At 42.4% G+C, this 288,358-nt stretch overlaps 1 long non-coding RNA gene across 3 annotated transcripts; it reads right to left on the bottom strand.

Moving 5' to 3' along the window:
* Positions 1-63,873: 63,873 nt before the first annotated feature.
* Positions 63,874-162,284, bottom strand: LOC144827675 (uncharacterized). 3 transcript variants are annotated; one of them, XR_013610299.1, is made up of 6 exons: positions 162,209-162,284; positions 118,081-118,148; positions 100,722-100,899; positions 83,403-83,441; positions 80,544-80,656; positions 63,874-64,046 (listed from the first exon to the last, which is right to left on the bottom strand). It is a non-coding gene; the product is annotated as an uncharacterized LOC144827675 (long non-coding RNA). The 3 variants fall into 3 exon arrangements; XR_013610297.1 differs by lacking the exon at positions 63,874-64,046 and adding an exon at positions 73,149-74,324; XR_013610298.1 differs by lacking the exons at positions 63,874-64,046; positions 118,081-118,148 and adding an exon at positions 73,149-74,324.
* Positions 162,285-288,358: the final 126,074 nt, after the last annotated feature.

Raw genomic sequence — 288,358 nt, 5'->3', positions numbered from 1 at the left:
GGAGATCAGAGCCAACACCTCGACTGCTTCATTTAAAAAACAGGTCAAATGGATACTCTTGAATGAGTGTCATCAGCAATAGCCTCTATGGGTAAACATCACTTACAACAAAACTTTTACAACGCACTACCATTACAACGCGGTCATTACAACGCAAACTATTACAACGCATTGCGCTGGGGGCGCTCTAGGATAGGGAATACGTTTAATTTAGTATCCAACACCTTCCCTAGTGTCCACGGGGACTGGAGTTGGAATAGTAAATTAAACTATTCACTATCCAGCACCCAAAAGCGCTATGCGTTGTAATGGTATGCGATGTAAAAACCGCGTTGTAAAGGCAGGCGTTGTAATAGCCTGCGTTGTAACGTCATACATCCGCCTCTATGACATTTGCTAATCACTTCCTTCTCTTGCTTGACAATCGTTTTACATTGTGTTTCGAAATGTATTTTGTTGTCCTTTTGACATAGTGCTCTGCTAAAACTTCACGGCCCCTACTAGTAGGGCTGTTACCTGTTGATCCCTTGCAACTTCGTCTTCCCCTTGCACCCCCATTTACTTTTTGTGCTTCAGGTAACTCTTATATCTCCTTACTGTATTGTACTGATGTTGTTTCCTCACGTCAGTGTTAGTTACTCTGTACAGCGCTCTGATACCCGTCTGGGACTTCTTTGCACTTTATAAAACTTTTCAAATAAATGAATGAATGAAGTGGAATTTATAGATGCGCAACTTAGCCCAATGGGCGTCAAGGCGCCTAACTCAAAAACTAGCTGAAGACACCAGATGAGAGGAGCTTATTGTTAGGCGTTAATAAAGCACCAGGTTTTGAGAGCCTTCCTAAAGAGATCCAATGAAGGTTGTGATTTGATCTCAAGGGGAAGTGTGTTCCATAATTGGGGTGCCAAGATGGAAAAGGCCTTACTCCCCCATCTAACCTTCCTAGAGCGCGGGACTACCAGTTGGTTAAGCTCTAGAGAGCGTAGACATCTACTCGGAACATACCGAGTAAGCAGGGATCCAAGAGCATCGGCAGGGCCAGCCATAAGGGCACGGTAAGTGAGGCAGAGGAGCTTAAAAGATACTCTTGAGGTGATAGGGAGCCAGTGAAAACTCTTCCTTGCCATGGTCGCAGAGGACAGCCAAGGCAGGGCCAGAACAAATCGCGCCGCCGCGTTCTGCACAACCTGTAGGCGCTGCAGAAGGCCCCTGTTGGCCCCGGCATAAAGTGAGTTACAATAGTCGAGCCTTGAACCAACAAGAGCGATCACAACCTGCTTGCGTGCCTGTGGGGAAAGATAGTGAAGGATTCTTTTAAGAATCCTAATGACACCCCAACAGGTGGCCACAGTCCTGTTAACCTGAAGTTCCATGGAGAGCCGGGTGTCGAAGATGACGCCTAGATTCCTGGCAGATTGTGTGGGAGTGGGGCAGATGCCTAAGGATGGAGGCCACCACTCACCTGACCACATGCCTTGGTCTTTGCCAAAGACCAGGACCTCCGTTTTGTCACCGTTCAACTTTAGGGAATTGAAAATCATCCACTCTGCAACAAGTTGCATGGAGGACCTAAAGTTGGACGCGGTGATACTCACAAAGTGGGTCAGGGACACCATAATCTGCGTGTCGTCAGCATACGACACTACCTCCATCCCCTGAGATCTTACTAGTCTTGCAAGGGGGGCCACGTAGATATTAAACAGGGTCGGACTCAATGCCGACCCCTGTGGCACCCCACATTGCAGAGACTTAACAGGGGAGAGGAGATCTCCAAGCATCACACGCTGCTCTCTCTGCTGGAGGAAAGAGTTCAGGAGACTGAGGGCCGGTCCTGTTACCCCTGCCTCCCTTAACCTAGATGTTAAAGTAAAGGGAGACAGGGTGTCGAATGCTGCTGTGAGGTCCAGCAGTACTAGCACGGTGGTTTGGCCCAGATCTACTTTCCGGCGTATGTTATCTGCGACCTTAGTCAGAGCAGACTCCATGCTGTGGAGCTTTCTGAAGCCATGTTGGGACCCATCCAAGAACCCCGAGGCATCCAGGAAGTTAGACAGATGACAGTTCAGGTGGGCTTCCAGCATCTTAGCAGGGGCCGGCAGAAGAGATATTGGTCTAAAGTTCTTCAGGAGCCCTGGATCCAGGGTAGGCTTTTTAAGCAGAGGTTTCACAATGGCCTTCTTCCATGCCATAGGAAAGGTACCCTGTTCCATAGCTCCTTCATTATTTCCAGCATGGGAGGAAGAATGATGTCCCTACAGTCCTTTAGTACTTTCAAAGGAACAGGGTCCAAGGGAGAGGCTGATTTCATTCTATCTAAGAGAAGATTAAGTCCATCCATGGATAATGCAGGGAAGTGGTTGAGGGCTTGGGGAAAGTCACCATCCCAAGATTCCAAATGCTTAACTCGAGAGGAGTCCTCTTCACTCAGGAAATTCCTCTGAGATTGTAGAGCCAGATAGATGTCATCTATTTTTTTATGGAAGAAATCTGAGATGTTATCACATAGCTCCTGTGAGACTACCACGGGGTCAGGGGCCTGAAGAGAGCAGAGGGAGCCCACGATCTTAAAGAGCTCTTTAGATGACGTAAGAGAACTGGTCAGGTTGGTAAAATGATCCTGTTTCTCCTTGATAATTCTGCTTTTATATTCTCGTAACAGGCACCTGTAGGCTTCCCGGTCCATCGGATCCCAGGATTTGCGCCAACATCTTTCCTTCCTTCTGCATTTTTGTCTGAGAAGCCTCAGGGTTTCTGTGAACCAGGGGGCTGTCGGTTTTTGTCGCGCCACATATTTAAGTGCGGCAGGGGCTAACTCATCCACTGCTTTAGTGATAGAGTCGGCAAGTTCTTGTGCCGCCTCATCCACCACCCACTGAGATGAGATATTAACATGTTGAATAAAAGGGGCCAGCGCCTCATTAGTAATATTTTTGAAGCTTCTTTTGAGACATTTCTTGCTGGTAACCGAGTTACCTTCAATACGGGGCGTGTTTAAATACAATGGTACTGCAAAATGATCAGACCACACTATCGGCAGCGGAACGCCGACTGTTAGCCTGGAATCGTTAGAAAACACCCCATCAAGGGTATGGCCAGCCTTGTGAGTCAGGTAAAGTACCCTTTGGGCAAAGTCACAGGCCTCCAAGGCATTAACCAGGGAAGATGTATCTGTAGCTGCCAGATCATCTAAATGAAAGTTCAGATCCCCAAGAATAGTAAAAAGAGAGATCCCAAAGTAGGGTTCCAGGATTCTAAAAAGCTCCGGGCAAAAGTTGGTTCAAGGTCCAGGAGGTCTATATACAAGAATTCCACTGAAGGAAATCGAGGGGGCACACACAATACAAAAATATAGAGCCTCAAAGGGATCCGAGGGGACCGATAGAGATTTTACAGTACAGGAGAGTGTGGTCTTAAAAAGAACTGCCCATCCACCTCCCCTGCGTCGCACTCTGTCCAACCTATGAAGTGCATATCCTTCAGGTATAGCCAAAAGAAGATCATGGCCAGAGGATTCAGAGGCCCATGTCTCGGTTACAAAGACCCAATCAGGTTGCCTCATACTCACGAAATCGTGAAAATCTATGTTGTGTTTAATAAGGGATCGTGCGTTGATCAGAAAGCCCTGTCTGGATTGAGAGGTCAGCCGACCATAGGGGGGGGGAGCAGGTTTCATACAAGCCTGAGTAATAAATTTAAAAGAAGTTTTACACGAAAGACATACCGGTGCCTGACGCAGGGCCTCAGTAGAGAACCGATGATGACACGCGAGCACAGGGGGTCTAAATGACAGTAGATCACGTAGTAGATATTCCGGAGGTAGTGAGATAGACCTATCAGGAGTCCCAGGGTCCAGCCCGTCCTGCAGCACGCCCTCAGCGCGGACGGGCACAGATGGGCTGAACTCTGGCGTAACTCCGGCGTCAATCCGGTGTCCCCGCTGCGCGTAACCGCTGCGCGTTTGCATGACTCTCTTTTATACACGCCTAGCGTCCTTCTGACGACTAGAGAGTGTAGACTGCCTGATTGCGCCGAAAAAGCGGCACCGACTACTAGCAAGATGGCGCTAGTGAGGGGAAAGACGCCGGGAAGCGGACCCGCCCAACAGCGATGGTTTTCCCAGAAGTTACAGTGCAGGTAAGGGCCAGGCGATATTAAAAACAGGGAAACATAAAACAAAATGCAAATAAAATAGCAAAACGAGGTGCGATTAAAATTAGCAACAGCTCAGCACCCGAACCGCACTGAGCGCAGGCACGAGTCTGGTGACAGCTAGGAAGGGAGAGTGCAAGGTTTACCTCTCTTTTGTACACGCCTAGCGTCCTTCTGACGACTAGAGAGTGTAGACTGCCTGATTGCGCCAAAAAAGCGGCACCGACTACTAGCAAGATGGCGCTACTGAGGGGAAAGACGCCGGGAAGCGGACCCGCCCAACAGCGGTGGTTTTCCCAGAAGTTACAGTGCAGGTAAGGGCCAGGCGATATTAAAAACAGGGAAACATAAATCAAAATGCAAATAAAATAGCAAAACGAGGTGCGATTAAAATTAGCAACAGCTCAGCACCCGAACCGCACTGAGCGCAGGCACGAGTCTGGTGACAGCTAGGAAGGGAGAGTGCAAGGTTTACCTCTCTTTTGTACACGCCTAGCGGCCTTCTGACGACTAGAGAGTGTAGACTGCCTGATTGCGCCGAAAAAGCGGCACCGACTACTAGCAAGATGGCGCTACTGAGGGGAAAGACGCCGGGAAGCGGACCCGCCCAACAGCGGTGGTTTTCCCAGAAGTTACAGTGCAGGTAAGGGCCAGGCGATATTAAAAACAGGGAAACATAAAACAAAATGCAAATAAAATAGCAAAACGAGGTGCGATTAAAATTAGCAACAGCTCAGCACCCGAACCGCACTGAGCGCAGGCACGAGTCTGGTGACAGCTAGGAAATAAATAATATCCCCATGGACAAGGTATATAAACAAGGAAAAAACATACCTTGATTTTACAGGACTACGAGTACCATGATCCTTTGTCTTGACCTAGGTTGACGTCTACTGTTAACCACACACAGTACCCACTGCTTACTATTTTAATTCTCCTTTGCTGGATAGAGAGGATGAGTGCTGTCTCTTTGACTTTTGGTAGTCACATGGAAGCTTGGAATGAGACTTTGTATGTTCGCAGCATTCAGAATCCTCTTGGAGCCTAACCGATCGTAAATCTGTTGACTGTATGTGGCCACTGTTACACCTTTGTAATGCGTCTTATGCAGCACTGTGGTATCATTTTAGGAATATCTGTTTCAATTTTCAGTTTCAGTATAGCAGGAATGCATTTGTCTCTCTTGGCAGTGAACACTGGTAACTACTTTCAATTTCAAAACGTAAATGACTTTGCACAAACAATTACATCTTCTGAGAAAAATAAGACTCACTGTTAATTTGCATTCAGTTTCAAAAGCGTAGCGGCTTTTTCTTTCAAGTTAACTCTTCAGAGTAAAACTAAGATTCACCATGTTTATGAAGAAGCTCGAAGAATGTAGATTTGTTGTGTTCAACAGTGAACCCTGTTATCAGCTTTCAGTTTCAAGCATTTAAAAGACTTTGCAACAACTATTAACTCTTGAGATAAATAAGACTTGCTTGTTCAGAAGCTGCAGGAAAGTGTTATTTAATTAAGGTGATCTCAGGTAGCAATTCAGTTTCATTGGCAAATACGAAGTCAGATCAAAGTATCATTAGCATAACTTAAAAAGTGCTGAGAAATGAGCAGTAGTTTCGAAAAATGTAAGGCATAAATATTTGATATTGCTGAAGAAAGCTGACTCAATTGTGAGATATAATCACAAGACTTTATCAGAGCTAGAAAGTGAAAGCTATGTGTTATATACTTTTAGAGAGAAATAGTGTTAAGAAAGAAAAATTGTATCAAGGCTTTTCTCTCTCCCTACGTTTCCTGAAAGATTAATAAGGATCGTATTTTGGAAAGCCTACCTCCCTTTGAAAGGAAAGATTTTCAAGACATTTTTTGAAGGTACTAAGAATATTACAGGTATATACATTTTAGATGATTATTGAATTTGAGACATGCACATACTATACTAATCGTTCCTAAGTTTGTAATTTCATACCTCCTTCCCAGTAGTCCCTTCCCCTCCCCAGGCATCTCACGGTTCCTGTGTAAGTTTCATTTAGGAAACAGGTGGTGCCTGGAGGTGGGTCCATTCTTAGCATTGTGCCATTCCCAAGAAGTGCTGGATTCTTTACTGGCAGACCTGACAGAATAATAAGCCCACGACTATTTTCTTCTCCTGGGTGACAAAAACATCAGAATGGCTTCTTTAGATCATGTGCTTAGTACTTTAGCCACAGTAGATCAAAAAATGGTATCCAATAGAGCAGGGACAACAACGTTAGCACATAAAGGAGCTAGGATTGAATCCACTATCACCCATCTTTCTACCAGTGGAGACACTAGTTCCCTTGGACCCTCATCACCCAAAAATATTTCCATGATGGTACCTCTGTAGATTCCTCTGGCCACACCTGAGAGATATGTGGGTGATTCAAATAAAATACAGATATTCCTGACTCAAATACAATTGTATTTTATGTGTCAACCATACTCTTTTACTGGTTCTCAATCTTGAGTTGCCTTCCTTATTACTTACCTAGAAGGGGACACTGCTCTGTGGGCAGTTCCTTTAATACACCAATAGGTCCAGATCTTATATAAATGGTTTCGTTTTTAGGCAGAATTTGTCAAAGTATTTGTTCTAAGAGCTGCTACCCTGTCTGCTGATATGGAACTCTTAGAGTTAAAACAAGGGAGTCGAGATCTTCATGAATATCTAGCCAATTTTAATCAGCTGGTTGCAGAGACTACCCAATCTGAAGAAAAAAGGGGAGCAATATGTTATCAGGGCTTAAAAGATGATCTGAAGGATTTATTAGCACATGTGAAATCCCAACCCAAGAATTACATTGACCTTATTAATCTTTTCCTCCGACTTGATCATCAAATGAATGAGGAAAAGCGGATTAGTGTAGGGATTCTGGAAGAGTTGATTGGGTGCTTAAGACCTCAATTGGACCAAATACCTATTGCTTCAGGAAACCTACCGACATTGGATCAATTTGTTCTCCAGTATCCAAATAGGAAAAAAATTTGACTCCGTACAGGTCTTTGTATATAATATTGCAAAAAAGGGCACTTCGTTAGAGAATTTCCTATTAAACCTAAGCCAAGAAGTGATTTGAAGTCTAAATCAGTAAACACAATTCAAGAAAAGCTGAAGGAAAACTAGAATGCTCAAAAGGTGCAGAAGGGGACCTTTTAGTGAAATATGGACAATCCCTTCCTTAACTTCAGAACTTTTTAAAGAACCTGCAAAGCACCTCATATCGTCTATGACTGTGAAATTCGATTTTTATTTTTGTTGTTTTTGCAGATTTATATAGCGCAAACTCGACCGGAAGGTAGTGGAGCGCTTTACATGAGCACAGGTTACGTTACCCATGGACACATTAAATTTTTTTGGCAGGCACGGGGAGATTACGTGATTTGCCCAGAATCACAGGATGTGGACGCGACCCGGAGGCTCGAACCTTGTTTTCCCAGCTCCAAAGTCGGCAATCTAGCCGTCAGACTACATCCTCTCCCCTAACTAGTATCTCTCCCATTAATTCCCTGCCCGTTATATTCAAGTTTTGATTGATTCTAGAGCCACTGTAACCTTTATTAATTCCACTATTGCCAGAGATGTTCACATTAAACTGCATAAAAAGAACATAGCGACGCTGTGTTTGCGGTAGATGGAAAAAAGCTGATATCCGGTCCTATCACAGAGTACCCAGAAGAGGTACAGTTCAGATATGTAGGTGCCAATGATATACATGAGAGATTCAATGTTATTGATGTGCCACAATATAGATTCATCCTCTGAGTTCCACGGCTGGTGCTCCACATTCCTCTGATACATTGGGACTGCCGTAAGGAGTTCCCCTCTGTTTATTTTCATGACCAGTATTTACAAACACTGAGCACTACCAAGGGAAATAATTGTGCCTCCTAATAAAGCCAGAATGGAAATCCCTGGAAACCTCAATATATCCTTATTCACACCATTCTTTCATCACTCTATCAGTCCCCTTTCTATGTTTAAAAAGGTAAGCCGGGCCGTAGGTAATTACCGCCGCATGAGTTTGAATCACATAGCGATTTGAGGGCTGAGAACGTAGGAGATACGAGATTTCGAGTGCGTTGTAAAACACTAGCCGCGCCGTGGCTGGTGTCGCGGTGCGCTGCTGAGCCACACAGCAATATCCTGGCTGGAAGTGAGGTATAGAACAGATCTCTATTTACCGAAGGTGGGTGTTACTCTGTTTTTTACGTAGACCTGCAAGATAGACCCACCTCTTAAGTTGGACACTATGTTCATGCAACTCTTTCTCCCCGCCCAGAAGTTTGGTGTCGTCGTCCACTAGCAAAATAAGAAGTCCCTCAATCCAACCTGCAGGCCTGCTTGATGTTACACAGAGGAATATGTAATATTCCTTACTCTAGATGTATGCAGGCATTGACCACAAGCTCTTTTTTGTCTATTGAGCACTCTGGAAGGAATGGTGGCCCTCCCCGATAGACACTCCTTTTTTAAAAATCTTTTTTAAAATCCTTTTTTAACACACATAAGTTCTTTCGATCCTATTAGGCTATGGACGTAGTTTAATTCTATCCATTTCTTTGGGTTTCTTTCCGTCTTTGTCACCTTGGAATCACTTCATCACGTTCTTTGGTGTTAGTTGTAAGTCATGTTGCCAATGCACCTCTAGGTATTTTTTACATCTATACAGGGTTGGTTCCTTTCAGATTTGGTGTGTATACTGTGAATATAACGTCTTAAAAATGTATATATGTAAATATGGTTTATTTAATTTTTCCAGCAAGAGTTTTGTTGTTGCCCAAAGTCCTGAAGAGGCCTGAATTTACGATAGGCTGAAACGCGTCGACTTTTTGTTGCACAGGCACCACCATAGAACGTGGAAGATATAAAAAAACATTGAGGAGGAGCCAAAAATTATAAAGGAAGGATAAAGGGTTTTACCTTCCAAAGCTCCATCATAATTGGATGTGGTGACCGGGATATAAGGAATAAGGTTTTGTAATAAATTGCCAAAATGTCCTTTCTTTGAATAATTGGGCAGAAGAACCACTAAAGAAGGTTCAAGATATTGTTTCACTGTTATTTTTTAGTGTTTTTATGTATGTAGATATTGTAGATATGTATAAACATACATGTTAAATGTGTATATATGTGTGAAAACAAAAGAGAATTGATTTTTAAAAAAAAGATATGGTTTACTAAATGAATGATGCAAACCACCTTTTTGTCTGTTTTTCTCTGATTTATTTAATTTTTGGGATGGTAATTAGATGAATGAGTGTAAAATCATAATTCGAGATTAATTGAGTTCATTGAGTATATAAACTCCGAGGATAGATAATTAATGGTATCGGTCCTATTTAATAATTATTGATAAACATTACCATAGGCATCAATTGCTTATTTAGTGTTTTATCCCAGATGCCTTTTTGGTCTATTGGGTTTCCCCTGTGTTATTGAGGACTGTTCCCATGAAGCACAGGGTTAAGACGGATGTGCATATGGCTGGGTTTGAACTGGGGGTCGAAGTGACCTAAAGAATGATAATGGAATCAACCCAGATCTGTGACTGGGGTGAGTGTCTGAAAAGTTTCAGCACTCTGTCCATTATCTCCTTGTGTTTGCACTGTGAGATGTAATGCAGCACACATAGGATTCAGCTAAATGGGTCCTGCCCTGCTGGACTAGAGTGCAATCCTCTGAGTGGCCAGCTTTGTGTCAGATGAATATATTATACATATCATTTTAGCAAAATCAAAAGGCCTTGGCTAATGTGAGACCTAATCTATTGTGGCAACGTCCATGGGCAAGTACATTTGCTGTTAAAGATGGTGACATTGCACCCCAGTCTGAAATATGAAAATTGCACCAAGTCGCTGAACTGCTGTTGTTCGTATGTACAGCAGAAGAGAGCACAAGGATAGTACCACATCTCTCCTGCCCCGTGTGTTCCTATTTCCAGAGCACTGAAAGTATGCTTTGTCTTAAATCCATACATTGTGCATGAGAAAATGAAAGCATACTCTGGGAAAAATGAAACACACACACAGATTCTCTTCGTAAAATGTCTAGCCTAGCAGTTTATTTTCTTTCTTTCAGTTGTGCAAAGTCCACTCAAACTGGCTTGAGGGATTTGTAAAATGAATATGAAAGGGTAGGTGAAATTCATGATGAAACTATTACAGCGCACTACACAATAGATTTCACAATAGCAGGAGTGCAGAGAATGACATCCCACCATCGCAAGACCTCTGCGACGCCCTCGCCATATTCTTTCACCGCAAGATCGCTGACATACACAACAGCTTTGGCGCCCAGACTCTGCCATCAGCCACAGAACCATCACCCCCCACTGCCACCCTCAACACCTGGAACCCCATCAGCATTGAAGACACCACCCACGTCATGAACACCATCCACTCCGGCTTACCGTCCGATCCATACCCCCACCACATCTTCAACAAAGCAGACGCTGTCTTCGCACCCCACCTCCAGATCATCATCAACAACTCCTTCTCGACCGCCACCTTTCCAGAGAGCTGGAAACACGCAGAGATCAACGCTCTACTGAAGAAACCCACAGCGGACCCTAAAGACCTCAAGAACTTCCGGCCCATCTCCCTTCTTCCCTTCCTGGCGAAAGTCATCAAGAAGACCGCCAACAAACAGCTGACCGCCTTCCTTGAGGCAAAGGGGTCCCTCGACCCATCCCAGTCTGGATTCTGCACCAACCACAGTACCGAGACCGCCCTCATCGCAGCCACCGACGACATCAGGACCCTGCTCGACAACGGGGAAACAGCCGCCCTCACCCTCCTTGACCTCTCAGCCGCCTTCAACACCGTCTGCCACCGCACCCTAAGATCTTGCCTCCACAACACAGGGATCAAAGGAAGAGCCCTGGACTGGATCACATCTTTCCTTTCCGGCAGAACCCAAAGAGTCCGCCTCCCTCCCTTCCACTCTGCATCCACCGAGATCATCTGCGGCATATCCCAAGGCTCCTCGCTCAGCCCGACTATCTTCAATGTCTACATGAGCACCCTCGCCGCCATCATCCGCGCACACAACCTCAACATCATCTCCTATGCCGACGACACCCAGCTGATCCTCTCCATCACCAAAGACCCAGCCACCGCCAAGACCAACCTCCAGGAAGGAATGAGGGACGTTGCAAACTGGATGAAGCTCAGCCGCCTGAAACTGAACTCGGACGAGAAAGAAGTCTTCATCCTGGGACCATCCCCATCCGCCTGGAACGACTCCTGGTGGCCCACCACGCTGGGCACCGAACCGAACCGACACCCACAGACCATGCATGCAACCTGGGATTCATCTTAGACTCCACGTTCACACTGTCCAAACAAGTCAACACCATCTCATCCTCATGCTTCAACACCCTGCGCATGCTCCGAAAGATATTCAGATGGATCCCCACCGAAACAAGAAGAACCATCACCCAAGCCCTCGTCACCAGCCGGTTGGACTACGGGAACCCCTCTACGCAGGAACCACAACAAAACTTCAGAGAAGACTCAAGCGCATATAGAACGCCTCCGCTCGCCTCATCCTCGACATCCCTCGCCACAGCCACATATTCGCCCACCTGAGAGACCTGCACTGGCTTCCAGTCAGCAAGAGAATCACGTTCAGGCTCCTCACCCACGCACAGAAGGCTCTCCACAACATAGGCCCCGACTACCTCAACAGACGCCTCACGTTCTACACTCCGTCCCGCCAGTTCCGCTCCGCCAGCCCCGACCTCGCCACCATCCCACAGATTCGCAGAACCACCACCGGAGGAAGATCGTTCTCCTACCTGGCCGCCAGACCTGGAACTCCCTCCCCGTCCAACTTCGACAGACCAAGGACCACTTCACCTTCAGGAGACACCTCAAGACCTGGCTGTTCGAGCAGTAGCAGCACCCCCCTCGCCCCCAGCACCTGGAGACCCTCATGGGTGAGTAGCACACTTTACAAATGCTATGATTGATTGATTGATTGAGAAAGAATTTGCGGAGCTCCATATAAAGTGTTGTCATAGCAGGAGTAAACATTTAGAAGGATCACATTAGCATAGATACGGTAATAATTGTAGCATGTCTACATAGATGTGCAGAAGGTGTATGACATGAAAGCATGATAAGGAAATTGCCTGATCAATGCTAACCTTGAGATATTGAAATGTCTACAGTATAAAAAATCCAGGCCAAAAAGATGCCAGCAAGATATACACTAGTAAATCGGAGCGGTAAGCAAGAGGAGTGGATGAAAGCACGGTAAAGGTAGGAGAGCAATATAGTTATACCAAGAAGATGAGGATCACAGGTGGGGCAGTATAGCCTAAAGTGTCATGCCCCCTCATGTGTAGCTAGTTTTATGTCTCAGCAGATGTACTGAGGTGATATGTACTTTTTAAGATGTACATGATCGAAATGAAGTTTCTCTGAAGATGATGATGATATAATGCAAACCCCTTAGGTTTATGTCTCCACTGACTAGCTTGCAGGACACAAATGATCTCAAATCGTGCCTGACATGTTTCTGCTGATTGCTGGAGTAAAATGATGAAGGAGAGCTACTGGACAGCCATATGTACAGTACATAGTCATTAAGTGGGATGAAAAAACTAGGGGGTCTGTCAAAGGAGCTTGGCCGATGTAACTAAGAGCGTGGCTTAAAAACACGTAAACATCTGTGCTTAGCATTTTTTGCCGCCCGACTGGTAAGTTTGCTGTTCATGTCAGTGCATTCAGATAAATAACACGATAAGTAACAATCCTCCTAAACAAGCCAGGACTTTTGGCTTTGTCAACGGTTGTTAGTTGCATAAGACAAATTAGCAGCAACTTTGGCTTCATTGTAAATAATATTGAAAATGCTTCAGTTCTAAAATTATGAGACTGTGAAATAACTGTAACCAGTCTCTTTGGGGTTTCATCAAAGGCAGTGAAGGGTGGAACTGAAGCAGAGTTAAGATTTTGTTTCCAGCCTGAGGATTAGGGCAAAAATGGAGAGCCCAATAGGGGGAAGCCATCTCAGCACCTGCTTTTTAGAACTGCACCTGGCGCTGAGCAGAGGCAGGTCCCAGCACTCTTAAAGCACTGACCTAGTAAAGCATCCTGTTTCACAATATCACATCCTTCTCTGATTTACTTTGATGTTAGGTGCAAGGTGACATTGATATATGTATATTTACTGCAGGTCATATACTACCACACCCCAGAGCCTGCATTTCCACAGTGAAAAGCGCAATAAGAAAAAAATCCTGTTTAAAGCAAGAATAATACCGACAGGTCAATCCACCAGGGACCGCATGTCATAAAGGTTTTTTTTTAGCTGCAAAGTCTTTGTATCAAGCTTCATTAGCGAAACATATTTTTACAATGCAAAGAACCTATTTTATGAGAGGGGACAGAGTTTCTGAATTGTGATCAGGGTTTTGCAACACCTTCCGAAGTGCAACATGAGCTGGCATGAAAGAGCTATTCGCATCCTCTTTGTGAGTCGCAATGTAATGTAATAGTGGTTTGTGACCTCAGTTGTGGTTGCGAAGTGCACTCTTCACAGCTCAGCTTGGAACACCTTAACGGCCCGTGGAAGGAGTTTCGGTGGGGCGGAGAGGCAGGGCGGGGGAGGGGCAGGGTGGGGTGTGCTAAAAACCGGAGTATGGATAATTGAAGGTAAGTAAACAATTTAATAAATAAAACGAATTTCGTAGCGCACCCTGCATCACATTTTGCGATGCAGGGCGCGGTACGAAATTCGTTTTATTAATTAAATTGTTTACTTACCTTCAATTATCCATACTCCGGTTTTTAGCACCCCCCACCCTGCCCCTCCCCCACCCCGCCTCTCTGCCCCACCGAAACACCCTCCATGGGCCGCGGCTGCTTAACAATACCATGGAGAAAGACATATTTCACCTCAGGTAGCTTAGGGTCAATTAACACCTACTTATTTCTCATTCAAGCAGCCTTTACATCCCCAGATTAACCAGGCCCTACATTTCCATTTCTATGAAGCAGCCCGGCACCCTGACTGCCCATCCCTCTAAATCACTGCACAGGAGACCCCCTCCCTTCTGCCTGAGTTGAGCCATCTCAACTGCTGAACATTAGCCCTTTGGCCCCTGTAGAGAGCCACCCAGTGCCAAGGCTAAAATTACAGACAAATGCCGTCCGTGGAAACTTCCTTCACGTACAACGGACACAACAGTAAATTCACGGACTGTCCGTGAAATTTATGGACGGTTGGTCACCCTACCTCCACAGCCACAGAAAAAGATACTGAAATTCCCGACCAGTAGAAGCATTTTTCTCATGTCTTTGATGAGAAAAAAGCAGAACAATTAGCCTGACATTGACAATTTGATTGGTAAATAGACTTAGTCAGGAAGAGACGTTCCCAGCTGAAGAATATATGCTCTTACTGTGACTGAAACCCAACATCTCAGAGAATATCTTGTCAAATATCTGGCCAATGGTTTCATTTGACCATCTAGCTCTCATGCAGACTCCCCAATTTTCTTTATACCCAAGATGAACAGTGAGCTAAAATCCTGAATTGACTATTATGCTTTGAATAAGATCATAAAGACTAAATATCCCCTGCCACTTATCCCAGTTTTACTAGATCAAGTAGAAGGAGCCCATATATATTTACTAAACTAGATGTGAAAGCTGCTGATCATTTGGTATGGGTCTGCAGAGGAGATGAATGTAAGACTGCTTTTATAGCCTGATTTGGTATATTTGTGTGTCTTGTAAATGTATTAGGGTTATGTAACAGCCCAGGAGCATTTCAATATTTCATCAATGATGTGCCCTGGAACTTTTTTAGACCATTCAATTTCACTTTATATCGACGACATCCTGATATATTCCCCAAATGAAAACACATGTGTTCAACATGTAGCATCTGTCCTGAGTGCATTGAGAACCATACATTGTATTTTAAGCTAACTAAATGTGAATTCCATATAACAGAAGTTGTGTTTCTGGGATTATTCTATCTCCTTTTGGCATTCGTATGGAAGGACTCAATGTCAAAGCACTTAGAGACAGGCCAACCCCAAAGAAAACACACAATGTACAATGTTTTCTGGGATTTGCCAATTTCTTTAGAAGATTCATTGATCACTTGTCACAGGTCCTAACACCCATTACAAGTTTACAGAGAAAATGAGCACTATGTTATTGGTGTCCAGATGCTGAGCAGGCCTTGCAAACATTGAAAAATGCCTTTACCACTACACACATTTTACATCATCCCAATACTGAACAACCTTTAATTGAAGAGGCGTATGCCTTCAAAGTAGCTATTGTTGCAAGATTGTCTGAAAAATATAAAAAGAGCTAGCCATGTGTACCCTATTGCCCATATGTCAAGACAACTGCTCCCGGAACTACATGATTACAAGAAAGGAATTATTAGCCATTATAGAAGCTTTCAGAGGGTGTTGTTATTGTCATTTGGAAACAAAACACACCATCACTTTTTTTACAGATCATAGTAATTTGCAATATATGTTATTAGCCAGCATTCTTACACCTCAACAATTAGGATGGATGCTTTTCTTCACTTAGTTTGATTTTTTTAGTAACCTTTTGCCTAAGAATGCAAAGTAAAAAGGCATTGACAAGACAAGAAACTGAAGATAATTATTTTAAAGGTGAACAATTATCTATTTCAAAACCCCAACATGTAATTGGTGTTTACAGGCAAGGCGCCATTCCTGATGAAGTTTGTTGCAAGTTCCAATCAGACACACTACAAGCTTTGATAAAAAACACACCCTGATTGAAAAATCATTGATAAATTACCCTTTCAAGAACAAAACTGTTTCTTCCTACTTAAAAAACTCTGACAAATGGTGTTTACCTGGAGTCACATGATTCCAACAGCAGGTCATCCAGGTATAGCAAAAACCATGCATCATGTTCAGAGATGATTTTGGTTGTGTACGTTATGAAAAGACATTAAAAAGGCTGTTGTGATGTGTTGGCTCAAACCAAAGTGGTTCATTTGAAATCTCGAGGATTATTGCTTCCTATTCCAGCTCTTAATAAAACTTGGGAACATATTTCACCTGATAACATAACTCATTTCCACAAATATCAATGAAGAGACACTTCTCTGGTAGTAGTAGGACTCCACAAAAAAACATTTCTGATTGGGGTCACAGTTCACCTCTAAATTCCGGCAAGCCTGGTGTTTAGTACATCAAACCAATACTGCCAAGTCTACTAGCATTCGTCCTCAAATAGACATTCAAATCGAATGAGTCTACCAAAATTTGAAAAACCATCTCAAACACTATTTAGCGGAGTCTGCAGGCTCTTGGGTGGATTTTCTTTGGTTGGCTGAAATTGTATCCCACCCTGTATATGTGTGATGCGTGGGGCAATACTCTCCTCGGGTGGTACACCGTCCATTTAAGGGCGGGGAAAGAAAATAATATTTATGTTTATATAATCCTCATATACTCTAGTAGTGTCATGCTTCATTATGAGGTTCACTCTGACTCCTAAAGTTCAGAGTGAGCTCATTCATATTTCAGAGAGTATGGAGGAGAAGTAGACCATAGGGCTTAAAGATTAAAAATGATTCTATAACTCCAAGGTATCCCTTTATCCGTGGAGTTATTGGGGATATTAAAAAAGGGAGAATAGTGTAATGAGGATATTATGGTCCTATGACCCTAAAGCCAGCATGTTTCAGCCCTTAAAGAAGGCACTACTGGGTCCTGGGCTTTCATCAGGGTGATTCAACTTTCCTCCCTGTTATTTTAAGGTTCTGCCTATTTCTGAGGATAATGTGCAGGAATCTGCAACCAAATCAGACCGGTATATACTTTCCCTTAGTTCTGTTCTTACCTTCTTACTGGTGTCCAACCTTTTTGTAGTGGGCCTCTCACTTCATGAGGGTATGCGGTATCAAGGTTAGCCATGTGGTCACACATTCATCGAGGGTCCTGCCCCTCTTAATCACCTATTTAGTCCCGCATCTCCCTGCTCTCTGGGTCTGGATTGGACATCAGAAAAAAGCTAAGAACATAACTAAGGGCATGTATATACCTGTCTGATTTGGGCGCAGATTCTTGCACATTATCCTCAGAAATAGGTAGAACCTTAAAATACCAGGGAGGGAAATGTAATCGTCCTGTCTAGCATCAAATAAGGAGGACGTTTCCCTCCAGCACCTCTTCCAGCCAGTGAAAGAACCTCTCCATCCTCCTGACTTGGGGGAGGGTTATCTACCCTTCTCCAGGTCACAAATATATCAGTGGCGGAAACTGTATACAATGAAGATATCACTCATTCACTTGTTACTCCCCATTATAAAATAAGTATGCCAGACATTCCTGTTTTCAATATGAAAGTAAAAGAATCCAATCCCCCTGCTGTTTTGTAACCAATCCGGAAAATTCAAAGAGTTTGGAAAGTTGCCAAAAGAATGTGATACAGGAAAAAATCAGATACAAACAATAAATGGATAAGAAAAGATAAAAAGGACCCACGTATAACATCAGCGATCAAGTGTGGTTATCTACGCGCAACCTCCAATTTTCCCATAAAAACAAATTTAAGCCTCAATTTGTTGGTTCATATAAGATTCTTCACCAAATCGATCCTGTTGCATACATACTGAAATTGCCTCCAAATTTCAGGATCCACCCAGTCTGTCACACATCATTATTTAAGCCTGCAATTCCCAAGAAACGAAAAACATCTCCACCGCTTTTGGTCAATAGTCAAGTAGAATACAAGATACAGTGTATGCTGGATTCACGTTATTGTAATAACAAATTGTGGCACCTACTGGCATTAAAAGGTTGTGGAGTAGTAGGGAATTCCTGGAAACCGGCAAAAAATGTATACACTCCTCAACTTGTGGCACATTTTGTGTCTTTTTTTCACAAAAAGGAGCCCCGTCAGATCCCCCAACAAGATGCACAGCCAATAATGTATCCAAAATTTCAACCAATTTATTGTAATTTTGTCCCAATGGGATTCCATATTTAATCCAATAACTTTTTGGTATAAGGTCTACCCTTGTCTTTCTCCTGTCCACCCTGGCTTCCTTTCTTGTTTAGCCTGGGAACACTTAGAATGTTCATTGATGTCACAGAATGTGGTGTGACTGATGTGCGACAGTTGACTTCTGGCTGAGCTCAAGGAAACAGCTCCCGGTGGGGCCTTCATACCATCTTACATCTTGGCCTACCTACTACACTGCCCTACCTAATTACCACCTCTGTACTTCAACTTCAATAAAGATCCTTCCTGGAATAACTACATGGACTCCTGTGAGGTATTTACTTTCAACATTTTGGTGATGACGATGGGATGGGTGTGACATTCTTTCTGTTTAGACCTAGTTTCTGATATTCCGATATTATGGTTACATTTTCTTGGTTTACCTGAGACATCAGGTGTACACTCATGGTATTCCTTTATTACGATATTCTTCTTCAGTACACATACTTGCATCCTTTCTCGTTCTGTGTCATGGTTCCTTTTCTTTGCAGCACTGGCTCGCTCTTTTCACCATTTCACTGTACTTTGTGTTTGCCTTGACGGCAGGCGCACAAGTTGTGGTATGTGTGCTGTCATTTCTAGTTTTGGCACGTTTTATTGCTTTTACTGTTCCCTTGGGAACAAAGGGGATGGTGTTTGTGCCTTGTTTTTACTACATTTTCTTGAGTGTAGTAGTTCATTTTCTGGATTGTAATAGTTCATTCTTGCATTTGTTTTGTGTTTCTTCTTTTTCTGATATTCTGTTGTCTTTGCTTTTCTGCATTCTATGTAATATTTATTATTACGTTTTATATACTTTTATCTTATAATCTGATCTTGTTTCTTCTTCTTTTCTTTCTATTTGTAAGGAAGGAGGATATGTTATAAGGTCTTCCCTTGTCTTTCTCCTGTCCACCCTGTCTTCCTTTTTTATTTAGCCTGGGAACACTTGGAATGTTCATGATTGTCACAGAATGTGGTGTGACTAATGTGTGACAGTTGACTCCTGGCTGAGCTCAAGGAAACAGCTCCTGGTGGGGCCTTCATACCATCTTAAATGTTGGCCTACCTACTACCATAACCTACCTACTTACCAGCTCTGTACTTCAACTTCAATAAAGATACTTCCTGGAATAACTACATGGACTCCTGTGAGGTATTTACTTTCAACACTTTTCATACTCCATGGAGGCTCCTTTTTGTGATACATATGCACTGCGTGCACGGACGAAGCACAAATCAAGATAGCATGCCTTCTATGTCGTAGAAAAAGATGAAAATTGGAATTTAACTGTTGAGTGCACTCTGCCATTCTTTGTGTGAAAACCTTTTCTTTCTCAACATGCAGAAAAAGCAGACACCATGAAACAGTCTTAAGAGGAGGTTACTGTCATGATGAGGAATCAGATGACCATTGTATTCGTATCCCCATGGACAAGACTAATAAACAAGGAAAAACTTGCCTTGATTTGAAAGGACTACGAGTACTATGATCCTTTGCCTTGATCTGGCTGGGTTTTTCCCGTATATAAGTTAGCCACACCCACTTATTATCGCTTACTAATCAAATTCTCGTTCACTTGATGGAAAGAAGGAGTGCTCTCTCTCTGACTTGCAGTTGTGATATTCATGGAAGCTTGAAATGAGAGTTTGTAAGTTTGAAGCATTCGGAATCCGCGTGTAGCCGAGTCACTCATAAATCTGCCAAGTGAATGTGGCCTCTGTTACACTTTTGTGATGCGTGGTAAGCAGTGGTGTGGTATGTATGGCAGGAATACATTTGTCTCTGTAGCAGAGAATGCTGGTAATGGCTTTAAAAGTTAAAAGACTTTGTACAAACATTAACTCTTCAAGAAAAAAAAAGACTCACTTTGTTATCAAGAAACACAATGAAAGTACATTCAGCTTGTTTGGTAGTGAATGCTTTTAATTTGCATGTTTATCAAGAAGCTCGAAGAATGTGGATTCGTCATGTTTGACAGTGACCATGTTAAGCGCTTTCAGTTTCAAATGTTTAAAAGAATTTACAACAACAAATAACCATTTTGAGAAAAATAAGACTTTCTTGTTCAGAAGCTCCAGGGAAGTGCAAAGACTAATTATTTAACTAAGGTGATCTCGCACAGTAATTCAGTTTAATTGGCAAATACAAACTCAGATCAAAGTATTATTGACATTACTAAACAAGCACTGAGGAAAGTGCAATCCGGGTGAACTATAGCAGTATTAATGAAGCATCAAGCGTTGAGCAAAAATGTAGCTGTTTGGTGTTTCAAAGATACAACAATTACAAACGCCGATGAAAACGCACTTGTGTGCAGAATTTAGGAAATACATATTTGATAATGCTGAGAAAAGCTGACTCAATCTTGAGCAGATAATCACACGACTTTATCATAGATAGAAGGTGCAAGCTATGCGTTATTTTCTTTATGACAGAAACACTTCGGAAAAAGAACAATCACATCAGAGCTTTTCTCTCTCTCTGTTTCCTGAAAGATAAATAAGGATTTTGGAAAGTCGATTTCCCTTTGGAAGGAAAGATTCCAAGACATTTATTGAAGGTACCAGTGGTATTACAAGTATAAGCATTTTAGAAGATTATTGAATTTGAGATATGCACATACTATACTAATTCTTCTTACATTTGTCATTTTAGACCTCATTCCCAGCAGTCCCTTCCCCTCCTCGTTCCCCGCACCTGGCATCACAGGGGTCCTTTGTTAGTTTTGTTTAGGAAACCAGTGGTGGCTGAAGGTTGGCCCATTTCTTAGCATTGTGACATTCCTGAAAAGCATAGAATGTTTTTCTGACAGACCTGGCTCCCTCGCAATGCTCTGCAAACCAGGATTTAAGGTACTTTGTTCAGTGGGACTAACTGGGTCACTGTAGCTGGCCCACACACCATTGCGGCCAGAATGAACTTGTGATTTGCCCTTGTCTGGGGCAACCAGATATCCGCAGTTGGTGTTTTGGGATGCTTAGCACTATTTTCACTGAAATCCTCAAACTCCTATTCTACTGAGTTTTGTCATTTTGGTTTTATTTTGTTTATTAAAATGACTCTATTTTGCTAATCTTGAATGCAATTCTTTTTGTGTGGTGTTATAACTTAATTACTGCCTAAAGTGTTGCACAAATCCTTTTCTCATTGCCTCTAAGTTAAGCCTGACAGGCCTGTGCCTGCTCTGCTGCATGATGAGGTTAGTAATCTCCAAAACAGTTTGTAGGAGTGCCATTTCTTAGTAGATATTTGGATGAATTTCAATTTCTGAAAACTAAATACAGGCACAACCAAAGTGCTGATGGTGGGAGAGCCCTTTTTGTCTGACAATTGGTGGCTAGTTTTCGTGAATGAATACGTGATTGGAATTCTAAAAGCATCAAATAGACAGCTCAATGAGAAATTGCGGTAGCATGTGCCTCCATGTGTTCTGCCCCAGCTTAAACTACAATACTCATAAATGTAGACATTATTTTTCACTGTGATCTTTCCATTAAAATACAAATTCATATACAATCATTAATGTGCTTTTTGTACCTCAAACCCGAGTTCAAAAGGTACTTTCTCCTTCCAAGAAGGGACTTTCTACACAGGCAGGCTACACTAACAAATTGTATATAGATCTCATAAATATCCTATTGCCCAACTATAGGTTATACAGAATGCTTTAGCCCCATATACCATAAAAAATATCTTGGGCATCTAACACTATCTAGCAAAATTACAATGTCTTTTGTGGCAAACCAAAATGTTTTCAAATTTCATTGCTTGTAGCACCTTTCCATACACCAGGTTGGCTATACCATACTGTGGTGCCAAATTAAATCATCATTTTTCATATGTTCACCTCTTTTGAACACCTGCGGTCAAAAAGGATAAACTCGCATCAGATCATTTTCTTATGCTACCTCTAGGTTCTGAGTCAAGCTTCCTTTGACTTTTTGTTTTCTCTATAGTGTTCATCTTTTCAAAATAAGTCTTTTAAGGTATAGCTGAATCCTTATTGGGTCATGCTTAATACTGAGTTACCCAGGGGGTGGGCAACTGTCTTGTGCTATAAATCCTAAATTGTCAACAACAAAATCAATGAAAGTTTGCCATTTAGAAGTCTTCATTCTATTGAAAATATGTGCACTTCTACAATTGGAGCATAGTAAATATTATTACAGGTTGTAGCACTAATAGGTCTTCCATATCGCCTCCCGTTCCAGCTTATATTCTGAAAGTAACTAGACCTCATTGAGACGAACATTAATCAGAATTTTTTTCTGTTCACTCCAAAGTCTGATTATTATGTAATTTTACTTATCCTTAACTAATGCATAGCTACTACTTTAGACAATCAAATTTCTAATGGTAAAGAGTAGTCACTACCACCAAAGTCTATATGAATGGTTAATCCCTGCGTTGATGGAAGAGAAATGCCACCGCCACGAATGTGAGCATGTAGAAAATGACCAGCTTTTCTTTGCTCTTGTTTTTGCTGGCTGTATAACTCTGTGCACTTTACCCTCCTAACCAGATGTAAAGTGCATGTGTTCTTCATTTCAACATGATGAACATAGCATACTCTTCATTGGCATATTTAACTTATTATAGGTATCTAGTAAATGGTAAGAAGTGTATCCAGGACCAGTGAGTTAAATGTCAAGGGTAGACTGTTGCACCTATATTGCAATCTGTTGTAAAGCTTTTATTTCGACAAATTTGTCATAAAGCCATAAAAACATATAAAATTCATTTACATACAAAAATAAGAAGATAACTTAGTTACCAGAAAAGTGCAATGAGTACATGTATGGTGCTTCAAAACATCATCAAGGAATATGTGCAATTTATGTAAAGATACATTAATATTTCATTATGTATAATGTGATGTACAGAGATCAATATGCTACCATTTGGGAATCAATTACAAGACCGAATTTTTTTTGTTTTTTAAAAAAAAAAGAGCCTATGTACATTTATATAAATAATTAAAATGCCAGTAATAAAAGAATTGATTTAATATATTTATAATTTTTTCGGAAATTCCTTGGGGGGAATAGTACTATGTTTTAACCCCAAGTTTCTTTCTAGTCAAGCAGACACTGAGAAGATACCTACTGACTCCAAAAACTGCCAACTGAGAGGTTGTAGATTTAAGTATCCTCTCTGCCTCTTTATAAGTTCTTAAGCCCAGATTATTACATAATGGTTTGATCCATTTCTTACGCTGGTATTTGTACACCGGACAAAAGAAAAGAATATGAGCCTCATCTTCTTTATGATTAAGTTCACATAATTTGCAATTGTACAAGTCATTCCCCTTGGTTTTTCCCCATCGACAGGTATTTGCATTTATGTGTAAAACGCCGTACCTTTATTGTAAGTATACAGTTTTGGCCAAAGGTGGTTCTATTTCATCCATGAACTGTTCGAACATTGGAATGTCCTTAAATTGCAAAAACTTCTGAGTTAGGGAGCCATTACCACGTTCGTATAAATAAGCATTATTAACAACATAGGACCAAAAGGCAGTTTTTACCTGTTCTTTACAATTAGTTGGTAGTACGAGTGGGTTAGTCCAAAAGTGTGAAAGACCTATTTTTGTGAACCAAGTGGATATATGTCTCAGCCATTGGATTGAATTAAATGTGTCCAGTTCCATTATTTCCAATAAACCATTTCTATAGTCAGTAAGTTCCGGGGTAGACCATAATCTTACCCAGTATAGAAGTGGCCTTAACCAGCATAAAAAGTCTGTACGTTTTACATTAATGTCCAAGTAAACAGGCACTAAAGGCGTTCTTAAAGGTAATCTTAATAATCGCCTAAAGAATGCGTTCTCATCAATGTCGAAAGTCTTAATTGAGTGTGGCCCCCAGATCTCAGCCCCATATATGGCTGTGGATTGGGCTTTGGCTTTAAATACTTCCATCGCAGGAGTTATAGCTTTGGAAACACTCCCTCCGTGTATCTTTAAAATAGGAAGTGAACTGTGTTTAAATGTCAGCCTGCTTTTTTCCAGTTGTTGTTTCCAGGACATCTTACTATCAAGCCTGATACCCAGGTAATCAAAAAATTCCACATACTCTAGTTTAATGTTTTTTAGGGCCAAGTTCTTCTTAAAAGTTTTTGGGGGATTAATGGCCATATACTTAGTTTTTAATGAGTTGATTTCTAGCCCTTTTACTTCGTAATAACTATTGAATTGGTTTATTAAGTTTTGTAATCCTTTGGGGGTTTGCGATATTAGGATGGTGTCGTTGGCGAATAGCAATGCTGTAATTGCCTCATTACACAGTTTCGGGGAATCGTGGTTACATTGTGCCAGGTAAGGAGGGATATCATTCACAAATAAAGAAAAGAGGGTGGGGGCCAGCACACACCCTTGTCTTACCCCCCTTTTTACTGGTATGGCCTGGGTAAGTTCACCATTTCTTCACCACCTTACTTTAGCAAAATTATCTGTGTGAAGCTTTATGAGGTTTGATAGCAGTTCGCCCGGGACACCCATATTCCTCAAAGTGGCCCAAAGTAGGGGTCGAGGAACAAGATCAAACACCGCACGTAGATCCATAAATGCTACGTAGAGGCTACCCTTCTTTATTTGTACATATTTCCAACAGATGCACATAAACCTGTACACCTGGTCCACAGTACTTGTCTTAATTCTGAACCCTGCTTGATATTTTGAGAGGATTTTAAATTCCTCTATCCAATCTAAAATATGCCTGGCGAATTTTTTTTGTAAGATATCAATTAAACTGATCGGTCTGTAAGTAGCTGGGTTATAGCGATCCCCTTTTTTATAAATGGTAACTAATTCCGCCCCCTTCCACGTTTCAGGGATTGGAGTCCCTGCCAATATTGAGTTACATAAAAAATTTATATACGGGCACCATACTTCGGTATTATGTATAAATAAGTCCCCAGGCAGTTTGTCAGGGCCTGGTGCCTTACCCGCCTTAATTGCATTTATTGCACGTAGGGTCTCATTGGCACTAAATTGGAAAGGACTAGTACTCAAAGGCAAAGCAATTTCTAGATTGTTTGGGCCTAGGAGCACATCTACCGAATCATACAACTTTTCAAAATGGTCATGCCAAATTTTCTCATCAAGGAAAAAGTCCCTGTTGGAGCGACCCATTTTATTGTTTTTAGATATCAAACTCCAAAAGGTACTTTGGTCATGCTTCCTAGCAGCGTTTAAGAGATCTTCCCAGACCGAGTTGTCCCATTCCTTTTTTGTACTAGAGAGGAGATTTTTGTATTCATGTCTACACTCTCTTACCCTCATCTGATCCCTGGATTTGACTGCATTGATTAAGTTACTTTTCGCTAGGCGACACTGTTTATTGTACCATGGTGTCTCTAGTTCGAGTTGCCTGCTTATGTTACTTTTGTCATTGCTACGTGCTTTGCTCAGGAGGGGAATTAAGGATTCTACCAGGTGGTTGTGCATTTTAAGAACTTCCTGGGAACCCAAACACAGATTATTATATATGGGAATCGTGTCTGAGAAGATGTTATAAATACCTGCAAGTATATCTTTTTTTGCTAGTATGTGTGGCCACTTTATAGCCCTTCTGTTGTTGGAGACCTCGACCTCTCCCACCTCCCTGATAAGTTCAATTTCCCCTAATGATTTCAAAAAAGGGTTAGAAATTAACCCCAGTTGTAGGGGGAAATGGTCGCTTTCAGGCCTATTCACAACTTTAAAGGTCAACAGTAGGTGCCACAAATTAGTTGTAATCAGCATAAAATCAATCAGTGATTTGGAAATCCGCCTTACTATATGTATAGTTTGCAGGTTTATCGGGGTCAAGACGACCATTACATGCCCTTAGGTCATTAGACACAGTTAGTTCGAAAATCTGCATAGCTGCCACTGAACCTTTAACTGGTTTGACACTATCTAAAGAGGGAATGTTGCGAGCCCTATCTTCATTTTCTAGCAAATTTTCAAGCCCAGTTACAGGTTCGAATTGGCAGTTAAAATCCCCGCCTATAATAATTTGGGAGTTTAATTCTAAGGTACCCAGATACGAACTTAACTGTTCTACGATCATAGATTCCTTATTCTGGGGGTTGGGCCTGTTATATATATTTATAAGGTAGACATTCCCCACTTCCTTCGTGGACAACTTTACCCCAAGCAAATCATTAGAACCAAGATACAAAGGTGACACACCAACATTCAGGGATATTCTTATCCAAATGATTAAACCCCCTGATGGTCTACCTCTTGTAGACGCAATTGCCCCACAGTGAAATGCTTTATAACCAAGTCTATGTACCATATTAGTTGCCCAAGTTTCCTGTAAGAGTATGATATCATGCTCTTCCATGAAAGAACTCCAAATCCTATCGCAAAGATTCCTTGATACCCCTGCAATATTCCATGACAGAATTGTTATCTCTTGCTTCATATTACATTGTACAAAACTACTGGGGTGTACATTATGTGCATTAAGTGTTTCCACCCCTTTCATTCCGTCCCGGAGCCCACTACTAGACACTGAATCCGTGCGTACTGGTAATGGCATATTTCGGTCTAATACAGTAAGAACATCCACTGATGCCCTCTTTAGGGGTTCTTTAACAGTACTGCTAATTGATATTCCAACATGTGTGTTTTTGACTAATTCAGTTGCAGGGGGCATTTCCCAAGATCTTACACATGATCTTACACATATGTCCTTTGATGGATCGCTGAATAGGGGAGAAGGATTTTCTCCGACTTCAGGCTCTCCTTCTTGTCATCGACCCCACCATGACCAGTTTGTATCCACTCTCGTATTCTGAAATTCCACTACTCCACCTGGTGTTGGGGGATCAAAGAACGAGTACCTACTACTCATTGTGCTCGCGCAAGGTTGGCCTCTATTGCCTGATGTGGGTTGTTTTGGATAAAAGTAGCTAAGATCACAGGATCCAATTCCTGAGTGTCCTATCCGGTGATTTTGACCGTACACAAGGTGGGCTACCGAAGGATCTTTAAAGTTCACCAAAATGCAGTCCCCCCTTATGTCCTTTGGCCTGCTGCCCAACCAGTTGACTCTTCGAACATGTATAACCTGACAATTAATAGTATGTGGGAGAGGTCTATTTTCTCTTAACCAATGTAAGGTCTTATTTTTAAGTTCGTCATAGGTCTCCCTTCTATCAGGTATTGCAATCTACTACACTGACAGTGCGAACATGATTGCAGACTAAACATTTGTTGCCTGGCTGTTGCTGTTTTAAACTGAAAATTTGACCTGTCAAAATAACCCCTTTCGACAGGCATAAACCTTCTTTTTAAAGAATTCTAAGTCACAACCAAGTAGGTCTACTTGCCCATACGTCAGGATGCATGTTATTTAAAAGTTGGGCATAGTTACATTTTATGTTAAACATGTCCTAACTGTGAAAAAGTGCTAAAAGCAATATTTACTGTAGCAGGGTTGGCTGATCCATAGGAAAGCATTTGGATAGAATATTAGGTTTATTAAATGTAATTTCAGCCTTGGAAACAACTACTATTTAATTTTTTTGACTTTACAAAATATTTTTTACAAGTCCAATTCAATGTCAGATTTGTAATAAATAATTTAGAAAGATGACTTTTGAAAATTTACATTTGCACTGACTGAGGTCCCTGGAAGATAAACCTGTATTTTGTTCCTCCAATTCGACCAGCTAGTAATTAGCATGTACATATGCTTAAATGAGCTGCAAACTTGTTCCCACAACATGGACAAATAGCCTTGGGTATGTAGAGTTGTTCTTGTGCCCTTGAAATGATGGCCTGAATGCTGAGCCCAAGAGTTGATTAACTTCAAAAAGGCCTTCCATGTCACAAACAGATGATGCTAACATCCAGGCCTGCACAAGTCTTTTGTTCCCAAGAGAGACCAGCTTCCAGTCACAGTGGGCCTCTTTTTGGCATGACAGAGTCACAGTCTGATTGACATATCAGCTAACTTTATATATAACATTTAGTGCACACTTTAAAGGAAGGAAACAGAATGCTAAAACAACTTGTGTATATCCACTGTATTGTTGCTGAGAACTCAGCTTTGTTGTGCCAGACTTAAGTTTCCAAGTTTGTTGAGGATATAGGGGCTGCCTAAAACTGGAGTTTGGTGTTAGGTGAGGAAGGAAACCAGGATTAACATAGTAAACATCCCCCACAAACGCCCAGCCCTCACAGCAGAAGTTTAGAGTGGCCAAAGATGTTGGCTATCATGAAAATGCTAAAAGTGGGTAGGGTAGGACTGGGTACTTTCCCCCATTAGTTAGGTCCTCCCCTCATGCATGCCATGCATAAATGTGGCATCCACAAGCACCAAAAAAGGCCTGCTGTCTGAGAAATGAGAAGAGCCTAGAAGACACTACCTGCTCTCCCTCTTGTGCAAGGGACAAACAAGTGGAATCCATGGGTCATAAGGCCAACCTCTTGTTAAAGCTACAAGACCACATCAAGCTGCAAGGTGACTTTTCCTGCAACTGCACAGCTCACCAGTGGCCTTTGGACCTGGACTGGACCCTCCTGTTGGCCTCTGCGTGCCACTCTTTATGTCTTTATGTGGTCTCCTGAGGTGCTGGAGAGCTTTACAAGTGCACTCCTGTAGTGGATTGGGGTTTACTGGACTACAGTAATAAGGTAAAATCCCTTGACCGTCTTCAAGTCCATCCACATTGCACCTTAGCACCCTTCTACGACAACCAAAGACTGTCATAAGAACTTTGAACTTCTTGGCATTGTTTCTACTTAAAACTTTAAAAATTATTATCTTCTGTTCCTCTCATTGGACATTTGTCATTTTGGTGTCAAATTGTTTGTTACAACTTTCTCTATTTTCCTAATATTTTGTTTTTTTTTAGTGGTTCACCTGACAAGGTTTGTGATTATTACTTGAGGTGGGGGTTTAAACCCCCCCGTTAAACTAGGAACCCAATTTCTTACAGTATTCCTATAACAGTTTGTTGCCATGCTCAATATGTTCTCAATTCAAGATTACATGCTGTAGGGAGAATCTGTAACCTCAGGGTCACACTAGTAGTCAACGTTGCTGAAGCCACATCCACCTCTTCTTTTAACACACTGAGGTGATTTATGTGCATTAGGGGTCTGAATTAGAGTTTGGAAGAGACAGTAGCCTCTCCGACAAACTGTAGATCTGCCTGCCTGATTTACAGTCAGGCATACATTAACCCCTTGTGTGGTTCGGACGACACCCGACCGTCCGACATCTTGGTGGGCGAATGCTGATGACTGCCAGGGGCCGTCCGGAACCCGCCCACTCAATAAAACCCCCGCACAACGGGAAAACTAGAGCGCGCAGAAGGGGTTAAGTATGTCAGTGATCGAGCGAACTTTGTCTCCAACATAGTCCTCCAATGGCCAAATGGACTAAGAGCTATCAGAGGTTTCCCCATTAACCTGCCTACCTCTTTTAAAGTGGACAGTTGAAAGGCCAGTTTTTACTATCCCATATCACCTTAAGATCTTACTACCATACATAAATATAAAGTCTCTTTGATGTTTGGTTTTTCAGTGAACCTTTGGGGTATTTTGATCATATTCACCAACCCCCCCACCCTGTCCCCGCTGAGAACAGCTTTTGACTGTTCACAGTGGTTGATGGGTTGGCCACAAAGACTGATTATTGCCAGACACTACTCCCAGCCTCCTGGCAAGCAGCCCTCAAACCACCCCACACAGCCTTTAGGCGTGCATGTCGGGGTTGGCAACTGAAACTGGCCTGGCCTTTGGAGTTGCTATTGTTCATGTCATATGCACTTATGTTTTTGTGTTAGTGCAAATTCCACACCAGCATTTTGCATACATTTTTTGAGAAAGTTGCATAATTTCCATAAAGTAAATTACAAAAGTGTCACCCAGGCTTATTGTTACCTCCTGGGATTCTGCAATAATAGTGTCCCATGTGAAATCACAACGATATCCTTCACGCATGTGTACTTATAAGTGAGGATTATTCGATTATGCAATCAGGAGGAACAATTTTTGTGGTTTTAATCTTTTGTTACCATCAATGATATATTATAAATGCATACATTTATCAACATTCACATAGAAGCAGTATTATTGTTGATGGTATTTTAACTGTCATGGAAAAATAATCCAGCAACAACATGATCGTATTCACCCAAAACAATAAAGATTTATGTTTTATAAATGCAAAAAGTAAATGAGCGTGGCTTAGCTTGGATTTATGAATTTCCTTCATGAAAGATATTTTGACATATAATGCTTTAAAAATGAGGTTAATAAATAATGAATCCACCTTGAATATGATGTTCTGATTTTCTGTATAAACGTAATAACTGCACTTATGTTTCCAAATAGGAATATAATTGTTGGAAGCAGATAATGAAACAAATATTACTTTCATTTTTTTTTTAAATCCTACTATTATTTTGGAAATCTTATGCTTGTATTAAAAGTGTTAAAAATGTACATCTAATTTAAATATGATTTAGTAAAATTGCACATAAATAAATATATGGCTATTTCATAATGGATTTTAATTATAAATTCCTATATAGATATATATATATTTTTTTTCCGGTAACTTGCTTCATAATCCACACCCTTTTCCACACAATCTAGAGAAGGAAATCCATCAGTGGGATCATTAGCCCTTCTGCAAATGAAACATCAGACCCAATGGGTGTGTTTGCCTTGCCAACAAATACTCCCACTTTCACAGGGTCAAATAATACATGCGCACAGAGTCATAAAGCCGGCAAATAATAGGGTCCTGTAAAAGGTGAAAACGTTTGAATGATCATGCAAAATACATTGATTTGCTACAACTTCTCCCTTCCCTGCCTGCTGTTAAGATGTACTTGCAAAGTTCATGCCACATTTTAAATCAAATAAAGGACAATTTCACTGGTGTGGGAACATGTCATGTTGAGCAGATGGTAAAAATCATAACCATCCTACAAACGCACAATCCCCTCATAGAGAACAACCTCAATGTCTGGACACAGCAATGTAGTATTATTTTTGATAGGTTTTACATATTGATTGGAGCAGTCACAGATCTTCTATCAGTTATTATTCATGACCATACAGCATCATTCCGTCCATCATCTTGTGTGTTTTGCTGTTCACCCCATGTGGGAAGGGTATGCCCAGACGTGGGTCCCGTGCTCACTACGCCACTGGAGTTAAGCTATCCTGGCTGAAGACAGTTGATAGCCAGAAACCGGTCTTAGGATGCTTGATTCCGGTCCAGGGAAGACATGGCTTGGCAGTTCGGGCAGGACTGTTCCCATGAGGCACAGGGTCAAGTCTGATTTGCATATGGCCATGTCTGAGCTGGGGTGGCTTGGTGAGCAAAATAACGATGGATTAAACGCAGATCTGTGACTGGGGGTGAATGTTTTGCCATTGTGCAACATTCCGTCCATCATCTTGTGTGTTTTGCCATACAGCATCTTCTGCCACCACCTCACCTACAATATCTCATGGAGATATAGATAAGGAGAGCACTGCAGAGCTCTGCAATGCCACACACTGAGGCCCCTGACAAAAAATTGCTGTTCAACATCCAGTTCACACACTTTCTTACCTTAAGAAAACTTTGCTATCTGTCCCTTCACTCTGACCAATTTTGGTTTATTTCGACACACTACCCCATTTTCAGTTAACTCTTTCGCAGAATGATGACACAAAGTAAAGCAATTTATTGCACGTATATTTTTTAATTATAAACATGTGGATTATAAACAAATTCAATTGTCTTAGATTTAAATGTATGTCAGCATTTAATAATATGATTTTGATATTGAATTAATATGATATCACTTTATTTTGAAAAAGTACAAAAGTAAGTTATATAATAAATAATTAGATTACCACAATGGAGATAATACCTATTCCAAATTTGTTTTTGAGTAAATTCTGAAATTTGTTCTTATTATACGCACATATACTTTGTAACACACACAAAGAAGAAATTTGAATATTCGTTAAGATATAGTTACATTAAGACTTCTTAAGCATAGATAAAAAGTAAATTGAGATATTTGTAGTCAATAGACTGTAGCATTTATTGCAATAGCATTTATTACAATCACAAAGGTTAGGTGCTAGTTTTGAATTATTAAATTTTAAATACCAAATTAATCAACGAAATATCATTAAATGCAACACAAATATAAAGAAATATATATATAATAAGAATTTTGAAAAAACATCAACAATTGTATTATTTTATATTTATTCAAAGTAATAAACACATAAATAAACCATCATTCTTATCGACAACAAAACAAGTGGTGTGTATATATATCATTCCCCTTCCTCCTGAACACATCCAGGAAAGGCAACAACACACATGGGTACATTACTTTTATTTAGTTTATTGAGTCCTTTACATCAAACGAGTTTCAGCTACTCATTAGCCTTTATCACTGATGACTAGATGCTGTTTTTCCACTTTAAACACCACCACACACGTGAAACTAAATAACTAAATTGTGTAAACAGACTACCACACAGTCTTTCTTCTCTTCTGTGTCTGACTACCTCCCATTCTTTACATGTTGGATTGACTCAGCAGCACCCATTTGTTGACCTATGCTTCAAAGACCTGTACTCCCTACAGGTCTTAAATCTAAACATTGCACATATCTTCCTTATCTCAGTAGAATAAATATTTAACCATAAATAAATATTTAAAAATGACTCCAGGCTATACATATACAAATTACATATATCTTAAATACTTGCATTGCAATAAATATATTGAAGGGCTCACACGTAATAGGCATTGTAGGAGAGTAGGGTGTGCTTCCTATCGTCACCCACACTTTTTGCTGTGATTCTCTGATTTTTTGATTTTAGTGTGGCTGTGGGCCTGCTAATCAGACCCACAGCCTAGCTGTTCTCTCTCTAAATTCATACCATGTACTTTAGGTACATACCAGATTGGTTACTGGGTCACTCTTGTGAGCCCCTGTATGGTGTACCATAGGTATCCAGGGCATAGGTGTACCCTAGGCCTACCAGGGCCCGCAGCATGTATTCTGACACCCCTGGTTTGCCTTCCAAACTGACACCACAGGTCTGTTCACACAGCCTGGGAAATGTGGTGTAATCCTCCCTTACTTAGATATAGTATACCTATATCTACCTTTATATATAAACACATATACACCTATAAGCCACTCCTATGGTAGGCCTCGACAATCCTGGAGGCAGAGTGCTTGGATTTATGTGAGAGGGTGCTCTGACATGAGCTGAGCCCCTCTGCAGCTTTCGGAACCTTCTCCTTATAGCTGTTCTATGATATAGCCATACCATATACTCTTAAGTGCATTATAATCCGTGCGGTTAATGCTAACTTTGGTTTGGCTTTATCAAAACATGTTGTGTAAGGTGTCAAACACTTTGGAATACTACCCCCCACCAATTCTGTCGGTGGGGGTAGCATTCCACTCTTCTAGAGGGAAAAGACATGTAAGCATACTGCTTTACCCGGTTAAAGTTAAACAGAGCCTCAGCATCACAAAATGGATGCTGCTGTCACAGACACGAGTCTGACCTTCTGTTGCTGGATGAAACACTGGCAGGGGAGGCCTGGATAATAGGTTCCCTGTCCAGGGAGGTGCTGGCATCTCCCCAGACAGGGGGTTTGTGTATTGGGGCAGGGAGGGCTGCATTCAGTGAATGCATCTAGACTCTGCCTGGGGCACACAAGGTGCTCCATGCATAGCCCGGTTCAAACCAGTTGATGGGGCACTCCAGCCCCAGCTCTGGCGCAAAACTGGACAAAGGGAAAGGGGTGTAACCACCGCCTTCTCAGGTCCACCCCTGAAAGGGATCTAGTCAGGTAATTCAGCCCCCATCCTTAGTATAAGTATAGGAGCTGTGTCCCCAGGACTTTAGATTATCCTGGTTGAATCTTTGAATGACATATCTTGGACCTTCGACATTCCATTCTGACTAGAAGACGGAAGACATCTCCCTTGTGGTCAAGGAGTGACCACCCTCCGCAAACAGACACCAACAGCATCTTTGCTGGTCTGCAGTTTCAAGGCTCCCATTTGGAACCTCGAAGACTGCGACTCAAGAACCAGACTTCCAGACTTCTCTGACCCCGATCCACATCCACAGCAAAGCTGAGACCCGTGGCGGACACGAGAGACATGGGACCGGACATCTTGGACATCCTGCATTTTGCTACCTGCACTCCTTTCCTGAACCCTCAGTAAGTTGTACATTGGGGTACGAGAAGCCCCAGCCCGAGCACCATTTGCACGAATGCCCAGGCCCCCACACTGCATGAGTGTCCCGTGGGCTCCGCCTTTGCATTTGAGCTTGACACGTCTTCCCAGTTCCTTGCCCGTTGGCTAGTGAGCCCCCTGAAGACTCCATCTTGAATTTACTTTGCTTTCCTGGTTACTCCAGGCTTGCTACAGCTTCCCTGAAAAGAAGAAAGCAATACAAAAGGGGATGATGGATGGAGCGTTTGAGCAAATCAAACACTCACCCCCAGTCATCTGGTCTGGGCTTAATTCATCACCATTCCTTAGCTCACTCTGCCACCCCAATTCAGACATGGCCATATGCAAATCAGTCTGACCCTGTGCCTCATGGAAACAGTCCAGCCCGAACTGCCAAGCCATGTCTTCCCTGGACCGGAAACAAGCATCCTGGGACCGGTTTCGGGTTCATAACCCTCATCAGCTAGGCTATCTTGAATCCAGTGGCAAAGTGAGCAAGGGACTCACGTCTGAGCATACCCTGCCACACTTAGGGCGAACAAAGCGATACAAAAGGGGATGATGGACGGAGCATTTGAGCAAATCAAACACTCACCCCCAGTCAACTGATCTGGGTTTAATCATCACCATTCTTTAGCTCACTCTGCCACCCCAGTTGAGACATGGCCATATGCAAATCAGTCTGACCCTGTGCCTCATGGGAACAGTCCAGCCCGAACTGCCAAGCCATGTCTTCCCTGGACCGGAAACAAGCATCCTGGGACCGGTTTTGGGTTCATAACCCTCATCAGCCAGGCTATCTTGAATCCAGTGGCAAAGTGAGCAAAGGACTCACGTCTGAGCATACTTTGCCACACTTAGGGTGAACAAAGCGATACAAAAGGGGATGATGGACGGAGCGTTTGAGCAATTCAAACACTCACCCCCAGTCAACTGATTTGGGTTTCATCCATCACCATTCTTCAGCTCACTCTGCCACCCCAGTTCAGACATGGCCATATGCAAATCAGTCTGACCCTGTGCCTCATGGGAACAGTCCAGCCCGAACTGCCAAGCCATGTCTTAACCTGGACCGGAAACAAGCATCCTGGGACCGGTTTTTGGTTCATAACCCTCATTAGCAAGGCTATTTTGAATCCAGTGGCAAAGTGAGCAAGGCACTCACGTCTGAGCATACCCTACCACACTTAGGGCGAACAAAGCGAAACAAAAGGGGATGATGGACGGAGCGTTTGAGCAAATCAAACACTCACCCCAGTCAACTGATCTGGGTTTAATCCATCACCATTCTTTAGCTTACTCTGCCACCCCAGTTCAGACATGGCCATATGCAAATCAGTCTGACCCTGTGCCTCATGGGAACAGTCCAGCCCAAACTGCCAAGCCATGTCTTCCCTGGCCGGAAACAAGCATCCTAGGACCGGTTTCGGGTTCATAACCCTCATCAGCCAGGCTATCTTGAATCCAGTGGCAAGGTGAGCAAGGGACTCACGTCTGAGCATACCCTGCCACACATAGGGCGAACAAAGCGATACAAAAGGGGATGATGGACGGAGCGTTTGAGCAAACCACACACTCACCCCCAGTCACCTGATCTGAATTTAATCCATCACCATTCTTTAGCTCACTTTGCCATCCCAGTTCAGACATGGCCATATGCAAATCAGTCTGACCCTGTGCCTCATGGGAACAGTCCAGCCCGAACTGCCAAGCCATGTCTTCCCTAGACCGGAAACAAGCATCCTGGGACCGGCTTCGGGTTCATAACCCTCATCAGCTAGGCTATCTTGAATCCAGTGGCAAAGTGAGCAAGGGACTCACGTCTAAGCATACCCTGTGACACTTAGGGCGAACAAAGTGATACAAAAGGGGATGATGGACGGAGCGTTTGAGCAAATCAAACACTCACCCCCAGTCAACTGATCTGGGTTTAAACCATCACCATTCTTTAGCTCACTCTGCCATCCCAGTTCAGACATGGCCATATGCAAATCAGTCTGACCCTGTGCCTCATGGGAACAGTCCAACCCGAACTGCCAAGCCATGTCTTCCCTGGACAGGAAACAAGCATCCTGGGACCATGGGCATGTTTGAACTGGGGTGGCAGAGTGGGCTAAAGAACGGTGATGGATTAAACCTAGATCTGTTGACTGGGTGTGAGTGTTTGATTAGTTCAGATGCTCTGTCCGTCACCACTCCCTTTTGTACCTCCCTGAAAAGAAGAATCACCACAGACCTTGCTGGTCTGCAACAGAGCCAATCTTGACATCCTGCGTGGGTTGCAGTTGCCAAGGCTTGTTAGGTCCAATCCGGATACCAACACCGCAGTCATCTAGATCCATTGTGGCACAGCTCGAATTCATTGTTGATACCTCCTGGACCTTGTGGCTGAAGAGACAAACTCGCCTTCTTCACCTCCAAGCACCCGACATCCCCTGGTTCCTTCCTGGTACCTTTCTGGTCACTGGCTAGTGACCCAGACTCTGTCCCCTCTGCTTTCAGGATCTTCACATCACCGATCCCCCCTTGGATCCACCCGGACACTTTTACTCTGGTCTCCTGCAGCACTTCTTTGAAGCTCTCCAAAGAAAACGACAACGAAACCCGACACGAAAAGACAACTATGCACCCGTATTCCCGGGGTGAGGTAACACGAGTACTCTGGTGCTCCCGTGGGTCTTGACTCTCGAAGTGTCCTAGTTTAAAAGGGTTCCATCCTAGTCCATCCGGAAGTGTCCTTACATTGCATAATTGTAACTTCTTTGTTTCCCATGGAAAGTCAATGGTAACTCGCGACTGTGGTTAGACATTGCACGCTTCTCCCGTGGGCCTCCTACTTCCTAACCTTCGGTCATTTAGTGTAGCCCCAGTGATTCCACAGGCCCCAGGCCTGATTTCTAACTCTCACGTGGTACTTATACCACTTTCTTAGTATATGGTTTTTGAGGGCCCTAGGGCATAACGTATACTGTGCAACTTATTATATATTAACTGTGTGCCCCAACGCTCTTCTCTCTCTACATTAATAATGTGGCAAAGGCCTTGATTGAGGCAAGCGTTGATGCACCAATTCTAGCAGGCGCCAAAATACCTATTTTAATGTTCGCCGACGATTGTCTTATTATTTCAAAGACTCCGAGCGGCTTACAAAAAGCACTTGGAATCTTTGAAGCCTTCTGTAGTGATCAGGGGCTCAAAATTAACGTTTTAAAATCGAAATTCATGTCTTTTAATCAGCACAAGACATTTAAAGTGAAAATACTAATGAATAAACAACCCCTGGAACAAGTAAAATCATTTTTATACCTGGGTGTGACCATTCAGCATGACCTGCGATGGAATGAACAGATAGACCTTGCAGTATTAAAACATAGGCAACTTGCCGGGGTATTGAATAGAGAACATGCTAGGTCCCTGACCAAACCACTGGCCCTTGCAATTATGGTCTACAAAGCGAAGGTTATGGGTGCCACCCTTTACGGTTTAGAAATTTGGGGGCAAGGAAACCTGGGCAAATTAACATGTTCTGAAAACCGCATTTGGCGTAAACTTATCACCCTCTCACAGAGCACCCCTTTGGGGCATGTTTTCCAGGACCTAGGTTTGATACCGATAAAAATCATTGCAAACCTTCGCCCGGTATTATACTGGAGGCGAATATGGGTAACACCAGAACTGGAAATATTTGCAAGAGGCCTCCTTGATATTATTAAAAGTGATGTCTTTCACCAGATAAGGTGGCTCTCTGGAATTGGAGCGGTTCTCAGAGAGCTGGGTCTGGTGGAGACCTGGGAGGACCCGGCGAATGCTACCTTCCCGTCAAAAAAGGCACTAAAGGGCAAGTATTTTGAAATGATATTTTCTAAATTGTTCAAGTCTACCCCCCCACTTTCATTAACCGGGGTATTTATGGAGTTCAAGGATGAGACATCATTTGAGCCATTCTGGGACGACATAACTAAACCGCTGGATAGAAAGCTTTACTTTCAATTGAGACTTGGCAGTATTCCTGTCAGAGCATTTACATCCAGGTGGTCTAGTGGTGGTAATCCCTTATGCCCATTTTGCCCGAATTCCAGGGAAACAATTAGCCACTTACTCTTTGAATGTCAAGCATACTCTCCACCGCTTAGCCCTTGGTTGCGCCCAATGGCAAAGTTGTTGGGCACTAGGAGTGGACTACTGGCCCTTAGAATTATTTGTACGAATCCCAGCCCCCCAATCTACATAGCAGTTGTCAAATTCTTGGGTTGGGCATGGGTCATCAGAAGTAAACACATTAAGGGATAAGTAATCCTATGATCAACTTTATGACTCATGATGTCCCTAGTCTTGATGAAGCATTACTATATGGACGGATTTTAGCTTTTGTAGTATTTTAGCTTTTGTAGTATTTCTAAGAAAATTGTATCACTATATTTATAGGAAGAATTGTCTAATGTTCTGTTTTTACGGTAATCATTAGAAGTAAAACTTCTACAGAATAAGTAATGTTATGATTATCTCTATGATCCTTGAACTCCTCATACTTGATGATATTTTCCCGTTCTGATGAATTTTAGCTTTTCTATTGTCTTTGTGTGAACTTTATTCATTCTTATTGCATGAAATGTTATAATGTATTGCTTTTATGACAATCGTCGAATAAAGCTTTTTTGACTGACTGATATTAACTGTGAGACTTGTATTGTATTTTGACCTCTGACCTTATAAAGAGTGCAGAGGGGTTGGGTTTAGATTAAATACATACATATTTGATATATACCTTGTGTGGTGTCCTTTCATTTGGTATTCAAGGGATTATATATGGTAAACCAACTTGCTTAACTCGCCTACGGAAGTCTTAGCCTGAATACTGCTGGTCCATGCTACCACTAGGACAGTTTTCTATAAGGCCGACTTTACAACCACCATCAATAAGGGTTGATTAGACTGGTGCAAGGTGCCCACTAGAACTAGTGGACATCATATGCCAGGCTAACTTCTCACAGGCATTAACAAAGTTTCATACACATATTAATTTGAAAATATGTCATTAATACAATAAAATTAGCAACAATATTTTCTATGAAAACCTCTTCTATAAAAAACTTTACAACACCTTTCATGACAGTACCATCCCAATAATTCATAATGGTGGTTTCTCCTAATTCTTTTTTATCAAGAACATAACTACCCTCTTCTCCTCAAAGGTTCTTCATTTCTGTTCTCTTCCACACTTAGCCTGCTCTTCAAAACAATTCCACCCAAGTGGGCAACATTTCTCTTGTGTCTACTGGTCGAGTGTTGAGGCCCCACCATATGCTCTCCTTGGTCAGACACCCATCCATAGCCCTCATCTCAATTCAAAACTAAAGTGTTCTGTGCAACATTAATCATATATTGTCCCTTAATACATATGAACTACTGTTAAAATCCTCCTTTTCACTTCTCTTTAAAGGACAGCAGGGATAGCAATTAATCACTCTTTCTCACTCCTCTTACAAATGTGTGAAAAGGTCTTCTTCCATATGAGACCACCTGGATTTTTCATATTGAATTCAGTACTGTATCTAGACTTCAGTTGCCTCAATTTATGTATCCTGTCATCTCTACGAATATTCTTGAAGACTGAATCCAGTAGCCAGTAGGTAGGATAGTTAGGACCAACGTTTCCATAGGAAAAGCATTTGTTGATTTGCCAATACCCTTCGCACCGCTTGACAAATCTTCACATTTTTTAACCCCTTCACTGCGCGGGCTATTCCGCCGCAGTGCTAAGGGGGCGGGGCGGAAATGCGGCGGGCGCATGCTGGTGACGGAACCGCTCCATCACCAGCGTCGGTTGCGCTGTGCTTGTGACGGAGCGGTTCCGTCATTGCCCGCCCCGCTCAATAGAACGCTCAGCGCAGGCGCGGAATTCACGCCGCGCATGAGCGGCGAGCGGGCCATGACGGAACCGCTCCGTCATCAGCACAGCGCACCCGCAGCTGATGACGGAGCGGTTCCGTCATCAGCATGCAACTGGTTAAAAATTTCAACATTTTGGTTAGCTGCTGTGTTGAAAGTTTTGAAAGCAGGAGCCAAGAAAAAAGGGGGCCCCCCACAATGCGTTTTTACCATGGTATGTCTATGGGGATTTTTCATTTTTTTAACTCAACTACAGCCCGAACCACTGAATGGAATTACACCAACTTTAGCAGAAAGCTAGATGATGGTCTGGATAGGCTGCTTTTTATGACTTGGTGTAAATCCATTCAGTAGTTTTGTAGATATTTAAGTTATAAAATCTAGCTATCTGGGGATGCTAGTCCTTGCAGTGGACGCATGGATCCTACTGAAATCTGATTGGCTGCCAACACTTCAACGAGGAAGTGTTGGCAGCCATCTTGGGACTGAAGGGAAGAAGGAAAAGGGGGCAGGGTAGGAATACCCTGAGCCCCAGATAAGGTGAGGGGACACCGCCGGGGGTTAAAAGTATTTTCCTATTCAATTTTGCAGCAAATTCATGGATGGACCTGTGGATCCACATTAAAGAAAAAGGTGCCTTGGCTCCCGATCCTCTTTTATTGGAGGCCCCATGGTGGGCCAAATCCTGGGTGCAGTGTTCTATAATTATGTGGGGGTACCTATGTGGTACCCCACACCCTTTGGACTGCCACCTCCCAGCAGCAAACAATAATAAACTGATACAGGGGGCCCACACAGACCCCCTGCAGCCCTGGAGACTGCCACCTCCCTAGGGCTAAACATGAAATTAGTGCCAGAGCGGACCATGTAGGTAACAAGGGGAGTTAGACCCAATGGGCTAGTATCTGACTGGGCCATATGTAAATGTGTAGCAAGGGGAATGGCCAGGACCTGTTTTGTTTTGGCAGCTTTAAACTAACGCTAGACCAAATAATTTATTTTCATTTGATCTGGTGCTTTATTTATACCTTTTATTCCACTTTAAAAAAAATCTTTGTTATCTACTCAAAACAGAAAGAGACGATAAAGTCCTTATACAGAAAGTGCTTATGTACATGTGGTTCACAAAACATTAAACAACAATATTGTGTTTCGAATACACAATATAAACAAACATGAGTGAGAAAAATCATAAACAAAACATCATATTATCTTGATGATCTTGTGTTACCTTCAGCATCAAGGTCTGATTATTATTTCATATCTAAATATTATTTCATAGACATTTCAAAGATGTTATATGCATCAATGTTTCAATTAAGAAAGAGGGATCACAGGGAAAACATTGGTGTCAAATACATGGGACTTTTCTCTGTATAGACAAAAAAATGATTTAATAATTCCACCATGTTCATATCCTATGTCATGATTAAGCCAAGGCGTTTCGCGTCTCTTATAATGAATATGTGGACTCTCATCAGGGCTCTTGATTTTTGGCAGCACTGCTTGTTTCTGGACTGCAGTGTGTTTTCTGTCAGCTCAGTTGTCTCTATCTATTCTTCAAGCTGGAGTTGTTTGACTTCTGCCTATTTATTATTTCAGTTTTCGATTCTGAAAGTCATGTTCACTATTAAACAGCAGGGAATTTTTCTTCACATTAATTGACTCACGGAAACTTTTGTGAGCTTTAAAAGCTTCATGTATGGGCTCGTGTCCTCGTGGTGTGCTTTTCAGTTAATGTGGCGCGTCTTTCTTAAACTTTTTAACTGTTTGCTCTCATCACGGTTTTCGCAGTAAGGCGATGGCATTTCCACAATAATAAAATGATACAGGGGGCCCACACAGACACCCTGCAGCCCTGGGGACTGCCACCTCCCCAGGGCTAATCATTAAATTAGTGCCAGAGTGGCCCATATGGCATCACTCGCAGCCCCAGGGACCGCTACCTCCATGGGGCTTTATGTATGTACAAAGTGAGGGGGGAGCTTGAACCCCACACAGCCCCGGGGACCACCACTTCCCTAGGACTTTAACATAGAAATGTGGGCCTGCCACCTCCCCAAGGCAAAAGTAAAGATTGGAGGGGGGACAAAGATGGCCCTGGGGACCACCAGACCCCAGGGCCAGCTTTGTCCCATGTTGCACACCTCAGGGATATAGCTGTTTGCTATGGCTTGGCAGGAGCTTTACTGCTCCAGCCAAGACATAACAAACTGTACTTGCTTTCGGCAAGTGAAATGCTCTCGGTTGCATAAAGCAAGCACAATTGCTTTAGTAGGGAGGGAGCTGCTGGTTCAGCAGCTCCCTCTGTGTCAAAGCAGTGCTGGCTCCCGTAGGAGGTTGGGCGCTGGCAGGGACCTTGTGGGCTTTGAGACTCCACCCGCAATCCCCAACATTGCTTACTGTGACCAGGGCACCCACACTAGAGGCCGGGTCCCAGGTGATGGGGTCCCGTGACAAAAATCAGCCCAGGGGAGGTGGCTGTGTGGCCCACTCCCCATTTAAAAATGCCTGGCCCCAGGGAATGGGGGCCCATGCCCCCCCTAAAAAATACTAAAATAAAAAATAAGCAGCAAATCAACGGAAGCCCCATCTCCTTTCTACACCACTCTACAAACTCACCTCCTGTCGCACTGCTGGTTAAAGTATGAGGTCCCCTTGCTTGCTGAGAGTCCTTGGGGGTCAACAGGCTCACCTGTTGCTGTCAGTAAGCCCCACACAGCGGGATTGCTGAGAGGTGTTCAGAGGCCATGCCCCCTTTATCCACCACTCTGCAAAGGCACCTCCTGGTGTGGATGAAGTCCCCCTGGCTGCTGAGGGTCCTTGGGGGCCCACTACCCCACCTGTTACCTCCAGTAACCTCCATAGAGCACAATTGCTGTGATGTCATTTGGAGGCCATGGCCCCTTTCTCCACCACTGTGCAAACACACTTCCTGGCACAATATTGGTTGGGGGATGAAGCACTTTTGGATGCTAAAGGACCTTGGGCGCCAAGAAGCTCTCCTGTTACATCCACTAAGTCCCTTACACCGGCATTCCTGAGCCTTGCCTGCTTTCTCCACCACCCTAAAAACACAATTACTGGTTAAAAAACCTAAGATTACAGGGATGTTATAGTTGGGAAATATATTTTGAAAAACCTTTGAAATTCACCAAATTACAAACAAAGGTTACAGGGATGTTACAGTTAGGAAATAGAATTTTACAAAAAACTTAGAAATTCACTAAAAAAACAAAGGTTACAAGGATGTTATAGTTAGGCTCAGATTTCCCTTGTACAAAACCAGTACAAATTCTGCCAGTATTGTCACCTGAGCTAACTACAACATACACCCCTGCAATGTTCTACTTACAACCTCACATATTACATCACTCATGACATGGTCAGTGATATCACTCATGACATCACTGATGATATCTCAAATGACATCACTGACGACATCATCAACAGAAATACTCACACGCCACTTGCACCCCATACAATCTCTTGTATGCTCAAACACAAACACACATACCCACACAACCACTCACATACCCATTCATAGACGCATATCAGTACTCACACACTTACTCACTCCTCAATAGAGCCACTCACATACCTACTCACTCACTTGTACAGCCACTCACAAAACCATTCACTCACCCATACAGCCACTCATACAACCAGTCACTCACCCATACAGTCTGTCAGATAGCCATACCCTCACCCTTACAGCTACTCAAACACCCACTTATTTACCTATACAATTACTCACACACCTCCTCACTCACCCATACCGCCTCTCATCATAGCCACTCACTCACCCATAGAAGCACTCACACACTAAGACACCCACATAAACACTTACATACCCATTCACACATCCATATAAGTACTCACACATTTACTCACTCACCCATAGAGCCATTAACATGGACACTCACTCTCCAATACAGCCACTCACACACCAACTCACTTAATCAAACACCCACTAAAACACCCACTCACTCACCATACAGCCACTTATACACTAAGTCACTCACTCATAGAGCCATTCAGACACCCACTCACTCACCCAGACAGTCACTGTACCGCCACTTATCCACCCATAGAGGCACTCGCTCACCCATAATGCCACTGACTCACTCACCAATTTCTAAAGATTACTTTTAGTAGATAAATGGTAACATAATAGGACAAGACCATCAAACATGATGGATACAACATGTCAAATGCAAAATGTACCTTTGAGAAAGCGGTACTTAAAGACATAGATCAGATGTAACTATTCCACCGATTTTCACAATTTTTCCAAACAAGAAGGGCAAACTTTAAAAAAGCTCTGACAGCGGATCCCACCATTACCATAAAACCAGTGGATAAAGGGAAGCAATAGTCCTCTTGACCACAGGTCATTATGATCAAGAGTGTATACAACAACTATCAGATAATTGTTACTATCATCTGATCAATTCTGACCCTATTCCAAGACTATTCACCCAAAAATTTGGTCTCCACAGGGGAGATCCAAGCCTGTATTACTAAGAATGAATCAGATTTTCTGATAAATCCGGCACCCATAATTCCCTAATTTTGCATCTTGGCTAAAAGCCATAAAGAGCTGACACCACCACCAAGACGACCAATAATATCAGGGATTAGCTCACTGTTAGAACCTTTGAGCAAGTTCTGTGATTGCTTCCTTCTACCGCTGGTGGAGAAAATGTCTTTATATTTGAAGGACACTGAAGATGTTCTGAACTTAATTGAGAATTTGCAGATACCACAGACAACTGACCTTATGAGTACCCTCAATGTCGAAGAAATTTACACCAATGTCCCAAAAGATGCCACTATCGAGGTGTTAGAAACCACTCTGCAGGCAAAGGTTTGGATGCCAACTACTCCAATCAGTTTCATCACAGAGTGTGCAACGATTGCTTTAAAAGAAAGTTTCTTTCAATTAAAAAACTAACTGTACCATGAAGTACGAGGTACTTTGATGAGGAGTACTTTTGTTCTAAGTGTAGCATGTCTCCGTATGGCTGAATTTAAGAGGCAACACATCTTTATGGATCTCAACCCAATTTTTGCACATGGGTGAATACTTTGAATCCTCATCTGAGATTCACAAACAAGATCTCTGAGAAGGAGTTACCATTCCTTGATCTACTGATTATCAAAGAGATGGGGAGGCTACTCACGACAAATTTAAAAAAAACATTGATCTGAACAGCCTACTGTTATACAAAAGTCACCACCTGAAAGCATATGTGACAATCTACCATTTGGCAAATTTCTTTTCCTCCAGCGCCACTGTGAAACAGTACAGGAATTTGACAAACACACCACTGAATTGAAGTCCAACTTGGTGACTCAACACTATCACAAGAAAATAGTTTTCCAGGCCTGTATGGCACTCCCCTGATCATGGCCGTTTCCGCAAAGGATTAAAGACCTGGCTCTTTGCAAACTAGCTGCGTTCCCCTATGTCAGAGACTGCCGCAAGCACCATGAGACTCCCAGTATGTGATTTGTGCGCTATACAAATGTCCCTGACTTGACTTGACTATAAGGGCTAGGAATAACCACAATAAAGATGTACATGCTCCTACTGTTAGAATCTCAGGTGTGGTGATTACATGTGTAACAGCCTTCACACTGGCATCCAATAAAATCCAAAAACTGATAAAAAAAACACTGGAATATTTTACTGGCTGGCTCTCTCAGTATTCAATGCCCACGCTATGAATTTAAAAGGACTCAGATTTGAAAGATATTTTGGTCCACACGAGACTACGAGTGCCCTCTAAGATACAACAACCCACTCTTTGGGGTCTGTGTGGGTCATGCGCTATGTGCCCATTCACAAAAACCATTAAACAGATTAACCTGGACTCAATACACACATGGACACAGAAAGGAGCAACAAACTGTAATAGCAAGAATTGTGTTTACGTAATCACTTGTCCATGTACCCTACAATATTTAGGGTTGGCAATTAGGCCCATAAAAACACGGATAATGGAACATTGCAGTAATGTGAGTTGTAAGCGCAGTACGACAAAGATGTCAGCACATTATCTAATGTCCAACCATACATGTGATGATATACATAGGACTATTCTTCAAGATAATGAACATTGGGAAAATTTTGCATTTCTTGACATGGAACAGCAATGGGTTTTCCATCTAAAGACCTACATTGATGGGCTGAATGACGAGATCACGTGGCATGAATGCAGGAGAAAAGTGTTAGACCAGGTTTGGAAAAACAGACTGCACACTTCCTATTCTGAGGGCAAATACCTCCTCCATAAAAACTCCAAGATTTTTTTCTAATAGGACTATGAACAGTGCAATATCCATGACGATTAGCATATTGAGCAAAATTACATTTATGGGTGTCCTCAATTTAAATCAAGCAAAGAAAGAGGGTATGACATAGGGGTCCAGGGCTTAGCAAAAGAGACAGTTACGCCAATCTCTCTACTGAATCACACTTACTATTTGACTAGATTTCGTGACATTGCACACCAATCCTCCTAAGCTAATACTCCACATTCAGGGGCCCGATCCTACTGAAATATATGAGCTCTTTGTATTAAGATGACACAAAACACTCTATTAATATGGCTGCCATAATTTGTCTTAATTTTGGCAACTCGTACAGCCACCTTGTCTTGCAGAGCCTCACTTCCAGTTTGAGAGTGTTTAGTATACGCATTATAGAATGAACAGAATTAGATCCATTAACGACACATACAGAGACCAAGTTGGACATTGACACAGTGCACACAAAAAATTCTGAAAAATGCATGAGACCCTGATCCTACATATGCCTAATGGGACAGGGACGCTGATATATACATTACAGGACATCTCCTGAACACCAGTCAGTCAATAAGTCTTTGGCCGCGTGTCATTCACTTACAACCGACTACTGTATAGTCAGTAGACTGGTATGATAACATGCAAATATGACAGCTGTAGTCTGAAGGCGTCTTTCGCGTCTTACGTGGAGCAGCCAAACTTTGGCACACCCGACAGCCAGGAGTCAAACATACCAAAAATCACCACTCTCTGCCAGGTCACCTACAGATAGGCAGAGCTGGTAGGTCTTGAACACAAATCCTCATATGACAAAGTGAGTATTAATCCCAAAAACAATATGGCCCGCTCCTTATGGGCTCATCGCTAAAGTTACCTGGTATATCGATGTGTGATTTCTTTCATGCAGATACCACAGCTAGGATGCGGTCTTCTGCCTCAATCTAAGGGGCAAATACCACAACACCGGAGGGGTAACATCTCTACTGTACCCTAAACGGGACCAAAAACCCACAAGGCTGAGGGAATATGTGTCTGTTTATATGTTGATGTTTGTCTTGTCTTTAACAGCAGTTCCCTGGGGTTACTGTAATATAAATCCAGGGGTCCTCACAGACCCCCATTCCACTCGTACAGCCACCCACCAAGGGGGTAATGTAACATGAATCGGGGTCTCATGAACCCCCCATGCCCCATGGACCACAACCTCCCCGGGGCTAATGTAATATAAATTGGGTGCCCTCATGGACTCCCCCGTACCCTGGGGACCATGACCTCCCCGGAACAATCTAAATTTGCAACGGGGGCGTCACTGATCCCCTCCTGGCCCCGGGGACCACCATATTTCCACGCTCTACAAACATTAAAGAGGGGGAGCATGTTCTCCCTCTCTTGGAGCCATAGATGGCCCTGGGAACCGTCACCCCCGACCCAGATCCTGCTATATCCCACGGTGCCCACTCCTGGGAAAGAACTGTTTGCTGTGGCTTGATGGGAGCTTTATCTCTCCCACCAAGCCACAGTAAACCTCTAGTAAGCCCCACACATTGGGATTGCTGATAGGTCATGCACTCTTTCCCCACCACTCTGCAAATGTGCCTCTTGGTGCACTCCTGGTGGAGGCATGAGGTTTCCTTGCCTCCTGTGGGCCTCCAAGCAGCAGTGCACCGGGAGGCATGTTTGCAGAGTGTTAGAGAAAGGGTGTGTGGCCTCTGATGACCTTTCAGCAATCCAACTGTGTGGGTCGTACTAGAGGTAACAGGAGGGCTACTTGGGCCCCAAGGACCCTCAGGAGCAAAGGGGACTTCAAGAACCGACTAGTAGTGTGCCAAGAAGTGCATTTGCAGAGTGGTGGCGAATGGGGGCATGGGCACCGAAAACCTCTCAGCAAACCCGCTGTATGGGACTTGCTGGAGGTAACAGAAGGGGTAGTTGGCCCTCAAGACCGTCAGTAGCCAAGGGCCACTTCATCCCCTTACTAGTACTGTACCAGGAGATGTCTTTGCAAAGTGGTAGAGAAAGGGGGCGTGGTCTCCTACCAGGTCTCAGCAATCCTGCTGTGTGGGACTTGCACGATGGTAATAGGAGGGGTAGTTGGCCCCCAAGGATGTCTTTGGGGATCAACTGCCCCTCCTGTTATCTCGAGTAAGTCCTATACAGTGGGATTGCTAAGAGGTCTTCGGAGGCCATGCCCCCTTTCTCCACCGCTCTGCAAACGCAGTTTGTGGTGCACTACTGGTTGGGAGATACAAACCACTTTACTCCTGAGGGACTTGGGGGCCAAAAATCCCTCTTGGTGCCTCCTTTAAGTCCTGCTGAGCGGGATTACTGATAGTTGGTCGGATGCCGAGCCTCCTTTCTCCACCACTCTGCAAACATGATGACTACTAGTTAAAATAACCATAGAAATTCACTGAAAACACCAAAGGTTACATGGAATGGTATAGTTAGGTAATTCAATAAAAAAAAACTTAAAAATTTACTGAAATAACCAAAGGTTACAGAGAAGTTAGAGTTAGCCTGGCATTTCACACTTACAAAACCAGTGAATTTCAGCAGAGTTAGTTAGCTAAGCTAACTATAATGTGTGCCCCCACAATGCACTGCTTATGACCTCACATATTACATCACTTATGACATGGTCAGTGAAATCACTGTTTACATCTCAAATGACCACTGAAGACATCACTGATGACATCATCTACAGAATCTCTGACACACTCACTCACACACCAAAATAACCTTTCATACACCCACTCTAACTTCCACACTACCATTCTCAAAACCATTGACACACCCATACCATTACTTACACACACTCACTGATTCATAGGTGTACCAACACATCCACTCAGTGACCCAAACAGCCACTCATAATCAAACTCCCTCACCAATACAGCCACTGATATATCCACTCATACAGGCACTCACAAACTGTCAGTCACCCGTAAAGCTACTAAAAACACCTACTCATTCACCCATAGAGTAAATTGCACAGCCACCTATACAGTTATACACACACCCACTAACATATTCATAGAGAGACTAACAAATACCCACAGAGATCCACTGCGGTATACCACAAGGATCATCTCTCAGTCCCAAGCTCTTCAACATCTACATGGCCCCTCTTGCCACCATCGGCAGACAGCATGGACTCAGCATTGTATCCTACCCTGATGACACCCAGCTCATCCTCTCCCTCATGAAGCACCTCAAAACCACCAGACTCAGCTTCCAAGAAGGAATGAAAGACATTGCAGCTTGGATGAGCAGCAGCTGTCTGAAACTCATCTTGGAGAAGACAGAAGTTTTAGTTCTCAGACCCTCCCCCTCTGCGAGGGACAACTCCTGCTGGCCCTCCACACTGGGTACCCTCCAACCCCCATAGACCATGCCCAAAACCTCTGCACCATACTTAATTCCTCCCTCACCATGACCTGACATATCAACGCCATCGCCGCCACCTGTTTTAACACCCTCTGCATCCTCTGCAACACCTTCAAGTGGATCCCCCCGAAGCCAGAAAGACGGTCACTCACCCATGCACTCATAACAAGCAGACTGGACTGCGGAAATGCCCTCTATGCTGGAATCAGCAAATCCCTGCTATGCAAACTCCAGACCATCCAGAACACCGCGGCCAGACTCATCCTCTGCATCCCATGACATGAGCACATCACCCAACACCTGCGAGACCTCCACTGGCTCCCCGTCGAGAAGAGAGTATCTTTCAAGCTACTCATGCGAGGCTACAAATCCCTCCACAACTGTGGACCCAAATACCTCAATGAAAGTCTCCTTCCACGTACCCAAAAGGAACCTCTGCTCCGCTGACCTCGCCCTGGCAGAAACCCTGCGCACCTGCAGAATCAGAGCGGGTGGAAGGGACTTCACCTACATTGCAGCCAAAGCCTGGAACAAACTCCCAGACAGCATCAGACTCTCCCCTACTCTGCACACCTTCAGGAAGAGTCTCAAGACCTGGCTCTTCAGATTATGCGGAGCTGCACCCCCCGTGCCTTGAGACCCTTGCAGGTGAGTAGCTCGCTTTAAACCCCCTTATTGATTAATTGATTGAAATACTCAATCACCTATACAGTCACTGACACAATCATACACTCACCCATACATCTACTCTCACAATCTACCACTCACACATACAGTCACTCATATAGTCCAGCATTCATCTTGCCTGCCTTTCAAATGCACAGTTACTCACCCATATACCACTGACACATAAACTCGGTCACCGACACAACCATTCACATACTCACTCACCCTTACAGCCCCTGACAGATACACTCAATAACCCTTACAGACACTGACTCACCCACTCACTCATCCATACAGGCAGTCACACACCCCTCACCCACCCACACAGACACTCAGACACTTATACAGGTACTCAGATAACCAATCATTCACCCATACTGTAACTCACGTACCCACTCACACACCCATTCAGCAACTTGCACACCAACTAACATACTGATACAGACATTCACACAACCAGTCACTCACCCATATATTCACTGAGACAACTAATCACTCACTTATACAGTTAGTCATGCAACCACTAAATCATTCATACATGCACTCATACACTGATTCACCAATACACCATGGTATATGTATTTAACATTCATAAACTGTTTAAAAACAGTAATAGTCAGTGGATAATGTCATCAGGGATACAATGAGTGATGTCACTGACCATGTGATGAGTGATGTAATGTGTGAGATCATAAGCAGTGCATTGCGGGGTCACCAGTTATAGTTAGCTCAGCTAACTGAAACTGCTAAATTTCTCTGGTTTTGTACAAGTATATACTTTTTGGATAATAGACTATCCATTAGTGGATTACTGGGCACATGCCCATGTTAAATATTTGTTATACAGTGCTACAGACAAATTCTGTGTAATAAGGATGTTCATAAAGCATGTGTGTATATTTATAGCACTTTGCAGAAGATTGCGTAGGATAATGTCAAACGTAACTGTGACCCACTTGGAGGTGGTTTAATTCACAGTGGGGAGAGTATGTATGCCATGGTTCTCATCTCAGGAATGAGTGTAGTGCATGGTATCAAACTATGGAGGACTGTCTATAGGCCCTGACTGAAGGCGTCTTACCAGAGACAAATGTGTACCTGTTAACCCCCTGACGTAAAATTGTGAGTCAAGTGTTCAAGAGCGCGATCTCTTTAAGGTGAATAGAGCACACATTCTTTTTTTGAGGGAAGACTAGTAAAAATCAGGGTAACATCAACCAAATATGGGTGACTTAACAGAAATCTGTTCCAAAGGTTATTTCCATTGTCACTTGATTGGTGATGGAACATTGGGTATCAATGTAGCTTGTTGGTTTGCTTCAAGCACAACAATCCTTTTGGATGCTGTCTATTAAGGGCTGAAACTTGCACAATTTGCTATCTTGGAACAATGCAAAATTGCAGCAAAATTATTTCAAGATGTATTTTAGTGTGAAATACATATTTGTACCAATTTTTGGTGTTAGGATGCATTTCAAACAAGAGCACCGAGAACAACAAAAGCTCACATTCTATTGTTCCTGTGTATTTACAGTACATTTTTAGCTTGAATTTTGCCATTGACTGTACATTTGTACAGCGATTGGCACATAATTACCACACAGAACTGTACATTACCCCACAGACCTGTTATCTCAAACTCCTAGATAGCCTAAGGCAAGATCACTTGGATGAGAAATTTTGCATAGATCACATTGATTCCAGTAATGGCAAATAAAGGCTTTCCGCTTTCGCTCCTTACACCTATTTACCAACACTTGGAAAACTGGTACGGTATTTCTGTATTGAAATACCAATAAGAAAATAATATGGAATTAATATGAATGTAGACATGGTATTGATTGCGGAAACCTTTCAATGGTTTGTGCCTTCAGAGGCTGACGAAGGCTACTTGAAAAGCACCATTTATTAACTTGCTGTTAGAAAGTGCCTTTTTGTCATGATCACTCCCACATTTTGCTGTAGATGCTGTCTTTATAGATCTGGAAGTGCATTGGAATCTGCTAACTTGGCCCCAGTGCCAGTGCGTTTTCACTTAAACTGTAACTGTTTAATTGGTACTCCCAATTAGGATGCACTTGTCACTCCTTATAAGCCTCTAGAAGTTGGTACATGGGGAACCCATGGCAAGGCTGATTAGAGGAGTCACCGGGCTGCAGCAGTTTATTGTGCCAACTCAAGTAAAATTATGCCTGCAGGTCTGCCATTGCAGACCTGTAAGAGCAGCCGGTCTGCTTGAGAGCGACTCTGCACACAGCACTTGGCTGTGGAAAATGTAATCCTCTGGCACTTTGATTACCTGGAGGTCGACGGAAGTGGATTAGCAGCTCAAAACTTGGTGTGAGCTTAGCTACCACTCCGTTCATACAGGAAACCCCTTTTCTTTGGACTCACTCTTCACTGACCCAGTGGGTCTCAATTCTTGTGACACAGCATGTTGATTATTCCACAGGTTCCAGTTGACTGGTTCCACCAGTCAAGATTGTCTGCTTTGTATTTCTGGTGTCCACCGGAGTCCCTCTTGCTGGCAGCAAAGAGCTTTCACCATAGACACATGTCAGCACATGGTTCCAGTATATGGTCTCTTCAGGGCACTTAAGTGTCCTCTCTTTGCGTTGCAACAGAGTCCAAAGTCCTTTTTTTGGTGACAACATCTTCTCTGAGCCTCTTCTTAGATTCCAAGTTAGAACTGAACCTCTGGTGCCAAGGGAGCCCCTTAAACCTAAGTTTAGAGGGTGTTAAGGGTGTACAGGACTGTGGTCAATGGGCTACTGGTCCCTGCGGCTAATCCGCCCCTGTAATGGCAACATCCTGTGGGTGGGTGTCATTGTGCTACCAAGTATACTTTATTTTAGGGTCTTCCAAAATGACAGAACACTTCCTTGGCTGTATAGACCTCCTAGCCAACCCTAAAGGTATGGGTAGGCTTTGAGGAGTGTATGCCTCCGGAATCACACATTTTCTCACTTGCCTGAGCTGCAGGGCGACAAGGTAATTATACATCAAGGGCAGTGAAAGCATTTGAGGCTCACTGCCCTGATGACTGTAAACCCTAGCCATCCTGGGAGGGTAGAGGTGTGCCCTCCCTCCAGCCCAGGCCTTTGGCTCCAACCTGGGGAATTTCTAGTACATCCCACCAGGATGGCAGACTCTTGTCTTGGCGGCAAACCTCTTGGGGAAGCCCACCAAGGCACTGTAGCTTTGTATCCTAGGAAGGTACCCACGCAGGGTAGAACCCCTGTGCATGCCAGCTCACTCGTGACATGAGAATCATGTCGGGGAGAAAAAACAGTGTTTGATACCAAAGACAACACAATTGGGTAATTCCAAAAAGGAGCTGGCTGTCTCAAGTTTTCTCTGTAGCCAGCCCATGTTACTCTATGGACCGCTTTCACTTACAGTAAAACGTTGCTTTAAGGGATCCCGTCAGCACCAAGGACAGCCAAGAAACCTCTGCACCTTTACACCTTGGGCAAGGTAACAAAGAAATGAATGTTGAGTCTTGGTCTATGAGCCTACTGAACCTTAACCACAAGAGGGTTCATTTGAACTTACCCTACATCTATCATATTGCTTAGTTTGTTGTGCCCTATTGACTTCAATGGTGAACATTTGACAGCTTTTATTGCATTTATTGTTTAACCCTTTTAAAATCGATAACTCTGGCAACATATCAAGTTCATTTGGTGGCTATCTATGTATATAAAAACTAATGTCTGTCTGTCTGTCTGTCTGTTTGTCCTTTATGCATTACTACACCATTCTTCCGATCGCCATGAAACTTTTGGAAGTTGTTGAGTACACTCCCGCGTAGGTTTCTGGCATAAAAATGTAAAACTCCCGCGAAGGTTTCTGGCATACATTTTTTTACAATATCGGCCCCCGGGGCCCTCATAATCTTTCGAATATCGCGCGGAATTACATAAATCATCAGTGGCTCAGTGCACGTGCTATATTAGCAGCTGCGAACAACGATGTAAATGCCATCAATTTCAGCATTCGAAACGGAATACCAAGCGAAGCGACAACGTATAAGTCCATCGATACTGTGATGAATCAAGATGAAGTTGTCAATTACCCAACGGAATTCTTGAATTCACTGGATTTGCCCGGTATGCCACCGTACATTTTGACATTGAAAATTGGTGTGCCTATCATTCTTCTCCGAAACATCAATCCACCACGACTTTGCAACGGTACAAGACTTTCGGTAAAAAAGAGGATTAACAATGTCATCGAAGCTACAATTTTGAATGGGAAATTCAAGGGGGGAGATGTACTGTTGCCACGTATTCCAATGATCCCAACAGATATCCCATTTGAATTCAAACGTTAACAGTGTCCGGTGTGACTCGCTTTAGCAATGACCATCAACAAAGCACAAGGACAATCGCTGCAAGTGTGTGGACTCCATTTGGAGAATCCGTGCTTCTCACATGGACAACTGTATATGGCCAGCTCACGCGTCGGAAAACCTTCTGATTTATTTGTGTACGCACCAGACGGAAAATCGTGTATCCACAAGCATTCGAAAAAATTAATAGAATTAAAACGACACTTTGAAATGTTTTCCATATTAAAATGAATACGTTTCAACAAAAATGACACAATGTAAATTAAATGTTATCATAACAAGTTTCCTTGAATTTCCTTTCTGCTGAGATCGCAGCAACGCGCGACAGGTAAGCTAGCATTTATATAAAATACAATCTATTTTTACAAGTTGGTGTCAAGTTTACATTTGAGTCGTGTCACTTACTTATTGTCAAGGATAGTACTGTGAAATTCTTAAAACATGTTCTTCTGAGTATGTCTGCTTGCTCTGTGCCTCACTACCACTACTGAGCTAAGGCTGCTAAGGGTGAATCCGAGATCCATCTCTGTGTATTGTGTTAGTATTAGCTGATAAGGCCTCCCAGCCATATCTTATAATACTTGCACCTTGCAACAATTGATTAGCCTAGTTCCAACACCAGCCGTCAAAGATGCCAGAGATAACAAACTTTCTGGCTTTAAAACATAGAATGAAGGCTTAAGGGCTTCATTTGAACTACATTTGTGTCTTAGACTGACCTATTTGATGAGCTTTTGAACACTGAAGTATTTATGAGGTTAGTGAATAGCTTCCATGTGTTTACATTTTTGCATTTAATATAACAATATATTAAAATTTAATATTACACTCAGATGGGTAGTTAAATATGCAATGGGACTGTTCCATTATATTATTTAGAATAGGTAAAATAATTCAGAATTTGAGAGTGCACTAGTGTATGATAATATGATTATTATTATTATGTGTAGAAGTTGAAGAAATTAACCCCAGCACAAGAAACCAGTCCAAGTGCTGGCATTTAGCTTTATACTACTCACTCATACATGACGAAATGATGGAACCTTACTGCTCTTATTCATAGTTCAGATCCCACGCCTAGATGCTATACCGGATCCCTTCCATACCTAAGAGTGTTGGAATTTGGGTTACTGGTTGACGGGGCTGAAACCCTAGCAAGCAGCAACCGCAAACTTTTTCAGGGTGAAATACAAGCAAACCCCAAATTAACCTAAGCTTAACACTCCGGTAGCTATGGACAAAGCAGTCAGGCTTAACTTATTGGTAATGTGTAACATATTTACGCATCACTTAAAACAGTAATAAAGTGAAAACACAACACAAGAAAATTCCCACGCTAGTTCAGAAATAAAAAAGTAAAGTTTGCTAAATTATTTCTTACCAAAATGACAAAAATTCAATCAGTAAAATCGGAGATACGTAAAAATGTAAAGTTTGCTAAATTATTTCTTACCAAAATGACAAAAATTCAATCAGTAAAATCGGAGATATGCAATTACAAAGTTTTATAAAAAATAGTGCCTGGAAGCACGAAGCACTAAGTGTCATTATTCGATCAGGCTGAACAGGGTAAAGTCACAAGTTCGGATTGACTGTGATTGCCAGTGATTTTACTGCTCCTACCTGTTTGATGTATTTTAAATCTCCTCCGCATTTGTTCTGACACATTTTTTAAACTTCTTTGCACCTTGCACTTTTCCTGGTATTGAGTGGAGGGCGCACACTACACCGCTTGCCATGCCTTCTTGCTGGTGACTCAATTCGGGACATGGAGGATGCGGGCTTACTTTTCCGCTCTCCACCATTTAACCGGAGTGCCACCACAGACCCGCAGCCGACTCAGTAGCTACGAGAGCCTAATTTTAAACAATTGTCTTTTATTGTGTATGTGCTGCCAGTGATTTTACTTCTTCTACCTGTTTGATGTATTTTAAATCTCTTCTGCATTTGTTCTGATGCATTTTTTGTAACTTCTTTGCACCCTGCTCTTTTCCCTGTATTTTGCACCGTAGCTGTGTGCCGTTTGAGTGCTGGGCGCATACTTGACCGCTTGCCCTGCCTTCTTGCTGATGACTCACTTCCGGGATGTAGAGGAGGTGGACTGACTCGGCCGCTCTTCACCATTTCACCCGAATGACACCACCGATGCGCACCAGATGCGCGCAGCGGGTGTGCGCAGCTGCGCACCACTGGCATGCCGAAGTCAAGTCCGTCTGCGCCAGTCCGCGCCTGGACGTCGCCAGGTGCCAGAACCCCAGGTCCTGGGACTTCCCAGAGGCTAACTGTTGGGCTTGGCCCTTTTTGAAGGGTCTGCTATTAACTTCTTGCCTTCCCCCTGTATTTTGTCTAACCTATTTTTGTTGGTTTTATGACTGTGGGCAATTTACCACTGCTTATCAGTGCTAAAGTTCATCAGCTCTCCCTATTGTAAATTGATGTATGGATTAGTGATTCCATGATTGGCTGGTTTGGTTTACCTGTCAGACCCTAGTACTGTGCACCAGGAGTGCCCAGGGCTGGTAATCCAAATGTTGCTAGTGGGCTTGCAGCACTGTTTGTGTCACCCACAGAAGCAGCCTGCAAAAGTGTGTCTAAGGCCTGCCATTACAGAGCCTGTGTGCAGTCTGGTACTTCCATGCTGACTGGGCAAATGCACCCACTTGCCATTCCCTAAACCTTCCCTTTCCTTCATATCAGACACCCTTATGGTAGGTCCAAGGTCAGGGTACATTGTAAGTATAATGTAGGACATGCCCTGGTGTGTGTGGCATGTCCTAATAGTGAATTACAGCCATTTTCGTTTTTCACAATTGCAAGGCTCCCTGTTCTCCATAGGGCAGAATGGGCTGCTAGATTATTACATTTTATAATCCTAATTGACTTAAGGAACATGGTAGAAATTCGAGTTTAATATGCCTGAACTCTGAATGATAAAATACATCTTTTAGTAAAGGTGGTTTTAACATTCTGTGTTTGAAAATACCACTTAGAGAAAGTAAGTATTTTCTTGTCTAACTATGCAAGCCTGCCTCTGCTAGGTTTGTATTCCTTGTCTGAAGTTTGAGTGACAGGGCGGGGGGATTCCAGGAGACAAAGTAAGTCAGCCTAATGGTGAATAGAGAGATCTGTATTTAGATGGGAGGGAGGAGTTGCACTTGGGACCTGTGAAGGCCTGCCCTCCACAATGCTGGCTCCACCTGCTGTGGTGCGTCTGATGTCTCTGCCCTGCACTGTGAAAGGAGAAGGAGTCATGTCAACAGAGTGCTCCAGGGCTGTGCCTTCCCTCCACAATGCTGGCCCCACCTCCTGTGGGGCTTCTGATGTTTCTGCCTTGCACTGTGAAAGGAAGGAAGGAGTCATGTCAACGGAGTGCACCAGAACTGGTTTGGACTGGGTAAATGCCCCGCTGCCCTCAGAGGACAAAAGATTTTGGGGTATATGTATTGGGACCCTGATCCCAAGAAATTAGATCACTTTTGGACTACAAGAAGAAACCTTTGCTGAGGAGAGGAACCTGAAGAAACCGAAGAGAGACTATCCCTAAACTGAAGTGCTGCTTGGGGGATTGGCCTGCAGTGTTTGCCTGACTGCCAAAGAAAGGAGAAAGGACCTTGAGTGCACTTTATTCAACTTGTGAAGGATCTCCAAGGGCATTAGAGAAGAGCTTGCCTCGTGCTGAAGTCTCAGGGACAACAGACTTCAATCCCTCAGCTCCCCAAAAGTTCTTTGGAAGTGCCTGCTGCAGTTTTAGGCCTTCTGAGGGACTGGGTGTCGCAACGAGCTGGAAGCGTGACTCAAGAGGGAGAAGCATGTCGCCCTCGCAACCGCTGCTGTCGCATCGTGGATGTCGTCGCTGTAGCTGACGCATTGCACTGCATCTCAAGAAACGTCCCACAACCCTGAATAAGCGTGTCGCAGCAGCTGCAGTAGCATCGTGGATGTTGCTGCTGTAGCTGTCGCATTGTACCGCATCAAGAGAAGCATCTCGCAACGAGGAAGAAGCGTGTCGCTGTCGCAGCCGCTGCCGTCGCACTGTGAATATCGACGCTGTAGCTGTCACATTGCACTGCATCAAGAAAAGCGCCTCACATCCACAGAGAAGTGTGCCACAGTCGGAGCTGCTGTTGTCGCATCACTGAACAAGGGTGTTGCCGCTGCAGTTATCGCGCTGAAACGTCTTGCATCGTCGGAGAAAAGTGTTGCCGCCAAAGCTGCTGTCATCGCATCACTAAACAAGGGTGTCACCGCTAAAGCTGACATATTGAGCCGAGACTTCTCGCAACATAGGAGAAGCATGCTGCATCAGGAAGAACTTTACGTCTTTATTTCTTTGCACCGAATCTTTGCCGCATTTACATCTTTGCAATACTTTTGTTGGCCTGCGTGTCGCATCTTAAGGTACATTGACTCAGTGTGGCATTTTAAGAACTAAAGAGAACTAAGCTAAACCTACCATTATAAGTACAGTATTGTGGATTTTTGTCATTTGTGGTCTTGTGATAAGTCTATATAAAGAAAATGTATTTTTAATATAAAACCTGTGTGGTGTCCATCTGTAGTGTTGTCACTTGATTACTGTATGTGTTCACAAATGCTTTACATTCTGCCTCTGAGATAAGCCTGTCTGCTTGTGCCAAGCTACCAAGGGGGTAAGCAGGGGTTATTTTAGGAGTGTACCCCCTTACCCTGACTAGAGGCAAGGGTCCTTGCGTGCACTATAAATGGCATTATGATACTCGCGAAAGGCAGTGTCTTAAGTGTGGGTTTAGAGCCATGACAGGTTCTAGGTCATTCCATCAGGCATCTGGCTCAACACATATCAATATCTACAGCCTCAACTACAGGACACTTGTAAAACACCATGCAGAAATATTTGATCTTCTGGAGGACTCCTCACAGGATGTACTATTTCTGACAGAAACCTGGTTAACCTCTGACTCCGTGGCTATTCCCGCCCTGGTCCTTCCTGCAGGCTATATGATGTATACACAGAATAGGACGTGCGGGAGAGGGGGAGGTCTAGCGTTTATATTTAAATTTGCTTTTTCCCCGCACACTCTCACCACAGACCAGCCCAGACTGTGAAAGTGCTCTGCTTAAAATCACTATGTCACAGAACTTTACCTTTACTGGATTTCTTTTTTATCATCCACCAGGCCTGGCTAAGGCGTTTCAAGAAGCCTTATTATGCACTTCATCTACTCTTGTCCTAGAAGCAGCCAATCTGAACATGATAGGCAACATTAATTTACATTTGGAACACCTTGGCTCCCAGGAGATTTCCAACTTCCTGGAAGACATGGATGCCTGCCAACTCACTCACTTAGTGGAGGGACCATCACACATTGATGGTCACTTACTTGATCTGATATTCTCTAATCTCCAGTCTGTGTAAGTTAACACACCTCTCCCTATGACCTGGACCAATCACTTTCTCATTTCTATGCGCCTCAGTATTGTAGGCACCCCTACAAGGACCTCATGCCAGTCCTCCTAGAAGAATCCTTGGCACAAATTGGACGGGTCCACCTTTGTATCTACCCTAAATTTGTCTTGCCGAGAATGGCCCACAGACTTGGAGGCAGCTGACAGAGCCTTCAGGGGCTGGATTAACAACACGCTTGACCATTGTATCCCAAAGAAACTGCTTGGGGCTAAGCGCACGCAAACTCACTGCATACAACAAGACTTTGATGTCAGAAAACAAAAAATTGTAAAATTCTGGAACGAGCTTGGATGTGTACCTATGATGTTACTGCTAAAAATATCTAAAGGAATACAATTAAAACCTACCACAAACTAGTTCAAAAGACCAAAGTCAACCTGATCTTGTCGAGCCCCAACCCCTCTAAAACAATTTTTTCCCTTATGAAGGATATGATAAAAACCCTCGGCAGGAATTAATACTACCATATCCTCTAACACGCAATGCGAATTATTCGCGAGGTATTTTATCAATAAGGTGGAATGCATTTACAATGCACTTGACATGAGTATGGAAGCCTCCAAATCTTTAGCGATCTCTACTTCGACAGTCTTTTCTCATTCTCTACAGGGTCTGCCACCCATGTCTCTTAAAGACCTGGAAATCCTGGTACCGCAGGTCAAATCAGGCTCTCCTGACGACCCTATACAACCCAACATCTTTAGGAAATTCTATAACTGTCTCATGATTGAGGGCAGGGAACTGATCAATAGATCACTCCTGACAGCGGAGATCCCTAAATCATGGAAGCGTGCTAAGGTCATTCCTCTGCTGAAAAGGCCCACATTAGACACGTCTCTGCCGGAGAATTTCCGGCCAATCTCTTTGCTCCCATATCTGGCTAAGCTTTTGGAGTCCCATGTTAACATTACCCAGACCAAATATTTGGAAACAAATGTGATTCCAGACAGATTACAAAATGGTTTCTGGCACAGACACATTACGGAATCTGCTCTTCTGGCAGTCACAGAGCACCTATGGACCACTCTGGACAAGGGCAACACTTTGGCACTGATTTTACTTGATCTCCATGAGGCCTTTGACATAGTCTGCCATAAGATTCAGCTTCAATGGCTAGGGAAGATCGGGGTCAAAGGCAAGGCCCTGGCCTAGTTTGCATCCTTTCTATCCAAGCGCTCCTATCAGGTCTATGCCCCTCCCTACCCGTCCAGCAACTGCCCCCTCAGCTGCGGGGCCCCCCAGGGCTCTGCTTTGAGCCCCCAAGTTGTTTAATGTGTATGTCCATCCGCTAGACCTCCTGGCCAAAGCACGAAACATCAATATGGTATCTTATGCTGATGATACTCAGTTGGTATTTACCTTCTCCAACAACCCTGATCATGACCAACTGAAATTCCGTGAAGATGTCCTGGCCGTTTCAGATTGGATTGTGGACAACTACCTACAACTTAACTCCTCTAAGACGGAGGTGCTCTTGGACTGCCGTGATACCTATTAATGGGATTACCAATGGTATCCCACGGCTCTGAGTATCCCTCCCCAAACAAAAAATCCAGCCATGAACTTAGGGGTCCTGATGGACAATGCCCTCTCATTTGAGCTTCACCCTAAAAAAGTAGCAGGGACATGCTTTGGCCTCTTACGCTGCCTAAAACCAATTCTGGGGAACTTTGATGCATCCACCCGCCAAATGATTGTTCAATCTGTAGTTCAGTCACGCCTAGATTATTGTAATGGGCTCCTACTTGGTGTGAATAAAACTGTAGTTAAAAGATTTCAGTGGGCACAGAATGCGGCAGCACCCAGCCTTTTTGCCCTACCAAAGTACTGTAACACCTCTAATCTTCTCTGCCATCTCAATTGGCTGCCCATTGAACAGAAAATCCAGTTTAAAACTCTCTGTACCACACACAAGATTTTACATGGCCAGGGTCCACAAATTCTCTAGAGGCTCTGCACACCATTTGTTCCATCCCTAGCCCTGCGCTCCGCTGAGCTGCATCTGGCGTGTACTCTTCTTGTACGCAGGCATAGAGCAGCGGGCCGCTCTTTCAAGGCCATGGCCCCTGCCCTATGGAACTCCACTCCACTTGCCGCCTGGGGCACACAAGATCACTGTGTATTTAAGAAATTGATTAAAACCTGGCTTTTTTCCACCATCTAGTCCTTTCCCTCTGGTCATCTGTCTGCTAGCGCTGGGACGCCCCTTTGCTGGGGCAGCCATGCGCTATATAAATGTCTTTAACATAACATAACAAGAAGCGCAGGCTGGATATAGTGACCAAGTTAGACCAGGTTAACAAAGTACCGTAAATATTGGTTTGCTGAATGTTACGAGATCCCACATCTAGGATGCGCCACACAACTGCAGTTCAGTGAAAGCAGTGGGACTGCCATGTGGAGGCCTGTGTTATTATTGAAGTATGCTGTGGTTGAGGTATTTGCAGTGTGAAGGTCTGCATCGAGGAAACGTTGCACAGAGGCAGTTCAGAGGACACTGGGAATATGATACAAGGCCTGCCATCGGGAAGGCATCATGGTGTGGCAGTTACGAAGTGGAGTTGCAATGAGATGCACATCGGACCTCAACTGGGCAGGCAGTGCACCTTCAGGTCCACTTCCAAGGGTCCGGAACTTGGGTGGCACCATGTGGGGGGGCTAGAACTCACAGCCAACAGAGTCCAGGTGCTGGGTTCAAGGTGGTAGAGCCTTTCTGTCCCTGTGGCTTTGATCCGGAGGTCAGCTAACTAGCCCTTGGAGCCGCTCTGGTGGTCCTAGGTTCAAGATGCAGATCTAGTCCTTTCACACAGGCAGCAGGGTAGGAGAGCAACAGAGTAGCAGTCCTGCTGAGTTTTCCATAGGTCCAGAGGTGTACCGAAGAGTTGGGTATGAGCGACCACTATATATATACACCCTACTTTAAAGAAGGAGAAAGTTCTGGAGGTTTCCACCCTGAGAGTTGTTTTGTATTTCCTGCCTCCCTGCCCTTGCCCCAGCTTACCTGGGGATGCCAACGACTAGCATCAAAAACCTTGTGAGTGTGCTGGAAAGAGCCTTTGTGATGTACAAGTGTGATAGGTTCGCAAGAAAAGAAAGGGGTCCTACTCTCCAAAGGGAAAGGACACCAAAATGACACTATGTCAAAAACCAACTCCTTTTGGGATTCCTCAAGAGCATACCATATAGTTTGCATACCACTTTCAAACCAACAGTCAATCACCCGTAAATATAATTTTAGCCAAAAAAATATATAAAAATGTTTATTTGATAGATCTTTTCAATAAAATAAAAATTCAGAATGATTAAAATACACACAATGCATAGTATTTCAAATGCTAACAGCAATTAGTAACAAGTCATGTCATGCCATACAAAGCATGGGAAAATAATAACAAAGTGCAGGGAAATACACCAACAAATCCAATGATTATAGCATGCTCATCATATAGTGAATTTTGTACATAGGAAGACGTATAGTTTGGTATTTCTAAAGACCAAGAAGCAATGCGTTTCGGTGGTATAAGTAGGTCCAACCAGCTTCTTCAGGCTTCATAAAAGATGTCTCCCAGCACTCTTGTCTATTTAAAACAAAAGAAATATATATATATATATATATATATGTATATACATGTATTACCATTAAAACACATTTCAGATTAAGATAAAACAACAAAGAACAATTATCATACATTTTGTCTAATCGTCTGATACATTGATATTATACATGTGTTTAAAAAGCACACCTGGTGGTTGTACACAGTAAACACTCAACTCACCGCAAGGTCCTGTCTCATATTCATACCCCAGACTTTAAAGTAGCTCACTGCAACTAACTCACATACTCACTCTTTACAAGATCAATTCTCATGCTATCAAAGTTCTTGAAAAATACCCACCAACAACTGATGAAGTTGGTTGTCTGAGCGGGGACCTATTTCCTCCAGCACACCCAATATTTTAACTCGTATCTTCACAATATGTGAAGAAAGAACAGATGGACATACAATCTCACCACTGCTCTAGAATCAACAAGGGTATGTCAGGTAAATACATTTGGTAAACGTAATTTACTCTGCTTTAAAGACTTGCTATAAATATAGCTAAAGAACACTACACCCCATAATTCGTAATGGGAGAGTCTGTATCACAGATGTAGTTTGACTCCCCTCCAATATTCAAGTCTCCTACTTCGTATGGTCCACAATGATGAGACCAAAAACAAAAAACACCATTCACTGATGCCCTAGAATACATAGAGCAAGTGTATGCAATTTTCTAAAAGTGGTGTTTCAGAATTGTGACTTAAAATCCTACTTTAACATTAAAGAGGTTTTAAAATTACAATTCTTTGGACACCAAACTCAACATTCCTATCTGCTCCCAATTCAAGATTATCACTTGATACATGTTAGTGCCAGGATCCTCCAAGTGAGTGGTAGTGTGCTTTATAAGTGTTTCATTAATTCATTCATAAATTGCCACAATGTTATCCTGTGGGAGAGGCAGGCCTTACAGTAGTGAAAAATTCCTTTATGAGGTTTTCATTACCAGGAAAGGTAAAACGTAAAGGTACATGTCTCACTTATTTAATATGCTTCACTCTGCTCTATGGGCTGTTTAGGACCCACACAGGGGTTGCTTACATTTATTATAAAGGAAGATTTAGGACTAGCAAAAGGTTAATTTTGCCAGGTTGAAATAGCAGATTAAAATAGCCCACTTAGGTTGCAAAGGCAGGCCAGAGACATGTTTAAAAGGCTGCATAAGTGGGTGGCACAGTCAATGCTGCAGGTCCACTAGTAGCATTTCATTTACAAACCCTAGGTTTAGACAGCAGCACTTTACTTACGATGTATAAGTAAATTAAATATGCCCATTGGGTGTAAGCCAATTCTACCATGTTTAAGGGAGAAAACGCAAGCACTTTAGCAGTGGTTAGCTGTGGTAAAGGGTGCAAAATCCAGACAGCCAACAATCACTTGTTCAGAAAACAGGTGGTGAAGGCAAAAGGTTTGGGGATGACCCTGGAGAATGGGCCAAGTCTAACAACGAGCATTTGTAAAATGGTAGCATATTAAAAAGTTCAGGTTGAAAGAACATGTATTAGTTCTTTCTGCTGCTTTATTGTTTGCAGCAATGGTCAGGCATATAACTCCCCTGCAGAAGTATACCCCTTCCTATTTAGACAGAATCATCTGTTTGCTTCTGATGAAAGTGCTGCCACCGGCACTGTTGGGGCAGTTTTGTTTTAAATAAATACTTAGATTGAACATCTCCTGGCAGCTTGTGTGATGTTATTTTGTTCAGAAACAAATACTCAAAATTGGACATTGTTTCTGGAAAACAAATACCGTAAATGTCCTTTGCATGCAGCGACTTTTTACTCTGCGTTAGTGGGGGACGAGGGGTCACTGATTATTTTCTTGCTTAGGACAACCTGCCAATGATTGTGCACCACCCGATGCTCAACCCAGTTGCTAACCAATCTCCAAGTAGGGTGGGAGAACAACAGGATTGACAAGGTCGGAGCCCCCATCACACCTGATTTGTGCCAAATCCTAAATTAGCCCTAAATATTTTGGGCCTTTTTTATGAGGCCTTGCAACAGTTTTGCGCTTCCGTTGCATCTCTTTTTGTGACGCGTCAGTGGCGTAAAACATGCCTCCTGTTGCACCCTATTTACAAAGTGACACATCTAAGCAGATGCGTCACTTTGTGAACCCCTGCGCTACAGTATACCTGCGTCAGGTATAATGTATGCAGTGTGGGCGTTCTCATGTAAGTAAGCCTCATAGAAGTGACGCAGTGAAGTCTACAAGATTTCACTGCACCACTTCTAGGGTGCAAATGTGTCAATATCTTATGTCTGCCTCACAGCAGGCGTAAGACTGACGCAAGCCCTTTCACATGGGGCTTGCCCCATGTGAAAGGACACATTGCTGGAGTTGCGTCACTTTTGTGACACACTCCAGCAATGCGTCACTTTTGTGCCATACAGATACGTCAGAAAATATGACGTTTCTGTAACTCCTTGCGACATGATGCGTCATACAGTAAATATGACGCATCAATCATGTTGCAAGGAGGGCGCACTGAGAAGTGACGCATTGCTGCTTTCACGCAGCGATGCGCCACTTCTCATAAATGAGGCCCTTTGTTTCTAACTACATTGAACTGGTTGCAGCTCTTTCAAAGAAAGCGGCCTAGAAGTATGAGCTCTGATCTTTCAAGCAAATCTGTAAATAATGTGTATTTAACTGATTTATAACTTATAAAATCTTGCACTGTAACTAAATTTAAAAGTAGAATGTAAACATGCTGTGCACAAGTGTTTCCATTTTTCTATCTTGTCTCCTTTTTCTGAACTCAGGATAGTTTTAGAACTCGGATATGCATTCTAACAGCATAAAGAGTCTAGCATCAGAACATGTTATTTAGGATGCTAGAAGAATCCCAGGCAAGAAAAGATCCAAAGCAGATTGCTTTTAAAGTATAAACTTCCTCACGGTAATGGAGAAGTAAATATTCCTTTTCCTAAGGAACTAGATAAACATCTGCCTAAGACTATTTCTGGACATTCTGAAAACAGGAACTACAACATTTACTTAACATGTTGCGTATTTGTCCTTTTTCTATATTTAATACATAAAAGAAGAGTATACAGTATGTTCATGCTAGAAAGCAGTACAGTTTGAAGAAGGCAGTATCTGAGGAAAACTAGTGACATTGCTGCAGAAGAAAATACATTTAAACTTTTGATGACATGAGAAACCTTCTTATGACACTTTCTGAGAGAAAATTAACAAACTTGCAACAACAGAATCTTGATTACTGCATCATAAAAGCATGAAGAAAAGATGTAGTCAAGCTGATGTCATTCGTGTAAATAATATAGACTGTGATTTATTAATTGGCAAAGTACTATTTTTCATTAATGTGTGCTAGAAATGTGTAAATGGTAAACTCGCAAGTTATGGAGCTTATCTCTAATCATGCTTTATAATCAATAATACGTGTGTATAACTAATGGGAACTAGTTCATCATCAAGATTTACCCTGAATATGATGACAAATTCAAGTTAAATTTATATTTTATGCATAAACGTTTGGACCGAAATGACAAATGAAACTTAGGTGTTACAGATTCCTAATTAATGATGTATTCATGAAGCTTTCAGAAAATGTATGTTACACATCTATTAATGTTATATGCCTGAAACAAGTTTTGAATACATTAATTTGAAATACTTGTATACTTAGCACTTACAATGACACTTATTATTTGTAACCATACTAGATGATGTCAAGTGCATCAGAGTTATACTAGAATCATAATGCCTTTATATTTCCAATTAATGTGTGCTTAATAATTCTATATATTTCACCTTAAAATAACTTGATTTAATGTGGGCTTGATTGAAAATCTGAAGTCTCTTGATTTGTCGAGTCTACTGTTCGTGAGAGAATTTTTCAGTATAACCAGTAACATGAAATTGGCACATCTATTTCTCTACATGTTGTGTCTTCGTTATGATGCCTGACACCCATCCTATATAAAATGACCAATGGACAGAATGGTCGGGACCAGATGAGGTGATTCCAGGAGGTATCTCTCCCGGAACTTCAAGAATATAATATTGCCCGATTTACCTGACTTTGTTGCCTGGCTGGAGTTAGCACTCTTGACGGTGAAGGATGAGCTGCAGGCTACTTCCTTACTTCCAGAATTCTTTGTAAAAACGTTCCTTGGCAAACTTGACTTGACTGATGCGGACTCACCTGGCTTCCTTTACGAACGGACGCATACGCTGTGTGTGCTGAGTGGTCTGTTCCTTCTTGAGAGACTGCTTGAACTGGCATGTTTCATGCTCCTCACTGTCGGATGATTCCCCATTATTTCCTTCACAGTAGTGTCAAGTTGGAGAATTTTCCAGTTCTTCCTTAGGATATTGTCTATCTGTTTGCTTTCTTGAGAGAAGTCAGTTATCATTCTTATTTCTTCCATTTGTTTTTTCTCTTGGATAGTTTTTGTATGTAGATCTCCGTATCCAGGAATATCACTCTTTCCTTACTTATGACATACGTAAATTTCCGATCTTTTGTACTGTTGTTAATAATTTCAAAATATTCCTGGAATTCTGCTACTGTGCCTTCCCAGATTATTAACAAGTAGTCAATAAATCTTTTCCAACGGACGATTTTGTTAACAGCTTGATCATTCATTGCACTCCACGCTTTTTCCTGCTCCCACCATCCCATACTCAAACACGCGTAGCTGGGACGGAAGGAAAATCCCATTGCAGTCCCACTGCTTTGGCGTAACAATTCCTCTCCAAAGGTAAATACGTTTTGGTTCAAACAGATTGATATCATGATCAGCAGCATTTTGTTGTGGTCGCTGTTTTGCATATTTCTCTCCTGTAGGAAGTAATTACAGGCTTCTTTTCCCTTGGGAAAACAAGGATAATCAAATCACTTCGCTCAAGAAAGCAAACAGATAGAGAAAATCCTAAGGAAGAACTGGAAAATTCTCCAAGTTGACACTACTTTGAAGGAAATAATGGGGAACCATCCGACAGTGACCTATAGAAGGGCAAAAGACCTCAAAGATTCGCAGTCATTACCAGGGGAAGAAGAAAGAAGATACATGGCTGAAAACCAGTGGATTCGTAAAATGTCCTGCGTGCAAAATGTGTCAGATCGCAAAGCGAACCAAAGAAATAACATTGGCAAACAACAAAAAATTGCAAATACGTCAATTGATCACGTGCAAAATATCATACACAGTGTATATAGTAGAATGTCTATGTCCACAAAGGTACGTGGGAAGTACCATCTGTGAATTGAAAAAGAGAATAATGGAACATGTGAGAGCTACAATACACAAAGACCGGACAAGTTCAGCTAACTAGAACTCGCGTGCACTGCTGATGACGTCACATATTACATCACTCATCACATGGTCAGTGACATCACTGATGACATCACTGATGACATCATCCACTGAATGTGTGTCTTTCTGAAAAATAAATATTTTTATATTTGTATATCTAAAGGTCAAAGGAAGAATAAATGGGTAAATACATGTCTAAATGGATGTTTTTTTTGTGAATTTCATTGTAAAACTCACTTATTAAGTGTATCTTAGTGAATACATGTATTAGCGAGCAATGTTTAAATATGTAAATATCTGTATCAGTGTCTCACTTTGTGTATAAGTGGCTGCATGGGTTGGTGAGTAGCTACACGAGTGTCTATATGGGTTATTAGTTGGTTTTTTGAGTATCAGAATGAGTGTCTGTATGATTTGGTGGCGGGTATTACTTAGGGCACAGAGGCATGAATGACTGACTCACTGTTTGTATGTATTTTGAAGACAGCATGTGTGCAGGAATGTACGGGTGGATGAATGTGTGGATGGGTGTGCTAGTGAGTGACTGACTGCCTCAATAGTGTCTTTATGAGTAAGTACATATGTTTTAAACTAGTATATGTGAGTATTGATGTATATAAGTAAGGATATATGACAGTGACAGATTGAAAAAGTTCCTGTATAAATAAGTATGTGTTTCTATAACTGATTGTTTAAGAGAGTAAGTATGTGTACGTTTCTGTAAAAGTAAATGTAGTGGTGTGTGTATAGCTGTATATGCAAACAAATAGATGTTTGATATTTTATTTGCATGTGTGACTATGTGTGTGAGTAACTGTATGGATGAGTAACGGTGTGTAACAGGATATATCGGTGTATGAGTATATATGATGACTGAGTACATGTTTAAGTGACTATATAGAACTGTTGGTGGATGAGTGGATGTGTATGTAGATGTTGAAATTACTGAATAGGTTGTTGTAACTGGTATTGCTATCTCCATTTTTTTGAAAATTTTAGTATCTATTTTTGAATGTGTGTATCAAAGGTTATATTAGGGTGAGAGGAGGTCTGCCACTCTTTCAAAAGGATGATTTCATCATGCGGGTGTTTGCTACATGAAGGACAAATGTTTCTGTTCCAGATATAAGAGCGACCTCTTTTTGAGACAATAGCGCTCTTATACGACTCATTTGGTTGACTCTGCTTTCAAGGTCGAAATCGACAGCCAGATGGAAACATCCAGCTTCCCATGCAGAGGAATTAACACAACTTTTTTTTAATCAAACCATACGCTCAGTTACCGTAATCATGTAAGCGATGCCTGCTAACATTGCACAACAATCTCCATTATTTCAAAGTAAATAACTCCTGTTTCCAGTAAACTGAATGTTGTTATGATAGCAGGTGTCAGACTACCTTTCAAAACTCAGTCCAAATTAGGCGCATCTTGTATACAAGAGCCATGCAATTGTATGTGTCTACAAATTAAGGAGTAATCTGGTACTATTGTGCAATCCTCGCCATTCACATAGACTTCTTTTTCCTCCCTCAGACACCTATATGTAAATGGTAATAACCAAGCTTCATGCAGATAAGCGCTCCCTAAACATCCATATCTGCCTATAGCATAGTATTTCATGCAAACCTCAAACTTAACCAGGTAAAAAAAAAACGTTACGATACTGTGGATAAGCTACACACCTGAATTGGATCTCCAATAACTGACCACTTCTAACCATTCTCATAGCGCGCCCTGTGCTCTGATTTGACAGTGAAAGAGTGATCGCACCATAATTTGTACTGCTAATCATTCTCAGCATACGCTATGAATACCCTTTGACGTTACACGTCGCATCAAAGCTTCCGTGTGACGTCATGTACGGCGCCTGTACAAAAAAGACGCGAATGTTTTTAATTGTTCAAAAACATATATTCATGTATTTAATTAACATACTAACAGAAGACTTAATCTAGGATAATTATGGAATATTTTTATTTTAAGTTTTAAAAATCCTATATTATTTCTATATTGTATGAGTGCAGCTGCGTGCCCCTCCGCCTGGTACCCTAGACTCCACCACACCCAGACCCGGTTCATAAGCACGTGTGATCGTCACCACAAAACCATTAGCACGCATAACGCTTTTCCACACATGCTTTTACAACTAGTTCGCATTTACGACATGATAAACGCATAATCTTAATAATGTTTTTTTGTTGTCCATCACGTGTTGTAACGGCTGTGCCTTACGTCCTTCAAATTAGTTTCTAGGTATACGTGTGACCAAGTCTGATAAGATCGGAGGTCAAGGACACCGTGGTATCTGTGGCACGTAATCTCATCGAGAAAATATGCGCAGGGTAAAATGAAAGTAGCAAGGATAATAAAAATAACGGAGGAAAACTACTAAAATGGCGGTTGGACGGAGTATGTAATCAACGTTTGGCGCCTCAACACTACATTTCAAATAAATATACATACAATATGTTTATTAATATATTACAAAAGTATACCACCGGATGACAGACATGACTCTGGAAAAGAAAGCGGTAAATGTAATACCTAAAATCAGGAGAGGTTTGCTTGGCGAACATGAAGAAAAAGAAAAAAAAGTGCACTTGCAAACAAGGCTGCGCATGCGTAGAGAGTACAACTGATGCAGGAAAACCCCCCAGAAAGTTTTACATACTGTCATAGAAATATAGCTCTAAAAATTGCCCCCGTAATTTGCCCCCCCCCGGGACCTAATGAATAAAACGGTCTTCTAGTTGTTTTTCACCTTTTCCACCGCGTACAAGTACTGCACGAGTACCCTGCCATTTTTTATTTAAAAATAAAATAAAAATTGAGCCTAAAGATCCATGTACCACCCCCCTGACCAAGACTTTAGGGTCAGAATGTTTTTACCCTGCCCCCTTTCCTTATTTCTCAACTTTGTTTTACTGTTTTCTTGTGACTCGGCTCTCGCGACAAACAAGATGGTTGCCAACATTTCCAGTTTTGGAGTATTGACAACCAATCAGCATGCAGCTCCTGCTTGTAATTGTACGTATTTCGGTACGCGTACGCCGAGATTTGTCTTTTTTTTTTTAAATAAAAAAAGAGCCTAAACATCCATGTACGACCCCCTGAGCAAGCGTAAAGGGTCAGAATGGTTCTAGCCTGCCCCCTTCCCTTATTTCTCAACTTTGTTTTACTGTTTTCTTGTGACTCGGTTCTACCAAGGCACAACATGGCCGCCAACACTTCCTGGTTTCGAGTGTTGATAGACAGTTCACAGCCAATCAGCATGCAGCTTGCGCTCGTAATTTAACGGATCTCCGTTCGGGGGTAGAACTCTGCCTCTAGATATCACTATGATTTTACTTGTAATTTTCTCAGAAACTACTGAACGGATTTACACCATTTAACAAAAAGCACAATCTGCGAACTGAACTCTACCTCTCTGCCAAATTTGGTGTAATTCCGTTCAGCCGTTCGGACTGTAGCCCTGGCTAAAGGTCCCTATGGAAAATTGCATGGGGAAAACTCATTTTGGGACCCCTTTTTTCTCGGCCCCCACTTGACGAATCAACCCCAAACTTTCACGGAAGGAGCGGAACCAAGCAGGCCATTTTCTTGGAGAAATTCACGAAGATTCGTCCACCGGATGCCAAAGTTATTCCAAATAGAATGTTGTGGATTTCCTACGGAAAGTAGGTCTTAACTATACCTACCTACTGGCGACCGCCAGTAGGTAATATATTCAAATCCACAAGTTGCTTGCAAGCAAATGCGCACTCAGGGGTTAATCTTTGCTGCAAAGTATTTTATTCTTAGGTAACGCTACGCGTTTCGCCAAACAAATGGCTTGATCACACGATAACCATACAGTCGGTACCGGCATAATTAAATAATAGACAGTGACGAGGCAACGTAGTTTGTGTGTCACGTGGCAGTAAGGATGGCAGCCATTATTGAGTGGTTAACATTGGAACAAAGGCAAATATATATACTTAATAATGCAGTTATACAAATTGGTTTGGTAGGAAGCCACACAACAAATGCATACAGTATTAAAATTTATACCGTTTGGTGTGTCATATGAAAATGAGACTGGCGGCCATTACTAAGTGGTCTACATTTGAGCAAAAGGCTAGCACATATACTAGTTAATGCAGTTTACAACTTGATTAAGTAATACTAAGTGGTGGTGAGAAAATACGCATCCCAAAATGCGAGTGTATGCATTATTAATGCATCCTCTTATGATAACGTTAATGATACTCTCGGTCTAGTGCACGTTTTCATCGACACTTACGTCACATAAATAGTTAAAGAGAATTATATACCACATCTGAATAGTAGATACCATGCCCCTTGTAAAGGCGGACATTTTGCGATGGGCTAAAAGTAAAATTAATTTGAGCGGTCTATTGAGAATCAGAAAATGCTCATATTTTATATACAACAAATCAATCATATTAGATCCTTTGCCATCATACTCCTAATTTATGAAACCGTTGTGGTACCAAACTGCAAACATCTGTCCGTCATTCTAGTCAAAGTGATCATTTGTCAACGGTCACAAAAATATGAGTGCTTACTAATACAAATTCCACATCTAATATTTAAAAAGTTCGTAGCATGAAACAAGTCCAAGCCTCAAGTTAAGTCAATGCCCATTCCCACACTATTTGTATGGACTAGTGCCTATTTGAAAACAATGGGTGGGAGAGGGGGGATGGCCAGTCCGGATTTTGAAATGTTAGAATCCAGGTTTATACCAAATTCTACTATCATCAAGAAAGACATACCACCTAGATGTCCTTGTATCTACTGTCCATATTGTCCAAATAAAAGCCGGAACATGATTAAAAAAAGTGCAAAAAGTGAGGTTTCTTATATTAATCAGGTGAAAAAATGTCTTCTATCCACTTGAAGAAAAGGGTAGGGAACTAGTGAAGTGCACAGAAAAGTGAAGTGTCCCTTCCTTTCCTCCTACAAGAAACATAAAAACAAACAGTTAAAATCAACAGTGAATTAAAATGTTGAAGAAGCATATATTACATAATTACAGATAGCATAGGCAGTTTACAGAACAGAAAAGATCATTAGATCAAATTTATATATACCAATTTGCATCTCTGCTTGTTTCTATCTCCCCTATTTTAAGACATCTGGCTAATTCTAGACACCCATGCTACTAATCTTCATGTAAATGAGTTGCTAAATCTTCGTCTAGATTATGCCCTCCCGGGAATCTTGTTTCAAGTTCCATAATCCGCTTTGATCCTCTTTTCCTAAGAGCTAGTTCTCGGTTGCCTCCTCTTCTCCCTATGTTGACTTGCTCAACCGTAAAGAATCTGAGAAGGGCGGTATTGGATTGATGTAATTCCTGAAAGTGACGTGCAATTGGGTAATGTGTATCTACATTGGTTATAGCCCTTAAATGTTCCTGTATGCGTTTCTTAACCATACAAATGGTACTACCCACATACCTTTGTTTACATGGACATTCAAGAACGTAGATCACATAGTTGGTGTTACATGTTAGGAATTGTTTAATTTATCTGCGTTGGGAGTTACCTGTATTATCTACCTCCTTCACCATATAACTAGATTTGCTCGCTCTGTAATGTCCACAAGGATAAAATCCTTTAAGGCCTTGTATATGATGTTTCCTTGTGTCGGTGATGTCACCCTTCCCTAAGATGTCCTTAAGGCTCTTTCCACTTCTATAATTGATCTGCGGTCTTTCGCTCAGTTTGGGACCAATGATGTTGTCAGAATTCAAGATTTTCCAGTTGTCAGCTAGGATCTTCCGAATATTATCAGATCCCTGGTTAAAGGTTGTAATAACCCTAGTGGTTGCATTCTCTGTGTTCATGTTGGGTTTGAGTGTAAGTGTCTCAGATCTCTCAATCTCTACCACCTTGTTGACTGTTTTTTTCAGGACCCAATCTGGATAGCCTCGTTCCTTGAATCTTTCTAGCATTTTCTCTTGTTCAAGGAAAAACCTTCATGGCTCCTACAATTTCTTTTCGCCCTCAGTAACTCTCCAAATGTTATACTCAATTTCAGTGGGTCTGGATGAGCACTGAGGGCATGTAAGAGGCTATTACCTATGGTTTCCTTCCTGTGTAGATTGGATACCAAGACTCCATTGACAACCTTGATTTCAGTATCCAGGAATTCAATGCCTTCCCTACTCATGCTGTGTGTGAGATTAATGTCATATCCATTATTATTTAGCTTCCAGATAAAGTTCTCAGTCTCCTTTACTGTACCGCGGCAAATAATAAAAAGATCGTCAATGTATCTAATCCATGTGTCCACCATAGCAAAATCACTAGTCAGAATTTAATCTCTTCTGATTCGCAAAACTAGATGCGAAGCACAATCCCATGGCCATGCCCCGCACCTGTTTGTAAATGTCCCCATCAAACATGAAGATGTTATTTTTTAGGCATATTTTTATCATCTCCCAAAGCATGCAGGTATGATCTAAAAAACCTATATCTCTGTTTTTGAGGAAGCGATAGCTTGCCTCCATACCCTGGACGTGGTCTATGATAGTGTACAAAGAACTTACATCCATGGTGATGAGCAGAGATCCCTCTGCCCATTGTATGTTTTTTATTTTATTCAGAAAGTCTGTGGTGTCTCTTGTGTATGATGGTAAAAGACAGACATATTCCCTAAGAAAGTGATCTATATACTTAGAAAGATTTTCATTCACACTTCCTATGGATGAAACAATTGGCCTGCCTGGAGGCTCCCTGGGATTCTTGTCAACCTTGGGCAGGAGATAAAGTAAAGTATTGGCAGATTGGGGTAATCTTTTTTCAAAAAACAAAATTCTTGCCAGGAAATAAGGCCTTCTGTGCGCCATTCAGTAAGCTTTTCCCATGTAACTGTAATACTGTTGTTGTACTCTCTGATGTTACTTTTACAATAGAAATAGCTTTCCCCAAGTTTTTTAAGGGCTTCTTTTACATACATGTCCCTTCCCCATAAGACAATGTTTCCCCCTTTATCAGAGGGTCTCATGATCACATTTTTATCCTCTGCAAGTGAAAAAATAAATTCCATTTGTTCTCTAGACAGATTATAACTCCCTTTATAGGAGCTTGAACATTTGTGTTTGAATTTGGTAAGTTCTTTGGTTACTTACCAAATGAAAGGTGTCAATGGAATCATGGGGCAACATGGGGTAAAAGACGGATTTTGGTTTGAATGTAGTACAAGCAGCCTTATCCGTTCTTGTTTCTCTGAGGCCTACTGCTTGATTATCATTCTCCCCATTTGATGTAATCCCCCCTAGAGGGTATACAGTATGAAGCATATCTACATCGCCTACATTTAACTCAGGGGTTAATTCCGCAGCATTTTCATGTACTGGTCCTGTAGCTGATCTGTTATTTATAAGGGCATGCCATTTAGACAATTTTAGTTTCCTTACAAATTTAAAAAACATCAACCCTAGTATTAGAGTAATCAAAAAGTTCAGTTGGACAAAATGTTAGTCCTAAGCAAAGAGTCTTTTTTTCTTTCAAAGTGAGCATTCTGGATGAAAGATTAATTATAGTTTTGTTTACCATTTGCTCATCCATAATTATTTCCTTTTCTTGTAGCCACCTCGTTTTGTTCCCACTGGCTTTTTGCTGTTTGCTTCTCCTTTGCGTGATCGCCCCTGCCTCTTGCTCTTCTCCTTCTTCGTCCTCGAGCTTGATTCTTTTGAAATGGTGGGGGCTAGGTCATTTCTGATTCTTTCTTGCATCTTGTCCTCATCACGCGCAACTCGTCTAAAAAAGACGCCGGTTTCTTGGTAATTTCCACTTCAGATAATGTACTTGCCGTCTGTGCTGACGTATCTGTATCGGTATCACTTGTTGGAATTTCCGTTGATTGGACTCCTCCAGAGAATGATGTACCAGGTACCTTACTTGGTTCTCCTTGTTGTTTGTAAAGATGATCATATTTTGGACTATAAGTCAGGATGCGTCCGCTCTCATAGTCCCCGCAGTCTCTGTGTGGTTTCCTTTGTTTCCGGTATTTTATGTCTTCCTCATATTTTTTGAGTCTGCTTTTTAATTCATCCTTGAATTTATTTATGGTATCCTGTTCTGGACATTTCTTAAAATCTTCTTCCAACTCTTTGATTTCCTTAAGTATACCTTCGCGGTCTTCCCAGGCATATTTGATAAGTATACAGAGCATGTTTTTGGAACTTGTTGCAGAGTTGTTTGCCCACTCTTCCAACATGCCTTGATTCGGAGATTCATGAGACGGAGTGATGTATATTCTCAATCCCCGTGGTACCATTTCTTTCTCACATAATCCTGGAGGGAGGTCGCCTCCCACCACTTAGAGCATTCTTGTTTTTTGAGTTTTTCATATTTGTGTAGCTTAGGACTCAATAGACTGCCTTCAGATTTGTCCGCTACAGGTATAATGTTTACCCCCTTTCCAGGTGCCCTTGCAAATAATGTCGGTGCCTCCCTACGTCTTTCACCTTCTTCTTCCATAATTGCTTACTTTGTATGTCTTTGTAGGTTGCCTCTTGCTCTTCTCCTTCTTCGTCCTCAAGCTTGATTCTTTTGAAATGGTGGGGGCTAGGTCATTTCTGATTCTTTCTTGCATCTTGTCCTCATCACGCGAAACTCGTCTAAAAAAGACGCCGGTTTCTTGGTAATTTCCACTTCAGATAATGTACTTGCCGTCTGTGCTGACGTATCTGTATCGGTATCACTTGTTGGAATTGCCGTTGATTGGACTCCTTCAGAGAATGATGTACCAGGTACCTTACTTGGTTCTCCTTGTTGTTTGTAAAGATGATCATATTTTGGACTATAAGTCAGGATGCGTCCGCTCTCATAGTCCCCGCAGTCTCTGTGTGGTTTCCTTTGTTTCCGGTATTTTATGTCTTCCTCATATTTTTTGAGTCTGCTTTATAATTCATCCTTGAATTTATTTATGGTATCCTGTTCTGGACATTTCTTAAAATCTTCTTCCAACTCTTTGATTTCCTTAAGTATACCTTCGCGGTCTTCCCAGGCATATTTGATAAGTATACAGAGCATGTTTTTGGAACTTGTTGCAGAGTTGTTTGCCCACTCTTCCAACATGCCTTGATTCGGAGATTCATGAGACGGAGTGATGTATATTCTCAATCCCCGTGGTACCATTTCTTTCTCTACATAATCCTGAAGGGAGGTCGCCTCCCACCACTTAGAGCATTCTTGTTTTTTGAGTTTTTCATATTTGTGTAGCTTAGGACTCAATAGACTGCCTTCAGATTTGTCCGCTACAGGTATAATGTTTACCCCCTTTCCAGGTGCCCTTGCAAATAATGTCACTGCCTCCCTACATCTTTCACCTTCTTCTTCCATAATTGCTTACTTTGTATGTCTTTGTAGGTTGCCTGAGTACTGTAATGTTTGTGTTTCCTAAAGATTCGCACGTGATGGTAAACCCAAGAACATCCGCGCTATAACAGTCCCGCTTCTACTCATAATATTAATAAATCTGCCAAAATTAACCTCCCCGCCCGTTATGGGCAGTTCCTGATGCCCCTCATGATGTTTAAAAGGGTCTTCGTACAGTTCTTTCTGTTGGTAATACCCACTGTGTGCAACTCTTGTAATGTACGTCCTTATCTTCGCCTCTTCCTAGGTACGTACCCACTCCCCAGAATCAGCCGCATCCAGGAGCGTCCACTCAAACATTCCTGTACTGGCGTCTCTCCCGAAAAAAACGGCTTTAAACGAAGAAGGGCTTACCGTCGGGGGAGAAGGCTGATGCTCTCGTCCCAGTATCGTAGAACAGCTGCTGCTATTTCTCTCGGTGGCCGACACTCGATCCCTCTCAATTCAGAACTAAACAGGAAGGGTCCTTCCGGGATCGGCTCCCGCGTCAGGTGGTGCGTTGAACGGTGAACCCAAAAAGCCGGTCAAATTTAATTCCAAATCCACAAGTTGCTTGCAAGCAAACGTGCACTCAGGGGTTAATCTTAGCCTAAAAGTATTTTATTCTTAGGTAACGCTACGCGTTTTGCTAAACAATTGGCTTGATCATACAATAACCATACAGTCGGTACCGGCATAATTAAATAATAGACAGTGAAGAGGCAACGTAGTTTGTGTGTCACGTGGCAGTAAGGATGGCAGCCATTATTGAGTGGTTAACATTGGAACAAAGGCTAACATAGATACATTTTGCTCAAATGTAGACCACTTAGTAATGGGCGCCAGTCTCACTTTCATATGACACACAAAACGGTATAAATTTTAATACTGTATGCACTCGAAAAAATTTTTGTGTGTCTTCCTACCAAACCAACATGTATAACTGCATTATTAAGTATATATGTTAGCCTTTGTTCCAATGTTAACCACTCAATAATGGCTGCCATCCTTACTGCCACGTGACACACAAACTACGTTGCCTCGTCACTGTCTATTATTTAATTACGCCGGTAAAGACTGTATGGTTATCGTGTGATCAAACCATTTGTTTTGTCGAAACACGTAGCGTTACCTAATAATAAAATACTTTGCGGCAAGGCATCTCTCATCACCGCTATCCCTTTCCGTTTGTCTCAGATTTAAAATAGTACATCGTCCACATATAGATAGACAATGTGTGTTTCGTCTCCAATCGGTATGCCCCATGGCTGCCCCTGTTGTATAGGCTGCTGTGCCGGTGGCTCCGTCTGTAGAGCAAGGAGTAGTGGGAATAGAGGGCATCCATGTTGTGTCCCTCTGCTTACTGTGATAAGGTCTGAGATGTACAGTCCAGTCTTCACATGAGCAGTAGGGCCCATGCAAAAGAATCTGATGAGGAGCTGAAGTCTACCTGGAATACCCATAGTTTTTAGTGTCGCAAACATGAAGAAAATAATTAATTGCTGATAAATTATTTCCTAACTTACCATCCTACATCTATATGAACCCAACAGCCCACACCTAAAATATAACTAAAATATAAAGTTATTATACAACTTACATAATTAATGATCAATTAGTGACCACAACCCCATTTCTGCAAAGATACAGCTGCCACATGTGCAATGTAAGCTCAAGCATTCGCTTCCCCAGGTCCTATCTACTAAGGACGCAGGGCGCAGGGTGGTATGGTGATCTGCAAACTTGAAGAGCATTATGTCTCAGGTCGTATGCAATAGTACTGCCCTGGTGAATAGCTGCAATCGCATACCTTGCAATCCGGCTCTCATCTTAACTGATTTCTCAAATATTCTATTAACGATGAAAGTGGAGCAGCCAATGATTCCTTACGCAGGGCCTTTAGCCAGAGACCTGAGTGCGATCCTGAAAAGGAGAAAGATATACCAGCATGACATTAAAAGAAGGAAGTCGTCCATGAAAGAGGAGAAATGGGAGTCTATTGTGGGTGCTTGCCAATCTAAAGACCCCCAAGCTGTTTGGAAAGCAGTTTTGTCTGTTTTATACCCCGTTTTACCATTAGACAAAGTAACAGTCCATTTCTCGGCGAGGCATGGTCAGCGCACTTTGCTGGGTTGTATTCCACTAACTATAAGGCTGACGATGCCTCAGTGCTGATGATTGCGACAAGCTCAAAACTTGTTTTTAATGAGGAGGAGGTTTTTAAAGCAATTGTAGACAACAGATGCAAGAAGGCTCCAGGGCCGGATGGCATTCCGCTTGATTTATTCAGGGAGGAACCAGTGTTATGGACCCTATTCCTCATTCAGTTTTTAACTCTGCCTGCAGCGAGGGGGTGCCAAGGTTGTGATGTTTATCTATAATTGTGCCTGTTTCTAAAAAAGGAAACCGGCACGATTGCAATTGCTATCGCCTAATATCCCTTTTAGATTCTACAGCTAAAATTATTTGGAGAGTCTTATTGGACTGATTACTGGACTAGATTAATGCCAACAGTATACTTGCTCCAAGCCAGTGTGGGTACAGAAAGGGACTTGGGACAATTGTACAGTGCCTTAATTTCCACCTTATTGTGGCAAAATGTAAATACGCCAAGGAAGTCTCTACCCATTTGACATTAATGGACCTGCAAAGCGCATTTGATTACATCTCTCACTTAAAGTTATGGTTCATCTTAGAGAGCATGGGGGTTGATATGGGACTGGTTACATTTTTAAGGCACCTCCATCATGACCTTTCAACCTCAGCAAGGTTTGGGAGCGCTGGCGAATGTACAGAGCCGTTCAGAATTAAGCGTGGGGTGTGCCAATGATGCGTCCTTGCCCCAATCCTTTTCCTTCATTATACGAATGGCCTGGAGAAAACATTGGTTTCTGTTGGGGTGGACGTTCCGCTTGTGGAGAAAAGGGCTGTGCCCACACTGTATATATGCTAACGATGCAGTTCTCCTGGCCAGGACTGCCAACGGCCTAAAAAAACTCATCGTCAGTTATGTTAGCTTCATGAAGGACCTGAGCCTGGAGGCAAACTTCAAGAAAACATTCACAATTATATGTGGCCCAGAAAATACTAAAACCCATATACTAAATATAGAGGGAAACCCCTAGAGAGGGTTAGTGCTTTCCCCTATTTAGACCTGGAGTTTGACGAAGGTTGTACGTGGATTACTTACGTTAAAAATAGAATAACCCAATACACTGAAGCTGTAGGCACTACTTTCTCGCTTGCCATGTCTGTTGGTAAAAAGCCCAATGCTCCAATATTAGAGATTTACAACCGTAAATGCCTGCTAATCTTAACATATGGAATGGGTATCTGGGGTTGTAGGGATGTACATGCAATGCAGATAGAGGAGAATAGATTCTGCCGCCGGCTATTAGGCATCCCTTCCTCATCTCCGCATTTCTCCCTCCATCTGGAGTTAGGCATGGAGTATGCACAAGACAGCATTAATGCTGCCCCTTTGGCTCTTTGGTACTCAATTTGGTCTAACCAAGAAGCCGATTTTAACCGGGCTGTTATTAGAGATTGTTTACTTTGCGCCCATGGCTTGACAATTCCATAGCTTCAATATATTGAAACCTGTTTTTCGGCACTTGCCTGTGCCTCACTGTTTGAGCACCCAGAGTTTATCGAAAGAAAGACAGAAATTGGGCCATGGATAGTTTCTGCAAGCACAAACAAATCACTAGGGAACTATTTGAAGTGGCCAAACCCTCAGTTAGAGATTATTCCCTTATTCAAGCATCCCTAACAATCGCTCTGTATTTATTATACATGACCAACTTTTATGAAAGGAATCTGTTGGCAAGATTTAGGCTGGGTTCTTTTCGTTGGATGATATGTTTTCCCCATGGTCAGTACTCTTCTGACACCATTGCCATTTGCCCATGTGATGAGCAATCGAGTCAAACTATTTTACATTGTGTCTTTTTCTGTCAATTTTATTTCCCGTTTACTAGGAAGTTTTTAATACTGTTACTGCGCAGACATAAATTCTCCAAGTGTAAAGTGGCTCTCTTCTACTTACTAGAACTTAACAAGTGTAACGTCCGCTTTGCAGTTGCTAGTTTTGTTGCTTAGAAAAGGAGTATACTGTTTTGACATAAAATGCACCTTAGTGATTTTTAGTAACCATTGTCATTGAAATATTTCTTTACTGTTCATTGTTGATGTTATTCTTTAGCAATTTTTGACATAAAAAGCGCTTTAGCGATTTTTAGTAACAATGGTTCTTAAAATAGTTTTCTTAAAATGTTTTTATGAAATGTTTATTGCTGATGTTAAATTTTAATTTTTTAATTATCTGCCATTTTTGTCAGTGCCCTTGGACCCAGAACTCTTGCACTGTCACTTTATTTCATGCTAAACCAGTCCTTTTGCACTGTCACTTTACTCATTGTAAAACAAAATAAGGAGCTTATTCGTTTAAAAATATATACCCGTACTTGGACAAGGACCTTAAGTCGGTATGTTTTAATATGTATTTGTTATTTTTTATTACGTGCGTCTACTATGTAGCTCAATTTTATTGTGTGTATCTTTTATATTCTGTCCTTGGAAGATCGAATAAAGAGAATTTGATTGATTGATTATTATCAATTAAATAATACATTAATAATTAACAGTTAATTAGTTATTGCTTAATTACCTTCCAACCCTATACCCCTAGAAATCCAGCAGCACACACCTAAAATATACCAAAAAAATATAAGTATTACACAATGTGCATTATTAATAATCAATTAAATAATGAATACAAAATTATACATTATTAATTAATTTACTTAATTACCTTCTCGTCCTATACCCCTACAAATGTAGCAACCCGCTACAACACTAAAAATTACTATTAGCAATTGAATAAAAAATAAATGATCTCTTAATATTACAAGCTTTAATTGGAAAATTTGATTCACATATATGCAAATAATAAAACCACAAAATTAATACATGAACTTAAACAGATTAAGAAAATTAAAAAAACTATATTGTTTACAACGACATTATTGAAAACAATATAAACAACAATGATATTTTTAACAACTTTATTACTTACCAGAAAAAACAATATACTTGACGATTTTTCTTATTCACAATATTTTTGTATCACTATATTTTTCCAATATTACTGTCTCCCAATATTTACAGCTTAATATTTTGTCCCAATACAGAAAAGAGCAATTACAAATGTCCTTCAATCATCTCAGACCCAGTGCATGCAACAGCACAAGAAACTGCTACCATAGAGAGGCACAACCAGTCCTGGTGCAACATTACATCCATATCTAACGGAAATATTGAAACTCCGGTTAAGTAATGCCACTAATAGCATTACATCAATGGAGTATACCCTCTCACAGTCAATGTTGATACAACCTAGAATAAATAGGTTACCTAGCCTCCTAGACACACATGCTCATCATGGCTCTTTCTCCATTGCAAGCCCTGCATTTCAAAACGTTCAGCCACCTGCCACCAGCCTCTACTGCTTTTGCCCAGCATGCAGAACCATGAGGTCCGATCACTCACAGCCGATGGAGGACAGAGACTGAAAAGTCATCCTCATTTTGAAACAGTACATTGTCAATGACTATCTTGCTGGGAACGCTGAGAAGAAATGTACAACCAAACATCCCTTTGTCACACAGAGGCACATGTATGTACATTCCATGTTGTACACAGGGGCCCCAACGACCCCTTTCCTGCGGTCTTTCAGCAATTCCAAACACTATCTGGCCTGGCTATTTACAAATCTAAATCTAATGCCTATTACTTTCAGAACGCTACATATACTGAACCTGTTGACTTTGGACACTGGTCGTTTGCTGTCGCATCTGTTACTTTTATATATCTGGGTATACATATTTATATACACCCACAGGATTTGCTGGAGGGTAATCTGCCAATAATAGTCCTGTCACATATATTCAAAACACTTAACATACTTTTTTTGAATTAATATGGGGTAACAGGCATAGGCAAATAGGGCTTTCAAAACTACAGCTGGGTACTGAAAGGGGAGGCCTGGGAGTTCTTGACTTTCAGGCATACCGTTATGCTAGTCAGCAGCAATGGCTAGCCTACTGGATAGCTGGCCATCACCTGCAGGAAATAGGCATGTCACAAGCGACTTGGAAAAAGGGAGTATTGCATACATTGTTGTTGCCCAGTAGCAAATCCCTTCAAACTGCACCCCCACTACTAAAGATAGCTTTGGCCTACTGGAGGAAGGCTATCCAAATACTAAAGGACTACGCCCATATGCGCCAAACATCCCTGCACCAACAGGGATAATTTTCTCTAGGCAATTGCACAAATGGACTGAGGAAGGAGTAACTACGATGGGAATGTTATATGCAGACAAACTGCTTATGGACCTCAACACATTTGTCAACGAGCAAGGTGTCCCGAATTCGCTCTATTTGTTACATGTTAAAATCAGTAAATATATGAGAGGGGTCTAGGCACCAGATAATATGGAGCCACAAACACATGACCTTGTACATATGCCATATTTTATGGGGAACGGGAGACACTTAACGAGATGGTTATACAGAAGTATTCAAACACATTCAGCAGTCCCGCTCCAAGAGCTTAGAGAAAACGGTTGGCTGACCTGGGACACGAACTAACAGATAAGGAATGGGAGAAATTGTTAGAATACCCCAAGAAAGTGTCAGGTAATCCTAAATTCAAGCTGATCCAACGTATGCTATTACACTGGGCATACTTGAGCCTGCATAGGCTGAGCAAAATGTTCCCAGATTCGGTGCCCCAGATGCCACAATCAGCCGGTAGGACTACTACACATGATTTGGGCATGCACAAAGTTGATACCCTTCTTGGAGACAGTCTACACACTTCTTAGTGAAGTGACACCAGGTATAGGCAACAACACAATGGAATTTGGTATACTAGGGATTTGTAAAAAACGCAAATCTCAAAAGAACCAGTATAGATTTGCTAGCCTGGTACTTATATTGGCGAAACTTTCAATCACCATGAAATGGGAATCCGCACAATGAACGGCATTGTTGACACTTTGCATAATGAAGTGGTGAGATGGGGGAGGGCGGAAGGCATGGCGATATGTGAAGAAGAAAACCAAGGTTTAAGGAAAGTCCTGATATCATTGGAGTGTAATGCGCTGGTAGAACAATTTGCGACTCTTGAATCTTTCTTACACTGATTAAACAAAATGACATTTCTAACTGCACATAATATGGGCATACAATGGGGCAGACCCCTCTGTTGCTCCCTGAGTTTACAGTATAACTAAGAATCAGATACTCAAACTAGGATGCTATACTTGGAGTCTTAGTAGGCGTAAACCGGTACGGTGAAACTTGATGTGTGTCTGGGAAGGGCGGGTGTTCAGTACATATTAACAAATTAATGTTTAGCAATGGGAGGGATGTGCTACATCGACATGTATAATCTGTATATGTAATCTTCGAGGCTATAACTTTGTTCAGAAATTATTGTAACATATTGAGTATTCAGCCTTTGCAATACCTTATGTTGTACTTCCTAAGGCTTTAAACCAAGAAAATGTGTTTAAAAAAATACATTCCATGTGGTAGTTGTCTCAGCATATTCAATGTTTAATACCATAACACATCAGATACAGCCATGATGTTTGCACTATGAGTATCATGAAACCCTGGGGTGGACTAACAAATGTGCACCCAACAACTTCTCCACAATGTGTCACTGACAACTTTGCTATCTATAATAGACCTTTATGGGGTATGATGGGAAGGTCTGAGCACCAACTCCTAAAATGCCACAACATCAAGTTCAACAGCTTGGAGAAATGACAAGTAGGGCCAAAACTCAACTGACAACCTGTCTATGTCTGTGACGTCAATTTCATGCTGATTCCAGCATTTGATCTTAAATACCATAGTGCCATGGCTTTGCCACATATCAATAGCATGTCCCATGGTGGCACTACCTAGCATCTAGATCGTTACATTGGGAAGGTAAAATAACTCAGATTGAAAGATAAACAAGTCAGACTACTATCCTGTGATAATGACATGTCCCTATGTGTTCTTTACAGCTGTATTTGTCAGCATGATGGCTGATGACTCTATTATTCACCCATTGACCTACTTTTCTACCACATCACCCCTTGTCATCAATCAAGTTCATTGCTTGGCCTAAATGTACCACTGGATCCTCCTTGCTATGTTCAGGCATCTACAATGACCATTATTTGATACCTACCTGCTTCATGTCTGTTTGTGCATGTGTCACTATAATAGTCTTAGTTGGCAACAGTTACTGTGTGCCCCATGAGACCAGTACCATACTGCCACCCAGGTACAACTTCTGCTTTCTCTTCATCGCCACAGCAACTGAATTCCCCAAGTGAGATCTTCCATTTTGCATTTTCCATGCTGTAACCTCCCATAAGTCGGCCTTCTCCATTGCTAACAATGCAGCTGCTGAATGAGCCGGCCACACATGCTTGGGAGTTGACTTAGGTATAGATACTCCTGCTTTTTTTAAAAAGCTGGTCTCTATGCTACTTGTACTCCAGAGCATGGAGAAGCCAACGTGATATGTCACCATTCCTCTGTTGACCATAGATAACCTGCTGACTTAAACTCAGATGAGATGCAACCAGATCCCTGGTGAATACTTATCACATTATTTCCCAGTTGCAGCACATATAGCTTCGGATAGTGTGGTAGGACAATGCTCTTTGGCAAGTGTATATCCTGTGCCTCATACTGCCCCTTGCTACCAGAGGACTACTTCAACCTGCAGGATGTAGTTATTTCCCTGGGACATCCCACTAGCTCTGGGTCAGGTCAGGAGTCAAAACACTGTCTTGACACTATAACACATTACAAACTACTCACCATCCTCATACCTAATAACCCTTTGTCTATATATTCCTAGGAGATGGTGATGTAGACAGTGTGTGCAGATGAAAAGTGTTGAAGGGAGAGAGCATGTCAGTCCTTGATGTGGACAACACATGGCTTGCATCCTAGTTGTGGGCAGCCTGGGCATGAAACAGATCCCTGACTTCCTTGCCAGGTCCTGACTCCAGGTCCATGTGATGGCCTGATGCTCAACCTCCACCTTTTTGATGCCTTCCTGGAATTCGTGCAAGGACACAAGTGTAGGGAAAGTAGTAGCATGAGATAACTCTGGGATATTCAGAGTTATTCACAACATCAGTCCCTGCTCATCCAATGAGCTCTAAGTGGGCGGAAGAAGGAAGTCAGAGGCAGCCTTAGGTCCCTGTGTTAATGATGGCTGATTGCTGCTGAGGGATATGGTCAAAGTACTTCCTGTTGGAGAGACTTGCTCTTCTGAAGCTAATTGATCTTTCTGGTCAGGAGGGGATGCATCATTGTATGCTTTAAAGATTGACCACCTCCTCCTGAGGTTGATTAATTTGAGTGTATTTTTGCTTAGCACACTTTCCCTATCAATGATGGAACCACAGCTGATATCCTCCTTCATTTTCAGCTTGGATCCTCCTTCTCTCCCATCTGCTCCCTGTCTTCCTGCAACTGAAGAAGAGGGAGAGAGAGGAAGGATTATGCGTGCATTTCTTAATGTGTTTCAATGTTTACTTTGCTGATGATGTCATTGCACTATAAGGTCGATTTTCATAGACAACTTCAATACTCTCCTCTCATGCAACAGTCCATTTCTCACATATACATTGGTCCTGTGTGTGACAGTGATCAACAAAAGGCCTGGTTTGGTGGATTATGGCCTCACCCTGCAACTATCAAATTTCAAGACGTCACACATTGTATAGATATTTCTCCCAACAAAAGAGATTGTATTGTTACCAACAAGTCCTCATGATGCCAGGCAAGTATGCCAAATTGTGAGGTATTTATGATAAAACAGATGAGTGTGACTCAGTTATGTGTTTGTAAGGCATTTGACAGATGGCAGCTGGAGGTGTGCATACTTTGCATGAGACTATATCACATATGAGAATTACACTTTATTAGCAAAAGGAACTTAGGCAGAGTCCCATATGACTTTTTATGGCATGGCCATAAAACAAATGCAAATCTCCAGCAAGATCCTAGGCGGTGGTAGTAGTAAGGACTATCGTTCACATTGCTATGGTTACAGTGTGGCTGGATTACAATCCCTGCTGATACCAGTACTCTTTATGCAAATAGGAATGGAGTTCTCCTAATATGAAGACTTTGCACAATTTTTAAAGTTACCATCACATAACAGTATTTTCTTCTTGAAGGCTTTCTCTGGAATGTCTGAGTTTGCACATCTGCTACTTCGGAATGCGCACTGTTGGCAGAGAACTTTGCCTGGGTGACAAAGATATTAAAACACATAGCCCGGTAGTCAAGAATGTGTAACTAATGGCGCCAAACATTAATTAACAATGATCGATAGGCATGGAGTTGTGAGGGAAAGAATCTGGGGATGGTGGGTAGAATAGTGTTTCCAGACATCAGTTATCAGGGATATAACTCACTGGAAATTAGTAATATAAAAACATATATTTCTTTGGCTTTCAGATGTATCTTTGGGCACTTCTGGTGCATTATTTCCATAAATAAGAAACTGGGCGATGTGTGTGCAGATGAAAATAGTATTGACTAAATGCTTTGGGATATGATTCAATGGTAACGTTTTTGGGAGGAGAGTATCAAGCATGGTTTGTTTCTGTACGTTGTTGGTGTTGAGTGTCAGTGAGCATGTATGTATTTTGTTTGAGTTTGTCTGCATTTAATACCTTAATGGTATCAAACACAAAAATAGTGATTGGAGGTATGCTTTTAAGTTGTCTAACCACTGGCATTCACTCAGGGTAGCTCCCCAATTCTGTTTTTACCTCACTGTGCCACATCAGATTAGACCCAGCCTTGGTCCTGCTCCCATAAGAACAGTGTAACTGCTAAACACATGTTATGCCTCATTCGCAGGGCCTATCAAGGATGACTTGTTTGGGGTTGCTTATCTTCCCTTCTGCAGGGGACCTTGTCTGGAAGTTTAGGATGGACTTTTCCCATGGGGAGCAGTATCAGTACTAATTTGCATATCGGTGTCCTTTGTCTGGAGTGGCACAGAGGGCAAAAAATTATGGGTTGGAATGCTAATCCGTGTGATTGCCAGGGTTAGACGGTTTACAAGCATTCCGTCCACCACTATGTGTGCCACATGAAACATGTCCTGTTTTCCATAATTAATATTCCTAAAAGAACAATTTTCCATTTTTGCAATTGAGTTTCTGTTATTTGCAGAGGCAATCATTACTCTGTCTAAATGTATTCCACTTTTTTCGTGTTTTGCTGTGTTATAACCTAACTTCAGTGATTTTTATGTGCTTTTGTTGCAGTTTCTATGAGTGGTCACATGTGGTATGTGACTTACTTGAAGGATAGGCTATAGTATAATTAAGTATTTTTGGCTGCCGCACTACTTTAGTATATGTATGCGTAACTTAGTAAATTGGTCTGACTTACCTTTTTGTTGGTGTGTTTTCGTATTTGAATGGGCTTCCGTGTACACCTCCTTGACTTTCTCTATGCACCTTCAACTTTAGAGTAGATATTCGAGGTTTCCACTTGCACTTTTGTGAACATTCATTTCCGTACCATGACATAGGACCAATCAAGCACTAGTCATCATGCTTGTAAATGACATGGTGAATTTGGCGCTTACAGTCTTACACTAAAGTTTGGGGGAATACCTATTTCGAATAATCAAGTTACAAAACAATATTACCACAGAGTTTAGAATTCAGGCGCAAAAAGAAGAGCGAAGTAAGACCGGTTACTGGATGCTTTAATGGATTTCTTTTCTTTTTGTTAGCATCTGTATTTCACCGGTGATAAATATGTCTGTGGGTAATTTACATCATTTTTGGGGAGAAATTTATAAAATTCCCCCGAAAATATGTGAAATTACATATACATTCACAAAATGAAAGGTTTAACAGGTAGCATGTGTCAAAAAATAAACAGAAGGACTTCAACCACAAAATCATTTTGCAGAATCAGCTGGTTATACTATTGCTGCAACTAGTCATTTTTGGAGTAGGGCATGGCACCACTACAAGGAAGACGAAAAAACAGTAGTAGAGGTAAGCCAATGTCTTTATTTAACCCATCAGGCCTCCATCCCTGACAGCAACTAACTGCCATACCGAGAACCCTCAAGGTCACCCCCACATTCCACATTGTAAACCCCCATGTCACAATGCCGCACAAGTTCCCAAATAATACAATAAAAAGCAACCCCATTATGCACACACAACATGTAATGAATGCAAAATACCATCGCAGTATTTACTATATAAAAGAAATACAACATAAAATGCAAATATGCAGAAGGGCTAGTAATTAACCCATAACATGATCCTCATGGAGAACAGGCACTCTTCTTACTCTGGGAGAAATATCCATGGCTGAGTTTTTCATCTTGCGATACTCTCTTTCCACCGAATGCCTCCATCCCCTCTTTCTCCAACATCATCATCATCAGAAACCACATCAGAACCCACACTGTAATTCTGAAACACAGTTACACCTTCATCTCTCACAGGACACAACTTTGAATGCATCACTGTAGTTTTCCTGATTTTCCAGTCTGCACCTTTAACCCTCGACCTCCCCTATTCAAATTAGTACCAGCAACCCTTCCTCTCATAAGAGTAAAAGGTGACACCCCAGTCACAACGTGTGTGGTAGTCTTAACCGCCTTCAACATATCTTTAATTACTTGTTTCCAACTCCTCTTGATTACTAAGACTATTTGCAACAGGTCCTTTAACACTCAGTTGAATCTTTCCACCAAAATATTACTCATGGGATGATAGAGAGATTTTCTGATATGATCAATAACATGCTTTTGAAGGAAATTCCTCATATCTGCTGACACCAATTGTGTACCATTGTCAGTAACTAACTCCTCAAGGAAACCTTCCCCTAGTAAAACATCTCTCAGAAAATCAACAAGAGAAGAAATAGTTACAGTCTCAACCATTTTTATTTCTGGCCAGTGTGATAAATATTCAATGAGCACTAATGCAAATTTAGGGGTACTTCCCAAAACCCAAATCAATGTGAGATATCCAGAGCCAAATTACTCCATGGCATGAATGGAGGCTCCAAAGACATAACAGGAGATGGCACCATAATTTGAGTCTTGTCACTAAGAACACAAGCATTACAGTCTTTACCAAATTGTTCTGCCACTCTATTCACATTCCATTTTAAAGCCTTAATGCCTTCATGACCAGAATGTGCAAGAGTAAGTACTCCCTTCTGCAAACACTTAGGAACAATCAACAATCCTCCATGTCTTAAGATACTGTCACCAATTGACAGCTCCTTTAGAAAATGGAACAACTTCTTTTTGAATATCTTTTGTTTTCGGCCAACTCTGTACAACAAATTTAATAACTTTGCCATCCTCCCTCAAGAATTGTAACGATTCACCCTTACACAATGCACCATCCAACATTTCATTCACAATGTTCATCAAACAAAGAATTTACACACCCACCACTTTAACCCTACCATGATCCTCATTATCTTGCAGAGGTAGTCTAGACAAACAAAAGGACCACAAAAATCCTCTCACCTGAAATATGTTCTAACTTATACTGAAATTCCTGCACCCGATATTTCCACTTAGCAATGCGGAGAGTAGCCATTCCACATCCATGAGTGCAAAATAAATCCACCAATGGTTTGTGATCGGAGTATAAAATGAATTCACTTTTCAACAAATAGGTTATAAAATGCTCCACAACGCATAGCAAGAACTTCCTTTGTGATGGTGGAGTAAGTGGCATTTGCTCCCATTAGGCTCTTGATGCAAAGGTGATCATTTATTCAATTCCATTCATGTACCGCTGCATCAGTATTGCCCCCGAACTGACATTACTAGCATCAATCATTAAAATATAAATATCATTAGTGTCAAAAGGTTTCAATGATCGAGCCAACATGATATCTTTTTTACTTGATTAAAGGCTGTATCACACTCATCAGACCATCAGTACTGCAAATCTTTTCCTATAAAAATCACACAAAACAGCCCTTCTGCTTGGTAGATGGCCCCATCGGTGTAGTTAGACTTTTGCCTCATGTGGCTGTCCCTTCGCTTGCCGCCCGCGGTGGCTGCATGTAAGAATGATGGGAGTGTTGGCAATTCCTGCATTTGCTAACCCATGACAGCTACAGGTAAGAGCGGGAAGGCTACACACCCCAAAACCACCCCACACCCACTTGCTATGGCACTGGATGGACATCAAAAGTTTCAAGTTAGGTGGCAGACCACTAGCAGATATGTGATGACCTAAATAATCAACACCCATTTGAGCGAATTTACATTTGTCTTTTCTAAGTGTCATTCCATTTTTTTCAATGTGTTCAACAATTGCACAAGTCTCATGCCATGCTGACTCTTGTTTCTACCATAAACTAAAATATTGTCCTGGAAAAACACTACCCCATCACTACCCTATCACTTCCTTTAAACAAGAGGCTCATTGCTCTTTGGAATACAGAGAATACTGATGCTCCCCTAAGTGTGATGTGAAAATACCAATAGACACTCTCCGGTGTCCAGTGCAACCTTACAAGCTAACTAAAGTTCTGCCAGATGAATTTAGATGCGGACAGACCATTGGTGTAATCACAGTAGAGACTAATGTATCTTAACGTGATTAAACCCTTCCAACTGTGAAGTAGGGGCTGTCAGAAGCAGACATCTAATTCAGCTCATCTGATTTAGATTGGTGGAACCAGAGGACATTTACTATCTGTCACTGCCAGGAAGACCCTGGCAGTAAGGGGCTGTCAGAACTGCTAATGCCCCTCTTATTATGGGAGAGGATTTCCAAGGTGACAGAAGCATTTTATTTTTTATTTTCAAAAAGAAAACCCTGCTATGAGATTTTCTTTTTGAAAATAAATAATCAAGTACACAATTTGGTGCAGGGCTCCATCATGTTGATAAAGCCCTGCACCAAATTGCAAAAAGTATTGACATGAACCACTGTGAAATCGGTTCCTGGCAGTGCTTTAAGAAATGACTACCTGCTTGGCGATCATTTCTAACTTTGATGGATGGTACCTCCGTCAGGGCGATGGAGTAATTTACTCCATTGCCCTGGTTAAAAAATAGGTAATCCGCCAGTTTATAAGTCTAGGCCTTATTCTCTAAAATTGAATAAAAAATTGTCAACAGGGCATGGCAGCTCGCTGCAGCTGAGTAGGCCTATATGAGAATTGATAGATCAATTCAATTATTTTATTATGATTTTGAATTCCGCAGAATTCCACATAAAATACATTTTTAAAACGCAATTCCTTCCACCCAAAATTTCCAATATAATTACAAGTTATCATTTTCGTTTAAAAACACGAATGAACATAGCAGTAGCAGTCGATCTTAGAATTTGCAAAGTCAAAAAGGTGTGAACTTTAAATATTAAAATTGTCATACATGAATTCTTACCAGTTTATACGAGTTTCCTATAATAATTCTATCCTAAAAACATTCAATAAAAAAACTTATTATAAAATATCAAAATATGAGATTTGCTATACAGTACTGAATCATGGGCATAATAACGATGATTTATCTATTCACTAAACTATACTGTGTAACCGGCAGCTTAATAACAATGCAAAGTAGTTCATTAACATACACTCGCCTATTTCAATATACAATACACACCAGTTTAGGGGCTAAACACGGATTTACTAAAGTACATCAGATCCTAAAGGTCAGTAATTAAAAGACAACATTTATGATGAAGCCCATGCTTAATTCTAACCTAATCAATTGAGCATTAAACATCTAATACATGATGACTTAGCAACGAAACAAAATGGGTAAAGTAGTTGTAATCTAAAAAGAAATAACTAGAAGCGAAAAACATTTGAAAAAGTGCACATACTTAGTTGTAAATGCAATAACTGGGTCATGATGACTGAAAGATCGAAAAAAGTGCAAGTGCTCTGTGCATCCTTTTTAGGAAGATCTTTCCCAACCAATACTAGCAGCAGAAATTTTTTTGTAAAGTGCACATACACAGTTGTAAACATAATCAATCGGTCATAATGACTGAAGGGCCAAGATAAAGTGAAAGTGTTCTGTGCATCCTTTTTTAGAAGATGTTTACCAACGAATAACTAGCAGCAGAATTTTTTTTTGTAAATTGCACATACACAGTTGTAAACATAACTAATCGGTCATAATGGCAAAAGGGCCAAGGTAAAGTGCAAGTGCTATAAACATACATATCTCAAAAGATCTTTACGACCTTAATATATGTTTAAAAATTGTTTAAAAAAGCTAAAGATTTTAAAACACATCAGTTCAGATGGGGGAGACAAGAGGCAATTTCGGGCCTGTTCTGCTGTAGTAATATTATACTTTAAAAAGCAAATCCTTAAATGTCTATGTCGTATTGAGTGTAGTGCGGGGCAAACGAATAAAACATGATTCAAATCTTATATACAAAAATTACATAACTGGCAATACCTTTCATTTCTAGGAATACCCTCCCAGGAACCTGTTACGATTCTTAGGGGGAGTAAATTCAATCTCAATAGCAAAATCACCCAAAGCACTCCATGTTTAAGGTTCCATAAGACATAAGGTTGGGGATTTTTAACAATACTACTCCCCACAATACAATCAATGCTTCTGTTCTCTGAGCAGATTTTAATATCTCTTTCTCGAGAAACCACGTATATTGTTTTCTTAATTATCCTCTTCAAGGCCGTTTTACAAAGAACCGCTGCCCCATCCATGTCTAAACCAAACATTGATAATGCTTTTAAATAATTCCTAAAAAAATGACTTTTTTCCATCATATTTACAAATATTTCTCTGTACAATGCTACCCTTAGCAAATTATCAGAACCATTTATCAGTGCATTACACCATCTTAAGCACGCGGCCATTGATAGCACATATGTAGAAAGGAAACCAAATTCGAGTCTAAGCGCTGCAATCGGTGCCGTGCAATTTAAGTTACATATTTGGCGCCAGATCTTTCCTTCCACTTTCTCGAATTTGGCCCACTCTTGTTTCACTGGCATAGCTCAGGGTTGGTGGGATCTTTATTTTATAAACTGAAATAATGTGTGAGAAATGTCTTTTCCCGCAATGTGTGTACAGACGATTAATTGCAAAGGCTTGCGAAATCACTTTACCTTTGCAATGATCCATATGTCTATTAACTGAACACCTATTTGTAAATATTTTTCCTAAATATGGGTAAAATGTTACTACTTCCAGTTTTTCTTTTCCCAAACCCCAATTCAGATTTTTTCTGACCTTAAAACCTTGAGGGCTAAAAATCATACCTTTGCTTTTTAAAATATTTATTTTTAAATAATACTTTTCTGTGTACCTAACTAACTCAGAAGGTCGTCTTTGCAACCCAATTGGGGTTAAATCCATTATTATTGCATCATCTGCATATAACAGACAGCTCAGCTTTAAGTTTCCTAATTGAGGGGGATACCCTTTACTCAGCCCCACTCTGCTCAGCAGATCATTGATGTAAATGGAAAAGAGTAAAGGGGCCAGGACAGGAGGCACCCCTGCTTCAACCCATTATATGTTATTATTTTCTTCAAGAGACCTTTTGTTCGCCCAATAAAACCTTTGTCCAGGTCGAAGAATGGAGAGCAATTATTAATCTTAGGAGATTCCCTGGTATCCCCATAGCGACCAATTTCCTTCATAGCCTCCCCCGGTCTACCCATTCGAAAGCTGTGGAGAAATCTATAAAAGCTGAGTATAACGGGACACCCCGACCTACTGGATATTTTTCGGTTAAAGTTTGCAAAATAGAAATATTATCCAGTGTGCCACTATTCTTACGGAATCCTGTTAGTTCCAAAGGGATATAGTTATTTCCGAATGCCCATTCTTGAAGATGACTAAGAATACTCTCTGCAAACAGTTTACCGGTTGCATCCAAAAGGGAAATCTGTCTAAAACTTGCCAGGGAATTTTTTGGGCCCTTCTTATATATCGGAACTAGTATACTTCCTTTCCAAGATTGTGGAATATCCCCATGAGTATAACAATGGACAAACAACGGATGCAAAAATGTTGCCCATTCTTCACAATCCTGTTTTATTATGGCTACTTGTACATCATCTGGGCCCATTGCACTAGAGTATCTTGCCCCTTTGATGTAACCTTCCACCTCTATGCATGTTTGTGCTCCATGATCACGCCCCGTAGATGGAACGTTAATAACCTCTTGGATCTGTCCAACTGTGAGATTTAGAGCATAGAGCTGGGAAATGTGTATGCTTCTGGGATTAAAATGGGTTTTGATTTTTCTCTCCCATCACAAAATTTTGCAATCAATGCCCAGTACTTCCTATTATCCCCAGATAGAGCCACTTCTCGAAGTCTAACCCATTTTTCATCTTCAGCACTCCTTCGATCCGATGCTATTTTCCTTTTCCGTACCTGTTTTAGCCTACATATTTCTCTCTGCCTTTGTGTCCTGGGCTCCCTTAATTGGTCTCTAATTAAACCATTAATTTCCCGATTCAGTTTCTTAATTTCCCATGGTATTATTACTATTGCAGAAGCACTAAAGACTTGTTTCTTCCTTCCAAAAGTTCTAATTACGGCCAAGACTCTCTCGTACCTCTGGACCGGTGTTTCTTGACTGGGGCTAGAAGCAGTATTCTCAAAAACCCTCTTAAGATTTGTAAGCAAGTTATTTGACCAGCAAGTACGCCTATTATTTCGATTATAAGAGACATTTTCATTCCTCTGATTCCAAAGTTCAGGCTTCTCAATTTTTATGTCCATGCTTGCCACTAAAATATTATGTTCACTCAAATCTGTGGCAGGTACCTTGAACTGTATACATGCATTAAATAATTGAAAGGAAACTGCCATGTAATCAATTAAAGAGTGACCATATGTCCCATGAAAAGTGTATGCTGCAGGGGAGTCCTCCGGGAATCTGCCATTTAATAATACAAGGTCTAAACTCCTAAGATTTTGCACAAGTAATAGGCCTCATTTATCCGACTTTAATTGGGCCGGCAGTACAGAATCTGGGATAGCCTAAACCCCTCCAGTTCCGGATTATAAAAAGACAAGACTGCACTATTACATAATTTAGTGTTAAAATCCCCTACCATCATTATACGTGTGCATTCTTCATTATTACCTAACCTTTGCACAAAAGTGGAAATGGAGTCGACCAGTACATTAGACGCCCTCCCGGGGGGGATATACACATTTACCAATAAAAGAAAAATCGCTTGCCCCAGATTATCTTCTCCTATTCTCAGCTTTGCTCCAATACAACATTTTGATGGCTGCTTATAGATCACCGGATCCCATACTATGTCACAACTAAGTAAAATAGCTAGGCCTCCACTTGCATGCCCTTTTACAGATTTTTTTGCTGTACTGTAGTACACATAGAAATTCTTCCCCCGCCCACGTTTCCTGGAGGCATATTAATCTTGGGTTCTAATTCTACTAATGATTTAAGCTTATAACTTGATTTTCCTACCCCCGCCACATTCCAGGATATGATGTTTCCCAAATGGCTACTCCCGCACTATGGGCTTTATGATAGATGTTTTTGACACATTCAGAGCACCTGCAACCCAACTCCACTTTGCTACCTCATCCTCCCCATTACCGCTGGGGGCCCTTCGGACTTCAGGTGCTAAAATATTAATTTCTCTATCACCCGGGTTTCTTCCTACTGTTATTTCTATATCTTTATAGTTTATGGGGGTATTTACACCCCTATTATTAGAGGAGCCATACCCTTGCACCTGATGAGTTTTTCCAAGTCTTTCTGATGGAACTAGGCAATGGGCTATGCTAGAGATCACATCTATACCTCTTATCCTAAAGCCGTCTGCATTAGCTATGACCAGTGCTGACACTACCCCTGACGAAAATGTAGCTCTAGTGCTTGGGGGTGCACTCTTCCAGTCTATATATACCAATTCAAAATCTTTGCTAGTTATTAACCCCAAATCCTCTATTTCGGTCAATATCTGTAGGAGGGCACTTCTATTCAATAACATTGGTTCAGTTTCAAACAGGGAGCTAAAAATTAAAGATCTACTCACTTGCCTGGCTCCTGGTCCAGTATTCCTTATTATTTTGATACCAGGCTGCCCTAAGATTGTATCTCTCTCTAACTTACCCCCTTTATTGTTAACAACTGTAGTTAGGTTCCCCCTCCAACTGTCCCCTGGCTGGACTCAAACCTCGTTGGAAAAATATCCTGCCCACAGGGGTGCAGTGTAGCACCTCCTGAAGCTACATTTCGATCTGTTACAGGTTCACCTAAATTATCCAGTACACTTCTTAATGTAAGGTCACTGCTTGTATCATGATTTGTACCACTTTCCTCCTGACCATCTTGGCTCGATGGGGCATTGATAGATGTCAGGCGAGGGCCTGATGGAAATGAGCGAACTTCAAAATGTGCTCCCAAGAAAGGCCCCTTACCAGCCAGATACTTTTGTCACATTTGTCCGGTGAAGATTTCTATGTTTGCACTTAGAAACTTTTCTGCAGGGCAAGGCTGCAAGCTATAGCTGAACATGGGTCCATGAGGCCGGAGTCCCTCTCTGCGATGTCCCACTGAAATCGATTTGCTGCTGCAGAAAAGTTTCCAAACAAGAGCAACTTGAATCGTGGGTCCAGCAGCAAAGTACCTTGATCAAATTGGCTTGGCAGGTTTGAGGGTTTTACGAGGAGTTCAGTTTGAGACATCCAAGGGTCCTGGGACATTAGGAACAGCACTTGGGGTCATAGCTCACTCCAGCAGAAGCAACCAGCAGGTTCAGGGCAGGTCCAGTTGGAACAGATCAGATGGGCTCTTCTTGCAGGTTGTTGTGTCCCTGTCACTTAACAAGAGATCAGCCAACTGACCCTTGGAATCCAATTCTCTGTCCTGGGTGAAATTGGGAACAGGTCTAGCCCTTCTGTTTTCCCCACAGGACTCACCAGCAGTTGCTGTTTGCCTTACAGTAAAGATTCTCACACTGCACCTCTCTACTTAAATCCAACATGGCAGAACCCTTTTTCCTCTGAAAAGCTATGGTAAGGACCTCTTTCTCTTAAGTCATATCAAACCACTTCTGGGAGAGGCACCTCTCCTACTGGGATTGGTGCTTGTTTGACTGGAGGAACAAAGAAGATCCCTGTCCAGCTGTGAGATAACATTTGCTGGATAGGTTTCTTTGAAGTTAAATCAAGTTCTTGAACACAGCCCAGATGGTCATCCTGCTGAGAAAAAAAAAACACCTCTCCATATACAAAGCCTTTCTCCTGCTGTGGTAGTAGTTGTCACACCTCTTCAAGGGGGCTATTCAGCTGCAAGGTTACAGTTGGAGGCCGAGCAAATGGGCATCCAGAGGCTTTAGGTATAGACAAATTAACTTTCTGAAAGTATCTTTGCCTTAATAGTTATTAATAATTAAAATTACCGATAAATTAAATTTTGAAAAACTATTTGTTTATTTATTTTATTCCTCATATGACCTCCGTAGCTATAGCACCCATTCAACCTGTGCCACCTCTGGTGCATATTAACTTGGTGGTTCCACTCTCAGCTGATGTTCTTTACAGGAAATACCCATAACGTACAACCTGAGCTGACCAGAGGTTTTAATCATTGGATCATTGTCCTATCCCTAGGCTCAACAAGAAGCCGCATCATCCAAAAGATTCCAAAACAGCCCCTTGTCTGGCCTTTCTCTATAAGCATTTACTCTTTGATCTAGAATTCTAAAATATCTTACAGAGTTCCACCAAGCATTCCAAGTGGGAAGTATTGTCTGGCGCCACAATTTACAGATCTCCCTCCTGGCCAGCAGTATCAAGTAAAACACCAGTTTTTGTTGGGACCCTGTCAGGTCCAATACTCCCCCCAATGCAGGAACAATGCCAAATGTTATAAGAATGGGCTTACCTCCACAACGCTCTCCAGGGCCCTGGAAATAGTCTTACACACACGTGTCCAGTATTCTTGTATCTTAGGACAAGAAGAAAATACGTGGACGTCATCTGCATTCTGGCGGCAGCATCTCAGACAGCTGGTTTCTCCACCACCCTCTATCCTGGATACCTTAAGTGGGGACCAGTAGATCCTGTGGAGTGTGAAAAAGTGGTTTCTTCTGAGTGCAGCAGATTTAATCAGGGGGTACATAATATCTAGAGATACTTGCCATAAGTTTTCCAGCTCCTCACTTGGCAACTATTTCTCCCAGACTTGAAATGGCTGCTCAATCTTTTTTTATGTTACCGCCAAGAGGTGATTGTACCATTGTGCCACTTCTTTTTTCCTAGAGGCTAAGTCTTGTAGTTCGTTTTATATACTATTATCTTCCAAAAGTGGTCATTGTTGACTCTTGCACCAGGAAGAAAGCTGATAGAACTTAAATCTTGACAGACTTCCACTAGTAATATGACTCCAATATTCCCAGTAATGACATTTATCGCCCAGTACGAGATCCCTCCAATATACGACTCCTGCCTCTATTAATGGATAAGCAAGAGTGTCTAAAAAACACTCCTGTGTACCGAGAGAATCCCAAACTGGAGCCCAATCGCTATAATAGGAAAGTCCTAAACAGTCTTGGCAGTCCGACCAGAGCCTAGCTGCCGTACGCAGGGTCTTTAAACAGATTTTTTGGAAAAATTTAAGAGAGCCAAATTTGTACATGAAACCTAGCTCCCCTACCCCTACTAGCATAGCTTTGAACATGCAGCCTATCAATGATGAGTCATCTGGGGAAAGCAATAACATTCTGCAGTTCTTCAATTAGTCAGCCCAACAGTACAGCTGTAGATCTGGTAGGCCCAGCCAGGATAGCTGAATCGCTTTGCTTGCACAGATAAAGGAGGATATCTCACCCTGTATTTTGAGGATATCGGTTTTTGCTAATTCTAAGGGATATTATTGAAAAGGTAAGTGTATTTTGGAAGGACGAACATCTTGATCAGATTGATCCGCCCATAGAGTGAAAGTGGGATGTTCTGCCATCTTTTTAATAGGACATCACCCTCCTTTGAGACTCAATCTAAGTTAGTTTTAGGGATTTGGGCGGGATCCTGAGTTATTATAACTCCTAGGTATCTAAGTTCTTTGGCAAAATTCCCCTTCTGATCAGTGATATTCCAGGCCATGATCTCAGTTTTCTCATTATTTTTCTTATAGCCTGATAAACTCCCCAAATTTTGGGCTTCAACTAGAAGTGTGGTGCTAACATTAGATGATAATAAAATCAAATCGTCCGCGTACAATGCTAACTTTCGTACAAACCCATTTGTTTGAAAAGGGACGATCTTCTGATTTAATCTTATACTCTGGGCTAATGGTTCTACATACAAATCAAACAAAATGGGGGACAGCAGGCAGTCCTGCCTAGTACCACGCCCTATCTTAACTACAGGGGAAAGATTGCCATTAACCAAAATCTGAGCCCGGAGGGACTTATATATTTTTTTCAGCACTTCCCTGAATCTGTCGGTGAAACCAAAGATCTTCAGGACCCTATCCCGATCGAAGGCCTTGGCAGCATCAACAGTAATTTATTTATTTTAAAGGTTTTAAATAGCGCTGGCTGGACCCGGAGGTATCAGAGCACCTTACATGAGTAGCAGACCATAGTTGCAGGTTACATCGTCGTTACAAAGGTTACACAGTTCTTAGAGCATGGCAACATAGTTACATGTAACGTTGAGACAAACAAGGATATATACGTAAGGGAAACAGCAGGCAAGGGGAGAGATTGAGGGGAGGGGGTAGGAGCTGGGGAAGTAGACAGAGATTGGAGGAGGGAAAGAGGAGGGGAGGGTGAGAGACACAGCATGGAAAGAGGAGGGGAGGGTGATGGGACACAAACTGGTAGACGAGTCAAAGCTGTGTCCAAAGTCCGGTAAACTGTGCACCCAGGGGAAGTGGTATCATTTCCCGATCCCTGTTGCGAGAGGTTCCCTATACGCAGTGGACTCTCTCAGAGGGTCTCTGAGACTCCAAGGCCTACATACTGGATCCTTCCCCAAAAAGGGGAGAGGGAGTGCATCGGCATGGGGTGCCATACCATACCTCAACTGTGAGTGGCTCCCTTGACGCTGTCGACTCTCTCAGCGGCTTCGCTGAGACTCCAGAGTATAAATATTGGCTCTTCCCCCAATAAGGGGAGAAGGAGTGCTTAGTCACAGGGCACAAAAGGGTAGGGGGCTAGGCGGTATAGCAGGCAAGGGGAGAGATTCAGGGGAGAGGGGTTGGGAGCAAAGGAAGTAGACAAAGAAAGAGAGAGTACTAAATAGCAACAAACAGTATCAATTTGGGGGACAGACTGTTTTCTCTCTGTGGCCATGAGTTTGCCCCATCTCGAAGGTAAAAGCCTAGCACAGGCCATTCCAGAAGCTTTGCCATCCAGGACATTTAAGTAATTCAAATAATTTTTTCACGATTCACAGAAGTTTATAGTACGCTGCACATCAGCAATCCAGATGTTATCATATTAGGTTCTTGGGTGCAGAGGATGATGCTCAGTTCGCCATGTTGAGTTCCCCTGTTGTTGGCACCTGTCAGTCTTTGGCGGCTGTGATGGCGAAGTAGGAGGAAACTCTATTATTTTGCTGTTTTTTTGGCAGCATAGACGAGCCCTATATCAGTACCAGTCTCTCTGGTGTCCAGAGTCTCCCCGAATTCAGTGATTGAAAGAGGGAGATCCTGTGATGAAGCCAAGTCAACCAACCCAATTAAGGTGTGTACTAGATCAGACATCTGTCGTCCTGGTAAGAAACCTTTTTGGTACATGTGGATTATTGACCCCACGATCTTACTTACTAAGCCGGTTGTTCAAAATTCCGGCAAATACCTTATAGTCTGCATTTAGTAAAGAAATTGGCCGGTATGACTGGCATTGAGTTGGGTCCTTTCCTGGCTTTAAAATCAATGTAATAAATGTAAATGTGCTGGATTTGTAGAGCGCACGGCTGCCCGTGAGCGTCCCGGCGCTTGCTTAGGGAACCCGTCCTGGTATTCCCCTGTGAGAAACCCCGGCAGGGTGTCCACAAGGTGAAAGCCAGGCATCCTGCCGCGAGGGGCCGTAGTGGAGATTAAGCAAGCTATTGCCCAGAGTCGCAGAGTGTGACCCCGTGGGTTGAGTAGGCACCAGAGCGAGAATTGTCGAGTCCGTGGAATTTTTTAGCCCGAGACCCGCCGAGGCGGGGAATCGAACCCTGGTCCACGGTCGATCTTAGCTTCCGGGTCTGCCGCCTCTAACCACTGAGCCACGCTTCTCCACTACTGCATCACTCCAAGAATCAGGCAGGGGGATGTACCGTGTAGGATGCCATTGTACAATTTCAGCCAGACCAGGATAACTTCCTCCCTCAAAATCGCATAGACCTCAATCGGAATAGCGTAGGGACCTGCCGCTTTCCCTTTCTTCGCTGCCTCTAAGATCGTTAATATCTCAGACCCTGTTATTTCTGATGTGAGGATTCCCTGGCTGACCTCAGATGATATAGGGAGTTGTTTCTCTTTAAGCCACTAATCAATATGTTCCTCTGCTACCTGAATATCTTCTTGGTAGAGTTCCTGAAAGAATTGTGCAAAGGCTTGTCCTATACTGCCTTTATCCTCTACAACTTGAGTGCCGACTTTAATCTTGGTGATATAGTTATTAGATATGTCAATCCTACTCTTCATTGCAAGGAGTGTACCACACTTCTCCCCCTGCTCAAAGTCACTCATTTTGTTTACCTCCCATGTTTGGAGTAGGATCTCCTCAGACCTAATTCTAAACTTCAGCGGCAGCTTTTCAACTCTCTTAATTAGGTTATTATTGTCTATCCCAAGAGAACCACTCGCCTTTAAATCTGACTCTGCTCCTGCTATCTGTGCTTCAAGGTCAGCTACTTCTTTCCTCTAGGCCCTGTCCCAACCCACAACCTCTCCTTTTAGTGTCCCTCTCAACCAGGCCTTAAAGAGGGGCTCGTGGGAACATGGCGGCAAGCTAGCTAGCAGGTCGCGGGTCGCTCGCCTCCGGCCTCTATTATGAGATCATTATGAGGTGCTGGCATTCAAGAGTTTGTCACAAAACCCCCTGAAGCTTTCTTTTTCTTTTCTTTTTTCCCGGAATTTAGCTTTTTTTGCCTTGCGTACCTTATTGTAATGTTGCCTGCTCTGCTCTGGGAGGACGGCTTGACGGCTCGACGATCCGGGATGGGAAGCTTGGTGCTCATTGGAGTGTTGCCCGCTAGTCTGGCTGCTGACTCTCCCATGCTCCCCAGCGGCTGCTCTGAGCGATCCCTGAAGCGGGAAGGAGCAGCCGCGGCATTGTGGACAGCTGCCTGGCTGCCGGCTACAGGTCTGTGTAGCCAGTGAGAGGAGTCAGGAGTCAGGAGGGAGCGAGGCCAAGGAAAATTGCGATGCTGGAGCTGGGTTCTCTGTAAGACGCAGTAAGTGCCAGGAGGGGGGCACTGCTCATAACCGCTTTCTCTATTTTCTCTGTCCCTGAATGTACGGCGTCCTACACTTCCCACTTCTTAGGGGGGCAGGGTCACTTGCTGAGCACCGTTGTGCACGGCTTCACTGTGACTGGTTGACCAGTCCCTGCTTAACCCCTATATCGAGACAAGGCATGGGGAGTCCTTATGGTATCCATCGGAAATCATCCACAGTTGTATCTGGATGATGAGTTTAGAGACATTCAAGGAACAGAGCATTTGGTCCAACACCATGTAACATACTCTGAAGAATTAATTAAGATAAAGGGGACGAGGATTGAAAGCGCCTTCTGCCCTATGGAGCTAGTGACAGTATCAAACCTTAAGCAAAGGAAGGCGTGCAACAAACCTGGGAAGCCTGGGAAATCTACTCTTGTGAAGAGTAGGAAGAAAAAAACTCAGCACTTAGTTGACGTGACTCCTTCTCGTAGTTCATACTTTATGGCTAATGCTCAGGCCACTGGGAAATCTGTAATTCAGGCAGTGACGGAGCCAGTGTTAGCTGAGGCTCAGGAGTTATAGGCCACAATTCATCTTTCTAACCGATTTACCCCATTAATCAAGACGTCTATGGCTTCTTTGGTAGAGGGTGGCAGTCAGAACGAACTAGATGAGCCAGGTGATACACCCCTGACTTCAGCAGCACAACGCCCGAACTCTATACATGGGATGTTAGGGCAGCTATCTGTGGAGATCGAGGCTTGTTTCTCAACTTCTGAATCTAATCAAAAGAAGATTCAAGACACTTGCACTAGCTTAGAGGAAAACCTATCAGCGCTGACGCATCGGATGGAGACCCTCGAGATCAAAGTAGATGATTTGGGTCTAGAGGTTAAAGACAACTCTAATGAAGTGTGTAGGCTGAAGGAAAAAGAGCGGGATTTAACAGAGAGGCTGGAGAGGCTTGAAAACATCTCGAAGATGAATAATATTAGGGTTTTAGATCTAAAAGAAGGTATGAAAGGGGACGACTTGAAGGCCTATGTTATAGATCTCTTGATTAAAGCTTTTCCCCAGATCGCAACAGCTAATATCTGGGAAACTGAAATTCAGAAAATTCACAGGGATCCCTTTAAGCTGAATCCTGCCCGGAAAAAGCCCAGGAAAATATTCATTTACATCCAATCTTATCTGCTAAAGGAGCAACTATTGGGAACTGCCCTTAAACTTAAATTCATCCAGGTCCAGAACGTCTCCTTCAGAATTCGGTCTGATATTTTCCGGGTCACAGAAGATAGAAGATCGGAACTGGGCAAGAGAATGGATGCATTGAGAGACCAGGGAGTTCAAGTGCAGTTGCGATCCCCTGCCTTTTTAAAAGTTGTTTGGGCCAATAAGATGTACAATTTCAGATTTCCAGAGGAGGTAGATAGTTTCCTGGCACAGACCAAAGTTAGCTAATTCAAACTAACTTAGAGTATAGCTTTCAGCTCAAGGTGGTTTTGTTGGCACTAATTACTACTAAATATTACTTTTCTTACTTTCCTTATCTTTTGTTTTTGGAGGCTGGAGGGCCCGACCTGAATAGGCAATAGTTTATTGCCAATCGGTAATCGGGGAGGGTTCCCGCGGGTGGGAGGGGTGGTGGTGGGGGCTGTGGGGGGTTGGTATTCACGTTTGTTGGTGGGGAGCATTGGGAAACAAAAAAAAGGTGTTACCAACTATCTCATGTGACATAATAGCCTCTAGTAGGTATAGTAGTGGTTGGAGACAAAATAGCGATGGGGACAGGTCTATGCGGGGAGGGAAACAACACCTTGATCTGCTAATCTGGAATGTAAATGGATTGATGGTGAAAGGAAGGCAGCATTTGATTCTCCAGTACCTAAAAATCAGCTCAGCTAGAATGATTCAGGAGACCCATCTTCTAAAGTCAGAATGTAAGGCACTATTTGGAAAATTAAGAAGGGTGGATAAGATTATAGCCACAGATCAGCAATGTTCCTCGAAAGGGGTTGCAGTGACAATCAAAACAAATTCAGGAGTAGAGGTAGTTAAGTCTCAGGTTGATGATAGAGGGCGCTGGGCTATAGCAGCAATCAAGTGCCGGGAGACACAATATACACTAGTCAGCTACTATGAACCTAATGAGGATGATATTACTCCCCTGAATAACCTTTGTCTTGCATTAGCAGACTATGATTCATCTCTGATTTTGTGTGGCTATTTTAACGTACTTCTAAATAATAAATTAGACAGGTCTTCCCCTAGAACGCAGGTAGCAGTCCCACGTGTTAAAGCTCATCTCCTGACCATACTGAAGAATTTAAACCTCTGTGATGCATGGTGAAAAAAAATGGGCGAGAGAATGGAATATTCCTTTTACAGAAAGAAGAACGCTCATTATTCCAGAATAGACTACATGTTTATGTAGAATTCCGATCTTGATAAAATTAGCTCAATAGAATATCTACCCATACATATATCCGACCATGGTGCCAGACTCCTTAAACTAGAACTCCCCCAGAGTCATCTCTGAGGAGGTGGACTTTAAATAGTATAATTTTATAAAAGTCATGATCATCTTCATCCTAGGGCGAAAGATATATTTTGCATAATTGCAGATATTAAATTAGGCTCATTTACATAATCGTACTCGCAATATATTGATTGTGTTAGGAACCCTGAGGCTATCCTTATGGTATAAAAGAACCATACCTTCACAAGATAAACAGAGGAGACACAAGGCACTGAGGTCATGGCCTGCCGAAGCTACAACACACAGCGGTCTGACATCCCATGCAGGGTGTCTAACTGGAGACCAAGACAGGGTCCTTCATTCTCTCCCATCAGGTAATGGGGTTGGCTCTTTCCTAGGTGATTCTTAGCTCTACACCCACATACATGGTAGGTAAACTTTGGTACAATTAAATAGGGTCTGCATCTTAGGGGTACGCTTGATTACTGTCATGTTTATATGCCTGCATATATTCATTGTTTTAGAACCATGGTAGAATTCTACTTTTTATATACTCTGTTGGTGCTTGTTATCTCATACATTTGCTTCTTTCTAATGATTGCCGCAGCAAACATGTTTTATACTAGAAGGACACTGGTTCAATAAATGCTTATTGAAAACGTCCCCATCGTTTGTGAGGTGTTTCTCTCTGAGACTAAGTGAGCATGATTGACTGAGCAAAAAGTACTCTACTGTTTCCACAATCCCTGTAGGATCATGTTTGATGGTTGCCAGAAACTATTCGCTCCTTGGTAATGTTAAGGGGCTTATGGTGGCACTGTGATCTATAGGCTGACGACATATCTTTTGGGGATTTCTGGAATCAGTCTAGTTTAGGTTACCTACAAAGGCACAGATCCTATGTATTTTTAGGAACTACATGACATGGTGCCGCCAACGTTGGTTTGGTTCTAATTTAAAAGTCAAATCTGAGTAGTTCAGTCGTGCTTTCCCAGAGACCCCTACTCATATTTAACCAGAGACTTCTGGAGTGGTAAGGGAAAATCTGCTGCAGCTGTGTAGGTAAATCCTATATATTGATTGTAGGTTTATTCAAGCTTGAAGGATTATTGTGCAAAACCTTATCTCGTTTCCTTACAAATTTCTCCCAGAATATCTGTCCAAGATATCTGAAAGGAACACGAGGAATGTGTATCAGTATCCTGAAACCTTGGGCCTCATTTATGAGGCCGTACATCACTTTTACGCCACCGGTGCGTCACTTTTCGTGACGCACAAGCAGCGTAAAAAATGTGCCTTGTTGCCCCATATTTACAAAGTGACGCATCTACCTAGATGCGTCACTTTGTAAACCCCTGCGCTACATTATACCTACGCCAGGTATAATGTATGCAGGGTGGGCGTTCTGACGCAAGAAAGGGTCATGGAAGTGACGTAGTGAAATCTATAAGATTTCACTGCGCCACTTCTAGGACACAAATGCGTCAATTTCTTACGCCTGCCTCACAGCAGGCGTAAGACTGACACAGGCCCTTTCACATGGGGCTTGCCCCATGTGAAAGGATACATTGCTGGAGTTGCGTCACTTTTGTGACACACTCCAACAATGCGTCACTTTTGCGCCATACAGATACGTCAGAAATACTGACGTATCTGTAACTCCTTGCGCCATGATGTGTCATACTGTTAATATGACGCATCATTGGTGTCGCAAGGAGGACGCAGTGAAAAGTGACGCATCACTGTTTTCACACAGCGATATGTCACTTTTCATAAATGAGGCCTCTTGTATTTTCTATTAGGAAGGCTAATGTTGAAGAAACCTACCCCGTGATAGAGATGCATTCTGCTTATTTTTTTTTGATTGTTTGTTATCCTGTTTCTTTTTAGAAGAATCCGGTGCTTGCTTTGAGTTAGCCTTTTTCATGATTGCTTGTTATTTGAGGTTTTCCAGGTCTAGCTCCCAAGTTTATCTCTACCCAGCAAAGCATAGGTTTCTTCAAAAATCTTAGGTAGTTCTCACTCCTGTTGTGCAGGAGTGACTTCCCTCAGGCATTGGCATATAGCCACCACTGCTGCTCTCCTTTTATGTTACCTAACATAATTGTTGATACCTCTGCAAAATTTCCAAACAGTTTTATCCTCAAGTCCAGGGAAGGTTCTTCCCCGTACTCACTCTGTATTTGTTTCAATACTTCTGGTATGACTGCTATTGAGGGGCTAAAGCTCAGAAAAGGAGAAATTAAAATTTTGTGGCTGACAAAGTTTGTGCGTTGGGCAGATAGTTTTCATTCATTCACCCAGTCAAGCTTTCTATCTTTGGCTATAGTCTTTTTTATGGAGCTCAAAATCCCACAGTGGGATAGGCCTGGCACTGTGTCCAATGAAGTTGCTTCCAAATCAGGCCCCTTTCCAGCAAGGTTACATTTGTACTCTGAAGGTCTTAGAAGTCTAACAAAAAGTTCCCAACTCTACAAACGTTCTGGAGCAGCCCCTATTCCTTACCTCAAAGTCTTCCAGGATCTCAGAGAGAGCCTAGTTGCCAGCACTCACTCCAAAATAGGTCATTAACAAGCCCCAGTCAAATTTCAGTTGGTACTGGTCAGCTGGGCACTTCAGGAAAATGCCATCTTGCAGGTTGTTGTGCCCCTGTAACCACAAGGAAACCAGCCAGCTGAACCTTGGGACCTGATTCACAAAGGTAACTTACACTTTTGAGTAACATTACACTTTTGAGTAAGTTTACAACTCTTTGGCATTCGCAAACTGTGCTTTTGCAGTAATGTACACTTTTGTAGTACCTTACAGTTTTGTAGTATGTCCAGCACTACACGTGGCCAACTACTGAAACTGCACACCCTGCATTAGAACATAATGGAGTTAGGCACTTACTAAAAAAGTGTAAGTCATTGCAAAAGTGAAAGTTACTACAGAAGCGCAGTTAGTGAATAAAGAATAATAGTAAAATTATTCAAAATTGTAGGTTACTACAAAAGTGCCATTGTTGAATAGCACCTTCTTTTATGTTTTGTAGCACTACTGTAGTATTACAAAACATACTAAAAAAACAGTTTGTAAATTAGGCTCCTTGAGTCCAAAATGCAAACTGTCCTGCATACTATTACTTTGAAGAGAATCCAACATGGCTGAATCTTTTTGACCCTGAAGTGGTGTATTATGGAAATAGGCAGCCCCTCCTTCTCAGCTACACCAAACGTATTGTGGAACAAGCTCCTGCTTCCACTGGGCTGGTCCCCCTCTAGTTACAGAGGGCTTGGGAGCAAAAGGCTTTTCTTTCCCAGAATTGACAGACCTCACACTGGGCCCTTTCAAGTTAATGACGATCCTAGGTGTTCCCCAGCTGTGAAAAGGCCTAAGCCATTGTACCTACTCTAGGAGCAGTTTTCACTTTTCTACAAAGTAAAGGACTGAGGAGGCATATGAAGCAGACTGATGGGAAATATCTTTTATAAAATTTAAATTCAAAAATAAATTATTAGCTAATGTAAATAGTTAATTAATTTACCATGCATGAATAAATATTAAATGCGATGTATAGAATTAATTAGAAAGAATGCAACTATATTTATTAACATTTATTCTTGCATTAATTTTAACATTTACAAAAGCTGTATAATTATATGTCTTAATATTTTACAGTTAAATATCAACATATACTAATTATATTGCATACCTTAAATTATTGATGGATTAAAGTACTTTATGTCATTTAACTTCACATGGTCTCCCATGGGGTTGTTTTAAGCCATGAACTCCATTAAATTCTATGCACGGGTTATGCAGTGGCAACTCAGAGATGTCGTAATTTACAACCATGTTGGGTCCCTTTTCGGCTGCAGTAGCTTTAGGAGTGTAGTTTGTGAATAGCAATGGCCTTGCTCTTTTGAGGGTGGGTACACTTCCATACCTTACCCCCCTCCCTAACTCTCCCTTGTCCCTTTCTTCCCTATTCCCCTCCTTAGTAGTACTACGTATTTTCCATTTTGCAGCTTCTGTCCTTGTCCTTCGCACATTTACTACTAAAATGTATACTTATGTGTGGAGAGTCTGCAATCAGGGAGGAGATCTCAGAACAGAAAATTATAGGAGAGGAGGAGGCAAACATAGGTTTGTGAATAGTATTTTGTAGTTCGCTTGCAGTACTATTAGAGTACTCCAGGCTGCCTGAAAACCAGTCTTCCAGAGGGAGGCGAAATCACCTGAAGCCTGCACATTCTGATGGAGGAGTGGTAGATCTGTCCTAAGAATCTAAAAGACTGTTTACCCACAAAGAGAGGAAAGGAGTAAGCTTAGCTCTATAATAGGGGAGATTGTCCAGGAAGTAGAATCCCAGCATATATAGCGATAAAGAAGCCTAAGGGCATTGGAGCGCTTAATACACACCTATTACATTGAAACATGGTCATTTTGAGGCACATTCACTGGTGTGATTGTTGCCAATAATTTGAGATATAAACAACATTTTTATGAAATCTGCACTTCACATGGTTAATAATGTGGCACATGCAGTAAATCCATAACTATGCAGTAAACGCGGCAGCCACAGTATTGCATAAACCTACTGGTCTGCACTCTTTTTAATTTTTTTAATCAAACATGCTTTCTTGTAAGGTATACAACCCTCATACATTCTCATTCCAATCAGTGGGCATTGTAACTTTGCTTTGAAGAAAACAGATTTTTCAAGGTAAATACTCCAAAATAAACCTGTAATACAAACAATACGTGACAGGTAACATGCGTAATAAGGTCCCATTTGTCATCTCAGGGACGGGTGACATTTAAAACACCACTCGGCCTTTGGCAGAGAGATTTATGATTGTACCAGAATTCCTCGATGCAACATTAGACCATATTCCAGAGTAAACCATTATTTATTCAGACTCGAAATTAGGGCAGGCCAGTGCTGGGTATTGTGGGGAGACAACATACATAAATATTTTGCAGCTTGGTTGCTGAATGCTGGAAAAGACACGTAAACACTCTTAAACTGTATTTGGACAAAACATCGGTAACATGAATGTTGTGGGACAGAATATTGTGTCAAAATTACCAAGGACAAGAATATCATGTAGGCCATTTTCTATGGGTGAGTAAAGATTTACTCTATGTAACTCCAAATATATGTTCCTTGACAATGTATGTATCTCCAACGTATGCATATCAGGAGTTAAGAATAGTACATTTATATTTACCTATTTGCACTTACCTTCACGATATTCTTGTCCTCAATATCTTTGATATGATATTCTGTCCATACGATATTTGTGTTTCCGATATTCTGTCACTGATCCTTCTTACAGTATGTGCAATGTGCATTTATTGTGAAAAAACTGGCAAAGCAAATAGCATGTTTTGGTCCACTGAACCAATAGTTCGGCTGCAAGCTTTTGACATCCCTATTTCGTCATTTGCACTTAAAGCTATGCCCATTGAAATAATTCTAATTTCCACATAAAGTTTGGAGCAAAGCACAGGCGGATTCGGCACCATCTCTTCTGAATTCATACGTATATTGCCTTTTGATTGGAAGCAATGTGAAATGGTATTTTACATTCTGTTGTATCCATGTGGATTTTTCATTGCATTTTTGTGGTTAGATTTTGTGCCTTATATCTAATTTCAAACCTATCTATGCACAGTGGATGGTTGGAGTTTCCATTTATTGCCTTGTGTCTTTCTTTGGATTTACGTTTTAGCTTTTTAGTTTTTAATCCTTATGTTACTTTTATACAACATTACTCCAGTTTTTTTTTTTAACAAGAGTGTTTCCTGTCTAGACCATATTACAAATCATGAATTGTTATTGGGTTATCCCCTTTTCCCATCTCTTTATGACAGAGTACTAATCTGTCAATCGGGATTGGGGTCACCCATTTCTTGGAATTTCTTTATGACAGTGGATTTCTCCATTTCATAGACTTCCAAAGTGTTGCAGTTTCTCTTGACTCCAAGATTTTCCCCATATGGGATACGCCACTTTAATGGCTCAAGATAGGAATGTAATCCACGTATGATGCTGCTTCCTGCAATTTCTTTTCTCTGTAGCTTAGCATTGACTGCATTATTCAATAGATTTCCATATTTAGAAAGAGTATTTTACACTTGTTTATCATTCTCGTGAAGAATAAGGTGCAATGTTTTTGTTCAACTTGATAATGAATTCCAGAACTTCCACTATATCTACTTGCCATATCATGAATAGGCGATCAATTAATCTGGGCCAGCATACCACGGGCCTCATTTATGAGAAACTACGCATCGCTGCGTGAAAGCAGCGATGCGTCACTTCTCAGTGCGCACTCCTTGCGACATGATTGAGGCATCATATTTACAGTATGACGCATCATGTCGCAAGGAGTTACAGATACGTCCGTATTTCTGACGTATCTGTAAGCGCAAAAGTCACGCATTGCTGGGGTGTGTCACAAAAGTGACGCAACTCCAGCAATGCTTCCTTTCACATGGGGAAAGCCCCATGTGAAAGGGCTTGTGTCAGTCTTACGCCTGCTGTGAGGCAGGGGCAAGATTTTGACGCAACAGCATCCTAAAAGTGACGCAGCAAAATCTCATAGATTTCACTGCGTCACTATTACGAGGTTTTTTGCGGGGGAAGGCCCCCTCTGCATACATTATACCTGACGCAGGTATAATGTAGCGCAGGGGTTTCCAAAGTGACGCATCTGCTTAGATGCATCACTTTGTAAATAGTGCGCAACAGGAGGCATGTTTTACGCCGCCGATGCGTCACAAAAAGTGACGCATCGGAAGCGCAAAACTGACGCAAGGCCTCATAAATGAGGCCCCATGTGTTTAGTGTATTATTCTTTTTCAACAGTTCAAAGTACTTTCTTTCCTAAAGGCCATGATGAGGTTGGATAACTTTGGGCAAGTTTAGTGCCTATCACAATCGCTTGCACTTGTCTATGACAATGACTTTTTATTGTTAAGACATTTTTATTTTGAAAATATTACTGTATTTCATGAGCAATATTTATGGTTGTTCAGGATGATCGAGTGACTGAGTTTCTAAAAAATGCTTGCAGACTTTATTCTATTTTATGTTTGATGGACATACACAATTAGGTCAAATACAGTGTTATCTGTCAATAGTCCCCACAGAATGTCTGTCATTTGCAGTAGAAGGTATGTGCTGTCTGTTATGTATGATATTAGCATCTTAACCCCTTCCGTGCTCCCATCTCCCCAGTGCTGCGAACGGCCAACGGCCGACACAGCCCCGCCCACTTATTAGAATGCCCGAACCGCGGCGGAATTGCCGCCGCGGTTAAGGCATTAACATGTGGTGTCAAGAAAGAATCAATTTATTCTGAGCTAGGTACTAGTTGCCTAATGCCTATTGATAATACTGCTGTTTGTTCTGGTGGAGTTTCCTTATTTTTTTAAGTCATTGTTGGGTTGGAGACAATTACTGGTATTTGAGGGTGCATGGGTTTCAGGTATTCAAAGTATTCAAACAGTCTTTTGTTCATCCACTCATACAGCTTTGTGTGATATTCAAGGATTGTAGCTTTGTACTTCATATAGGTGTATGTCTCATTGCAGATGTTAATGAAATGTATTTTACTGAATTTTCTTAGATCCTTTGTTACTTGTACAATCCCTGTAATGTGGCTTGGGGAATTGTGAGGCTAATCCCAACTTCTTCCCTTAGAGGTGGTCCCCACTCCATATATCAGTATCCAGGAGAGTAGGGAGCACTTACTCAAATTTAGAGGTAACGTGTGTAAGAGATGAGAGAAAAAGACAGCTAGACCTTAGCTTCCAGCAGGATATCTGTAGGAAGGCCTGGATTGGACTTGCTGGGACACCGAATGGTACAGTATTGCCCACGTGTACTGTGCGAAACCAGTACCTGGTTGCAGTGTCCCCCTACTTTTTGCCCCATTTTGACTACTAGATGCTGATTTTCTGACTCTGAATGTTCCTGGAGTTCTGCTAACCAGACCCAGGACCTGAGCTCTAATTAAAAGTACATGGTAATTAGGTATAATTACAATTGGCACTGCCAACCTACCTGTAAGTCCCTAGTATATCGTAGGGCATGCAGGTTTAAACATCCCGTAGATTTAATGTACTTAAGTGTGCACTGCTGTGTTGCCCGCTGTCATTTTAAAGGCAGCCCTGCTTTTCAGGCTGCTTTTAAAAGTAATTATAAGAAAATTTGATTTTGAAACTAAAGGTACTTCCAGAGTCTCAAACTGCCTTATTTTAAAATATAAGTCACCCGTAAGGTCTCCGCTAGGTGCCCCAGGGGTAGGGTGCCTTGTAACTATAAGCAGGGATATTGTGAAAGGTGTTTTACATGCCATGTTAAGGGAAAAACCGCCAATTCTGGTTTTTCCCATTGTAGCACAGTGTCTCAATAGGATGACATGGGAATGCTTTATTAAAGTATAAATATTGACAGGATGCAGCTAAACATATACTTCAAAGTATCAAAATGAAAGCTAGAATAAATCTAACAACTTGCCAAGATTAGAAATATTATAACTATCACAGTAAATAATTTATAGAACTTTCCTTTCTGATGATCTAAAATAGAACCTTCCAGAAGCCTCTCTTGATTGGCCAGCCAAAGTGCTATGATGAGGTGTGAAGTAGTATGCATAGATACTAAGGACATTTGTTTGGAGGAGATCTGCAAGCTGCACAGCAAAAGCCAGGAAAAGGGCTGGGTGGCCAAACTGGTCTTCAAAGAGAGAATGACAGGACAGAACACATGCTCACCCCCACTTCCTGCACCCACAGCCAGATAGGAGCCCCAGTAATTGAATTGGTAGAGAAGTTGGAAGGGGAGTGTTTGGGAAAATTAGCCACACCAGTAGGTTGGCTTAGCCAGATCCTAACCTCCAGGATAGAGTATCTCCATTTTGGATTTTAAAGGAATAGTGCTTTCTGGGACAAGAATATACCTCACTTTGAAAGAAGTTGTCATTCTGCTGGGTGTTTCCTGCATCCCATTGGTCAGGGGCGCCCCCCTGCATTTTGCCCAGGAACACTGGATAAATATTGTTGAGCTGCCCAGTAACTCAGATCCCTGCCTGAAACTACAAGAAGAAGGACTGCCTTACTTGAACACTGACTTGCAGCAACGGTATTTCACTGTTAATGACTGCACATGCTGCACACTTTGGGAATTACAGCTCTGAGTTATTTGCCTTGCTTTAAAAAGACAAGGAGGGTACTCCCTACAAGCAACAGGTTAAAAGAGCTCCACCTGCATCATCTCCAGCAAGACGAAACCTGCTGAGCAACTTCAGCTGGACTTTGAAAGGATTTGGCCAGGTGCATTCTGGGAGACATAGTCCCAACATCTCAAGGATCATCTTAGAGCTTGTAGACCCTTGAATTGGTATTATGGGCACTTTGAAACCCAATAGGACCTTCTGTAAGAAGATCCAGAAGTTTGGGGAAGTTTAGAGAATTTTTGGCAAAAACCTCCATAACCTCCTTAAGTCGACCGACCTGTTGAGAAGAGTCAAGTCGCTGATGTTGAACCGTGACCCGGCCTAGATTTCAAGTTCGTCCTGCTGAAAGCATTAGAGCTCAAGACTTCTGGATTTTCACTGAGTGCTCACGATGAGCCAAGCCACTGTTGTCAACTCAAAACCCGACCTGACAAGGAGCCTCGCTTTAAGTGGAGAGATAAAGCTCCAAAAAAGTGTCTAAGTCAGAAGTTAAAAACTTGACCAGGCCCTACCGCTAAGTGTATCCGACCTGCGCTCCATCGATGTGAACCTGAACCTTTAACTTTTTTCTGTCAAGTGTGACCAGATATCCCAAAGTGAAGCTTTTGGCTTTTAGGGACTAGAAAGTGTTTATTCTTCGAAAATTCATATCTCTGCTTCCCTAAACTGGATTATCATCGTTTTGGTGTCATTTTAATCATAAAGGTATTTCCTATTTTTATAAATTGCCTTTGGATTTTATTTTGCGTTGTGTCTTACTTATTTAATTTATTGGCATTTTTGAATGCTTTACACACATGTCACCTAAGTTAACCCTGCCTGTTCGTAGCCAGCTACCAAGAGTTGAGCAAGGGAATAATTTATTGAGACCATGACCATGACTTGATCTTATATTTTGATTGTGGCCTTATTACTAGTGGTAGGTCCCTACACCTACTAATAAACCACTTTCTGACATGTACTATAACTCACTGTCAAAAAGAAAAAAAATAGAGTGAGTAGCTGAGGATCTGCACCACACTCCATACAGGTAAGTACATTGTTAGAAGCATGAGCGGCTTATACGGTATGAGGTAGCATCACTTAAACTAGCCTCTAGACAAACCAGGAAAATTGCTCAAGAATAAAATATGAAGTGCAAATCTCCCCACCTGAAGGTGGAATCCAGGTCACCAGAGTTAAAATTGTGAGTTCCACAGCAAGGTACAAATGCAGGTTCCTGTAAGTCAAGCATAATTGAAAGTCAGGAGCCCATGACAAACCACAGCTAAGTTGAAAACCAATGATCAGGCAAGACATGAACAAGGGGAAGTACAGGGGTTAGGTAGGGGAAAAACAATGGAACTGATAAAGAATAAAAATAACAATGGTGTGGGCACAGAGATATAGCTGCAAACTAAAGCATCAAGTAAATGAGTCAAAACAACCAATCAAGGATCAATTACCGACTGATAGTGCTCTGCTCTCTTTAACCTGGAAATCAAGTCCTAGTCCTTAGTTGACTGGGGCAGCATACATCCTGGTAGTTGTTGCCCTCCATGATTGTAGTCGCCACTTAGTCTCCACTGCCCCATTCTCCATTACTCTTATGTGGTATACTTCTTGGCCCTCCTATGTGGTGTACTATGTTAAAATCTGATATTAAAGCTTTATGAAAAACATATTATTTGCATCGATATTGTTTCCTGGCTTGTATTTTAATTTGGACTTTAAACATGAGGATTGGCTACACAATGTATTGATATCTATGCGTATATATTCCAAATTGTTCTCATTTGGCAATTCCTTTAATGTTTTTAAAGTATCCATGTCTAATATTCACAGTTCTGTTCTAATAGTCCTCCTTAAATGCTTCCTGTTCTTTTGCTTTCTGTGCAAATATATATTTTTAGTTTTAATTTCTTGATGTGTTTTAAAATACCTATTCAGACATGTGCATCGTCCCAATGTGCAACTGGACTGTACACAATGCCCAAGTCATAACATATTTGATTCTTCTTTAGTTAGGATGTGATTTGACAAAATTACATATGTGCTCTTGTGAGAAGTCTGTCTATTTGTTTTCATTTGGTCACCTTCCTTGCTTGCAGTCATTGTCGGTTTCCGCTCTCCCTTTTTGCTTCGTCCTGATTTCTCCTTTCTCCTCCACTGTTTTTTGTAGATGCATTCCTTGGTTGTCTGCCATGGTTAAACCAAGCTTGTATTCTTACTTTTTTGGGCAGATGAAACTTGTCTAAATAGTGTGCGTTATGATTCCCTCCGGTTCTCTCCCCATTTTGCCTTTGCTGCCCATATCTGTTTCCAGGCTTGAGAGGAACCCATTTATTCCAAAGATGCTGCTTCTTACTTTCTAACACTGTACTTCTTAGCTACTGCCATCTTCTTGTGCTCAAACGTTCTTGCAAATATGGACACTCCTCAAGTTTCATAGTCCTTTTAGTTTCTACTGAATCTTCTTCACTATTTTTGTATATCTCTTTTCTTTTGTTTTTTGATAGATGTCTTGAATTTTTTGGTGTCATCTAATTTTTTTGTTAGTCTGTTTTTGAAAAATGTATTAGCATCTGTTGCCATTTTATTGAGCAATCATTTGTACTGTCAATAATTTTCAACTGAGGACTTTCATAGTTTGGAACTGTACATGTGGTGCACTAAGGATCCTTTTTTGTCTGTCTGGAGCTATCATTGCACCATGAGCAGACAAATCCAACAGTTCTGGCTGACTGCAGCGCCATGGGCCAGCTACAGTGTCAGGAGAACAGTAAAACAGTACTTTTGGAAATGCAGGGCATCAGACATTGTGGTGAGCTCTGGAGGAGGTACGTCGATTCCGTGAGTTGGTGCAGGAGTCGTCAGGCCCTTGAAGTCACACGCGTTGCAGGTCGTACTCTGGGAGTTTGAAGTCAGGAGCGCCGGCAGGCGTCTGGGCTGCTGTGTGAAGTGGAGTGGTGCGAAGTACCGTACTCTCAGGTCACGGGGCAGGCAGTGTCTCAGAGGCGGTTGTCTAGCAGTGTTGGTGAGACCAGGGCTGTGATGAAAAGTGGGGCGTTGCTCATTGTTGTGCTGACAGGTCATGGTGCAGGCAGCGATTGCGTTATTGCTTAAACACTGTCATCAGTTGACCCAAGGCTGCGGTGCGAGATGGGGCAATGTGGTGAGCGGGGACCACAGGTTGTGGTGCAGGCAGCAGCATCGGTTGATGAACTGGAGTCGATGGTGCTGGTGTCGGTGGACCAAGTCTGCTGTGTGGGATGGGGTGATGCATTGAGTAACCTACTAGCAGTGCCCCTAAACCACGGTGCAGGCAGTGGCTTCAATGTTAGCTTGGAGTGTCGTCGTTGCTGAGACCACGGCTGCAGTCCGAAGTGGGACAATGCTCCTTGTTCTCCATGACCGATGTCCACAGGTCAAGGTGCAGGCAGCGGCATTGGTGATGGCTTTGCAGCAGACACCATGGTGGCGGTATAAAGAGAGGCGGTGCGGAGTGTGGTGCCCACAGGTGACAGTGCATGCAGTGGCTCTGTGTCTTGTATAATTTCAAGACCCTATATTATGTAGGTCAAACGAGCTACTCACCTCGCCACTTCTAATCGAAGCGTTCTGAAAAAAAACCATCAGCTTCTGAACTACGTGATACGGGGTCTTGAAATGATCCAAAGTGACACTTAACCTTGTACGATATAGCAAGGTTGGCGACTAGATTAATTCTGCTAAATTGAATACACCAGTCCTGCAGTAGTGTAAGACTACTGGGATACTTTCCTGTAATGGTCCTGACGAATTGCCAATAGACCCCTTTAGGGGCTGATGCGGTAAGAAACATGTTGACCAAAAACTAAATAGACTTTATGCTCTATAGGATCATTATCTCCAATATGAGCAACACTGTTTTCACTTAGGTTATCTAGCTGTGTTAATAAAATTTATTTAATAAGAGTCCACCTAAACCTATTTAAAACCTCACTTACTACATTACTCACTTTAGTCCACACACCCTCACTCACCTAACGGCTTTATCAAAAGAACTCAGCCAAAGAGCCCCTTCGCGGGTGCTCTTCGGGCATTGCAGCACCTGCCCGACAAGAAGCACGCCTGTTAGAACTGGGATTTCTGGTTGGTAAGGCTTGTGCCAAAGCCAGGCAGAAACCAACATTCTAGTCAGGGCAAGGGAGTCACACGCCAAGATAACCCCTGCTCACCCCCTTGGTAGCTTGGCACGAGCAGACAGACTTATCCCGGAGGCGATGTGTAAAGCATTTGCGCACGCACACAACAGCAACAACATCCTAGGCACACTACAAAAGGAACTCCACACAAGGTTATATAAAAATACCTTTTGTATTGTCAAAACACATCAGATAATAATCACACAATATACATTGTGCCAACTGGCACGGGCAATATTCACACGGGATTATTTACACCAGGACAGGGCCACATGGGCCACTGTCAGAAAGAGCACTTCTAGAACTTAGAATAAGTGTAGCACAAAATAACAATTATAGGTCACAACCAGTAACCACTGGTAAAGGTAGGTACACACTACGCAATACTAATAACCATAGGCCTAGATCACGCTTGGACGCATAACCTCTAGTAAAACATACTAGGCAAAGCAAACTTCTAAGCATGAGAACCTTTAGAAGTATAACACAAGCATAAAGGCAAAGCACATTACGCAGCAATCACATTTAGGCCTAACCAGTAAAAATACAGTAGACAATCTCCTCACTAGTCTAAACACTTTAGACTCTGCCTCCTAAGAATAAATCACATTTAGGGGCGTACCTCACAGTGAAACAAACTCTCACTAACATAAACCTACATAGGTAAAATAACCTCATAATCATAGTAACATCACATTGCGCAAACATCACATTAGGCAATTACCATTCTAAACATAGTAAAATCACATTGCGCAGAAATCACATTAGGGCCTTGTGCCCTACCCACATACCAGCCCCCTGGCCAACTGGCCATCTCAAGAAGGGGCTCAAATGCCCTGTGTCCAAAATGTCAGGGCGCGCTGCCACGCAGCGCCAGTCAGGGGTGCGCCACTGGCGCAAACCTAAACGTTGCAGCTGCCCACTAATTGCTGGGCAGCTGAGAACAAACACAAGGGCCTAAACGCTGCAGCTGGCACTAAGTGCTGCGCAGCTGTAGAAGGCCTGGCACCACTGTGCCATCCCGGTCCCTCTCAAGGACTCTCTCTCTCACATTGCGCCTAAACGGTGCAGCTGCCCACTAATTGCTGGGCAGCTGGGATCTGCGCAAAACTGCGCCATGGGCCCTCACTGGCCCTCAGAAGCCCTCTAGGCTCTGGAATCCAAAATGCGGCTTGGGGTATCACTGGCCCTCTATAAACAAACTGCACCGCAGGGGAGGGAGCCACACAGGCTCTGAAACAATATATTGGCCTTCTGGAGCCCTCTGGCTCCTCTAAGAAAGAAAGGCCCTCCACGGTGGAGCCCTCTGGCTCTATAACGGACTAGTGGAACGTTGGGGCGGCCATCCGGGGCCGCCCTAAATGCCTCCTGCCACTGGGGAACTCACCAGCTCCTAAAATCATCACCCCCATATCGTTGGAGCGGCCCTCTGCCATGTGGGGCCGCTCGGGGTAACACCACGCACGTAGCCCCTTCAACCTAGGGACTCGGCGCTTGCTCCTGGTCTCTGCTCCGGAATCTGTTGGGGCAGCCCTCTGACGAGTGGGGCTGCCCTCCAGAGCAGCACTAGCTATGCCTCCCGCCCAGCCCTTACTCACCGGGGCTGATGGAGGACTCTCTGCTTCACCGGGGCCTTCAGAGTGGAGCTGCAAGGCTCCAGGTCAACTTCTCCTCCGGGGCTCCCTCCCAGCTCACGGGGGCCCCGGGCGGCCATTCCTCGGCCAGCTGCTTCTTCCTCGGGCCGCCGGCGGTGGGCGGGACTTCCTGCCGGATTGCAGGCCCCGCCCCCGTCCCGGCAAAAGATGCCTGACTTCCGGTTTCGGCGCAATCGCGGCAGCAATCTCATCACGGGGGAAGCACCGAGTGGTGGGCACCCTCAGTGCGGAACATAACCAGAAAAGTGGGGTGGGCACTCGCTAAGGGTGCCATAAATGGGGTGGCACCCGAAACATAAAAAATAACGGAGCGGGTGGCACCCGCCATACCCACAAGGGGGAGGGGTCTTCCCTCCAAAAGGTCTGCCGCGTCACACTGCTCAGCCCCCCCGCCTCTCCCTTCTCTCTGGAAATTAAATCAAAACCGCTTCCTGCCCAAAATAAGGCGCTGGGGGGCTGCTCAAGGTCCTGGCATCATTAACAGCCAGCAAAAAGAAGGTCCCAGCAGTCCTGGAAGAATAAAGATGGAGCAACACAGCTCCCAGTAAGGAAAATCCTCCAGCATCCAGGGGTAGGACATCCAGGGGCTGGGCAGGGCCCAGGGAGGCAAGCCTTCCCCTGGGCCCCAGCAGTAACACGCCCCTGGTAGATTCAAGTAGGAAACAAGAACATCTTCAGGGTGTCACAGCACCCTTTTTATACAGCGTTTCCCTTTGTCTGTGTCTGCAGGGTGGGGGGAAAAACAAGCGCAGCTGGTTTGGGAGCACTCTTGATGAGCTCAGCCACCCCTCCCATTCACTAGTCAAGCCAGGGTCATCAGTCGCACCACAGGGGGCGGAGCCAGCATTGTGTGGGGAAAGCCCAGCCCTATTCAGGTCCCAGGTGCACCCCTCCCTCACATCAGCATGCTAATCTCTCCACTCTCCACCGGGGCAGACCCATCCAGACTCTTGGAGCCAGGCTCACCAGCCAGATCCAGCCAATCACGTGCCAGCACACTCACTACACACGCACACCCATGTCTAGAAGTGGCACTTCCACACTAGACACATCCATGCCGCATACAATCATACGAGTTCGCACATACCAAACTCGACCCTGCACTCCCCACACATCAGGAACTACCATGGTCAAACATATTCCCCATGCATTCCTATGGGAGGTCAGGTCACTCACCACACACACAGAGAGCTCACGCACTTTACACTGTACCACAGTGAAAAAGTGTGCAGAGGCCTAAAATCACCAACACCAGGTTACAGAAATAGGCTAGGAAAAAGCAAAAAGTTTCGGGGTGAACCTGCCAAAAAGGGCCGGGTCCAACAACGCCCAAATGGTGAAGGATGACACATTTCGGGGTGTGTGAGGGCCCTTCCTTCATTTGGAGGTTATTCCAGAGACTTGACTTCCACTAACATCCTTAGGAACTGCACACCCATATATTGAAACTATTACTACTAGTGAGTACGTGTGCTGGACCTGTCCAAAAAACTTGTGGTTCCTCTTTTTCAAGTCAAACCCCATGAGGTCAGAAACCTGTCTGGTGGTGGTAGACTATTGAAGACAAGTCAGAGACCACACCAGTGCTTGATAGATTTCCAGGGGACCCACTAAAAGGGATTCCTGAGTGAATGTGTTAATAAATCAAATAATGACATCAGTGAGGATTTATTAAGACAAGATGTTTGGTACCAAAAACTTTAGAAATCAGTGAAGCCATCATGCAGCTAAGAAACTCACTTTGAAAAGTGTCCAAGCATTTTCCTACACAATGCATTTTTATTATTTTGAAGCTTTCTCACTGCGCAAGAGACTCACTAGCACTTACGGAAGATGTGCAATGTACTTTTATTGTGGCAAAAACAGGTAAGGCAGGGGAAGCCCTTCATTGCCACAGGGGAGAGGCAGAAGCCTGCAACCCCCATAACTGCTTGAGCCCGTCCCGCTGCCACCGCCCATGCCACTCTTGCATACGGAGGCGCTACATCAGCAGCTCCGAGCTCTCACAGTGCAGGAAGCCCGTCATTGCCACAGGGCAGAGACAGGAGCCTACAACCCCCATAACTGCTTGCAGCTGTCTCACCACCACTGCCCACATCACTCTCACGCCAGGAGGCGCTACATCAGCAGCTCGGGGCTCCCACAGTGCAGGAACCCCGTCATTGCCACAGGGGAGAGGCAGGACCCTACATCCCCCAGAACTGCTTGCGCAATCCCACCGCCAATGTCACTCACATGCCCAGAGGCGCTACATCAGCAGCACGAGGCTCCCTCAGCGCGGGAAGCCCGTCATTACCACAGGGGAGAGGAAGGAGCCTCCAACCCCCAGAACTGCCTGCGGCCGTCCTGCCACCACCACCCACGTAACTCTCATGCATGGAGGCACTACATCAGCAGCTCGGGCCTCCCACAGCGCGGGAAGCCTGTCATTGCCACAGGGGAGAGGCAGGAGCCTACAACCCACCGAACTGCTTGCAGCCATCCCACCACCACCAGCCACACCACTCTTGTGCCCAGATGCGCAACATCAGCAGCTCGGGCTCCCTCAAAGCCCAGGCTAAGGGCGGGCCCATCTGCACCCATCCACTGCCGAACAAGGCCAGGCTGGGCCTACTCTCTTAGTCCTTTGGATTTTTGGGCACAGTCAATTCCAGGACACGAGTTTTATATTTGACAACGACCTGCTTAATTTCCTGCACTCCACAAGAGCAGCTGTTTGCGATGGACGCACCTACTGTGAGTACTTGTGCATTTGAACTTTGAGGCTGGCTTGTTTTTTTTTTCCTTTTGCATTGCTCTTTTGTTTCTGGAGGACCTTTGGACAAGGGTACAATGGGGAATAGGAAAGCAGGCCGTGTGGGTCACCCATCGGGCAAGAAACACACAATCATTGACTCCTTTCTAGCGAAAGCAGTGCTGGCTACTATAAACTCAACAACCCCTACTGTGATCTCACAGCAACAGACAGCACAAATTGGAACCCCCCCCCCCTTGGATATCTCTAATATTAAAAAGCCCCTTAGTTCTAATTCAAGGGCAGTGGGTGTAATGAACCGCAAATTTGAGCGTTTGGATACCTAGCTTCGACCTATTAGCACAAACTCAGGCTGCTCAGACCAGACCCACCGCAAAAACAACAGGTGATGGACAGAATGTAGAACAATGTCATACATTCACCCCAGTACAGAGATCTGGGCCTAAATCCATTGTTTTTTTGCTCACCATGCCATTCCAGTTTGAACCCAGCCATATGCCAATCAGTCTTGACCCTGTGCCTCATGGGAACAGTCCAGCCCGAACTGCCAAGCCAGGTCCTCCCTGGACTGGAAACAAGCATCCAAGGACCGGTTTCGGGCTTTCAGCCCTCATCAGCCTGGATAGCTTGATTCCAGTGGCATGGAGAGCACGGGACTCACTTCTGAGCATACCCGTCCCACTCGGGGTGACAAATGCAAAAACAACACCAGACCCACCAGCTCCTCCTGCTACAGCAAAGGAAAGGGGTCATAGATAGCTCATCTGTCCTCAACAGCCCCGGCATACCAGTAATTCTTCTCCCTCAGAGTGATGCCCCTATACTGTGGTTTTGATAGAGGTGCCAGGACTTGGCCCTAAGAGAACCTACTGACCAACTTATCAACAAAGTTACACACTGGGTAAGCAAATATGCCAGATTTAAAGTGGAAGACCATAGGCATATATTGATGGCAGGAGGGTCTCTTGGATAGGTCGGTCTAGAAAACCATTTGTGGGCGATAGTGTGATAGTCACATTTAGATTCCCAGAACTAGCTTGAAACATCTTGCAACAGACTTCCCAGTCCCTTTATCTAAACTCAAGTATCAAGTCATTACCTTTGGGCTTTTTTTACAGGCCCCTCAAAATATCATAACCAGCAATCACCACCAAATTTCAGGGGGGAGCTTCTTCTTCCCTCGGGGTATACAGACAACACACAATCCTTATGCTCCCCTGAGGGACTTTAATGACCCAGACTGACTGCAGGAGCATGGGGGAAACTGTTCAGCCACTGTTGTGTCTGTGGAATCTCCGTCGAAGAGATTGGAAATCTGGGAGACACCGCTTGGCGCCAATGTTGACCATCATCTTAGTTATATAAGTGGCTTGGGTCAAGTAGCATGGCGACTAGTAACTCAAAGTTGGCTTCACTGTGCCATTTTTAAACTACACTGAGGGCAGGGGTGAAAATGTGAAAATTGTTTCCGGGAATGAGGCAGGTCTAGCCGCAAAATTTGCAGGTGACAGGTGGCTCTATTTTATCAGATCCTTTAATATCATTTGTCTTCAGGAGACATGGGAGACTGAAAATAACTATTTTCTTAAGGGTTATAAAACAGTTTTTTGTTCGGCAGAGGGCACAAGAACGGGAAGAGCAAGGGTGGCCTAATTATCTTTATAGATCTTAGGATCTGTGGATCGACGAACCACTTAAATTGGGATTCCAAGGTTGCCCAAGGTCTGCCATTAGCTGCAGATAAATCATTTTGTTTTACTATAATTAATTTTTATAATGTGAAACTAAACTCTCATGGGCCCTCAATTCTTGCAGAGTTAAGTGGTCGCCTTGAGTGGATACAGGGTGAAGGTCTGCTCGAGGCTCATCTAATTCTACTGGGAGAATTTAATAGCCTTCTATGCCCTGACCCTGCACTGAATATGCAATATTGGTCCATATGTACGATTAGAGATGGCCTGCATATGGACCACTCTCTAGAAGGACAGGAACTGAATGCCCTCCTAAACACTCATGGTTTAATATTCACCCTGGATCTGGCAGTGAACTCCCCTGATTCCCCCCCGCCACTGACTTATAAAGGTAGAGGATACACAACTATTATTGATTTTGTATTTGGTTAATTTCCTTCGAAGTGGTACATATCCTCCTTTAATATCCAACCCAGTGTTTTTAGTGATCACAACCCTCTGAAGCACCAGGAAATCAAATTGCACCTTGTAGGATAAATGCAGGCTCTTTGTCCACAACTCATCAAGGGAGGCACTTGAGGTGGTCACAGTTGATTACCACCATTTTTAACCATGCTCATTTTAATTTGAGACAACTGGAGATTCAAAAGTATTTAGAACTACCACCTTCTGGAAAAGATATCATATATGCATTTATTGCAATTGCGCAATCAGATGCTAGTTTATTAACAGTCCAGGTAGCATCCCCTCGTACTGATTTCCCAAGAGTGGTCCCTGGCCTTTCACCAACTTAAGAAGGCCTTGAAACACACCCCACATGATAGAGCTTGGGCAGCAACTTGTCGCAGTAATTATAATGAGGCCATCAAGGCCCAGAAGCACTTGCTACAAAAACAAGCATGGGAGGAGTCAATAGAGGCTTCTGAACAAAAGGATTGTATACTCCTTTTTGGAGTTTTGACAATAGCCCCTGTTTATCAGAACCAGACAAACCGGCCCTGGGTCATAAGTTTTAACCAGGATATTAAACACAGCACAGCAGTTACTTCAGTAATGCCCCCCTTGTGGTCCACGGCCTCCATTGTCCCGATCTTTAAGAAAGGGGATAGGGACAAACCCCATTGTTATCGCCCCATATCCCCTATTGATGTAATTGTCAAAGTCCTTGGACAGGTCTTTCAGAGTGGGTGGACACTGATCAAAATATTTCGGAGTGCAATATGTGATTTTGCTCAGTCTTCGGGATATGCTTGCACAAATTAATTTTATGTTGTTTTTAACTGTGGTCTCTGTTATGTTTTGGATCAATGCACACTTGATTACCTTGATTTGTATTTATATATGCACCTGATTGATGGTTATGACCGATGTTTACAGGGCCAACCTGCACACTTTGCACTCTTAAGTGATATGCTTCTAACAAATGAATTTAATGTTGTCTTTTTATCTTTCTAATGGTGTTTCTTTGATGGCAGTGACTACTGCCGAATAAAGATTATTATTTTTATCAGGTAAGGCAGGTAATGTGTTTGTGTCCACCGTTCCCCTGAATCGATTGTACAAATCCATGAATAGGACTGTAAAAAAAAAACTGTCAGCAGTTTCTCTATAAAGGGTGTTTTTCCATTGAAACTGAGCTTTTCCTAAGTAGAAATGTATGCAATCTGTGGTTCACTTTTTCATGCTATGTGACAGAATGAGAAACATAATCAAATTATGTTTGGAGCAAAGCACAGTGCCGAAAGATGCTGTAAGAGAACAGTGCTCCATGACACCATTTTATATGCAAGGAAGGCTTGTAGATAACATTAGGAGGTTGAGCTTAATGAGATATAAATATATTTATTATAATGCACGTCATTGCTCAAACATACGAGTATAGTTTGCGAAGTCATATTAAAAATATGTGCGCGTGTGTGTCTCTTAAACTGATGTGGTAACTTGCTTTCTTTTGTGTACTTTCCAGGTCATTAATCAATTCCCTTTCTCTACACCGCTGGAGATATGTATCTGTGCTTCTGTTGACCTTGGGTTACATAGAAATGTCAAGCAACCTAGGATAAAAAGTAAAGGTGAAGTTATCTCTCAGACAAATGGACGGTGAATACATGCTCTGCGCCTGGGAATTAATCATCAGTATGTTTTCAGACTCCAGCTCCGTGTCCTCTAATAAGCCACTAAAACAATGTATACACATTGTACAGACCCGTTGAGAAGCTGTGCAAATCTGGCACCCGGTTTATAAGGTTTCAAAAGAGTGTTTACGCCGTCTGTTGCAAACCACTTAAAATGTCTACATGTTAGCATTAGAAATAGAAGTGCCACCAAATTAGGAATGTACATTTTATGACGTGAAGTTTTTCGTGGCCTCATTTCGGTTTTACGTCATATGCACACATGGACATTTCCGGCTATTATTTTTATTTTTTAGCTGTGGCCGCTTCATACAGGGCCTGTTTAAAAAACACATATTGGTCATGAGCAGGATTGCTCCTACTAGCAGCAAATATGGTCATCTTCCCATACGGGCCTCAAAACGTCGCTTTGTTTTAGGTGTTAAAATTTCTCGACCCAGCCCTTGTTAATTCATTGGTGATGGCGCTCCTTTATTATCGCAGTATAGATAAGTATATATATATATTGCTAAGAACGGTGGCCTCATTATCGATTACTAATTACTTTGGTTGTGTGGTTCAGTGCTGAGTGAACTGATAGAACAGCGAGCTTCCAAAGGAGTTAGACCGGAAAGATTTTGTGTGAAACTCTCTGACTCGACTAGAAATCAGAAATGATTTGCCTGTGGATGAGGATATAAGGTTTTGGAAATTCTCCAGTCTAACTAGGAGCACATCAGTTTTTTTAAGATTGACAACTGGATCTAGGGCTGTATTGGGTGCATAAGCAATGGTTGTTTAAAAAACGGCAGCTGCATTGTTCCTTCGACAAGTATATGGTTGGTGATTACTTCACTTTAGCAGACTTGACATTAATTAGTGTCCTTTGGGATTTAGTGGCTGTTAGAGGTGGAAGGGATCCTGACTATGTGCTCTCAGATTGTTTCCCAACTTACTCCATGTCGGGCTGTGACTGCTCTTTTTTGTTACCTAAGACATGAAAAGATGTTTTATAGCATGACACATTGTAATCCACCAGATGAATTGACAGCAAGTTATTGTTGCATGATGGAGTTACTCTGTTGTATCTGTCACTAGCATACCACCCACCCACTTGGTTTCTCTAATCAAACACATATTGTACTTGTCATCAGCTAGGAGACACTCTTCATTCTTTTTCCATTTAGGGATCATGACAGAATTAAACGCCAGGCACAAACAATTAGACTCGCAGGGAATGTTTCTAAAGACTTCGGGGCATATTTACAAGGGCTTTATCTCTGCTTTTTTGGCTTTGTAAAACCAGCGCCCTATTTACAAGAGGGTGCTAAAATGCGTAATCGCATGTTAGCACCCTTTTTCCCAACGCCTCCTTTTGCATCTCCAATGAGATGCAAAGTGGGCATTACTGGGAAGTGCAGGATACTTGAGTCACCTTTGCCCAGTCAATAGTTTAACTTTGAATGTAGTTTCTATTTTTGGAGCTCAAAATCATCCAGCCAATAAGATGGCAGGATGTATCTGACAATGGTTTAACAAGACCAGATACCTTGTCGCCGAGGTTCCACTGAAATGGATTTGCTGGGACAGAGAAGCACTGAGCAGGATAAACCTGTTTTCTCAGGGCCTCTCAAAGCTTGTTGTGGCTTTGTAGCTGCACAGGAGGTCAGCCAAATGATCCTTAGAGTCCACAAATGTGTCCAGTCTTTCAGGGCTGCTTTCAGGTCATAGAAAAATACAACAAGATGATGGACAGAGTGTTGAAACTTTTCAGCCACTAACCCCAAGTAAAGAGATATGGGTTTAATCCATCGTTGTTTAGCTCACTATACCTCCCCAGTTTGGACCCACCGCATACAAATCAGCCTTGACCCTGCTCCTCATGGGAACAGTCCATCCTGAACATCCAAGCCAGGTCCTCCCTGGACCGGAAACAAGCTTCCTTGGACTGATTTCAGGTTATCACCCCTCATCAGCCAGGCTATCTTGAATCCAGTAGCACAGCGAGCAAGGGCCACACATCTGGGCATACCTTTGGCCACTTAGGGTGAACATAGCAAACACAACAAGATGATGAATAGAGTGCTGAAATGTTTCAGCCAACCGCTCACACATTGTCAAGAGATCTGGGTTTAATCCATCGTTCTTTTGCTCACTATGCAACTCGAGTTTGGTCCCAGCCATATGCAAATAAGTCATGACCTTATACCTCATGGGAACAATCCAGCCCAAACTGCCAGACGAGGTCCTCTCTGGGCACGAAACAAGCACCCATGGAACGGTTTCAGGGTATCACTTCTGATCAGCAAGGCTAGCTGGAATCCAGGTGCACAGCGAGAAAGGGACTCACATCTGGGTATACTGGGTGAAGATAGCAAACACAACAAGATGATGGATGGATTGCTGAAACTTTTTAACCACTCATACCCAGTCAAGGGATAATGGTTTATTCCATCATTCTTTTGCTCACTATGCAACTCCAGTTTGGTCTCAGCCATATGCAAATCAGTCTTGACCTTGTTCCTCATGGGAACAATCCAGCCCAAACTGCCAGACGAGGTCCTCTCTGGACACAAAACAAGCACCCTGGGAACAGTTTCAGGGTATCACTTCTTATCATCCAGGCTAGTTTTGAATCCAGGGGCATAGTGAGCAAGGGACCCACGTCTGGGCACCACTTAGGGCAAACATTGCAAACACAGCAAGATAGACAGCAGGTCCAGTCCTCCCTTGTTCTTCAAAGAGCCAGAAAGAGTTCTAAATAGGGTGCCTTGGGGTGCCACATTTATGCCTGGCACTACCTAGGTTGTAAGGATAACTCTTTGCTCATCCCTAACCAACACAGAAAATAGTTCACAGGTATAACTCTACCCACTTTTGCAGCAGCTTCCATTCTCCCTACTATAGATACCCAATCCTTGATTTTAACAGTGAGGGGAAATGTGACATTCCACATTCCCCTCACTGTTAAAAGTCAGGATTGAGAAACCCTTTTCCTGCCACGGTAACAAAACACTCCCACACACCCAAGTCATCGTCTTTGCTCTGGGAGCAGTTTCATACTTCATCAGGCCTTAATCCAGGCTAGGTTTATGCTGGAGAGCTAATGCAAATTAGCCTCCAGGAGTTTCCGACAGAAGAAGATAACTTTCTAAAAGTTACTGTTTCCACATTTGCATTAAAAAACCCAATGTGATCATTGTACTGGGCTTTTAATAAATATTAAGGGAGTGGTTTAATCATTTCTTTAACCGGTCCTAACCCAAAGGCAAAAGAATTAGCATTTAATCTCACTTTCCTGGTGTTTCTGTTTGGGCCAACCAGGGCCTCCTTACATTAAACATTTCTTGTTTGACCTTGTCACTATGGGAAATAGTGACATACATTTTCTACATGTATCACTTTTAAATGCCATGTATCCTAATAGGTGGAATGCAAGGCTCACATAGGGGTGACCTGGTAATATTTAAAAATGAGGCTTTCACCTGTCAAACTGGTTATTTTAATGGGTTGCACTGCAGGTTTTACGTCTGAAGTCATGTTTGCCCTGCCACTGTATTTGATGTCACAACAGGTGCTGCAGTCCACACGTGACTTTTAACTGCCAGGCCCTGGGTGTACTTTCTTCAGCACATACTAGCGACTTACTAGCAAGTTAAATGTGTTCATTATATATAAGCCAATTTTTCCATGTTGAAAAGGGGAGCACAAGCACTCTACTCTTTGTTAGCAGGGGCAAACTATAACGAGTTCTAAAGCCAGCAAAGCAGATAAGGCAAAAGTCTGTGGAGACATAACGCTAAAGATTTCCTACACTGGGATAATTGCTTATGCATGGAGTGGTTGTATCATTTGAGTAGGTATATATTCATAAATTCCCGCTCACTTTTCTAAATTCAATCTTTTTCTGTAATTTCCATGTTTCTATGTTTTATGATGTTTTCAACTCATTCTCAAAAATTGTGTTCTGAAAATCTTGTACAAATATCTTTTCCACTTTTCTAAAAGAATGTTTTCAATTTTATGTAATTGTTACTCTGACAGAATGTTCTTATATTTTCCAGATCAAAATGAAGTTACACTTGGTTCACCTTATATAAAACTATGAATAAATTAAAGACAAGCTTTCTTACAGTGTCCACCACACATCAGTACCAGGAGATTCTTGCTTCACAATTTGCTTAGTTTATGAAGACACAAAAGCATTTAGAATAGTGAATTCAACTTAAAAGTAAGGACTCTGATGAGATGAAATCATGCAGTCAACGTATTACGTTGATGAATTCCAAATACATTAGGTAGCAAATGGATAGCCACATAACTGAGAGACCTATGGTGTTATTCTTAGTGAATGTAAAGTGGAAAACGTATGAAGATAGGTTCAAGATTAAGGGAACTAGGGGCCAGATGTAGGAGCCAAAATACCGGTCGGTAACGGCCAATTTCGGCCGTTACCGACCGGTATTTAAGAATTGGCATGTAGGGGCATAATTTTACAGAATCGGTAAATTTACCGATTCTGTAAAATACCGAATCGGTATTTTTACCGATTCGGTAAATCCCAGATGTAGGTGGGACTCTTCTGAGTCCCAAAGGCCCTACAAATTCGGTATTTTAACACCCAATTGGATTGAGTGGTAAAATACCGAATTTGTAGGGCCTTTGGGACTCAGAAGAGTCCCACCTACATCTGGGATTTACCGAATCGGTAAAAATCAAGGTGTGCATGCACATGTTTGCATGCACACCTAGCCATGTGACAGACAGACATGCCCTTAGGGCATGTCTGTGTGCCACATGGCGCACATGCCTATTTTTGGGGTGCCAGAGGGTGTCAAAGTGACACCCCCTGCACCCTTGCTGGAATCGGTATTTACCGATTCGGTAATTACCGAATCAGTATTTCCTATTGATTCCTATGGGCTTCACAGCCCATAGGAATCAATAGGAAATACCGATTCGGTATTTACCGAATCGGTAAATACCGAATATTAACAATTCGGTATTTCAACATCTGGAAATACCTACATCTCCCCCCTTCATATTTACCGATTCATAAATACTGAATCGGTAAAATTCGGTATTTATGAATCGGTAAATAACATTTACCTACATCTAGCCCTAGGTTTCATAAACAGTAGAGTGAGGTATGTCGAGTTTTATGAAAACTATTCAATTTGTAACTGATTGTAGTTTATAGAATCATTCATTAAAGACAGAGCATGTATATGAGAATATGTGCTGAATCAATCTAATTATCATTGCAGAAAATGCATGTATATACTGTGAAATCTTTTTTTCATTTAGGTCATGTGAGAAATTGGATTACTGGTTGGGGGGTGAAACCCTACTCAAGCAGCAACTACAATCCTTGTCAGTGTTAAGTCACAAGCAAAGTGCAAGCCTGACCTCAACCGTCTGGTAGCTTGGCACAGAACAATCGGGTTTTACTTAGATGCAATGAGAAAAATGTTTGTGCAACACTTCAAACAGTAACACAATGAACATACTACAAAAAAAGATCCAATGCTAAATTAAACAAATAGAGTAAATGTTTATAAATTAAACAAAACCAAAACAACAAAAATCCAAGCAGTGGAAGTGGAGCTGTGCAATTCTTAGGATTTAAGTGAAAATAGAACCAAAAAGCACAAAACGCCAACTGTGGTATCTGGTCGCGCCAGAACAGGACAAATTCCATTCGGGTCGACCATCATGTATCACAGGCCAGCTACAGCGACCTAGTTAGTCCAACTGAACAAGAGTACCTTAAACCCTGGTTGCTGAGCTTTGCATTATTTTGTCTCAACGAGGTGTTGCGCAGCTGAGGTGCTGCAAGGTTTGAGCCAGCATGGGTTCTGAAGAGCTGTGAGGCTGTGTTGTGAGGTCTTATGTCATTGTCAAGGAGGCCATTGAAAAGGGTGGCTTCTGTTGTGAAGTCTTGCGTCAAAGGATGCTTTGCGCTCTGGCTGGTTCAGAAGAAGTTGTCAACTTGGGATGCAAAGCCCTGTGTCATTGCTGAGGCTGCTCCCAAGGACGGGCTTGCGATGTGAGGGCCTGTGTCGAGGATGCGGTACACAGCAGCAGTTCCAATGAGGCTGTGGGCTGTGATGCGAAGTCCTGGTGCCTGAAAAGTCCAAGCTTTAGAGTCAATGAATTAGCTCTACTCGGGCCTGCATTCCACAGCTGACGAGATGCGTTGGTTCTACTGGTTCCACAGATGGGCTGGCAGAGCACCTTCAGGCCTTAGTCCAAGGGTGCAGGACTGGGGTGGTACCACTTGGCAGGGTAGGACTCCAGACTTACTACAAGGGGTATTCAGCCCTTTTTTTTGGAGGCAGAACGCAGGCTGTTCAATTGCATTTAGGGTTGTGCCCAGCTCCACCCTCCCATTCTACCAGTGATGGCCCATCCAGGGACACCTAAGCTTGCTATTATGTGTGACTATATAGGAGGACTACAAAAAGCCCAACTGTCAGCTACACTCAGTCATGTGACCCAGAGACAGGCTGTAGGCAGTAAGGGACATATGTAGGTAATCTCCATTTTGCGATTCTGAAAGAGCAATTTTTAAGGAATCGCTATTTGAGAATCGCAAAATGGAATATAGGTAATAATTCGCAATTTTTTTGCGATTACCTAATATTCCTCAATTGCGATTAGCAAATTGAGAATCGCAATTAAGGAATGAGTGTCCAATTGATTCCTATGGGCCAAGAGGCCCATAGGAATGAAGGGGGATACATTCTCAAATTGCGATTTTCTATGAGAAAATCGCAATTTGAGAATCGCAATTCCAAGGGTGCCAGGGTGTCCAAAGGACACCTGTTGCACCCCTGGAATGTGCCTGTAAGTACCTGTGGCGCACAGACATGCCGTAAGGGCATGTCTGTGCGCCACATGGCACTTTGAATTTTTAAAAAAAAATGCATTTTTAAAGGAAATCGCAAAATACCATCTACTTGGAGTAGGTGGTATTTTGCGATTCCTCAAGCCTGAATCACATTTTTTAATTGACTCCTACATAGCATTTGAGGAATCGCAAAATTGCGATTCCTTAAATGCTTGAGCAAAATAAGGAATCGCAATGTTTGCGATTTCTTATTTTTGCTAATATGCACCTACATATCAAAACGCCGTTTGCGATTCGCAAACGCCGAAATTCGTCGAATTTCGTCGTTTGCGAATCGCAAACGGCTACCTACATATGCCCCTAAATGAGTATGGCAGGAAAATGCCAACCTTGTAAATTGACATTTTTAAAATTGTAATTTAAAATCCGACTGTTCCGAAAGATAAGGTTTTTAATTACAATTCCAAAAGCACCAAACATGAACTCGTCACCTGTCCCTATTTGGAAGTTACAGGTTATTAAATGTAGCAAGTTAACTTCAATGTTAGCTTATGGGAGAGAAAGGCCTTGCTGTAATGAAAAATAAATGTAAGAGTTTTTAACAACCAGGATATGTGAAACTTAAGTACATGGCCCACTTTTTAAATACACTGCACTCTGACATCTGCGCTGTCCAGGGCCTACCCGAGGGGTGACTTATATGTATTAAAAATAAAGGGTTGGGCCCGATAAATGATCTCTTTTGCCAGGTTGAAATGGCAGTTTAAAACTGCACACACAGGCTGCGTTGGCAGGCTTGAGATGAATTTAAAGTGCTACATAGCTGGGTGGCACAATAAGTGAAGCAGTCACACTAGTAGCATTTAATTTCCTGGTCCCGGGTACAGGTAGTACCACTTTACTAAAGACTTATAAGTAATTTGAATTCAGCAGCTGGGGACACACCAATGTTACCATGTTTTAAGGAGTGAGAACACAGACTTTAGCCCTGGTTAGCAGAGTCCTAAGGCTAGCAAAAATTATATCAGCAAAAATGGAGGAGGATGGCAAAATGGGGGGAAGACCACACTAAGGCCGGAAGGTCTAACAGGTAATTTTTCAGCATTCAACATACCCTTGCTTTCTTTGACACAAGCATCATTGGACCGCTATATTTTGCTCAATACTTTATGCACATAAAGGAAGAATATTAGCCTTTTGTGAACTACAAGCAAACAGAGGGGAATGAAGCCAATGAACTCTTAGCAAAATCCTTTAATATTTACGACTCTGACTGAGAGCCATTAGGGTGAAGAACCAGATTAAGAATATGCTTACTCATTACTATGAAACAATAACAGTGGGAATCGAGAGTTGCTTCCCACTGTTGTTACATCACCCAAAAAAATCCTCACTTCCCTTGAGTCCATTTGCCTTGTCTAACACTGTGGACATACCAGCGAGGTAGCAGAATGTGGTTAGTGGTGTCACCTGCCTTTGTCTAACTCTCCTGGTAATCCAGATACCTGCGTAAGTAGAATGTGTGTGACTACTGCCTGTCGAAACTGCAACATTCCCTGTCACAACAAATCTCTTCCAATCTGTGCTGACAGTGAAAAACATGTTGTAGTGAAGAGCATATCTCATAGAGGCTACTCTTCAGTCTCACTTTGACAGCAGGGAGCACGGTTTCAGGCAGAGCGTTGGAGGCGAGGCACAGAGGGTAGCAGATATGGGTTGCATGAGGCCAGGTATTTACTTTAATTTGGGTGGAGGGGAGGGTAAATACAGAGGCTGGAGGGTGTGTGAGGCCAACTACGTTTTTCAAATACATTTGAGGGTGGTAGGGATAAAGCTGAGGGTGGCAGGATGCCAGGTATGCATTTTTTTTTTGGTGGGGTTGAAGTGGTATTTTAGAGAGCCTCGTTGTCAACTGGATGTCATTTAGAACTCCTGGCTGGCAACCATTCCATTTATTCACTGTACCCCTCTATAATTCTGATTCATAGTACTACAAGTAGGTTTTGCTATGAATCATATTCCAGGATTCTGATTAGGGGAATTGCTTTAATTCTATCATAGGGTAGTGTTTCAAACTCATCACAATACATTTATTTATTTATTTATTTAATAGCATTTGTAGAGCGCGTGCAAATACCCGTAGGCGTCTCGGCGCTAGTAAACAATGCTGTCTATCCCTGATCAAGAAGATGGGGCTAGGTTTACTGATTAAATAACCACGTCTTTAATTTCCTTCTAAACTGAAGGAGGGTGGGGCTTATTTTGATGTGGTTCGGTAAGGTGTTCCAGATCTTGGGGGCAGCAATAGCAAAGCGGCGATCACCCCAAGAGACTGTTCTACTTCGTTGAACCAGCAGTTGGTTAAGTGAAGAGGAGCGAAGTGTTCTGGACGGGTTATAGGGAATTAGTAACTTTTTAAGGAAGCACGGTCCTTGATCCTGCAGGGTCTTATAAACTATGCATAATGCTTTAAATTTGGCCCTGTTTTGGATGGAAAGCCAGTGGTACTCTTTCAAGGTATCCGAAATGGGGGCGAATTTGGGTTTCTTGGATAGCACGCGTGCCGCTGCATTCTGCACAGTCTGAAGTTTTTTTGTGACTCTGTTTTGTGCATTGAGCAGTAGACCGTTGCAGTAATCCAACGATGTCAGGACCAGGGAGGTGACTAACGTCTTGGCTGCAGAGTCTGGTAAATAAGGGATGATCTTTTTTATTATTTTGAGCTTGAAATGGGCGTTAGCTGCCACCTTATTTGCATGGGCCATGAAACTGAGCTTGTCATCAAAAGTGACTCCCAGGTTTCTGACCTTAGCGGTGGGGGTGGGAGGAACCCCAAGAGCCGACGGCCACCAGGCTGCCGACCAAGCTGGCAAAAGGTTGCCAAAGATCACCACCTCAGTTTTATCGGAATTGAGCTTCAGGCAATTTCTTGCCATCCACTCACCGATAGCAACCATCCCCCTTTGGAATCTTTCTGCCACCTCCTGTCCGTCCCCCTTTATGGCCAAGACCAGCTGGGTGTCGTCAGCGTATGAGGTGAGGCCCATCCCATGTGCTTTGATGACACTAGCAAGGTCCGACACATAGATATTGAAAAGTGTCGGACTGAGGGATGAGCCTTGTGGAACCCCACACGGCAACGACAAGTCAGCTGATTGAAAAGGGCCCAAGGTGACAGCCTGGGTTCTGTTGGCTAGGAAAGAGGCCAGGAGATCCCTGGCTGTTAGCTGAATACCCATCCTTTCGACACGGTCGACTAAGATCTTGTGGTCGACCGTGTCGAAGGCCGCTGAGAGATCAAGAAGGACAAGCAGTGCTGTTCCTCCCTGATCACGGATGATTCTTATGTCATCCGCTGCCTTAATAAGAGCGGTTTCCGTTCCGTGGTGTTTACGGAAGCCGAACTGTGTGTCATCCAGCAGGTTATGACTCTCAATGAATTCTGAGAGTTGATGGTTCATGGCCTTTTCGGTGACTTTTGCTAGCAAAGGGAGACTCGCAATAGGGCGATAGTTTTTTAATTCACCTTTGTCTAGACCAGGCTTTTTTAGCAGGGTTTTCAGAGCTAAGTACTGAAAGATGCAAGAAAAGTGCAGAGTACAAAAGTAGTTTTATGGTCTGTGCACAATTATTGCGAAAGGCCTGATATACCTCCATAATACTAATTTTTAGATAATTATATCCAGATCCAGAGCTACTGAGGAAAATAGCTCAAACGATCAACGAACCATCATTTTCATTTTCAAGTTATCTCGAGGTTGCTGCCATTATTTGTGATATAATAACGGCAGCAGGTTGCAGCATTGTGATTTGTAGTGTACCTCTTTCTTTACTCATGCAGGAAAAAGTGCCAGGTGCATCGGAAAAGAGAATATATAGAATAGATGTTTGGCGTCTGAGTGGATGAGAAGGGAGGAAAGCAAAGTGCCGGAAAGTGTAGGAAGGTGTGAAGTGCAAAGACAACTATTTTGGCCTGTACAAGGTTGTTATAGTGGACCTAAGCGACCCCCTAGTTTAAAATAAATATAGGAACACAGTTAGTCCCAAGTTGCTATGGATGTTGGCTCTTAGCTCTGAAGCAATCATTTTTCTGGCCAGAGCCAACATGAAAGTTGCAGGTAAGAGTCAGCATTGATTGTCCCAGGATTGCTGCCAATATTTAAAGTATAGCATGAGGGTACAAAACACAGTTTACATAAACAAAAATGACTGAGAATAATACCTTTTACAGTGTTCCTATCACATAATAATGTTTGTAAAAATCCATTTCATATATTTGAATAAATAGAAATGATCAAATATATGAAATGGATTTTTACAAAAAATATTATGAGATAAGATCACTGTAAAGGTTATTATTCTCAGTCATTTTTGTTTATGTGAACTGTGTTTTTTACCCCCATGCTATGCTATTTATTTACATCAATTTGGGTAGAAAAGGAATATACCCTTTTATCCTGTTTTGTTTTGTTTTTCTTTGTTTGTTGGTTTTTCCTGATCCAGGCCCTTGTAATTTCGTAATTAATTTCAAAAATGTATTTAGTTGAGGCCACTGCTTTGGGCTTTCACAATTGGTGTGTTAAAACTCAAATTAAACTGTATGTAAAAAGAAATCCCTTGTAGGCACCGTTACCTGACACCTAGAGTCTTACCCAAGCCTTCAAGGATATAATGGGTTGCCCTGTTTTTTGAGTAGTAGGAATGTTTAAAGTATGACAGTGGTGCTACCGCAATGTAGGAATGAGCGGAGTCCGTGGTGTTCTGCTATGCAGAACTCTGCAAAGTGCCCAAAAAACTATGCCACGATAAGCGGAGTTCACAAATGGCAGAGTGCTATATGTCACGCTGCTTTTTAGCATTGGGTGTTTGATCCGTGCTGTAAACTCAGAATGAATGACACCATGCGCAGAGCAAGAGGGGGCTGCTTCTTTCTGCATCTCGAGTAGATGATCTACTCGAGCGGCAGCTTCCTCAACCCGAGCGAAAGGATTTTTGAATGCGAGCGGTAGCGACCAGCCGTGTCCGCCCGCATTGAGAAACTTCACCGGGAGGTGGTCGGGAGTAAGAATTTCCTTGCTTGCGCTCGCCAACTTAATGTTGGCGAGTCGCAGGAGAGAAAGAAATCCGCTCCGCTGAGTTTTTCGGAACTCCGTGCTACACATGATACATAGTGGGAAAAACTCCACAAACTCCAGAAGCGAGTAGAATTTCACACCCAGGCCTACTGCAATGTTTTCAACATTCCTCCAGGAGACTCATGCAGCATAAAGTGCCAGGTGCATTATAGAAACAAATGTATAAAACAGTCTATCTATAGTTACTACTGGTGCTCATTCTGAGCCATCAACAGACAGTGATTTCCATAGCTTAGATCACATGAACGGTGCAAATATGAAGGCAGCTCGAGAAGTCCCCAGATTACTGTCAATGTTGAAAAAATTGAAAGAGCAGCTTTATATATGCAAGTCTTGGCTTTATCCAGCAGCGAAGCGTCCAACCCCAGAGGTATTTTGCTTCTATATGACAGTGTGGAAATGACTTAGTCTTTAAGTATTTTAAGTAATGGGTTTAGGCTTGGTCCACAAAGGTTTCTGGGCAAGAGTTGTGAGGGTAACCATAGGGCTGGTGCCCTTGTTTTTCAGGGTGAACATATGCGATTTGAACGAGCCATCACTAATGTACAGATGCAGCCTTTTTCCTCATTTACCTCCTTCCAGTCGACGTCACCCAGCACGCTTTCCTAAGACCCTGACTTTCTTACTTTTTGCTTCATTTACTCACCAACTCCTAATGTCCACACTTTCAGTGGGAGGCCTGAAGGCTAATGTTAGACGTGACAGCCTTAGGATGGTCTTCTCCCAAACTCCCAATATTGCTGAATTATTTTTGTTGGCCTTAGGACTCTGAGCACTTTACCACAACCAGTGCAGCAGTGCATGCACTTCTCCCCTAAAACATGGTTTTATTAACTTATCTAAAATTGGTACCTAAAAGTCCCTAGTCGGGTACACTATCTTTGACTGTAAATGAAATGCTAGTAGTGGCCCTGTAGCCCAGAATGTGCCACCCATACTTCAAAAAATGTCCCAGGCCTGCCACTGCAGAGCCTGCTGTATATGCAGTTTCCAATGCCATGTCAACTTGGCATTAAAACGTCTTGCGAAGCCTTAAACTCCTCTTTTATTACATATGTCACCTCTAAGGTAGGCCCAAGGTAACCCATAGGGCAGGGAGCTGTGTATAATAAAGGAAGGGAAAGTGAAAACAATGGGTTTTCACTGCTGTGAGCTACCCCTCTCACAGGTTAACATTAGGAATTCTTTATTACATTTGTAAGTTGTAATTCCTGATTGAGATGGAGTAGGTCAGCCATGTTTCATATCCTTGGTATGGTACTGATATATTCTCTTTACTGATAAGGGTGAATTTAACACTTCCCTTTTAAAAATGCCACTTTTAGTAAGATGAAACAAACAAGAATACAGCAGTACTGACATTAATTCTTAAACAAGAATCTTTTGATTTTGTGGTCAGGACACTAAATCGGCATGATACATTTTTTTATTCACTAATAATTCAAACATGTTTCTTTCAATATATTTGAGATACTGTCTTAAACATTAAAGCATCACAGAAAGAGGACATGAACATTGATTTACATTTTATGGCTCCAAAACAAATTCTAAGAAATATCTTACAACACACTTGCCAACTTTTTTTGATACAAGACAAAAATGTAACAACAACATAAAGAAAAACAATAAATAGATATGCCCCAGTTCAAGCATGGTGCTTTATTAATTGTTGACGCATTTCGAACCCTGAAGAAATTGAGGGTTATCATCAGGACATCGAACTATGGAGCGCTGTAATGACAAAGAATGGGGAGAGCCACTTTAGGTATTTTTGGAAAAATTCTCCACCTTTCTGTATTAGACCTCATGGCTCCAATCGGCCTGCCTACTTACTTATTTCTTGTAGGGAATCACGGCTGGCTAAGGTCTTGGCATTGAAGTGGGAAAAGCTTATCAGTAGTTGTACATCTGAAACAATTAAGAAAGAACAATATGGATGGGACTTGCAACGAGTAAGCAACAACTGATTTCCATGTTCTTTTTTAATAAACTTCATTTAACTCACTTCTTAAAAGCAGTACCAGCTTTTGTTTTATTCTTGGTATTCCAAATTGAAACCGTGTCGAGTGGAGTCGGATTCCATATTTCGTGGATGTGCCTTGAGGGAAAATGAGTGTCCTGAATCCATTCTGAACTCCATAGCCTTTACAAGATCATCAAATGAAGACTCAAGCCAAATGGGGAAGTAGCTTGCGTGGAAAAAAAGTGTTAATAATAACACACTCACTTTAGGTGCCCTGATTGTGAATCGTGCAGCATCTCTGCAGTAGCCGGGCCATGAACACCTTTGACCTCCTGAGGCGGAAGCCGGGAGAGTCACCTCGCGAGTTTTAAATTGTTTAAATTGTTGTAATACTGTGATTTTAAGACAGATTTTTAAACTGCTGAAGGTAATATTGTGACTGAATACAAGACCTACCTCACTTCCCCTGGGCACTCCCGCGCAGCGGTCTGAAACGCTGCCGCGGGATACTTCCTCGTGTTGCCGCCACCCCCCTGGGACACACAGGACACGCCCATCACCATTTAGGCCACGCCCCTTTTCTCCGAGTATTTAAAGCGCGTCGTAAAAAAGCGCGAGTCAGAACACCTTTGACCTCCTGAGGCGGAAGCCGGGAGAGTCGCCTCGCGAGTTTTAAATTGTTTAAATTGTTGTAATACTGTGATTTTAAGACAGATTTTTAAACTGCTGAAGGTAATATTGTGACTGAATACAAGACCTACCTCACTTCCCCTGGGCACTCCCGCGCAGCGGTCTGAAACTCTGCCGCGGGATACTTCCTCGGGTTGCCGCCATCCCCCCTGGGACACACAGGACACGCCCATCAGCATTCAGGCCACGCCCCTTTTCTCCGAGTATTTAAAGCGCGTCGTGAAAAAGCGCGAGTCAGAACACCTTTGACCTCCTGAGGCGGAAGCCGGTAGAGTCACCTCGCGAGTTTTAAATTGTTTAAATTGTTGTAATACTGTGATTTTAAGACAGATTTTTAAACTGCTGAAGGTAATATTGTGACTGAATACAAGACCTACCTCACTTCCCCTGGGCACTCCCGCGCAGCGGTCTGAAACGCTGCCGCGGGATACTTCCTCGTGTTGCCGCCACCCCCCTGGGACACACAGGACACGCCCATCACCATTCAGGCCACGCCCCTGCCCCACCTACTACTTAATATGTGCCTACACCGGGCGCGCAGCGGACGAGCGCAGCGGGCGCGCCTAAGGCAAGCCCGTCTGTGCCCATCCGCGACCAGACCGCGGCCAGGGCCAGGCATGCTGCCGGTGAGGGTGCGTGCAAGGGTAGGATCGTGTGGTCAAGGGCTGACCTATGGGCACTCAATACTACTTCTGAGTGCTGCACCCTTGGGACAGATGTTCAGACTACAGCTCTTCCTCAGACATGCGTGGCCTGTGGGCTTTCACTGGCACCAACAAGCGCTAAGAGGTTTTTGAAACCTAAGCCGCCGATTAGCAAAGGTCCTAGAGCTGGCCTCCTAAACTGTAGATCCCGAGTTAAACATACAGATGAGATCTGGCTGCTACTAGAAGAGCTTGAGTGGGATGCTCTGTTTCTAACAGAAACTTGGCTCAATGACGATAATATGACCGCTATCGCGCTGGCAGTACCCCTGGGATACAAAATATGTTTCTCGAACCACACAGGCACAAAAAGAGGTGGGGGTGTGGCTGTCATATTTAAAGAACAGCTTACACTAACATCCTTGGCCCCTACTATGATTCAGGGAATTGAGGGGCTACACTTTTGCTTTCAGGTAAGTCCTGAGCTGTCTTTAGCGGGATTAGTGATCTACCGCCCACCTGGTGGTGAGGATCCCAATTTGTTTACTTTGCTGGAGACAATTGTGCAGAGCTCCCTCCTCCACCCTCAATTCATCGTGGTCGGGGATTTTAATATTCACATGGACAAAGCGGACTGCGCTCTTGCAGAGCTGTTGAGATCCACATTAAATACAGCCAAGCTGAGACTGATTAATGATGGCCCTACACTCAGAGCAGGTCACACGCTTGACCTAATTTTCTCCAATATTAATGACATAAAGGAAGAGGCACCTCTACCGCTAGTCTGGTCAGACCACTCATTGATCCCATTTAAACTAAATATAGCTACGGATAGTCCTGCTTCAAGCAAATGCTCTTTTATGAAGAGACAATGGAAAAAGCTTGTCCTCGATATCATGGGCCCTGTTTTGGCTCAGAATATCCCCTCTCTCACCTCAAATGCTAACATGGACGCACAGCTACTTAATGACTGGGTCGGGAATATGGTGTCTTCCATTGCGCCAGCCTCCCGGGCAATATCTAAACGGGACTCCCCCTCCGCTCCCTGGTTCTCTCAGGACCTTAGAGTAGAGAAAGCAGCCTGTAAAAGGCTGGAGAGACTGTGGAGAGTTAATTACGGGCCGTTAGAAAAAACTAGATATAAGGTAGCATCCAGAAAATTCCATAAGGCAATTAGAAAGGCAAAAAACCAATTTTATGTGGATTCAATCCAGAAAGCAGAGCATTCGAGCAAACAGATCTTTAAGGTGGTACAGTCCTTCTTCAAACCAATATGTATTGAGAGGGAGGTCCCCCCGTCAACCACTCTGTGCGAAAACATCTCAGAGTTTTTTGACCAGAAAATTAAACACGTTTATGAGTCCTTTGGGCCAGAGGTAAAAACAGTGAAAACGGATCTAGCCATCAAAGAGGTGGCGTGTGATACCCTAGTTCAATTCCAGGCGATATCCCTGATGGCGGCTAGGCAAGAACTAAATTGCTGCAAATCAGGCTCCCCGGACGATCCATGCCCCCCTAAACTCTGGGGCATCATAGCGGATTCTGTGGCCCCTACATTACAACAGATCTGGAATACGTCCATCGCTTCTAGAGTATTCCCGAACATCTGGAAACATGCAACCCTCCTCCCGCTAAAAAAACAACCTAATGGGGATCCTAAAGACCTCAGCAATCTACGACCGATCTCTCTGCTAGCAGCACCGGGAAAAATGTTCGAGAAAATAATACAGCGCCAGCTGAGTAAATTTATTGAAGACAATAAGATACTGCATGAGACGCAATCAGGCTTTCGACCAGGCTTCAGCACAGAGACAGCACTAATTGAGGTGGCAGAGTCAGTAAGGTGGTCGATGGATTCAGGAAACTCAGCGATGCTGGTACTCCTGGATCTGTCGGCCGCCTTCGACACGGTTGATCATGCTAGACTCTTGATGCGACTGGCTGAGATAGGCATCCGTGATCAGGCACTGGGGTGGATACATTCGTATCTGTCCCAGAGAACAAAGAAGGTGGCGCTGGGATCTGTATCTTCAACACCCAAAGTCCTCAGTTGCGGCGTCCCCCAGGGGTCGGCACTCAGCCCCCTCTTGTTCAACATCTACCTCGCTCCACTCTTTACGTTGATTGCCAATTGGGGTGTTAAGGCAATTTCATACGCCGACGACACCCAATTGGTATTTCCGTATTCAGAGGTGTCGGAGGAGTCCTTCTCGAGTTTTACGGGCTGTCTCCAAGATGTGGCCTGTTGGATGAATACGAATAAATTAAAGCTCAACGCCAATAAAACCGAAGTGATCTTCTTTGGGAAAGGCCTCCCTCCACCCCCAGAGCTATTGTGGCCAGCGGAAATGGGACGAGCCCCCTCACCCAGCCTAACGGCAAAAAATCTAGGTGTGCGGAGGGATGACAGTCTGTCCTTTACAACACACATCCATCAAGTAGTTGGTTGCTGCTTGAGCAAACTGAGGAATCTTCGCAGGATCCTGAGACTGCTACCAGAGAGCTGCCGTAAAACAGTAATCCATGCCACAGTGACATCTAGGCTGGACTACGCCAATGGCCTCTATCTGGGCTTACCAAAATACTTAATTCAAAAACTTCAGTTGGTCCAAAATGCAGCTGCGAGACTGCTAATGAAGATTCCTTTTAAGCATTCAGTCTCTCCGTATCTTCGATCACTTCATTGGCTACCAGTTGCCAGCAGAGTCAAATTCAAGGCACTTACGTTGGCCTTCAGATCTCTGTTTGGCACCTGTCCTAAATACTTGAAAGCTCGGATACTTCCAGGCTCGGACGCTACGTTCCAACTGTCACGTTCAGCTTGCCGCCCTTCGAGTGAAAAGGGCTCGACTGGGGGGTCAAACTTTTTCGGCAAATGTTGTAACATTGTGGAACACATTGCCCCCAGCAATTCAGCAAGCCCCCTCTGAAATCTGCTTCAAGCGGCTACTAAAAACTTGGCTCTTTACCCAACCGCACTAGGCATCTTCACTGCAGTTCTTTTGGTTAACTGTGTTCTTTTCAGCGCCAGGACACCTCCTCGTGAGGTAGCTGTTCGCGCTATATAAAATGCCGTATTATTATTATTATGTGGAACGTCTTCATAAAAAGAATACATTGTAGCTCAATTATTGTCAAAGACAACTATTAACTGATTATCTTTAAAAAGCATGCTAATTCATTGGAAGCATGGGGATTACTAGTGTGGTTACCATGAGCTTGTCATAAATAAAATTGAAGGAAATCACAAGATATACTATTTTTGAAACGCTGGAATTCTAAGTCTTGCACATGGACTGCAAGAGCGGTGGGGAAATTCTTGGATAAATATCTTCAACCTTCAGTTTCCAAGATGAAAAGTTATGTGAGGGACACCACTGAATTTTTACAGAAACTTTCAGAAATCTCCATTCAACCTGATGAACAACTAATACTATGCACTGCGGACGTCAGTGCACTATATAACTCCATCCCTCATGATGGCGGTATAGAAGCTATTGAGAAAACCATCCGATACAGTGACATTGATTTACCCAGGCAAGAGTTCCTGAAGCAACTCATGATTTTCACCCTATACCACAGTTATTTTGAATACGAACAAAACTGGTACCTACAAATGGCTGGAATGTCCATGGGAAACACTGCGGCTCCCACATATGCAAACATTTATATGAAAGAGTACGAGGAGCTATACATCTATGGAAATGAACATATCAACAACAACATAAAGTTATTCACACGGTACATTGATGACTTGTTTATCCTATGGAAAGATTCAGAAGAGAACTTACAAAGAGCATTGGCAGACCTGAACACCAAAAATGACAGAATCCAATTAACATGGCAAATGAGTAATGAAACCATCCACTTTTTGGACGTGGTCATCACTAGGACCCCCAACGGATTTAAAACGGATTTATATCGAAAACCGACTGACCGGAACAACACTCTCCATTACTCTAGTTTTCATCAGGGAGCACTCAAAAAGCACTTACCAATTTCGCAAATGCTGCGCGTCCGACGCATAACATCAGATGACCAACTTGCGGAACTACGTATGGACGAAATGATCAAACGTTTCTCAGAAAGAGGATACCCTAAGACCACACTAGAAAATGCCAAAATGCGGGCCCTATCTACCAGCAGACAAGAAGCTTTGAACAAATCTAAAAAACCAGAAGAGAATAGAATGGTTCTAGTATCCAAATTCTCTACCATGAGTTCTACGTACAGGAAAATTATCCTCAAACACTGGCCAATCCTGGAACTAGAACCTGATTTTAATGATATGTTCAATAAACCACCGATTTTTGCGTATTCTAGAAACAACAACATTAAAGAAATCCTGCAAAAACCTCTTGTCACTCACAGGGAAAACCAAGGCACACGGCCTTGCATGAACTGCAGCAATTGCAATAACATCATCAGAGGAAACTCCATCACCCATCCCATGAAAGGAAACAATATCAAACTTCAGGTAAATGCCACCTGTGACTCCATGAACCTCATCTACTCCCTTAAATGCCCATGTGGTAAACTCTATGTGGGGAAAACTGAGAGAAAAATTAAAACAAGGATAAATTAGCACAAATCAAACATAAGAACTAAGAATGAAAAATCTGCCGTAGCAGTTCACTTCAATGAGCATAAGCATACAATAGCCCAAGTAAAATTCATGGTCCTTGAAACCATATGTAAAGTCGAAGGCAGAGACAATCGCAAATTCCTACTGCAACGTGAAATGACTTGGATTTATTGCTTACAAACCATGAAACCGTTCGGATTGAATGACAGAACTGAATTTAGTTGTTACTTATAATCTTGTTTCATATTATTCATCCTCATGGCTGTCTGACCCTGACTCTTTGTAGTGACTTGTGTTGCACTCACCGTGCTGCTTCATTGCGAATGTGTACTACGTTTAGTTAATATTTTCTTTTCCTCTTAACTGTGTTTTACATGGTTGTCATACTGATTTATTCACTGTGTGAGTACTTCTCCGTCATGGCGGTTCTGTACTGTCTCCCATGTCCCCGTTCGGTCCACTCAAGATGGCCGCCACGTTAGTCCATCATTTATCTTTTTCACTTCCACATGACTAACCCGTCTACCACTCATATCACACCCTGCTTCACTTCCGCGTTCTAGCCTGACTATCAGTACCGATCCTTCGGAGCACCAGCACGCACTTATCGTCAACCTTCCATGTAAGTCCTGCCACCTTATCCCGTTTATTATCCATTACTAACTGATGTCAAGCACTGTTTGATGACTTACAGGAACCTGACGTTCCGTTACCTTACGTTACAGTTATGTGGAAGCCTGTTGTTTACTAGACCGTAAGTGGCTCTTCTACTCTCCCGGTTCACCCGGGCTAGACCTATGCGGCTCTGACCAGACTCTTTACCCTAACACACGTGGTGATTCTCGGGTTCGTCGGGACCCTAGTTTCTTCTATCCTACATGCTCAGCACAAAGACCATCGGTTAATTCACGCCGTTACCGTTCACCACTCTCCTTTCAGAATTTACCAGCACAAAACCATTAACATTGGTGGATTTTCACTTCACGGATTTTCATTAGTTCTCACCCGTCACTCCACTTTCCATTGAACACCGCTTTACTCGTGTACCACATCTCGCATGACTTACCATATCTTTTTTGTTCTTTACAGTACTCCTTGAAAAAGGGCTCCCCAGCCCAAAATGCATCGGTGTTGGAGTATATATATTTGATCCAATGTTTAATGAGAATACCATCATTACATTGCAGAAGTTAAAATGTTGAAGACATTCATTTGAAATGGATCATCATATATCATATATAAACTTTGAAAATATCAATTCACACCGCGTGGAGTCATTTTTTGGAACCCTAAGGAGTGCCTCACCCAGGGATGCATTCACGTATATGTATGCACTACTTACACTTGTTACCATGAGCTTGTCATAAATATAATTGAAGGAAATCACAAGATATACTATTTTTGAAACGCTGGAATTCCAAGTCTTGCACATGGACTGCAAGCGCGGTTAGTAATTGATCCATATCACATAGCTAGGTTGGAGGAAAATTATGTGAGAAACTGTTTCTCAAGTGCTGTAAAACACAAGTTACATACATGGACAACAGAAGCAGTTGGTAACTAATCCATAATAAACAGCAACTTACTTTGCATTCACCGCAATCCTACCTACATGCCTTCTTCTTATAGAGTGATCATGCAATTACATAAAATGTTGCAACAAGCGGGAGCTAATTCACTGTCATTCAAAGGTGCAGCATCAGAAGGTCCCTACTGTTGTGCTTCATCTGATCTGTTGCAGAAGTTAGAATGGCAAGAGAATCTAATTGATGCATTGCATGTATTTTAATTACCCAAATGATGAAGCTCAGGTAGGGGAGTTACTCCTAATTAAATCTGGTTGGATGGCACAGCTGGGCATTTTTCTGAATTACAAAGAAATTAGTAAGTGTCCAGTCTTGGCAGTTCAAGTGGAACATTGTGAATCATATAGTTCAAGCTTGGAGATGAATTGTCAGCTAAACATTCCACAATGGGAAAGTGAAACAGACTAAATGTCCCATGGGTGGTTCACAAATTCTGAAATTCAGTCATTTCATTTAGCCTATTGCTATGGAGTATTAAGAAGGTTTCTATTTGAACACGCCTTTGTTCAATGTCTTCTCCCCTTGGATCAGAATGCATAGATGACAGGAGTGAAAATCTGTTTCAGGGGCAGCAAAACCACTTCGAGAAGCCGCACCCTCTGAAATCCGCATTGTGCCTTTCGTTCTGATTTTTTAGCCCAGAACAAGCTCCTGGCACTTAAAAATTAGTCTGAGCAGTGCGATGTGCCGATTTCTGCCCGTTCACAAAACTCTGCGGAATCTTGCGGAGTTTTCAAGTAACTCAATGGAATTCTGTGGAGTGAAAACTCCATGAGTGCTGCCCACCCCTAGTATTTGTCCATGTGACAAAGTCCTTTGTGTGACCACAGTCACTTCCCTAAACATTTTGGAGTGACTTCCACCCCCTGCTACAATATATTAGTAGGTTGGTTCACCACAGCAAGTTGCTTCCTCTAGGCATTCATTGCTGTCCATGACAAGTAGCATCTGTATGTTATGAGCATCATCTATCTCTCCACATCCACCAACACCCTACCACAGTGGCCCAGCATCTACACACCTCTGCCAAAATCCCATGCGCATTATCCAAATTCTTTCTGATTGCTCCTTCATATTCATTTGAATCATCATCTACTGGACCTCTGAATAATGATATCCTGTCAAGAATTCAACAACACTCTCAAAGTACACTTTGTGAATCAAAAAGAGACACAACAAAAACTATAAGTACTGCCCTCTCTCTACACCAGTGAGTTACTGGCCATATTATTATGAAGCCAGGCAATGGGGCCCTTTTCAGTTTTTAAAAGTTATCTCCTTGCTATCGCATTTATTCAAACAACATCCCTCATCAACTATTAGTTGCTTGCCTTTGATTATGACCAATAGATAGATGTGTTGGTATCTGTTTCATGCAAAGAATTAGTGAATAATCTGTGTACTATGTCCCAAGTGTTGCTTATGCCATGTGTTCTACCTTCTTACTCATCTATTTATTCTGACTCAATGCATTGCCAACTCAAGTGTTACAAAATGATTAAGGATAATAGTATGTTGATTTGCAAATTGGATTGTTAAGGATTGTTAAGGCCTAATTGAAGGCTACAAGTATAACAGGTTGAAACAAATGCATGTTACTGTTGTGGAAAGACCTGTTGTTTATGGATAGGTGTAGCGGAATTTTAGCAATCTCTTACTCAGATTCGAAATTCTCTAAGCTAGCGCACAAACTGCTCCATGGAATTGCTTCTACCACTTTCAAATTGTACTTCCTGGTGCTTTGCTAGGTTTCATGATGAAGGATGCTGCACTATGAATTGGGCCATGTAAAAATTGAAGTATTAGTTGAGGATGGAAGTATCCACTCAAGTAATAATCAAAATCATGGTCAGGGTGAACCACTAAAGTCATAAATAAATATGATCTCCATTGCTTAGTAGCTGTGGCAAATATTGATTAAGTCAAAACACAACACAAGAAAAATCCCAACCAATTTATAAAAATAGAGAATATTTTAATAAATAAAATGACATTATAATGACAAAAACCAAGTAAGTGTGACCGGACACCAGAGATATGAACTGTTAAAGTTTAAATAAGAAAATAACGCCCCAAAAAATCAGCCACCTGTTAACCGGAACCTAGACAAGAGTTAAGGCCGACTGTGATGGGGCTTGAGTCATATACAGAAAATTGGTTTGACTCAAATCGAAATTTGCCTTCAGGATTAGTCTCTAATCAAAAATCTTCAGCTTGGCAAGGCAGCAGGCTGTGGGCAAGCCCTGCTCAGTGACCGTTGATGGCCACAGCACAAGGTGAAACCTGTGATCTTTGTAGAGGACGCTCTAAGTGTGAGGAATTTTAATTTCACCCCCAAAGAAGGTCACTTGTAAGCCAGATACTTTTGACACCTTCACCTGATTAAGATTTCTATATTTGAACATCTATTCAGTTTTCTGGAGCTGGTTTCCTTTAGCAAGGAAAGGCTGCACACCGTCCAAAAGAACCAGATTCGCTGCTGCGGAAATGCCCTGAGCAGGAGAAACATGAATCTTCAGTGCAGCAGCAATGCAACTTTGTCAGATAGGCTTGAAGATTTCTCCTGGTTCTCCTGAGGTTTTTGGAACCAAAATGTTTAGAAGTCCCAGATTTTCATGGGTGACAGGAGAAGTAAAGTTTGACACCACATAAGGTTCCAACTTTGGGGACAGCACTTGGGGGTCAAGATTCACCCCAGCAGAGGCCAGCAGCAGAACCAAAGCTAGGTTCAGTTGAAACATGCCTGCTGGGCAGTTGACGGAACAGGCCACTTGTAGCTTGTTGTGTCCCTGTAGCTTCTCACAGGTCACAGACATCAGATTCAATCATCTTCTGGTTCTTCCCCAAGTCCAGGTGTGGTCTGAGGAGGGTACTGTGGGTGCCATATTTATGCCTGGCACTAGCTTGCAAGTTTAGGTGACTCATGGGACCTACCTAGCCAATCGAGTAAAAGTTCTCTGGGGTAACTCTTTCCACTTTTATCATAATTCCTGCTGCCCTACAGCAAACAATCCCACGGGGCTGTTCTCTGCTTGAATCCAAGCTGTGGAAACCCATCTGCTTTTGTGCATAGCCTCTATACCCAACCCAGAGCTGTCAATCAATCAATCAATCAATCAATCAATCATGCCATTTGTTTTGCGCACTACTCACCCGGGAGGGTCTCAAGGCGCTTGGGGGGAGGGGTATGCTACTGCTCGAACAGCCAGGTCTTGAGTTGTTTCCTGAAGGCGAGATGGTCCTGGGTCAGCCGAAGGTGGATGGGGAGGGAGTTCCAAGTCTTGGCAGCCAGGTAAGAGAAGGATCTTCCTCCGGCGGTGGCTCTTCGGATGCGTGGTACGGCTGCGAGGGCGAGGCTGGTGGACCGTAGCTGGCGGGTGGGCGTGTAGAAGGTCAGGCGGTCGTTGAGGTACTTGGGGCCCAGGTCGTGGAGACACTTGTGTGCGTGGGTGAGGAGCCGGAACGTGATCCTCTTGTCGACGGGGAGCCAGTGCAGGTTCCTCAGGTGGCTGGAGATGTGGCTGCGTCGGGGGACATCCAGGATGAGTCGGGCGGAGGCGTTCTGGATGTGCTGGAGTCTTTTCTGTAGCTTGGCTGTGGTTCCGGCGTAGAGGGCGTTTCCGTAGTCCAGTCGGCTGGTGACGAGTGCCTGGGTGACAGTCTTCCTGGTCTCGGTCAGGATCCAGCGGAAGATCTTGCGAAGCATACGCAGGGTGTTGAAGCACGATGAGGAGACGGCGTTGACTTGTCTGGTCATCGAGAGGGAGGGGTCCAGGATGAAGCCCAGGTTGCGTGCGTGGTCGGTTGGCTTGGGTGCGGTGCCCAGGGCTGGGGGCCACCAGGAGTCATCCCAGGCGGAGGGCGAAGATCCCAGGATGAGGACTTCCGTCTTGTCCGAGTTCAGTTTCAGGCGGCTGTCCTTCATCCACTCGGCGACGTCTTTCATCCCTTCGTGTAGGCAGGTTCTGGCGGTGTCGGGGTCTCTGGTGAGGTAGAGGATCAGCTGGGTGTCGTCGGCGTAAGAGATGATGTTGAGGTTGTGCTGGCGTGCGATGGCTGCGAGAGGTTTCATGTAGATGTTGAAGAGGGTGGGGCTGAGTGAAGATCCTTGTGGGACGCCGCAGATGACTTCGGTGGCCTCGGAGCGAAACGGGGGGAGGCGGACTCTTTGTGTTCTTCCGGCGAGGAACGAGATGATCCACTCCAGTGCCTTCTCTTGGATACCGATGTTGCTGAGGCGCTGGACTAGGGTGCGGTGGCAGACCGTGTCGAACGCAGCGGAGAGGTCCAGGAGGATGAGGGCCACTGTTTCCCCCTTGTCGAGCAGGGTCCGGATGTCGTCGGTGGCTGCGATGAGGGCGGTCTCGGTGCTGTGGTTGGCTCTGAAGCCGGACTGCGAGGGGTGGAGGGATCCGTTCGTCTCGAGGAAGGCGGTCAGCTGTCTGTTGACGATCTTCTCGATGACTTTAGCAGGAAAAGGGAGGAGCGAGATGGGGCGGAAGTTTTTGAGATCGGTGGGGTCCGCTGTAGGTTTCTTCAGGAGGGCGCTGATCTCGGCGTGCTTCCAGCTCTCCGGGAAGGTGGCGGTGTTGAAGGAGGCGTTGATGATGTTCCGGAGTTGGGGTGCGATGGTGGAGTCGGCCTTGTTGAAGACGTGGTGTGGGCAGGGGTCCGTCGGTGATCCGGAGTGGATGGTGTTCATCGTGCGGGCTGTGTCTTCGGTGGTCACCGTGGTCCAGGTGCGAAGGGTGGCGGTGGGGGGCGTTGGTTCGACGGTTGGGTGCGTGGGTGGGGCGCCGAAGCTGTTGTGGATGTCAGTGGTGAGAGAAAAGAGCAATCCCTCCTCTGTGATCACTTTATACTAGTTCTTGGGGCAGCTCAAGTCCCACTGTCATTAGAGGCCGGTAGATTGGGGGAACAAAAAAGGGGCACATGCATGTGTCATCTGACTTTTCCCTGAGCCAGGGGAGGCCCATTTGAAGATAATAAAGTTTCTGGGTACTGCCCATATGGTCATCCTGCCCGGGAACAGATAAACATCGCCACAACCAAATATTTGTCTTTTGCTCTGAGAAATTGTTCTGTGATTGTCAAGAAGCTAGCTGAGGTCCCAGAAGGGATCAATTCTATACTGGCAAACTGTAAAAGAAATTTTAATAAAAAAGAACTTGAAACATAATGTCTGGAATTCAATGATTCCGGCATGAGTATGCCACCTAACCCACAGGCATCAGACCAACAATGTACTTTCCATAGGATTCAATGCCAGTCCTCTTGTCCCATGTCCAGAGAAAAGTCCTAAATTGGAACATTGCTGGTTTGAAATTCAAACTCAAGGACAAGGAGTGGCTTGCGTTTTTTAAATCTAAAGCCATCTGTTGTTTCCATAAGACATGGGCACTAGATGAGATCGACCTGGATGTTTTCCCTCCTACATCATCACAGCTACAAAGGAAAGCAAAGGTAGATCAAAAGGACGATTAACAATCTGGGTTTCCTTAGGCCTAGGATTAGTAAACCAGGTTAATTCCCAAGTTAGCGACACTATTCAGTTGTGCGTATATTACATGAAATCTGGATTTTAGACATAATCAATGTCTGTTACCGGGTAATCTTACAGAGTTTTATACAGTGCTCTATAAGTTAGACAAATGCATTGGTGCATTTCACTTTGACTCACCACTGCAATGGCGGCCCATATTGTTTGGCATCAAGTCTCACACCATTTCGGTGTGTGGGGATTTTAATACAAAACCTGATGCATTACTGGTGGATTTAGATGTGCTTAAAGATTAGCAGGAAGTGCTAAATCACACTCTGCCTTTCAGGCCTTGGACCAATGGAAGTGAGAAGCCAAATTAACTCATTTTACATTGAGTAATAACCAATACACCGTTAATGGGCACATGCCCTCTGTTTCCCTTGCCCAATGTACTTTCCCCACTGGGACTCGAGAGAGCCTCATTGATTACATATGTTAGCAAATCTGGAATCTTGGCAGTAGATTGGCAGCTTTCAAGTCCAGAGAAGGATTGAAAGTGATCATGACCCATTGGTAGCTTATTTTAGACTTCCTCACGGAGCACCAGATAAGGCAAAGTCCCTCTAACCTCTGAAAAGACATTAGATGCATTTTGCAGCAAAGAGGAAAATCATTGCTTGGTGAAGTGATGCCGCCAAAAAACTAGAAATCAACAAGCCTACAATTTCTGGCCTCTCATATGTAAAGAAAGTCTAGAAATCTGAGATGCCCATGACCGAGATAATTAATAGGCTTGAAAATATAATGGAGACAATTCCAAGTCTAGGCACCCTCTGAGCCATCGTACCACACTGTTCCAAGGATAATACTAATTCACTGAAGATTGACTGGTTCGATGGGGAATGCTGCAAACTAAGACTATTGCTAATAACTTCCCTGAAACACAAACATATTGTCCCAAATGGGGAATCATGATTAAAAATATTAAGGCAGAACTACATGTGCCTTATTAATTCAAGAAAAGTCATCTTCACATAAAAGCTTGGCAGGCTCTCAAGGATTTATTAGGAGCCAGGAAATCCAAGAGACTTTGGGAATTGGTTAGAGGAGACTCCAAAGGTAGTTCAAGAAACTTAGACTCCTGTTTTCAATATGCATCCTGATATAAACTACACAGCTTGCTTGAGCACTTGAACATCTGCTTTAAATTTAGACCCGGTCTCCAATGATTTATGTTGGTTTCGAAGCCTAACACATCCTTTCACCACCGTAACAGCTACTGTTGAATCCTGTAACGAAGTTACTGAAAGCAAGGTTCAATCAACCATTCTCAGCCAAAAGCACACAAGGCGCCCAGTCCTAATGCGATACTCGTTGACACTTTTCAATCTGACTTATTAGTCTGGGTACCAATCTTAACTATCACCTATAATGCAATTTGGCTTCAAAAGAAGCTTCCCGCATCTTGGTGGGCAGTAATTATCCCTCTGCTTCTCAAAAAAAGACCACAGAATGATCCAGCCGAGTATCGACCTTTCTCTCTGCTTGACGGAATTTGAAAGATCTCCTCCAAATTGCAACCTACTCCTCTGGAAGATTCTCTCATGGAAATCGAGATCATTACATCTTCGTTATGAGCAATGAGATTGTAAAATATAGGTTTGAAATATACATGCATGAAGAACTCAACGTTTGACATGGCATTCACCAACCTAAAAATGCCAATAGATTCTGTTGATCGACAAATCCTGTGGATTATGAATGAATATTGAACTTGTAGAGTGCAAACTTAGCCCAAGGGCTTCAAGATGCTATGCAGAACTGAAAAGTGCTGACAAAAAGGCATGCTCATACTGAAGTCTGTGAGAAAAGCCTGGTCTTTAAGGCTTTACGGAAGCGAGAATGGGACGCCTGGCTAGAGAGGTCTTCCGGGAGGGAGTTCCACAGCTTAGCAGCAGCAGTGGAAAAGGCTCTACCTCCCCATTTTGCCTTTTCATTCTGTGACAGAATTTATTAGCCCTGGGATGCCCAGAGAAATTGGTGTCTGCACTAAATCTCCTCTACGAGGAGAACCTGTCATCAGTTAGATATGGGCCAAGAGGTGAAACAACTTCAAGTTTTACAATAAACAGTACGAGACAGGGCTGTGTCCTGACACCAGTCTTGTCCAATATATTTCTCAATAATGTTGACAGATATCTTCTTGTCTTGCACTTTGACGTGCCTGTTTGTGATGGGTAAAAAAATGTAATCTTGCTATTTACTGATGACGCAGTCCTTTTTGTTTCACACAAACTTGCAGTGCATAAACTCATTAGGGTATTTGATGCTTCTTGCTCAGCAAAGAACCTCTCAATCAACATCTCAGAAATAAAGTATAGGATCGTAAATTACAAATGCAGCCTAAAAAAACTGTTATAATCTATGGAACACTGCTAGATTGTATGGATTCTTATGACTTTTTAGGGATCAGATTTGATGCAAAAGTGTCCTGGTCCCCCCAATTTATTAAAAAGTGAGGACATGTTGAGCCAATATGTTAACTGTGCTCTACGATTTTTAAACAATTGTAGTTGTAGATTAATTCCTCCTGCTCTCAAGGTATATTGAGCAAAGGACGTAGCAGCTGAGACCTACCAGGCCAGGTTGTAGAGGCATAAGAAATATGATGGCATGGTGAGATCTAAGAATCTAAGACCAGGTGCCCAATCTTGTGTTGGTATTAGAATTTAGACAAAGCCCGAGGTGAGCAGCGACTTGCCAGAGCTTTGGTCAAGTCGAATAAATTATCTTGCGCAATCATTTTGCTGCCAATTTGATTTTCATAGGCTGCTCAGTGTTCTGGTTCAATCCTGAAAGTATGTACTCAATCAGTGTGCAGCAAGCACTAATGGTAGAAGTACCACGATTGTATTAATACTCACCTGAGTGCCAAATTAGCAAAGTGCTTTCAAGTGTTTGCCCCTTTTCCTGCATATGAACATTACCTGGACCAATTATACCCAGAAATAAAAAGTGCATTGTATGTAAGGTTCAGGTTAGGTGCACTGCCAGTAAGGTCATACATTAGCACTTGGTCTGATGAACCTAGGAGCACAGCCGCAAGCAGCTGTGAGTTGGGGGGTAGGGGGAGGGGGGCGGGTAGAATGTTTCATACATTTTATGTTACTCTGTAACTTCACGCTGCAAGCTAGGAGACAATATTGCCACTCCTTTTTCAACAGTAACAAATTAGACACTGCAAGGATGCACTTACCTTCTGCATGCATATTGACACTGAAGTATTTTTTAACTAGGTATTCTTATATATTTAAATTGCGTGGAACACTATGAGACCTATTTTTACTAATAAACATACCAGTTTTCACAAATGATTCCACAGGTATTATTAGAAACACGATAAGGCCAACAAGGGTTCCTTTAGCTTCACGCAGCATTATTATTTATCAAATGCGGCAAAAGGAGACGGATTAGGCATAATTGACTATGGAATATGGAAGGGGATATCTTGCCTGGCATTAATGTAATCATATTATTTTAGATACAGGATGCACTGTGCCTTCTCCCCATTAATAACCATTATCCAATACAATTGCTTCTTGAGTCATTTGCACATTTCCGCTTGCGAAATTTGCTGCAGGAGGTCATGTAATTGAAATTCCCGGCCTTAGGTTGATTCACACCTACAGCTCATTTTTGCATGTCTGCATTTAGAAGTTCATGAGCCACCTGTTCGAGTGTCTAACAGCAGCTCGTGCATTTTTATGTTGCATTTTAAAATATATGTTTTTATTGAATAGGTACCTTTGTTAGTAGAATTATCAGCTTTTTAATAATTCATAGAGTTAAATATTCGTCATTGTTTTGTAGCTCATATTTTAGGCACGTTATCTTATTTGTTTACACTACTTTGGATACTGAGAAGCACTTGCACTTTGCTATCAAGTTGAAATGTGGATCATAATAAGAGAACTGTCATTCAATTTTGGGAAGCTTTTGGCTGGCCTAGTATTCATATTGAAGCAGAATAATCTTATGCTATTGTTCTAATTTGTACATGTCATCTTCGTTTGTTTTATAATTCTAGTTCATGTCGTTTTTTGTATGGCTTACATCTATAAGCTGAAACAATGAAGTGGATTTTTTGATCGCTCTGAGATCAGTTTTCACCCCTCCTTCAGGGTTACCCACGCAAAAAGTCTGAAGTTAGAGGCTAATACAAATTAGCATCCAGATGTTTTAGGGAGGAAAGAGACGACTTTTTATTAGTACTGTTTCCATAATATTCATTAAAAATATGACTTTCACTATTGATTTGGACTTTTAAATATTTCAAGGTCACCAAGAATTACATTTCTAGGTGTTACTAGCCGGAGATAATATTATTAAATGTAATACTGCATCCCTGTGTTTTCCTTTGGAACAGCCAGACTGACTACAATGAAAATAGCTTTTGGGACTTTTTCACTGTAAGGGCAACTATGTGTGGAGTTTTATGGCTTGTCTGTGTAAAGTTCTTCACCCGACTGTGAAGTCTCTGCATACTCAATTATACTTTTTATTTATACATTTGGATGGTACAGGAGAAAGTGTGTGGGAAACGGGCCAGGTTTACGACAAAGATGGATTCAATTAGGATGATGCGGCCAATAAAGCGTGCCTCCTAGACCCTGCCCCAGGGCCAGTCCTAGGCCTTCTGAGGCCCTGGGCGAAAGGGAAGATGTGAGGTCCCTCTAAGTGACATCACAGAAAGTGACTTCGCAAATTAATTGGTGAGAATGTACGGCAAATCACCATCATACTCAAGCATCACGTGGCACACACTGTCATCTTTTTCCTCACGCATCCTAAAGCTACAAGGAAAGAGGTGTATTTATGACAATGTCACTAATGTATTTATGACATTCATAGGCAGGGTACGTATCTTCCTGTTTCATTGACATTTCTGAAACCAGCTCAGAACACATCGCTCACCTCCCCCGCAGCCCGCCACCCCTTTTCCTACCCAATGCACGTCAACAACAACTCTCTTACACCCCTGGTGCCCATTCCTGTATCTATAAGCCAGTGCACAGAGGCATTCGCCAATAATCTAACACTAGACAGTCTCATGGACAAATAAACTGACAGCCACCACAAAACGAAGTCTTACTGTATAGGAGACAGCCCCTCACTCTCACAGTAAAACCCACCAACGACAGTAATAACATAACGTCACATGCGTGACGTCACGTAAGACGCAGTGTACTGTATCAGTGACGTTCTGACAGCACACAATGCCATCTCTTGCACCACGGACACTAGCTCCCTGGGCATCTCTTGACCTGTGTCTCGAGCACTTACCCTACCTGGATGCTCGCGCCTCAGACTGTCTGTCACTTTGTCTTCCTGCATCTGTTTCCCTCCTCCCCCTTTTACTCCACCTGTTTTACTCCAGCCATCTGTGCCTCTCTTGTCCCCTCCCTGTCTGTTCTTCTGTTGTCTACCCCTCTCCCCTGCCCCCCTTTATCTACTTGCATTTATTTCTGTCACCTCCTCGTATCCCACAAGCAATTTGCCCCATGTGCCATTACAGCTACGTTTCCTCAGCTAATGGGCACGCCTGTGCGCAAGTCTGCTCCTGAAGCTGCATTATGACGTCTTGAGCCAGACCATGAAAATTTGCACTGGTGCAAGACATGTGCAAATGCTTTAAGCACTTTTTTTCTTCTTGCATCTTTAGGAGCAGATCAGACTGGGGGCCGGGTTACAAGAATTGCCCCATGACTGAACAATTTTGCACCAGTGGCGGGCAATCTTGCCCCAGGGTTTGGACTGATCGAGTCAAAAAATGTAACTTCACTTGGTGCAGCGCTCGCACAGATCGGTCCCTGCAAACACAATTTTGAACTGGTCAGTAAACATCTGTGTAAATTGCAGCTTCAGCAGTACAAACGATTGATTTGAAGCAGGTCTCTTACCTTAACGTACGGTACAGAACTCAACAACGACTCAACTGGGCCCCGACCGACTCCTACCTGCAGCCCTGCCCACGCGTCCCGATCCGAGTAGTGAGTGACTGACTGACTGCTCACGTATGCGTCACACTGATCGGGGCTGGCCATAAAATCATGTCCAGGGCCGTCATTGGTAGCGCTTTCGCGCGCTACCAGATTGACGGCCCTGGGACCCACTGTCACCCGCATCGGCAAGGCCGGCGTCACATCACGTCACGTCACCACCACTAAGGCAGCACCACCAAGCTAGGTGGTGGGGTGCGTGCGTCACGGTGCGTGCGCACAGACAGTGTTTAGTGCTCCTTCCCTGCCTTAGTTACTGCCTGCGGCCGGCCCCTGCGCGAGCGCAACAAGATTGCTGTGCGCACTGCGCAGCGCTTTTCCCATGATTATTTTATTCCCGCAACTGCGGGGCGGGGGCCCCCCTGAGCGCGAGGCCCTGGGCAGCTGCCCATACCGCTCATGGCTAGGACCGGCCCGGCCTGCCCTTCCAGATCCAGCCTCTCTAGACCATGGAGCTATGATCATGGACATGGCGAGAAACTGTGCCCTGAAGTAGAGTATTTTTTCCCTAACACACGGAACCGCATGAGTCTGCTGCATGAGTTTCCCTGCAGCTGGTGCCCTCCCATAGTATGTTCACAGCTTGTTATTACATTGAGAAAGGCTCTGCTAGTGAAGGTGAAGGCCCGCCTCCAGGACGCTAGCACAGGAAAACTGTGAATAGCAGCAGAAAGCATGTGCTGAAGGTGCTGTCTCTGTTCAAGTAGAGGGGGTGTTAGACCCCAGGAGATTCTGCATGGTGGTGCTGGGTGGAGAGGGCAGGCCTCCCCTCAGGATCTTTGGAGTGCTGCTAAGTACCTGATCAACTCTTTTGTTATCTATTGCTCACTCTCGCTGCTGTGTACTTCTGCGTGCCACTATTTCCTGTTTTTTTTTATCGGCCTCTAGCTCTGTCTACGATATCAAACGCTGAGGGTTGGCTTTCTCATCTTGCTTGCAGGAAGCTCTGCATTGCTGAAGTGTTGTGCATCCTCTGCTCCCCTTTTCTTCCGCTCTCCTATTTGTGGCTCATGAACTTGGTGTCCCTCTCTTTGGTGACAATGTCTGTCTCTTTGGTAGTCAAGGAGCATCAAGACGCATTAAGGAAATGGCAGCTAAGTTAGCCAAATCATTGAAAACATTTAAGCACTTCAGTGAGAAGAAGAAAACTTCCCTGGTCGAATTAAGAAGTGTGCAAAAGAGTGTGCCCGCTAAGGCTTTAGCGGCTGCCTTTGCTACTCAAATTGAGATAGAAGAGGGGAATGATACACCTGTCAGTACGTCAAGCAGTCCACCTGCCTCAGGCTAGGAGAAGGTGGTGGTCCCAGACATTTTAGGAAACAAGCATGGGGGCTGGGTGAAAGGGGGCGGGAGGCACTCAGGCTATGGTGGCTGGTGTGGCATCTGGAGTTTAGATGCTGCAAGTCGAGATATTGACACAAGAACAGTCTGTGCTGTTTGCTGCATGAAGAGAGAACGGCCTAGAAAATGTGTGCAATACCTCTCAGGAAGGGAGGCAAAAGAGGGGCTCTTCAATGGAGAATATCGGAGATGGAGGTATGTACCTCATGTTCCAGGCTAGCCGGTTGCAATGCCAAGAGTGGAAGAAATGCATGGTGGCAGAGAAGCCAGGTTGAACCTCATCTAAACAGTGGTCTGAATTTGGAGCACTTTTAAATAAATCAAGAGAGGAGGAGGGTAAGCCACTGTATGTCCCTCCTGGAGACTGAAGTCCTACCACAAAAAGTGAGTACGGTGGAGACCTCCATACCAGTGGCTCAGAGCGGGACATGTATAGGTAACCACATGTGGTGTACTTTTTGAGAAAAGTGTGACTATAAAGGAAACCACCCCCTTCGAGACCTGTAAAACGGCATCCCCTAAAGTCTATGGACTTTAATGAACACTAGAACCAGAACCAGGTAGGAATCATCTGGGATATAAGGTAGTTGACGCTTTAACTACTCTTAGATAAAATAGTTCTTCTTACCTCTTGTCAGAGACTGTTAGAAGTCATATTCACTTTAGATGTGGATTCTGAAGCCCTTATGAATGCCCCAGACCATTTAGGCTAATAACAGGAAGAAACATGTTTGGCAGTTAAGGAACAGGTTTGAGCCATTGTCCTCATCATAACTGTTCATATTTGTTTTTACATATACCTGGTGTACAACTGAATAGAGGTGATGACCTGGCAACACCAAGGTATTTTTTAATAAGATCGGGATCCCGCCTTTATCCAGTTAGTCATACCCAAGAGCACCCTCCTACCCTATATGTTCTCAAGGAGGTCAATTCCACCCTGGAGGTATTTACCTACCAATGTGGGTAGAGGATACCGATGATGAAGCATGACACTATTATGTGTGTGAGGTTTCCTCTTCCATAAAGTATGACTCCTGTAAATTACAGCTTAAGCTCTAAAAAATAGGATGATAAAGTCTGAAGGTTTCTACCCTGTTTCTTAGAATGCATGAACAATTGATTAGAGAGATCTGTGATAGCATCATACTCTTCTTGATGCCACCATACTCACTTTTTGTGGTAGGTCTGAATTTGAGGCACCCATTTATTTGCTCCACTCAACGAGAGGAAACCGTGACTATTGTTTTGGTCACTCAGAGCATGATTAGTGCCTGGTAAAGGGAACAAGTGGACATGGCACAGTGGCCGTGGCTCATTGACAAAAGTTAGGGATTGAAGAGGCTCCCCATGGCTTTGCTACTATGCTATATAAAGTATTGAAAGAGGTCAAATCAATCAAGGCTACATAGGCAAAAATGGTGGATGAAGTAAAAGAATGGCTAGACTCAGTGTGCACAATTGGGTAGCCTTTCTACCAGGCTAAATGAGTGTTATGGAACAAAAAGAGTGTCTAAATGTGAGGATATGATACTTTCGGTAAAAGTTAATGAAAAGTTGGAGAAGGAGACATCATATCTAAAGGAGAAACAGGAGCAGATGGAAAACTATACAAGGAGGTCTAAACTTAAGATCAAGGGAATCCTCGAGCACAATTAAGATTGCCGTAGGCTGTATGCTGTATGTGGAAAATCGGATTAAGTGTTTGATGATTCCAGACCATAAGCATGCTTTGACAATTATGAGGGCTCATTGAATACCATTACAGATTGGTGGCCGAGCCAAGGATCCTAGGACCATGTTTATGAACTTTGCTAATTACAAAATTAAAGGGAGGATACTGGCCAAGGTGATAAGGGAGAAGTGCTTATGTCTGCAGGCAATTTTGAGTTTCGTAACCTTTCAGATATGGCAGTTGAATTCGCCCAGAGGTGTAAAGAGTTCAGAAGTTTGATCTCAAAGTTTCAAGCAGACGGGGCAAAGGCTTAGATAATTACATTTTTGAAACGCAAAGTCTTATTTAAAGGCAGATTTTAAATATTTGGGAATGTTAAAAAGGATGCTATGTTCCTAAAGTCATTGTCCCACTACGGAAAAGGAGGATTTTAATTGCAAAACTGAGGGGAGGCGGCTAAAGGGGAGAAGTTGTGGGATCCTGGTGCTCCAGTTTGGTGGTCTTGCCCGCTAGGACTGGGTCTAAAATATTGTGCGATGTTAAAGAAGCTACTCGGTTTTGATGTCTTTATGATCAATGTCCAATGTGGGAAAGCAGGCTTCATGGGTATAAGTCTGAGGGGTCGGGCGAAGGAGAGGAGAAGGTGGATCCTGGCACTGTATCATAGTGCCAATGTCCATGTGGGGGGGACTGTAAGGTGTGGAAGGAAGGGTGGGACTCCCACAGAGCCATGGGTGAGAGAGGGGACAAGGAATGGTGAGGCTAAGGTATAGAGGGAGGTTCTGGGGTGCAGTATAAAATAAGATCCAGAAATGTGAAGTTAGGTAAAATACACCATAGTGGTGGGAAAAGGCAGAGTTGTCTCATGAAGTGGTCTGGCCACCTACAATGTGTTGGTGTAGCTGTTGTTTATGAACCCCAACACTTCTAAGCTATCTGAGGGGTGGGGCTTTCCCTTTACAGACTTTAAGTTTAAACTCAGAAGGAAAGGAGGCTTTGTTACACTTTTTTGATCTGCGCATTTGCACTTTAGTATGGGCGATAAAGCACTTTCTGGTGGTGGGGGATGAGGTGAAGCTTCAGGATGTGGAGATGTGGGTTGCTGACCGCTAGTAAAAACAGGAAGCACTTTGGTGATTTCAAGCTCTTTATCAAGGAACAACCAAGGGCCTTGACTCTACTCAGTAAAGCTGAGTCAGTTTCAAATATAACAAACAAGTGCCAATACTGAAAATTAATAGTCAATTCTTACATCACTGGTACCAACATCATTCTGTGAAAGGTGCCATGAAACAGGGGAGCAATACACACGTAGCCAAAGGATCCTTTGCGGAACGGGGCGCCGTAGGCAACTTTGAAGCTCAAACGCCGGGCGGAGATTTTGGAATCAGACCACCTTACTTTAACAAGATTGAAGCTAATGGCTGAGAAATTGCAGAGGTGTCCATCAATCAACAGGTCGCCACACGCTGGAGATTTAAACGATCCACGGATGGGCACATTAGATGCACTTGGAGCATGCTTTCAAACCGCAAGGATGTTGGGAGAATATCACAATACACACTTAGGGTAGACTAAAAGCAGAACAGTCTCTCACTTGTGAGCAAGATTTTGTTGGTCCTGTGGAGAAGTCGGTCAATCATTAGTTTTCGAAATGCTTCAACCTTGCGCATTGTGTAGCCAAACTAACATATTTGGAATTGAGTTGGTGTTTGTAATGTAGTTTGTGCTGGAATAACTTTGATAACTTTTTGTGTATTGCACTCTTCAAACTGATGGTCTAGTTTGCTGCTGTTTGGCTACGTGCGTATTGTTCCCCTGTGGGTTGTGCCTTTCTAAAATACCTGTAAATGAACTTGGCTTAACCCACTGGTGAATTTGGTGTGTGTCTGGATTTGGTTATGTTTCGGGAATGAATGCTGAATGGATGAAAGAGAACTTGGTGTGTGTATGGTGTCTTTGGGAATACGTTTTACTTCAGTGCAGGAATGAATTGGTGGTGGTGTGATATTTGTGTCATTGATTATGTATGTGCATGTGTATATATTTATCTAAAAATAAGGTAAAGCTTCAAAATAATAAAGCTCTTTTGAATTTAATGTTTCATGGCACCTTTGACAGAATGACGTTGGTACCGTGATGTAAGAATTGACTATTAATTTTCAATATTGGCACTTGTTTTGTTATATTTCAAGCACTTTATGGCACATGTAGACACTTTAGCACTCTGACATTTTAGGCATTTTATGTTTATTGACTGAGTATGTTTAGCGCAGAGATTGGAAGGAGGGTGAGGTCCCTAGGAAAGGTTTTAAGATGGCTTCTTTCAATGTTAACAGGCTAAATAATCAAAATAGGATGCAAGCTATTGACACCTGGGTGCAGGACCATAATTCGTCTGTGGTGTTGTTACAGGAGACTCATATACCGGTGGGAAGCTTTCAAAGTTTTCCATGTTTTAGGAATGGGCAGGGAGTCTTTTTGTCCACCCAAGTGAGGTGTCACCATTTTTCTTGCCCACATATTAAATGCAGAAGATTTTGATTGGTCGAGTAACACGCAGGGCCGCTGGTGCAGGGTTAACTGCTCGGTCTTCTCTGGTTGGTTCAATTTTGTTCGATATTACTCCCTGGTGGAAGACAATGTCAGGCCATATGAGGAGTTGTTTCAATACTATATACAAGGCCCGTGAAGATTATCAAAGGTGGGGATTTTAACGTTTTGCAAAATCCTGATATGAATTCCTCTGTAAGTCTTAAAAACCAGTCAAAGCCCAGGCTAGAGGATGCAATTCAAAAAGTCCTCTCTTTAATCGTTCCCTGGAACAATGCCTTTCAGTCAAGAGGGAATTTACATTCTGTTTGGGTAGGTTTTGAAGTGCCTATCAGATTGATTTTTTTCTGCTCTCCAAAACCCTGATTTTTAAAGGTCCGCAGACTTTCCCCAAAAGGGATTTTGAACCATGCAATCCTTGAGTTTGAGATTCTAGTGGAAAGTGCAATTTGTAAGTGAGGAGGTGGGTTTTTAATAGGCACTACCTTCAGGAGAGGGATGGGTTAGGATATGTGAAGAGATTAAGGTGTTTTTAGCAAGGAATCATGAGTCAGCCCTGCCAAATGTGATTTTCTGTATGTTAAAAGCTTTTAAACAAGGGCAGTTGATAGCTAAAGATGTGGCCAGCACTAGAAATGCCAAAAAATAAAAGCTGGTCCTGGTGAAGCGTGTCGAGGAAGTCCATGATACATTTCCGTGACAGCCTTCAGAGGGGAACAGAAGGAAGTTTGAGACATTGCGCGATTTCTATTATGCTGAGTGGTATGCATTCAATACGGCATATATGCAGAAGTTTATGAAGAGGGCAACTTTGCTCAAAGGTTTCTTGCACGGCAGTCTTGACAACAAGTCTCCAGAAAGACGATTCATTTTCTGAAATGACCAGTCTCTGGAGTATGCTGCAAAGAACAGGGAAAGGCAGGTGAAATTCCACTTCAAGCACTATAAGCGAAATTATCGCTATAAGTAAGTGATAGATAAAGTGCAATGGGGGCATTTTTGGAAGTGCATGATATTCTATACTTACGGAGGAAGAAGTGCAAAGTAGAGCTCACCCTTACTTGAAGGAAGAGATGGTTGATGATATCAGTAGTCTCCTGAATTACAAGGTCTGTGGCCCCAATGGTTTCCTCTCTGTGTTTTACATTACATTTTTGGATAATTTATAGGAGTATTTACTGCTGGTAGCTACCTTCATCTTTTAATTTGGGGAATGTGGTCAGTTTTTATTTTTTTTTAAAAGGTAAAGCTGGGGAAGATTCAAACTTCAACCATCCTATCACATTATAAAACTCAGAATATACAAATGTTATAAATCTGTTGTCTAATAGATTCAACACCATAGCAGTGAAAATGATACATCGGGGCAAGAACATAGGGACCAATGCACATTATTTAGTAGAAGTGTTGGATTACTTTTCTGGTAATAATATCCCTGCTTCAATCTTTCTATTAAATGTGAAAAAGGCCTTCGACCTCGTGATTTGGGAAATCTTTTTGGTATTTTGGAAAAGTTTAATGTACTCTGCCAGATCACGAGGTCAATTTACAATATGTATTAGTGTGCTGAAGCAAACATTAGTCAATGCAATAGAGGCTCGTTTAGTGGATGTTCCTCGGAGATCCTGGCAGGGCTGTCCCCTGTTACCCATATTATTTGCCTTCTTTATTGAGCCATTGGCAATTGCGATACAGAAGGACAAGGGAGATTCACACTCTTATACCACAGATGGGTAAAACATGTCTATGGGAATGACACAATGCTGCTTGATGCTAGCTGGAGCTTACAAAAACAACTTTTTGAGGTTTTTTCTCTGAAATTCTTTGAAACTATGAGGCTGATATTCTGCTCCCAGAAATGGTTACTTGTGTAAATGAGCAGCCGAAGCGATATCTGGGAATTAGATACTCATCAAAGATTTACAATCTCTATGTTTGTAATTATGCCCCACTACTTTTACAAGTAAAAGCACTGTTTGCACAATGCAACCCACCATTTTAGGGAGGGTGGCCTTTCTAAAATGGCAGTCCTCTCCCTATATACTTTTCTTCTATACCGTGCATGCTTGCAACATCTCTTTTTAGAGAAGTAGAATCTCATTTACATCTTTTACCTGGCAGATAAAACTGCGAGATTATCACTTTGTATAAAAGAGTGGAGGAGGGTGGCTTAGCACTTCCCAACTGGTGTGAATTGTATTTGCATATTTTTCACAATGTATGCCCAGATTGAATGTGGGGTGCCGCTCGCAGTCGATTGAGGATTTGCCTTGTTGGGACTTTTGTTGCCAGGTTGCCGTGAAGGAGGAAGTCTTTGCTGGGGATTGCCACCACCGGACCGGGACTGCGAGGCCCACCAGGCTGTGCGTTGAAGATCCCGCACACCTGCCGCATCTTCCCGTGTCCCCTCCCCTCTGATCAATCACCACTTTGCCCCTTAAAACGACTCGCGGCCCCCGCTACGCGGGGGCCGCTCGCAGTCGATTGAGGATTTGCCTTGTTGGGACTTTTGTTGCCAGGTTGCCATGAAGGAGGAAGTCTTTGCTGGGGATTGCCACCACCGGACCGGGACTGCGAGGCCCACCAGGCTGTGCGTTGAAGATCCCGCACACCTGCCGCCTCTTCCCGTGTCCCCTCCCCTCTAATCAATAACCGCTTTGCCCTTTTAAACCGACTCGCGGCCCCCGCTACGCGGGAGCCGCTCGCAGTCGATTGAGGATTTGCCTTGTTGGGACTTTTGTTGCCAGGTTGCCGTGAAGGAGGAAGTCTTTGCTGGGGATTGCCACCACCGGACCGGGACTGCGAGGCCCACCAGGCTGTGCGTTGAAGATCCCGCACACCTGCCGCCTCTTCCCGTGTCCCCTCCCCTCTAATCAATCACCGCTTTGCCCTTTAAAACGACTCGCGGCCCCCGCTACGCGGGTGATGCTCGCAGTCGATTGAGGATTTGCCTTGTTGGGACTTTTGTTGCCAGGTTGCCGAGAAGGAAGAAGTCTTTGCTGGGGATTGCCACCACCGGACCGGGACTGCGAGGCCCACCAGGCTGTGCGTTGAAGATCCCGCACACCTGCCGCCTCTTCCCGTGTCCCCTCCCCTTCCGATTTCCTCCTGTACATAGGTTGGTATAGCAACGCGTAAGCGGGACGCGTGTGTGGGACATATCCTGGGACAAAGCCTGGACTAAGGGTGGACACTCTGAGACACTCAGAGTACCGAAGAGACCGGACTGGGCATAGCCCCTTGGTCCCCGGCTATGTAATTGATATTTCAATCGTCAATGTAAATGAGTCTACGCAGGTTTTATTATTGACAACCCTTGGACTGTTCTTCATAAATGTCTTCGGTATCGCTAAGCCCTGACCCGAGTATGGCAGATAAGCAGGGCGGTCTGCTAAACAGAACACTCGATAATTATTTTACAAAACCTATTCCTGATATCCCCAAGGAAACTGCTTTGGCGGAGCGTCGAGCTGAACGCCGCCGTTCCGTGGAAAGCATGAAAAACAGGCCAGTGACATTATTACCCTTACCTGCTATTTCTACAAAAGATATTAGCCAGAAAACCGATTACATTTTATACATAATGGACAGCCAGCCTCCGCTATCGAGTGATGCCACGCCTATATCTAGAACTCCCCCTACGTCGGATACTATTGGTCCTCCCTTAATAAATCTCACAAGCACTCCTAGTTTCATCAAGGCTCCCGTCACCATGCCAGCTAAAACAACACGAAATAGGGTAAATAAAACAATGCCTCCGCCTAGAATACATGGCCCACCCCCCATCAAAAAACGGCGTAAAATGAGGGATCCACATCAACCAAAATTGAGCCATGCAGATTTTGGAAAAAAGGCGAAGATGATTGTTAATAATCCTATTAATTTATTGGTAGCATCAGAAGGAACTAACATTATATCATCACCTTTACCCAATATGCCTACAGATAAAGAGGCTAGTATGGACGTTAGCGTGGCTGACAACATGCCCCAAGCTGGCCAGGTGCTTGTCACATTGCATAGCATAGAGAGCATAGTTCAAAACTACTCGGCAGCCATTCTAGAGAGGCTGATCGAAGTGGAAGGTAGATTAGAGAAAATAGAGCAAGCATTGGGAAGCAAGGAAGCTGCCATCGCCTTAGCTCCAAACAATGCAAACCAAACCAATATATTGCCAAGGCAATCTACCCCACCTACTTTAATTGTTCCAATTTCCCCTCCGACTATAACCCCATTAACTTCGAAGAATCTGGTAAATAAAACGACCATACAACTAAATCCACCCCCCTAAACTCGATCAGACATCAGCTGTTTTAGCCAGTAAACACTCTAATAGCATGGTACATACTTTAATGGAGAGACCATCAAGGGAGGTGGGTGGCGCTAGGAACACCTGGGGGAGAACTAAACTGACACCATTACCTGAACTCCCGCCAGAGGCAGTACCCTATGTGGTAGTGCTAACAGGGGTGCCTGTGCTAGAACCGGCTAAACGTGAGGGTTTTGCCCAATTGAAGAACAAGGTTATGCATTGGCTAAGTCTATTCAGGCCAATTGCAAATCATATTAGTGGCGGAATTATTCACGTCCGCCGTTGGCAATGGTTGGGGGGTAGACCTAAAAGCATTAAGGGGGATGTGGTGGTAGTGAACTTTAGGGACCCTAATGCTGTCCAATTTATATTAAATTGGCCGCCAGGAAGCACAAACAACTGCATAATCCCCAAACCACTGACATACTTCTATCCAAGATCAGTGGTGTTTTCATCCCAGCACCAACCATCAGAGCATAAATTAATACAAAATCAACTAACCACCTATCCTCCGATCACACAGAGTGTTGGGAATATTCAAAATGCACTCTACCTGCCATCCACACAGAATGTTGGGAACCCACAATACGTGCCTTACTCTATGCCAGTGCCAGAACCCTGTGGATGGAATTATGTGCCAGCCAGATCTTACAATGCTACCAATAGAAGAATGGACCACCTAAAACCATTCACACCTCTAGAGACCACTAATAGATTTGACATATTTAGTGGCCTAGATGATTGTGATTGATGTTTCTTGAGACGGGAGGAGGGGGAAGGACGAATAAGAATTCCTAGTGCTGAGGGTGTTGTTAATGAATTGGATGTGTTGTTGAACCCAAGGTTATCATCTGTGGTCAAATTGGTAACTGGGGATGCAATTACCCCTGGCGAGAGTTGCAATCCACCAAATACAGTGGTAGTATCACAAAATAAATTGAATAGAATGTTAACATCTGAGGAAACCCCCTTGGTAGTACAACCTGAGGTTTCCCCCAGATGTAGGGAGTCACTAAGGGTAATTCCTGAGACTGCAGCCGTAGCTAGGGAGCTAGTAAAATTGGTCTCCTGGAATATAGCTGGAGTCTCAAAAAACTTGAGGGACCCAGAATGGGCTAGTTATATTGATTCCTATGACTTCTGTATGTTACAGGAAACTTGGGCAGTTGTAACACCTCACAGATTAGGGTACAAGACTTATGGAATTGGAGCGATTCCATCTAGAAGTGGAAGGCCCTCGGGTGGATTACTAATTTGGGTGAAAGTAAATTTAAGGGTGCAAATCGAGGTGGTGGATACAAATTCTCAAGATATATTAGCATTAAAAATCCATACAAGTGAAGGGAAAAACCTTTTTCTAATAAATATTTACAATAGGCCATCACCTCTATCAAGTGAATCGTTAATATTGTCCAAATTAGATTGCCTCCTAAGTAGACTGGATGGTAGGGAGGATTATATTATCCTGGCTGGCGATTTAAATTGCAATTATGAGCCAATTTTGGGCCTTAGTGATATATTTGAAGAGGAAGATCAGGCTAATAAAATTCCCTCCTTGGAGTATGCCAAATCAGTAAAATGTTCAGTACTGGCTCTTCAAATGATCAAAATATGTACGGGATACTGTCTCAGGGCCTGCAATGGACGGTTTCCGTCTGATAGCATGAAAAAGCCAACCTTTACTAGAGAAAACTGTAAAAGTAATATAGATTTTGTGATTGCTTCCATACCAACTTGGTCGTATCTACTCGACTTTGAGATACAGGAGAGATTAGAAAGCGACCACTTTCCCCTAAACCTTGCAATGGAAGCTTCCCTGTTTGAGGAAACAGTCCTTCTCCACCCAGTAGCAGAAAGTGATGGAGGCAATACTGAGATCCATATTAGTAATAACAGGAGATCACTTAAATGGCCATTTATATTGGATCACGAGGACATTCTCACAGAAATATATACACTCTTTGCAGGGACTTTTGAATCATATATAGGTCCAATGATAGGAGAGGAAAATAAAAGCGTTTTTTTGTTATTACCCCAAATAGTTTTCATTGACTTAAAATTGTTAATCACCAAAATGCCAAAGAAGAACCAGCAAAAGACACAGAACCTCCCCCATAGCAAACCCTGGTATGGCAGAACCTGCAGAGAGTCTAAAAGGGCACTTTTATTAGCAATTAAATCCAAGTCACCTTTTGACATCAAAAAAGCTAGGAACAATTACAAGTCGGTACAAAAGGCGTCTAAAATTGCTTGGGAGGAAGAAAAATGGGCAGATATGCTGATGGCTGCCAAATTAGGTGACAACGCAGCTTTTTGGAGGCTAGTAGCAAATGGGAACCATGTAGGGAGAGTGGTTAAGGATGTATATTTGGACGAACAAACCTGGATTAACCACTTTACTAGTCTCTACAAAAAATATGATGAACCCCATATGGACATGAATGTCACAAGTGAAGAATTTTCAACAGATCGCCTGGATTTCACATTAGGTGAAACTGAGCTGGCAATTAGCCAAATAAAGTCTGGCAAAGCCCCAGGGTTAGACAAGATTCCGGGGGACTTATACAAGCATGACTTAAAAATATGGGCACCTTATATTAATTATTTGTGCAATAAGCTATCACTTACATTAGACTTCCCCGAAAGCTGGAAGGGAGCCGAAATTGTTCTAATTTTTAAAAAAGGTGATAGGATGGACCCCTCCAACTATCGGCCAATTAGCCTGATGGATATACTTCAGAAAATCTATTCACGACACATTTTATTGCGTGTTAGTGATTGGTTGGAGGACAATACAATTTTAACAAAATACCAAGCTGGGTTCAGATCCAAAGTTAGTACAATAGACCAGATTTTTAGATTTTGCTGCCTTTTCTGGAAATACGTAAAGATTAAAAGGGGTCATCTATATGTTGCCTTTGTTGATTTAAGGGCAGCATTTGATTTAGTGCCACGCAATCTTTTATGGAAAACGCTAAATGCAGTAGGGTTGCCAAAAAATCTACTAGTTCAGATTAAAGAGCTACATGAAGGGAATTTTACAAAAATCCGATGGGGCCCTAATGGTGAACTTACCCAAAAAATCCCTATCGAGCGTGGCGTCCGCCAAGGTTGCGTACTGGCCCCCACGCTTTTTTCCCTTTTTGTGAATGACATCCCCTCACATCTAGAGGGATGTAAAAATGATTCTCCAAAACTGAACGGCGAAAAGGTAACATCCCTATTATTTGCTGATGACACTATTCTAATTTCCCAAACAAAAAAAGGTTTCCAGGCACTATTGATTTCCTTTAGTGAATACTGCAGTAACAAGGGACTGGAGATAAATGAGAAAAAGACCAAATGTATGGCCCTGAATCCTACCAAAGCTGATAAAGGCTGTCTAACTTTGAAAGGAGTAAAATTGGAATCGGTCCCCCATTTTTCATACTTAGGGGTGACGTTAGACTCCAATTTTTCATGGAGAGCCCAAATGGATAAAAACAAGTTGATATTTTCCCAAAATGTTAAACCAATCCTTAGGGAACAAAGTCTGAGCACAAGCAAAGCCGTGTCACCGGCAATTGAACTCTATAAATTTAAGGTCCAACCAGCAGTGCTATATGGCGCAGAGATTTGGGGTTTGAAACATTTTTGGGAGAATCCCGATCAACTTCCATCCAACTCGAAATTAATTCTAAAAAGGGCCTTTTGGACCTTTATTGTTTATATGACCACAGGAGCCTCAACTGGTGGGACTTTAGTAACAAAATTCCTTACTTTTAAGGATGAGCCATCATTTGAGACTTTTATGGATGAAATAGAGCCCCCTCTTGCCAAAACTTTGTTTCTCAAATTTAGATATGGGAACCTTTTAATAAAGACAACCCTGGCACGTTGGACTAGGAGTTCAAACATTTCATCTACAGCGACAGATGAAATTTGCACTATGTGCGAATGCCATCAGATAGAAAATGAGGCTCATATCCTCTTCTTCTGCCCTGCGTATGTGCAGGCAAGAAAAAGATGGATTAAACCAATATGCCTATTGTTAGGTGTGAGGTCATGTACACAGGCGCTGAGAATTCTCATAACTAATACAACGCAACCAATAACATTTAGTGTCAGCAGATTTTTATATTCCATTTTTTCCTGAGGAAAAAAAGGGGGCAACAATTGTAATTGAGATTATCCCTAGAGGCAGAATTGGCTCAGTTTTTAGTAAATAGTGGGCGGCTCTTACTAGAATTAATGTTGTTTGCACTTTTACTGTTTTTAATATGGAATGCATTTTTAAAACTGATTGTGAGATGTTTTCTTAAACTGTAATGTATATCCATGTTTCTTTTATGGCAGTATAGCCGAAATAAAGAATTTTGAAATTGAAATTGAATGTGAAACATGAGTTAGTGGGAAGTTTTAAGAATGATCTTATTGGTTTGATCTTAAAGAAGTATAATATCAGGGATGTTTTAAATTTGACAAAATCATCCCAAAAAGGTGCGCTGTAACATTTTTCAGAGGTTCTTTATGAAACAGAAAAACTTTTACAGGCGGTATTCAATTCCCTATATTAATGTTGCTACACACCTTTTGAGTTAAATTGGTATTCGAGGTATAGGATGGACTTAAGCACAGTCCTGAAAAAGGGGGCAATGGAGTTTTATCATGTGATTGACTTCATGGTTGGTGATAGGTGGAATAATTGGTCTGCACTTAAATAATCGGTCTGGGGTAATTTTTGGCTGTAGGCTCTTATAGAGCTTTGGCCTGCATGGTGAGGTCTTTGGATATTGTTCAGATTTGTGACAGTCACAATTTGGTTATAAGCCTGGTTGAGGCCGCAGATTTGAAAAGACTGGGTGAATGGAAAGGATTGCTTCAATCATGGAGGGGCCCAGATGCGTGTCAGTAAGTAGGGGAAACATGAACGGCTTGAATTAGCAAGGGAGATGTGAGCCAAAATCAATAATTTATATTTTGAGAGGCTGAGAGGAGACATATGGCTGAGAATGCAATTCTATACAAAATGGCTGCTTTATAGAACTCCTCAATTTTGGGGTGGAATTGTAATTCTGCATGCCTAAGGTGCTGCTCTCGATGCAAATCAAGTGCTGTGCTGAACTGGTCCCATGTTATTTGGCAATGTGCTGCCATTCAAGAATTTTGGAGAATGATATTTCGGTAGCTGGAATTAGCCTGGTAGATACAAGTAGCACCCAGTTTGTGGTTGAAGCTGAGAGATTAAGATCTCGCCTTATGATTAATTCCAAGATTTCAAAAACTGCTTTTTGTCTCGATGATGGTGGCCAGATCGTTGTTGCTCCAAAGGGGGAAAACTAAGTACATTTCTGTGGAGTCCCCCCTCAAGTAAGACAGGAGCCAGGATGGGGGTTGACTCTGTTTATTCCCCGGAGCGCCGGGAACGATCAACCGCTCTTCGCTGCGGTCGGCGCCTAACAAAGATGGCCGCCTTCCGCTTCCGCTGTGCGCCCCTTCCGGTTCCAGCCCTCTAGCACTAGACCGTCACCACATATCTCCCCCCTTTACACAAACACATTAACAATTACTTTTCTCCTACTAGTAGTCCATCTCAAAGTCCTTGAATCTCTCCGGAATTCTCGTAACTCTTCCTGCTCTCGTAGTAGTCACTCCTTCTCTCTGTTCACTTGCTTGACCTTCTGAGTTGCGAACCACCGTTCCAGTTCCCTCTCCATTTCCTCCGGTCCCTTTTCCTTCCCTTCCTTTGCGGCTCCCGCCATTCTCCCCACTTGTGCCTCTGACTTCCTCGTCCTCTCTGCCCACTCTATCTTCTACTTGCTGCGTGCCTTCTTCTACTTGTCTCTTTCTCCATCCACCATTTTCTTCCTCGCTTCTCTCTACATCCTCTACCTCTTCATCTGCCTCTGGCCCCCATTGCAAGATCTTGCTGCATTTCGCCATCCTGTCCTGCGACCACACCTTGCCATCGCTGAGTAGCGCAGATCTGGCGTACGGTTCCAGAACTTGTAGGGGTGGGGTGAACTTGCTTTCCCCCTTTCTCTTAAGGGTGGCCACCTTCACTCTTACCCAATCACCTCTCTCTAATGTCACTCCTTGAACGTTATGTCTCTTGTTGAAATGTTCCGTGTATGTCTCCTGTGCTCTTTCCAGGTTTCTCCTAACCACAGCTGGTGACCATTTGCTCTGCACGATCATCTTTCTCCACACTGCATTGTCCTTCGTGAAAGGTTCTCTCCCCCTTAGTACTTTGAATGGGCTGTACCCTGTGCTGCCAGGTGTGATCCGGTAGGCCCATAACATATTTGGCAACTCTTTCTCCCAGTCCATTCCGTCATTTATGGCCGCTTGAATGGTGCCCATAATCACCCTGTTGAAACGTTCAACTTGTCCATTACCTGCTGGGTGATATATTGGCGTATGTTTGACCTCTATACCATTCCTGGATATGAATGCCTCCCATTTAGCTGATGTAAATTGTGGTCCGTTGTCACATGTGATTACTTTCAGAATTCCTTCCTTGAGGAATATGTTTCTTAGAAAGGATATCACTGCCTCGGTATCCACAGATTCCATCACTTCCACCTCCGGCCATTTGGAGTACTTGTCGATCAACACAACAGCATACTTTTGTATTCCCTCCTTGTTGCGAACGGGTCCCATGATGTCGATGGACACCATCTCCCACGGTCCGCCTGGTATGGGGAACTTTCCTAATGGAGGTCTCAGCATGCTCTGGGATTTATCTGCTTTGGCACAAGACTCACACTTCCTGACGTGTCGTTCCACTTGAGAGTCAATGGCTGGCCACCGGTATGTCTGCCTAGCTAAGGCCTTAGTCTTTGTGATTCCCTGATGTCCTTCATGCAACAGTGCCAACAGATGATCTATTACTCCACTGGGGGGCACCACTTTGTCACCTCTCAGTAGGAACAGGGGGTTCTCCCCTAGTGACATCTCGTCCCGTACCTCCCAGTACCTCCGTAAGGTTTCTTTGAGATGTCTCTTCTCAGGCCATCCATGAACCACGTACCCTTTTATCACCTCCAGATCTTCGTCCGACTTGTAAGCTTCTTCCCACTCCTGGGCACTGATCACTCCCTCCATGTCCTGAATAGTAGCCACCACGTAGCCGTCCCACTTCAGGGTCACTTGTTTGTCCGCCCCTTCTTGTGCCGCTGCTCGACTCAGAAAGTCAGCCACCTTATTCTGTGGACCCGGTATGTGCTCCACGTCGTACACGAAGTCTAACAGTCGCAGCGTCATTTTTGCTATTCTGGGCGTGGCGTGAGCATGTCCACTCGATGTCAAAACCTTCATTAAAGGCTTGTGGTCCGTCCTCACCAGGAACTTGGCCCCCCAAAGGTACTGCCGGAATCGCTCCATCGCCCAAACCACTGCCAGCATCTCTTTTTCGATGACGCTAAACTTTTCTTCGTTCTGCACCAAGGAACTTGAGGCAAAGCTGATCGTGGACATCTCGCCCCTCTCTGACTTCTGCATTAGCACCGCTCCAAGGCCTCTGTCACTGGCATCGGTGGTGCGAATGGAGTCTGCTTCAGGATCGAACCCTTTCAGTGGTATGGTCTCACTCAGTTCCTGTTTCAACCTGTCGAATTCTTCCTGCTCTTCCTCATTCCATTTAAACCCATTTTTCTCCTTGAGTAATTGTCGCATGCAGTGAGTTTTCATGGCAAAGTTGGGAACGAATTTGCTATAATACTCAGCCATCCCCAGGAACGACCTGACATCTTCCTTCTTCCTCGGGTTTGGCGCTCCCAAGATCGCCTGCATGTTGGCTCTCTTCGGCTCAATGCCCTTTTCACTCACTTCATGTCCGAGGTACGTCACTGACGTTACCCCGAATTTGCACTTGGACCACTCCGCAGTCAATCCGTTTTCCTGCAGGGTGCGTAGTACCTGGTGTAGCTTATCATTGTGTTCTTGTTTGGACGCTCACATGACCATGATGTCATCCTGGAATAATTGGACACCTTCCATCTTCCTGAAGAGCCTGTGCATAAGGTTTTGAAACACTGCGGCTGCTGATGCTAGCCCGAAAGGCCTTCTGACAAATTTGTAGCAGCCTAAAGGCGTGATAAAAGATGTGAGGTGACTGCATGAAGGATGCAGCTTCACCTGGTGATAGGCCGAGGATAGATCCAACGTGGAAAACCATTTGATGCCCTTCGTCTTAGCTAACATCTCGTTGATGCGGGGAAGAGGGAATTTGTCGACCATGATGTTTTTGTTCAGCTCTCTGAGGTCGATGCACAGTCTCACCTTCCCATTAGGTTTGTGGGCCACCACCAAGGGCGAGAGCCACTCTGCGCTTTCAATGGCCTGTATCACCCCACTCTTTTCTAGTCTGTCCAGTTCAGCTTGGACCGCCTTCCGGCACCGGAAAGGGATGCTCCTTACTTTGTGTATGACGGGCTTTGCCCCTTCCTTCAACGTGATGAGATGTTTGTACTTAGCTAATTCGCCTATTCGTCCATTGAATACCTTCGGGTACTCCCTGCGCCAAGCCTCCTTGTCACTGTTCTGTTCCATGTCCATTAACAGTACTTTTTCTATTCCTCCCGGGTTCAATTGTATTCCTAATGCACCTTGGTCCTTCCAACTGAGTACTGATGGCCCCCTTTCCGTAACGTACAGTTTGCACGTAGCATGTCTTCCTCTGAACTCGAAAAGCAGTGGACAGTATCCTAGCATAGGTATCTTCTGTCCCGTGTACGTGACTGGTCGCAGGTCCATTGGGCGCAGTGCCTCCTTGATTTTCGTCGCGAATTCCTTGTCCCTCACTTGATTTTGTATTATGGTGATGGGGGCTCCACTGTCAGCTATCATCTCTATGGGCACTCCTCCTATGTGCATGTTCAGCCTGGGTTTGTCCAACTCTGTGCACCCCACATCCAGTATCTGGGCGTCGATGTAGAGGAATTCCTCCAGTTCTTCTTCTTCAGTTCGGTTCGCTTCATCCTCCTGTTGTTCATGGTCTACATACCTGACCATTGCTCCCTTTGGCTTGCGGCGGCATACCTTTTCATAGTGTCCAAAGACACTGCAGTATGCGCATTTGGCCCTGAACGCCGGGCAAACCTTGTCGTTTCCCAAGTGTGCTGTGCTTCCACATCTATAGCAACTTGGTCTCCCTCCTCTGCCTGTCCTTTGGGCTGTGCCTCCTGGTTGCGGGCCCCTTTTATTATCTTGGTTCCTCGTTGTGTCTTTCTGTTTGGTCCTCTCCCCTTTGTAGTTCGTCATGACTCTGCAGACCGTCTGTGTTCCTCCAGCATCCCTTCTAGCTGCTTGCGTGCAACGTTTGGACATCTCCGCTTTCTTTACCATTGCCCAAACCACCTTTAAAGGTGCATCCCCGTTCACCCACAACTTCTCTTGAACATGAGTGCTCGACGTATGCATTATGATTTGGTCTCGTATCAAATCGTCATGGAGAGCACCAAATTTGCATGTCAGTGCGAGTTTCTGGAGTGCAGCGACATACTCGTCGACTGTCTCGCCGCCTTCTTGCTTCCTGTGGAAAAAACTGTGTCTGTCGATGGCTACACACACCACGGGCCTGTAGTGCGCATCAAGGTCAGCAATGGCGTGGCTAAACACATCGGTGTCGGTGTCATCTCTCTGCCCCTTCACGATGGTGTCAAACACTCTGATGCCCTCTGGGCCCAAGTTGTGTAATAGGATCTTCTTCCTCCTTTTGCTTGAATACGCCGCTCCACTTTCCTCTTCAAGTGCCTCTAAGTAGTTCTGGAAGTACCTTTTCCAATCCTCCCAGGGAATCGCTGGCTCTCCTCTTGATGGGAGGAAGGGCACCATCTGTGTGAGGGAGGTGGATTGCGACGCCATCCTCCTGTCCACTCTGGGGCCTGCAGGGCTGGTAACGCTTGGTTGGGCGGGCTGCCTGGCGCCTGTCTTGCGTCAGCGTCCACTTTGCTGCGCCCGCTTCTGTTCGTGCCCCCTGACGCCTCTGCTGTGGGTTGTAGAGAACGCGGCTTTTCTCTGCCGTCCTCAACTGACCCTCCGCTCTGTTCTTGCCTCTCCGCCAGCTTGGCACGGTGGGATACCCTCTGTGGTCCCCCGCACCCTCACTGTGAGCTGCGTGGGATCACACTGCCCCTGACACTGGCCGTCTGCCTGCGTGGTGCTCTGCGCGTGGCTATGCGCCCCAGCGGTATTCCCACTGACCGTATATGCTGCTTCGTATGTGGTGGCTGATGAAGAGCAGTGCCTCTGCAACAGCTGCTGCCCGCGCCGTCCTCTGCCGCGCTCCGGGATGTCTCAACGGCTCCCCTGTGGCAGGAAACGCGAGTCTGCCTCCGCTCAGTGCAGTGCTGGTGGACAACAGACGTGCGCCGCCTCACTCTAGGTGCCGCGGGTGAGTGTCACACCTCGTCGCCATTGTGGAGTCCCCCCTCAAGTAAGACAGGAGCCAGGATGGGGGTTGACTCTGTTTATTCCCCGGAGCGCCGGGAACGATCAACCGCTCTTCGCTGCGGTCGGCGCCTAACAAAGATGGCCGCCTTCCGCTTCCGCTGTGCACCCCTTCCGGTTCCGACCCTCTAGCACTAGACCGTCACCACAATTTCCTCTGTTAGTGAATGGGCAGTAAAGATGAAACAAGTGCGAGCTAGAGGGTTGTTGTATGCTTTTCGGTGTGGGGGGGTTATGAGATTTAATAACATTTTGGGTCAATGTATGGTGGAAATCCCTGGGGATGGTGAAAAACTGTAGATCGTTTTTCTGATATCTTAAAAGCAATGAACTGTGCAAAGAATTTGGGCTGTTCTGTTCTGCAATGGATTTGAATTGAATCAAATTTGTTCTGGACCTGTATCCATGCACTGGTGTATGGTACATGTTGAACTTTGTAATCTTTCCATTCTGGATCTCGAATAAAAATTAAATAGAAATGTGGATACAATTAGGGAGGAGTAAGTGGGGTTAGCGAGGGTCAGGGAAGGATTTAGGGAGCGAGGTCACCCACCCACATAAAGGTAAGCCACATGCATTAATCTGGGGGTGACATGTAACTCACACTTTTGTAGTAAGTTTATGCTCAGAGATTGTGAATGCTGAAGTAGTAAATGTACTCCAAAGTGCAGACTTGCTCAGACATGTAAATTACCTGTGTGAATCAGGCCTACATTTTCTACACGTCCACATTTGAAAGACCATGCACTGTGTCTTATGGAAATAAGACCTCTTTAGGGGTGACTTCTTAATAGTTAAAAGGAAGATTTGGCGCTGCGTTTGTTAAGACAAGTTGAATTTCAGGTTAAAAGTTGCTTTAGGAAGGCTACAATGGTAGGCCTAAAAGCATGTTCTACACTGTCACTGCATAAGATGACACAATAGGTGCTGCAGTCCACAAGTGACATTTAATTTATAGGCACAGTATACACTTTTGCACCATATACCTGGGACTTATACGTAAGTTTAATATGCCACTCGGGAGTATACCAACTGTATGATATTAAAAGAGGGAGAACATGTGCGTTACCACTGGTTAGCAAGGGTAAAGTGCACAGACGTCTACAGCCCCAAAAGCAGCCAAGGCATAAATAAGGGGGTGCACCACACAAAACAGGGTCAATACAACTGAGCACATTTTCTCAAATTCTAATAAAATGTGTCCAGTTGTTTTAGCTACGGATGATCCACAGGCAAATCTGTATGCTTTCCAAAGCTTCCCCACATGTCAGCTCTGCATCCCCCAATGCTGAACAGCATTCATTATGAGGTGGAAAATAAAATTGAAACATCACTATGGTCTCACCATGCTCTATTTTGTCCGCTGCACCTGGGGTGACGAGTTACATTAGAAAACAAGAAGTGTAGTGTTCTTCAGGCTGCATGATCATAAAGGTGCTGGCCTTGACTACATCACGGGACTCCTTCTCACTCTAAAATGAAATTTACAAAATGACAGATGAGTATAGAGCCACTGATGCATGCCCAGTCTATGGAAGGGAGAGGTACAGAAGCTCAAAGAAGGGGTGCATAGGTCCGAGAACAAACTTCATGGAAAGAAGGAAAGGCAGGGACTAAATACTTTGCTGTGATCAACAGTAATCGAGTGACTAGGCCTCATTCTCAGCAAGGATCTCAAAATATTCGATACTCCCTCTACTGCACTGTTCGTAAATACAAGGCCAGATAGTGAGGTGTGCCTTTTTGATCAGTTACTGATAAATCAGATCTGCAAGGCCATATAGGGACGATAAATATGATTCTAATATCTCTGGAAATTAGTCATCTGATATTGACTATTCATTTCACAGCAGAAGCAGCAACACTAGCATATAGGGTGATAAGCAGAAGGTGTATATGGTAGGTTCTATCAGCACTAGCACACAACCAGATTTCCGCTCTGCTAAAATCTCCACCTGAAGAGTATTTTCTGCTATAGAAATCAAGTAGCCCAATGTAACTTCCCTTCAATGGACACTGATCGGTACTACTAACTTCATGTAACAACAGAAGTTTCTATTTTAGAAAGCAAATTACAAGCACAAACCTTTTTAAGCAAGTAATGTTAATTTATTTCATGTGAAATGTACTTAAAGTGTGCACAATTCAGATGAAATATATTCTAACCTTTCATAATTGGAACCATTTTGGATTTTCAGTTGTACATTTTATGAGCATATTAGTTTCGAAGGCAATGGAAAAGAACACAGCATTTCATCAATATGTGAGTAATTTGATTTAAAACTAGAATTAAGAGATTCTCCATTCTTAACACTATCCGAATAAACCACAGAGGCAGTGGAATGAAAAAGCTAATAAATAATCTGCGATAACTTCATTCTGAAACTTATATGTCTTTATTCTCAACTGACTCCATGAAGTAAATGTTTTTGTTGAAATCATTGTAATTTGTTTAAATAAAGGGAGGTACCAAACAGGTATGTCCACTCTCCCCACTGTTCTTTCTCTAACCATTAATCTACGCCTGCTGATGGAGAAAACTAAGACAGGTTTTATCAGATACTCTGAACTGGAACTCTTCATCTAGGATAGGGTGCACGTGCTTAAGACAGCTATTATATGTCATCACCAACCAAATCTCGTATCTGCAACATTTGCAAACTCCAGTTGACGATCACCTTAGAAATCATCTAGTTACCAATGGACCCATTGATATGGTGCTCTATTTTTGTACTTTTCCTCGAAATCTTTCAGCCAAGTCATAAACTCAATAAGGTATAACAGGGCACCTTCCCACCGTAGACTGCAAGTTTCCACATTGATTTGTGCAGGTGCTCCCATTTGGATCAATGGCAAAATACATGCTGGAGGTCATTAAGTTTCTTGGCAACACTGGAATGTCTGAGTCATCCCAAGACTGAATGATGTGATCACAGAATTACACTCCGAATGCGCTATCAACACAACACAGACATGGAACTACTTCCAACTTGAACATGACTTGAAAAGTGAACTTGTCCCCACACCATATGCTCTACAGACTTGCCAATACTCACCTACTAGGATACTTAGGGCTATTATGGAGGACTGATGTCTGGCCTCAATGTAAAGTTTATCTCTTCGAATGAACCAGAGCTGCACCCCTCCTCCCCAGCGCTTTGAGACCCTCGCGGGTGAGTACCGCGCTTTATAAATCTCCTGATTGGTTCATTGAGTTTCGCTCAAAGCCTATGGAACATGTCCCCAGACTACCATTGTAAAGACAACTTTCTTGAGACTGGAATGAAGAACACAGTCTTCCCCACTTCCTTACTCACTACAGGGGACTTTGTGAAGCAATATTTATTATGGCCCCATTGATACTGAATGCTGTCCATCTGAAAGACACCAGTTCATTCCCAGATTAATTGTGTTGGAGATACTGTGACAAGAAGTGTGATAGGATGTTTACCCTTTGCTCCTGACTGTGACAGCACTCCTCTTGGCCATCACTGTGCTTATGCATGGCTTATTTCAGTGTTTATGTGTTTGAAGCCACCTCTAAACTAATGCTATTGCATGGTGCATCAGAGATACCAGGGGTGACACCACAGTGGCATAGATAGATCACCACATCTCTTGCAGTATCAAAACATTGCATGCAGAGACACTGGAGAGCCTCGCATTTAGACAGTCATCGAGAATGGGTTGTATAAGCAGGTGAAAATGACATCACCTGAGAGCATAGTATACAGGATGCAAGATCAGCTTCCTGTAATTTATTAGTTTTTGAGTGGAGCCATACAACTCAAGATCCAGAATATTAATGATTGATGGACCATGCATCCTTTTACCTATGCTGGTTCTTACTTTACTTGTTACATGATGATTTCCCATCTGCACACTTGGATGTTGTCCAGATGACCATCCAATGACCCAGTGCTGTATCCCTTGACTTTCTATATAGTGTTATATGATGTGGTTTTCCTTTGTTTTCCAGGGAGGAGGCACCCTATTCTATGTCAGTGCCCTTGTCCCAGTTATTCCTCTCCCCTTCGCCCACTCTCCCAGTCCCTTTTGTATTCCCTCACTCCCGCTCAATTAATTATTCACTTTTGAGATGTCGCTGGAAGCAGTATATACCTTTTTAAGTTTCTTTAGTTAGAGAGATATTTTATTTCTTATTAAGATTTGTTATATAGTTGTATATTGGTTAGGTGCTTTTTACATTTATTAATAAAGAAATTGATCAAAAAGCTAATAGATGCCGCTAATCCTTCACAGTGCAAAACAGTGACGGGGTCAAAGTGCATCCTATTCTTTTTCTTAAAATAGCACATTGTTACTAAACATCCTAATGTCACTAACAAGTACTGTTTAATACTCCGAAGCCTCAAACTAATGTCAAATATGGAAATGCTAAGAGTAAGAAGTCATGAAGTTGCTATAATATAGTTTGAAAGGGAAGGCCATGCATCCGCCATGCACTCAGGCTCTGGATTGGACCACCTCCTTCCTCTCCGGCAGAGCCCAGAGCATCCACCTCCCCCTTTCCATTCCAAAGCCTCCGAGAACATCTGCGGCGTACCGCAGGGATCCTCCCTCAGCCCAACGCAGTTCAACATTTACATGTCCCCGCTCGCATACATAGCCCGACAGCACGACCTCAACATAATCTCCCACGCCGACGACACTCAGCTGAACCTCTCCCTCACCAAGGACCCCATCACCGCCAAAGCCAACCTCCACAGAGGAATGAAGGCAGTCATCGACTGGATGAAGACTAGCCGTCTGAAGCTGAACTCGAACAAGATGGAGGTCCTCATCCTCAGCTCCAACCCCTCAACCTGGGACGCCTCCTGGTGGCCGACAGCACTGGGGGGAGCCCCGAAACCCATTGACAACGCACACAACCTGGGAATCATCCTCAACTCCACGCTCTCAATGACCAAGCAAGTCAACGCCGTCTCCTCCTCGTGCTTCAACACCCTCCGCATGCTCTGCAAGATCTACAGATGGATCCCGACAGATACAAGAAAGACAGTCACCCAGGCCCTCGTCAGCAGCCAACTCGACTACGGAAACGCCCTCGATGCAGGAGCCCCGACCAAGCTCATCAAATGACTACAACGCATCCAAAACGCCTCAGCACGACTGATCCTCGACGTACCACACCACAGTCACATCACCCCCCACCTGAGAAACCTGCACTGACTCCCCGTCAACAAGAGGATATCCTTCAAGCTCCTCACCCATGCACAAAAGGCACTCCACAAGACCGGCCCAGCCTACCTCAACGACCAGTTCTCCTTCTACATCCCCAACCACCAGCTATGCTCCGCCAACCACTCACTTGCCACCGTCCCGCGCATGCGACAACACCGGGTGGGAGATCCTTCTCCCACCTTGACGCCAAGACATGGAACACCCTCCCACTGAGCCTACAACAGACCCTAGACCTGCTGACCTTTAGAAGGATACTCAAGACCTGGCTGTTCGATCAGTAGCCCCCACCCGCCCCCCAGTGCCTTGAGACCCTCGCGGGTATGTAGTGCGTTTTACAAATGATTGATTGATTGATTGATTGAGTGTTCAGCTGCAGAATAAAGACAATGTTATGTCAAACTCTAGCAAATAAAATAAATTACATGTGTAGGAAATTCAGATTTCCAGACAAGCAAAAAGAAATGAAGAAACAAAATATTCAACTTTGGGACCGATTATAAATTGGACTCAGTGGTAGGCCCGCCTGGGGAATATCGGACCTTATTGTACCGGCTGCAAAAACCAACCGATAAAATGTGTACAGGATTTGGCTGTAAGTGCGGACCCGCACCCCTTCCCCCACCCACCGCCCCCTCCAATGGCACATTTGGAGCATGCGCCCCCAAGCCAGGCCACATAATTTCCTGGCTACTAACACCCACCCCACACCACACCCACCCCTCTGCTGTCATTTACCGCTTGCAGAGATATCCCATCCACCATGAAAGTGATCAGAGTTTTAAAATTCAGCTTAACAGACGGATACGTAAAGATGTACATTTGTGGGCACGGTCACTGGAACTTATGTAGTGAAAGATGAATCACAAATACAGTAATTCTGCAACTGGAGGCTCACTGGGGTAAGATTAGATGACTAAACGCTGGTCAGGAATTTGGTCCCAAGCAACCGCCACTGACAGATATTCTTTCAAGCATTTCTTACACCAACTTGTTGTTTTTTGCAGGTGTATATTCTTCTGTTCTATTTTGTCTCGTTTAGTTAAAATAATTGTGGAATTTTGTTGCTCTACAGTTGTGTGCAATCATGCAGGCATCTTTGTGTACACATTGAAATTCTGTTTGTACTGAGCTGGGAGGAGCACAGGTGTGTGAGTGATTGTTTTATATAAACCTGTTGGTAATTCCTAGGAAAAAGGACAGGGAGCTGTCGTAAAAACTGCAGGCCAAATCATGCACTTTTAACAAGTATCACTTTTTGCACTTGCACATATAATGAATGTTCTGTTTACATTGAGTAACTAAAATGACAGAGATAAAGTGCAGATATATTTTTACCTAGAGATTTGCGTGGTTCCTTAATTTCCAGGGAACCCCCGGCATTCCCCCCACATTTGATCCTTTTTTCGATATTGTAATTTATATTTGCTGTTTTGTGTACTTGTGGTGGTGTATCTCTGTGGCAAGAAGTTCCACTTCCTCAGGCAAGCATAAAAAAGGCTCCAAAATAGGTTTAAGAATAAATCCTGACACGTTTTATTTAAACAAATACTATCACTGAATATCTATTTGCTGAAAATGGGTCATTGTCGACTAATGAACCTCAGGAATAAGTGCTTGTATTATTTGGATCATTTTATCCTTTTAACTTTAATTCCCTTTCATTATTTTCTTCCCTTTATTTAATTTCTCCGATTTTTTTGAGTGTGGGAAGCAGTTATACAATTGCTACACCTACGCATATACATTTCAATCTGTTCATGACAAAAATAATTGATATGCACCTTATAAACAGTAGTGCATTTTTACTCTAAAGTAAAATATCCTTAAACGGGGTTCGATATGCTCACGACCTCTAAATAAAAGCTAGTTTTTATATGGGATTTAATATCACAATTCGGCCACTTCTGAGCATTGCATAACATGTGTTACATTACTCAATGCAACTGTACTCAGTTTACCATTCTCAGAAGGATGGAAAGCAGAACTGTCCTGACCATATTTGGAATGGATGACATATAGACCTCTGAAGATGGCAGCCAACATTCACCTCACGGATCTTTCTTGCCCAGACCAAAGGATTGTGTAAAGAGGGCCGAAAAAAAGTATATTTTCAAAAAACTGCACGCATGAAATAACAGGGCAATATTGAAACAACAGTTTCCCTCCCTTCTTTCCTCCACTTGGCATAATTTCCCCCAGTTAGTTTAGTGTGGGAGGCACTTATATAATTGCTCAAACCTACGCACGGAATAATCACTGTTCAAGAAGTCAAGAATAGATGTGCACAATGCAAGGCATCTTTAAGCAAAAGTAAAATAGTCTAAAGCTAGTTTTAGAATGTCTTTGAGCGCTACATCAAAAATCAGTTTTATATAGGGTGCCTACCAAGTCTGCCTTTTCTTAGCACTGTTAATAACGTGGTACATTTACGCACTGTCTGTAATTGTACTTGATTCACCATTCTCAGAAAGATGAAAGCAAGGCTCTGCCAGAAAGAGAAAGTACGTCATCATTATCACTTCAAATGTCAGTGGTGAACATCTATCTGCCTAAGCATTTTTATCAGCCTGAAGGAGGTAATATAGGTTGGAAACTGGAAAAATGTCTATAAAAAAACATTTATTATGGTGTTTGTGGTGGGGCCGCCCTGGTGGTGAAGGGGGCCACTGAGTGAGGCTTACAGGCGAGGTAGGAGGCACACAACACAAAGACAGTTGCACAGTGGTATAAGTGCATGGGCTGGAAAGACCCTGAGTGGTCTCTACCCTTTTATTATATAGCATATGGCCTTGCCTGGCCAGAGGATGTACAAGGTGCATTTACGGGACAGAGTCCCCATGTGAGAGTAGTTAGTGGGCTATTACATGCTGTTAGAAATGGGGGTCTCTAGTTGGCAAGGGCTTGCACCTTTGTCCAAATAGGGACCCTTCTTCCTAGTCAGGATAAGGGAGTTACACTCCTAAAATAACCCCTGCTCACCCCCTTGGTAGCTTGGCATGAGCAGTCAGGCTTATATCAGAGGCAGTGTGTAAAGCATTTGCACATAACCATCAGTATTAGTGTAAGCACTACAAAAGGACACCATACAAGTTTAGAAAAATATCCAATAATTTATATACTTCAAACAAGACCAAATACGATAAAAATCCAGCATGCAGTACTTTAAAAATAGTTAATTCACCAGATGTCTTTAAATGGCAAAAATATTTTGAAAACACAGTTTGTATGAGTCGGTAGCTCGGTCCGAGCCTACCGCAATGTTGAAAACAACAGAGTCTCGCAGTTCCAGCTGACCGCATCGTGTACCGATACCTGGCCTGTACGGCCAGCAAAAGTGTAAACAGATTAGTTAACCTTACCTTTCCTAGTGCGGCTCACACGGAGGTGCGAGTCGATCTTCGCATCCTTCACGGTTGCGATGCAAAGTGGAAGCGGTGCATGGGGCGGTGCCCTCCCGATGCAGTGCGAGCAGCGGCTCGGTGATCATCGTCCAGACGGCGTCGGTGAGATGCGGTGCTGGCAGGTTGTGGTTCAGGTGACAGAGCTGGTCGTGGCATCCGTCGCAGTTATGGTGAAAAGTGGAAGCGATGCAGGGTGCAGTGTCCTCCAGCTGACGGCATCGGTGAAACCAAGGCGTGTGGTGCAGGGCGAGACTGTGCTCGATGCGGTGCTGGCAGGTTGCAATGCAAGCGACAGAGCGGTTGGCGGGAATTTGTGCTGGCGGAGCCGGACAGCTGTGTGTGACAAGGCAGTCATGGGGGTCGTGCCAGCGGCGATCGTGTCGATGAGACCATGCCAATGAAGTGATCTCGATGCGGTGCATGCAGCGGCTTGGTGACGATCTCAAAGCACTCAAAGTCTGGGTTTAGTTGTGGATCAAAATGAGCACTGAACACCCACACTGCAGCGTTCTTGGAAGAGCCTGTATTTGGCAGGTTTTCAAACAGCTTATGGATTTTCTCACCTGTGTAGTGGAGCAGGAGAGATTGTTTGATAGTCTCATTAGTCTCACGGGTTGCGATGAAGTAATTTTCTAGCCTGTCAACCCACATCTTTAAGCAAGGTTACGCAGTAGCTGGGTCAGTGAGCTTTGTCAATGGCTGTAGCGCTGCCACAAGTGTGTGTTGTGGGGTTGGCTGTACTCTTGGTGTTACCTGCTGGGGTGCGGAATTGGCATCGTCCACATGATGAGTCGGCTTAGTCGTTGTGGCCTTGGGCATGGGGACCAATGCTGAGGATGGTGTGCAGGTGGTATTGTCTTCTGGTGTGTAGGAACTGAAAGCTATTTTCCCCGCCTCATTTTTGTGGTGTGTAAACACTCTCTACTGCATGCTGTTCCGGTCTCAGGGCCTGCTTTTGCCAATGTTTGATGTCGTCCTTTATAATTTATTTATTTATTTATTTTATTTTCCCAATTTTGTTTATCCAGTCCTTGTTGTGGTGTCGCCTTTAGAATTAAACCTTCCTGTTTTCACTCCTTCTCCATTTCCCTGATCGGTTGCAGTCTTGTGAGAGATGCGGTAGCTGTAACCCTCCATCTAGAGAGCGCAATCCCAGTCTGGTACCTGTAGGCTGCAGACGGCAGTCTGCAGCAGTTTGTTGTCACATCCACAGGGTGAGGGTTGCACCCAGGGTCATGGTGGGGTCAGCGTGTGGTCCGGCAGCTGGGAAGCTCTGGCAGCAGGGCAGGAAACGCAGGGAATAGTCAGCAGTGTAGCGTGTCACAAGCGCCCAGGCTGGGCCTCTCCAAGTTATAGACCTGAGATCAAAGCACATGCTGCCTGCATGTCGGGGAGGAGCACTCCCAATGCTCGGTGTGCAGGACTACTGAGAGGAGTCACACGTGGTAGACTCTCATTGCCAGTGTTCCGAGCCACCCTGATGCTGAAGGGGCCCACCGAGTGAGGCCTACAGGCGGGGTAGGAGGTACACAACAGAAAGAAGAGTGACACAGGGGTATAAGTGTATGGGCTGGAAAGAACCTGAGAGGGCTCCGACTTTTTATTATATAGCCTCTGGCCATGTCTGGCCAGAGGATGTGCAAGAAGCGTTTCCGGGGCATAGTCTCTGTGGGGGAGGGGTTAGTTGGCTATTACAATGTTGATATAATCAGATAAAGACATAGTTTCAAAGGACATACTTCAAATCCCATCATATATGAAAGGAAGGCGATAGCCCGGAGTTCAAAGGGTTCACATGTAAAGAGCACCCATATCATTACCACTGATAAATCATCAGTTCATATATTAGATTCAATTGTTACAAATACATGTCTTATTTTTTTAATCAGTTGATTATTAGCACCTCTTTCACCATTTGCCCGTTTGGATTCCGTTTTCACTGCATAGAGTAATCCTCATTGTAAACTTTCAACTTGGGGTCTCTTCAGTGTGACAATGTCCTTCACTGTAAGCATCACTAGTGAACTCTCAAACCTCTCTAAACCTCCTAGATAACATCTTCCCTATTATCAAAGAGCAAGTGTCCAAACCCCAAACGGCCACTCAGACTATTCCCTTCACTAATACTCAAAGTAGCCTACAGTTCACCCATGCCAACATCAACAACACCCCTTTCCGACCATTACCGGCATGTGACCCATATGCCACTCCCCCATGACTACCCCCCACATTAACTCACTCAAAACCACCTCACCAAACCCACCCGACAATCCCTTATCTCCACTACACACTCCAGTGATCTCAATGGAGACACATTCCAATACCCCTATGCCCGAAATCCACATAACTCACCTACCCAACATAGCCACCGCCTCCTGTGCACCTCCAGTAAATATTGAACACCCCTTACCTACCACAACAGAGGCCCCTGTGGCTAACACCCTACCTTCCATCACTAACATTCACGCCACCGCAACCTTGCTGAACATTGACACTTATAGGAAACACACCCCACAACCTAGACCATCACCCATACTTCAGATGTCAAGACATAATAAGACACCCCACTACCACATAGAAGACATGCGGCTCTCCGATAACACCTTGGCCCCAAGCTCTCCCCCTAAACCTACATCCCACCCATCCACCCCCACAGCCCACCTCTCCACATCCACAATTCTTCCCACACCCCAGCCACCCACTCCCACAACACATCCATCACACATACTCACACCTGCAGCACACACACCTTCCCCATGCATAGTTGCCCCAAACCACATACCAGACCAGACTTCATTGCATGCACCGACACACATAACACAACCCCATACCCCACTCGTACCCACCCCGACAGCCCACTCATCTCACACATCCACACCCCTCCCAACCGCACCCACATCCACCACAAACCTCACACCAAGCAAGACTTCAGTGCATGCATCCACATCCATGCTCATAACACAGCCTCACACCCCATTCATACCCACACAAAACCCCAGACTTGATGTGCTCATGGTCTCTCTAAATCAAATAAAAAAAGAACTCCAAGCTCTCAACGATCGTCTCTCAAGACAATCTTGAGAAGTTAGAGCCACAAGACACCTCAAATCTAGCTGGCTGAGGAACCAATTAACATCCAACGCGAACCTCCATCGCCCCACCTGGCCCTCAATCCCCTCCAATAATAACCCCTCACGACCAATCAGAAGCTCTAACCCGCTCTCGGAGAATCATTTACTCTCATTGGTTAGTTCATATAAACTCACCCCTATGAAAGCACTCATTCCCGCCTCAGCGCTGATCCCTACTATCCCCCCCAACTCACATAGAACAACTAAACCAAACATTAGAGGAGTCATCGACAATAACCTCAGAAGAGTCCCAATCCCCCAGGAACTGTCTTTAACCCTCATCTCGCCCAAACTTAAATGTATACTCCTAAACTGCAGATCGGCCTCTAGACATGCAGCAGACATAGCCGTTCCCATCCTCAACCAAGAACCAGACATAATAATGCAAACTGAAACCTGGTTAAAGCAATTCTCCACACCAATCATTGACATTCTAGTTCCACCTAATTACAACATCATCAGACTAGACAGAGCTGGTCAGTCAGGGGGTGGTATCGCCTGCATCCTTCGCAGTCATATTTCAGTAAACAGAGCCATTTCCCCTGCATTCCTATCTTGTGAATACATATGCCTGGACATCACCAGTAATGGCAAACCTATCTGCTCTCTGCACTTCATCTATCACCCTCCAGGTGGCAACCTGGCTTTCACTGAACACTTCATGGACATGGTATCCTCGAACACGGGGAGACCAAATACGCAAATATTCCTTGGAGACTTCAATCTCCACTGGGATGATCACAATGATACAGTAGTTAACAGTCTCAAAAACTTCCTAGTTGACCTAGACCTAACCCAATTCTGCAACTCTCCCACTCACGACAAAGGTTCGATCCTGGACCTAATATTCTCTAAAAGAGACTCCATTCAACTGGAGTCGCTCCAACCGTGTGATTGGTCAGACCATCACATTATCACCTTCACCATTAAGGAAACTAAACTCAGTTCAATCCACAAGAACAAAAGTGTGGAAAAGAGACCTGAAAAAAAACAACCCCAACACCCTGCCATCCTCCTGTTACAACTGACTCTTACCCCCTGCCGGATCTTCCGATGTTCTCACCAATCATTATCTTTCTGCCATGACCTCGATAATAGATGAGGTCGCTCCTCTTCAATTAAAAAGACCCTCCATAAAAGATTCCAAACCTTGGTACAACGGAATACTCAATGAGGACAGGCGTTCACTCAGAACTTCTGAACGTGCTTGGAGATCGGAGCCATCCACCAATCACCTCAAAATCCTCAGAACAAAGAGAAATGCATATTTCCATAAGATCAAGCGCACTAAAGCTGACTTTTTCAGCCTACAACTTGACCAGGCAAGAAATCGTCCCGGAAATTTTTTCAAAACCCAATCCAAGGAGGCACCTCATCGTCCACAAGACATAACGTGCCCACAGCCAAATTGCGAAGAGTTCTCCAGCTTCTTCACTCGGAAGACCAACACCATCAAAAATAACCTCCTAATTGATTTAGCCGTACACGTCAGACCGCACCCAAACCCCAAACACTCCCTACTGCATCATGCCAACTCATTTCAAAGCCTAACCGAAAAAACGATGCAACCTGGTCTTCATTTACCACCTACTCCGAAGAAAACATTGGCAAAATCCTCAGTGCCCTGAACCCGGCCAATCACTACCTTGACCCGCTTCCTGCAAATGCAGTCAAAGACCTAACTCCTCTGCTTCTACCTCTCTGGTTCAAGATCATAAACAGTTCACTTCAACAAGGTTGCATCCCAGATTGCCTCAAAGTAGGCCAAGTATCACCCATACTAATGAAGCCCATGGCAGACCCTGCGGACCTAAACAACTACCCCCCTATTTCCAATATTCCAGCCTTAGCCAAGCTCCTGGAAAAATGTGTGCATCTACAACTAACAAAGCATATCGATCACTTCGACCTCCTTAACAAACACCAATCAGGCTTTCGGGCAGGTCATAGCACTGAATCAGCTATGACACACATAATTGACGACGCATTGCAAATCCTCGACCAAAATGGTTCCTGTTTACTCATCCTTCTAGACCTCTCCTCAGCCTTCGATACGGTCAAACATGAAAACCTGTTAAACCTCCTGGAACACAGAATGGGTCAATCAGGGGCAGTACTAAGTTGGTTTACCTCATTTCTCCAAAATCGGACACAACAATTCAAAGTCAATAAATCCTTGTCCAAACCAGTCCCACAAGGTTCCTCACAATCCCCTACACTGTTTAATCTCTGCATGGAACCACTCACTGAAATTCTACAAGCCTCCAACGTGCAATATCACATGTACGCAGACGACACACAACTATACCTTAAGACCCACACCCTAGAGGTCATCAAATTGCTTAACACAACGCTCAGAAATACCCAAGCCTGGCTAGCAGAAAATCATCTCAAACTGAATGCCCTAAAGACTGAATTCCTTCTAATAGCTCCACCCGCACAAATCCCAAAATGCAAGATTGGCTCAAACACATTACGGCGCTCAACGTCCAACCCTCCATTGTGGACTCAGCGAAGTCACTGGGAATAACCTTGGACAGCAACCTTAACATGCAAAAACATATCAGTAGTGCTACAAAGGGAGCAAACTTCCAGATACACACACTGCGGAAAATGAAACCCTTCCTACGACCCAATGACTTCAAGCAAGCAGTACAAGCTCTAATTATCCCTAGAGTACAATACGGATGTGTCTCTCTGTGCGGCCTACCCAAAGCTTCTACGACTCCATTACGAGCCTTAATCAGTGCAGCAGCAAGACTCATAACTGGTTCTAAACGAAGCTCCCACATTTCCCCTGATCTACAATCCCTGAACTGGTTACCCTTGGAAGCCCGATTTAATCTGAAAATAGCATGCATGACGCACAAAGCCATGCCAGGGAGAGGTGTGGCGCCGCGGCCAGGGCGACTGATGCTGGAATCTGGGGATCAGGGTTCAATCCCCAGCTCCAGCGGCAGGTTAGCCCAGCACCATGCGACTCTGGGCAATAGCTTGCTTAATCTTCCCGACGGCCTCCAGCGCCTAGAGACCCTAACGGGTGATTGTGCGCTATACAAATGTGGATTATTATTATTATTATTATGCATCACAATGCCCCCAGCTACTTGGCAAAGAAGCTGACAACCTCGGGTGGGATCAGACCCTCAAGAAATGCTGAAAAACTACTTCTGAAACCTCAAAAATTCAATAAGAAAAAAACATATAACTGATCCTTCTCTGGGATGGCACCCAGAATTTGGAATGCCTTACCCCCAGAAACCAGACTCAACTGTTCCACTGCCTCATTTAAAAAGGAAGTAAAAGCCATCCTCATGGCCAAATTAACATGAATATGGTACATAGAAATCCTCGACCTGTACGGGATAAAAGTCCCTTGTAAGCAATCTTGGCATTATACTGACCCTCGGTCTCAAACTACGAGACAGACTGTATATCGCTTCTTACTTTGTTCGTCCTTGTATAATACGCCCCTGTACATAAGTTTTGTCTTGATCTGCTCTTCTTTTTCTTTGATGTATAAGTAACATTTATTGACTGTATAGCACTCTGTTATCCGCCAGGATCTTGTTTGCGCTCTATAAAACTTTCAAAATAAATAAATATATAGCAAACCATCAAATGGTGGCTGATGTACTTGTGCATACTTTACATCATGGTGTTATTGTATGGTGGCAATCATGTTTTCATTTAAATAAATAAATGTAGTTGTAACAATCAATATAAGTTTAGTGGAGAAGCGTGGCTCAGTGGTTAGAGGCAGCAGACCCGGAAGCTGAGATCAGCCGTGGACCAGGGTTCAATTGCCAGCCTCGGCAGGTCTCGGGCTCAAAAATTCCACGGACTTGACAATTCTCACTCCAGTGCCTACTCGACTCACGGGGTCACACTCTGCGACTCTGGGCAATAGCTTGCTTAATCACCACTACGGCCCCTCGCTGAGGGATGCCTAGCTTTCACCTTGTGGATACCCTGCCGGGGTATCTCACAGGGGAATACCAGGACAGGTTCCCTAAGCAAACGCTTAGATACCGGGTCGGTGATTTGCGCTATATAAATACATTTACATTTACCTGAAAGGCCATTGTTTTTTATTTTTTTTCTTCTGTGAACTAGCAAACTTCCTGGGCTATGTTTATCAAGTACGTTCTGATGTACACTTGCCCTTTGCGTGGTTGTCCATTTCGTTTTTTTCTGGCCTAGTGAGCCTCATTTTGTAAAATCCCATAATATTATAAGTAATCTCCCACCTGGTGATCCAAGGGATTTCCAATATGACATGCGCTTTTTATGAAGACTTTTAATGCCCCTTGATTAGTCCATTGACCAGTATAGCTTTGCGAATTCACAGAGCACCACATCAAATTTGTTTCTAGCAAGCAACAGTTAAAATCACAACAAAATAAGGCTTGTTAGTGTTAATGAGTCCAGGACATCTAAATTAGGGATTTTTTTTAAGGAAAATTGTATTGCTGTCTACATTTTAATAATAGTTCAAAATTAATAGAGTATTAAGGTTCGCAGACATAAGATGACAATTTCAAACGTGTAGCTTCGCTTTTAATACATATCTGGAAGTTTAAAAAAAGTGTATTCTTTGGGGAAATATTTAAGTGGAAAAGAAATAGTTCATACAATACTGTCAATCGCAAATGGCCTTGTATTAGTGTTCATTCTAAAAATGTTGAAAGACGCTATTACAGAATTAGGTGCAAAAGAGATAATGCAACTGAACAAGCACAAAAGTAAAGGACATGAGAACAAGGCAACATCTGGTGATAAAAGACAGCTTTGAAAAAATTGTTCCAAATTTACACTTCATAGAAGTCTAAATTTGGAAGAGAGCTGTGTGCAAGACATATAAAGAAACTCTAGTTCGAGGAAACAGAGTAAGAAGAAACACAGCAGCTTCTATTAGGAAATAAAAGCGTAAACCGTGCCTGCAGTTTTTAGTGCAAGTTTTGATAATGATAATAATAATGGAAAATTGAAACTTTATTTGTGCTTTTATAATGCAGTACAAGCCACCGCATACCTGTTGCAGAGCGCAAGTTAGGCTGGACGAGAATCTGAAAACTCCCAGAAGAGGTTAGGATAGTTAAGAGTGCGACTAAATGTGAGTTTGGGACCTCGGTTTAGTATTATTATTCGCTGACCTACTCTTAACAAGTTTCAACAGAACTCCAGTCTGAAGAGTTTTGCTCTGGAGAGTTTCCTGAAGCAGATTCTCTCAAGTTGGGGTTCGAAGTATTTCATGGCCTTGGGTCCTGAACACCCAGTGTCCTGTCTCCATATTGCTGATGTTTGAAAGTACATTGGTGAATCAGACAGAAATGACTGCAGGGGCGTAACAAACACCCCCGCAGCCTTCACGGTGCGGGGGGGGGGCGGGGGCCAGACTTCAGTACATGAGGGGTGCCCCCTCAGCTCATCCGAAGAGAGCTGTGAGTGGATTTCTCTCAGGCAGCTGCAGCCTGCAGCCTGCTCTGAGCTCCTCGCTGACCCAGGACTGAAGAGAAACAATGTAATAAGTTACATTGTTTCTCTTCAGTCAGAGCGCGCCAGGGCCAGAAAAAAGATGGGGGCGGGGACCCCAGAGACAGCATTCCCCACAGGGCACAGCCTCTGAGACAGGAGAGGACAAGGATGGGGTGGGGGCCCCAGAGAGAGCATTCGCCACAGGGTTCTGCTCCTCAGAGCAGGGACAAGAACAAGGATAGGGGTGGGGGCCCCAGAGACAGCATTCTACAGGGCAATGCTCATATGAGAAGGGACGAGGAAGCAAAATGGTGCCCTCAGTAAGCACTCTTGTTAGAATGCACACTACGTTGTGTGATAGAGTGGAGAGAGAGAGAGAGAGTGTGGAGAGATTGGAGAGAGAGAGAGAGTGGAGAGAGAGTGGAGAGAGAGTGGGGAGAGAGTGGAGAGAGAGAGGGGAGAGAGAGTGGAGAGAGAGTGGAGAGAGACAGTGGAGAGAGAAAGAGGAGAGAGTGGAGAGATCGGAGTGAGAGAATGGAGAGCGAGAGAGAGTAGAGAGAGAGTGGAGAGAGAGTGAGTGGTGAGAGAGAGAGTGGAGAGAGAGTGGAGAGAGAGGGTGGAGAGAGACAGAGAGTGGAGAGAGAGTGGAGAGAGTGACAGTGGAGAGAGAGAAGAGAGAGAGATTGGAGAGAGAGAGTGGAGAGAGAGTGGAGAGAGAGAGTGGGGAGAGAGTGGAAAGAGAGAGGGGAGAGAGAGTGGAGAGAGAGGGGCGAGAGATAGTGGAGAGAGAAAGAGGAGAGAGTGGAGAGATTGGAGAGAGAGACTGGAGAGAGAGAGTAGAGAGAGAGTGGAGAGAGAGAGAGTGGTGAGAGAGAGAGTGGAGAGAGAGAGTGGAGAGAGAGGGTGGAGAGAGACAGAGAGTGGAGCGAGAGAGTGGAGAGTGGAGAGAGAGAGTGGAGAGAGAGTAGAGAGAGAGAGAGTAGAGAGAGTGGAGAGAGAGTGGAAGGAGAGTGGAGAGAGAGTGGAGAGAGAGTGGAGAAAGAGTGGAGAGAGAGTGGAGAAAGAGTGAAGAGAGAGTGGAGGGAGAGTAGAGAGAGAGAGAGTGGAGGGAGACAGTGGAGAGAGAGGAGAGAGAGTGGAGAGAGAGTGGAGAGAGAGTGGAGAGAGAGACAGTCGAGAGAGAGTAGAGAGAGAGAGTGGAGGGAGACAGTGGAGAGAGAGTGGAGAGAGAGTGGAGAGAGTGGAAAGAGAGTGGAGAGAGAGTGGAGAGAGAGTGGAGAGAGTGGAAGGAGAGTGGAGAGAGAGTGGAGAGAGAGTGGAGAGAGAGTAGAGAGAGAGAGTTGAGGGAGACAGTGGAGAGAGAGAGTGGAGAGAGAGTGGAGAGTGTGGAGAGAGAGAGTGGAGAGAGTGCAGAGAGAGAGTGGAGAGAGAGAGTGAGAGAGTGAAGGAAGACAGTGGAGAGAGAGTGTAGAGAGAGAGTGGAGAGAGAGAGTGGAGAGAGAGTGGAGAGCGAGAAAGTGGCCCACTTTTGTCTTTTCTGAGCTAGGGGTGTATTTCTACTTGGGCACCAAGGCTCTACTCTTTCATCCACCAAGATGGGCAATTCTCCCTCAGTAAAATGTGAATTTTTGGGCCTTGGCATTGTACGAAAAATAAGATTAAATTAAATAATTGACCACAAGGTACTAAATGAAAGGGAATAAAGAGTAAGAGACAGGGTAGATTAACAAAAAACCCTTCACTTGACTGACAAAGCCCCTGGAAGCAAAAGTCATGGTGGAGCTGTAATGGCGAAGGAACATGGTCTGAAATGAGGTGTGGTTTATAGTGTGGTATGCATGTTTTTCCGTTTGGCCAATGGACATCAGGTGTGTTCTACTAGCATTCATTCAATGGCCACAGTGATAGTGGACTGTTGAGCTCGTAATGCAATGGACTCACTCTGTCTGGGAACCGCCGCTAGCAGAATGCCAGCATAACTGTGAAATCTTAATCTGTTCAACAGGAACCCGCCACCTTGATGGTGACATAGGGGCCCATTATGATCACGGAGGGACTTGAGTTCGTCCGTGACCATAGAGGAGGAGGGAACCTCCGCATGGCCTGCGGAGTTCCCTCCTGTCCAATTAGGATGTGACCGCCACCCTGGCGGTCACATCCTCTATTTTTACCATTGCGGTGGGTGCGGCTTCAAGCTGCACCCGCCGCAATGGTAAAAATGCATACATTGCATTTGTATGCAGAAAGCGGTGCCTGCCAATTTCTGCATACAAATGCAGAGGGGTACCATAGGTACCCCCCATGTGCACCCCCAACCCCCCCTTCACCCAGGGTGCCCGCAACGGGCCCCCGCAGTGAAGTTCCACATCCTTTTCCACGGCGGAACACCCGCCGCGGAAAAGCATTTTTTAAAGCCCATCCTAATATGTCTGGCGGTGTCTGAGAGACACCACCACCATATTAGAGCTTTTCCGCTGCGGTTGTAAGCCAACCGCGGCGGAAAAGCTGCAGACGGAAACCAGGACCCACCAGCCATCCTAATGTGGCGGTGGGTCTTTGGTGAGTCCGCTGCAGCTTTTCCGCATCCCATCATTGGAGTCCGTCGCATCGGGAATCACTCTGTCGACGCAGACTGTGAGGCAGCCCGTATACATCTAAATAAGGTGGGAAAGACTGTTGACTGGGTGGATAACTAGGGACCGCCAACGTGGTGGGACAGCAGTAAGACTGCCAAGATCTAAATTGAGCCCAGAGTCCCAGAGCCCAGGGCCAGCGGAGGTTTAGCATTGAACCAACCACATGATTTAGAGTGTGCAGTTGAAAGGCCAGTTTTTACACTGCTTTACTGCTGTGCTAAACCTGGCAGTAAGAGACAGTAAACTTTTGTAAATGACCCGCTTTGGGATTCTGTATTTGAAGAAACATAAGTAAGTTAAAAGTTTGATATGTGGTAGTCATGTTAGACAAAGATATCTGCCAAATGTTTAACTCAACGACAGGAATCGTCATAATGGCCATTACTGCCAATGGCTATAGATGTCTGCTGAACCTGCAGACATCTCTAAATATACTCTATCATGGTGTGTTTTATTCTGTCGTCCTGATGGGATATAATCCGTATTGCAGACTCCAAATCAGACCAAAAGTCTGTAGCCCACATAAAACTAGAGTGAAGAAGACTCCTGGAGAAAATGGGAATGGGAAGAGATACAGCAACCAGTTTGTCTATACAACTGGACTATTGCAGAAGCACTTGAAATAATTGAAGATACATCAATTAATTGAACATTAACACACTTCTATTGTTCTCACTAACCTTTGTTCTAATCTAAAATGCATTTGACAGTTCTCTTTTTCCTTAAAATACCTTCTTAGAAAATATAATGAAATGAAAACAAAAAATGACCTTTAGATCAACAGTGAAATTGTGAACTGTTGACACAATATTGATTCATTGATTATCGAAACACTAAAAAATCGGAAATGAACTATTAAAGATTATAACCACAAATATCAAGAACACAAAAAGCTTTGCTAGATATATCAATTTTTACATATATCGAACACAAAGATATTGTTGCCTTTAAATAAACATATCATGTCAAAAATATCAATTCACACAATATCGACTCCAATATTATCGCCAAAATAATTCCATAATCATTAATAACAAGATAAGAAAAACACTTTTCACATAAAACAATTACTTTAAATAAACCCCAAATGTATTATACACCTATTTAGATTAAATTAAATATATTACATCAACAAAATAGTTACCATTCACCCCCAAAAACCGATATATCTAAAATATATACAATTAAAACCCTAGACAATGTGCATAACGATAAACATTCAAACACCAAACTTAGGGGGTCATTAGGATGGTGGGCGGACTGTGTCCGCCCGCCATTCTTTCGTGGAATGGGAACGCCCGCCATTGGTGTGGGGGTCCCATTGGTGACATTAGGATGCACCTGCCACATTAGCGAGCACATCCTGCATTCTTGACATTGCGGCGGGCGGTGCTCTCAGCACCGCCCACCTCAATGCCAAAAAGGCATGTTGTGCACTTCCATGCACAACGTAGCAGGCACCGCGCGGTGCCTGCCATGTTATGCATGGAACTGCAGGGGGTACTATAGGTACCCCCCATGTGCACCCCCCACCCCCAGAATCCCTTGGGCCTCGCTACGGGCCCCCAATTACGTGAACTGCCTGCCTTTCAGTAGGGGCGTTGCTGTCACGGAAAGGCATGTCCCCGCAGACATGCTAATATGGATGGCGGTGTCTCTCAGACACGCCACCATGTTAGCAGCTTTTCATCCCGGTCGACTCTTCGACCGGGTGGAAAACCGGCGGATGGTCTTTCCGTCCGCCGGTGCCCCCCGCCATGGTAATGTGGCGGGGGTAATTTCAATGTGGGCGGTGGTTTATGGCTGGCGGATTGCCACTGCCATACGGTGGTGGCAATCTGCCCGCCATACTAATGACCCCTAAATATTACTTATATACATATATAAATACATTTATAACCCAAAATATCAAACTATATATATCATACATGAAGAGTAAAACCTAAATTAGAGTTTTCAATAGAAAGACTCAACCGACAAGTTCAAACTATACTAAACCAATAAATAAAATAAAACTAAAAACTATAAACTATAAACAACTATAACCAATAAATTCAAATAATTAAATTAACAATGGAAAAGGCACACTATTTAAACCACTAAGGGACAGCTATGGGGCCGATTATGATGGCGGTCGAAAAACGAGAGGCTTTCTGACCCCCATCGTTGGTTTCAATTCCGACTGGCTGCTTATGTATCTGCTGGTCAGAATTGGAAACGGATGGCCATTCCGGCTGGAGCCCCTCTGCCCATTGAATCCCAACCCGTGGGCCTTTCCGCCCTGGGGATTGCGATGCACGGTTCTGGCATGGTTTCCATTCCGGCCTGTCTTACATAAAAGCATGTTTGGGGGCCCCCTTGTGTGTGCGGCCTCTCATTGGACACTGAGGGGGCACAAACACCTGTTGATTCCTGCACCCTGTGGTAGGCACCTTGAGGTTTACGGCCATAATGAATGCTCCCATAGGGAAATGTAGGAATGCGACCAAACAGTGTTTAGTTGCATCCTAATTAGGCAGTCGAGACCTCGGACCAAAGGTCAGTGAGTCCTAGGACTGAGATGGTGTCGTCCACCCAACATCAAAATTAGGCCCTAAATACTCCAAAAAGAACAAACATTGCAAGATGAGAAAACTCCGCCGGATTCTCTCAACAAACCAGTAAATAAGTAAAACATACATCAGAACAACTACATAACCAAGTACGTAATATTTAAACTAAAACTTAACTGTTATGAAACTTTAAAATAACAAATAAATATTAACACACTATCCAACTTTTATATTTTTACATAGGCTTCCTAAAAGAAAAAAAAATCTACAATACGAAAACTGATAAACTGCAAGAAAGTACCATTATAACAAACCAGCAAAAAGACATAAGAAAATAAGGAGCCGATTAGGATGTCCGTAGGTCAGAGACTTCCTAACCGACATCCATTGTTTCAAGTCCAACCGCCTAATTACAATGTAGGCGGTTGGAGTTTAAACTGGCCGGTCAGACCGACTGGCTTCTGATGGACTCAAGAAGCGTGTCAGCCAGTCAGAGGCTGGACATGATCCACTCCGGTCGGCTTTTCCGCTGTGGGGATTATGATGTCATATTTCTGCAGGCTTTTGATCTTGGGCTTTCTGACGTGAAAAGCCTGTCAGAAAGTGACTTTTGGGTCCCCCAGCAGGGCCCCCTTCTCCCTACGGCCTCCAGTTGTCGGCAGAAGGGGCACCTGTGGTGCCCCCCTGTAAGTCCCAGCACCATGTGGCAGGCAACATGAGGTGCAGGGACTTACAGTGACTCCCATTTCTCAATAGGAGCTTGTGGTGCGGCTGGTTTTCAACTGAGGTGGAACTCTGCGACCGCACCATGTGATGTCACATTGTAATTGTAGATTCAAACCGCTGACCCGAGGTCGGTTGGTCTCAAAACTGCGGGGATGTCGGTCAGAGGCAACTCCAACCGACATCCTAATTAGACCCTAAATGTACACATAACAGGACAACTACCCACTTTCCAATACTTAATTGCACAGATTTAAAAAGCCACCAGTGATACTGCACCTGCCCCAAAATAATATCAAGACATAGACAAAACTGAGATTTTATCAATTAAACATAATGAGGAACTTTTCCTTTTATATGACAACCTAAATAATGAGAAACATATTCTAATATTCTCTACAGCAAAGAACCTAATGAATCTTAGCCAATGTCAAACCTTGATGATGGATGGGACCTTCACAATGTGTCCCAAACCATTCACTCAGATATACTTCATACATGGTGAATATCAAAACACAAATATACCTTTTATATATGCCCTATTACCAAATTAACAAAACAGCACTTACTATGAGCTGAGCTCTTAAACCATATAAAACATGATAACTATTCCCCCCAAAAAATAATCATAGACTTCGAGCAAGCCATGATTCAAAGCAGTCTAAAAATTTACCCACACAGCCATACAAGGCTGTTACTATCATTTCAATAAAAGTATATGGAGAAACCTTGTTAACTGTTATGTACCTACAGATCTTTCTCTGTCTCCAAGTATTAAAAAATAGTAATCCACCTGAAAGAAGATAAATGAATCCCCAAATCTTCCAAAAAAATGCAAAAATATAACAAATCTAATCAAAATCCCTTGAAGCAATCCAAAGTATCTAGGTTCTATATAAAACCCAAAACTTCTGGGGTACATACTTTTCTATGTAAAACCATAGTAGACCTGAATGCTTGGTATGGTTCGGAAATTGCTAGTTTTGAAAACTTTATGCGGAACATCATCTTGGATGCAAAAAAGGTTAGATGTCCCCCGAAGCGGGTATACATGCCTAGTGCCTTACGTACATTGAATAAAGAAATAAATAAATTAGTCCGAGCCCAATTTTTATGTAGATCTGGGGAACGGGAAAAAGAACTTTTGAGGTTAAAAAGAAAGCGAGTTAGATTAAAGGCGAAACTAAAAAAGGAAAAGGAAGACCTAGTATGGATCAATCTAAGGGAAGCAGTAGCGCATGGTAATATCCGCAAATTTTGGTCTATAATCGGGACGGGATGTGGCAATAGATTAACCCCTTGCCCAATCCCTATTGCTGAAGATGTTTGGTCTACCTATATTTGGGATCTATATGGGGGGTATGGTTCTTCAATGGATACTAGCCTCCCCGATTTATCTTCCGAAGGAAACTCTAAGTATCCATCGGAGGAAACAATAGCTGTGGCTATAAAGAATATGCGTTCATCTGGTGCAATGGGGCCGGACGAACTCCCCATGACGGTCCTGAAGCAGGAGCCCTCCCTCTGGAGTAAAATACTCTATCCTCTCTTCAAATCTTGCTTTGATTCGAAGAAGGTACCAGCATCCTGGAAGGGTAGTATCTTGGTCCCTATCTTTAAGAAGGGCGCAAGGGATATCCCTAGCAATTATCGTTTGATTGCTCTCCTCGACTCAGTCGGTAAGATCTTTGCGAAGTGTCTTTTAAATCTACTTTCGGACTGGGTGGAGGAGAATAATATTTTACCACTCGAACAAACGGGTTTCCGTAGGGAGCATGGCACTCTAGACAATTTGACCACCCTTCATGTGATATTGGACAAGTATACGCAAGTGAGAGGGGGAGTTGTGTATGCAGCATTCATCGATTTCTCCACAGCGTTCGATCGAGTGGATCGCGGAACGCTGTGGAGAAAATTATCAACTCTTGGAATTCCCCGATACTTGTTAGAACTTGTTCGTACATTACATACGGAAACCTGGTGCAGGGTGCTGCAGGGGGGAGAAAGGGGTCTTTCTGATCGCATCCCTTCTTTAAACGGCCTGAAACAGGGTTGCCTCCTGGCGCCTCTGCTGTTTTCCCTATACACACAGGATTTACCTGCAGTTATATCCGTCTGTGAGGGCATTGCCCCAGTGATAGGGGGGGCTTCCATTTCCTGCCTGATGTACGCCGATGACATTCTTGTTTTGGATTTAACACCTAAAGGTTTAGCAAATAGGTTGCAAGCACTCCATGATTTTGCAGTTTCCCACTCTATGAGGATTAATATATCTAAAAGCAAAATTATGTGCATAGGGGGGAAAAAGATGTGCCGCTCGGAAAATTTTGGGTGGTTCATTGGTAGTCAAAAGCTGGAGGTAGTCAAAACTTACACCTTTTTGGGAAAAATTATTGCGGCCAACCTGAGTGAGAGGCCTCATATTGATCAATGTTCTCGAAAAGCCCTCGCACATGGTAAAGGCATAAACTCACTATATATAGCGACCGGTAAAAGACACTTCTCTTGTATGCTTGAGGTCTATAGGGCTAAGATCCCTGCTACCCTTCTCTATGGTATTGAACTCGTTGAGTTAAAACTCTGGGATTTCTGCCATAAAATCGAAGGGAAACTCCTCAGATCCTTGGCTTCATTAAACACCAATTGCTCTCTGGCAGCGTGTAGACTTGAGTTTGGGCTAAGGAGCAGTTGGGTGCAGGGATTATGTGCCCTGGTACGTTGGGTGGCTTCACTTGCCAGAGCAGAACCGGGGACGATGAGAGCCTTACTTAAAAGCGAATTATTAGGCAACTTTAAAGAGTTTTCACAACTTGTAAAGAATTTCAGAAAAGCGGTGACTCTTCTGAAACTAGATGAAAGTACTTTGTTCCGGCACTCTCAATTGCAACTAAAAATCCTGTTAAAACAGGCATCCTGGGAACTATGCTTTCAATTAGATAAGAATGAAATACAAAGAAAAGGGGGTTGTGATCTTCTTCTTAACTCATATGTTGCCAAGAAAGCTCAAGCCTATGTTTTATGGAATATACCTCATGGCATTAGAAGGTTGTGGTTCCTCCTCCGACATGACCTATTACCATTAAATGTACTACTATCTAAATGGTATGGATCATCTAAAATGTGTAATTTTTGTAACCTAAGTATACAGGACCGTATGCACGTTTTGCTGATTTGCCCGGTACTTCGCACTTTGCGCCTCAAATGGCTAAAACCAATCTGCATCCGTTTGGGTATATCCAATGTAAATATATTTTTACAATTTTTATACTCGCCATTAAATGAAATGTTCTGCTTCTACATTTTTAAATTTTTTAAAGGGTTTTTAGATATTTATTAATACGCTATTTTATTTAACTGGCGTCAGCATTCTGTTGTACTTTTGTTAATGGATGATGCATGGACTTGTATAACATATGTTTATGGAATATCATGTTTGAATCTGTAATTGATCTTCAATGTGTTGTATGTCTTTTTATGTGGCCCTCTATGAGAGCCAAAACATAAATAAATAAAACTTGAAAAACTTGAAACTATAAAACCCTAAAAAGTGTTTTAAGAAAGGAACCATTCCAAGAAACCTGAAACAATAAAAATAGGTCTTGCATTTACACAAGTTTAAGCTATTGGCATTGTAAATAACAATCCCTTTTATTTATTTACTTTAAAAATCAAAAAATAAATAAAAGGCTTTGTGATTTACAATGCCAATAGCTCAAACTCAAGTAAATGTGAAACCTATTGCATTGAAAATGCTTGTTATATGCATAGAAAGGGTTTAGACTTACCTGTAAAATGCTTACATTTGCATGGTAAAGGTGCTCTAATGGCAATGCGTGGTAATGGCACTTGCATTGTAATACCCATGTTGGAAAGCGCACGAGTTGTAATGGAATTAGTTGTATCGTCATATATCGACGTATGAGGCGACTATGCCCTCTAGTTTACTTGAGAGACGTCTGTGCCATGCAATGCAATCCTATTGCGACTCCTACTTCCAATGCACTTGTCAAACAGCTATACCCAGCACAGCACTCCTCAAGTGATTATGCCCTGCAGTGTACTCAGGTGACTATCAGCCTGATTCATCAAGCTGATTTGCGCTCGCAAAGGGCCAGATTCTGAGAATCTGGCCCTTTGCGAGTGCGATTTTTGCATTTGGTATTCATCATCCCAAATGCAAAAATCACTATTAGCGAAATCGCATATTTGCGAGGAATTGGATTTGAGGAATCTCTAATAGAGATTCCTTAAATGCAATTCATCAACCAAATAGAAATAGCGAAATCGCAATATTTGGTCTCAATTTACCACCAGGTCTGACTTGGTGGTAAATTGCGTAAATAGTGTAAAAAGCACTTTAGTGCATTTTTTTCTTTTGCATGTTACACACACACATGTCCTTTGGACATGTGTGTGCGCAACACCTGTTCGAATTTGCATTTTAGGGGTGCTACAGGGTGTCCTTTGGACACCCCTGGCACCCTTAAAATCGCTATCTGATTTGCGAGTAGCAAATTGCTACTCGCAAATAAGGGATACTCCCCATTCATTCCTATGGGCCTTTTGGCCCATAGGAATGAATGGGGAGTTATTCCTTTTTTTGCGAGTAGCAAATTGCTACTCGCAAATAGAGAACATGTAGGAATCGCTATTTATTTAGCAATTCCTACATGAATACCGTTTTGCGTGTCCTCAATAGCGAGTCGCTATGATTCGCTATTAGGGCCACGCAAAACGGCCCGTTGATGAATCAGGCTGTATGTCCTTCAGTGTACTTATGAGACATCTATGCCTTGCAATGCACTCCACAGGCAACGATGCCCTTCAATGTACTTACGAAATGTCTAAGCCTTCCAGTGCACTCCTCAAGTGACTATGCCCTGCAGTGTACTCCACAGGTGACTATGCCTTCAATGCACTTCTCAGGTGACTATGCCCTGCAGTACACTCCTCAGGTGATTATGTCCTGCAGTGCACTCCTCAGGTGACTATGTCCTTCAATGTAATGGTAAGACGTCCATGCCATGCAATACACTTCAAGTGACTATACCCTGCAATGACTTCCTCAAGCGACTGCGACCTGCAGTGCACTTGTCAGGCGTCACACCTTTTCCAAGGTTTTTGGGTATTTTATGAGGATAATGTGTTAAATTGCATAACATTGTGGTACAGCAAAAGAACAACTGCTTCACTGAAATCATTTCCATATAAATGTCATAGCGTGATCCCAGGAAGCATGCTTGTGGTTCTTAGCTTGCTCCAGGGCAGGATAAGCCCTCCTGCTCAGAGCTGGCCACCCACCTTCTCCTGGGATTTCGTCGCCCTCAGAGCCCGCAGCTTCCTGAGGACGAGGAATCTGTCAGCGGTGCGAGAGGAAGGTAAGGAGAGGCGGAAACCAGAGAATGAGAGGAGGTTCCTTTTCACTTAGGGCTTTGTCACATCTAATAACCACCTATTGCCGCCTTCCCTTCTTAAAGTCACTCAGCGCCTCAGTCATCTGCCATGCTACATGACCGTTCAGCACAACCCTTGAATGTTAAAAATCACTTCTGTCTTCTCTTCCATCCCTAGCTTGATTCGCGCCTTACAAACACCCAGGATTTTCGTACCTTGTGATGATCATCACTCGGTGATGTCTGATGTTCACTCACGTTTTCCAGCTCATAACCTCTCAGCTCTTCTTCCGTTACACCTGGTAAGGTTGCCCAGTCCTTCGATGGCATCTATCACAGCTCAGCGCCTCCACAACACCTGATAACTTCTCAGCTTTCCCATAACTCAAGGATGATCTGATTTCCTTCCTGTTGTAGGGGTCCTGTAGTTATTCCCCAAAAAGTATTTGATCCCTTTGTGCAGGAGGGCTCTGAGCCCGGTCTGAACCAGTTCTGGGTGTTTCTTGAGCACTTTGTTTTCCTGGCTTCTCCTTTCCTTTCAGAGTGAGGGGCAGGGTCGTCAGCTGCCCAGCAGGAGGTGGAGCCAGCATTGTGGAAGGCAGGCAAAGCCCTATTCAGGCCCAGGTGCTATCTCCTCCCACCACCCAAGTTGCAAATGCAGTCATTCAGCCTAGGGCTGACTCAGCCATCCTCCTGGGGAATCCCCAGCCCCTGTCACTCTCAAACCAGACAGTCAATACACAAACAGGCCACGGCAAACAGGAAGGCCAGACAAGAGAACAGCAACTTTCTAAAAGTGCTGTTCTCAAACACAGGATTTAAAAACAACCTTTCATAAAAGATGTGTTATTAAATTCTGAGTTCAGGGATACTAGACTCTTATGTCCTATCTTGTTCCTATGAGAAGAAATGCTGGTAGCCACTGTAGCCAGCATCCCCCATGTTAATCTATGGAGCAAGATAGCCTTACAATAGTGAAAAACTAAAATGGCTGTAATTCACTGCCAGAGCATGTCACCTGCACCAGTACATGCTCTACCTTTCACATACACTGCACCCTGCCCAGGGGGGTACCTTGGGCCTTCCATAGTGGTGACCAATGTGCACAAAAAGGGAAGGGTTAGGCCTGGTCAGTGAGGACATTGACCAGGAGGACATGGCAGTTCACAGACTGCCCACAGGCACTGTGGTGGCAGGCCTGAGACACCATTTTAGGGCTACTCATGTGGGTGCCACAATAAGTGCTGCAGGCCCACTAGTATCATTTGTCATCACCAGCTCTGGCACACGCAGTGCACTTTACTAGGGACTTCATGGTGGTACAAATATGCCAAACATGTATATCCAATCATCATAACAATTTATATAGGGAGCACTTACACTCTGGCACTGATCAGCAGTGGCAGAGTGTCCAAAGCATCTAAACCAGCAATACGAAATACAGCACAGCATCAAAAATACAGGAGGTAGAGGCAAAAGATAGGGGGAAACCATGCCAAAGATGCCAGGTCTAACAGTAAGACGTCCATGCCATGCAATACACTTCAAGTGACTATACCCTGCAATGACTTCCTCAAGCGACTGTGACCTGCAGTGCACTTGTCAGGCGTCACACCTTTTCCAAGGTTTTTTGGTATTTTATGAGGATAATGGGTTAAATTGCATAACATTGCGGTACAGCAAAAGAACAACTGCTTCACTGAAATCATTTCCATATAAATGTCACAGCGTGATCCCAGGAAGCATGCTTGTGGTTCTTAGCTTGTTCCGGGGCAGGATAAGCCCTCCTGCTCAGAGCTGGCCACCCACCTTCTCCTGGGATTCCGTCGCCCTCAGAGCCCGCAGCTGCAGCTTCCCGAGGGCGAGGAATCTGTCAGCGGTGCGAAAGGAGGGTAAGGAAAGGCGGAAACCAGAGAATAAGAGGAGGTTCCTTTTCACTTAGGGCTTTGTTACATCCTATTGCCGCCTTCCCTTCTTAAAGTCACTCAGCGCCTCCGTCATCTGTCATGCGACATGACCTATCAGCACAGCCCTTGAATGTTAAATATCACTTAGTACTTCTGTCTTCCCTTCCATCCCTAGCTTGATTCACGCCTTACAAACACCCAGGGTTTTCGTACCTTGTGATGGATGCAAAGTGGCTTTTATTAATGGTCTCTTGGTAGGAGGCATACCCCAAATATCAAAAAGCATGGCTGGCATTGGCGGCTGTGATGGCAAAAAGGAATATAGCACGGGTGTGGGGTTCCAATAATCCCCCTGGATTCCGGGATTGAGAAACTGACCTAGACTGGTGTATGAGAGCAGAAAAAACAATATACAAGAGGGGGGGCTGTCGGAGGAAATGAGAGAGGATTTGGGGAGCTTGGCAGTCATACAGACGGTTTTGAGTCACATTAGGCATGGGTCTGAACCGCTTAGGGGCGGTAGGGGGTGGGTGGGGAGGTTCGATATTACTGATGGGCGTAAAATGCCTTTGCGGATCCTAAGGTTTGAATTCTTGTACTTCACCTTCCTGTCATTCAAATGTCATGTATGTGCGATATGATTCGATGTGCCATGATGTTAGCCTTTCTGTGATGAGCAAAATTACAAAAAAAAGATTTTGAGAAAACAAAACTTTCATTCACTTCTGATAACCACTCAATTCTTCTATACCCACTCAGCTCTTCCTTAACATATGAAAACCCCACGGCTCTTCAATAACCACACAGCTCTTCCATAACAACAGATAATCTCACAGATCTTCCATAACAGATAAGACTCAACTCTTCCATAACCGCAATCTTTTCCATAATGTCTGATAACCCTGCAGCTCTTCTATAGCTGCTCAGCTCTTCCATAACATCTGATAACGCACAGTTCTTCCGAAACTGCTAAACTCTTCTATAAAATCTGATGAACGCACAACTCTTCCATTACTTCTGATAACTGCCCAGCTGTTCCATGACACCCAATAACTGCCCAGCTCCACCATTATTGCTAGGAGCTCAGTCCTTATATAACAGCTCATCACTGTTCAGCTTTCCTTAAACTCCTCCGTTCCTCCACAACATCTGATAATCGCTCCTCTCTTTCATAGCATGTGATAACCACTGAACTCTTTCATAATATTTGATAACCATTCAGCTCTAACACAACAAATAGAGGAGTGTCCCCTTGAGGTTCGTTACAACCTCAGTTCTATAAGGTGTATATATTGTACCCCAAATTTGGGACAACCTTTGTCCTTAGAAGACACCTCACTCACCAACCTAGTTGGTGACATGCTTCATCATCGGGGTCCAACCCAGACAGCCGAGTGCCATCTGGGTGTGCTGCGACACCTGACTACAGTGGAGCTGGTTTTGTAAGTTTTATATGTGCAATTAAATTTCAAATAAGTGTGATTAAAAGTTGACCAATGCTACTCACTCAAGGTTTTTATTCAGGAGTGATTGGGCAACATTAAAACATATTGTGGGACACTCTTGCCTGGTTAGGTAAGCTATTGGTGTCAGTAAAGTCGTGTGTTAAGATGAAATAAATGTTAAAATTGGTCTACATGTTTCAACCTGTGTGTCATTATGAGGTTTTCGTCAGGACCATAGTGCAGAAATCTGGGTGGTGTACACACTCTAAGGTGTACCCTGCCCTCGACTTCTTAGTGTCTAAATCACAAACTTGTGATTTATTGAAAAAGGTGTTCTTCTCCTTGATTCCAGGAAAAAAACCTGTGAAAAAAAGTAGGAAAGAAAAGGGGTTGGGGGAATACAATAGATGGTACATAAAATGGTATGTTCTTCTGCACCTAGTGGCAAACTTTCACATGATGTGTTCCATCTCTAGAAATTAAATACAGGTCAGAAATTGTGTAGGTAGATAAATATTTAGAATCGAGTATTTGATAGTTTACAATTTCGAATACATTTGTTGTGTAATGTGTTTTTGTAGACAACCCATATGTATGAGTACAGGAAGTTTATATTAGCACCTTGATATGCTCTTAGGTGCCTTTGTGAAACAGCCTTGAAGGCTCCACCTCCCTATTAGTAACAAGCTGGCACCCTGGAGCCGACGGGGGAGGGAAACTGAAAGCATGCGATGCGCCCCCTGCCGGCCTACAGGGACAGGAGATGTGCACGAGTACGGAGTGCACATCTCCTGTCCGTACGCGTGCACATCTCCTGTCCAAGTGCCACCTCCTGTCTCCCTTCTGCACAGAAAGCGGCAACAATAGAGGCTCGCAAGACGATACAGCACATGCGCTGCATTCCCTAGCAAGACCTAAAAAGGAAATCAAAGTAAATACCACTGGTTTATTATAAACTTTTCCTTTAAAAAAACCATAAACTTCAAATACCCATAGAAGTCATTCGTAGACAAAAACCTGCAAAGGATTTTTTTTTAAAACACCTGCAAAACACAGTACTTTTCCGAAAATACCTATACATTACAGTTAATCATCAAAATATAGCTAACATTATACAATTTAACACATTATTGTAATACCTTACTAAAACAGTGTAGAAAAATGCAAAACAAGGAACACTGACAGCAATACATCTAAATATACCAAACCCCCACAAACAACACTATAACATTTAAACCTCCCTCTTAAATACCCCTTACCCTCAAAAACCTTAGATAATCCTTAACAAAGGACCTACCTGTTTTAACAAACAGCAGCACCTTACCATGATCTGGTTCTGGTAAAATAGGCTAAGCATAACACAAATAGATTACAACATAGAAGGTAGCAGTACAAAAAAATTACAAACAAATGAAACAAAAAACAAAATTCCTCCCCATAGAAATGAATAGGAAATATTGTAAATGTATTGAATAAATGTTTAAAAAATATTACCATGTAAACTCACACCAAACATTGTTGAAACAAATTAGGAGAGTATAAATTAAATAATGGTAAAATATATATACAAATATTTTATATATACTACATAAACATTTTAAAACAATGTATGTACATAAAAAGAATGTTAGAAATGTAAAATAAAAATGCTTAAACATATAAAATACATCAAACTATTTTATTTAAAAAATGAAAACATTTAAAATATAAATGAAATAATAGTACAAAATATATACAATTATTTAATATATACAAATAAAACATAGGATAGAATAATTTAGAAAATATATGATGTAAAAAAAGATTATATATACAACATAAGGGAGATAGTCAGTCTATAAAATCAGACAAAAAACCTCTTAATGCTCAGAAGGAATGCTCACCAAACTCAGATTGCTTGCCAAACACTAGGCGTAAGTGTGAATTCCATCAGCCCACCCTTTTGGCAGAGCCTCGTCATCTGGAAAACAGGGGAGTAAAGTCTATGCAGCCAATGTTGCTCATAGGCTAACAGCGTTGGATGCTTGACTATTTACTCCAGATCAACTCAGCCAGAGTGCTTTTCAAAATAAGCGAGTGCTGATGGTGTGCAGTGCTATTGTGAAAGTGAAAATAAAAATGACTATGTGGGCGAAAAATATGTTTATTCGAGATCGTCCAAATGTCAAGGATAAAAACAACCTGATAGTATGGAACAAATTTACTATCTCATGGTAATAGGTAAGGTCGACATGTTTCAGCCGCTATGGCAATGTTGCCCAGCTTTCTTCAGGACCTAGTAGGTGAAAATTGCTACTACATGAAAAAAAATACTATATGTGAAAAGATAATAAACAAATAATGTTTCAAAAGGAAAGAGTGCATCATGCGCGGCACGGAACACACTGCTGGTCACGCATGCGCATTTCCACATTTAGGCAGTGTTTGCATCATACTTGCGTCGTATTGCGTGAGGGACGCCCTTGAATCAACTTTGCACAGCGCTATTGGCGGACGCGACATCGCATTCGCCCATTTACTGATTGACTCATGAGTGCTCATTAGACCAATCAAGGACACTATAAAAAGAGACTCCTTCCTGCCGTCAGGTACCTCCCTTTCGGCTCGAAGCTTGACAGGGGGTACCCATTGGGAATAACTTTGGCGCCAGTTGATTAATCTTAGTGAATTTCTCAAAGAAGATGCCATTTGAGATGTCATCAGTGATGTCACTGACCATGTTATGAATGATTTAATATGTGACATCATAAGCAGTGGATTGCGGGCGCGCGATATATAGTTAGTACAACTAACTATATCGGAGGAATTCCAATGGTTTTGTATGAGTGAAATGTCCAGCTAACTATAACACCCCTAAAATCTACAGTTTCAGTGAATTTCTAAGGTTTTTTAAATGCTAATTCCTAACTATATCAGGCCTGAAACCTATGGTTTTTTTCAGTGAATTTCAAAGGTTTTTTAAATGCTAATTCCTAACTATATCAGGCCTGAAACCTATGGTTTTTTCAGTGAAAAATAAATAAATAAATAAATATATATTAGCTTATTAGCAACCTCGAATTGATATATATATATATGTATATATATATATATATATTCACTGAAAAAACCATAGGTTATAGACCATATATAGTTAGGAATTAGCATTTACAAAACCTTGAAAATTCACTGAAAAAACCATAGGTTATAGACCATATATAGTTAGGAATTAGCATTTAAAAAACCTTATTTTACTCACACAAAACCATTGAAATTCCATATATAGTTAGTTGCACTAACTATATATCGCGCGCCCGCAATCCACTGCTGATCATGGCACATATTACATCATTCATGACATGGTCAGTGACATCACTGATGACATCACTGAGGACATCTCAAATGACATCACTGATGAGATCACTGATGACATCTCATTTGACATCAATGACCACATCACTGATGATATCATTCATGTGACAATACAATGCATCTCCTCACATTTTAATATAACCTCTGTTTCACCCAGTGTTAAATACAGAGTATAATTTTTGAAACCATTGACACACCAATACTAGTTACTACATACGTACTCACTGATTCCTACGTCTACACACACATTCACTCATTCACCCATACAATCATTCACACATACAATCACTCATCTTTACAACACTATCATATGCACTCATACACCTATACAGACACTCAGACTCTGCCACTCATCCATGGAGTTACTCACACACCTAGTCAGTCCTGTAAAGAATCAATCACACTTCCATTTTCTTGTCTATACAGTTAAACATAGAGCACCTTACATTTTCAAACATATACTAACACATACTTACTTTCTTATACAATCATTGATACAAGTACACATTGATCTGCACAGAGTCACACACCTCCCAGCCAGCCACACACACACTCAGTCTCCCATACAAATACTTGGACAATCAATCAATAACCCATATAGTTAATCATATAGCTACTGATCAACACATGCAGCAGTTTACAGAACAACAGACATAATGATGCACAAATTAAGACAGTTTAGTCACTAACCCATGCACTCAGTGAGACACATTTAATCACTCACTCATACATTCAGTCATGCACCTACTAAATCCTTCGTCCAGACACTTATACATCTACTCATTCTTCAATATGTAAAACATATTTAAACTTTACAGAAACACACAGTCACTGGATGATGTCATCAGTGATCTCATCAGTGATGTCATTTGAGATGTCATCAGTGATGTCATCAGTGATGTCACTGACCATGTCATGAATGATGTAATATGTGACATGATCAGCAGTGGATTGCGGGTGCGCGATATATAGTTAGTGCAACTAACTATATATGGAATTTCAATGGTTTTGTGTGAGTAAAATAAGGTTTTTTAAATGCTAATTCCTAACTATATATGGTCTATAACCTATGGTTTTTTCAGTGAATTTTCAAGGTTTTGTAAATGCTAATTCCTAACTACATATGGTCTATAACCTATGGTTTTTTCAGTGAATTTCAATGGTTTTTTAATAGCAAATATCATAAGCTGTCGAATGTCAAGTACGTGGTAAGTGAAAACATTTTCGTGTTTATGCACACTGATCTGCTTTGAATGGTGCCCCCCCCCCTCATTTCTATTAGGAGTACTCTCTCTTTGCACATAGTGAAGGGTAGTTAACGCAGGCCTTTGCCCCCGTTGTAATACGTCGTGCCTCCTTCTCTCTCCATTTGATTGATTGTTATCCAAGTATTTACTGTTTTAAAATTGGTTCTCTTTGGTTCATTCTCTATTTACAAACAAACACAGAGTCGCAATACTCTGTTTAGTCTTCGCAGATAACGAAAAATCGTGTAAAAAAAAAGAAGAAAAGGAATCGAGCAAAATCAGTAGGCCACTAATGGGATCTCTTTTTGACCTCGCTAAAATAGAAACATTAGGAACAACCCCTCATGACAAATACAAAACTAGTGAGATGAACTGAACTCCACACAATGATGGCTGCAAAACAGCTTGGCTCCGCCACCCACCCCGCCCAAAATAACGATAAAGAGCGGCTGCCATGATTGGTTGCGGAATGGCCACGACGGAGCTACGAAATGGTGCTGCTCTCATGCTAATCCCAGCTTCAGTCTGAATATCCAGAAACACTGTAGACTACCAATTCGATCAGTTCCGGTAGCGCCCCAATGTAACCCGGTAGAGAAGAACTAGCCCTCCCCTCTTTGACTGATGGTTCTTGTTGCCTGTCCCTTCTGTTGTCATTTAACAGAACTATTTAGCCTGCTGAAAGGGGTTGTGTTCCAACCGCTGGTTGGTGGAGACATTTTGACTATATTCTGGACCTGCGTTGTCGCGTAATGCGTCATATGACGCGCCGCGTTAGCGCATCCGGAAGTCATCCGGGGCGCGCAGCGCGTAACGTAAGCATAACAAGTCATGTGACTTGTTAATAAAACTTTTCATTGGTTCATTTTACTTTTCTTATTCTAATGATGAAAGGCTTGGTCATATGACCTAAAAATTACGCTTTTTATTACTTCCGAACATTATTTTTTCTTAAATATATGTTATAATGTTCCAGGCTAATGTACTTTCCCGGAAAATTTACAACTGTCCTGCAAGTAAAATATATTCTTTTTTCGAGAAAAAGAGCGTTTCTTCGTCCCATGACGGAGCCGTTGAGCAAAAGAGGGTCGACCTGCTGTCTTAGTCGCCGATACGCCTGAATATGAGATTCTTATCGATCACTTTATGTTGCAGGAGTAGAAAACACAACAGCCCTTGACCATTTATCTTTACTGCGTTCCTTCGAATTATACCTTTTACCCTTCATGTAATTGGTCTGCTTTATTTCACTTGCCTTTTACTGATTCTAAAACAGTGACTATTATTAAAAACTTTACCAATGTATATACTACTACCATGTTTTCTTTTGAAAACCTTTATTGTGAAAATTTCATTATACAAATACGAGCCTATAACCACGTGGGCCGGCCACGGAGCAAACTGTAATCGTATATGATGAGTAGACATTTACACTGTAGAGGAACGTAACGGGCGGGCCATTAGGTTGCAAGAACTAAGGTGTCTAACAGTTACGGAATCGGTGGACGTACATTTTATAATTAAAATACGACAGGGCCAGTTACAATAAAATTATCTAGATATACATTTGCGGGCAAGTACCATCGGTGACGTTAATTCGAACTTTCAATAGTACAGTAATCAATAACACATCAGAACTTAATATCAATAGGGATGTCGAAATATTCAATCAATTCTCGTCCCCGCCCGCCATGTGCTTCAAAACTGCATACGTATCTCGTGATTTCAAGGTTCTGCAACCAGTACACAACAAGGAGTTACGAGTCCCATTTATTCCGGCGCCATTTTGGGCGAGGACGGGCAGGTCCAGGATATAGTCAAAATGTCTCTACCAACCATCGACTATGATGATGTTCATATGCTGTATTTATTAGAGTAACACTCATCTGTCCACATGAAATTAATTTGCCACAATCTAAACATGTCATTTTAATCTTTCCAAAGTTCTTCTAAATATTTGGGACCGTTTCCCTTGCCTCTGATGCTGTCAGTGCCACTTCTTTGATGAATGTACTAGCAGGTCAAGGGTTCTCCTCCAAATCTCTCTTTTATGCAGCACTATAATTAATTGGTGCCACCTCTCCATATGACGATGCATGGTATAGTTACCATAACTATATTTTTTTTCGGTTCCTCTGGAGAGTTCATCGTGGCAGATGAAGCGTGTAACGTACCGGGCATTTACCTTTTTTTGCATGTACAGGAAAGGAAAAAAAAAATCGAGCGTCCGAGTTCTAAGGTGTCCCAGGGCCATTTTAGTGGACCAGGCCCAAATCCAAAGAACAGGCCGCCATTTTGAGAGTCCTGTTGCAGCCGCCTGTCGCTGTAGCATCAAGAGCAGCCGAAACTCAGCTGAATGGCAACTGAAACGGTAAAGGGGCGCCCCACTACAGCAGACGAGCCTCCACCTAGGAAGGCCCGTTCACGCCGCCTCCCCCCCCCCACCCTTCGGGCACCCCACGCCGTTATTCGGAGCAGTATTGTAGGATGGCCACACCAGTGCGGCAACTTGCTAGACATCACCTCGGTGGTAACCGAATCTCAACGCCTTGTGGTGTCTTCTATTCAGAAAACATTGTTATGCTGCCTTCGACCTATTCGCCGCAAGTGCGCACACAACTCAACTGCATAGCTTCCTAGACACCACCTCGGTGCCATCCGGATCTTGGAATCTCAGCGCCTTTTGGTGTCTTCTCTTCAGAAAATATTGTTGCGCTGCCTTTGGCCCCATTCGCACATCGGTCCGCTACTGACGCCATCTCACAGGCTAATGGGGCGCCCCACGCCGACTTTCAGCATTGTAGGATGACCACACCAGTACAGCAACTTGCTAGACATCACCTCGGTGCCATCGGGATCTCGGCGCCCCACTGCAGATGAAGTGCCTCTCAACTATGAAACCACCACGGTGACATCCGGATCTTGGCGCGTTGTGCTGCCTTCGGCCTATTCGCACATCGGTCCGCTACTGACGCCATCTCACAGGCTAATGGGGCGCCCCACGCCGACTTTCAGCATTGTAGGATGACCACACAAGTACAGCAATTTGCTAGACATCACCTCGGTGCCATCCGGATCTTGGCATCTCAACGCCTAGTGGTATCTTCCATACAGAAAATATTGTTGCGCTGCCTTTGACCCCATTCGCACATCGGTCCGCAACTTAGACATCACCTCGGTGCCATCCGGATCTTGGCATCTCAGCGCCTTGTGGTGTCAGTCAGAAAATATTGTTGCGCTGCCTTTGGCCCCATTCGCACATCAGTCCGCTACTGACACCATTTCACAGGCCAACAGGGCGCCCCACGCCGACTTTTACCATTGTAGGATGGCCACACCAGTGCCACAACTTGCTAGACACCACCTCGGTGCCATCCGGATCTTGGCATCTCAGCGCCTTGTGGTGTCTTCTATTCCGAAAATATTGTTGCGCTGCCTTTGGCCCCATTCGCACATCGGTCCGCTACTGCCGCCATCTCACAGGCCAACGGGGCGCCCCACGCCGACTTTCAACATTGTAGGATGGCCACACCAGTGCGGCAACTTACTAGACACCACCTCGGTGCCATCCGGATCTTGGCGCGTTGTGCTGCCTTCGGCCTATTCGCACATCGGTCCGCTACTGACGCAAACTCACAGGCCAACGGGGCGCCCCACGCCGACTTTCAGCATTGTAGGATGGCCACACCAGTGCTGCAACTTGCTGGACACCACCTCGGTGCCATCCAGATCTTGGCGCGTTGTATTGCCTTCGGCCTATTCGCACATCGGTCCGCTACTGACGCCGCCTCACGTGCCAACGTATTTTCTCCGCATTTTATACCCTATGCCGCATAACAGGTCATGTGACTTGTTTATAAAACTTTTCATTGGTTCATTTTACTTTTGGTTTCCTAATGATGGAAGGCTTGATCATATGACCTAAAAACAACACTTTTCATTGGATGAAAACTTTTTTTTTTTCCCAAACGATGAAAGCCCCACCTTGTTTCTGGATGTTTCAGACTGAAGCTGGCTCAGCATGAGAGCACCACCATCTCGTAGCTCCGTCGTGGTCATTCCGCGAGCAATCATGGCAACCGCTCCCCACCAGAAGCCTACAGGAGTCGGGGGCCCCCAAAACTTTTGATAAATCCTCAAGGCGGAGGGGACGCTTTCGAGAATGGGGTCCAAGACCTAGCAGACAAGCGTCCGATTTCCAAGGTGTCCCAGGGCCATTTCAGGGGACCAGGCCCAAAAAGGAAACAGCCTGCCGCCATTTTGAGAGTCCTGTGACAGCCGCCTATCGCTGCACCGCAAGAGTGGGCGCAACTCAGCTGAATTGCGGCTTTTGACACAGTGGACCAAAAACGGACGGAATGGCAACTGAAACGGTAAAGGGGCGCCCCACTACAACAGATGACACTCCACCTGGAGAGGCCCGTTCACGCCGCCTCCCCCGGGGCGCCCCACGCCGTTATTCGGAGCAGCATTGTAGGATACCAAAACCAGTGCGGCAACTTACTGGACATCACCTTGGTGCCATCGTTCTGCTGCCTTGGAACTATTCGCACAACAGTTTGCTACTGATGACCCACCCCCCGCGACGCCCCACGCCAGAAATCTGGACGTTGTGCTGCGTTGGGACTATTCGCACAGCCGACCGCTACTTCGTTGTTTTTCCCTAAAAATGTTTATATGTTATTACTGTTTTTGTTTTCTTGTATATATTTATAAGTTATTAAAGTTTTATAATCTTACTACTTTGTTGGAGTGCTATATATTTTTAATGTGACACATAATTGTAAAAACTTTGATGTACAAAGAGTCATCCCTGGAATCTTCCGCTTCAGGCTCGGTCCCCTCCCCAATCACAATACAGGATGGTTTTCAGATAATAGGAACGCGTCTGCTGTGACGGATCTCATCGAGTGTGGGCCTTGATCTACTATAACTCCTTTGAAGAGGGGTGATTCTTTACAGCTGGGGCCATAAACTACATCTGCAGGGCTAGCTGATACCCTAGGACCGGCCTGGACAATCGGACACAGAGGAAAAGGAGTGTCAGAGGGTGCGGTAGTGAATAGGGCGAAAGGGAGGTGTCGGGCGGGCACAGGGTGTGATTCTCAGGGAAGAGCAGCGCAGATGGGGGGTGGTTTATTACCCATGCATAAGACAGAGAGCGGGGGTGACCACTGCCTGGGGGAGATGCTTGCGAGGGTGGGGAGTCATGCTAAGGATCGACAGCGTGCACAGAGTGGGTCTGGTCAAGGCATCTAAAATGACTGCCGTGCACGACAAAAGTGTGGCATTTGAAAAAAGGCAAGATGGCGCAGACGATGTTTTTCAACACTTCCTGATTTCCTTCGAATCGAACGTTAACAGACGTTGGGGCATATTACCAAAGTTAAGCGATATTTATCCCTAACGATGCTTAGCAACGATTTTTTTACCGCTAAGCATCGTCAGAAATTATCGCAGATAAACCTTGCTATTATCAAGGTTTATCGCAAATACGATAAAAAACGACCGCAATGCATTAATATCGCTGAAAACTCAGCGATATTCATGCATTACCGAGCTAATGCTCTTAGCCATGTTATCCACCTCCCATTGGATAACATGCCTTAGAACTGCTCAGGGCAGGTGCTAGCTTTTGGAGATATTCGCGCTTATCGCGAATATTTCCAAAAGTTGATAATAGGAGATAGCGATGTTAGCGACTGTTTCCAGTCGCTAACATCTTGGCATGCCCACTTTGCATGTCATTAGTGATAAATATCACTCACATGCAAAGTGGGGCCCAAGATGGTCGCTATCTCCTACTAGCCGTCGCTAACTGGTGTTAGCAACAGCTAGGTAATACAGATATAATTTTATCTCCGCGAAGCGGAGCGCTGTTACAGATATATATCTTTTTTTGAACGTTAATTTCTCAAAATCCACTGGAGCACATATATTGAGACCTAGCAAAGGCACATCGGACTACCAGTCCCTACAATTTTGCCAAGTTTCGTGCAAATCCATTCAGCCGTTCGATTATTATTATTTTTTTTTTTTTTGCCTCGCGGGGCCCTTTTAAAACCTCCACATCAAACCTAAGAGGTCAAGGAGGATCTACTATGCCCCCTTATGGTCATTTGCCCCTTCGCTTTGGCCTCCTCTTGTCTCTCGATCCTACCGAGAGACAAGATGGCGGCCGCTACGGACTGTTTGGAATGTTTACAGACGCCGGAGAACCAATCAGCTTCGCAAACCTCCGTTACGCGAAGCGGAGCGCTGTTACAGATATATATCTTTTTTTGAACGTTAATTTCTCAAAATCCACTGGAGCACATATATTGAGACCTAGCAAAGGCACATCGGGCTACCAGTCCCTAATATTTTACCAAGTTTCGTGCAAATCCATTCAGCCGTTCGATTATTATTATAATTTTTTTTTTTGCCCCGCGGGGCCCTTTTAAAACCTCCACATCAAACCTAGGGGGTCAGCGAGGATCTAATATGCCCCCTTATGGTCATTTGCCCCTTCGCTTTGGCCTCCTCTTGTCTCTCGATCCTACCGAGAGACAAGATGGCGGCCGCTACGGACTGTTTGGAATGTTTACAGACGCCGGAGAACCAATCAGCTTCGCTTCACAAAGCTCCGTTGCGCGAAAAGTACGCGAACTGGAGCGCTGCCCGGTCCGCTGTTACAGATATATATCTTTTTTTGAACGTTAATTTCTCAAAATCCACTGAAGCACATATATTGAGACCTACAAAAGGCACATCGGGCTACCAGTCCCTACAATTTTGCCAAGTTTCGTGCAAATCCATTCAGCCGTTCGGGCTAAAAGTGAGGCCAACCGCCCTATGGAAAACTCAATGTTAAAAACACGTTTTGGGACCCCCCTTTTTTCTCGGCCCCCCCTTGACGAACCCCCCCCAAATTTTCAAGGGCTGCTCAGAAACAAAATGTGCCATTTTCCTGAAAATTTCAGCCAATTCCGTCCACAAACGCCAAAGTTATTAGACATAGAATTTTCAAAAATCCCATAGAGAAAAAATCCTAACTATATATACCTACTGGCGACCGCCAGTAGGTAATATATATATATATATATATATATATATATATATATATATATATATATATATATATATATATATATATCCACTAGAAAACCGCAGGTATTGCAGACGTTATAGTTAGGAATTAGCATTTAAAAAACCTTACAAATTCACTAAAAAAACATAGGTTTCAGGGATGTTAGAGTTAGTTGGACATTTGACTCATATAAAACCAGAGAAATTCGCCTGTTATAGTTAGTTGAGCTAACTAAAACTTGCGCGCCCGCAATGCACTGCTGATGATGTCAAATATTAGATCACTCATGACATGGTCAGTGACATCACTAATGATGTCTCAAATGACATCACTCATGACATCACTCATGACAAATTCCACGTGACAATCTGATGCACATACTGATGCACATACTGATGCTCTAATATAAACTTTGACACACATTTGACTTGCATTGCTTGATTGTAATGAGCGTTATCACTGTGTATGACATAGCTTCACAGCTGATCCTCCCTCCATCTGAGCTCATTCACATGTGTATGCTTCGCGATAGCAACACTTTATATATAACCGCACACCATTGACATACGTCTGCGCATATCCACAACCTTGACAACGACATGTGATGTTCACCATTTAATCTTTTCAAACACCATCTCATTAGCGATAGTTGCCGCCCTCCCGACTCATGCTACACTAATGTAAATTGCACACTCTGCGAGGTCAAAATTACAAAAGAAACACACAAGTACACTTCCTGCCAGGCAAGAACTGAACAACAGGTTCCAGGTCCCCGGAATAACTATTCACACCCCTACGCTGGCCTGGCATACGCAAGCCCAACCCACTTTGCGTTCGTATAAATAAGATAACCACAACGCCACACGTCCCTCTTTTTCCACACTGCCTCAGATGATATGGCTGCATCCTCCAACATATCATAATGCGCAATAAAAAAAGGGGATCCGTGAGGTGTACACCATCCTCCAATCAACACTGGCTCTAAGTTGTGAGCTCTACTGTCCGTCGTCTTCGAAAGGGATGCATGAGGTGTACACCATCCTGAAATCATCACTCCACCTGAATTGTGTCCACTGCCTGTAGTGTTTTCTCACACAACAATGAGTGCACAGGGCCTCCAATTGAGCGCGTTGCAGCGGGAGGGGTGGGTGCATCACCCTGCCTGCACAGGTGGGAAACAAATGATGTTGCTGTGCTTAATAATGTGATCTCTGACCTGACTCAGTCTTATCTCTGTTTCCTTTTAAGGACCTGCTGGATCGTACTGTAGGCTTGACCCAGCGGGCAACGCTGCCCTACAGACACCTGTTGAGTACGGTGCTGAGGGAGGAGTGAATGGCATCACCCTGAGTGCACACGGTGTTGCCATGCGTAATGATTTGATCTCTGACCTCATTCAGTCACATCTGTCTCATTTTAAGGACCTGCTAGACCATACTGTAGGCCTGAGCCAGCGGGCAGCACTGCCCTACAGACACGTGGCTTTGGCTTTTAGGGCACTGTATTGAGCTCGTTACTAAGTGTACATGCACACACCCTTCCGCCACTGCATTACACGTGCACATTAGGCTTCTAGCATGCGCTCAGTTCCTTTCTATATCAACATTCATATAACGTTTTATTATTTGACCGTGTGAATTCTCGAGCACTCCAACTCCTCTTTGAACCATGATTACCACTAAAAGTTGGTAGATCTTACTTCAAGAATGAAGGATGCACTCAACTCTTGTTTTCTATCACGCTTGAAATAAACCTTCATTTACCTCCAGACATTTCCCCCATTAAATTATTTCACCCTTTTCAGACATTCAATTGATTGGCTAAAGAAGGGCGGAGTGAGAGCTCTCGCAGCAATGATAGCCTGGGCATTCTGATGCCTTCCATCGTGGGATCAAGACACCGTCCCCGACTGGAGACCTGGTCCCCTACAGTACAAACCTACCCCGGCCTCGTAGCTTTCACCAACACGTCGTGGGACACACCGGTGGTGGCAGGTAAGCAGTGATGCCTGGGTGTGCATGGCCTACAATTGAGCACAGTGCGTGCGAAGAGGCTGGGGTGCAGGTACCCTGGGTGCACAGGTGCAGGCAAGCGATTTTCCCGTAGCTAATAATGTTGCACCATATTATCAAAGAACGTCGATAACATTATTGCCCGCTTTAGCGGCAGGAAACTGCAGCTAAAGTGGCGACAATGGGCTTGATAATATGCCCTTGTGAATTTCCATAGAAGCCCAAGTTCACACCTGAAGCGTCCTAGACAAACGGGTGATGGGAGTGTAAACACTAAGGGCTGGTTGCAGTAGGCCGACACTCTGTCTCCTCCTCCCTCTCGTCTTTTGACTCTTCCTCCCCTTCTCCCTTTCTCCCTTCCACCCAATCCATCTCTCCCTAAGAATTCTCACTATCGTCCTTTCATTCAGACTACCTTTCTTTACCTCTTCCACATAGCACACGTACTTATGTTTAACTTTTGTCTTGCAGGTTTTCTACGCTGCTTCCACTGGAGTCCAACCAACGTTTTTTATATTATACTGTTTGTTCTATTAAACTTACGTTTCTATTTATTTGTGTTTTAATAAAGGTTACTTTTTTTCAAATAAATAACTCAGTGTATAGGTCTTCTTTTTCTGAAAACACTTGTCTATAGTTTACTGTGAAAATCATCTGTTTATAGGATATTATGAGGGCAAACCCTTCGAATATTACAGTGCACCTACTAAACATAATCTAACTGACTATTACACAAATGAAGCCTAGGTAAATATACAACTGCAAGAGTTCTATGAGTGTATCACTTTATAACACCATGAGTACTGCCTGTGTGATTACAGAACCAATAAGGCACTGCCTACGACCACCGAGGCTTCAGGGACTGCCGAGGCCCACCCTGCATATTTAAATAAAGCCCCGGAGTGTGGCAATCCCCGGACTTCAGTTGGCCTCGAACCCCGTGAATAATTTGTAAAGAATACCTGGGAAGGTGGCGGTCCCCTAGGCAGCAAAACATCTCTGTGCCCTTCCGTGCCTAATATACATGTGACATTAAGATCCCCAGTCCTACAGGGACCCCGCAATATAGTAATTGGATTGCCACAGAACATTACTCACCAGGAGCCTCATTTAAATGAACGGGTGACAGCCCACTTTTTTTTTCTTTCTTTTTTTCTCTCCATTTCTACCATCCACATCCCCTCTATTAAAACGATACGAGGTTTTCCTCCTCTTGCTTCAAGTAGTCAAACAAGGATTTGCTATCACAGGGTGGAAGCCATGCACCAACCCTAATAGCAAACACAAATGTCCCGCAAATGCACACCCCGGGACATTGTATGAGCTGCACCGGAGAGGTCGCACAAGTGTAGCACCATATCATGTCAGGACCGTGTCACTTTGAGCAACACCGCACTTCCAGACCGGCAACAGTGACTACTGCGCTTCACACTCCCCCACAAACCTTACAGTACTCCAACCCTCCTTTCCTACCTTTTTTCCCCCTTACTTGGTTCAACGAAATCACAAAATGGTGGGCAACACTTCCTAGTTGCAACCGCTCGCACACAATAAGCAGCAAGCTCCTGCTCGTAACGCCTCAGCCAATCAGATGGCAGAATTCCCAAATATCAATATCTGTAAATTTTGATATTTCTCAAAAACTACTGAACCCATTTACACCACATAAACAAAACCATGCTTTCTACACCAAAACCCTTCTCCCTGCCAAATCTGAGGTCATTCCGTTCTCTTATTCGACCTGTAGCCTTGTCTAAAGTTTCCTATGGAAATTAACATGGAAAAACACGTTGTGGGACCCCCCTTTTATCTCAGCCCCCACTTGATGAATCACCCCCAACATAGGACCTGATATGAACAAAGAATTAGTTTTCAAAATTTCATGAATATTCATCAAATGACAACAAAGTAATAGACAAAACAAAAAATGTTCTTCCTATAGGAACTCAGTCCTAACTCTATAACTACCTACTGGCAACTGCCAGTAGGTAATAAAGAACACATTAGAATAGTCCTTTGACACTATTAGCTTTCAAAACTTCTCTCTATTACTGTATTTCTAATTTTCCATATAAACAGTTTTTTTAATATTCAAGTACACATAGAAGTAAAAAATGCAACATATTCTATCAACACACTTTCTAGAACATTTCTAAAACACGTGGAGATTAAAAGTTCATCAATTTTTTTAAACCTAAATATATTTTATTGCAATATTTTCTCGAACATTTAACGGCACGTGCAGGGTAAAAGTTCACAATAGTTTTAAGTTCGAACACTGCATTCCAAATGCAAGTAGCATGTGTGGTTGAGTTGATCAAATTTCATCCTCTAATATATACTCCAAGTTCAAACTGCTTTTTCTTAACCAATCACAAAGATGTTTTTCCACAAAACGAATGTGCAGCCTACTTTTAAAAAACAATGCTTTTCATCTCCCAATCAGGAATCGTTTTTTGTGTGAAAAGAAACTAGTTCCCCATCTTTAAACATATCTCTTATTTTACGAAGGAACTGCATGAGCTACAGACATCTTTCCATACCTTCCAGCCATACCTTCGAAAAGCTTGTGTGGATCGTAGGACATAGTTATGTTTTCTGGTGCAAGAGGTTTGCAGAACAGAGACGTATTGACTTAGACCTCGGTTTACAAAATGTGGACATTAAATGGTTTGGACAGAGAGGATTGAAGTGCCACCAATTGTTGCCTTTAGTTAAAACCTCTTTGCATCTCCAACACCCTGACCTCGTCATTGTGCACTGTGGTGGAAACGACCTAGGCACATTGACTGGGGTAGGTTTGGAAATGCTTATGAAGGACACCTTTGAACAATTGATGTTACTTTTGCCTCAAACCGTCTTTGTATATTCCAATATATGCCAAAGACAGAAGTGAAAATGGTCCAAACAATTTTGTCCTCAGATTGAAAAATCTCTGAAAAAAGTCAACAAAGCTGTGTCTACATACCTCAGAGACCACAAAATGGGCTCCATCTACAACAAAACATACTTTTTGATATGGCAGATATCTACAGAAGTGATGAAGTACACTTTATAGATCAGGGAAACCGAGTTTTCCTGAATAACTTGAACCTCACTTATATGTAGCTCCAACTAATGAACACAAAAGGTCTTTTTAGAGCCAAACTGTAATTTACAACTTAGGCCCACTATTTTAGGGCCAGATAACGGCAACTCCCGGACCCTCGCCAAAATGTATTTTCCACATAGCTATGGCGCAGTGGCCAGACCATCTCACTTTGCAGCACAGACCTCTCACTTTTGATCCCCGGCTCTACTCACCCATAGGGGTCATTAGTATGCACTTTACAAATACCGTATTAATTTACCTTCGCACTCCCTATACAACACCACCTAACCACTATATACAAGTTGAACACGTGTGGCACAGTGCCCAGATCTCATGACTTCACAGCATAGCACACACACTTTGGGCTCACGCTTTTATCCCCGAGTCCAGCAGCAGCTCATTTTAGCAGCATGACACTCTAGGAAATACCTCACTTAGGTACCCATTAGGATCTTGGTCGGATCGCCAATGCCCGAATGACTGTGGCCATCCGCCCGAGATCCTTCCCCTCGTGACACCCATTTCCCCACCATATTACTATGGCGTAGGGGACCGCGGCGGATGGAAAGACCGTCCGCCGCTTTTCCACCCGGTCAACAAGTTGACCCGGCGGAAAAGAGTTTAATATGGTGGCGGTGTCTGTTAGACACCGCCAGCCATATTAGGATGGGGCGGAAATATGCCTTTAGGTGGCGGCATTGCCGCCACGGAAAGGCATGCAAGGATTGCTTGCAGGGGCCTGTTACGGGCCCCCAGGGACTCTAGGGGGTGGGTGGTGCACATGGGAGGTAACTATGGTACCCCACTGCAGTTCCATGCACAACATGGCAGGCTCGGCTCCGCGCGTTGCCTGCCATGTTGTGCATGGAAGTGCACTACATGCCTTCCTGGCATAGTGCTTTCCCCGCCACAATGTCAGGAATGCAGGATGCGCCCGCCAATGTGGCGGGCGCATCCTAATGGTCCCCACGGGACCCCCACCCTTATGGCGGGCGGTTCCATTTCACAATAGGATGGCGGGTGGAGAAAGTTAACATGGAGAAAACACATTTTGGGACCCCCTTTTTTATCAGCCCCCCTTGACGAATCATATCCAAACTTTCAACATAGAAGCTGATATCAACAAATAATTAGTTTTGAATATTTCGCGAAGATTCGTCAATCGGCGCAAAAGCTATTGTAACTTGGTGTTAACTATAACTACCTACTGGTGACCGTCCAGTGAAGAGTTCGGGATTTTAGCTGGCAACAAACTCTGCATAAATCAAGTTATTGATACTCCCGAGACCGCCACGAGAACAGGCCACAAAAGCGGCTGCTGCCAGGAGGCAGCTTGTGACTTCACGGGGGGGAGTGCTCACTGCAGTTGCTCTCCACGGCCCGGCCTGAACTATGATTGTGGCTTGGGCCTTGGGGACCGGAGGAAACCCTATCACGCAAGTAAGGACAGCACCTGCCACTACATGGCCCCCCTCACAAGGCACCTCAAGCGCGCATTTGAAGCGCAAAAACTTACCCTGTTATGATGTTTCATTCTGCTGCATTCTGGTAGCTGTGGTCCCACATTGAAGCACATCTGCCACAGGTTAACAGGGTCAGCTGCTCCGCTACTAATGGGAGGGCCAACTAGCATTTGAGGAGGGAGACGTTGCATTCTGGTGGTGTACAGCGTCTGAGGAAGGCTTTTATAGCTGAAATGCATTACGCAGCACCACAATGTGAATTAAAGGTTTCTGATGGAATCCCCGCCGTGTCCTTGGTCTACTTTCAGTAAAGTGGTCTTCTCCTTCATATATATATATATTACCTACTGGCGGTCGCCAGTAGGTAGTTATAGTTAGGACCTAGTTTCCATAGGAAATCCTCAACATTCTATTTGGATTAACTTTGGCCCTGGTGGATGAATCATTGCGAATTTCTCAAAGAATATGGCTCGGTCCGCTGCGCTCCTTCCCTGAAAGTTTGGGGGGGATTGGTGAAGTGGGGGCTGAGATAAAAGGGGGGTCCCAAAACGTGTTTTCTCCATGTTATTTTCCATAGGACGTTTAGACACGGCTACATGTCGAACGGCTGAATGGATTTATAAGAAATTTGGCAAAACTGTAGAGTCCGGCTCGCAGATTACGCTTTTTTTGGAATGGTGTAAATCTGTTCAGTAGTTGCTGAGAAAATTAAAGTTAAAGTCAATTATATATCTATAAGCGCGCACGGGTGCGCGCACTCAAGCGGCTGCGCGCGAGCGGAATTTTTTTTTTGCTGCGTGACGTCTGTTAACCTTCGATTCGAAGGAAATCAGGAAGTGTTGACCGCCATTTTGTCACTGCGAGTAAATATATTGTCATTTCAAAGCGTTGGAACATGGAAAGGGGAGAAGGTAGAGATTGTTTTGCTGCGTAGGTTCTCTCAGGGTGTGCAGTAAGGCCCTTAAACGCAAAAAAATATATATATATTTTTTTTTAAAAAGGTTGCGGGGTGCGCGCACTCGGGCGCACACCTATTTACAAGAGTGTGAAAATGGAGATAAATCAGAAGTTTGAGTGCTTTGATATAAGGTGGCTCTGAAAAGAGCCCTTGTGTTAATTGAGTTTTTTCTGCATTTATAAGTAAGTACCGATGCAGAGTCTGATGTTGCAGAGGAAGATTCTGTTTCCCTCATCCGTGAAATGAACACCATCTGTCCTATAGATGTCTTGCATGTGGTAACGCAAGTTGTTGTGGTAAATAGAATCCATGCTATAATCTCTGAGGAAAGCAGAAACAGATTTATTAACATGTCTCCTTGCTTTCTCAATTTGTGCACAATGTTGATTGGACCAATTCCATTTCTGTCTTTGGCATATATTGGAATATACCAAGGCAGTTCGAGGAAAAAGTGTCATCAATTGTCGAAAGGTGTCTTTTAGAAGCATTTCCAGACCTACCCCAGTCAATGTGCCTAGATCGTTCCCACCACAGTGCACAATTATAAGGTCTGGTTCTGGGAGATGCATAAAAGTTTTCACCAATGGTATTAATTGGTGACATCTTAATCCTCTTTGCCCAATCCACGTTATCTGCACATTTGGTAAATCAAGGTTGGAAATTCGTCTGCTTGCTGCATATTTTCCACTCCAGTGAATATAGCTGTGTCCTAAAAGCCAAACCTTCATTTTCAAGGCAGATGCACTCGTACTCCGATGGGTTCTGAAAGTGGAATGGCAGTTAGAAGCTGAAAGTCAGGATAAAAAAATGGATGAAGCTTGGTGTGGTTGAAAAACGAAAAATGATTGGTTGATTCTAATACGTGAAGATTGAAGACTACGTTGCATGTTAATGTTATGTAAAAGAAAAAGTAGTATTGGGTGTGAAAAAAATGACATGTAACAGAGCTGTGGATAGGCAGGTGTTTCTGGAGGGAAAACAGTGTTGTTAGTTTGCTGTAGAACGTTGAGATATGAACTTTTGACCTGTGCCTTCAGCCAGGTGCAGAATGAGGTGTTACCATGGAAACAGTCAGAGATGGCAGTGGGTGATGGGTGACTTTTATGTGACATTGAAAATATTGTGAGGGACAACCAACTGAAATGTAAATTTGAATACTAAATTTTGCGGGAGGAAATATGATTGGCTGAAGAGACATATATGAGTCTGTATTGACTGGATATCTGTGCCATTGAATTTTGGTTGCAGTGATAGCAGCATAATTGAGACTTCCATCAAACGAATATCTATTTTGTGACTGTCACTGTTGTACATCGTACAAAGCATTGGTAAAGGTAAGTCTGTAACTGTTTGTTTTGTCATGTACCGTAAAATATGGTTTACTCACAAACAATGATTGATTTTCCTCATAGTTTGAAACTAAACTCATTTTTGGCTGTCATAATGTGTTGTATTTCTAAAACTATTTTTAATTTAAATGTGAAATATGAAGTATAAAATATGTTTAATATAAAGAGTAATTATTTGTGTGATTTTGAAGCCTTTATATATAATGAGAGAAGTTGTTTATGAAGTGAAAAAATGATATTAGCAGAGAGACAGATAATGCAGATAGAGAGAGAAATGGTAAATTACATGTGATACCGTCGTGAAAAAATGTTAATGGTTAATGAATTCGTAAACTTTCTGTCACACGACAAAATTAGAGTGCGGTTTCTGGACGCGGCCTGCATTGGTGGGTGTAGGGTGAGAGGGGCAGGTGGTTGAGTGAAATAAAATGAAAAGTTGGTATATTACATGTGATATTGTGTTGAAAAAGTGGTAATGTTTAATGAATTCTTAAAGTTTGTGTCAGACGACAAAATTATAGTGTGGTTTGTGGCCGCGGCCTGCGATGGTGGGCGTAGGGTGAGAAGGGCAGGTGGTCGAGTAAAATAAAATGAAAAGTTGGTACATTACATGTGATACCGTCTTGAAAAAGTGGTAATGCTTAATGAATTCTTAAACTTTCTGACAGACGACAAAATTACATTGTAGTTTGTGGCCGCGGCTTGCACTGGTGGGGTGAGAGGGGGAGGTGGTCGAGTAAAATAAAATGAAAAGTTCTGACCATGAGGTTGTACACAGATTTGTGCAGTAAATGTGTTCGTAAATTGAGGTACCAAACGGAGTATAAATATATCTCTCTCACTCCTGCTGTTTGACTGCATCTTCATCTCTCTTCTGTTTTCCGTCTCCGTTGCCCTGTGTTATCTTATTGTGTGTGTGTCTGTCTGTGTCTGCCTTCAGTCCGGGCTGAGGAACTTTGCTGTGGAGGCACACGCAGATAGTCTCATCAAAGTAGTTGGAACGTTTTCAAAAAACTATTTATATAATTGAAATGCTTTTTTGAAGCGCTAGTGAATGTTTTCTTTCACAATTACCGCTCGGTTGTTTCCATAGAGCAGAGGGTATGTTGTATTTCACTGCTTAGTGCCTCTGCATCTGCACTCTGTTCTCTGGTGGCTGGCGGAGAAGTGTTTGTTATTGTGGAGATTAAAGTGTGATAAGGAGTGAAATACGACATAGCGTCTGGTCTGTAGAAGCGTGGGAGCAGTGATTAACACTGAGTGAAGCGGAACTGCGACGGTGGTTGAGAAGAGTAATACATTATTTTTTTACAGAGGTACAACTGTCTGCATGGTGCGCGACCTACTAAGAAAGGGTTCACGGGCTGTTATAGGCCTGCGGGTTCTAGTATGAGTAAATCAGGTCGACAAAAGAAAATATTAAGTTAGTACAGCTGAAGTTACGTGGAACACATGAATACTGTTTCAGTATACAATCATTTTAGTTGAGATTATGGATTAAAAGAGAGAACGTGTATATTTGAAATGTTTATTCAGAAATGCACTGTTTTCAAGGCAAGTTTCTAATCTAATACGAGTACAGACATTGCAAAAAACAAAGTAATCGGTATAGTCAGTAGTACATAGAATACAAACGGTATAGTTGATGAAAAATGAATATGGTTTTGCAAAATTAATTATACACTCTTATGAGGAAGTATATTATATTTTAATAAATGGAAGAAGGTCTCTGGCCTTTCAGTTTAGGAACGATACATGAAAATGCTAGTGGTTAGACATTATGTCTTTATCAATCAGCTCTCTGCATTCGAAGCACTATCACGTTTCTGTTATGCTATTGTGTAAGGGAAAAAAACGCGCCAAAACCGACAAAATGGCGAGAGGTGCATGTATGTAATCAAAATATTTTAGTTTATGGAAAATTAAATGATCAGAGGTGTCTGAGGCGGAATTAAGCAGTTCAAATGCGAAATTGCATTTACAGTTATAAAAAACTCATTCTATATTTACACATTAATTAGGGCACATATAGCATATATTAGCGAGTTTTGGTTCGAGTACGTTTGAAATAACATAAGATAAGATATACAATAGAATTGTTGAGATTAGACTTTAATAAAAAATAAAGTTCAAAATCGAGTAGGTGAAGAAAAAAAAATTTGTCCACATAAAAGATCAAAATTTAACCAGTAGGAAATCATAATGTCCACTGTTAGTAAAGCCAATAGGTCTGTTCATGTTAAGAAAATATCCAAGAAAACGTGAAAAAGATAGGGAGGCAAAACGAAATGTGGACGTCAATGGCTTGCATAACAGTCAACCCAGGATTGTATAGGCAAAGTAGGCAGCAACTGCTTCTAACAAGAAGTCACTGTTATGATCCAAAAACATGTCAGCCATCCAATTGAAAAGAGGAAAGCAGCATTCATGATCTGTTATTACCGGAGCCTCTAGTACCATCAGAGGACAGCTCGGTGGGATTTCAATGTAGCTGTCTGTCAGGAAATCTTGCGCCGCTGCGAATATATCCCAATGACCCAGAACTCCTTGTATCGCTGCAAAGGCCATAATCCCTCCGTTGCAATAAAACTGTTCATGATCAATTAACGGATTCATGAGATGATTGTAATTCACTTCAGGAGGTACCAAGTTGCAGAGACATAAGTCCAGGGCCCACATGAAATCACAGCTCAGGCAATGAAATACAGGCTGCACACAGGTGAAATAGGAATATCGAAATGATAATCGATATGAAGTATTCAGAGTCGAGAGTGCTAAGATGCCGTAGTAGTCAAGCATCTTCTGGCGAAATAGTTCTAAGTGTTCCGGCTTGTTTGCGAAGACAGGAGGGACATCCATTTTGAAATAAACGAGATGGGAACACAAACGTCGCAGCACTGGCAGTTCAACAGGAAGTCCACAGAAATAGGTCGCAGAGCATGGAGTGAAGAGTAGCAGAATGACTTGATATAATTTTTGGCAGTCCGGTCACTAAACCATTGCTTAGTAGTTATAAAAAAAATAGCCTGTCTTGAAGTGGAGGATGCGTTTAAAATTAAGGGAGTCACCTCAGTACATTGTAAAGGAAGGCCACTCTTTTATAAGGAATGGTGTTGTCTGTGAATATTAGTTAAGTGAAAGATATGTTCGCGAACAGATGCTACGCTAACTTCTTTTTGTGACAATAAGGCTGTTGTTCATGTCTTGTGATTCAAGGCCGGAATTTGCTGCCAGATGGAAATATCAGGGTTCACATGCGTGGGGTAGATAAACTACATTCTTAAAGGGAAGCAAATGCAGAGTGATTTTTACCGCGTAAGCTTTGTCGTTTAAAAAGTCATAGTTTTTTTCATTATATGTAAAAAATAATATCACTGATGAAGAATGAAAAATAATCGTTATAATAATAGGCACTGGTGTATTTTTGGAAAGATATGCAACATTACAGGGATTCCACTTAAATAAGTCATGTAATTGAAAGTGCCTGCATGTGGACGACTAAATACATGTTTAGGCGTTTAATATGCAGCTTTGAAAAAAAAGTGCGTTTGTTTTAAAAATGAAATGTAAAGGTTTAGAGCAGGAGTTTCCAAAGCGGTCGTGGAGGGCTAGATGCATGGCAGATTACAAAAATTACTACATGTTTTTCAATGGGGTTATCTTAAACATATGTTTCTTTATCTACTGTGCAGTTTTTCTGCATGTTGCCTATTCTTTGATTTTTACTGTTGCTGTGTCTTATACATTTTCCAGGGGCGGGTATAGGGTCATGGCAGCCCTGGGCAGGGAGCGTAGGTAGGGGGCTCTGTAACAGGGGGTTTGGGCGGGGTGGAGCGTGCAGCCCACTGAAGAGGGGGGGTGGATCAAGGTGTTTGGAAGTGGAACAGAGGCAGAGAACGCCAAATACCTGCCATGGTCCGCTACGCAAATATGTATGCATCCTTAGAGGAATATTATATTAAGGATATATATTAATATGGTGGCTCCTGGGGTTTGGTGGTCCTGTGCAGGTGTACTGCTTGCATATGCCCATGGTTGGCCCTGTATTTTCTGTCTATGCACTTGTTCTCCGTCACATGGGCTTTTAGTTATGAAGGCCTTGTGTCGCTGGTGCATGAGTTTTAACATGGGAAAAAGTGATATATCTGTGGCGCAATGGTTTCATAAATGAGACATTTTGTATCTTATTGTAATGATAGAGAATCTTGGGGAATTTATCTGGTATGCTTGTTCTTTGCTATAATGGCTCTATGTTGTGTAAGAAATAAGTCTGTAATAAGTTAATTAAATTTTATTATTTTCTTTTTTACAGTGTTTGGTGCTGAAAAGCAACAACCTGCCTTCTGAATTACAGAATTTGAGGAATTATATTCTTTTTTTCAGGTGAGTTGGTATTTTTGCATAGGCAATTTTTTTGGATGCACATGAAAATAATGAAGAAGATTTTTTTAAATGTTTGTAAAATTTCATTTTGGAATATGATTTTATCTTGAATTACAGCCCTGGGCAGGGAGCGTAGGTAGGGGGCTCTGTAACAGGGGGTTTGGGCGGGGCGGAGCGTGCAGCCCACTGAAGAGGGGGGGGTGGATCAAGGTGTTTGGAAGTGGAACAGAGGCAGAGCACGCCAAATTCCTGCCATGGTCCGCTACGCAAATATGCATGCATCCTTAGAGGATTATTATATTAAGGATATATATTAATATGGTGGCTCCTGGGGTTTGGTGGTCCTGTGCAGGTGTACTGCTTGCATATGCCCATGGTTGGCCCTGTATTTTCTGTCTATGCACTTGTTCTCCGTCACATGGGCTTTTAGTTATGAAGGCCTTGTGTCGCTGGTGCATGAGTTTTAACATGGGAAAAAGTGATATATCTGTGGCGGAATGGTTTCATAAATGAGACATTTTGTATCTTATTGTAATGATAGAGAATCTTGGGGAATTTATCTGTTATGCTTGTTCTTTGCTATAATGGCTCTATGTTGTGTAAGAAATAAGTCTGTAATAAGTTAATTAAATTTTATTATTTTCTTTTTTACAGTGTTTGGTGCTGAAAAGCAACAACCTGCCTTCTGAATTACAGAATTTGAGGAATTATATTCTTTTTTTCAGGTGAGTTGGTATTTTTGCATAGGCAATTTTTTTGGGTGCACATGAAAATAATGAAGAAGATTTTTTTAAATGTTTGTAAAATTTCATTTTGGAATATGATTTTATCTTGAATTATTCACATGGGTTGTATCTGCTTATAGTAGATATGCATTTTGAGATATTCTCCACTGACAGTTGAAATGATCTTTTAATGGGCTTGGTGCATGTGTTCTTTTTGATGGAGTTCAGATTTACGGATCATTGGAGTATAATTCTTTCATGTTTCCATTACTTAAATCTTGTGAAGTGCTCATGATTTTTGAAATCTTGTTGCATTATGTTTGGCAGTTTTTCTCCTTTATTTACAAAGAGGTATTATGATATGGTTCTAGGTGTGATGGGTATCTTTCCTGCATATCTGTGATTATACTATGTATAGGCATTGTTTTACATATTCATGCAGAGGTTTATTATGAGGTTGTTCTTCATGCTTAGTATGACATTTTGTATATGCTATGACTTTTACATGGTGAGTATGCTGTTGAAACATAAAAGGAACTGTCTCTGTGGGAAGTAGTAATCTGTTAAGTGAATGCTATGGTTTGTATAGTGTGAGCCTTCTCTTCAGAGTGCATATAGTTTACATAGCTCTTTGTACTGGTGAACTGAAAAAATGGGTCTCTAAAAATTAATTCTACAGATTATCAATATTTATGATATCTAGAAAATCTAAAAAGAAATTTTACAGTAAAATGTCTTTTAACAACAGTAATTATTTAATGGAAAAAAAGATCAGTGTTAATGTTTAGGGTTATATTGCCAATTTCTTTTCAAAACAAGAGGAACGTGGTATCTTAAAATATATAGAGTTAATAAGTTAGAAATTATAAAAATATATGTAGTTTAAAAATTAGTAAAGGTACTTTTAAGTTATACATTTATGAAAAAAGATATAATTTAGTCTCTATATTTTTTTAAAAGGATACAGAAGAATAAACTGAGTCTAGTTATGGAGAATTCCTCAGAAGAGAAACAAATTCATTTTGAAATCATTAACGAAGTGATGGAGGAAATTTTAGACGCAGTCTTTGAAGAGGAAATAGATGAAAAAAATTATTTTATGGACATGTCTTTAGACTCCGCTTACTTAGAGATGGTAGAAGGAGATGAGGACTTTGGACTTGAAGAAGTCCCTGATGATATAATGGTGGAAGTTCTACAAAATTATGAAGATTTAAATAAATAAAAAATATTTTGATAGTAAAGCATTCTTGAAGACAGTTTTCTTGTCCTATTCGTCGTTGATGTGCTTTAGGAGAGTGATAAGACATGTTCTCATGAAGTGTAAAAGAGATTGTAGTAAAAAAGATTAAAACATCTACGATGACCCATAGTTCTTGAAAAAAGTGTACTGTTTGTATGCTTTAAAAATTGTCTATAATGTTAAAACAGATATGGAGTGTGATAAAATTAAGAACAAACATTCACTACAGGATTTCCTACTCTGTTCAGAGACTTTCTGTTATTTTCTTTATTCTACTTAGAAAATGAATCTGTGGTTTAAATTTGTACGTTATATGCTAGTAGTCAACTATAATATTTGTTATGTTTGTGTTTTACAGATTGAGAATTTCATCAAAATCTTAAATTAAGATGCCGAACAGAACTGAAAAAAGAAAGCTCTATAAACGGACTTACAATTTGAAGAAGAAAGGAATTGAAGAAGTATCAAAAGAACATAGGACGGATAAAAAGAAGAGTGCTCCTGGTAAGCAAACCAAAAAGTTTTTGAGAGCAATATGTGGAAGGAAAAATGTTAGTATTGAAGTGCACAAGGAAAAAAGTATACCAGTATCGAGAAGGAGACATGGAACCAAAGATAAAAAAAATTCTGGAATCAGGAGACAGGAAAATCTGTACAGTAAAACTCGGATGAATCAATTTAGCCAAATCAGGAAGCGTATGTTTTACAACAGAGTAGTTTCGAATTTATTACAAAAGGAGAAAGTTTCTAAAAGAAGATCTGCTTTTCTTAAGAAGAAACAATATATAGAGGGTATTGTTGAGCGCGCGTTTGAGACAAAAAGAAAATTATTTATTTTAGTACTTAATAGAATAAATACGCTAAATAAGGCAATACGAGTTTTAAAAGCTAAAAGTAAATGGAAGAGACACATAAATAGGAGTAATTTTTGTAAAGTGTTTTCTGGGAAGTGGATGCATACTTCAACGTCTGAACCATTTTTTAATGAAGAGAGTTACTTTCAAAGTAACGATTTGTTGCATGCAGTTGACACCAGTGGTCGAGGATACGAGGTGAAGGAGGGATGTGTAATTGAGAAAGAGAAAATTGTGGTTAGAAATGCAGAAGAGGTGATGGCTGGAGAAGCTTCAGGGGGACGTGCTAATGTTCCTGTTTACAGTTGGAATTGTAGTAGCATTTGTAGTGTACGACAGGATTCAATTGATTTCTTTCGCAATTTCTTACGTAAGTACACTAAAGAAAGTCTTAGAAAAAAAATTGTTATGTTGCAAGAATTAGATCATTGCAGAGTGCGAGAAAAAAAAGGTCTGCAGGGTCATTCTCTGGCTTGTCTTTCTAAAAAAATATGCCAGAGTGTGTTTCATCACTTCAGGATGTTAGCAGTGCATCATACTAAAATGAGAAAATTGGTGAGAAAGTTGTATTATGCAAAAAGTCCAGCACTTAAACTTAAACAGTTAAATAGTGCTCTTTTGTATGGATGTGAATTAGATGTTAAGAAGATTTGTGCAGAAATTGAGGTAAGTTATTTTGGTCCAGAGGAAGGTAATGCAGAAACTGATATAATTATAGAAGGAAATGTGTTAGAAAATGTTGGACATGTTAATATTGAAAATTTTGAACAGGAAATAATAAAGTTTAAGGTAATTGCAGGTGAGAAACCAAATTTTTCTTGTGTCTGTTGTCGACGCATTCATTACAAAAGTCAAACTAGGTTAGTTGATTTATATTTAAAAAGTGAAGATGAAAGTAATGGTCAATGGAAAGATTTTGCAACTTATTTGTTGGTGGAAAACTATTTTGATTTGGGTTTTGAGCAACGTATTTGTAAATATTGTTATAATAAATTAAATGAAAATAAAATGCCTGCTAGAGCTGTTCATAATAATCTAGAGTTGATAAATATTATATCAGAATTGATGGATTTAAATACTTATGAGACTATTCTGATCCAATGTGTACATCCTTTTCAGGCTATTGTTCGTATGAAGCCTAAGACTGGTAAATTAAATCCTTCAGATTTACAAAGAGGATTAAAGGGTAGAGTTGTATATTTGCCACTTGATTAAAAAAAAAATATGGAAACAATTGGTGTTGAAAATGTAGAAGAGGAACCTCTAGTTATTCTAGTTAATGGTGTACCTACAAAGAGTAAGAAAATCTGGCAAGATTTAGTGGATGTTAGAAAAGTCAAAAAGGCAACGTTGTATTTAGTTCAAAACAATAAGTACTATAAAGATGTATACGTAGAAGAAGAAGATGTAAGTGAAGAAGAGGAGAGTGATTTGTCTATTGGACAAATTGAAAAAGTTGACCTATCCAGAAGTGAAGAAATTTATGAACATTACAGTGTTCATCCACTGCATTCCAAAGAAGCAATAGGGAATGCTATTGAATTATTTCAGATGAAAAAGGCGAAAGGAAATTCTATTAGTGTGTGGGAAGAAAGTTTGGAAGGTCGTTGTTTCCCACAGTTATTCCCCACAGGTGAAAGTACACGATATGATGATCGACCTATGCAGATTCCTGCATCTGAATACCGGACAACAAGATTATATGCAGAAGATCCGAGGTTTCGCCAATGCATTCCATATTTGTTTCATCTTCTGTTTGAGAGTGACTTATCTGGTCTCTCTTATGCAGTAAATCATATCTTAAAAAGTGGAGTTCATCTGCATAATATTTCAGCAAAGGAATTTATGGATAAAGTGTAACAGAAAGATAGTGTTTTGGATTCACACCTAATTAATTTAATGGCTTGTCAGCGTGGTACTAATGAGTATTGGTACCGTCGTCATGGAGATTTGAAGTGCATGCTTAGAAACTTAGGAGCACCAACATGGTTTTTAACTCTAAGCTGTGCAGAGTATGCTTGGGAAGATTTACTTGAATTTCTTCAGGAGGCGAATGCAAACATAGAAAATATAAACTACAAGACACCTGGAGAACTGTGTTCGTTAGATCCGGTTAATGTTTGCAGATATTTTAATCATAGATTTGAAGCTATGATGTCTTTTCTTACAAACAAGAAAAATCCGCCTCTTGGTGAATTACTGGATTTCTTTTGGAGAAAAGAATACCAAGCAAGAGGTGCTCCTCATATTCATATGCTGTTATGGATCAAGGATGCTCCTAAATTTGGAAGAGACTCGGATGAGACTGTACTGTCTTTTATTGAACAGTATGCCACTTGTGACATACCTAATAGTACAACTGATAAGGACTTAAGAGGAAAAGTATTACGCTTCAAAGTCATCGTTGTGGAAAATATTGTCGGCGAAAATTCAAATCAAAGAGTAAATTCTACACCAAATGTCGTTTTGGATTTGCACGACCGGTACTTTCAAAAGGAAGAGTCAACAATTTGATGTCATCTTTGCGACATAACATCAGAAGAAGGTCACCTAAAAATACGTACAATTTAAGAAGAGGTGAAGAATCCAAATATATAAATGACTATAACCCAGTCATTTTGTCCATGTGGAATGCTAACATGGACATACAATATGTTGCAGACAACTCTATTGCTGTGGCTCGATATGTAACGTCTTACATCACAAAATCTGAAAAGACGGAACTGAAGGAGATGTGGGAAGACATTTCTCATGAAAAGAGCCTAAGCAAGAAATTGTATACGTACAGTTTGAAGATGTTGTCTCATCGAGAAATTGGAGCATATGAATGCTGTGACCGATTATCATCAGCAAGTCTTTATGCTAAATCAAGGACTATTCTCTGGGTGAGTTTGGGTCTTGCAGAAACACGAAACCGTGTTCTAAAACCTGTGCAAGAAATTGAATATTTAGCCCAGAAAGAACCAAACAGTACAGACATTCTGAAAACAAATATGTTGGATACATACTATCCAAATAGAAGCACTCTTCTAGAAAACATTTGTCTGTATGAAATACTTCAAAACTACACTTTTAAAAGGAATGTTACAGAGAACATTGATAAAGGTGTATATGCTGTAATTGGCCAAGAAGGATGTCTGGTGAAGCAAAGAAAAGGACACTTGATTAATCATCGGAAACTGAGTTGCGAAACAGCTGACAAAAGAGAATTTTACTATTTTGCTCTTTTGCAACTCTTTAAACCATGGCGTAGAGAAGAGGAACTACTTGGGGACTTTGATAGTTATGAAGATTCATTCAACGCATCTAAAAGTAGTATTGAATGTACTGTTTTTAGTAATTATCTGCAAATGTTGAATGATTAAATAGAGCAAGAAGTGACAATTGCAGCGGAGATTGCTAGAGATAGTTCACAAGATAGTCAAAGTTCGGCTTCATTAAGTCAAGATCCACTGGGACAACCAATTATCCAAAATGAAGCAGCCACTGCCATGGATGAGGTGGAAAGAGCAAAACAGCAAGGTCAAGAGGAAGTAATCAACTTAGAAGAATTAAAGAAGCAATTTAATATTGAGCAAAGACAGATATATGATGAAGTGACAGAGCACATTGAGCATGGCTTTCGTCATGAGAGAAAAGATTGCTCATGTATGTCATTTGAACCTATTCGATTATATGTAAGTGGAGAAGCTGGAACTGGTAAAAGTTTCCTAATTAAAGGAATTACTACATATTTACAGCAAAGAACTCAGTCAACACTGTCGTGTGTTGTTACTGCTCCAACTGGATTGGCAGCACATAATATTAAAGGTATTACTTTACATTGTTTACTGATGCTGCCAGTTGAACATGAAAATAAATTACAATATCACAAGCTATCTGGAGAAGCTTGTTTTGAAGTTTCTAGAGTGCTTAAAAAATTAAACTTCTTATTATTGATGAAGTAAGCATGGTATCTAATTTAATGCTTGCTTTTGTGCATTTAAGAATGCAACAGATACTTAAGACAGAGTATGATGTGTTATTTGGAGGTAAACATGTCATAGTTTTTGGAGATCTACTCCAACTAACTCCAGTGAAAGGACAACCTGTATTTGAAACTGTTACGCATGAGGAGACTAGAAAGTGCCTGGGCAGTATTGGAAATGTTAATATATGGTCACATTTCAAATATACTGAACTGATTCAAAATATGCGACAGGCAAAGGATACTAAATATGGAAATATTCTTCAAGATATCAGGATTGGAAAACTAACTGAAGATGCGAAACACACTCTACGAACATGATTACTTTCCAAGCTGTTTCCAAATGAAGATAATGTACCTGAGAAAATATATAGTAAAGAGGTAGCAGATAAATCAGTGATATGCTTGATGCCAACTGTGAAAGAATGTTCAGTTTTTAATGAGAAAATGTTGAATTTAGAAAATCAACAAATTAGGAAACTGGAAGCTAAAGATAGAATAGAGCATGAAGGTAGTACTATTGTTTTGTCTGAAAAGTTGAAGTTAAAATTGGATTCTCTTAAAAAAAGTATATCTAAAACTGCTGGTCTAGAGAAAAATCTGTATGTATGTTTAAATTGTCAGATAATTTTAAGGAGAAATTTACATGTAGAAAGAGGATTGGTAAATGGAGAAATGGGTAATGTTGTTGGTTTTGTTAATTATACAAATAGAGATGAGATTGAATTTTTAAGAATAAAATTTGATGGAATTGAGGAAGTTCAGCAAATTAGTCGCTGTTCAAATCGTTTTTTGCTTGTGAAAGACTTATATGTCCGTCGGAAGCAATTTCCAATTTGTTTGGCATATGCAGTGACTATTCACAAATCTCAAGGTTTAAGTGTAGATTGTGCTTTGGTAAATATTGGAAGCACTGTATTCAAAGAGGGTATGGCATATGTTGCTTTATCGCGAGTTAGAACTTTATGTGGACTTTATTTAATTGATTATGATGAGACAAAGATTAGTGCAGATTTAAATTGTGTGAAGGAGTATAATAGGTTAAGAAGAGAATATGCTCCAAGTTTACCTCAATATCCTTTAATTGAAAGGCGTATGGTTGGTCAGAAAAGGAAAAATGAGGAGAAATGTGCTGAAGTAGTTGAGAAACGACGAAAAAAAGATGTAGCTGTTGTTGGTAGGCATAAGAAAACGGTTAGTATTGAAGAGATTGTTGGATTTAAGTTTGAAAACAGGTCTGGTGTCAACTGTTATGCAAATGTAGTAGTTAATGTTGTTTTTTTTCTAAAAAATGTTAGGGAACAGATTGTAGAAAATCAGGAGTAAACATTTTGCTATTCCTTAAATTCTATATTTGAAAAATGTAGTAGTGGTGAAAGTGAAGTAGGAAGTGTTTCAGAACTAAGGAATGTTTTAGACATATGTGCAGGAGTAAATCAATTTTCACAGAATATTCAGCAAGATTGTCAGGAATTTATTATGTATATGTTTACAGTTTTGGAAGATGAAGGTGTAGATATTAATAATCTTTTTGGCCTTTCTTATAAATGGGAACATAACTGTGATAATTGCTCATTTTCAAGTAGTACTGATATACACAGTGAAAGATTTATATATTTAACATTACCAGACTGTAAAGAAGTGTCTTTTAATAAACTAGTTAAAGATGCGCATCAGAACATGGTCTGTTCTCAATGTAAGTCTGAAATGTTATCAACTTTATTTATCCATAGATATGGACAATATGTAATATTAATGTTTCAACGATGCAGAGCTGATGGGAGTAAATTGTCAACTTTAATTAAAAATTTTGTGGCTACTCAAGTATCTATTTCTAGACGAACATTTGTAACTGTAGCCATTATTTTTCATGAAGGGCCTTCCACATCATCAGGACATTATACAGCTTATTTGAAGTGTGGAAGTGGCTGGACGCTTTGCAATGATACCCAATTGACTTTTAAGAAACGTTTGCCTTTTGCCTTAACTAACTCCTATCTGCTATTTTTGGAACCCAAATTTCAGTAGAATCACTTGCTGTAGGAAGATTAATACTGTAAAGATATGAAACTTTCTTGTTTACAAATATCATGTGACTGAGGGTCTACAAATCTATAAATGAAATTTGTGTTTGGTATAGTGATAACATCAGGTAGAAATTTAGTTAATGTTTGGTGGTATAAAGCATGTTACACATTTTTACTGTAAAGGTTCACAAAAGAATAGATAAGATTAAGATTAAGAAATTTCAGAAAAAAACTACTTAACTCATAGTATTTGGCCATGTGGAAAAATATGAGAGAAGAAAATGAGTACTTTAGATAATTATTTTAGAACATATATGGACGCAAGTTTTTGGGAGAGGTATTTAAAAGGTAATGAGTTAACTTATACAATTTGGCCATGCGGAAAGGTATGAGAGAAGAAAATGTATACTTAAGATAGATTTTTATAGGAGATACTTGCACGGTGTTTTTTTGAGATATATTTAAAAATAGGTCGTATAGTTTAATTAGTTCGTAACTGTGGAAGATGTAGTGTGCTTACTCAAGAAATTGCGAATTTGAGAAAAACATTTAAGATATGTTTTTTTCAGGTATTTATAATATGTATGGAGATTTTGGATGGGTTTTTTAAACACAATCATTTTGATTGTGTTTTTTTTCCCCGCTGTTATATGATGATTAATATTGAAATCACTGTTTATAGTGAAAATCAATGTATTCTGAGGACAGCAAAAATAAACCATTTAATATGTTGTTTGAGTTATTTTGTTACATTGAATTTAGAAATATGTATTATAACATATTTTTTTACTGTCTTCCACAGATATTATATTTATAAGGTAAGTACAACTAATAACATCCAAGAGTTTTCTCTGCCTCTCTCTTATTGACTCCTACTTTTTTTTATTTTATGAAATGTACATTATAATCTTATTTTTACTTTTCTTCCACAGGTACTACGTTTTTAAAAGAAATTTACTTTACTTTTTTATTATTTTTTAGGTAAGTATAAAAAATAAAGAAACTTTTACATCACTGTGTCATTTCTTTGTCTATCCTGCTTAAAGCAATGTCAAGTTTAATATAAGCACTTCCACATAGGATTGGGTGCATTGTTATAAGGCATGCTTTAATGAAATGAGCGACATTTCACTGAGTGAGTTCAGCAACACTGATATATGAAAACATTGGTGGGAAATGATATTAAATGTTACATGTTGTTCTTTCCAGGAGTTTAAGTTCTTTGCTGCAGTGGCAATTCTGCCACAGCATTAGGGGGCCGGGGGGCTGAGTGGTACTTCTATGCTCATGATAGAGCTACTCCTTCATGAGCCACGGCTGAGATCTGTTCATGATACAGTGGTTCTGTCATGGCTCTGCTTAGTCAATAGAACGTGTCATGGAGGCGCAATATTGGTGCTGTGCAAGCACAGCGGCAAGCCCATGACAAAACTGGTCCATCCTGAGGACAGCTGAGGTAATGCTCGTGATGGAGCGGCTCTGTCATGAGCATGGAAGGCTTAACAGGTGTTAAAAAAACCTGAGGGGTCTCTTCAAAGAGAGTGTTGGTTGTAATTTAAAGGGCACTTTAAAACACATTGTGGCAGCTTTATGTTGACGTTGCGTCTCTTTGCGCCACAATTTCGTCAGTTTATTTAATACAATGACAGTGGAAATAATGTACCATATTTACAACGTTATGGATCTAGGAGATATGTCACATTCTAAAGCCCTGCACCATAAAGAAGTGTTCCTCTGAAGGAATGCGTCTTGAAAGTGGCTGACTGTAATGCATGATATTTCACTCAGTGACTTTCAGACCCATGCTGTTTCAAAACTGTGCATGTGCTTGAAGCAGGCGTAGGTATTGACGCAGTATTGTGAATATAGTACATTGGTGAGCCTTGCTGGAGCTGCATCACACTTGCGATGCAACTCTAGTAATGTATTACTTTTTCAGCACAGATGTGTTACGCATGTATGGTGTTTTTGTACCATGGTGCACCACATTTCAAATGTGGCACACCATGGGTAACGGAGCACTAGCATACTGTGGTGCACATTAACTGGTGCATATCTGGGTATGAAGTAGTTAACATAAATCTGCCCCATAGGTTACAAATCCGCGTTTAGTAGAGTGTTCGGCCTTTGTAGTGTTATGTTTTTTCTGTTATTCTATGTAGGTATGTAATATTGCAAGATTTTTGTCACGAAAAAGAAGCCATGAGTATTGGGTTTGTGAAAGATTGCAAGATTTTTAAAATTAAAAAGCAAGAACCATGGCATTGTTTAATATAGCATTGTAAATACTTATCTTTAATAATGATGAGAGAGTAAAAAAAAAGGTTAACCTGATGTTTTAAAGTTATTCACAGGCTTCTTTAGAGGAAGTGTTCTATATGATTGTAGCGTGGGTGTTTGACTTTTTTATAGGTAATAGAATGCATTTTGTATGCTGTAGCAGGAGGAGTACTACATACTTGAATATTCTTCAGTGCTTATTTTCATTTTGTAAGTGGTATTGAGACCGACACAGAACTTCAATGGATCGGAGGGGCTGTTCCTGTGCATCTGGAGGACTGCCAAGCCGTTGCAGCAGTGGGAGTGAGGCCTCTCACAGGGGCGTAGCGCAGCTCCTTTTGATGCTCACAATTGCAGATAACAGGGTAGAGATGTCTGTGGAATTTATAGATGGTTAGTCACACTAGAGTGTGGGCGGCGCCCCCAGCACTTCATTACGGCACACAGGGGAGCCGCGTTGCACAGTTTGAGAATCAGAGACTTAGGAGATAAACCTTCATAATAGGAAGGCTTCTAAGTGATAAAAATCGCCGGTGCTCGGCGTTAAAAATATCACTGCTATCGGTGGAATTTTCCACGGTGTTAGTGCTTCAACAGAAATGGGAACACATATCTGATAGAAAATCCTGTAACAATCTCAGTATTTCACATTATCGCGTGAAAAGAAAGTCTTTCGAAAGATGTTGAACGTTGTTCTCTTTTGAGAGTAGAAAAGATAGTGAGAGAAGTGGGTGGAGTTCTCCGTGTAAATTGCAGAATAGAAACTACTAAGAACCAATTGGAAGTGTTGTTTTCAAGTCACATTACTTCACATGCGCGTCTCAGGACGTGTACGCGGTGACAGTATCTGGTCACGTACGCCATTTGGAAGTAGCGGTCTAATTCAGCGAAGTTTCAAAACGTGAAAAGGAGTAAATCCAAACACATCCGGATTTAATATATCTTCTGAGCTCGATTCAAGCATACAATTGTTAAAGTATAAAACCTTTTATATTTTTTTTTAAAAATACCAAGGTGTGTACATTCGGTCACGCACGAAAGTTTAAAAAGACATTCGGCTCCATTTAATGAAAAATGTCCTTTTTTTTTTTTTTTTTTATTAATGAAAATTTTCATAATAATAAAAAAGAAGCCTAGGTTTAGTGTCTTTGACGTAGTATAAGTTCTTTGATGGGTCTATGAAGAAATTTAATAAGTTGCAATTGCAAAGTTTTCACGAAATATATAGGCGGGTGCGCGCACACGGTCGCGCACGAACGAAAGGCAAAAAAGCGGAGATAAACCCCCTTTATAATATGCTCCTGGAGCTGTTTTTGGTACAATGAGTTAGTTCTGAAAATAACTTTTTTTTTTTTTTTTTTTAAACAACTGTTATGTTGTTTTTGATTTTTTAAACTTGCAACAACATTTTCAAGTGTGACACAGGATCAAAATGAAATGAAGAAATTTATCTTTTCTCGGGGCATTTATGACTCTCAATTTTTAGTTTAGTAAGAACGAGGCTCTGCTCTCCGTACAGAAGAATTTCTCCACACTCGTTGCATTTCATGTGCACCTTTGCAAGATATGGTCTCAAGTCCATCACAGCACTCGATGGAGATACAGGTCGTCCACCAGAAGATGTGCTGGCCACCTCTGATGGTAATAGCGTGGCCAGGGCTCTTGTCGATGCCTTTGCAAATTCCACAGGGTGCACTTGTTTGACATGCCGCACCATGGTATGTATGGAAAAGGAATATTTTTTTCTTGGATTTCCTCTTGAGAGAACCGAATTGCATATCGTGCAGGTAACTTTTGGCTGCATTCACTTTCTTTTGTTCTTCAGGATAAGTGAAAAATTGCCAAATAAAAGATTCCTTTTTTCTTTTTAAAGGTAGTCGCTCATTTCCTTCAGATTCGGAAGATGAATGCGGGGCGGCAGCCATTTCAACAAAGTCTTCCGAAGGGTGTTGAACGTCGTTCTCTTTTGAGAGTAGAAAAGATAGTGAGAGAAGTGGGTGGAGTTCTCCGTGTAAATTGCAGAATAGAAACTACTAAGAACCAATTGGAAGTGTTGTTTTCAAGTCACATGACTTCACATGCGCGTCTCAGGACGTGTACGCGGTGATAGTATCTGGTCACGTACGCCATTTGGAAGTAGCGGTCTAATTCAGCGAAGTTTCAAAACGGGAAAAGGAGTAAATCTAAACACATCTGGATTTTATATATCTTCTGAGCTCGATTCAAGCATACAATTGTTAAAGTATAAAACCTTTTATATATTTTTTTAAAATACCAAGGTGTGTACATTCGGTCACACACGAAAGTTTAAAAAGACATTCGGCTCCATTTAATGAAAATTTTCATAATATTAAAAAAGAAGCCTAGGTTTAGTCTCTTTGACGTAGTATAAGTTCTTTGATGGGTCTATGAAGAAATTCAATAAGTTCAGATTGCAAAGTTTTCACGAAATATATAGGCGGTCGCGCACGAAAGACTGGAAATGCGCTATCAATTTTATTGAGAACTGTTGCCGAGAGTGCGCACACCGGGTCGTGCACGAAAGTTTAGAATGGCTATTTTTATTTACAGGCAAATTTTAATGCGTTGAAAAAAAGGCAAGGTACAGACTTTCTAATTCTGTATCGCTTTACAAGGAGTCTCTATGCAACTTGAACAGTGAAGAAAACAGCTTGTTTCTGAAAAAAATATTGCCAGAACTTTATTGACAAAAGTATAGGTTGTATACACGAGATATTTCTGAATTAGCATTTTAAAAACCAATGAAATTCACTGAAAAAACCATAGGTTTTACACACGTTATAGTTAGGAAGTAGCATTTACAAAACCTATTAAATTCACTGAAAAAACCATAGGTTTGACACCAGTTATAGTTAGCTGGAAATGTTACTGATATAAAACCAATGAAATTCCACGTTATAGTTAGTTGGACTCACTATAACTTGCGCGTGTAATGCACTGCTGATGACGTCACATATTACATCACTCATGACATCACTGATGACACCATCCTTGTGACACAGTGACAGACCTCCTTTCACTGTAATCTAACCCTTGAAACGCATATTCAAAAATAGAAACTAAAATGTTCAAAAAAATGGAGATACCCATACCAGTTACAACAACCAATTCAATAATTCCACCATCTATATACACATGCACTAATTCACCAACAGTTCTATATAGTCAGTCATACATATATTCACTAATCATATGTAGTGATACACGTACACATCCTGTTACACACCGACAGTCATCCAAAAGTTATTCACACACATACTCACACATGCAAATAAACTATTGAACATCCATTTATTTGCATAAACAGCTATACACACACTACCACTTTACTTCTAAGGAAACTTACACATACTTACTCTCTTAAAAAATCACTTATAGAAACACATACTAATTTAAACAGGAACTCTTACAATCCCTCACTCTCACATATAGTCACTTATATACATCAATATTCACATATACTACATTAAAACATATGTAGTTACTGATAAAGACACTAATAAGACAGTCATTCACTCACTAACACAGACATATGCACACTAATCCACCCATACAGTCGTGCACATATGCTGTCTTCAAAACACATACAAACAGAGACTCAGTCATTCTTGCATCTATGTAGTAAGTAATACCCCCTCCAAACCATGCAAACACTCATACTGATACTAAGAAAAACATCTAATAACCTATATACATACACATGTACCTACTCATCAACCCATGCAGCCACTTATACACAAAGTGAAACACTAATACATATATTTAAATATTTAAGCATTACTCAGTATTATATGTATTCACTAAGATATTCAATAATATATACATATATAACACATATTTATTTTTCAGAAAGACACACATTCACTGGATGGTGTCATCAGTGATGTCATGAGTGATGTAATATGTGACGTCATCAGCAGTGCATTACACGCGCAAGTTATAGTGAGTCCAACTAACTATAACGTGGAATTTCATTGGTTTTATATCAGTAAAATTTCCAGCTAACTATAACTGGTGTCAAACCTATGGTTTTTTCAGTGAATTTCATAGGTTTTGTAAATGCTACTCCCTAACTATAACGTGTGTAAAACCTATGGTTTTTTCAGTGAATATATATATAAATATATATATATATATATATATATATATATATATATATATATATATTTTTTTTTTTTTTTTTTTTAAAGAAAATCTGCTGCAGAACCTACCGGAGTTGTGTCCGTTTTTTCTGCCTGGTAGTGCTGTTTTGTTACGGTGCATCCGGGGAGCATCATACGCATATATATATATATATATTACCTACTGGCGGTCGCCAGTAGGTATATATAGTTAGGATTTTTTCTCTATGGGTTTTTTGAAAATTCTATGTCTAATAACTTTGGCGTTTGTGGACGGAATTGGCTGAAATTTTCAGGAAAATGGCACATTTTGTTTCTGAGCAGCCCCTGAAAATTTGGGGGGGTTCGTCAAGGGGGGGCCGAGAAAAAAGGGGGGTCCCAAAACGTGTTTTTAACATTGAGTTTTCCATAGGGCGGTTGGCCTCACTTTTAGCCCGAACGGCTGAATGGATTTGCACGAAACTTGGCAAAATTGTAGGGACTGGTAGCCCGATGTGCCTTTTGTAGGTCTCAATATATGTGCTCCAGTGGATTTTGAGAAATTAACGTTTAAAAAAAGATATATATCTGTAACAGCGGACCGGGCAGCGGCCCAGGACGCGTACTTGTCGCGCAACGGAGCTTTGTGAAGCGAAGCTGATTGGTTCTCCGGCGTCTGTCAACATTCCAAACAGTCCGTAGCGGCCGCCATCTTGTCTCTCGGTAGGATCGAGAGACAAGAGGAGGCCGAAGCGAAGGGGCAAATGACCATAAGGGGGCATAGTACATTGTCGCTCACCCCCTAGGTTTGATGTGGAGGTTTTAAAAGGGCCCCGCGGGGCAAAAAAAAATAAAAATAATAATAATCGAACAGCTGAATGGATTTGCACGAAAGTTGGCAAAATTGTAGGGACTGGTAGCCCGATGTGCCTTTGCTAGATCTCAATATATGTGCTCCAGTGGATTTTGAGAAAAAATAACGTTCAAAAAAAGATATATATCTGTAACAGCGCACCGCTTCGCGTACTTTTCGCGTTACGGAGCTTTGCGAAGCAAAGCTGATTGGCTCTCCGGCGTCTGTAAACATTCCAAACAGTCCGTAGCGGCCGCCATCTTGTCTCTCGGTAGGATCAAGAGACAAGAGGAGGCCAAAGCGAAGGGGCAAATGACCATAAGGGGGAATAGTAGATCGTCGGTGACCCCCTACGTTTGATGTGGAGGTTTTAAAAGGGCCCCGCGGGGCAAAAAAAATAATACTAATAATAATCGAACGGCTGAATGGATTTGCACGAAACTTGGCAAAATTGTAGGGACTGGTAGCCCGATGTGCCTTTGCTAGGTCTCAATATATGTGCTCTAGTGGATTTTGAGAAATTAACGTTCAAAAAAAGATATATATCTGTAACAGCGCTCCGCTTCTCGTACTTTTCGCGTTACGGAGGTTTGCGAAGCTGATTGGTTTTTCGGCGTCTGTAAACATTCCAAACAGTCCGTAGCGGCCGCCATCTTGTCTCTCGGTAGGATCGAGAGACAAGAGGAGGCCAAAGCGAAGGGGCAAATGACCATAAGGGGGCATAGTAGATCCTCCCTGACCCCCTAGGTTTGATGTGGAGGCTTTGAAAGGGTCTCGCAGGGCAAAAAAAAAATATACCGTTTTTTTAGTTTTTTTGCGTGGAGTGCGCCCGGTTCGCGAACCGGGAAGCGGTCTGGGGAGCGTACTTTCTTGAAAATTAGTGAAAAAAGTTAGAGTAAAATAATAATTGTGAGTGATCAGATGTAGGGTAGCTCTGAGAAGAGCTTTTGGGTTTATGGTACATTTAGGTACTTATAAGTAGGTACCAATGCACAGTCTTAAATTCAGAGTGAAAACTCTGTTGCCCTCATCTGAGAAGTGAGCTCCATCTGCTCTGTAGATATCTTGCATGTAGTAACGCAAGTTATTGTTGTACAGGGAGCCCATTCCATGGTCTCTCATGTAAGCTGAAACAGATTTGTTTACATGCTTCCTCGATTTCTCAATTTGTGGACAAAATTGGTTCGACCACCTCCATTTCTGTCTTTGGCATATATTTGAATATACCAAGGCAGTCTGAGGAAAAAGTGCCATCAATTGCTCAAAGGTGTCCTTTAAAAGCATTTCCAGACCTACCCCAGTCAAAGTGCCCAAATCATTACCTCCACAGTGCACAATTAACAGGTCAGGTTTTGGCAAATGCATAAAGGTTTTCACCAATGGTATCAATTGGTGACATTTTAATCCTCTATGGCCAAACCACTTAATTTCCACATCTTGTAAATTGAGGTTAGGTAAATTCCTGTTTTCAGCGTACCTTTGAGCCCAATAGATGTAGCTATGTCCAACAATCCAGACAGAAAACATGGCGAGAGAAGGTTCTCCTGCAGTCAGATGAAGTGTGGCAATGAAATGGCAGTTGAAAAAATGAGAGTGTAAAATGAAAAAAACTGAGGAGTTTCTGTGTTAATGAAGCAGTAAGAGTGATTGGTGGATTTTGATTGCTGAAAACAGAAAGTTAGTGTGCATGGATGAGTTCGTTGAAAGATGTATTTTGAGTGGCGAAGAAAAAATCATTAAATGAAAGAATGCTCTGGATATGCAGGTGCACTGAGAGTTCAGAGTTCAATTGCAACATTGTTGTGTGAGAGGTCTTGCAAGAGGTGGTTGCTATGCAGAAAAAGCAGAGAGGGGGCAGAGGGGGGAAGGGTTTTGCTTTGAAAAAAAGTGAGGGAAGAGTTTTGATTGGGTGACATGAGAGATCTGTGTGAGGAATTACAGCATTTCTGTGCTTTTGATAGCTGCAGACTCTGGAGTGCATACCTTTTGCTCTGCTGAAGACACATTGGTGTGTTTCTGAGACTGTTTTGAAACTCAAAGTATTTGCTAAGGTGAGAAAAAATTTCTTTAATTTAGATAGAAAATAGTGTGCTTTAAGGAGAAAATTATGAAGAAAGTTGTGTTTTTCAAATGTTGCTTTGTCTCAAGTGTTTCACAAATAGATTTTGTTTCTTTGAGAAATTGTAATTGGAGAAAATGTGAAGTATTAGTACTGACAGGGCTTTTATGTGCATAGGAGCTGTGGAGTGTTTTCAAATTATGACTTGTAAATCGTTTTTGAGAAAAAGCAATGGTTTTAATATTGATGAGAAGGACATAATGGTGTCTGCTTCTTTATAAGGTAATTGAGAGTCTCTGATGTTATTTTTCCCATTTCAATGTAAGAAGTTTGTCTGTGGAGCAAATTGCTTGTAAATATGCTCCCACCTGTGCATGGCAAATTTAGATTTTAAATGTTTCCGTTACATAGGCATGTTAAAGGTGACTGAAACATGCTGCAAAGGCAATCAAAACATGCTTTTATGTGTCTTAAGGACATTTTAAGTCATTTCCCCATGTGCAGTGTTTTCAAATTATGAGTTGAAAATCGTTTTTGAGGTAAAGGAATGTTTTCAAAATTTATGTGCGCCATATGACCCCAAATTTTTTTTTCAGGGGTGCAGCAGGGTGTTCTTGAGACACCCCTGCACCGTCGGAAAAATTCGTAATTTGCGATGAGGTAATTGCTAATCGCAAATTGCACCTTCATTCCTATGGGCCTCCTGCTGCATGGAAATGAATGGGTAATCTTGCTGAAATGCAAAGTCGAATCTGTATTTAAAAGGGTCTGCACCTCTGTACGGGTGTTCGCTATGTGAAGCACGAAAGTTTCACGGGCCGAACTCAAGGCCACCTCTCTCTGAGACAAAAGAGCTCTTATTCTTGCCATGCCGTTGAAATGTGCTCCCAAGGTTGGTATTTGTGGCCAGATTGAAAACTCCCTATGTTCATGTGTGGGAGGAAATAGAACATTTCTGCAGCAAATAACCCGTTCATTTACTGTTACGATAAAATGAATACTTTTAATTAACCCAGAACAATCTTCATTATTGAGCATCAAATAACTACCATTTTCCAAGAACTTGAACGTGGGGATGATAGCAGGAACTGGCGTGCCTTGCAACACGCAAGCCATATTTGGTCGGTGTTTGTTGCATGAACCGTGTAACTGTATGTGCCTACACATTAGTGAATGATCTGGCGTCTCAGTGCATTCCTCTCCATTCAGATAAAGGTCTTGATCATCTTTGAAAATCTGTATGTGTATGGAAGCGACCAGACCTCATGAAGAAAACCACTACCTAAAGGTTAATAACGACCTATTGGTATATATTTCATACAATTTGAAAACTTATATAAAGCAAAAGACAGCGTTATTAAACAGTGGACAAGGCACGTTGCCAAAGCAGTGAACCTTTTGGATTTATACTGGAAATGTTAAAGGAAGAATTACGGAGTAGGGCCTGTAAATCTTTAATGGACAACGAGTAAAATTACTCCAACCATCATATTCCTCTAACTCCGGGATAGTAGGGGTGTTTAATTTTTTAGAAGTAGCCAATCCAAAGCATTTGGTCTGGGAAATTGTTTCATTCACAAACAACATATGATTTGGGATGAGACATGCACGGTGGAAAGCCTCAGTGCCTTGTACCTGCCAGGTTCGTGAACCCCAAACTGATGTAGATCCTGGATATTTTTACACTGTGTTACGTTAGCATGGGCTCATTACTGGTTTAAACGCCATTTTTCCTTTTTTGTAACTTCTGCACACGATACTTAGTTGTTGCTTTAGCTTTCAGCCTACCTGCGTCAAGATCTATGCCTGCTTCAAGCAGGCGCAGGGTTTTGATGTAGCTTTGTCCTATCTGATTGTAAATGCGGCACACCGTGGGTGGCAGAGCAGCGGTGCACGTTAACTGGTGCATCCCTGGGGATGTGCTAGTTAATATAAATCTGCCCCTTTACATTTAATTATGTGCAGGGGACACAGAGTAGGTGAGGTTTATCCAAGGTTAAGAAGAGATGAGTCCTGTTCAGTGAAAAATTGGAGATAGGCTTCAGTATATTATATACTTAAGTAGTGTGTTAAGTTTTTGATGACTGTTATTAATTTACTGTTGGGTAATAGTGGTTAATAACATTTTTTATTATATTTTACCACAGATTCAACTGCAGATTATTTCAAGATTTTAGGATGCCTAGCAAAGAAAGAGTAAGAAAGGCTGCAAAACGTCAAAGACAGCAGGACCATGGAAGAATGCAGCAGTCCTCTAACAAAAAGATTTGTCAAGTCACCAAGAAAGCACCGGCTAAGAGTCGAAAAACAGTCATAAGAAATATGTGTAGTAAAAAAAATATTACTACAGAAAATGTTTCAGTCCAGAAAAGGAGAATTCAAATGGTAAGGAAAGGCCAATGAGAAATGTTACTGCTAGAGTAAGAGATAACTCTATGCATGAAAGTAGAAGGAAACAAGAGTTTAGGGATATTCGTAAACGAATGTTCCGCAACAGGATAATTGGGAATTTGTTAAAAAATATTAAGAAAGGTCAGCAGAAAGTGGTTTTTTATAAGAGAAAAAAAATTGTTGAGAAAGTTATTGATCAGGCATTTGAAATTAAACGTAAGTTATTTATTTTGACAATCAATAGAATTCGGAAGCTAAACAAGGTAATTTATGATTTCAAAAGAAATAGTAGATGGAAGAGAATAGTTAATCGTAGTAATTTTTGTGAAGTTTTTTCTGGAGAATGGATGCATAGTTCAAGCTCTGAGGCATTTTTTAATGAGGAGAGTTATTTCCAGGATAATGATTTGGTGCATGCAGTTGACACCAGTGGTCGAGCTTATGAAGTGAAAGATGGTTGTCCAGTTGAAAAAGAAAAACTTGTGACAACAGAGATAGAAGAGGTGTTAGGTAATGAGGTTTTAGGGAGACGTCCTAAGGGTCCTGTGTACACCTGGAAGTGTAGTAGTATTTGCAGTGTACGACAGGATTCCATCAATTTGCTTTGTGATTTTATACGGTCATTTAGTAAGAACAGTTTGAAGCAGAAAATGAAGTTGTTGCAAGAATTAGATCCTTGCAGAGTGAGAGAAGTGATAGGTTTGCATGGTCATTCACTGGCTTGTCTTTCCAGGAGAGTATGCCAGAGTGTTTTTCATCATTTCAGGATGCTAGCAGTGCATCATAATAAAGTGAGGAAATTAGTTAGAATGTTGTATTATGCTAAGAGTCCAGCAATTATGCTTAAACAATTATGCGCTGCTCTTTTGCATGGTTCTGAAATAGATGTGAAGAATATATGTGAAGAAATTGAGTTTTGTTACTTTGGAAGTAAAGAGGAGAATGTTGAAATTGACCAAGAAGAAGAGAGTAATGTGGAAGATAGTGTACAGGTTTCCAGTACAGATAATTTCCAGAGGGAAATTGCGACGTTTGAGGTGAAATCAAGTGAGAGGCCAAATTTCACTTGTGTGTGTTGTCGACGCACTTATTATAAGAATCAGACTAAGTTAGTGGATTTATATGGAAAAAGTGAAAGGGAAAATAATAGTGAATGGAAGGATTTTACAACATACTTGATGGTAGAAAATTGTTTTGATTTGGGATTGGATCAACGTGTGTGTACTTATTGTTGTAACAAATTAAATCAAAACCAGATGCCTGCTAGAGCAGTTCATAATAATCTGGAATTGGTTGAGATTCCTTCTGAATTGAAGGATTTAAATACTTATGAATCTATTTTGATTCAAAGTATCCATCCCTTTCAGGCTATTGTAAGAATGGAGCCAAAGACAGGGAAATTGCCTCCATCAGATTTACAGAGAGGATTAAAGGGAAGAGTTGTTTATTTGCCTCTAGATTTGAAGAAAAACATTAACACAATTGGAGTAGAAAAAGTGGAAGAGGAACCTCTTGTTATCTTAGTTAATGGGGTTCCGACAAAGAATAAGAAAATATGGCAAGATTTAGTAGATGTTAGGAAAGTCAAAAGGGCAACATTGTATTTGAAAAAATATAATAAGTACTATAAAAATGTATATGTTGCAGAAGAGGAAGTAAGTGAGGAAGAGGATAACGATTTGTGTGCTGGTCAAATTGAGAAAGTAGAACCCTGTACTAGTGAAGAAATATATGAACATTATAGTGTTCATCCTTTGCATTCCAAGGAAGTCATGGGGAATGCTATTGAGTTGTTTCAAATGAAACAAGCGAAAGGGAGTCCCATTAGTGTTTGGGAGGAAAGTTTGGAAGCTCGGTGTTTCCCACAGCTTTTTCCAACAGGTCAGGGAGGAAGATATGATGAGCGACCTCATCAAATTCCTGCTTCTGAATACCGGACTTTGCGATTGTATGCAGGAGATCCTAGGTTTCGACAATGCATTCCTTATTTGTTTCATCTCCTGTTTGAAAGCGATCTGTCTGGACTGTCATATGCAGTGAACCACATCTTGAAAAGTGGTATACACATGCAAAACATCTCGGCAAGTGACTTTATGGATAAAGTCAATGTCCAAGACAGTATTTTGGATTCTCACCTGATTAATCTCATGGCGTGTCAGCGTGGTACTAATGAGTACTGGTACCGTCGTCATGGTGATTTAAAATGTATGCTGAGGAACTTAGGAACTCCCACATGGTTCCTCACTTTGAGCTGTGCTGAGTATGGCTGGGAAGACTTACTTGAATTTCTACGAGAGGCAAATGCTAACGTAGAAAACATCGAATTCAAGACACCCGGAGAACTGTGCTCTTTGGATCCAGTCAATGTATGTAGGTACTTCAATCATAGATTTGAAGGTATGATGTCTTTCATCATGAATAAGAAGAATCCACCTCTTGGAGAGGTGTTGGATTTCTTCTGGAGGAAGGAGTACCAAGCAAGAGGTGCTCCTCATATACATATGTTGCTGTGGATCAAGGATGCACCTAAATTTGGAACGGATGCAGACGACTCAGTGATGAGTTTCATAGAACAGTATTCTACGTGTGCTGTTCCAAACGCAAAGGAGAAAAAAAGCCTAAGAGAAAAAGTTCTACGTTTCCAAAGCCATCGATGTGGAAAGTACTGTCGTCGTAAATTCCGGAACAAAGACAAGTTCTACACCAAATGTCGTTTCGGCTTTCCACGATCGGTGATTTCTAAAGGAAGAGTGAACAGTTTGATGTCTTCGCTGCGACATAATGTGATGAAGAAATCACCTAAAAACACATACAATTTGAAGAGGAACGAAGAGTCTAAGTACATCAACGACTATAACCCGGTGATTTTGTTCATGTGGAATGCTAACATGGATATACAGTTTGTGGCTGATAACTGTATGGCTGTGGCTCGGTATGTGACATCTTACATCACCAAAAAAGAGAAGACAGAATTGAAGGATATGTGGGAGGACATTTCCCATGAAAAGAGCCTCAGCAAGAAGTTGTACAGTTTCAGTCTGAAGATGTTGTCGCATCGTGAAATCGGAGCTTACGAATGTTCTGACCGGTTGTCTTCAGCAAGTCTCTATGCCAAGTCCAGGAGTATCGTTTGGGCGAGTGTTGGTCTTGCTGCAACGCGTAATCGAGTTCTGAAACCTGTGCGGGAAATTGAGTATTTGGCGGAAAAGGAGCCAAACAGTACCGACATTTTGAAGAGCAACATGTTGGATACATATTATCCAAATCGAAGCAGTCACCTCGAGAATGTTTCTCTGTATGAGGTTCTGCAAAATTACATATTCAAGAGGAACATCAAAGAAGATACTGAGAAAGGAGTGTATGCTGTAATAGGAAGTGAGGGATGTCTGGTGAAGCAAAGAAAATGCCACTTGATAAACCATCGAAAATTGAGTGGCGAATCTCCTGAAAAAAAGGAGTTTTTCTATTTAGCACTTTTGCAACTTTTTAAGCCTTGGCGTGCAGAAGAGGAACTGCTTGGAGATTTCCTTTGTTACGAAGACTCATTCAATGCTGCCAAGGAGACCATAGAATGTCCTGCTTTTCCCAAATATGTAGAAATGTTGAATGTGGAAATTGAGCAGGAAGCAACGATTGCAGCCGAGATTGCCAGAGACAGTTCTCAGGACAGTCAGAGTTCTGCTTCATTGAGTCAGGATCCACTAGGAGGACCTCTTATCGAAAATGAAGCTGCCACTGCTATGAATGAAGTGGAAAGAGCCATGGCACATGCTCAGGAGGATGCGGTTAACTTAGAAGAGTTGGAAAGACAACTCAACGTTGAGCAGAGGAAAATATATGACGAACTTACCATGCAAATTGATCATGGATTAAGTCATGACAAGAAAGAGTGCTCATGTACGTCGTTGAAGCCTGTCCGACTGTACGTGAGTGGAGAAGCGGGAACTGGAAAAAGTTTCCTTATTAAAGCAATTTCATGTTATTTGCAGGAAAGGACAGAGTCATCGCTGTCTTGTGTTGTCACCGCTCCAACTGGACTGGCAGCACATAACATTAAAGGGATTACTTTACATCGTTTACTGATGCTGCCAGTGGAGCATGACAACAAATTAGAATATCACAAGCTATCTGGAGATGCTTGTTTTGAAGTTTCAAGAGTCTTGAGGAAAATGAAACTTCTTATCATTGACGAAGTAAGCATGGTTTCCAATGTCATGCTTGCCTTTGTGCATTTGAGAATGCAAGAAGTTCTCAAAACAGAGTATGATGTGTTATTTGGTGGCAAACACATCATTGTTTTCGGAGATCTTCTGCAGCTGACACCAGTGAAAGGGCAACCTGTGTTCAAAATGCTCACGCATGAAGATACCAGGAAGTGCTTAGGGAGTATTGGCAACGTCAATATATGGTTAAACTTCAATTATGCTGAACTGCATGAAAATATGCGTCAGGCAAAGGATGAAGTTTACAAGACTATTCTACAAGATGTTAGAATTGGAAAAGTGACCGAGCATGGGAAAGAAGCTTTACATGCACGATTACTGACAAATTTATATCCAGACGAAGATGTTGTGCCTGAGAATATTTTTCAGAAAGTTACTGAGAAAAAATCTGGAATATGTTTGATGCCAACTCTTGCAGAATGTGCCAAATTCAACAACAAAATGTTGCATTTAGAAAAGCAAGAGATTGTGAAATTGGAAGCTATTGACAGAGTAGAGCATATGGGATCAACAATTATTTTGTCTGAGAATCTGAAAACAAAATTGGATTCATTAGAGAAGAGTATATCTAAAACTGCGGGTTTTGAAAAGACTCTGAATGTGTGCTTGAACTGCCGTATAATTTTAAGAAGGAATTTACATGTTGAAAGAGGTCTGGTAAATGGATCAATGGGTAATGTTGTTGATTTTGTGAAATACAGAAATAGAGATGGAATTGAATTTTTAAAAATTAAATTTGATGGCATTGAGGAAGTACAGCTAATTGCTCGTTGTTCTGCTAGATTTTTGCTTGTAAAAGACTTATATGTTCGTCGTAAGCAGTTTCCTGTTTGCTTGGCATATGCGGTGACAATCCATAAATCGCAAGGTTTAAGTGTAGACTGTGCATTGGTGAATATTGGCAGTTCTGTGTTCAAGGAGGGTATGGCATATGTGGCATTGTCACGAGTTAGGACTTTATCGGGATTGTACTTGATTGAGTGTGATGTCACAAACATTTGTGCGGATCTAGATTGTGTTAAGGAATACAATAGGTTGAGAAGAGAGTATGCGCCACATTTGCCTCAGTATCCTTTGTTTGAGAAACGTGTGGTAGGCCGGAAACGAAGAAATGTGACCAATACTGGGGAGGTTGTAGCAAAAAGACGAAAAGTCGATGAACCTGAAATTATAAGCAGAAACAAAAAGGATTCTGTTGAAGATGTTGTTGGTTTTCAATTTGAAAACAGTTCTGGTGTCAACTGCTATGCTAATGTAGTGATTAATGTTTTGTTTTCTCTACAAAATGTAAAAGAAGAGATTGTGGTCAATTCTGATCAAAGATTTTGCAGTTTGTTAAATTCTGTGTTAGAGAAATGTAGCACTGATAGAACAAACATAGAAAGTGTGTCTGAAATTCGAAATCTGTTAGACAGATGTTCAGGCCAAACACAATTCTCTCAAAATAGTCAGCAAGATTGTCAGGAGTTTTTAATGTATATGCTTGATGTATTGTATGCTGAAGGTGTAGATGTAGATCATCTGTTTGGGCTTTCTTATCAATGGCAGCATGACTGCGAGAACTGTAGGGTATCAAGTAGTACTAGTGTAGACTCAGAAAGATTTATATATTTAACTTTGCCAGACAGTAAATCAGTCTCTTTTAATAAGCTAGTAAAAGCAGCTGATCACAATATGGAGTGTAGGCAATGTAAATCTGAAATGATGTCCACATTATTTATACGAACATATGGCCAGTATGTCATTTTAATGTTCCAACGATGTAGGCCTGATGGAACAAAATTGACAACTTTAATTAAAAATGTTGTGGCTTCACAGTTGTCAATATCAGGAAGGACTTTTGTAACTGTAGCAATTATATATCATGATGGTTCTTCAATAACATCAGGACATTATACAGCTTATTTAAAGTGTAGAAATGGCTGGTCATTCTGCAATGATTCTGTTTTAATTTTCACAAAAAAATTGCCATATGACCTTAAAAACTCTTACCTGGTGTTTTTAAAACCAAAATTTTAGGGAAAGAATCTCGGGATGTGCTCTGAGGAATTTCAAGAAGTTCTCATGGCTCCTACACTATTTGGCCTTGAAGATAAGTGTAGTACAGAGACATAACTTTTTACCATAACACTGGACGTTATTGAGAAATATGTGCACTTTGAATGAGTTCAGAAAAACTATTTCTTTTTATAAGCTAATTGAAGCAGCGAATCAAAACATGGAGTAGAGGGAATGTAAGTCTGCAATGCTGTCTACTGTTTTACATTGCTTTGCGATTAAAAGTGATGTAGAGAATTAAATAATTGTACTAGTCATAAAGGTAGTGTAAGTCTGCTTCATAGTAAGCAGTATCAGTGTGATAGGAAATGTAGAACATGATTGAGCAAGAAGGGGAAGATATTACTAGTCCAGGATTGTGTAAATGATCTTCAACATTTTAATTCTGAAAGTTGCGGAAATGCGAAAAGACGGGATTGGCTAACAAGAAATCCCAGAGTTATACATGGCTCTGACAAGATTTGGCCTTGTGGAATCTTGTGGTAGAGAGCAAGAAGTCATTTATTGTATGTAACATGTTTTTGAAAACGATGGAGGTTTTCTTTCAGAAAGTGGCGGGTTGAAAGTAATAACAGCACAACAGAGTGTAAGCTGTTCATAGGACATCCTTGGCCGTCATGGAAAGTAAGTTAACTTTAAGGAGTTCTGAATTCTGTTTTCTAATGTTGTATGGGTTTTTTAAACACAATCATTTTGATTGTGTTTTTTTTTCCCCGCTGTTATATGATGAATACCTTCAAGTCACTGTTTTAGTGAAATTTGATACATTCTGAGAACAGCAAAAATAAACCATTTAACATGTATAATTAATTCTGTTCTGTTTGCATTTATGATGTACATGTAGAACTGTGTAGGAGGCATGGAGAAGGTGAGGCTTCTGTAAGTGTCAAAGTTGTTGCATACAGTGCTCATATTCTACGTAGTCTTTTATATTTCATTACTTTCACTGTTTCTGACTGATCTAAACATTTTTTTTTAAAAAGAACAGTAAGTATAAGGGAAGGAAACAGACAGTTATGTTAAAAGAAACACAGCTATAGGGAATAAACTAGGGATACTGTTACCCGCAATCCTCTGCTGATGATGTCACTGAGCATGTCATGAATGATGTAATATGTGACATCATCAGCAGTGGATTACGGGTAATAGTATCTCTAGTTTACTCCCTTATAGCTGTCTTTCTTTTAACATAAGTGTCTGTTTCCTTCCCTTATACTTACTGTTCTTTTTTTTAAAAAAAATGTTTGGGTTCGCTTCCGGTTCGCGTACCGGGGAGCGAACTGGGAAGCGAACTAAGAGAAATAGAGGTTGGCACAGTTGCAAATATTGTACCAATTTTTTAATAACGGGGAGGTAGTTCTGAAAAGAACTTTTTTTAAAATTGTTTTTGTTGTTTTATATTTTTTTTATTATTTTTCTGAACATTTTTTTACTTTTTTTGAATTTTTCTGAACAGTTTTATATTTTTTTTGTTTTTTTTTCGGAGGGGGCAACGAAAACGATTCATTGTAAAGGGCTCAACAGGAGCAAGAAAACAAAAAAAAAGAATTTATTGTTTGGGGAGTTTCGGACAAACATGAGCATGATTGTCAATAGCTCTGTTGATCAGAGTGATGCTACTTTCTGCGTAGCAAATGAATCCACTGCAATGTACGCAGACTTGTTTTACTTCACGAAATCTCGTTTGTATATTTGGCACCATCTCCCTGCCCTCTGGTCCCGTTACTTCCGGTACAACAGATCTTCTGGCCATAATAGGGAGATTATCTAGGTCGTCCTGTTCCTCTTCTTCCTCTTCTTGCTGAATTATAACTTTAGCAGGTGGTCCACTCTTCCTTGGATGTGGTGGAGGTGGTGGGGAAGCACCAGCTGAAGCTAGTAAAGAAGCCATTGCTCACTGGTAACAAAGGGTCTTTCTCTCACAATGATGAAAGTCAGAGTGAGGAAAGAAGGAGGGATTTTCACCATTTGGGAAAAAAAATAGTTCTCAACCAATGAAAAGTGTTCATTTTAGATCATATGACCTAGTCTTACATCATTAGGAAACCGAAAGTGAAATGAACCAATGAAAAGTGTTATTACCAAGTCACATGACCTGCTGTGTGTATGTTACGCGCTTTGCAGGGCCTCCCGGTTTGCTTCCAGAAACCTGTGCTTTGCGACTCGGTAAGCGTACGAGTTCGCTAACGTAGCACGTCATATGACGTATCACGCGACAAGGCGAAACGTCGTGCGGACGGGAGGCGTCACGATGTTGTTTTCTAACGCGGCAGTTGCGGTAAAGAAACTTTTACCGGCTCGCGGTCTATTTCGCGGCATCAAGGTCAGCTAACGGGAAGCTTCCCGATTCGCGAAGCGGGAACGAAGAAAAAAAAATATTTTAAAAAAAAGTTATTAATAAACATATAAAATATATTTTTGGATTTAAAGAAGAATACATTTTACAGCTACAGATATTAGCTGTTAAAAAACCAATGAAATTCACTGAAAAAACCATAGGTTATAGACCATATATAGTTAGGAATTAGCATTTACAAAACCTTGAAAATTCACTGAAAAAACCATAGGTTATAGACCATATATAGTTAGGAATTAGCATTTAAAAAACCTTATTTTACTCACACAAAACCATTGAAATTCCATATATAGTTAGTTGCACTAACTATATATCGCGCACCCGCAATCCACTGCTGATGATGTCACATATTACATCATTCATGACATGGTCAGTGACATCACTGATGACATCACTGATGACATCTCAAATGACATCACTGATGACATCACTGATGACATCTCAAATGACATCACTGATGACATCTCACTTGACATCAATGATCACATCACTGATGATATCATTCATGTGATAATACAATGCATCTCCTCACACTGTAATATAACCTCCGTTACACCCAGTGTTAAATAGAGAGTATCATTTTTGAAACCATTGACACACCAATACTAGTTACTACATACGCACTCACTGATTCCTATGTCTACACACACATTCACTCATACAATCATTCATACATACAATCACTCATCTTTACAACACTATCATATGCACTCATACACCTATACAGACACTCACACTCTGCCACTCATCCATGGAGTTACTCACACACCTAGTCAGTCCTGAAAAGAATCAATCACACTTCCATTTTCTCATCTATACAGTTAAACACAGAACACCTTACATTTTTGAAACATATACTAACACATAGTTACTCTCTTATAGAATCACTGATACAAGTACACATTGATCTGCACAGAGTCACACACCTCCCAGCCAGCCATACACACACTCAGTCTCCCATACAAATACTTGTGCAACCAATCAATAACCCATATAGCTACTTATATAGCTACTGATCAACACATGCAGCAGCTTGCACAACAACAGACATACTGATGCACACTTTTAGACAGTTTAGTCACTAACCCGTGCATTCAGTAAGACGCATTTAATCACTCACTCATACAGTCAATCACGCACCTACTAAAACCTTCATTCAGACACTTATACATCCACTCATTCTTCAATATGTAAAACATATTTAAACTTTACAGAAACACATAATCACTGGATGTTGTCATCAGTGATGTCATCAGTGATGTCACTGACCATGTCATGAATGATGTAATATGTGACATCATCAGCAGTGGATTGCGGGTGCGCGATATATAGTTAGTGCAACTAACTATATATGGAATTTCAATGGTTTTGTGTGAGTAAAATAAGGTTTTTTAAATGCTAATTCCTAACTATATATGGTCTATAACCTATGGTTTTTTCAGTGAATTTTCAAGGTTTTGTAAATGCTAATTCCTAACTATATATGGTCTATAACCTATGGTTTTTTCAGTGAATATATATATATATATATATATATTACCTACTGGCGGTCGCCAGTAGGTATATATAGTTAGGATTTTTTCTCTATGGGATTTTTGAAAATTCTATGTCTAATAACTTTGGCGTTTGTGGACGGAATTGGCTGAAATTTTCAGGAAAATGGCACATTTTGTTTCTGAGCAGCCCTTGAAAATTTGGGGGGGGTTCGTCAAGGGGGGGCCGAGAAAAAAGGGGGGTCCCAAAACGTGTTTTTAACATTGAGTTTTCCATAGGGCGGTTGGCCTCACTTTTAGCCCGAACGGCTGAATGGATTTGCACGAAACTTGGCAAAATTGTAGGGACTGGTAGCCCGATGTGCCTTTTGTAGGTCTCAATATATGTGCTTCAGTGGATTTTGAGAAATTAACGTTCAAAAAAAGATATATATCTGTAACAGCGGACCGGGCAGCGCTCCAGTTCGCGTACTTTTCGCGCAACGGAGCTTTGTGAAGCGAAGCTGATTGGTTCTCCGGCGTCTGTAAACATTCCAAACAGTCCGTAGCGGCCGCCATCTTGTCTCTCGGTAGGATCGAGAGACAAGAGGAGGCCAAAGCGAAGGGGCAAATGACCATAAGGGGGCATAGTAGATTCTCACTGACCCCCTAGGTTTGATGTGGAGGTTTTAAAAGGGCCCCGTGGGGCAAAAAATAATAATAATAATAATAATCGAACGGCTGAATGGATTTGCACGAAACTTGGCAAAATTGTAGGGACTGGTAGCCCGATGTGCCTTTGCTAGGTCTCAATATATGTGCTCCAGTGGATTTTGAGAAATTAACGTTCAAAAAAAGATATATATCTGTAACAGCGCTCCGCTTCGGAGCTTTGCGAAGCTGATTGGTTCTTCGGCGTTTGTAAACATTCCAAACAGTCCGTAGCGGCCGCCATCTTGTCTCTCGGTAGGATCGAGAGACAAGAGGAGGCCAAAGCGAAGGGGCAAATGTCCATAAGGGGGCATAGTAGATCGTCCCTGACCCCCTAGGTTTGATGTGGAGGCTTTAAAAGGGTCTCGCAGGGCAAAAAAAACAATATATCGTTTTTTTAGTTTTTTTGCGTGGAGTGCGCCCGGTTCGCGAACCGGGAAGCGTTCTGGGGAGCGTACTTTCTTGAAAATTAGTGAAAAAAGTTAGAGTAAAATAATAATTGTGAGTGATCAGATGTAGGGTAGCTCTGAGAAGAGCTTTTGGGTTTATGGTACATTTAGGTACTTATAAGTAGGTACCAATGAACAGTCTTAAATTCAGAGTGAAAATTCTGTTGCCCTCATCTGAGAAGTGAACTCCATCTCCTCTGTAGATATCTTGCATGTAGTAACGCAAGTTATTGTTGTACAGGGAGCCCATTCCATGGTCTCTCATGTAAGCTGAAACAGATTTGTTTACATGCTTCCTCGATTTCTCAATTTGTGGACAAAATTGGTTCGACCACCTCCATTTTTGTCTTTGGCATAAATTTGAATATACCAAGGCAGTCTGAGGAAAAAGTGCCATCAATTGCTCAAAGGTGTCCTTTAAAAGCATTTCCAGACCTACCCCAGTCAAAGTGCCCAAATCATTACCTCCACAGTGCACAATTAACAGGTCAGGTTTTTATCAAATGCATAAAGGTTTTCACCAATGGTATCAATTGGTGACATTTTAATCCTCTGTGGCCAAACCACTTAATTTCCACATCTTGTAAATTGAGGTTAGGTAAATTCCTGTTTTCAGCGTACCTCTGAGCCCAATAGATGTAACTATGTCCAACAATCCAGACAGAAAACATGGCGAGAGAAGGTTCTCCTGCAGTCAGATGAAGTGTGGCAATGAAATGGCAGTTGAAAAAATGAGAGTGTAAAATGAAAAAAACTGAGGAGTTTCTGTGTTAATGAAGCAGTAAGAGTGATTGGTGGATTTTGATTGCTGAAAACAGAAAGTTAGGGTGCATGGATGAGTTCGTTGAAAGATGTATTTTGAGTGGCGAAGAAAAAATCATTAAATGAAAGATTGCACTGGATATGCAGGTGCACTGAGAGTTCAGAGTTCAATTGCAACATTGTTGTGTGAACTTGGAAACACCAGAGGTCTTGCAAGAGGTGGTTGCTATGCAGAAAAAGCAGAGAGGGGGCAGAGGGGGGAAGGGTTTTGATTTGAAAAAAAGTGAGGGAAGAGTTTTGATTGGGTGACATGAGAGATATGTGTGAAGAATTACAGCATTTCTGTGCTTTTGATAGCTGCAGACTCTGGAGTGCATACCTTTTGCTCTGCTGAAGACAAATTGGTGTGTTTCTGAGACTGTTTTGAAACTCAAAGTATTTGCTAAGGTGAGAAAAGATTTCTTTAATTTAGATAGAAAATAGTGTGCTTTAAGGAGAAAGTTATGAAGAAAGTTGTGTTTTTCAAATGTTGCTTTGTCTCAAGTGTTTTACAAATAGATTTTGTTTCTTTGAGAAATTGTAATTGGAGAAAATGTGAAGTATTAGTACTGACAGGGTTTTTATGTGCATAGGAGCTGTGGAGTGTTTTCAAATTATGACTTGTAAATCGTTTTTGAGAAAAAGCAATGGTTTTAATATTGATGACAAGGACATAATGGTGTCTGCTTCTTTATAAGGTAATTGAGAGTCTCTGATGTTATTTTTCCCATTTCAATGTAAGACGTTTGTCTGTGGAGCAAATTGCTTGTAAATATGCTCCCACCTGTGCATGGCAAATTTAGATTTTGAATGTTTGCGTTACATAGGCATGTTAAAGGTGACTGAAACATGCTGCAAAGGCAATCAAAAAACGCTTTTATGTGTCTTAAGGACATTTTAAGTCATTTCCCCATGTGCAGTGTTTTCAAATTATGAGTTGAAAATCGTTTTTGAGGTAAAGGAATGTTTTCAAAATGTATGTGCGCCATATGCCCCCAAATTTCTTTTTCAGGGGTGCAGCAGGGTGTTCTTGAGACACCCCTGCACCCTCGGAAAAATTTGTAATTTGCGATGAGGTAATTGCTAATCGCAAATTGCACCTTCATTCCTATGGGCCTCCTGTTGCATGGAAATGAATGGGTAATTTGTAATTAGCAAATAGCTCATCGCAAACTAGGAATGGTAAAGAATCGCTATTTATTCCTTAAAGTTCGCTATTTAGGAAATGCAAAAAACTTTGATGATACATATGGCGGTTCATCTCTAACAAGATAAGAAGCATAGGGATAGATTTATGATGACTGGCGCATCACCAGGGATGTGTTAGTCATTCTGTGCCGCTGTTCCGTCACCTATGGTGTGCTGCATTTACAATGCGGCGCATCATGGGGCAAAAACAGCACAGATGCGTGACGTATCTGTGCCGTAAAGGTGGCGCATTGCTGGAGTTGTATCGCAAGTGTGATGAAGCTCCAGCAAGGCTCAGGGGTGTCCCTGTCGCAGGGTTTCTGTTCTCACACAGAACTGTGGACAGAGGATTGGAACCTCGGCGAATTAGGGTGCCCCAAAACTCACCTTAGTAATCAAAAACCCCTTAGCAAGCTAGGTACAGTGTCACATTGGATATAACAAACTCTCAATGTTTAGACAATCCAGAATATGAACTTATAGTACCTCAGGATACGTGGAACTCATGAACAGTCGGTCGTTATATATTTCTTAGAAACCAGAACATGGAGTTAAGAAGAACACATGTGTATTTGAAATGTTTATTTACTAATGCCGTCTTCTCAGGCGTAGTATCTTAGATAATAGAAGTACACATATTATCAGTAGCAAAATTACCAGCATAGTTACTAGTACATGAAAAGCGAATGGTGACAGTATGTTAACATGCTGTAAATGAATAAGAGTTACAACACTTATAAGCAGCCGCGGGCCGTGGAGGGAGTTACGGTGGGGCAGGGAGGCGGGGAGGGGGAGGGGCAGGGTGGAGAGGGCTCCACCCTGCCCCTCCCCCTCCCCGCCTCCCTGCCTCACCGTAACTCCCTCCACGGCCCGCGGTTGCTTATATCTGACCCTCCCTAATACACATATTATATTATTTGCTAAGAAGGTCTCTTTGTGTTGGTTTAGGGCGTGCCCATACTTTAGTGTCTTAGATTTGAAGGAATCACATCAGCATACACCAGCTCTATCTTCATGTGAACCGCATCAAGTGTTGTGTATGTGTGTTCGGCAAAGCAATATAAAACCCGCCTCATGCCCAGAATTGGCAGAAGCTGCACTTATGTTATGAGTATGAAGTCGTGGAGATCAGACCTCATAACAATTCTGTATCGTGTTGTTCTTGAAACTTCAGCAGTCGCTGTACAGATATAGTTTAACAAGCAAAGCAGATAGTAGAGCAATAACATATTATTCTCAGGTAAACCACGATGAACTACTAGGTTGAAAGCTAAAGCAACAACTAAGTGTCGTGTGCAGAAGTTGCAAAAAAGGAAAAATGGCGTTTAAACCGGTAATGAGCCCATGCTAACTTAACACGGTGTAAAGATATCCAGGATCTAGATGACACCTCCCCATGATCCGGAAACGAACTGAATAAGATAATAGAAGTGGCATCTCATGAGAGCAGATTGCAACTTTATATGTGGAAGGTCCGCAAGGTAAAACATTAAAAACTAGGAAAATTTAATGCTAAAGAAAAATAAAACAGCCAACTACTTTATCGAGGCTTAAGCCAATAGGCAAGCTAAATAATAAAAACTTGACAAATAAGTCAATGAATTGTCAATGAAATGCTAGTACTCAGCATATCAAACATGAAAAAGGTCTATGACATAACTGTGTATGCAAAATAAGCTGCAACAGCCTCCAATAGGAAGTCACCGTCTTCATCCGAAAAGAATTCAGCCATCCAATTTAAAAGCGGAAAAGAACATACGTGCTCTCCCAGCACCGGATCCTCTATCACCATCAGAGGACAGCTCGGTGGGTTTTCAAGAAAGCTCTGTTCCAAGAAAGACTGTGTTGCCGCCAGTAAATTCCAGGGACCAATAGTCCATGCATCAATGCCACAGCCATAATCCTTTCGCCAGGACAAACCAACTCGTGAGTAATGATAGGAGTCATCAGCTGATTAAAGTCGACGTCAGGAGAAACCGGTCCGCAGAGACACAAATCAATGGCCCAATCGAAATCACAGGTCAGGCAGTGAAATACAGGCTGGACACAGGTGAAGTAGGAGAATCGAAAAGATAATCCATATGCCGTGCTTAATATCGCCAACGGCATTGTGCCATAATATTCAAGCATGCGATTGCGGAACAGCGTCAGCAGCTGCAGGGCGGGAGCTTGCACCGGAGGGACATCCATATTTAAAAATGTAAAAAAGCACAAGAGCGTCCGCTGGTAATGCAAGTAAAAATGGGAATCCACCAAGCACAGTGGAAAAAATAGAATGAAAGAAAGCAGGGATGACTCCAAAGATTTTCTCAAATGAAGTCACGAGACCACTGGTAACAACTTTAAAAAAGTGCGCCAGGCCCTTTGTGGAGGACGCGTTAAAGATAGTCCGAACCATCTTGCTGAAATGGAAAGGCAAATCTGTATTTAAAAGGGTCTGCACCTCTGTACGGGTGTTCGCTATGTGAAGCACGAAAGTTTCACGGGCCGAACTCAAGGCCACCTCTCTCTGAGACAAAAGAGCTCTTATTCTTGCCATGCCGTTGAAATCTGCTCCCAAGGTTGGTATTTGTGGCCAGATTGAAAACTCCCTATGTTCATGTGTGGGAGGAAATAGAACATTTCTGCAGCAAATAACCCGTTCACTTACTGTTACGATAAAAGGAATACTTTTAATTAACCCAGAACAATCTTCATTATTGAGCATCAAATAACTACCATTTTCCAACAACTTGAACGTGGGGATGATAGCAGGAACTGGCGTGCCTTGCAACACGCAAGCCATATTTGGTCGGTGTTTGTTGCATGAACCGTGTAACTGTATGTGCCTACACATTAGTGAATGATCTGGCGTCTCAGTGCATTCCTCTCCATTCAGATAAACTTCTTGATCATCTTTGAAACATCTGTATGTGTATGGAAGCGACCAGACCTCATGAAGAAAACCACTACCTAAAGGTGCATAACGACCTATTGGTATATATTTCATACAATTTGAAAACTTATATAAAGCAAAAGGCAGCGTTATTAAACCGTGGATAAAGCACGTTGCCAAAGCAGCCAACCTTTTGGATTTATACTGGAAATGTTAAAGGAAGAATTATGGAGTAGGGCCTGTAAATCTTTAATGGACAACCGAGTAAAATTACTCCAACCATCATATTCCTCTAACTCCGGGATAGTAGGGGTGTTTAATTTTTTAGAAGTAGCCAATCCAAAGCATTTGGTCTGGGAAATTGTTTCATTCACAAACAACATATGATTTGGGATGAGATATGCACGGTGCAAAGCCTCAGTGCCTTTTACCTGCCAGGTTCGTGAACCCCAAACTGATGTAGATCCTGGATATCTTTACACTGTGTTAAGTTAGCATGGGCTCATTATTGGTTTAAACGCCATTTTTCCTTTTTTGCAACTTCTGCACACGACACTTAGTTGTTGCTTTAGCTTTCAGCCTACCTGCGTCAAGATCTATGCCTGCTTCAAGCAGGCGCAGGGTTTTGATGCAGCTTTGTCCTATCTGATTGTAAATGCGGCAGACTGTGGGTGGTAGAGCAGCGGTGCACGTTAACTGGTGCATCTCTGGGGATGTGCTAGTTAATATAAATCTGCCCCTTTCCATACATACTGAGCATGTCATGAATGATGTAATATGTGACATCATCAGCAGTGGATTACGGGTAATAGTATCTCTAGTTTACTCCCCTATAGCTGTCTTTCTTTTAACATAACTGTCTGTTTCCTTCCCTTATACTTACTGTTTTTTTGGTTCGCTTCCGGTTCGCGTACCGGCGAGCGAACTGGGAAGCGAACTAAGAGAAATAGAGGTTGGCACAGTTCCAAATATTGTACCAATTTTTTAATACCGGGGAGGTAGTTCTGAAAAGAACTTTTTTTTTATTGTTTTTGTTGTTTTATATTTTTTTTATTATTTTTCTGAACATTTTTTTACTTTTTTTGAATTTTTCTGAACAGTTTTATATATATATATATTTTTTTTTTGGAGGGGGCAACGAAAACGATTCATTGTAAAGGGCTCAACAGGAGCAACAAAAAAAAATAAGAATTTATTGTTTGGGGCGTTTCGGACAAACATGAGCATGATTGTCAATAGCTCTGTTGATCAGAGTGATGCTACTTTCTCCGTAGCAAATGAATCCACTGCAATGTACGCAGACTTGTTTTACTTCACGAAATCTCGTTTGTATATTTGGCACCATCTCCCTGCCCTCTGGTCCCGTTACTTCCGGTACAACAGATCTTCTGGCCATAATAGGGAGATTATCTAGGTCGTTACGAAACTGTGCAGCACTGTAGTTGTTAGGATGCCACCTAGTCATATGGCGATGCATTGTGTAGTTTCCGAAACTGTATTTTTTGTCGGTCCCTCTGGACAGTCTATCTTGACATATAAGGCAAGTTACGTATCTTGCATTTACTTTTTTCTGACCTTTGGGAATTAAAAAAAATTGCCAAATGAAGTTTTCTTTCCGGTAAGACGTCCTGGGCTCCTCAGGCAAAAAGTGCCTCTCTTCGTGCTCTTCGTCCTGTTCCTCTTCTTCCTCTTCTTGCTGAATTATAACTTCAGCAGGTGGTCCACTCTTCCTTGGATGTGGTGGAGGTGGTGGGGAAGCACCAGCTGAAGCTACTAAAGAAGCCATTGCTCACTGGTAACAAAGGGTCTTTCTCTCACAATGATGAAAGTCAGAGTGAGGAAAGAAGGAGGGATTTTCATCATTTGGGAAAAACAATAGTTCTCAACCAATGAAAAGTGTTCATTTTAGATTATATGACCTAGTCTTACATCATTAGGAAACCAAAAGTGAAATGAACCAATGAAAAGTGTTATTACCAAGTCACATGACCTGCTGTGTTTACGTTACGCGCTTTGCAGGGCCTCCCGGTTTGCTTCCAGAAACCTGCGCTTTGCGCCTCGCTTCGCGTACCAGTTCGCTAACGTAGCACGTCATATGACGTATCACGCGACAACGCGAAACGTCATGTGGACGGGAGGCGTCACGATGTTGTTTTCTAACGCGGCAGTTGCGGTAAAGAAACGTTTACCGGCTCGCGGTCTATTTCGCGGCATCAAGGTCAGCTAACGGGAAGTTTCCCGATTCGCGAAGCGGGAACGAAGAAAAAAAATTTTTTTTTTTTTTTTATTAATAAACATATAAAATATATTTTTGGATTTAAAGAAGAATACATTTTACAGCTACAGATATTAGCTGTTAAAAAACCAATGAAATTCACTGAAAAAACCATAGGTTATAGACCATATATAGTTAGGAATTAGCATTTAGAAAACCTTATTTTACTCACACAAAACCATTGAAATTCCATATATAGTTAGTTGCACTAACTATATATCGCGCACCCGCAATCCACTGCTGATGATGTCACATATTACATCATTCATGACATGGTCAGTGACATCACTGATGACATCACTGATGACATCTCAAATGACATCACTGATGATATCTCATTTGACATCAATGGTAACATCAATGATAATATCATTAATGTGACAATACAATGCATCTCCTCACACTTTAATATAACCTCTGTTACACCCAGTGTTAAATACAGAGTATAATTTTTGAAACCATTGACACACCAATACTAGTTACTACATACGCACTCACTGATTCCTACGTCTACACACACATTCACTCATTCACCCATACAATCATTCATACATACAATCACTCATCTTTACAACACTATCATATGCACTCATACACCTATACAGACACTCACACTCTGCCACTCATCCATGGAGTTACTCACACACCTAGTCAGTCCTGTAAAGAATCAATCACACTTCCATTTTCTAATCTACACAGTTAAACATAGAGTACCTTACATTTTCAAACATATACTAACACATACTTACTCTCTTATAGAATCACTGATACAAGTACACATTGATCTGCACAGAGTCACACACCTCCCAGCCAGCCATACACACACTCAGTCTCCCATACAAATACTTGTGCAACCAATCAATAACCCATATAGCTACTTATATAGCTACTGATCAACACATGCAGCAGCTTGCACAACAACAGACATACTGATGCACACTTTCAGACAGTTTAGTCACTAACCCGTGCATTTAGTAAGACGCATTTAATCACTCACTCATACAGTCAATCACGCACCTACTAAAACCTTCATTCAGACACTTATACATCCACTCATTCTTCAATATGTAAAACATATTTAAACTTTACAGAAACACATAATCACTGGATGTTGTCATCAGTGATGTCATTTGAGATGTCATCAGTGATGTCATCAGTGATGTCATCAGTGATGTCACTGACCATGTCATGAATGATGTAATATGTGACATCATCAGCAGTGGATTGCGGGTGCGCGATATATAGTTAGTGCAACTAACTATATATGGAATTTCAATGGTTTTGTGTGAGTAAAATAAGGTTTTCTAAATGCTAATTCCTAACTATATATGGTCTATAACCTATGGTTTTTTCAGTGAATATATATATATATACACGCAAACACTCCCTTGACGCACCGTGTACACAGCACTCCGAGGAAGAAAAAACGGACACCAATCCGGTAATCTATGCAGCAAACTTTTCTTTTATTTTTTCATTTGCAGTGTCAAGGGTGCCGCAATCCGACGCGTTTCGGCGATCCTGTCGCCTTGCTCACCAGATCTTTATATATATATGAAGTTAACATAAAATTGTACATATTTTTCCAAAATGTAAAACTATAGAATAAATAAAAAATGGAAGCAAATAAAAATAGAGAAATGTGTGGAATGTCTTTACTATACAAAATCTGGGGAAGGTGTAGGACACTAAAGGGGTGACATTTACTATTGGTACACAACAAACAAAAACCGTTGGTCTGGAACAAGAACAAATCTACTCCAACAGAAAAAACTTAAAAACTAAATTTGTGATCGTCAAGATGGTCCTACCAGAAGGATAAAAGTCCAATCAGCCCACCGAAGTGGTATTTAAAGTCTTAATTCGAGATATATAGCGATGTATCCAATCTCCTATTCAAATATTCAAATAACTCATCTTCACATTGTCACAAAAAAAGGGGGTAGCCCTCGTCTTTAACAGACTGGTGCTTTTTATGCAAACAGTTTGAGATGAGAAAGCGCTATTCTCTGAAAGCTATTACAAACACGACCTTACATAGATTTGATGGTGCACTGTTGATATGCCGGCTTTTTTGCACTGGTGAAGCGGTGCTCTTTGATATCCATCATCTTAGTAAAAGGGGCAGGGTCCACTCTATTTCGCTTCATTTTTCAATGGGAGTTGCTTAGCGGGCGCGGTGCGTCCATTAGGGCGTGGGGGCGTAGCCTCCCCGCCCGCAGCCGCCCGCAGCTCCGACGTTTCTGAACTTAAGTAAACTGAATAGTTTACTTAAGTTCAAAGACCGACGCCGAGGGAGAACTGACAAAGCATGCCAGCCAACATGACGTCAGACCGCCGTCATGTTGACTGACATGCATTGTCAGACATGGGGGCAGCAGGCAGTAGCACAACACAAGTGCGCATGAGTGGGGACGGAGGGCGAATTTTCGCACCGGGCCCACTCATGCACACGTGTGTTTTAACTTGTTAGCGCATGCCCATTAGGAGCCCCTCGGTCTCCTAATGGGCGTGCTGCGGGCGAGGATTAACTGTGCCCTGGCACTGCAGATTGGTTTAGGGGTTGCCACTCGGTGCTGCTGTTCCTGTTCCGGTTCCTGTTTTGGAGATGAGGCGCCAACGCGGACCAGGAGCAGAGGTGGTCAGGTAAGTTTTTCCTAATGTTATTCTCCCTTGGCGCACCCCCCACCGCCTCAAGAGGTTGTTGAGGGACTGAATGTGGGACAAGCAGTCAAACATATGAGCTCAACAGGAAATCCACGAGTGGCTGATCACATCTCTGCTGCCTGAAGAGGAGATGTGGTATGGTGGCTAACGGGTTCTAACTGGCATAGAGGAACAGGGTTCAGATCGAAACTCCTCCATCTGTCCTGCAATTCTGGGCAAATTACCTAAATTCCTTATGCCTAAAATGTAAGCTTGTTCAGCACTCCAAAGCCTTTAGGCGAAGCTCAGGTTAGATAAACTGCAAGAAAAAATGAATAAAATATTCTTTATCCCAAAACATATAATCTACATTCCTTTGCAGTGTAGGCTGTTGCAGTGACTAACAGCCTACAATAACACCAGTGTCTGTGCGGGGGCTGCTGGCATTCTTGGGTCTGTCCTGAGCACCCCCAGCTGCTCAGAGGGCCCAGCTGACGTGGTGTTATGTACTGGAGTCTGTCACCAGGCAATGTCGGGCCTAGACAGGCTGAAAGACATGAAACCTATTGAGTTCAGTGCATTGAAGGGTGAGTGATGTCTGTGTGAGTGCAGGGTGAGCAGTGTGCCTGTGTGAGTGATGTCTGTGACAGTGCAGGGTCGGTGATGTCTGTGTGAGCGCAGGGTGAGCAGTGTGCCTATGTGAGTCCAGGTTGAGTGATGTCTGTGACAGTGCAGGGTCGGTGATGTCTGTGTAAGCGCAGGGTGAGCAGTGTGCCTGTGTGAGTCCTGGGTGAGTGATGTCTGTGTGAGCGCAGTGTCAGCAGTGTGCCTGTGTGAGTGATGTCTGTGACAGTGCAGGGTCGGTGATGTCTGTGTGAGCGCAGGGTGAGCAGTGTGCCTGTGTGAGTCCAGGGTGAGTGATGTCTGTGACAGTGCAGGGTTGGTGATGTCTGCGTAAGCGCAGGGTGAGCAGTGTGCCTGTGTGAGTCCTGGGTGAGTGATGTCTGTGTGAGCGCAGGGTCAGCAGTGTGCCTGTGTGAGCGATGTCTGTGACAGTGCAGGGTCGGTGATGTCTGTGTGAGCGCAGGGTGAGCAGTGTGCCTGTGTGAGTCCAGAGTGCTTAAGAATGCACCATTTGCCCACTCTTTTTTCAAAATGTTCTCGTGCTAGAACCCCCGAATCCCCCATAGGTGGTTGTGCCTCGCACGCTGCGCGCGCTCGCCACAGTGCAGTATTTACGCCGCACCACTTTCAAATGTCACCAGCCGCCCCTGTGCTTAGGTGCATGCGCAGCATTGAGAATGCTAGCAATATGCGCATGGGCCTTTAACTGTCTTTTCTCTCAGCTATGTTATGTTATGTTATGTTAAATAGAATTTATTGAGCGCACGTACGCCCGTAGGCTTCATGGCGCTATTGGAAGATTTGCAGAAACATAACACAACAACAGAAAGAGGCAGAAATTAACTATGGGTAGGCTTGCCTAAAAAGGCAAGTTTTGAAAGCTTGTCTGAAAGCCAGAAGGTCTTCATGAAGTCTCAATGTCAGTGGCAGAGAATTCCAAAGGGAGGAGGCTAGATAGTGAAAAGAACCGCCTCCCTGGCGTTGTTTCCTAATACGAGGCACAACTAACAAGTTCTTGTGACCTGAGCGAAGAGCACGTTAAGGAATGTACCTAACAAACAGGCAGCTAATAAATCCAGGGCCCTTACCTTGTAGAGCCCTAAAGATAATGCATCCAGCTTTAAAGGTTGCTCTCTGCGCTACTCGCAAACAGTGGAGACCGGCCAGACCCGGCCTGATGGACTGCCACTTGGGTATCTTACAAATCAACCTGGCCGCTTGGTTCTAGCGACGAAGTCTACGCCATTCTACTACATTTCCCAGATATCTCAATGGGAGATGTTTAGGAGCATGCACATCATTAAGAAAGCCAGTGGCCCGCGCATGCGCTTTCTACGTCTTCTTTACCAAGCCATCTGGAACATTACCATACTTACGGGGATACTACATTTCCCACAGATACTAAGGTTTCGGTCATTGATGCAGTGTTTTGGAGCTATGCGCATTGTTGACATTAATTGGCCACAAGCTATGGCCATTTAACATAATGAACGTCCACTATTTAAGGATCGGACCTGTTTGGGCTGTTACTCTTGAGGTTCATGTGACAACTTTTCCTGCAATAGCAAGCTTTCAGAGGATAGCGCGTTCTCTTCTCAAACTGTTTGCATAAAAAGCACCAGTCTGTTAAATACGAGGGCTACCCCCCTTTTTTGTGACAATGTGAAGAGGCGTTATTTGAACATTTGAATAAGAGATTGGATACATCGCTATATATCTCCAATTAAGACTTTCTTAAATGTGACATTCTTTAACCACGGAATTGAGTTGATAGCCTTGCATTGTGACAGCAACCTACCACCCATGTATACATACATATAGATAACTTTAACATCTTCATAATCAGAAGCTCCTGTCTATCACCATGGTCTTGAGTTATGCGTGACATTTTTATTATGACAGGGGACCACAGTTCAAGAAATATAGATTCTGACTTTTGGTTTGTAATTTGTGTCCACCTGCAATATAGGATGCTTGTTTCCAGTCCAGGGAGGACCTGGCTTGGCAGTTCGGGCTGGACTGTTTCCATGGGGCACAGGGTCAAGACTGATTTGCATATGGCTGGGTTCAAACTGGAAAGGCATGGTGAGCAAAAAAACGATGGATTTAGGCCCAGATCTCTGTACTGGGGTGAATGTATGACATTGTTCTGCATTCTGTCCATCACCTGTTGTTTTTGCACCTGCAATATAGAGCGGTGCCTCAATTACTGAGCAGGATGCCAGGTGAGGTGAGAACACTCCCGCATAAAGATGGGTACGTGCTTTTTAACCTTCTTTTTGTTAAGAATGACGCCTAGGTTATTAAATATACCTAGGGCAACATCGCCTTCTTGTGGAAACATCGACGTCACTAACAAAGTGGAGTGGTGTGGCTCACTGGTTAGAGGCGGCAGACCCGGAAGCAGAGGACGGCCCGGGACCAGGGTTCAATTCCCGACGCGGCAGGGTCGTGGACCAGGGTCAGCAGACTCGATAATTCTCGCCTCGGTGGCTACTCTAATCAGGGATCACACTCGGCAACTCTGGGCTTTAGCTTGCCTCATCTCCACAACGGCCCCCCACAAACGCCGGGGATGCCTGGTTTCACCTTGGAGATACCCAGTAGGGACCATCTCACAGGGAAAGCCAGGACGGGTTCCCCAGCGGTCTATAGCGCAGAGATACTCCTTCGGGAGTCGATTCTAGCGCTTTAGAAACCCACAATTAATTAATGAATTAATGTTTAGATGTTGTTCACCTGTCTCTGGCAGCAGCATACCTATGTGAGGTCATGATTATGATTTTTTTGGTTTCTAGGAACGGGTCCAATACTCCTGTGATATCAAACTACATGCAAGTTACACAGGTGACCAAAGGTTGTATCGTACCAACCTTATTTATTATTTTTTGAGACCTTATATTTAGTTCTCTCACATTTTTCACATAAGATTGCAGTAGCTTTTCCATCTGTTAAGGTCCTGACGAAAGCCTAGATTATTTTATCTATAGGCTGAAACATGTTGACTTGTCGTTTATATTGACCTCATACAGTTATTTTGTTAAAACTGTGTACGTACTGTATGATTGACATCAGGACAGCGTTTATTAAAATCTTTGAGTGCCCAGATAGTCAAATTTAACATTCACTTTTTTCACAGCTTTACTCACTTGCACTGCAATTCCCATCATCTTCCACTCAAAAATACAACATATGTTTCATCATATATTGGATCCTAAGGGTTGTAATCTTGAGCTACTTATAGTTGCTCCTTTCCACGTGTTGGGAAGATTATAACCTAGGACTGCGTGAATCCTTGCAGTCAATAGGACATCCCATTTGATGAGAAAAACCACTTCGGTGGTCTGATGGGACTTTTTTCCTTCTGGTAGGGACCATCCTGACCATCACAAATTTAGTTTTTACGTTTTTTCTGTTGGAGTAGATTTGTTCTTGTTCCAGACCAACGGTTTTTAATTGTTGTGTACCAGTTAGTTTTGAGATTGAATTCCGTTGGTTCTTTAAATATTTTCCCCAGGACCCCCTGTTTAAATAGTTTGTGATATGTGACATTTACTATCCCCACTCCTGTCTAAAATAATTAAGGGAAGGCGTTGGAAACTAAAGAGGTGATATTTACTATTCCCACTCCAATCTAACCCAATTTGGGGAAGATGTCGGGCACAAAAGGGATGACATTTAACAATCCCGCTCTAATTTAAACCAATCTGGGGATGGTGTTGAACGCTAAAGGAGTGACATTTACTATTCCAACTCCAATCCAAACCAATTCAGGAAAGGTGTTGGACACTATAGGTGTGGCATTTACTATTTCCATTCCAATCTAACCATGTTGGGGAAGATGTTGGACACCAAAGGCCCAATTACGATGGCAGTCAGTTGGATCGCCGACCAACATCGTGGGGGTCAGGAAATATGCTGTCGGTGGTCTGACCGCCGAAATACAATGCAACGACCGGGCTGGCACATGAAATTGCTCCTTTACACAGCAGCTTGTGTTGTGGCCTAGGAAAAGGGCTGCAGCAGAAGCCACAGTATAAAGGAGCCCTTTGTTCACATTTCTGCACCGTGTGCCATGCACCAAGTGGTGCATGGGACACGGTGCATGGAGGTGCATGGGGGCGCAACAGATGCCCCCTGGGCCACTTTATAGTGGCTCACAATGGACAGCGTCCCTGTTTGGGGCACCCCAAGTCTGTTAACGACAGCCTTTTCATGGCGGTCTGTCTGACATGAAAAGGCTGTTGGAAAGGGACATCGCAATTCAGATGCGGTGCCTGCCTCGACACCACCTCCATTCAGGATCAAGATTCACACCTCCACCCTGAATAGGGTATAATCATCTGCATCATAATGCAGCAGTCGGACTAAAAGCCTGTCGGCTGTCGGACCGACACTGACCGGCTGACGGTGTGCAGTCCGACCACCATTGTAATCAGGCCATAAATAGTTGGAATTTATAGCATCCATGTCAAAATAAAAAAAAATTCATAGCATATAACAAAATAAAAATATTACAAACACAATCTATACTCCATATTACCACATAATTTCTGTAATATAAAATCTATTAAAAAATAATAGTGTTCAAAATATGTACGACAGTTTTCAAACTTTCAACAGTAAAAACAAAAAATCATAACACAAAATTAACAATCAAAAATTTAGAAAACATTTATATATTTTTTGTATTTTAATATTTTTTTTAAATTAACTTCAAATTAAAATTCAATTTTGTATAAAGATATTTTAAAATGTATATACTTTTAAATATATTTTGAGACAAATGCAATTAGTTTTTTTAACATGAAAGCCTTTCTGAATATTTTACTTCATTAATGTTTTTTATATTTTTAATATTGTATCATATTTATGTGTTTCTTATTAAAAATATATATCCGAATTAAGATCACATTTTAATATATTAAAATAATAATATAACATTAATTTAAACATTCTTCATTATTGATTTGCACATCTTTAAAATCACTACCTTACAATTTAAATATTAAACATAACTTTTTTTTAAATCTCCCTACCCTCTTCCCCGAAAAACCAAACATCCTGCTACTAAAAACAAGAAATCAGCAATTAATTATAGACATAATTACAATTAAAAGTACAAATGTCAACAATTGCATACAAAAATAATATATTACTTCAAAACAAATCTAGAAACCAAGCACACTACAATACATTGCATAGTCATTGCCATTTACAACCAATATTACCTACAATGATATTTTCTACAATTTTAAAAGCAATATTTTTACATTCAAAATTTCTGTCCAAAATATTTTCGATATTTTTAATTTATTTGCAAGATATTTTTGTATCACAATATTATTTTTCTGATATATTGTCCAAAACACCTAAAAGGGTATATGTAGTTATTTGTTTTCCAGTTATCACATTAATTATTACCTCTTTTCTGGAAGTAATTAAAAACTCTACAAAATGTATACTTTAACTCTCAAAAAGCAAAGGGCAGAATTTAAAGTCAGTGGTTTAGTCACTAGATAGAATAGTAAGATTGAGTTCATAGTAGTGAGCAAAGTATATAGGGATGAAAGTTAAATTGTTCCAACAGAACTAAGAAAGCAGCGGCTGGCTGGCATCCTGGTAGACAAATAAAAAAACATTTCAATGCTGCTAAAGGAGAAATACCAGCAGACCTATAAACCAGAGCCTGTACATTGAAAAGCTAGAACAGAAAGACACTGGAAAAACACTCCTCCCGCTGAGTACAAATACAGAATCCCTGTGCTTAATTTGTAATGAATGAGTGCTGGTGCCCAAATTCTGCTCAGAGCCCTGCTGCCATGCAATTAAATGCTAACCCATAGCATACCAAAGCTGTGTAGTCATCTATTACCCTCAGGCCTCTTTATTCCAATGCCCGACGCTCCCTGTACCTTTATCTCATTCTTGCAGGTTCCTGATTTCTCTCTTTGTTGCGGTCTTCTTGTCTTTCTCTTCCGCTATCTTTCTGCTTTGCTTGTTTGTCCCTCTCCTGCACCTGAAAACTGTCAGATGTGGGAGATAAGTGTCAGTCCCCAAAGGCAAGTGCTGGTGGCCCCCACCGCCAACTACTGACTTAAATTACGCACTGGAAATGCACTTGAAATAGACATTGAAGTTGCTGAGAAAGCTGATACTTGGAAGAGATTGGGAAGCATTTCCTCCATTTTCTAAAAACTATTTAAGTCACCAGTTGAGGTGATCTGCTGAAGAGTAGACTGTGAATCCAATCAGAAATCAAATATGGTGTTTAGGCAAACACAATAATTCACATCCACAATGCCTTCTGATTCTAATTGTGTTACTTCTGCAGGAATCCTTTCCCCATTTGGGACTTTAGCACAACATTCCTGATGCCTGGCACGTAGTACGGGGATATGTAAAACACCCCTGTTTGACATTGTGGCGGGTGCTGCAACCAGCAGCACCAACCGCACTGTAAAAGGTGGACAATGCAACAGCCACAGTGGCGGTCGCATCATATTTGTGAGACATCCGCCTGCTAGGCAGGTGGTCCCAAATATGATACAATGGTGATCGTAATGACCCCCATAGTACTGAGTGAGCATTATCACTGACACTATGGACACATCTGTCCCCTACTTACATAATTATCTAAGTGTACGCTATATTTATGCCATGTTCAGGATATAAAACTGTACATTTGTAGCGGCCTGCACACTGATATGTTCCGGCCCACAAACACAATAGGCAAAGCACATCATAATG

The sequence above is a fragment of the Lissotriton helveticus genome, chromosome 4_1 (genome assembly GCF_964261635.1).
Source record: "Lissotriton helveticus chromosome 4_1, aLisHel1.1, whole genome shotgun sequence".
In the NCBI taxonomy this organism is placed as follows: Eukaryota; Metazoa; Chordata; class Amphibia; order Caudata; family Salamandridae; genus Lissotriton; species Lissotriton helveticus.
Note: the sequence above shows the minus strand (reverse complement) of the source record. Positions and strands in the feature narration are given on the sequence as shown.